The sequence below is a fragment of the Melopsittacus undulatus genome, chromosome 11 (assembly GCF_012275295.1).
Source record: "Melopsittacus undulatus isolate bMelUnd1 chromosome 11, bMelUnd1.mat.Z, whole genome shotgun sequence".
NCBI lineage: Eukaryota > Metazoa > Chordata > Aves > Psittaciformes > Psittaculidae > Melopsittacus > Melopsittacus undulatus.
Window position 1 is genome coordinate 16,193,281 of NC_047537.1, and position 288,358 is coordinate 16,481,638.

General features: G+C 45.1%; 2 protein-coding genes across 2 annotated transcripts; both read right to left on the minus strand.

Annotated features, from left to right (window-relative positions):
- Positions 1–55,988: 55,988 nt before the first annotated feature.
- Positions 55,989–83,243, minus strand: LOC101879912 (heparan sulfate glucosamine 3-O-sulfotransferase 3B1). The gene is made up of 2 exons (XM_034067676.1): positions 82,691–83,243; positions 55,989–60,193 (listed from the first exon to the last, which is right to left on the minus strand). Exons 1-2 carry the CDS (start codon positions 83,119–83,121, stop codon positions 59,575–59,577), a joined length of 1,050 nt encoding a protein of 349 aa, XP_033923567.1. The 5' UTR covers positions 83,122–83,243; the 3' UTR covers positions 55,989–59,574.
- Positions 83,244–95,078: 11,835 nt separating this feature from the next.
- Positions 95,079–197,349, minus strand: COX10 (cytochrome c oxidase assembly factor heme A:farnesyltransferase COX10). The gene is made up of 7 exons (XM_034067675.1): positions 197,242–197,349; positions 196,629–196,753; positions 195,047–195,371; positions 187,120–187,244; positions 129,485–129,555; positions 110,309–110,541; positions 95,079–97,343 (listed from the first exon to the last, which is right to left on the minus strand). The coding sequence occupies exons 1-7, from the start codon at positions 197,282–197,284 to the stop codon at positions 96,901–96,903; spliced, it is 1,365 nt and encodes a 454-aa protein (XP_033923566.1). The 5' UTR covers positions 197,285–197,349; the 3' UTR covers positions 95,079–96,900.
- Between the last annotated feature and the right edge of the window lie 91,009 nt (positions 197,350–288,358).

Consider the following 288,358-nt stretch of genomic DNA (forward strand, 5'->3'; position numbering starts at 1 on the left):
CATGATATAGAAATAAACCAGCACAATTACTATGCTGCAAGGAAAAAAAAAGGGGTGGAATTATTTTAATTTGATCTATCTTGCAAATGTATTTTGACACCGTAGTTCAAAGATTAAGCATTTCACACCCATTAGAGATAAAAAGCAGTAATTAGAAATGAATGGAGTGAAAACTCAATTTTTCTTCCACCTGTTTCCCACTGAAACGACTGCTGCATGGAACATAAGGAGAGAAAGGAAGAGGAAAAATAAGCCCTGTGAAGCTGTGCTTCAGTTCCATTTATTCTCATTATACCAAAATTTGTCTGTAATAGGTTTGCAAACCTCTTTGTCTCCAAATGATATCAAAACAACTTGGAAGATGAGAAATATTTTCTCAAGTATAAATGAACTTAGAAAAAAACCTTCACTTAATGGCTACAAGGGGCTTGTGATACACAGAGCTGGGGTAACAAAAAGAAAGAGGAACAGGACAAGGGGGAATGGCTTTAAACTGAAAGAGGAGAGACTGAGATGAGCTCTTAGGCAGAAGCTCTTCCCTGTGAGGGTGTTGAGGTGCTGGCACAGGGTGCCCAGAGAAGCTGTGGCTGCCCCATCCCTGGCAGTGTTCAAGGCCAGGTTGGACACAGGGGCTTGGAGCAGCTGCTCCAGTGGAAGGGGTCCCTGCCTGTGGCAGGGGTTGGAGCTGGATGAGCTTTAAGGTCCCTTCAACCCAAACCAGTCTGGGATTCCATGAAGATCTTGGATTTGAGGTCCTGGCAGCAGTGTCAAGCACATGCTCAGCCCCAGACATAGACACATCCTCAGCAAGTACAGAAACATCTGCATAGCCCAAGCCTACTCAAAACAGACCTAAAGATTCAGGCGTTATACAGTGATGTATACAACAGCAGAGGGAACAGGCAAAGGATGCTGAGGGTAAGAGCTCAGAAACACACCAGACAGGGTGTGTATGTGTGCTTGAACACCCCTTCCTCCTGCAAAAACTCTGGCTGGCTCCGTGCTTTATCTCAGAGCAGCAGGCATGCCTCATTGCCCCGTGCCACGGCTGCCTGCCACCAGTGCAAATGGTACTGCAAGGCCTTCCACGTGCAGGCTGAGTTCTGTTATTGCTCCTCATGTCTTTTATTGGGGCAGGAATAAAAGTAATGAAAACCTGATGATTTTGGTGATAATGCAGCTGGGATGGGGGAGAGAGGCTGTGAGCTCTCTGCCTGCATGGAGAATTAGAGCTGCAGAGAGAAAAAATGGCTTTTCATTTTGTGGTGGCACAGGGTGAAACAATCACTTTCCTCACTGAGGCACAGGGCAGGAGGAAAGGGGAGAAGTGGGACTGACTTTCCCTCTCCCTTTGCATTGCTGAGCTCCCTTTTTTGCTAAAGAGCCAAACCCCAGAGGTGCCATTGCTCAGCAAACAACTTATTTCAGCTATTTCTTTGGAAAGATCTTGCACCAAAGGTCTATTTTTGCCATTTCTGAGCTCTCAGGATGCATAAGAAACGGATAAGTGAGATTCCCACTGCTGGGAGCCAGCACTATCCTGCCTGGCCATGGTTTTGTGTAGTTTCTGACTGCGTACAAGGCAGAGGCAACATTTCCCACTAATGAGCAATTCCTCAGGAAGGTTAAAGAAAAGTCAAGGTTTTCATTAAGGGTTTGGGCCATTTAATTGGTCTGTTTGACAAATGCAATAATATTTGTAGAAAGGGCAGATAAAGGAAAAAGTAAACAAGGTCAGCAGCATCCGTGTGAAACAGACCCGGGAACCGCTACTGCTCCTGCCAGGAAGGGGATGTTTCACCTCCTCCCACTGGCTGCACATTGCCCTTAAGGGTAAGTCCCTGCTTGCTGTGGTACCCACATTTGTCTTAGGGATGAGCAGATTCATGCTGAATTAACACAAGATGTCCAGACACCCGGGGCATAGCTTGGGCAGGCACTGCTTGCCCTTGTATCATAAATGGTGCCCTGGTGTACCTTGACTGGGTAAAATGAAGCTGTTCCGTTTGGATGGACAGGAGCAGAAATGAACTACAAGGACATGTGTTTCCTTTAAACTTGACTTTGATAAATAAAATCATAAAGCAATGAAAATAAGTCCAGGAAAAGAAAGCAAAGCTCCAGAATGAATTTTCCCTGTAGTTTTGTGCCCTCCTGCCCCATTTCATTTGTTTCTTTAAAAAGGGAGAAATTTCCACTAAAAAGTGTGAAAAGCTGTGGCTGTTAATAGCCGTTTTCAGTAAATTAGGAGGAAGTACAAAACCTGGCAATAGACCAGACGGCATCACCTTGTCTCCATCTGCAGTGATCTTTGCCCTGTTGTCACCAGCATTTTAGGGCTATTTCAGCTCTTTCAGGGAGGCCGCTCCCTAGTAACACCCCGAAACAACCCTGCAGTCCACGGGATGCTCCTCTAACAGAGAGCACCCGGGAAGATGAAACGTGAAATGTTCAAAACAGACCAAAGGAAGCATTTCTAATGCGAGTAATTATCCTGTGGCGCTTCCTGCCATGCGATACAAGGGAAGCAAATAATGCAGAATAATTCCTCAAAGACTCAGTTACCGAGTTGAATAACAGCATCAGCTGCAGTTTCGCTGCCTAGGTCTAGCATTATGAAGGCTCCTGGTCCTCGTGCTTCAAACTAATCCCCTGCTGGGATTAGAAAAGCAAACAGTATCTCAGTATCAGTGACACTCACAACTCCAGGTAATAAGGAGCGCAGCTTCCGCAGGCTGGCTGGTGAAGAAGATAAAGCATTAGTTGTGCTTGCGTCTTTTCCCATGGGCTAGTTTGCCCACACAGTTTTCCCTACAGTGCAAAGGAAGCCTCTCTCTAATTGAAATACCTCTCTTTGCTTAAACCAAACTGCTAAAACAAATACAAAGCACCTTAAAAGTGTACAGAGCTTGCATTTTCCTCAGCAAGCCAACACCTCTGGGTGCAGGGAGAATCTCATTCATGCTTGTGATGTGCCAACATCTCCCAGGCACATTCATGTGGCTTTTTGGGTGCTGAAACCCTCTGTCTCAGCCCTGGGTGACCCAGCCAACCCCATTCACAGGCATGATGCACAATTACACCCTGCCTAAGCACAGAGGAACAGCAGCTTTCACGCTTAGGTTGGCACATCCTCTCCTCCCGGAGCAGGTGCCTGGGCCATTGCTCTGCTCTATCATTAAGAAGCAGCTATTTCATGTCCTTACACAGTAACCTCGATGCTACTACATGAGTAAACTATGAAGTTACACATTAGGTCATAACATTTCAGGACCTATTAGGAACAAAAGTGCCTTTGTGGCCATGCAGGTTACTGAATAACCTCCTCCAGCCCCATAAAAAGCAGCAAGCGAGATCAAGCTTTTCTCTTCCTTTTAAACAAGATCTGGTTTATATGCAAGTCAGGGTCTTAAGGCTCCTTTTTGTGTCTCCACTGCTTGCTTGCCTTGCTCTAGCCTATCAACTATCCTTGGAGCACAATTTCAGTGGGACTGAGTGCTTAAACAGATTTTGGGTGCCGAGGCAAAGGGGCCTAAGATTTTCTTGCTGTGCAGGGCAGAAGCAATAGTACCCCTAAGCCCATCCATCTTTGGGTGCATTACACATGCTCCACACCGCCCTTGGGGGCTCATGAGAAAACAAAGCAGGTTTATTTGCAGAGAAAGCAAATGGGGATGGAGGGAGGAAGAAAACACAAGCCATGTGTATGTGTAGCTATGCTGCAGCTCACCTCCTGCTATGGGATATCCTAGTTAACAACCTCGAGGTCAAAACTCGACCTTCTTCCAGTCCATGGCAGCTGGACAGATTCAATGATACGGGTGATACCAGGGCACTGTGCAGTTGCTGACTGGGCCAGCAGCAAGGAGGGAGGGTGTACATAACCCCTTAGCCCTTTCCTGACCTCCACTAGCCACAAGTACATCATGTGTAGGGGCTTGACGTGACTCTTTATCACAGGAACATTTCTCAATCACCTGCGAACCCACTGGAGAGCAGCCAAAGCTGCTGTAAGTACCAGACTCTGGACCCTGCCCAGCAGGCCCTCATCGAGCACATCTGAATGCTTGAAGGCTGCTTGTTTTCCTGCTGCTTTCCCATCTGCCCTGTCCTCTGAACTACCTCCTACACAGTTTTCTCCATCTCTACAATAGCTGTGGTTCTTTGTGGATGAGCCATAACGGAGGCACTGGTGTGCACCAAGCATTGAATCACCCCGTTATTGACTGCTGCTTCAGATGCATGTTTGCTGTAGCGCTTTCTGATGCAGACCCTGTGCCTTAAAACTGAGTGTGATGGGGAGCCCTGGAAGTGGCAGGAGCTACCTGAACTTGAGTTATGTGTCCCTGAAATAGCTGGTTATGAATACTGCAGTGACACACAGCTCCCTGCTCTCGCACTGAACTGAACTGTTATCACTTCCTACCAACAAGTCCTTCTTTCACACGGAGCCAGCTGGGTCCTCTCGCCCTTCTGCTGAGCTCTCCTCTTTCTGCCTGGAAACCTCCCCTGCACAGAGCCCTGGGAACTCAAAAGTAACAGCTCTGTGCTTTTTGACCCTCGTTTCCTCTTCTGAGCCATAGAGAGCGATTCTCTCATCACCAGACTTCCCAGACCTTGTGCTTGAAGGAACGTTCATGTTCCTGTAACTCTAATTACATTACTCACATTTAAGCTGATTGGCATTTCCCACCATCTGCAACAGGCACTGTGCTGGGTGATGCTGGGCTGCTCAAGCTGCGAGACCCAGAGGTGCTTCTGCCATCAGAGACTCACCCAAAATCACAGCAGAGGCAGGGGCAAAGTCAGCCCAAGAGCTCCCATGTCACAGTTCCCAAACTAACACCCTAACCACTGGATAATGCACTTAAAAGCACATCTATAAATAAACTTGGGCTTTATATAAACCCAATTAGAATACACTAGCAGATTATTCAAGGAAGCTGGCAGACACATACTTTATTTCAGGTGTCAGCCACAGGAGAGTATTGTGGGGTTTGCATTACAGGGAACGCATTGTGACTTTGAGTTATATTGCACTTAGCCTGTAAGTGAAACAATAACAGCTTGGTCTATGGAGATAACACCCCAGATCAGCTCCCTCCAATAAATTAGTGAAACATTCCACTCCCCAGCACTGCAGTCTCACACCTCTAAATATCAACACAAACTCCAAGGGTTTGATGGAAAAAATGGTGTTAAGTCTCATGGTGTTTGAGGAATTTCCCAATATGCACTAAATTAACTTTCTGGCTCCACTAAACAGAGTGGTAGAAAACAGCCCCATCTGAGACAGATGCAAGGCGAGAGATCCAAGCAGCTGTTTTGCACATGAAATCAGATTGAGATTAACACTTACCCTTGGAGTTCTCGCTCCAGGGATAAAATATAGCTTAAGGGACCCCTCTGCTTAAAAATACCTTGAGTTTCATCAGTGCATTGGGATGAATTGGGAATTTGAAATCTCCAGGCTATGAAAAGTCAAAGAATGAAAATCTCTTTCCAAAAGCAAAACCCCTGCCTTAGGTTCATCCCTTTTGTTTCCTCCAGCCTGGCATTTTAGGGATTTGGCCTAAATCATGAAAGTCTTGTTCATCAAATTCAGCTGGAGAAATCCACTTATTGTTGCACCTCACTGTTACAAGAGGACCAAGCAGGCACAAAACATGATTAAGGAAAGAAGTGAAGCTTTGTACAAGGGAGTGATGTATCTTAGTGGGATAAACAGGTGAAAGCAAATAGCAAGGATTTCATGGATACAGCCCAGTGAAGAAATGCACCAGAGAGATCAACCATGGCTTTTCTTCATCATTTGTTGGTATTTCCATGAATTCAAAATCCTGGAGGAGAGAATGAACAGTCCAGGTACTGACAAGCCATCCCCTAGGTGCTGGCCTCTTTTTTACCCCTTCCCTGCTCAAACATGAGCCTGAGCACTCCAACAGACAGCCGGTGCATCCCCCATGGCCCAGCAGCACATCCCAGAGGATTCAGCTCATTTAGGCCACTCAGCAGATAACACGAGTTTGTTTTCGGGAAGGCAAAGCAATCTGTCCATAAGGATTTCTCACGCTTCACGTGTCAGCCCTGGCCAGGGAAATACAACATTAACTACATCAAAAGAAATTGTTGAATGAATAAATTATAGAAGCATCCAGGGTACCTATCTGGGGTATTATTTTCCACACTGGTGCCGGGTAGGTTAAAGGAGCATGTTTTGCTGTTATTGCATTCCCGGGTCTGTCTGCAAGGACTCGGCATCGCTGTGAAAGTGAGACTATGGACACAAGCTCCCTGCTGGCACAGCAGGACCAGGCGCGGGTTTTGCTAATGTCACCTCGCCTCAAGCACTACCCTTCAGATGAAGGCAGCACAAACGCTGATCGTAGGCAGCACACACCCTCCAGACACAGCTAAACATGACCCCATTGAAGCAAGTCCTCAAAATGCAGTTGCATGGACCCATGCTTCCTGCTAAGCCCTGTCCTGCTCCTCTCTGCAGCCACACAGCACAATATTAATGTCTTGTTTAGCCAGCATCCATCGCCCAGGGACACGCAGCTCTTTACACAGACAAAGCTGTTGGAGCACTCGTGCACCATTTCACATTGAAGGATTTCTAAAAGCTTTGCAAATATTATACAATTAAGCCTCACAACCCTTCTGTGGATGGGCTGAGTATTATTCATGACAGTTTCTCACTGGTGGAAGGAGAAGCAGAGGGTCATTAAGTGATTTATCTTAATATCACACTGAAGTCTTACAAGAGAATTAGGATTAGCACCCAGATCTCTGGATTACCAGCCTTTTTATATGCAATTTATTCCTGATCAAAACCAGACAGTCCACTTCAGGGCTTTGCTCATGGGAAGATTGCTACCCATGCTGAGTTTATGCAGTTGCTTTCCTTCTAATGGGGAAGAAGGAAATGAAAGAATAGAATGAGAATTATAGAAGGAGCTAACTACCATTTCAATCAGCAAGCATACACAAAGTCTTGCCTTTGTGCTAAGAGCAGTCACCAAAGGACTTCCAAGTCTTTTCTGAGCTGTACAGGGAGGAGGACCCAAAAGTTTTGGTGCTAATCCCAGAATTACCTCCTTTGCAACACCCAAGCTCCATTCATGGAGCAGCAGGGTGAAAGCCTGACTCCATAAAAGTTATGGGATTGCTGCCATTCCCATTGGTGGGGCCGGGGTCTCACTCGAGGTGGTTAGTGGGTGAATGCTGTTGCCTTTGGCATGACAGACCTCCCTGGGTCACTGTAAATTATTACAAAATAGTATTAATTTTGGCCTTTTACCCAAAGAAATAAAGGAACTGAAGCCTCCCCACGTGTAGATGGGCTACAAGCTACAACCAGGGGAGGGGGGGAAAAAGGCAGCTCGAAGCCAGAGGCAAAAATGGGGATCTGCTGCTGCCTCGCATCAAATTCAGCCTTCTCATCACAAAGGATTTTAATTTGGCCCCTGCTGTACAACCACAGTCCCCGTTAGGCCAATCTCCCCAGGCAAGGCAGTAAATTATGTGTCCCTGCATCTGGCCCCTCTGGTCTCCTGTCCATATGTTAGCTCTCAGTGCTGGTTAACAGGCCTTGGTGAACCCAGGCTCTTGGTCTCAGTGTCCCCCAGTTCCCCCCCAGCCAGCTCTGTGGGTGATTTCAAGGTATATCATCGCAGCTACCTCCCGGAGGTGTTATTTGCCATCTGGAGCTGGGCAAGCATTTTGAATGAGCGCGCTATCCATCAAAACCCACACTTTTCTGCAAACTCAAATTGTTTAAATTTGAAATATATCATGGTTGGGGAAAAAATGCCATAAAATAAAAATATTGGTGTTTTCAAAGCAAAATACATCAGTTTCCCTTTGAAAGAAGCGCTTATTTTTTGAAGTGAGAACAAGCTTCATTTATAGAAAGAATTTGGGAGAATTAAGAACTTAAAGCCAACAGAATACTTTCGGACTGACTCAGGACCAGATGGCCAAATAGAAAAACAAAAACCCAAATCAATTGCGTGGTCTCCATTTCCCTCTTTTCCATGCTCCCAAAATTTCAGCTCAATCTAATCCAGCTTCAGCAAGTCCCACTAAAAATAAAACCCAGTGAGATCAAGAAGCATGGATAGAGGTGCAACACATGCAGACACCCAGTTTCTATCAGAAGCCCACAGGAACAGGCTTCACTGTCTCACCTCGCTGATGGAGCTGTGGATCACACAAGGAAACTCAGCCAAGATCCCCTAAAATCACATCTTCCTTCCTGGTGCTCCATAGCTACTACATGAAAAGGAGAGATACCATTGCTCCTGTTGCCTTCTCTCTGGCACATTTGGCCCCACATTCCTGGGGAACCCAGGATTTTACTCTGAGCTAATTTACTCCTGCCACAGTGAACACAACCACTATATAGAATTTATTCTATATATTATATATATTCTGTATATTATATATAGTCTATATATAGAATATATTCTATAAGACATTCTGGCCCATTAGCCCCACTGTTGGCCACCCTTCCTGCTTTTCCACCTCCAAACCCAAGCTTTGTAAGGACCTCTAGATGTGCTAACAGCTGGGTATCCCTGAAAACCACTGTGGATCCTGCAACAGCCCAGCCTGCTGAGCCAGCACCCTGGGCAAACCATTCCTAGCATTCAGCAGATCCCTGCAGAAAGGGTGCTCAAGGACAGGGAATCACAACTACAGCTTGAGACTTCTTTTTATGTAATATGTCTGCAAAATGAAGTCATTTGGACTCCAGGCTGTTTACAGCTGTCACATCTGAAACGGATTTTGCCACTTTGGTGTCAGGAGGCTGGGTCTGCAAAAAGAGACATAACATAACAATCCCTAATGGCAATGAGGCAAATCATGTGTAAATTGAGCCATAGTGTCTCTGGTTGTGTGACATTCATTTAATTCTCTTACTGCCACTCTTAGGCAGAAACACTCCCTACCTAGCTAGTGATCATGGGGGGGGGGGGGGAAGGTAATAAGCATATAACAAGGATCCCCAGAAACAAGTAATGCTGGGCTTTTGAAAGGACTGTGCTTTGGAGCATTTGCATTTCAATGGGATGGAAAGCTTAGTTTCTCGACTGTGCCTTGCCAAATTCTCAGGAACACCCTTTTCTTTCTATTTGATTAATCATTTCATGCTTCGAGTCTTTGAAAATACTGCTACTTCTAGCAAGCGGATAAATGCGCATCTCTGCAGATAAATGCCTTAAGGCTCTGCTCTGTGTTGCTCTTTTCCTCTTTTAGCTACTCCAACTCCTAAATCAGCAAATGCACAGCACAGATTTTCTGCCTGGGTAAGAAGAGTTAGTGGATTTGAAAGACTAAACCAATGCTGCAGGTTACCCTGCTTCAACCAGGGCTGGGAAAGTACAAAAGCCAATGTAATGAAAAGGTGAGTTTTTCCAAGTGTGCAGCATGATTAAAACTCAGCCAATTAAAGTTCTGATTCAATATAAACCCTGAGTGTTTCCAAATGTATTAAACAGTTGACACCAGCATGACATCTGCCCTTTCCCTGCAGCCCTCCAGATGGAAAAGAGATCTACCTGCCATCTCTGGGCTGCTTTGTAGCAAAGGAGTTTAGAATGAGCTAAATTAGATTTACCAGGAAAGCCTTTAGCCATAGCTCAGGTCCTAAACATGGACCTGTTTCACTTCACACCTCCTTAAGCTGCTTTGTAACATATAAAAATGCTCTATGAGTTCAGACTGTCTTGTCCTGGATCTATCTCTAACAGTGGCAGAAGGAGATGCTACTTAGAACGAGCTTGGCCCCCTTCTGCAGTTCCTTCCCTTGGTAACCACCAAGCATCCATCCCCAGCTGCTGAACTTAAGTCAAACCCATGCCCAAGCAATTTAGTGCCCATTTATCAAGGTGCTGTGCATGACTTTTTAGAACTCCCTTTAAAAGCTGCTGACTCACCAACTTCATCACTTTGCAAACCTCTCCTATACTGCAGCTCAGCTTCCTCATCTCCAAACTGAAGAGTCATGGCCACAGAAAGTAACTTTTCCATCTCTGTTTTAGTACAATACCTTCTCCATGGTCCTCACAGGATTAATTTTAGTTCATTACAGGACTACATATAATAAATGAGATGTGTCAAAGAGCAATTTGGGCAAATCTGCTGCAAAGGGGACCAAGCTCCACAAGAGCTAAGCTGATGGACCCTCAGTGCAGACAGCAAGAAGCCCAAGGAGACCACCTCAGGTCCCAGATGCAATAGTTTCCATGACCCAACACTGTTTTTGCACAAGAAGGATCCCCTTTCCCAACACCATGAATTCCTCCAGACACCCTCCTGCTACCCTGTTCTTCCCAATCCCAGGCACAGTTTTGTCCTGTTCATTGCCTATAGTGCTATGCTGCATTGCTCTGGGTGGACATGCCCACCATGAAGGCTGGAGCATCATTCTGTTCCCCTCAAACTGAGGAGAAGTGCAGCAGCACAAACAACAGGCAGCTTTAAAAGTGACTGATGCTTCTTTTGAACAAGGGAAGCTGAAACTTGGTTCAAATACCATTTTAAGTGATCACTCTTCATTCCTAGGACTCACATCCATCAATGTCATAGGCAGTGGGTACTATATTATGTATGTATTCCACAAGTGACTGCAGAATCAAGAAGTGTGAAATACTTTGTGTTCAGTTCTGTACATACAAAACTACTAATCAGGAAAAATAGGTTGGACAAGAAAAAAAATCCAAAGCTTTATTAAATGTCAAGTGCTAAAGTAGCCTTGAAAACAAAGGAAAGGAAAAAATATCATCTAAAGAGGAGAAAGGGAATAAATACACCAAATGGCAAACCAAAACTAGTGTTTTGGCCTGGGAGAGGGTGAGAGGAACCAGCCTGTGTTTTGAGAGATGAATCCTTCATTCCTGCTCTATCCTGTTCCAATGACCTCCATAGGCTATGACAAAGGCTATTTCCACACTTCTATTTACCAGATTAACTCACAAGTCTGTACAAATGCTCATTGTGAAGCCCACGGGAACTGCTGACATTCCTTAAGAAACCCTCTGGGATTTCAGATGTCACTTTGGGCAGCAGCATGTGAGCAGCACTGTCCCTGCCTGCAGTACCCAGGGAGCTGGGCAGAGCAAGAATTCCTGTAGGAAGAAGAGGTCTTTCAACTGAAACACCATGAAGCAAACTGCTACTCCATCCCATTTCCTTCCCCAGCAGTCTCCCTGCAGATCTTCATCATGCTGGTGAGACAAGAGGAGCACACCTTGGAATATCCCTCTGGCCTTGTTGAGGATCCTTCTACCCTTACATTAAGGGGATTTGAGGTATGTGCTGTCTGTGTACAAGTTCCTGGAGCCCTGGTACCTCCAAGGTGCATTTCTTTGTCATTTCTGAGTACAACTGTAGATAGGAATTGTTTCAAAGTCTCACACTTGGATGAGAATGAGAGAAAACACATGGCAGGTGTTAGTCCTATGGCCTAAAGGCTGCCCAGAGTGTGCCCAGACATAGGTCTGGTTTGGCATCAAGACCTTCCCCAGGAGGATGAGGAGAAAGACATGAATGTATTCCTCCACCCTGGCCTATTTCTGTAGCTCATTCCATGGGAACATATTTATCTCTGTTCTCCTTGGAGAAGGGAACAGGAGAAACTGGTCCAGCTTGAAGCTTTTCTGTCTTGAGCATCCAAAGAGTTGTGTGCTGCCTTTGGTGTACCATCTCTTTTGTTTTTAATGAGACCATTGATTCGTATCCCAAAAGATACGGAAGAATTTCAGTTTATTTTGAAGCCAGAACCATTTCTCCCTTCATTTTTACTGCTTTGATCTTGGCTGAAATGTATGACTGGAATAAGATCTAATGAAGTACACTGAATAAAGCCCAACCCAAAGGAAAAAGCAGTATGTCTTCAGAAGTGTGCATTGACCACCCTGCTTCAAAACATCAGATCACTCGTACAAGGACCAGTGCTGGAAGACACAATTGCACATAAGCTGTCAGCTGCAAGGAAGTCGGATATGTGGATCTGAAACTCTCAGTGAAGCAGTCCTAGCTTTGCAGAGCATGCAAGACTTCTATGGTGAAAGAGCTGTAATAAGCTGTAATCACAACTGCATTGCAACCCAGTATTATTTTCATAGTAAGCCTGTGTTATAGCATTTTATGTCCAGGTAAGCTCTAAAGGGCTATTTCTCACAGAGCAGCTATATCTCACTCTCAGGGAAGCCTGTTTAACATCCACGCTACAGGTTAATAAATGCCATAGTGTCATTTCCTCCACTTGCTGGTTTTAGCAAATGTCAAAGGGCAACAACATCGTAGCAGAAGCCAAGTGTAGAAAAGGGAAACAGCAGGCACCAATAATCTCAGAGAGGTTTATACATCCTTCATCTAAATTCTTCCAGGTTTACTTCATATTCATGTTTATTTGGGAGAAAAGCTCTGATTTATTACCACTGATCAATCCCATATTGCACTAAATACCAACAAGTTGCTGGTGGAAAATACTAGATCTGGATGTCCCTCAATTTTGAACCCACAGACCATCAGATAGCCTTCCCTTTTCTAGACCTGTGCAATAAATGGAGCAGAAAAGTGAGTTTGGTTCAGGTTTTTGGAGATTCAAAGGTCTAACTGGCATTTCATTTTAGAAAGCAAAGCAAACAAAACCCTACCAACAGCAAACCCCCCTTAAACTACTACTTCAGTAGTATTAAAACAAGATGGACTGAAACTCTTTACAAAGCAGAATTCTAAGTTATGATGGGATTTGGGAACACCTGAACCACCCTTCCTCCCCTATCCTGCACTTCAGTTACAAAATTAGGAGTAAAAATACCCTAAACCAATAATTAAATAAATAATAACTTAATTGTTTTTATATTTTATTGTTTATTAAAGAAACAATAATTTAATAAATAACTAAACACCCTAGAAAAGGCTTTAGGGAGCCGTTGTGTCCAAGCCAATGCACTGATACAATTATTATAGCTGGTAAACACAAACAAGCATGTATTGTGATCATACCTCCAGAGTGAAAATGTGAATGGGCAGAGATGCTGCCAAAACTACTTTTGCCTGATGTATTTTGGGATTGATGCATTTGAGTGACAGAGCATTGCCTAAAACCAGGCCAGTCCTCCACACAGCAGTAGACAGTAGGAGTGAGCAGGCAGCGTATCAGCCCACACCTCTCACCATAGCTGAGCCCACACATCCATGCACTCACCACAAAGGCTTCCATCCTTTTGTAAGGGAATTCTGCATCTCTGGAAGTGTTGCTACACAAGAAAGGCTCTTTTATTCACAGTTTGGAAGCAAAAATCCAAACAGGCTATTCAAACCACTAAGCTGCACTCCCTGCTCCCATGGTGAAACCCCATACCAGAGCCACCCCTGCTGAGGATCAAAGCCCATGTACCCACCAGCACCAGCTACAGTTTTTACCTAGGATTTCAGCTGTGAGATGAGCAGTGGTTGAACAGTAGCTAACCTGTCAGCAGAGAAGGAAGAGAAAAGCTCTACAGTGACAAATTAGCCCTGAAGCAGGAAGAAGAGCAAGGACATCCCATGAGACTGGTCTACATATGCACTTCCTTGATCCCAGCTATGGGAAAGCAGCACCAAGCCAAACAAGCACAACGTGATCTTCCACAGGGAATAGCTTTCTGCCAGTTTTCCTGCTTGTATGCACTGTCACAGGCTGTGGATGGGCTGCCGTTCAGAGGAGAGGCCAACGATGGATGCTGCCCTGACCTACCAGCAGCAAGGCCACCAAGCCTTGACCCATGTAGGTTCCAATTAGCCAAAATTAGTCAGCTGTGGCCAGGGTTTGGCTTCCTTTAAACACCTAACAGTGTGAAAGCAGCAGCCCCTTTCTCCAAGTTGCCCACTCAACCCTTTGTGGCCTTATACCCTTCCCCAGGGAGCCTCCTTCAGTTTTGTTTCTCCCCTTCATGAGCCATGCCAATCATTAAAGAGTCTTAGCAGCCCCATTATCATCCTGGGCAATTCTTGACTCATTAGGCTTTAAAGTTGTTGGACTGCAGGAAAAAACAACCCCAAACCAAGCAAACGCTTGAGCACAATAAAAGGATGTTAATGTTTTACCCCACTGACAATGACTGAATCTGTAGGACAATCATTACGGATATTTCCATGGGTTTAGTGTTACTTTTTTCCTGACATGAGGTCCTTTGGGCAGCATCTAATTAAAAATGGAGGAGTTTAATCTGCAGCCAACCTCGGAGGGTGATTTGAATTCTCCCACTGTGAACTTTCAAACATGGAAGCACGCCTGTTCACACCGACAGGATCCAATATCCTGCCTTCACAATGGACTTCCTACATTTTGGCAGGCTGCATGCCTACGGTTGTGCCAGACTGCAGCATTAATAATTCACTACCTGAACTGATCTTTCAGCATGAAACACAAGTAAAGACGACATTAAGTGCTGCTTGGATTCCCCTTCTCTGCCATTCTCCTGTTGTGTCTTCAGATTGTGCTTAATCTAGTGGGAATTTAGTTTTAAATTAACACAAAGTCACATCTTAGGAGGTCAAAAGCACATCTACTGCTGAAGAGAGAAAGCAGGATTTCCTGTCGAGTTTACCTTCCAGTCCAACGTTTTAATGTTCATTTGAACCTCTGCATCAGATAAAGATGAGATGTGTTTAGATTAGGATGCAGGAGAGGATGGCAGGAATTTCAGATTCCTAATGAGCAGCATATTAACACTTTTTCCCTGGTTGTGTGAAAAGGCAGAACACCTATGGAGATAACACTGCTCTTTTTGAGAGGAAGAGCACCATATTCTAGCAATATTTACAACTTTTTTCTCTGCATTGCAACAGAAGGAAAATCTCTTCCAGGAGAGAAAGCAGCACCAAAACATATTTATACAGTTGAAAATTGTCTGAGCCATTTCTCTAGTGTCAGGTAACAGCCTCACACACAGTTGCACTGGTTGAAGCAGGAGTTATGGAGCAGGTACTCCAGGATGCTTTCTGCAGTGGCAAAGCTGTTTTTACCAGTCATCAATACCCCAAAGCAACCTAAAAGCTTTGGCAAGTTACAAACATTTCATGTCCCAGCTCGTCCCTTTATCGGAGGCTGGATTTTAATTTAAAAAGCCCACTTCAAAAAAATCCAACCAAACCGACCAAAACCTGGGAAGTTGAGGAAGATAACCTCAATTCTGATAAAACAGTTCAGCGTTTTGTAGAATGTGTGTTGTTTTTCACATAGTCCTATGTGCTTTCTATTTGATGCCTTCATTACCGCATCCCAAGAGCTATTATAAGGAAGGGAAAACACTTTGCTTTCTGTTCCAAAATAGACTGTGTTGCTATTTTGCACTCATCCACTGTTCTGGTACTGTTATCGCATTAACACTTAGAGATCCCAAATAAAGTCATTGCCTTTGTCTGTCAGCCTTTGTACAGTCAAGAGACAGTCCTTGCCCCAAAGACCTTAAAATATAAATAGATAAGACAGACAAAGGGAGAAAGAAAGGGAACATTTCTATCATGTTCACAGATAGGAAATGGGAAGATAAAGTGGTTTGCTGGAGGTCAGTGACACAGAGCTGGGGAAAGAACACTCTCAAGTCTCTGTCAAGTGTCTTTAACCATGAAGCTGTCCAAAAAAAGGCTTGTATTTGCTCCAGTGTTTCATTCAGGTCCCTGCAGAGAAGCCCAGAAAAGGGAGTTGGGAGGAATCACTGCAGACTTTCCGAGATACTTGGTTTGCAAGAGGAGCTTCTGAAAGGGAGACAGGGCAGAAGTTTGAGCAAATCCAAGAGCAAATCCAAGTCCAAAAGCAGAGACCAGAAATGCCAAGTCTGGACTCAACTAAGGACACACAAATCAAGGAGAGCAGGAAGGGCTGGCCCAGCCCCAGAGCTGCTCCTCAGTGTCCATGTCAGCAGAGAAAAAGAATTTGCTCTCCAAGCAATAAGAGCAAGAAAAAACAGACAGCAATGGAGAGAAGGAAGGGAAAATGTAACAGCCTAAATTGATCCTTTTTCAGTGTGCCAATGGCAGCACAAGGATAGGGAGAATAGGGAGAATGTGCCTAGTTGAGTTTCGTCTGTCCCATAAAGATTGATATATTGAAAAGACAGTGGGGCCTGTCTTGGGCAGAATTAAAGGAACTGAAGGACGAAGTTCACCACTACTCTTTTCACCTTTATAGAAAGTCAACAAAGTCAGGGAGGGGGAAGGAGACCTTATAGCACATGCCATTCTGCAGAAGAATTTGCACTTCAGCCCCATTTAGTGGCTGGTGCGTGCCCTGTCATCTGAGATTCTCCATCCTTTATTCATTTCTCCCCTTGTGTCATGAAGGATGTCAGAGAAAGAGTTCTCCCTGACAAGCTTTATGTCTCAACATATCTGGGGGCAGCTGGCTCAGTGATTAACTGTGCGCTGTGTGGTGGCTCTTATCCCTGGCTATGACATGCCAAGCAGGTAATGTTAGAAGTCTAATGTTGAAACAGAGTTTAAGAGTCTGTTTAGTTAACCCAGGTTAAGTTCTGCAGTTACTCTGCTTTCTTTGCCTTCCCCCAAGCATAACTGGTCACAGGAATTTACATTTCTGGGGCTTTTATTTGAAGCCTTTGTCTTTGCAGTATCTGGTGTTAGACCACAGCAGCTGTACATCTGCTGTAACATAAAGAATCAAGAGCAGTGCAGTAAGTTTCATCTATATCACCAGCATCTTTCAACATGGGATTTGGGCTCAGCGTTATCTGCTCTGACCCAGGTCAAGAGGCTTCATTTTGGAGTTGGAGTGCAAGTGAGTATCCTGCCCCATGCAGCCAGAAGAGGAGATGGTCCCAGCTTGGCTCTGGATAGCTCCTTAGCCTGTAACAAGTGGTGCTGGGATTTGACACAGCCTGGGTGAGTGTAAGAGCAAGGTCATGTTTGCATCAGGCTGTGTGTTAGAGGAGAGCTTTACAACACCAGCCTAGGACAGGATTAGCCCCCTGCTGTCACTGTGTCTTCATAGCCCAGAGAGAAGAACAAAATCTGTTATGCCCATACTGTAAGGCAGGCAGAAGGTCTCCAGCAGAAAACAATTCCCACCAGAAATATGGGGGACAGGTGCTAGCACAGCACAGTGATACCATGACCTACAACTGGGTCTTCAGTTGCTAATGTACCCCAGGAAATCATGAGAGCCTCTATTTTACCCAAACCACTGTTTCTTTCCAGTCCTACAGCCTGTGAGCTACCTTAGCTTTGCCATTCAAGTTTCACTTTGGAAGCCATCACCCCTCTTCCTTCTGTTCCCTTGAACATACACCTTCTTGAGGACTGAGCACAGACTGTTGCTGTGGCTACTGTGCCCATCCAGAGCTTTTGCCAGTGTTGAAGGAAAGCTTGAATTACTGATGGGTGGGAGGCACTGGCTCACAGTTGTCTTTGCTTCTGGTGGCTCCATGGCTGTAACTTTGCCAGTTTATGCAGCCTTTGTGCTTGGCTTTTCAAGGGACACTGCAGAGCTATGGGGATCCTCTGCCTTTGAAAGATTCTTCCCAACATGCGGGACCAGACCCAACCAAGGCTGAGAAATCAGAGAAGAGGAACTAGTACAAAGCCAAGGTCAAAAGCACAGCCTGACTAAACAGGATCGATGACATGTTGCATACCATCAATTTGCCCATTCTTAACCCAACTCTTGGAACAATTTATTGTCTTTTTCCACATCTATTACTCTCTCCTCCACATTTCCTACAGACTGTAATGTTTTCCAATTCCCCCCTCTCATTTTTCTCCCCAAACATACACAGAGCCTGCTGAGCAGGGTGGGGAGCAGAGGCCCCATCTAATTGGAATGGTCATGGAGATAGCTTGTCTCGCAAGAGCAGCGTGCACAGGGCAGCGGGGATGCCGCAGCATCCCATCCTGCCTGCAGACCCACACCTGTCCTTTGTCACAGCTGGGCTGCCCAGACCTGGAATCTAATCCCAGGGAGGTTATTTTAACTTCAGAGAAAGGCAAACAGGATAGGCACTCATCGATCTTGAGAAAGAAACATTAGCCAAGTCAAACACACGCCAGGGTCTGAAGCAACAGGATGTCCGTGATGTAATGCCTGGATTCACCTTGGCATCTCCTTTCACACTAAGGATGGACTTGGAGGGAAAATGAAGGGATGTGAGCATGAGACAAAGAAAATCTGCAGAGACCATTGACCAAACTTGTTCTAAATCAATGCTGGCTCCCCACAACAGCAAGCAAGTTCAGGCTTACTACTGGCAACCATCATACACAACACCATTAGACCCATGAATCTACCATCATCTATGCTATATGTCCACCTGAAGTTGGTCCTAACCTATGATGAGTATTGTCTTCTACTGCCTTGAGCCATCCACCAGAAAGCCTTTGCAGGACCCACTGCAAAAAGGTTTTCCCCATTTATTCTATGGTAGTGCCCCTGGGGAGATAGAGATCTGCCTGGGAGAAGAGCCCAGTCATCTCCAGCTGCAACCAGCCATGACTCTGCATGAACGGAGACAAAGGCACCTTGGCAAGAGATGGGAACAGTGGGACACCAGCTTCTCCTCACATCACACATGATTGTGTACTAGAACGGATGCAGAGATTCCTGCAGAGAAGCTCCTGCTGGCAAAGTTACCTTTATCCAAGGCTATGAGACTGTATTTTTAGTTATTGGCTCAGACCCTCTCACTTCTGGCCAAAGAGCATGTAGGAGGCAAATCAGAAAAGCAGTTGTAACCACCCTCACACTGTTCCCTTCTGGAGCCAGCTGACAGTTGTCCCAGATAGCCAGGTTCAGAGCAGCACTGGGACAGTGAGAATCAAACAGCTCCAGGCTCAGCCAAAAGGCCATCTATCAGGAGCTGAGAAGCTGCTTTACCCTTAAATATAGAAATTAGATAGGTACAGCACAGGATAACCTTTAAGCTATAGACTCTGGAGGCCAAGATCAAATCTCACAACACATGGTGGCTGGCATCCTTGAGCCCATGAAACTGGTGTGACTGCAAGCACCAGCACACAAAGGTCTGGTTTACAAACAGTCATGGACAATCCAGTGATCTCCATCAGGATTACACTGGTCTGAATTTACTTTTGTCACTGATGAAGGTTCACGCTATCTCTACACCTTCATTAAAACAGTCCTCTGGCAAAATAGACACCAAAAGAGCCATCAACCCTCTGAAAAACAGCTGCCAAGAGGCAAACAAAGCACCAATGAGCATAGTCAAAAGCAAGGCTCTGAAGTCAAGGTCATGCCAGCCCTCTGGCAGGAGCTCCAGCATTTTGAAGTCTTCCAGATCTAACTGGCAGAGATGGTACCAGGAGGAGCCATAGTCCTTCCCCTGCAGCCAGTTTCTCTTCCCAGAGAAAAGGGAAGAAACAGAAACATAATTAAAAAGCATTGGGGAGAACTTAATGGAAAGTCTGCAGAATGGGTGGTGGCTCTGTTGGAGCTGAACGTCAAAGTTCTGTTTGATCTACTCATTTACCAGAGCTAGTTCAGGGAGCTGACTACTGGCATGGACCTCAAAAGCTTATTTCCTTGCCAGTATTCCCAGGCTTGTATTACCTTCCTGAACAATAACACTAAAAATTGGACCTTTGTTAATGCTGACTTAATTCACAAAAGAGAGCAAACAGACTTAATCTGACCATCCAGGCATTGATTAAAATGAACACCCCTGAGAACACTGTAATAAAGATTCAACACTTCCAGTGCTTGCCATTAGAGACCTGTCTTTCTGTAATGATTTGCCTCATTAAGCCGGGCACCAAGGACCTGCCATCCCTACTCAGATGCTTCCCAACACTCAGAACAGTTCCAAGTGGGAGGCAACACTCATCCCATACCTCTATACCCATTCCCTTTACCGAGCCTGTTTCTGGTTAAGAACTTCCAGCAATTACTTTTAGTGCAAAAACACAACGTTTTTCAGCTGATAGGAGATTTGCACATTGCCAGGGGGAAATGAGAGGGTTTTTGCTGAAGGAATGCAGTCAGTAAGTGGGGGGTCTTCTCATTGCCCACACTTCCTGAAGAAGCAGTTATATTTCCTTTGGAAGTTTTCATTCTTTCAGTAAAATCTACTTTGGTTTTGTAAAACACGGTTTGTTTTTCAGCTGGAGGTTTTAGTTGTTTTGGCTGAAGTGCTGTGTTGTTACCTCTGGGGCTTTCACAGTTTAATTTTACTCTTTGGAAAAATATGAAGGAAGTTTGCCTAAATGGGAGCCTTTACCAAAAAAAAGGCCATTAAAAACTTTGGAGAAACTTTTTGCAATTAAAAATTGCTCTTAAACGACACCATGAGTCCTGCTCAGATTCAGTTTTTCTCTATTTTATTTACGTTCTGCACCATGGTCCCTAGCAGGAAATTTGACTCGATCCCAACCTCAGACATATTAACAGCCCTTTCTTGAGTGTGCTACCAGAGATTTGTCATTGTCGGCTTGGATTTCACGAACATTGGAGTGAGACACCTTTTAAATGGGAGTTTTCAACCATCTCTCTTCAGCATCGGCACCTTGGGAATTCACATGCGACAACTGATTCTGACACTGTTCAAGTTTGTACTCAAAGTGGAACATGCAACTAAACAGTTAGCAAGAGGCATTATTTAAAAAGAAGGAAAACCAGACTCTTGGGAGTCTTTCTGATTCTAAACAATAAATAAATCAATCAAAATAGGCCCAATTTGGAAGTCTACAGAAGGTAAAACAATTGACACAAAAGATTCCTACCACAGAGACACCTCACAGTGATTTTCCATTTCTGCCCAGCTCTAGAAGTCATTCAAATCTAGCAGTAAAAAGAAAAGCTTGTTTAAGCACACTTTCCCACCTCTGCATCCCAGAGCATCTGAAGACCGTGACTTCCCAGGCTGGGTGAGCAATCACATGAGTCTAGCCCGACTTAGCACAGTAGGAGGGGAAACAAGTCTTTCCTTTGGTACTTTTGTGTTCTCATAGCCTAAAAAGGGAAAAAAAGATGCAGAATGAACCCACTGATCTGACAGCAGCAAACCTGACACTCTATTCACATGCCACAGTGGAGCCAGCCCAAGCGTAGCACCAGGGAGAAAGAGCCAGGAATAATTCCTCATGTTTACTTTCTCTTGGTGTGTGAGGCCTCTACCAGTCTCACAGCAGAGAAGAGACTCCCTGAACACCAAAGCTTGGAACCTTCAAGTTTTCCCTAGTGTGGAAAATCCCAGTTTAGATTCCTAGATGAAAGAAACCCCACCACTGTGCCTAGCAAAATCAGTGCTCCTGGCTTCCATGGCTCTAGAGGGAGACCTGATATCAAATGCAATGGAGATTTCTTTCACAATGGTCTGCTTCAACACAAAACCAGAGCATCATTAGAAGCCCTGGCACATCCTCAAGTCCTGTAGGGACTACAGAGACTGCCATTATCTGAATAACATCCAAACTTTGGAGTTCTGCAAAGGCTTTAGTGAGGCTCAGCATGGTGCCCTCCTCCACCTTGACAGCTCCACAGAAGGCACCTAAGGGGCCTGAGCAATGAAGAAGGTCTGTTGACTACCATCCACCTCCCACTAAAGCAAAATGGTCCTTCTGCACTACTGAACACAGACAGGTCAGACCACACACCCATGAGAACAGCACACATTCACACAGCCTACTTGGTTCTCCCCCAGCTTATCACCTACTGACTGCTCTGTAGAGATGGGGAGCAAATACCATGCAATAGCCATTAAACCTCAGTTTACTGCATCAGCATTTGCTCAAATGCTCAATCCCTCAACCTTCTAAAGAGATTAAACATCCCCATCCTAACCCCCAGCACCATCCCTCTCTCACGCCATGAGACCCTTCTTTTACCAGGCTAGGGCTCCACTTCCCCCCAGGTATTTCTGCAAGGTCTGGTTGCTCTGAGCTCCTTACTTACTTCATTCTCACCTCCAGAGTTGCCACAAGATGCTGGTTCTGCCTCATATAATGGCCCAAAAAGACACTTGTTTAGGAGTAATATGGGATTCTGTGATTCTGAAGTGGTTCAAAAGCTCCCAAAGCCAGCTCCAGGACACTTGCTTCTCAGGGAAGATCCACTGCAAACTCACCCCAGAGCAGGAGGTACAATGATAGAAGGGAAAAGCCCCTATGCTGGCTGAGCACCCCAACAGAGGACCAGCCACTGACCTGTGTAAGGGCTACAAAACTCAAACCCAGCCTCTCTAGCACCTGGGTTTTAGGGAATGCAATTGCTGCTGGAAATGGGAGCACCTGCTGAGGAGAGATGGGGTTGCTCTTGGGAGGGTCCACAAATTCCCAAGCTCTGTGAAAGTCACTGATTACAACACTGCAGCCTTCACCAGTGTCACAGCCATACTGGTGTGCCCCCAGGCACAGCAGAGGCACCAGGCAGCAGCCCCACAGAAGGTGATAGCACCAAGTGCTTTATTTCACCTTTTGTTTTCACTTTCGTTACGGTTATACAGAGCCGAGAAGAGCTCTGAGACATTTGCTCTTAGCAATCACCCTGTTTGCAATGTGGATTGGCTACGGCTGCACACTGGAGCAGGTGAAGGGTGTCTCATCCAGCAATATCAAGCTTATCCACCTCCACCTGTGTTCTCTAACAGTGAAGCGCTAGTTTTACAACCATGATGGAATGCATGTTGAGACTGACATTAAAAACCTCCAGAGCCAAATGAAACCCTGCTGCACCGCAGTGTGGGGATGCTCAGCCAAGGCTGACAGCAGCTCATCCTGCAACAGCAAGGGGGAAGTTTTACTTGTACACATATATTTACCCAACAAACATCCATGCTGCTGTCACAACAAGTTCAGATTTCCCCTTCCCAGCAGCTGCCAATCCCACCTGGAATTAGTGCTTGCAGCTGTGTGGGAACAAGGGAATAAACATGGAAAACATGCTTGCAGTAGGAGAATTGGACTTTGGTAGGGTCTGCTGCAAGATCCAACCAGCTCACTGGCTCTGCAGAGGGAGGCAGTGGGTACAAGGGTCTGGGAGGAGCAAAGGGGAACGGGTGCCATGGATGACGCTTGAGGTTGCAGGCAACTGAGGATCCTCATCCCATCTTCCTGACCAGTTTTTCCATAGATTTGAGCAGGGGAAGAATTCTCCGCATAGCATTACTTCCTAATGAGCATTTTTCACCTGAGCCTCTAGCACAGTGTAGAGCATTTCCCTGTCACAAGAAAATGTCTCTATTTCTCTCCCTGAAAATGGTCCTTGAAAGCCCTCAAACTGCCTCTCTTCTGTGATTTCATTTTGTTCCCTTACTCTTCCCACTGGCTCTCTGTCCTACCCTGCAGTGATCTGTTCTCATCCTCTTGCTCTCCAGTTTGCCTCTGAAAAAGGGAGGTAGGAAGAGAAAAGCAGAAAAAACAATGATAAAATCACGTTTGAGGAAAAGCTGGGAGCAGTTTCCTTTTCCTGGTGTTGTTCTTGCTGAAAACATTAAAATTTGGGTTTTATCATTATGTTTTCCCTTTGCAAATTAATTTTCAGCCAGGTCCACTTAGGCTTCTTATAAATGTAAGGGGGAACTAAGGCTAGGGTTGGTCAAAAATCCTTCCACTTTTTGTTATCTTAAATCTCCATTGATTATCCGTTTTCAACAGACAAGCAGCGCTTTGCAATCTTTTCACCCTATTTTTCTATGATTTTTTTAAAGCACATTTATTTTGTTGTTTGTTTATTTCAGGATTCTCTCTATTTGGCAGGGGCAGAGTCAATCTCACCCCTGCAAACCTCAGCTCACAGCCGTCCTGCTGACCACAGCCTATAGATAAGCAGAACTCTGGTCTTCAAGAGAGAGCTGCAAATACTTCCCTAAGCAGCTAAACTCACCTGCTCCAAGCCAGAGGAAACCTGTCATGTTTAGCTTGGTTTATTCCGGCCAGCAGAAAGCCTGTAAGGAGGTATGGCAACAAGAGGATGCAGGGAAGGAAGAGTGTTTTCATCCAGTGCTTGGATGCTTGGGATGCGGCTCATGAGCTTCAGGGCTGCCTGTGGAGCACCAGCCCTCAAGTGCTGCTGGTGCTCTACCCCTGAGCGCTGGGGTGTTTGACATGTCAATTATTTACGTGTTCATGCTGTGGGTTAATGCTGACTGACACTAAAACACTGCCTAGATTTAGCTTCATAAAAATTTTATCCCCGCTATGAACTGCAAGTCTTTCTCCAATTTCATTTAAAGGAAAAAGAGTATTGAAAAGCCTACTGAGGAATTCATAAGCAACCAACTACAACCTCACTTTTCCTCCTAGCCAAATCCCGGGACTTCATTACCATGGCAACATATCATAATTTTAATTCCCTTCTTGATTGCCACTGCACAGAGCAATACATCTGCTTGCTTTGCTAGGAGCCTGCCATGCACTGTGCAGCGGGTGTAAGGTACATGGCACTTGCTTCTTGGGGCTCATAAGGGACCTGGGAAAAATGCTATGTCTTTTTGTTGGATGAAACACCCAGAAAAGGTCGATAATATTCAGCAAATCCAGGCAGAGCTTCTGGTGCTCTGAGCTTTGGGGATCTCAAACATGCAGGCATAGCCCAGTGCAGTGGGAACCTCTGGAAAGAACAAGTTTTATGTCCTTTGTGAGACTTTATGTATTATAGCAAGAAGGAAAGGCAGCTTCCATCACTGTAATGAGAAGTGGAAAAAAGAGGATCAGTGTTTACAAAGACACAGGGTTTACAGTAATCACTTTGGGTTTTCTCTTATTTGAACAGTTATCACACTCAAAGGCATGTACAGGATTACCATCTCTATTTGCCTTGTAGGAGATTGCAGGCACTGGAGATGCCTTACTCAATTCATCCACTGTACCTGCATGGATACAGCATAGTTGCTGAGAACAAACAAAACTCACTTTGCTGCAGCATACAGTGCCTTCTCATCCCCACCTGCCCTGGACTGAGCTCTGCAGCATTCCCCTATGCATACAGCCCAGCAAGGATGGAGAAATGCTGTAGGTATTCCTGTGGGAAATTATATATACTATATAATTTTTGTGTGTGTATATATATTTATTATATATAATATTTATTATATATATATATGCATTTACAATGTCCAATTTTGTTGCAGACATCTGGAGAACCACAACTTGTTTAAGCACAGAAAAGGCATGGGAGATTCACCTTTCTTTAAGGGCAGGAATGAATGCTCCATTGAAAAGAGCAGAAATCTTAGTAGTCTGTATGTAGCTACAAGCCAGCTTTTCCCTCCACATCTAAAGATCCAGCTCTTCCTCTTGCTGAAGGGTTAAACATTCTGAACAGAAACCACAGTGTTTTCCTTCTTTTTCTGTGCTTTTTTTATTTAGTTATCCTTTCATTATTGTTTTCCTTCATCTAAAATAAAAGTAATCCAAGTAATTATAATCATAAAATGGATGTGAGCAAAACGGGTACTGAGGGGTTTATAAAATACAAATTTCCCTTTTCTGGGAAATACAGTCTCTCCTGCACTTAAATCTTTCAAGCTGTGCCCAGACTCCTAAGGTGGCACTAACCTCACAAGGCTTGTAAGGCCCTGAAAAGGAAATCACTTAAACCTCCAGCCCTCCTCAGCAGATGGAAGAATGGTGAGTGCTTCAGCAATAGTGTGTGCTTCAGCACTGCCTTTAACAGGGATATGTCCTGCATTGGAGTGGGAAAGGATCATTGTCAAGCATAAATTAGTAAATCTCCAATAGATGATTAGACAGGGGAAATTCAGATTGGATATAAGGAAGAAATTCTTTACTGTGAGGGTGGTGAGGCACTGGAATGGGTTGCCCAAGGAAGCTCCGTCCCTGGCGGTGTTCAAGACCAGGTTGGACAGAGCTTTGGGTGCCATGGTTTAGTGTGAGGTGTCCCTGCCTACGCAGGGGGTTGGAACTGAATGATCTTAAGGTCCTTTCCCACCCAAACCATTCTATGATTCTGTTAACACTGGGCACACAGGGAAATGTCTTTGGTAGGGGCCAATTGTAGAGCTCAGCTGACCATGATCACACCTCACTGATTACCACCAGTCTGAATACCTGACCTGTGTTCGGTAACCCTCACCCAAGCAGGAATCAACCTCAGCCAAAAAAGGACCCCACTTAGTTTTGGGGTTTTCTTTCTTTCCTTCCTTTTTTAAACTGTTTTCTGAAAATGACCCAAGAAAAACCTTTCCTTGATGTTCACTAAGCAGCTATCGGCAAAATATCCCTGATGTGAAAACAAAGAATCTTTCTTAAAGGTTGAGTGTATCCAAATTGTTCCATCCTGGTCAAGGCCTCTTTTCTTTTTTGTTATTCCTTTATTTATTTTTTAATTGACAACTGCTCTCAACACCAAAGTCAGGCAGGGAGGGGGAATTCTGCTTTTGGTTTAGGAAAGGAAAACACCAACAATAGCCTGAGATACCATGTAAACACCAATAGAAATTGAAGGCAGGTCCCTTAGCTCCAAAGGAGCTCTTTGCTCCCCTCTGCAGTGGCAGGTCAGCACCTCACAGCCTGGCTTTAGGTTTCTTCTTTCCCGGTCTGTTTGCCACCTTAGCAGGGGGATATGAACTGCATGGGAGATGGCAGTGTTTGCAAATGAGTTACCCTCATTGCACTGTCTGAAATGTACCACGGTACATCACGAATAATTGATTGAGATGTTATTCAGGTGTAGGGCCAAAACTTTCTCTATGGATCCTTCCAGAGCTGTTTTTTTGCCCCAAAATATCTATCAGGACTTTTTTAAGAGGACTTTGCTTCACAGCTCCACCTTAGACATCAGTATCCTCAACAGCTAGAAATGTATTCTCATTACTTTAGATAAACCCAGCTCATTTTGAAAAGCCTCACAGCTTTTGAGCTGAAGAAGCTCTAATCATAAAGACCTCCATCTCTGCTGTCTGGAGTAGCCTCACCATGCAACCACCAGCAGTACCCCATGCAAAACTGAAAGCATCAGGTAGTGCAGTGTGCACACCCAGAGTTCTGCAGCAGCTGTGGCTGAATCTGGTGCCTGATTTTGGAGGCACCCCTGCAGCTAAAACATCTCCAAGGCTTGGGGAAGCTTCTTCTCTCTGTTGCCTTACATTCACCACAGCTTTGATTTACCTGAAGAGAGGCCAGGCAATGAGAAGGGCAAGGGCTTAGTACCAGTTAGGGTACTAACATGGCTCTAGTCTGTAGGGCACCTGGTCTTCAGCAAAGTGGGGATGCTGTGCTGTTCCTTCATAGCCTGGCTGTGTGATTTGGGCACCTTGCTGAAGGTGGGGCTGTTCTTGAGTATCCACACTGATGCTCAGGAGATGAAGATACAAGTCTGAACAGTCATTACAGTCTCCCCGCAGTCAGAGCAGAGAAACAGGCACTGTCAGAAGATGGTTCAGTTCACAGTGAAGTAAATGACCAAGGTTAAAACATGTTCATCCTCCTTTATATATAGAAAGTGGTGACTTAGAATCTACACCTATAGCAGATTTCCATTTGCAGCAGCTCTATCTGAACTATCTACATGGCCACGCTCTATCTGAACTCATCTGCTGGGCAAACCCAGCTCCATCCTGGCTCTCTTTGGTGAATCAGCAGGGTCTGATGAAGCACTAACAGCCCCACTGCAGGTGACAGCAGGACAGGGTATGGAACCCTGTGGCAGTGCTAGGAAGAAGGTATCACATAGAGATATGCCTAAGCTTGACCACAGCATGCCTGACCTCCACAGCAGGTTGATGGGTCTTTGCTGTAAAGGGATCAGCAATCTGATTTTCTTCTCAGGTTTTCTTCCTAAATCCCATTCCCCAGTGCAGGGCTGACTCCTGCACATAGACCTCGGTGGAACTCTGGGAAGGCAGATTGCAACCCCATGCAATAATGTACATTTTTATGCTAAGTACATTTTGGTTTGATGTGCTGATTTTTTGGCAACATGACAGCAGAGTTAATCAGACCTTTCATTTCTCTAACCAGCTTTAAAGGATTTGTAACATTATACTCAAGCTATTGGAGAGCAGAAGGAAATTGTTTGTCTGATTATGAATCTGTTATTTATTGTGTATTAAGAGCACAATCACCTAATGCAGTCAACAGCAGGATATTTTATCCCAGTTTTAGGGAGGTGGGGGTGGAATTCCACTGTCCCATCCTACCACATGACATAAACCGACTCTGATCTCAGAAGCCACCTCCTGAATACTAAAGAGCTGGGATATAATGGCTTTTAAAGAATATAGTTTCCAATTAGGTCATTGGTTTCAGACACAGGGTGTACTAAATTAGTAACATTTGGTGGTAAATTTCTTTGAAGTTCTCATTAATCTTGGTCTTGGATTTGAACTTTCCTTGGCCATGTTCCTCATAGAATTTGGATCCCAGTTATGTCAAAACAACTGATTAGCCCCACAGTCTGAAGGCAGGGGGGATTAGGTAGGGCGGGTGTTAGGTTTCATGAAAGGCCTATTTACCTACTCATTTAGCACGACCAAATGGGAGGGCAGCCAATAGGGGCGATGTGCTGGAAAGATTCCAACGTTCCTGCCTCATTAGAGATCTCCACAGCAAATGGTGGGGTTTGTGATAACAGCCTCTGCTCATGTTCAGCTGTCTACTAGGGCCAGACAAGGGCAGAGGGCTTGCCTTGACCTGTGGTGGCTCTTCTGCATCACCAGACTGCCTACCTCTTCTGTTCTTGTGAAATCAATGGGAAGGAAGAAGAACTTTCAACACATCCTCAGGTGGTGCCTCTTCTTCATGGATAATCTAAAGCAAACTTCCCCCCAAAAACCAACAGAACTTGTCCCATCTATCCCAACACATTCAAAACCAGGCTTCTGAATAGCTCGGAATCACCCAAACCGAGAACTCAATGGGATGCTCTCATGTATACTCTCTCTAAAGAAACAATGAGTTTAATTCATGAACTGATGAACCATAGCCCAGAGGAGATAAATACAGTGAGTCATGGCAGCAGTGAAGCTTGGGGAGTTCTCAATAGGACATGTTACAGTGAATTGAACCTGCAGCACACTCATGTCCATGGTGCACATCTCCTTCCCAAGGATCCAATTAGTCAATGAACAAAGAAATACACAGGAGGTCTCTCCTGGAGATCACAGCCCAGCATCAGAGACCTGACAAGCAGAAGACTTAAAAGGTACATGAAGAAAAGGGCTGTGTCTTACTGAAGCATGGAACAATTGAGAGCAGATGGGGACTGACAGTGGCCTGTCTCAAAGGGACATCTAATCTCCAGCCAGGACACAGTGCCAGCCCCAGGGGATGCAATGACAGTGTCATTTACAGGTAAGGTGGATGCATTCAGGCTTGGCACAGCTTCAAGCCCCATCTCTTGCAGTTACTACTAGCTTCCATGGTACCAGAATGGGCAGGAACAGTGTTCCTGGGTGGTAAAGCTGCGTGAGACATGAGCCAGCCTTCACATGGCTTGAATGCTCTCAGCAACGCCCTGTGAGCAATGCTCTGAGCAAAACAGCCTCAGGAGTAGAAATGACCACATTGCTTTAAAGACTGAACACATTAGGAAACTGCAACTGGTGCAGCAGTGGCAACACTTGGTAAGGAGCTCTGAAAACACCAGTACAATGCTCAGCCACAATAATGTGGCATAAAAATCCATTAAACTCATGTTTTCCTTGAAAGGCAAAGAAAATATTCTTGGAATTGTGCTTTAAGAACATGATTGGTTCAGTTCTTATTTCATATGAAACTCTGGCTTCCATCTTTAGACAATCTATCTAAAACACTGCACTAGTGACCAGAAAGCCCTCTATTAGCCCTAACTGCAGTGAATGTCAGGGTGCAGATCTTGTACTCACCAGCACTAATAAACACATTCAACTTTCAGCACGGATTCAGCCTCATTGGCTTTAGCAGGAACTCTTAACATCAATAACGTTTGTACATATGCAGAGGTGTTTGTAGGATCATGGCCACACAATTAAGATAGAGCTAACTTTAATAAGCCTAATTAGGGTCATTCCCCAAGAGTGTGAAAAGTAGCACTGATGCTTATTGGCTGGGGAGGCAGAAATCACAAGTCTGATTGACCATGTGTTACTTCCCCACAAGTTGGTGACCTCAGGGTAGGGCTTCAGAAATCTCTCCTATAAAACTGGAGCTAGAGAAAATCGTGTTGGCTGTGTTCAGATGGAGCCATGGAAAAAAACCCTCTTGCAGCAGAACAGTTTGGCTCAGAACCATTTCTTCCACAGTTAGGAGCTCAGTAATGTCCCTCACGTAATGATGTCAAAGCATGGAAAAAAATAGCTAAGAGGAGGAGTAAGTTGTGTACAAAAGCCCTTTTGGAAGGGCTATGTCCCTAAGAAAGGGAACTTTTATGGTGTTTAATGCAAGCTACAGAGGCGAAAAGAGAAGTCTGTTGTGGTGTTGCTTGTCTTGCCTTCTTCAGAAAGACAAGAACATGAATGTAAGCTGCAGCAATGTCACAAAACCACTTTGGTTACCTGCTGGCTTTGGGGTCTTGCTTTCCTACCCTTCATTAAGTTCTCAATCGAGCAGAATCATTTCCACCTCTTGTCCTCATGTCTCTGTAGCTCACAGGACCTTTCCCCAGAGCCAACCAACCACAAGATGCTATGGACTCCCCAGCACTGAGTCCTTCCCATGTACCCAAACCTTCAGCATGCCCAAAGACCTTGAGCTGTCCCTGAGCTCTCAAAGGAGAGGCTGACAGTGATTGGAGGTGTCCTTTCCTGAGGTGGACCATGACCCTCCCTGAACCATGGACACTGTGGTGCTTCCAGCAGGAGCATGGCTGGAGAGAGCAGGCAACAAACGTGTGTGCTCTGCAAAAGAGGGAGGTGTGAGTTTTCCAGGATAAAGCATTTCGTCTGGTTCATGTCCAATTAAAAGTCATTTGGTGGCCTACAGCAGCTTCTCATCTGGCATATCGTGAAACCACTATTTCAACACAATTTACAGCCTTTTGGGGAAGGGAGAACTCGGTTATTTAGTAACTTCCCTGCTCGCCCTTAGGAAGGTCAGATCCTTTTGTTCCCTGCCAGAACAGTGAAAGCCGTAAACTACAGGAGGGAAAGCACGTTAGGAGCTTGTACTTACAGCACAGCGCACCTGGATAACCCTGCAAACAGCCATACAATGCAGGGAGGTCACATATGGAGAAGCAGAATATTATGGGATTGATGCATCAGATAATGCAGTGCTGGAGGGCAGCTTATGAGCTGAGTGCTACAACACAAAGTACATGGATTAGGTGCATTTTACTGAGATTTGGATGAGATCTGCTGCTTAAAACCAAGCATTCAGCTGAGACCAGAGGGGCTGATCCCCATTGATTTCCATCACTAGCCTTTTTCCTGTTAGGAGATGGAAAATAGCAAAGAAGCTTCAGATGTTCTTCCCCACAGATGCTGGCACCTCTAAAGCATGGTGTGGTACCCAGATTTGCTCCTGGGCCGTGCTGTTCATGGCTGCCTCAGCATGCAGGTCATTACAAGACTAACTTTGCATTGATCTCCCCCTTCCAAAGAGAATATTTGTTAATAAACATTAAAATAATAAGGCTTTTATGGAAAAAGATAGTTAGCAACATTATTTCTAATTTTTGCTGCCTTGTGTCTAAAGTTTTGTGCATCTTTTGTTATTTTCTGACACCTCAGGCAGGCTCACATCACATACACTGCAGCCTCCATCATGGGGAGAAGCTGGCTCAACACACAACTAATTGTTGCATTGAGTTTCCCCATGAACCTCAATGAATTTCCAACCAGGGGTTTGAGGAATAAAGGTTAGAAAATCCTCCAGGCTTAGAAAATTCACAAGCGAGAGAAGGAAACATCTTCCCTTGCTGCTAACACATTTGTTAACATTTCATTCCACAAGAAATCAATACGGCCCAAACTGTTTCTGCCACAAACACAAAGGAACAATGGTCAGAGGCTGCAGCCTGCCCAGAGATTTCTTTTATCACCCCACTGAGGTATAAAACAAACACTTTTCCTCCACCTCCCTATTTATTCTGACAAATATTTGTCCACGAAGAACTGGAACTTATCTTCAGGAAGTTTGCAGAGGAAAGATAGCGGATGAACAGAGAATGAAGAAAAGCATTTAGAACAGTGCAGGCAAAGATGGCGAAGCAGTAGCTCCCAACGTCATCTCCATCTCAGCCTGCTCAGCCTGACAATCAGCATCTGATTATGCAGTCCTAACACTTCTCTGCAGTTTAAACAAGGCATCGGTAATGGTGTGTGATCTTCAAGGTCACTTTCTGGAGAGCTGTCTTTAGCCCTGTGGTTGCTAGCTATTTAGGAATAAAAGCTAATTCACTACAACAAATTACATCCTGGAAGTATAATACACTTCAAGTGCAATGGAAATGGAGATCCAGTTGGAATACCTTAACTTCTCCGTGTATAATGTAGTTTTCTGGGATCTAGAAACATTCCAGGGAAGAAAGAGTGCCCCCCTGCTCCATGTATCTCCAGGTATATGGGTTTATAATTACAGCCCATCTAAAAAAGCAATCTCTTGCTATTGTATTTGGATACATCTACCTATTTAGAGTGTATTTCCTTGGAGGTTCTTTACCTTGCAAAAAAGCACTAATCTCTGCCACAGACAGGGAAATATTACTTTCTGCACATAAAAAGCTCCTTTAACCTATCATGCAATTTCCTTTCTTCCTCCTCTCATGCACTTATCTGAACAGAATCTTTTTCTTCCTCCATTCAACCATCTCTCTCCCGTCTGTTTCAGCCAGTAAATGCCTGGGGCATCATAGTAATTCCTGTGATGATTAACTGATGTCACCAAGACCAAGCTTTGACATCATAGAATAAGCAGGCTCCTTTTGGGAACAGATGGATTTATTTATTCAGATATAACCAATGTTGGTAAATTCCACAGAGTGTGCATTTGCCAAACCCTCAGGAAGGTTTTCCTCACGTCATAGTGGAATAAAAGACAAACAGAGGTTGAAGAAAAGGGTGAACACCTGGCAATTCATGTTCAAGTCAACTTGAAGTGAATGCTTGGGGAAACAGTAGTCTCACATATGGCTGAAAGAAGCCCTGACGGTTGGGTGGTGATGTAAATCCATGGGTTCACTGGAACATGGCACCAAGGTGGCAACAAGATTGTAGATGGAAGAGGAACATACTTAAATTTACCTGCAGTGGGTTGGTGATTTCCAATGGGCAGCTTTTGATGCACTTCCCCATTTCACAATGGCTCCATGCAGAATGACTTGTAAAAGCATCACATTCACACCTATCAAAGTTCATAGTCTGCCAGTTCTGCTTTGTAGATAAATCTAACACATTCTCAGCTAGGACTGTGCCACTGACTTGAATGGAGAAGTAGGACCAGTCCTGGAACAGGGGGTATGTGCTTGGGTTCTGGTTCTGCAGCCAAACTGAGCCAACCAGGCTGCAAGGCTGACTTACTCTGGCTGCAGAAACCCATTCACAGGTGTCTGAGCAACATTCAGATTCTTGGGGCTCGTATTTATAAACATCTCAATTTGTTGTTTAAGATGAAAGGATGGGGAAAATCTTCCACATAAGCTTGTAAATAGGATTTTTTCCCTAATAGAATGACAGCTTTTGTGTGTGAAGAGTATTCCCTCTAGCTACAGTGCACGTGAAAGGAGTTTTTGAGCAGCATAATGCCACATGCGTGTAGGTTGCTAACTTGGAAGAGAAACCTCCCCAAAACAAAGTCTAACATCAAAGACAGAGCCCTGAACCTGATCTAGTCATTGCCAACAGCCTTCTCCATCCTGCGAAGCTTTGCAATTAGCTCTTAAAGCTTGTCCTCTTAGTGCCTGTCAGAGATGTGCACCCCTGAGGGAACACAATGGCTACCTTCAAAGTGCCAAAAGGATGTCAGCTGTGCTCCTTTGGAGACAGTGGTCAGGACCACAGTGTCTACTGGGCTGGACTGTCCTTCAGGTGTTAGTTTCCAAGGTGAAGGCTGGAAGGACAGAACAGCCCCCCCTGAAGAGCTCCCTGGCTTTCAGCAGTAGAAAACCTATGAGATTTCCCAGTCATTCACAAAAAAATTAGCTGTCATTTTTCCAAGAAAGATATAATCAGATTTGGAAATATCACAGCTGCTCTCTTCAAAAACACACGCTGGAACTTCAACCAGCCTCACCAGAACTTTACCAGTTACACCTAAAGCAAGGTCAGGAATGGCAGAAGGACTTGAAGGTACTGGAATGGGTTGTCCAGGGAGGTTGTGAATGCTCCATCCCTGGCAGTGTTCAAGGCCAGGTTGGATGAAGCCTTGGGTGCCATGGTTTATTGTGAGGTGTTCCTGCCCATAGCAGGGGGTTGGAACTGGATGATCTTAAGGTCCTTTCCAACCCTACCTATTCTATGATTCTAAGATGCTGTCCTGGTCTACCTTATCTCAGCGACAGCCATTGCTTCCTGGCTGCTGGCAGAGCTGTGCCATCCAGAACTCCAGGAGTAGCTGCTCACACCCCACATGCCCCAGTGTCATTTTGGGGCTGAGTCATGCCCTTTCATATCACAACATCACAAGTGACACATGCAGGGCCACATCTCCCTCTGCTGACATCATTATACACACTGGCTCACAAGCCCATTCAGGTCACTTTTTAGATGGAGCATGGTGAGATGCTGGGAACTTGGCTTCAGCCTCCAAGGAGTGAGAGTTGCCTGTGTTTAGACTGCATTGCTCTACCTCATGGTACATCATCTGGCCAGTAAAGCTCTGTACTTCTCATTCAGTCAAGGAGGCAGCTCACAGAGCTACCACACATTCCATACCATGATGCTTTTAAAGGGAAAACCTTGAAACTTTCATGAAACTCCAAGCACTGAAAAATAATTGCCAGGCCCATGTGTTTTCAGCCTGACTTCCCTGCTGTGCTGCTCAAAGTGGCTACAGAATTCAAATGAAGTCTTCAAGTCTGCCAATGCTTTTTGATTAGCGACATTACGTCAGAGCATCCCCATCTGGTAGGAAAAGCCAGAACAATGCCACCTTTAAATTGATTTTGGGATTAAGTCACTTTATGTACCACAGTCAAACCTCTCCTTGACCTGACACCCATAGAGAATGATGGAACCACTGCCTTGACACACTAGCATTGCTGGAGGCTGAACAGATGGAGAAGAGGCATCCTTGTTCGGGCAAACCTCAGGAGGTGCAGAGGAGAAATGTTCTACCTTGTAAACAACAGCAGGAGCGCAGGGCTCTGTCTGCAAAGGGGAGCTTGCTGGTACTGCAGTGCCAAATCCAGCCCTGGTTGCTCCCACACTCATGCCTGACCCTTGCACCATCTACACTGCACCCTTGCTTTGCATCCGCCGCCTTGGCCTCCATTCTGCAGACCTGCAGGGCTTTTTGCTCCCATATCCAGCAAGCAGGAATGCAATGCTTCCATGAAAATACTTCCTCTTCACCTAAGACTACTCCAGAGCAACGAGCAGAGGTGAGAGCATCCATGTCATCTCAGCTGACCAGAGGAGACTGGGCACCTAAGGGACATCTGGGACAAGCACAGGAAGCAGTGGCAATAACCATTATGACTGAGAGACAAAAGAGGCTCATAGGATGTGCTGTGGTCACTATATACAACTGGCCAGGCTAAAAGCCACTGAAATCTAAAGTCAAGTGTTTCCTATTGACTGGACTTAAACCTTGTGAGACAACTGAACAGCAGGAAATACATGGTTCAGTCATGTCACAGTGATTTATCCTATCTTAAAATATCCCTAAATCTTCATGTATTGCCCAATTTTATGGTGACAACTGTCCCAGCACTTCAAAAGACCCAAACATCCCAAGGTTGGGGACAGGACCAATCTGCCAAGATCTCACAGGCACGAGATTAAACCTTAAACCATTAAGACCCTTCTGGGGTTTGGGTTTCCCCCACTTCCTCTCTCACTGGAATTAGGGAAGTACAAAGCAGCAACTGTGAAAATAGAAATCACTTTCTTTTCACAAAGTTCCTTGAACTTCCTGAACCTTGTGTTTCATTCCCGTTTAGGGCAAGGATCCAAGATCGTTATTCCTGTACTTGAAGCAGGCTCAGTCATCCTTAGCAATTAAAGGCACTAGATCAAAAATTGAATTTATTGTACCAGAAACACAACCACAATGGATCTTCATGAAGTTCAACCGCACGGAGAAGTGGGTTGCCTGAGATCTGCCATTCAAGCGGGCTTTATTGCGTTTATATATAGAATCATGAAAGATGAATTAAGAATGGGGATGACCCTTTGTCTACCTAGAGGCCTAGAAAAGATGTTTGCCTCTGATACAGTTGGAAAATTAGCATTTTATAGGGCCTGGAATGCTGCCTAACACACAAAATACTTTAAAATTCTGTAAATAATGTAAGGAAATTAATGAGAGATAGTGACTGCAATGAATAAAACATAAGTTAAGTACCTTCCTAGTCCCTCTGAAGCCTAGAGGAAAAAAGTGGCTAGAGTGGGGGGAAATAATTGCAAGTACTTATAATGTTGTTAAGAAGATATAATTTAGAAACACGGTGAGAAGTCAGACTGAAGCATCTTCAGTGTAACTAGGAGAAAAGCCAGGTCTTTGTGGCAAAGACAAGTCTCTTGGGTTGAGTTTTAGCCTTGTTTGGGGCAATCCAACACCCATTAAGTGCTCAGGAAGATTATCAAGGACGAATACCCCCTCTACGCCCTCTTCACCATCCCATCAGGCTCTTCAGAGGAGGCTGTTCCTGGGGAAGCTAAACACAGCTCAGGGGGCTTCCTCCTTCCAGCATGGGCTGCTGAGCCCCACCACAACATCCTCTGCTCTTCCCAGAGCAAGTCAGAGCTCAGAGAGACAAAGAAGAGGGAAGTTCAGTGCTTCTTGTTCTGCTATAAGGCATGAAGTGCTTTGAGCTATAAAGCACAACCATCACCAACCCCATCCTACTTTCCACACTAGGACAGGGCTCTCCCTGCTTCACTAAGTCCATCCTAAAGGCTGGGCATGCCCAAGGAGTCCTAGCATGGCTCTGTCAGCAAGGTATGTAGCTGTCATATAGACTTATCTAGGGACAGAGGTGAGTTTGGACCTCTCATAGCATTGGTGCATAGATGGAGTTGCCCACTTGCTTGCACAGAAATCTATTTTCAAATAGAGAAACTGCCACGGGGGTTTGATATGACCTCAGATAAGAAAATGAGTTGTCCATCAGTGGAAGAAAAGCACGTGCCCCAAAGACTATGAGGTCAAGTGCATCCCAATTGGTGAGGCATTAGGTGAACACAACTTCTATTCTTACATTTACAGTCTGGATCTGTCCTTGAAGCCCTAACCTGACATCCCTGACTAAGGCAGAGCAGGAATCCTGCAGCAGCATGCCGGCTCGGAGGTGTGAGCCTTATCAGATGGGCTGGAAATACGACAGCAAGAGTCTCTCCCAGGATGTTTTGGCTTGCGATCCGAGTTGAACACCTGGAAGCCAAGAGGAGCCTCGAACAGATTAAATGAGTTGGCCAGACTCTCTCATCTTGTTAACACGCTGCAGGCTTCATTTGTGTTTTGGGCAGGGATTCAGAGCTGTTCTTTATTTGATTCAAACCAGATAGCCCATCGCAGATCCAAAACTCCCTCTCCTATCAGCATCACCCAGATACTGTCCCTGCAGGAAAAAGTCTTTGTGACAAGACCATCTCTGACAGAATCAAACAGCACACACACAGACCAGGGGGTTACTGCAGATGAAAGCTAGCGGAATAGTCCACGTAGTCTCTCCCACCTTTCATCCTCTTTTCTCACTCCTTTACTTCTAGTTTCACTGCTCCAGATCACAGGAAGATTTGAACCACAGCAGCTTCCAAACCCTGCATCAGGAAGTTCAGCTGCAACCTCTATAAGCACAAACACTAACAACATCCCCTTGGAGATCCTGTACCACAGCCACATGTGCCGTGGCTGGGATGTGTCTCACCAACTCAGACAACAGCTCCTATTAATTTTGCCCCTGAACAGCAACTTTCTTATGTCATGTTTGTGGAAAGGACTCGGAGGTCCCGCAGAGATTGTGTTTCTGTAGCCATCTTGTGCCTTCAGGAGATGTGTAGACAGGACAAGTACACCCAGGTGATACCAGTGAGGATACCACACACTACCATAGCACTGTCCTCTGATCCACAACCCCTGTCTCACCCAGCACTCACTCACAAAAGCTTTCTCTCTTTATGTCCCATAAAACATAAATGACTTTAAATGCAGTTGAGTGGTAATATTCAAGCAGGAAAAGCACAATGCAGGTGGGGGGCCAAGACAGCAACAAGACAAGTATGAGACAAGGTCTCTCTCTGTTCTGCTCTTAGACCAAGGGGTTTTGTGACCAGGAAAGTCCAATCATGACTGTATTTGCAAGTAGCAAATAAAGGCCAAATACTTCAAGAGAAAGGCGACTTCTTCTCTTGCCCCTACTCCTGCAAGGATCCAACATCCCATCTATCATTTCCACATGGCTCATGCTGACAGGATGAAAACATGCTCCATGCAGGCATTAAACTGCTAACATCCATTACCAAATCAAGGAGATGGAAGGATTTTATCAGATACCGTTCCTGGAGATCTGCCCATGTGCAAGACCTTCCAGCAAACATATACATTGTTAGTTAAGCAATACGGTTGTATGGCCCTGCTGCTAGGAGAGAGCTTGGCTCACAGGCAAGGGAAATGGTCCTGACCTGCACTTCCAGGCAAGCAATGTTAGCATTTGAAGCAGGAAAACATTGGGTTCTACCCCAAACTCTGTCATTTATTCTTTTTATGATCTTGGGCAAGGCCATTTTTTGCCTCAGTTTCCCTAATTTAAAATTGAAGTGAAACCAACCAACTTCTGAGAGCAGTCCCCATGTTCCCATGAATATTAATTCATGGGGAAAAGAAAAACAACCAATGAAAACACTACCATCAAAACCAAACAAAAGTTTTACATAAGTCATCCGTATGAGCAACCAACAACTATGTTTCCCTTTGCAACAGCAGAAACCTATGATAAGGACATTATATGGGTAAAGACACTCCTAGCAAGTAATGGGAGCAACGCAAAAAACATAGGTTTTCCTGTTTGAGGATTTTGGTCAAATGATTTTGCCATCGGTTAGGAGCTTTTGTCTCAGAGAATATCAGGATTTAAAGTCCTGATATTGTTTTACAAGCAGGCAGAATAGGTTTATTGTTGTTAAAAATATTTTCCATTGAAAACTGCTCAAATAATTTGCTTTCTCTACCCCCTTCCTATTCCCCTGCCCTTACATACCAATGTGATCAATTTAGATCTAGCTTTGTTTAAATACTATTGAAAGACAGCGAGTTCATGGCTGGCTTGTATATTGGTGGGAGAACCCAGGGTTAGCTGCTTCTGTGGCCACTGGTGCTCTAAGGGGAGCAGAGCTGAGCAGGGATGCTCAAAGTGCCCAGTAATTTGCTATTCCTGAAGCACAAACCCGATGTACACCGGGAGCTGCTCCTGGAGACCTCGACTTCAGACACGTCTGTGAAGCGCCCAATGCTGCAGAAGGGGCTGCAGGAGCTGTGCTGCGAGACCCAGTGTACAGGATGGTGCATAGGGTAGAATTAATCAGCCTGCTCTGAAGAAGAAATTCTCCTTGCGAGGGAAGGAAACAGCTTGATGAAAGATTTAAGAACCCCTGGCCTGGGAGTTTCCTCCTGGGGATGGTTAAAGCAGCAGCCTGAAGAGAAGAGGCAGATCTTCCCTTTCGCATATGAACTGCACATCCACTGCGCCATCTCAGTGAGTTTACTGAACAAATTGCCCTCCTTGCTCTCCTCAAATCCAGGGGGATATTCATCCCTTCCTCCCTCCCTCCAGAAATCAAACAGCTAAAAGAGAAAGAAGCCTTCTTGCTTTAGTTAATATTTTGCTGAGAGTGAGTTCAGAGCTGCATCAGCCCAAGCAATGCCAATCCCAGCATCTCCCTCATGCAGCGCAAGCATTTGCTACTCTGATTCTGTAGGGAGAGGCTAAATTTGGGCATTTAATAACTCTGGCATCCTTCCCTGTAAGCCAGCCCGGACCAAGGAGACTGTGTAGTTACACAAAAGAGAAGCAGCTCCTTTTCTTTGGGATTTCACCCTTTCCCAGGTTCAAGGTGATGGGAGCATCAACCTTCTTTTGGCTCAGTCTCCTCAGGGTTAAAACAGGGATGATAGAGACATCACTCAGGCATGGGCACTCATGACTGATAATGGGAACCACACAAGCAGTGCAGACAGAGGCTGTATTCTTCCACCCTGCCCATCCCTTCTCCTCGGGTATCCAGCTGTTTTCTCTCCAACCTCAGGACACAGACAAGGTCAGGGAGGGAATTCTGCATGAGGACCCCTGGGGAGCTCCAGCACTGGCCCTGCTCCATCACCACCCCTGCTGAAACCCAGAGTAAGCTCAACAGGGGCTTCAGCAAACAGCAAACAGGGCAGGCAGCAGCGCCCATAGAACAACCAGGGCTTTATGCAAACATCTGCACCTCAGCTCCCATCGCCCCTTAGGCCAAACAAAAACAAAGGCACAAGCTTTCCATTTTCTTCTTTTATTACCCACCTCCAAAACTAAAACAAAACACTGGTCAGCCACAGGATTCCTATTTTTATGGAGACCATCCTGCCATGCTATTGCTCCACAAGGACATTATTAATGCCATTTACAGCTCAGCTAATAACCCAGCCTCGGTCGCTCTGTAGGCGAGAGCTGTGGAGGAGTCATTCCAAAGGTGATCCCAACAAAACCTAATCCTGCCTGGCCGCATGCTGGCAAGGCCAAAGCAGCAATCATTTTGCGTGCTGGCTGTAAAATCAAATTAAAGAAAAGATCCCATTTCACCAAGGGCCTAATACTAATTTGTGTAACATTTCCATTAAACAATGCTGCCTACAGAAAACATCCACTAAAGCACTTGGACAATTTAACAGGGAACATTCCAATAGGAAACATTATTAGATTTTCCTATTAAGCTGCTCAGAGCTCACGCTCACTTAATAGACATTAATTACATTAGCAAAGGCTGCATGTTCAGTCCGCATGGAATCTAAGTGACTTTTGCAAAATCGACTCAGTCTTGGGATTTCTATAGGGACAAAAGGTAAAAAACCAAACCCCAACACATAGAGAGCAAATTGGAACGGAGCCACCGTGTCACCACTTCTTCAGCAGCAGCTTTTGAACATTTTAATGTACTGGCACATTTTGCTTTCGCATCTTCAGAGTGGAATTTGCGCTGATTTCCCAGCTTGGCAAAGTAATTGGAGACAGCTCATGATATTTGATTAATGGATTTCTCATTTTGCCACTGGAAAGAACGGTTGAAGCAGCAAAAAGGCTGAGTTATTTCAGCTCAGCATTTTTGTCAAGCCACTAAAAATATTTCATACTTCTTCAGCATGTGCTTGTGTCCTATTATGTTCAATGGGGATTTAAATACACACTTTGAGTTAACAAGGCATATAATGATTAGCCTAAATCAAGATCTAATTACAGAAGATTGTTGACAAATTATTTCAGACAACATGTAAATGCAAGCCAAACAGTATTTCGCTCGCACCCAACAGAATTACTCTTTTGGAGGTAATTAGCTTTGGCCTACAAGTATCATAGCTACCATTTGGGGCTGTGCTGCCACAGACAGCTAACCTCAGCCACATTTTGGAAGCATCCCCAGGTCTCTGCTGACTGCTGAGGGAGCCTAAGTATGGATCTGGGGCTCCACAGCTATGTAAAAATCACTTTCAGCTCAGCTTCTGGGGATATAATTCCTCTTTGCTTGTGCTGTCCACTCTTACACTCGAGCTCTTTTTCACTAGTAGAAGGCAAGAGCCTTTAAAAGCGCTGTGACAGCCTAAAGAGTGATTCCCATTCGCAGGGCTGGGAATGGAAAGCCATTTGCCAAGGCCAGTGGCAGAACTGAAACACACTCTGATACCCCCAGCCCTGCCTCTGTGAGTGCACATGTATGCACAGACCCCTTGGGGGTTGCATATGGTCCCAGCCCAAGGTGCTCTACAGGAACCACACTGCTTGAGACCCGTATGAAGCTTGTCTGACATTGTCTCTCTTCCCACATGCAAGCATAGGAAAGGCACTTGTATATACAATGCAACCTCCTAAATCTTCATTAGTCATCCTGCAGCTTAAATTCAGTAATGAGCTGATGACTCAGGGCCCTGGAAAAACCTTTGGGTCCATTTAAACATTTCAGTATTAGAAATACTAAATACAGCAGAAACACTAAATACAGCAGGCACTTCAAATGTGTCCAAAACCTTATCCTAATCCTTCCCCTTACTTTGAGTCTATATGATCTCTAACAAATGCTTTGGATTAATAATTAAGATAAATTTAAAGGAAGATTAGACTTGAAAGAAAGTTGCTGGAGAAGTGGGAGGTTATGGAGTTCAGCACAGTGGCATAGGAAGGTAAAGGATCCATCTGAGCTGTATCTATTACTGCTGTGCTGGAGGAACACCATCTCTATCCCTTGGTGGGAGAGTCTTCACCTCAGTGCAGTGTTATCAGCCTCAACAGAGGGAAATCAAGCCTGAGGCTCTTATTCACTTCCCCTTCTGCAGTACAGAGCTGAATCATGGCTCTTGCAGAGGACTCTCTGCTGCTGGGTCCTGTTGAGTTGCTGTTTCCCATCAAAATGACAGCTTTCCTCCCAAAACAGTGAGCACACTGAAAGATGCTGTTCATGGTCCCTTACAGAGTGGTGAGCCTCCACAGTTCATTACTTTGAATTCAACCTAGCATGGATACACCTCTTGGCCTGACTTACCCCACGTGCAGTGTAGATGGAGCACCTGGAGCCACCCTGCTTCTCCTCCCATCTGTTTGGTAAAACAAAGACCTGTGTTTTCTGAAATCCATCTCTAAAACTCAGCCTCCAGAGCTTTCCATGTCAGCAGCCAGGAGAGACCAAATCCCCCAGGATCCCCCTGGTCCTGCTCCACTCATGCGCTCCATCTAATCCAAGTCTTCCAAGCTATGAAATGGTCTCATTTTGATCTCTTCCAATGAGAAACTGCTGAGATAAGCACATAAGGAGGAATCTGATGCTTAGGTACCATTGTGTACCCTGCCACTTCACTACAGGATGACCCCATGCCTGGCAAGGAGGGACTCCTGGTGCTGACTACCCAAGGTCTGCAGGGAGCTGGAAACCCATGGAGAACAGGAAGGATTTCCTCATGGTAATACTGGGGAGACCCTGGCTTTGAGGGAGCTTTGGGTAATTCTCTGCTAAGTTCCTTGACCTTCACAGACAGCGGGCAAAGAACCTTTATACAGCTCCATTTCCATCCCCTTGGGGCACATATGTGTCTGCACTGCACCTTTTGGTGCCATTTCCCCACAATGCACATACACTGAGGAGGTGGAAACAAGAACCTGCTTGTCTTGACATAAGATTTCTGACAGCTTTTAAGCAGACAGGCAGGAATTGAAAGCCACCCATTAGCAACCTGCCTCCCAGGCAGTCACTCATGTTCTGTCCTTTGGGCTAAAGCGTCATTTAAACTAATTGGCCTTTTTCAGAGGCAAAATGCTACTTATGAACCCTGGGTTAAAACTACATGCAGCCAATGACATCTCCAGAGTGAAGTCTTTCAGGCTCAAAACATCTAATTAAGTAGATGATAACATCAACACAACTCCTGCTCCACTCCAGGAGCTGTCATCACAGAAGAACTACTGTTTTCTGCAGTTTTTATCATGAAATCCATTATATTTGGCATTTCTCAAGTCCCTAGTGCAAGGACACACGTTATTCTATATGCAACTCTCAACTCTCTAATTTAACTCCATTTCTAGCATTCATGCTTGAAAGGATAAGAAAAATGACTCTAGAAATCATGACCTGAGTAGAATAGAGGCCTCAGAAGAAGCTAATTCAAAGCAAAACAGACATCCCCCCAATACACACCCCATCACGCCCTCATTTCCAACAGCAGAGCTCAATTCAGAATCACTTATGGTATTTCTCAGCTCAAGTGATGCATTAGGAACAAGGCCCTGGCTGCAGCTGATCCTCTGAAAGCAGCACTAAACACCTAAAAGCATGGAGGGACCTTGTGCCATGCCTCACATCCTGCTGTATGCTGGGACAGCCCAAGAGGCCGAGTTTGCCTGGACAAGACAACCTCATGTCTTCACAAAGTGGCCTGATAGCCGTGAGCATCCTTCAATGGGTAATTCCACAAGGGCTCTGAGGGCACAGCTAAGTCTACTTTTAGGAATAAAGGGCTAAAAACTGAATAAACTGCTCATTCACCTCAACAAAGGCCTTTGTGTCTATTCATATCTGTGCTCTAGGGAGGAGGATGCAATTCCCCAAAGCAAAAGCTCTCCTTATGTAGATCAGGCAGATTCAGAGCCCACATCTGGCCATCCTGGGGGCTGCTCTCCTCTCACTCTCTGCCAAAGCCCCTCTAGCATCACTCAGCACCATCTGAAACTGCTTTGCCACTGTGAAAACAGACCTCTGCTTTCCTTTCATTAAAACCCTTCCAAAATGTGCTACACCTTCAGCTCGCTCCTGGGAACAGAGACCGATCAACAGTTGTTTGGGTGTTTATGCTGTTCACGTGCCAAGAGGCGACTCTGGCACCTTTCTGCCATTCAGCACCCCATAAAAACATTGGAGCATATCAGGAGTTTCAGGAACAATCTTTAGACAGAAGCTGCTGCTAATCCATGTGCAGCACGTATCTACCCACCGAGTTCTGTCAGTGGGTCGAGGATTGCAAGAAGATGAACCTTGAGAGGTTGGTGACATGCCTGCCATGGCCCTTGCTTTCAGGTACCAGAAAACAGCAAGCCCCCACACTCATACCAGCACACAATTCCCATTACCATTGCCATCCACATGCTGATATTCATCCAAGAGCTGAACTCGTCTGACCTCACTTGGCTGAGGAGATCACAGCCCAGAGAGGTATGGCTGCAGGCCAGTGAGGAAACAGATGTCTGCTATAGACACCACTCATTGATACTTTATTCCCATTCATTATTTATTTAATACACCCTCTAGGTCGATCAGGGCTCTGTTCTTGTGAACTCTGCACTAATGCTTTTATAAACAAGGTCTGGCCAAGAATAACTAGAGACTCCCTTGCCAGGGAACAAGACAACTACAGCAGTTTGTTGCAAGAGGAAGATTGTCTCAGCGATGCTTTGGTTTTTTTTTTTCCCCACTCCTCTTTTGCTCTGTTTAGAAAGGTTCCTGATAAGAAACACTTCAAAACCATTTTGGACCAGCAGTTCCAGCCCAATGGCATCCTCCCTGAGGCAGAGCTTACCAGGAGTTGAGTGTGAGTCCAGTTTTCAGGATCAAAAGAAGCTGACAGTCAGATGCAGTGCCCAAGTCCTAGCTTTCCTGGCACAGTACACTTAGTTCAGAGACAGCTGTGGCATATTCTGGATGCTTTGCAGCAGAAAACTGCTGTTTGTAACCCAGCCTTACCACCTTTGTGCTGAAGACTGCACAAACGATTTTTGTTCGATTATAATTGAGGGAGATGGGAGGAAACAATCAAGGGAAGATAAAAAGAAGAGATGATTGTACCCTTAACACCACAAAAGCATCTAAAAGAACAGTGCAAAGATCTATCGTGTGAATATAAAAGCAATTTTGGGTGCAGGAAGGGAAAATGAGGGAAGTCAACCCACGGAGACAGGAAGCACCTCTGCCATTGTTGGGAGCTCCTTCCATGAGGAAAGACAGAGCTGGATACTAAATTATCCTAGGGATTAAAAAAAGCAAAGAGATGCTGCATTGGCTGTGGTCTTCTGACAAAGAGACAAATGATTACTCATGTATCCTGGCCTCATCAAAAGGAGCGTGACCAGGAAGTCGAAGGAGGTGATCCTGCCCCTCTACTCTGCTCTCGTCAGACCTCACTTGGAGCATTGTGTGCAGTTCTGGTGTCCTCAACATAAAAAGGACATGGAACTGTTGGAACAAGTCCAGAGGAGGCCACGAGGATGATCAGGGGCTGGAGCACCTCCTGTATGGAGACAGGCTGAGAAAGCTGAGGCTGTTCAGCCTGGAGAAGGCTGCGTGGAGACCTCAGAGCAGCTTCCAGTATCTGAAGGGGGCCTATAGGGATGTTGGTGAGGGACTCTTCATTAGGGACTGTAGTGATAGGACAAGAGGTAACGGGTTAACACTTAAACAGCAGAGGTTTAGATTGGATATAAGGAAGAAGTTCTTTCCTATTAGGGTGGTGAGGTACTGGAATGGGTTGCCCAGGGGGGCTGTGAATGCTCCATCCCTGGCAGTGTTCAAGGCCAGGCTAGATGAAGCCTTGTGTGACATGGTTTAGTGTGAGGTGTCCCTGCCCATAGCAGGGGGTTGGAACTGGATGATCTTAAGGTCCTTTCCAACCCAAACCATTCTGTGATTCTATGATTCTATGTATGTGCAACCAGATCAGCTCCCAAGTTACCACTGTCTTGCTGCAGAGAAAACCCCCTTGCCCACTTCATCAGATCCATCCTGGGATTTGAGATCAGTCATATGGTTATTTTAGTCCAGATTCATCTCAACCCTATGAGATGTCCAGTTCAGTGACAGAACTGATCTGGAGCCCTTCTACCCTCACTAGCCAGAGAAAGGCACCTGGACTCATCAATGCCAACTGGGTTTGTTGGTGAGCTGCTAAATATGATGGGCATTTTATTCCACCCGTGCTCCAGCATAGTACAGGAACATACATAACCCCAATATAGCTTGTCTCAGCTTCTCAAGGATCCTCAGTGGAAACCAGAAACCAGTACAGGTGTGCTCCAGATCCCTTTCCTGTTCTGTATTCCAGGGGTGAGGGCTAGGGAGCAGCAGGCAGGGAGGTATAATCTAATGACATTTTCCTTTATCCAGGGCTAACTGATGAGCAGGCCATTAGAACAGAGATTAATGTCACAGGGTCACAGAAGATAGTCTAGAAGGGACCTTGAGGTCATCTAAATCCATCCAATCTCCCAGCAAAAGCCTCATTTCTGACAGATATTTGACCCCTTCGAAATAAGAGGGGGTCTTCTGACCAATATTTTAAACAAGAATTGTCTTTGACTGCAAAACACTTCATTCTATCTCTCATATAGAAGAAGTCTCTCAAGGCACTTCTTCCAGGTATTTTCAAAACACAATCAAACTCTTTTTAACATGCCAATCAAGAGAGGCACTTTGACTTCTAGATTGTTTCTAGCAAAATAATTCATCTCAGGGCAAGAAGAGCTCCAGGGGTTATTCTTTTCTTGCTTTTAAGCTTCATGATCTGCCAAAAACCTCAAGTTGCTTTGATTTAAAGAATTGTTTAGAATTGACAGCAGAAAGAAATTATTCCTATTTGCACAGACGTGAGGACCATCCATCTAGGACCAATGACACGAGTTGGTTAAGGGACGTACCGCGGCATCAGAGAAGCAATAAGGACACTGAAGGGATTGCTCAGAAGAGTTGTGGTGCAATAAACTCCCTTTTGCACACTTTCCCCTCCCCTTGTTTCTGCCTGTGTTGAACCAGGAGGCAGGTAGGGGGGAAAAGAGGGGACTAATGGACGTTCGTGAAGCACTTTGCTGAACCTGACTGAAAGGTGCCACCTGAGCGTGCAGCACTGGGATGATGGATGTGGGAGTGTAATGCAGTGTTTCCCTCCCGTAATTACAATTTCATCATGTAATAATAATAGGTAGTGATTGATTGTGACCCTTCACCGCTGCAGGATGTTGGCGGTTAGGAAGAACTGATTGATCACTGGAGCTGCCATTTGGCCATGCAGAGCCCTTCCACTGCCTTTTGGAAGGGGAATGGGAATCTCTTTAAATAAATAAAGCTTTAAAAGATCCCAGATGACTATCAGGAGGCTCTGAGCCCCTTCCTAACCTCATTGTGTCAGCCAGCAGAGCAGAAGACTGACAGAGATCTGCTTCAGAAGGCATCATTTGGGTGCTGTGAGCATGCAGATATCCCTCCTTGCCATAGTCATCCTCATGTGTAGGGACAATGAGGTAAAGGTCAGCAGGGATCATCCCCTCAAGCACCACAGGGTCTGTTTCAGTCGGTGGCTCTGGGATGGTTTTTGCTCCCTGTATCCTCAGGAGAGCAGAGGTCCTGTCCTTAAACAGGATTTGTATCTACTTCAATGCTGCAAACAGGAGTTGTGGTCTGAGGGCCAGGAATCCATCTTTGATTGCAAGCTCTGCCACAGGCTTCCTACATGTCGTTGGCTAAATCACTTTACTTTTAGTGCAGGGATGAAATTCCTTGTGTCTGCAGGGATGCTGCCCTTCCATCCCAATGTGGCCAAAGACCACTTGGGACCTCCACAAGGACCTCATGCTCCACACTCCCTCTCTTTCCACCCCCTTGAGAAATGCAGCAGCGTCCCAGGTGACTTTAGGCTGGTGACAGTACATCAATGAACAGAGGTGGGCTGTCTAATGGGGATGCAGCGCCTGTGCTCTGCTGGCATCTGCCAGGAGGGTTGTCAAGCAACTGCTTGTAATTGAGCTCTCAGAAGTACTTGCCCTGAGGTGAGCTGCAGAGAAGTTTCACAAATGAAGATAATAGATGTTTATGTCACACACACAACGAGAAGCAACAAGCTACAACCACCCACTTGATAAAACCACCTTCAGCAACAGCAAAGCTGAGTTAAGGTCTCTCTGGTAGCACTGGATGCCTCAGCAAGCAGAGTGAAGCTGCTTATTGCCCTGCATTGAGTCATGCCTGGAGCTGGTCATAGCAATCCATGTAACACCATCTTCATCCCACACATATTCATAGTTCCCTGCAGATTTCCAGACAGGATTCATTGTCTGCAGCATTCATCAGAACATCTGGAGAAACAGGGCCAGCCACACTGCTGACATTAATCAATTCAGCTCCCTTGAAGCCAACATGGCTATGCCAACTGGCTGCTGCCAAGAATTAGTCAATCTTCTCTAACCTATAGGCTCTTCCTGAACTTGCTGTTTATTTACATCATTATCTATACAATGAATACATACAGGTGGTGAACAGCAAGAGATGCACACATGCATCCAGCTGCAGCATCCAAGTGCTGCACCAGCATGAACACCACCATCAGGGTAGGCAAAGGCAGGATCAGGACAGACAGAGAACAGAGGCATGCAAGCAAGAAAACGTATCTTGCCGAAAACACCCCACCACAGGGTTTGGTTTCTGCTCTTTAGATTAGCTCCTAACAGGGTTCTGGACCTCTGGAGAACCAGAGAAGCTGCCCAAGCACCCAGGGATTCGATGTTTGAGGTAACATATTCAGAGATGATGGGTCCTGAAGCTCAGATCCCAATTAGACATCTCCCTGCCAGCAGTGCCAGTGTGAGCAAATTGCTTTATATTTTGAAGCCAGTGCCCATAGGAACCTAATTCTCATCAGCTTTCCATAGGAAAATGAGTGCCAACAGCCCAAGTTGCTTTTGAAGATGGGATTGTACAGAGTTGGAAAAGCACCTCATAAATCTTTTAGAGTGCCTGCAAGAAACACCCAGAAGAACAAAGCATCCCTCCATTATCCTTCCTTGAGAAGGGCAGAATGTGAAGTTGAGACCCTGAAATAGAACTTCTGAATGGGACCTTCTGCAGTGACCTCTTGGTTTGGCCGTTGATGCAGATCCAAACAGAGACTGCCGGCTTCATCTTTAAAGAGCTGCACCTGACCATAAGGGTTAATGCCTTTAATTGGTGGGCTCTACCACAGATGGCAACACACTCAACTTCATATACTGCCCTTTCACAGCAGGTGCAGTCCTTACACCCAAAAGCCCCATCACATTGACCTCCTTACTCCAAGAAGTGCAAGACCCATCTCCCTGCATTCCCCATAGAACTGTACCATTTGAATCACATTCCTCCAATTGCCTGGAGACTGTTATTCACTGTTGATACATAAATATTGTCTATTCTCCAGCACAATACTTAACCCAGTTGCCAAGCACGCTCTCAAACAAAGCAGTATAAAGCAAATACACATAGAGGAAGTGTAACGAGATACCTGTACTGTTACCCCTCCAGGGATGAAGAATACCAGCTCTACACAGGCCACATGGATTTCCCCTGGACTGGCAGCCAACTGGGTTTCTTTCTGCATCACTTCATGCATTTGTGGCTGTGTCAAGGTAAATGGAATAAGTCAGTCTCCACCAGTACCACAGGGCTAGGACAGGATGGAACAGGAGGCTCAGGCATTTGCTGCTGTCTTTTGAAGGCTTGTACTTAGCCTAGAAGCAATGTGGAGGCAGATCCCACCAGATGCCGTGGGCCTTGTGGATCCACTGAAGTCCCTTGGACAACCTCAACCACAATGTGCAAAACGAGGCTGATCTACACTAAATTGAGGATCTGGCATTTGATGCAAAGATCTGAAAAAACTAATACAATATTATTCTATGATGGCCCCGAGTTGTCCATGTCTCAGCTGACCTGAGCAGCCCACAGCCCATCTTGCAGATGGAGACACAACAACTGCACATGACCACGGCCCCAGATTTGGGTAAGTATCTGCTAAATTTAACACTGCACCCCAAAAGAAGGGGTGAGTGAATTCCTTGGTTTACTTTACCTGTTAGACTGTCTTAATCTCGACCCCAACCGTTTTCACTCTTCCAAGTCTCTTCCCCATCCCATTGTGGAGGAATGGGTAAGCAGCTGTGTGGGGCTCAGTTGCCAGTTAAGTCATGATAAAGAGGAAGGCTATGGTAAATCCAAGCCATCCGTAACCATATAACCTTTCACAGCTGCTGTTGAAGCACTCTAGAAACACCGAGCTGTAGCTCACTTCTCTTATCCTAGCCTAACCAACAGTGCAATTCCAGCCCTGATGAGAGCTTCAGGAGCTCTGGGCAGCCAGTTATATCCAGTTGAAATTATGCATTTATTATCCTAACAGGCATGACCCACTGGGTTTCAGAAACACTCTTGCATATGAAGTGCCTCTATGCAAAGGGCACAAACAGACAGTATTTGAGGTATTCCTGACCCATTTTCTGCAGCACCTTTCAGGATGTGTTTGGTGCCTGCAGCTTTCTCCCAGGCTCATCCTTTGAAAGCAGTGCAGCTCTGCCAGCAGAGACACTGCCTGCCTGGCATTCCTGGCTGTTTGCTCCCTCCTTTCCCCAAGGAAGGGTTGGAGCAGTTCTTGCTGTCTGCCTGGGTCATCTGCCAACCAGGTTACCTTGCAGCAACCCTGGCTGGCTGGAAAAGGCAGTTCCTCCCACGGGAGATGCAGCAGGATTGCTCTTGGTGACTGTGGGCAGCAGCTCTGCTTCTGCAGAGGCTGGAAACAAAGGAATTTCTGGGAGGTTTGGGGCAGTTTATGTAAAGCACCCAACACTTGGATGCCTTTCTAAATTACCTGAGTTACTTTGATCTGCAGCTGGGACTGGAAGTTTCATAAGAAGGGGTATTTGCTGATCTCTTTAGATATTGTTCAAGGTCTGCCTTGACCACAAAAGGAATTGTGATACACTGCCAGACAAAACCCAAGCACAGAATGGGCCTCTAAAATACAGATTCACCTATGAGCAGCAGAAAAGAAAGGTTCACTTCCAGTTCCTTACTCCTGGAGCTACCCAATTCAGGAATGGGATACTGGATGCAAACTACGTATATGGAGTCCTGTATGGGAGCATCCTTAGAGCTTGTTCCAGGGACTTGGAAGCAAGCTGAACTTCAGATAAAATCCATTAGTGAAAACCAAGACATGAACCAAAGCAGTGCAGTAGGAAGACTGAGACTTCCAATAACCAGGACACACATGCCCGGTACAGAGTTTCAGATAACAGGTAGAAGAACCATGTTTAGAACCTCTGCAGTAGGCTGTATCTATGAGAAGAGCCAAGGATGTTGTGACAGACAGAAAAGACGGGGATGTTCTCTGGGAAGCACTTGACAGCATTCCACACGAACCACAGGAAAAAGCCTCTTTTTTGTTAGAATGAAAGACCAAAACCCTGCATACACAGCCTGGTACTAGAAGAAAGGACAAAGGAGGCCTCAGGGAGCAAGAAGAAGCTGCAGGAGCAAAGGAAGACTTGCAGTAGAGCCTACGAGGGCTCCTGGGAAGGGAGGCTGCAGTCATGCCATGAAACCAGCACTTGATTCCCTGCCCCCTTTCAAGGGTGATGCAGAATTATCGAGGGATGCTGGGTCTTATTAACAAGAAAAACACTTTCTTTGCTTCGATGCCAGAAAGTTATATAAAAGATAATTCATGGCCAGATTAATGAGAGAGAGAAAGTCATTAGAAATCAAAAATGAGATAATTCTGCTGTAGACATGAGTGATGGCGAGAAATAAATTATATTTGGCTGACATTACTTAATTAGTTGGAAACATGGTGCTTTCTTAAATTTTCTTTGGTGAAGCTTTTAAGCTTTTGACACATAAATTCCCAGCTAAATAACCTAGATGTCAGAGCAGCCAGTTGCATCTTCTCTGCCAAGCCATTTTTCAAGCATATGATTTTAAAACTTCCTTCCTTTGTTCAGGATTTCAGTTGCTACCAGGGCATGGCATGGAATTTCTAGCAAGAGCCCAATATCCGCATCAGACTTTGGGACAGCGGGTACCCACATCCTCCCTACCAGCTCCTGGTGTGATGGGAATAGCCAAGACAAACAGCGATGCCTTCACTGCTGTAAGCAGCTTGAATAAGCGGTAACACTTAGCACTGCTGCAGTGCTTCTCGTCAAGCATCTCAGAGGACTTAATGAGCATGAATTAAGTCTCACAATTACAGCTGAATATATAAATAGTTGCAAATGATATTCCTGGAGGATGCTCTTTGGTTTTTAACTGACTTGCTGCAGCAACAGTGGCTGATCCTTGCAATCCTATTTGTAAGCCCCTTCTCAGAGGGAGGAGGAAACGGGAAGCAGAAGTTGAGATGTAAAAGTCCTCCAGAACTCAGCCTGGTCTGCTGGAAGGGAAAGAAGCCATAAAGAGAGCAAACAGCTTAAAGGGCTTAGTAACAGCAAAATCAAACAGCCTTCTGTAGCTTGGGTACCAGTTGCTGCCTCCCAGTGAATCAGTGCATAGGATCCTGCAATGATCTGGAATAGGTGTTTTAATGGAAATGATTATAATCTGCAAAGGGGGAAATTCTGCATTGACAGGAAAATCCCATTGACCATGAGGTTTTACCCCAGTTGAAGGTACCAACATTTGACCCAGGAATTCCTCTCTCTAATAAAGCAGCCATTAAACAAGGTGCTGAACACTTCACCTTACATAGAAATGTTTGAATGATTTATAACTAATTAGTCAGTATTATTATCTTTAAGTATAGGCATTAGGCAAAGAGTTAACACCATGGTTCTTAACCACAGAAATTGGAGGATAATAAAGTTTAGCTTTAAATAAAGCTGTTAACAGGCAGATCTAGTGGCTAAGCTGGTTTTTTGAAGGGGATGGAAAAAATAACAGAAACTCGGAAAGAGAAGCAAAGCAATTCCTATAGCAGCATCCCAGTGGTCAGGGAGCTGGGGCTGCCAGCAGCTCAACCTCACAGCCATCTGTACACCAGTCCCAAGGAAAAACAGCACTCTTATAATAATGATTTCTCCCTGAAACCAGACCCCAGTAAAACCCTTCTCAACCTTCAGGGTTGTTTCAATGCATCATTTCAGTCCAAAGCCCAGTAAACACAGACTTACACAATCTACCAACGTTATCAATAGCTTTGTTAGCACAGACTCAACTCCAAGCTTTAACAGCACTTTTTTGCCTCCACACATCCTGCCCAACTCTTTCCACCTCTGTCCTCCCTCATTTTAACCTTCTATCACCCTCTTCTCCTTGGTCTCCACACACCACATGGAGCTCACAGCCCTTTCCCCATCAGGTGAATTCCTCTCTGCTTTATGTTTTCCCTTCCCTGCTATCTGCATCTTTACAAGGTGATTCCCTCCTGGGATGTTATCCTAGCACTGAACCCCAAGCACCCTCCCTAGAGATGCCACATTAATATGTGCAACCTGGAGACCTGGTTGACTCCTAGATTAAAGCAATAGCTCATCACCCTTCTTCCACCAACCTAGAGAAAGAATAAATCCACCTTAGCTATCACCATCATTAGGAGCAACCTTTCAAGAGCTGCCTCAGCCTCATCCACTTCATCAACCCATTCTTTGTCAGGTTCTTCCTCCTTCAGCTAGGGTCCCAGAGCTAATAGAAGACCCTTCAGGCCATCTTCAGAGCAAACACTTCTCTACATTCAGGACACAAGCCATAAACCACATAGGCACACTTATTCTTATCTTCTAGGTGCTCTTGCTGAAACAGCACCTGAGAATGGGGCTTAGGCCAAACTGGGAAAGGAATCCCCAGTGTCCACCCACTGGGAATAGCCCACAGGTAGAGTAGGAGGGTAGGGCAGATGCTGAATCCCAGAAGGACTTACCTTCCCTTTCCTCTGCAGCACCAATCCCCTGTGAAGGAAAAGCACCCAAACTCATTCCATCCCAGAACAGAGCAGCTCTTCCATATAAAACACAAGGGTGAGCTCTGTAGGAACTGCTGCAAGACCAAGTTGAGCTCAGAATGAGAATGATTGTGGATTGGCATCTGCTGAGGCCTGAGCAGAAGAGCCCCTGATTTGGAATGCAACCCAGGTGAGGTGAGAAGGAGGTAACAAGGTGCTCAACTTCATCAGGCTGAGGTCAGCTTGCAGCACATCAGCTGTGCTGCTCAAAAGGAATCTTCAGGTAAAATCTACGTGTGTGTATATATATTAAAACTGAGCCACCTGCAGAGTTTAAGCATTGCCAGAGTGAGGGAGCAGCTAATTATAATCCTGACGAGCCAGGGGTTTCTAGGTTGAACTCTTCTTAAATCGCTGTATTAAATCTTGTGCTTAATTCTGATTCCTTTTCTTGAATGCCTCTGAGAAATGGGCAATCTGAAATACTCCCATCAATTACCTGCACCGGATGCAGGACTTGCTAAGAAAAATGAAATGATTTTAATTCAGTTTAGTTAAGTGGCAATTGCTACGTTACATAAATCTGTGATGTTCTTTAGGTGCTGCTTTGGGTAGCACTGACCTGGGACTTCAGAGAATTTAATGATAATGAATTTTTCTATTTTAAAGTGCTGAGTGTGTAGGGAGGAAAAGCACCTTCTGGCCCCAGAGGTTGGCACCAGCATAGGATCATAGAACCCTTGAATGGTTTGGGTTGGAAGGGACCTTAAAGCTCATCCAGTTCCAACCTCTGCCACAGGCAGGGACCCCTTCCACTGGAGCAGCTGCTCCAAGCCCCTGTGTCCAACCTGGCCTTGAACACTGCCAGGGATGGGGCAGCCTCAGCTTCTCTGAGCACCCTGTGCCAGTGCCTCAGCACCCTCACAGGGAACAGCTTCTGCCTAAGAGCTCATCTCAGTCTCCCCTGTTCTGGCAGGTTCAAGCCATTCCCCTTGGCCTGTCCCTACAGGCCCTTGTCCCAAGCCCCTCTCCAGGTTTCCTGCAGCCCCTTTAGGCACTGGAGCTGCTCTCAGGTCTCCCCTTCAGGAGCCTTCTCTTGTCCAGGCTGCCCCAGCCCAGCTCTCTCAGCCTGGCTCCAGAGCAGAGCTGCTCCAGCCCTGATGAAGCATCACTACCATAAGTGCAATGCTCTTGAAAAGAAACTTAGCACTGAAGTAGTAGGAACCTTCTGCACTACATAAAGGACTAAACGTGTCCCCCAGCATCCCTGACGCCAGAGGATGGTCTCATCGACCACCAAGACCATCCAGGTTCCGCAGCAGGGCTGAGGGCAATCCCTCGGGTCTCATTCAATGGTGTTTGATGAAGGTGCATTCAAGGGGACAGGTCAGCTCCCACAGAACCCGAGTAGAACAGGCATGCATTCACCACCCAGTGAAGCCTCCAGCTCTGAGCCCTGTGCTGGAATGAGGCTCACGTATGTGACTGAATCCACCTATGCAGCCTTGAATGAATACAACCGTGCCCATCGCTTCGTAAAATAGAGGTTTTATTTGTTCATACAAATAGTATGAATTATCAGAATTTCATTTCCCTAGAAACATCTTTCTCTGTGTAAAATTAATTTGTGTTGTACATACCACAAAATACTCAATTTACATTTTTCCAGCTTTTTTTCTGATTTTTTTTTTGTTTTTCTTTCCTTTTTGTCCTTTTTCTTACAAATCGGCTACTCTCTAGTTCCATGTTACAGACAACACATCACTAATACCTGTACTGCACGTCTGAATACAGGACTGAATGAAACTCAGCCATAAATTAATGTTACAATGTGGAAAAAACAAACAAAAAGAACTTCTAATCACACCTCCAAGCTTAACTTAAAGTGAAAAGGTATTTTTTACACTAGCACTGATTCCAGTATTAGCAACCAGATGTACACCACGGGGAATTCACCTTCATTGTCTTGTTAGGTAAGGCTTTTACATTACAAGTCTAGTGCAGACTTCATTACGAAGGATATTGAGCAAGGGCTAACAACTTGCTTAAGGTTAGAAGTTATTATGCACTTGCTGTGTTCCTACTCTCCAACAAGATTGCTTCATGAGAGCGTTCTGCAGCAGGGCTTGATTACACAAATGAAGCCCACACGCTGCTGTACAGCTGAGGAAGGCATTGGGATATTAAAGTTGTTTCCAAGAAAGCAAGAAGGAAGACGGAAGGGATGTGAGATGCTCCAGCATCCAGAGGCAGGCACGCACATGCGCTCCATTGGGAGCCCTATGGGAAGGCAGCCATTCCAACACAGGAGATCCTGGAGGCTTTCACCATGCAGCCAGTGAAACCGTTTGGGGAAGTGGTGGAGCTGTGCTGGGAGCTTACCCAAAGGCAAAGGGGAGAGGATGAGCTTCTTTCCACACATTGCAGAAGCCAGCTCGTAGGAAGACTGAGGTTATGAGAAGCAAAAATCACTGTTTTCCACCAGGAAGTGTCTTCTTCTCCCTGTGCAGCCCCTTCCCCTCCATCACCCGACAGCAGCAGGGGTGGTGATAAAGCAGACATGCTCCTGTGCCTGGAAGCAGGGAACAGAGCTGGGGACCTGGATGGAGATAAAACCCAAGCCCCCAAACATGCATAGATAGATCCAGCCACCAGTTGAGGTTTGCAGTTACGTTATGCAGGATGGGGTTGTGTGTGTGGGCTGTCAACCTGCAGCCCAGTGGGTCCCACACTCATACCCACGGCCTCTTGAAAGCAGGTCCAAGGCATCGCTTCTTCACTGGAAATGGCTGAGGGCAAACAGGAGAGTATTTGCCCAACTTTGCTTGTTTGCAGGAGGAAGTGCTTGGAGGCAAACCCCAAGGAGCAATCTGCATCCTGCTCACATGGGGTTTGCTTGGCAGCTCAATCCTGATGTTACGCTTGGCATCTCCCTGCCCTTGAGGACACCCCAGTGCATTGCACCCCATGTATTAATCCACACACCTCACCGGCAACGACAGGGGTCAGACTCCCTAAATCCCTTTGGAGATGTGATACCACTGAGCCAAGCCAAGAGCCCTTAGGTTTAAACAAAGCACTGAAAGGCAGTATTTTGCCTGCAGATCCCCAGAGTGAACCCAGAGGTGGGTCTGCTCTTTGTATCTGCTCAAGCAGGACCAGACAGATCAAGGCCCAGAGAGAGCAGCCCAAGATCCAAAGAGTGTTTTCATCATCCAGCAGCCATAGCAGGGAGCTGTAAGGGAAGGCAAGAGAAAGGAGGCTGTGAAAGTAAAGAAAACATCTGGAAGATGACACTGGATGCACCCCACCACAGCTGGGCATGGCTCAGTGATGCAGTGCTCAAAGGTGGTTGGCTATGGGGGACTGAGGAATGCTGCAGGGCACACACTTTTACAGGCAACGTGCATGAAACCAGGGCATCAGCTCAGCTCACAGATGCTGTGCCTGTTGGTGCATTCGCTGCTTTGAGCTTTACTCACACTGCCTGCTTCATGCAAGCACTCCCACCCGGTGAGCCCCATGCTCGGTGCAGTACATCAATGCAGTGCTACAGGTGAAGTGTGCAGGGTTTTGTTGCCCAAAGTCAACAGAACCCCCTGCTTCTGCTCAGAATTCAGGGAGGAAATCACTTCTGCTGCCACCTTGCTCTGAAAACGCTCCAGTCCAGCTAGCAGAACCTGTGACAGCAAGGATAAGGCAGTGGATGCACATAGTGCTTATTGAAACCTGAGCACACAAAACATGGCTAATGATCTCAGGACAGACCCACCAACCTGTCCTAAAGTCCCAAAGCATTTGGGTCCATCTGAGGGGAAGGATTTCCAGGTTGTTGTACCCGGGTTGATGAACACGTGCTCGGAGCATCCTGTCCTGCCACCTCTGCCCTCACCCAGGGCATCAGGTGCCAGCAACACAAGCACAGCCCAGATCCCCCCTGCTTTTCTAGATCCATCCTTGTTGGCATGCAGCACTTCTTCCTGGCTCTAGGCAAAGTGCTCCTTGGGAGAGACCATGGATAGGGTGCTGAACCGAAGAATAATGTGAATCAAGAGGGACTGATGTTCCCCATTCCCAACCAGCAGAAGCTGCTCCGGAGGCTGCAGGGCTGGAGGCAGTGCTGCCTGCACCGTGTCCTGGGACACCCTCTGTGCTGGGGATGGTGCCAAGAAGAGACCTGGGGGGTTCCCATGGCTCCATGGTGCTGATGGTGTCTTTGGTGGGTGGAAGCCATCTCCCAGCAGCACCCCATGGGCATGGGCATGCCCAGAGGGACACATCTTCAGGTCAGAGAGCAGCACCGAGCGTGTCCCATACACATACATGTATTCTTCCACTTGGCATGCAGTAACGATTTAAAATGCATAGAGGGATCATGGGAAAGAGCCTCCCCGACTAAAGGCAAGGAGGGAAAGTGTACAGAGGAGACAGCTCTGCCCATGCAACAGGCTCTGTGCCTTCTCCAGGGCTCTTTACCCTCCCAGCAGAGCCCTAGCCTGCAGCGCAGGAGCTGTATGGCTTGGGATCCCCTGTGCTGCACAGCCACGGGTAAAACACGCTGCTGGTGCTCAGCAGAGGTATGTGGGTTGCAGGTTGATGCCCAGCCCCAGACAAACCCCCCCTGGGGCTGTGGGACTAACTGGGAAGCTGTGAGCCGAGGGAGCACAACACCGGAGCAGAGACTGGGACACTGGAATAGGGAAAGCAAGAGTTTATAAAGGCCAGGTACCCGTAACAAAAATAACCTTGTGCTTTCCCTCCCTGTCCCTCCCTTGTCCCACCCTCACTTTTGTGGATGTTCTTAAATACAAACTTTCTTTAGGAAAAAATGGAAGCACCGTCTGTTACAAACCGAGAAAGAGGAGAAAACGGAAGAGGGGGTGGGGGGAAGAGAAAATCAGGAGAGACAAATTAGAATTAAACACCGTGGAATGTTAAACAGGTTACGGGCTACCGTTCTAGCCAGTGCGGTTAGGCAGCTTAGTGAATTAATTGCTTAGGAATTAAAAATAAATTATTATAAAATAGATTTCTGTACATTTTACATACATATATATCTCTTTATATACGCAAACCGTGCTGGGCAAGTCATTACAGGGGATTTTTCCCACGCCAGGCTCAGTCCCAGCCGAAGTCCTGCCCCGTCATCTGGTAGAACTTCATGTTGAAGGGCCGGTAGAAGTCCCGCAATCTCTGCACCACCTCCTGGTCTATGTCGGGGTGGGTCCTGCCTTTCGTCTTGCCCAGGCAGTGGGGTTTGCTGCTGCCTTCTGCCTTCTTCAGGCACGGGAAGCCCTTGGTTTTGTTGAAGTAGAAGTGTTTGTCGGTGATGATCCTCTTGAGGCCCAGAAAGTCCTGGACCCTGCCCAGCTCCCCCGCGGGGTCGCTGATGAGCCTCTCCCCGCTCACAAAGAGGATCTGCCCGATGGGGAAGTAGAGGAGCCAGTTCTCCAGGTGCTTGGCGTAGATGCCAATCTGGATGGCGCTCCACGAGGTGTCGATCAGGCCTGTAGTCCTGTTTTTGAAGGTCAGGCTCTCAAAGGTGGGGATGTCGGGCTTCTTGGAGAGCGTCTGCGTGTAGTCCGAGATGGCTCTGGTCACGGGGTCCCGCACCACCACGATGAGCTTCGTGCCCTTGGACATGGAGGAGATGCGTGCCGGGGCCTCCTTGGTGACGAAGTAGCTGGGGGTCTTCTCCATGGTGATCTGCCCTTCCAGGGTCCTGGGCATGAGGTCCCTGCCGGCAAAACACACAGATATGGGTCAGAACAGCACCTAACAGCAACAGAAATGTGCATACATCTATATCTATCTGTTCACACATAGATACACAAGATTTCTTCTTGCTAAAATGCCTTCACAGGCCATTTAGCTCATACAGATAAATCCATTTTTCATTGATTCAGGGATTAAGGGGGGGATTATTATTAAAGGCCACTGCATTAGAAATCCAGCTGAGTAATCTCCCAGTTATCCATGAGTGGATTAGCCAGGCTACACTCTGCACCTGGAGCATGGCTACATGTACCTCACCAGCAGCAGACTGGTCAGGATGAGTCCTAAGCTGCACCAGATGGTTTTCCTGGCTCAGGTCAACACCAGTGAGCCCCCAGCCTCAACCCAGAGCTTTCTTTCCCCATAGGTATGAGAAGAATGGTGCAGTGGAAAAGCAGGAGATCACTGGGCCATGTCCACTTGCTTTCCCTTAACATCCCAAACACAACACTTCCCCCAGTGCAGGCAAGAGGGTGCAATTTGTCCCTGGCTTGTTAACAGCAGGACCTCACCCAGCCACAGGGGTCCTCTTGCACCCAGCTTTACCCGTTGCTTTACTATTCCCTATTGCTATGTGGACTGGTTCCCTCATAAGCACTTAGAAGGAGCATCAAGAGCTGATCGTGGCATCTTCAGCACATCCCAATCCAGCACCCAGTAAGGACAACCTCTCCCCTCCACTGCCTCACTGGCTACATGTCAGTATACAGCATGTCAGAATACAGGATACAACCATGGAGAACACAACCTCAGCTCATGGGCAGGACGTACCCTCACTAAACACCCTTGAAGCCTAAAGCCTTCAGCAATTCCACCCTCTTCCCTGCCTATTTCCAATCAACCACATGGGGAAAACACTAGGGAGCTTGTAGTAACGATGCAAGTGGCACGAAGCAGGCAAAGTAATTTTTTCCTATCATTCACTAGGCAAGCCTAAATATTTTAGACCATTTGCCAATTCTTTCCCTTTATAACCCAATGGGACTCATTTGCTCTGGGTTGTGAGACACTTAAAAAGAAAAAGGCAAGAGGGGAGCCAGCCACAAAATTAAAGCTATAAAACTTGATTAAGTTTTCAAAGCACAGAGAAATAACCAGGCAGTGTGTGACCTGCAAGCCTCAAACAGCCTTTCCTTCAGACCCACAACACTGCACACAGAGGCTGCTTGTTCCCTGATGGCCATCTCCTCCCTGACCGCTCTTATGCTTCTAAAGCAAAGATTACCATAGGCTCTTGCAATTAAAAAAGCCACTGGTAATTTGTGCTAAAGCCAATGGTTGCCTCAATTAAAAGTTCTCAGGCCAAATAATAGGAAAACCAGGAATGAGAGGCCTGAGTGAAATCAAAAATCATCATCACATGCCTATGAAAACTGGTCACTAGCTCTTTATGCAACTACTACTTAGCTCACATCATACCCAGTATTCTACTTCATCAGCTCCTGGCATTAATTTTATGCAACTTGTTTACTAGCAAGGGGCACCCCATGTCTGCACCTCCAAACTGCAGGTGAGGTGTGCTTGGGGGCTGCCCATAAAGCCCCTTCTCCATAGAGCCCACAATGGGAGATGATGTCCATACCAGATCTGCATGGGTCAGTGGGAGAGATGGCGATGGACAAGCTGGATGGTGGAGGAAGGGGCTTGTGGAAACCTCCAGCCAAGCCCGTGGCTGATGGCAACACTGTGATTTCAAGGCCATACAAGTGGAGTTACACATGCAGATATAAGAATCATACTGACCCTACCAGACACAAGAGCTTCTGGAAGTCAGGAACCAGGGTGTGCCAAAACCCAGGAACCAAAATAAAGCTCTAATCCTTTGCCTTTTTGGCCAGCTCTGCAAACCTTAATGCTGCCACAGAACAGAGCCAGTCAATAATGCTCACAGAGCAACTCTTAAATCTACCATGGGCCGATGTGGATTTCAACAGCCTACTCATTAAGTGGTGTCTCTCTTTATGGCCATATTAAACCCTATTTCTACGTCCTGCGCTGACCACTGACTGCTTTCCAGCTTGATTTAAAAGGCTGGTTTCAACCCACAAAGTCCTTAATGACCTGGGACCTGCCTAGAGGAAAGGCTGCTTCCCAAGACCTGCTCAGGATGGCCGTGTTGCACTGAAGCCCTTTGGCTTCAGGTCAGGTCCATCAGATTGCTCGTGTACAGGGCCCTGCACCTTGAGATCAGCTTCTCCTCCAGGACTACTACAGTCAGTATTTATCAGTCTCCTGGGAATGACACAAGGCTCATTTTTCCCTCCTTGCACAAGAGAGGCATTGGGTAGGGCTCGGCCATGAAACAGGAGGAAGCTGCAGGAGGTGGAGGTGCCAGGTCAGTTGATCTGGTTGGGAAATACAGGCTCCTGGTTACACAGTACACTGTGTAAGTGGAAGAAACAAGGAGTAACTCTAAGGCATCCGCTGGCCTGATGTCAGTCCCTTGGCAGACCAGTCAGCTTCTGAGCCCACACTTCATTTGCAGCTGAGGACATCCAATAGAGCTGAAAGCACCCAGTTCTGTGCAGGTCTAGACCCCCCCATTATTGTTATTTTTGGGGAGGACCCAAATCCTTGCTATTTGCAGGACATCTTGCTGGTGACCCATCACAGCAAGAGAAGCAAGACAAGGCTCATTGACCCTATTACTGCCCGCTGGTTGGTCAGCACAGGCTGAGATGAGCAGAGACAGAAATGAAGCCTTCAGCCCCCAGGCAAACACACCAAACCCAGTCTTCAGGCCTTAGCTCCAGCATTCCTTTTGGTGTACCCAGACAAATGGTGGGCAAAGCTCAAAACCAAAATCCTCAGGATCAGCTCAGACAGTCCCTTGTTTGAAGAGCAGCTGTGTAAAAGCTGGACAGAAGCAAGCAAAGTCACATATTGTAGCCCATGGATGTGGTTTGAACCTCTGACACCATCACATCCAGGAAAGCAAAGTTTTATTGCATGGGCCTGTAGGTTGTGAGGAGCTTTCCCATGGTTTCCATCATTTCCCACAGAGGCCCCATCCGTCATACTGGCAGCCAGAGACAACAGAGCCTCAGGGACAGGAGGAGCTGGTAGGTTGCCTGGTCTGAACTCACATCAGTGGAAAAGTCACCAAGAAGTGTTTATTCCCCTTTGAACCGCAACTGGAGAAGGGCAACTTGGCCCATGTATGGCACCACAGCTCCAACCCAATACACCAACCATACACGTTGTGGAAGTAGGACCAGATTCCAGCTCTGAACACATCCGCTCCTGAGGCTCTGAGACAGCAAAAGCTGTTCTAACTCACAGCCATTATAAAGGGAAGGGAAAGAGGAGCTGCAATGGTCAGAAGAGCTGCAGTCACAGGATGCAACCCCCTTAGGCACCAGGAGCAGGGTTCAGCTCCATGGTGTGTGCACAGTTTAGCCTTGGGGCAGCTCCTGATGGTTGTGGAGCTCTCTGTGTCCCATGGAGGCTTCACAGGCACATTAGGCACCTGGGCAGGCTCTGCAGCACTGTTTGGTGCCAGATGAGAACAGCAGAGGTGCAGCTACTGCTGTAGTCCGTATGGGAGAGGGAAGGGAGACAACAAAGGGAGTCAGGCTGTGGGAAACAGGGAGCTCAGGTGAGCCCTGGGACAAAAGCTGCTGCACCCGTCGGGACAGGGCTGGATGGAGACACTACTGAGGGGTGTAGCGGACACTGTAGTGCCAAATACAGATAGTATGAAAAGCTTGGCAAGCAGTCCCTGCTGCCTTGTTATCCTCCTGCCTTCTGGCAACCTGGAGTTCAAAGACCTCAGGAGCCAGCATCTGCATCCAAATCATCCCATTTCATAGTGACTACGAACTGTCTGATCCTTTCAAACCCGTGAATGCTTTTGGCCTTGAGAACGTCCCACAGCAGAGAGTCCCAGCACTGAAGTACTGCCTCTGCCCATCATCTGAACCCTCTCCTTACATCCCTGCTTGGGAAGGGATGTGGCACCTGCTTTGTGAGTGTGGAAGAAGAGAGAATGAGATGCAGGCTCCTGGCAAATGTTTATTCCCCTCCAAGCCTAAGCAGTGGTGGGGCTCAGCACTGCAGCACTGTCAGGGGTCCCAGCAAGAGGAGGGAGTTGCTGTGTGAGCACAGCTATGAATCTTCCACAGGCAGAGAGCAGAGCCCCTAACCCCGAGCTATTAACATGTCAAGAGGGACAGAGCAAAAGCTTTTCCTTTAATGAATATTTCCTCCAAGAAGCCTGCACCCTTCGTAGGCGAAGCGATAGGCTTAGTCTAAAGATGGATTGGCCTACTTTACCTATTAACCACTTAGACTAATGTAATAAAGGCTCTCTCTATTCAAACAGCCCTAATCTCCAGCCCCACGCAGCTCTGAAGCCTGGAATGAGAAGGGATGCTAAACTGAACTCCATCATGCTGCTGCTTGGGGAGGCACTGGGAGGGGGGAATTTACTATTACTTTAAGTGCAAATGTCTCCAGTGTGAAAACTGGACCCAGAGCAAGATGCATTTACAACGTGGGGATGACAGGTGGCCAAACAGTAATCCAATCCTGATTCCTAATGCCCTTTGTGGCAGCTTTTGTCTGCGCAGAGGGGCTCCAGCTAATCTGCTGCCATTGCTCAAGGAAGACCAGGCAAGGGGCCGGGGGGGTCGAGGGGACCTCCACAACCTGTTGCTGTGCTCTACGCTGCAGGTAGGGCAGAGCACAGCAGTCAGAGCTGGCTTTATCCCTGGGGATGTCTGTTGGTTCCTCCACGCACCTCCTGCTATTAGCAAACACCCACTGGGATAAATCCTTCCAGGGTCTGCTGGAGCCTGATGCTCCAGGGCAGGACTAAGGTGATGAGCACCCCGGCCGTCTGCTCATGTGGAGGTCACCGTCAGGCTGCCCGGTGAGACCAGCACGCTCAGGTGCTCCTGCTGCTGAACAGGAGTCCCAGAGCTAAGCAGATGATGAGCTTTCCTTCCTAGGGAAGGTTTTGTGTTGGATGGATTCCTATCCAGCATCACTACTGGAGATGCTCCCTGTGCTCCAGCACTTGAAGAGTTGAAGCCCTACTGGTGTTAGAATCAAGGTGGCCCATGCTGCAGTGCTCCAGCATCAATCCCCTCTGCTCCACACCAGCCCCTTGCTCTGAGCTGCCTCAGTTTCCCTCTGCAATGGTAAAAGCTCTCCTAGAGGAGATGGACAGCTGTGTACAGGGCATTGTAACAGCAAGAGAAGTGTTGTTAGAGTCAGCATAAAATGTCACAGCATCTGGATGCAGCTATGAGCGCTCACAGCAGTCCCCACTGCAGCTCTGCCAGCAGATACAGCAAGAACCTCCTTTGGTGCAGAATTCCTAGGCTTTCTCCCCACAGCTGTTCCCTAGAATCAAGGAAAACAGGGAAAAGGGAAGAAAAAGCAAGTCAAATTGTTTTGGACATCAGCCATATTCATGCCAAATTCAGGCCTCTAATCCAGAACCATTTGCTTTGCAGCCCAGTGGTGCACATGCAGAGCATCCAACCTATTTCTGGCCAGTTTTCACCCAAATTCCTGACTGGTGTTTCAAGAAGACAAAAGTGGATTTCTTGTCATAAAACCAAATTTTGGCAAGCTGACTGTTTCTAGGAAATGTGCCCCCAGAATCTCCCAAAAGGTTGTCTACAACTGCATAGAGCAGATTGGAAGATTATGGTGAGAAGCAAACAAGCCTCCTGTACTTGGGAAAGCTTCAGAGAAAACAAGTGCAGAAGATGAGACAGGGTTGAAGCTCATCCCATTCCATGTTGATGCCCTCCAGCAGTTTGGTCTCATGTCCCCATCCCACCATGGTCCTGCCCTGCTTTGCTGCAGTCAGGATCACCAAAGCCAAAGGGCTTGTTTCTAAGCACAGACCATCCATCTACTGCCTTCAATCAGACACACTTTCGGGGAGGGCTTTACTGCTATTCCTGCCCTGCTCAGCCAATTGTCATCCTAAATCTCCCTGTTCCTCTGTCTCTTCCTCTCCTGCTCCATCCCAATAAACAAATTTAGGCTAAGTGAGCTAAATGTAGTTCTTCAAAGAGAAAGGATGAGGGTGGCATCCCCACTGCTGGCAGCTTTGCTTTCCAGCCCACCCGCTCTGCCGAGGCGATACCCAGTTGTACCCAGTCTCTTCCCAGCATGTCGCTCTCAGGAAGTGATGATCAGTGCAACCAAGGGCTGGATTAAAACCACACACTCATAGCCCCTCACTGACAACCTGACAGGGAGCAAGAACCCTGCAATGCTCTGGGAAGCAAATACCCAGAGCATCACCAGCACCGTCAGCTCAGCTTGAAGGCCACCACACTGGACCCATCCTGACCCCTCCTCATTCCAAGGCTGATCACAGCATCATCAAACCTCAGAAATACCTGACAAGCCCGGAGAAAGACTGTTAAAGTAATGAAGTGTTTTAATTACATCAGGGAGCCTGCCATCAGCATCAAGGTCAACTGGCTTCACAATCACCCACTTGGCTTTGACTGTCAAGGAGAAACAGAGGGAGAAGAGGCAATAGCAAATTCCTCTCTGGGACCCGGAGCCCTCGCTGGGTTATTATCTGATACATCACATAGTCCTTACCAAGCTGGTTTGCACCAAGGACCTGTACAGGAGCAGCAGCCTCTCCTCTTTTTATGAGCAGTGGTAAGGGCAACACGTGTGCCTTTGTCTCGAGCCGGAGCCCGTTGTTTGGGTTGGCAAATTCTACAACAATAAAAGGGAATGGCTGGGAAGCAGGCTCGGCCCTTTTGAAGGGGGTGTAACCCTATCCAGCTCCCTCCGACCCCCGGCACCACGGTTACACAAACCAGATGATGGGAATTAATGAACTTTGGGGGTGAAGAAGGGGTAGGTAAAGGAGGAGGGGAAAAATATGTGGGCCTGAAATCAATGTCCTTGCTCTTTGCCCCTGGATCTACCAGGTGTCCTTCACCTGTTGGGGGACTTTGGGATTAAAGGAGGGAGAGGAAGGCAATGACATGTGAAGGGTCCCCATCTTGAAGCCGCTGTGGGACTTCAATGAGGCCAAAGAGCTGGTGGCCACAGGTGGCATCACCACATACCCCACAGGAACAGGCTCTGGCCCGGCTGTGGAGTCTGATCTAAGTTCCTTTGATGTGGATAAAACACCCCATCAAAGGCAGGGGGGAGTGGGGAGATGTGGGGCACCGGCAGATGGTCCTTTCGTCCCCACCCCACGCAGGCAGAGCCTGTGTGTGCCAAATGGCCCCAGCAAATCAAAGCAGTGCCTTGAGGAGGGGACAACACACTGCAGCAACCAGGGTACCTCCTCCAGGCCAAGCACCCTGCGGCCCTGGCCATAGGGGTACTAGGGCAGAGGATGGACAGGGCAAACAGCATCCCCTATCCCCCACTGCAGTTTGTACACCTAATAGCCCCCAACTGATCTCTATTCCAACCCCTTGTCCAGGTTCCTCCTGAACCCTCCACGTAAACAGGCAGCCCTAGGTCCTTGCTTTGTCCATTGTGCACCAGCTCCCAGCCTCAAGCCATAGCCCCAGTCCTTGCACCATCAAACCACTCCATCCCTCCCTCCATCTCCAGCCCAGCGCCGATGCTGTGGAGTATCCTGCTTTCCCCCAAGGCATCTCTTTGCTAGGCTGAGGTCTCCCAGCCTCTTGGTCATTCTTCAAACAGAAATTGCTCCAGCCCTAAAGGATAAACCCAAGATGTTGCCACTATCACCGTGTGGACTCACGCACCAACTAACCACAGGCTGCAGAGATGTGGGGCTTTCTTTGGATTAGGAAGGGGCAAATTTCCCCTTATTTCCTCCCTTTTTCCCCCAACAACAGCCCAAGATGTTACAGCTGCCCAGCAAGAATTCTCCCTCCTCCTCTGCTGGAGCCAGGCAAGATATTCATCAACTTCACCACTTCATTATATAGGCCCTTGTCTTTACATAAACACCGAAGCCTCTTTCTGTCCCCCCCATCATACTTAAAAGCTCTGAACTTCCACTAAATGATTATCTTCACTGGGGGGAGAGGAGCAGCACTTTACATATCAAAGGTCTGCTTTGGAGGGATTAACAATAATTTAAGATGAAGTGGTAAATATTCTATTCACTCCAGTTCATCTCCAGTAATAATTATAATCCTATTAGCGAGGTCCCAAGAAAGTGATTGCATTATCAGCTAGCCAGCATCTATGCGGGCTTCTTGGAAGGGTGGGATGGGGGAGGCCATAGGCAAGTAAAGAAGTGAAAGCAACAAAAGATGCAATTGCCAGCACCTCCCCTCCCCCAGAAGGATTTGGTCCCCATTGTCCCCACACCTCAATAGTGCTTTGCTCCGAAAATAAGGGCTTTTGAGCGCACTAAGGGGGTTGGGCTGAAATGAGCATCTTGTTCCTCTCCGTCCCCCCCATTCGCTTTCATTGCTGTGGGTCCCCCCTCCTGGTGCTGTCCGGCCGACAAAGAGCACACGTTGCTGCTGTAGGGGGGTACAGGGGGCCAGAGCAGTGCTGTGATTAAAAGCTAATTGCTGTTTATGGGTGAGTTCTTTAGCCCAGCATCACCAGACTGCACTGCCCACTGGTCAAGTCATGTGAGATTACTCTAATCTGCTTCCCCCCTCCAAAAAGGGAGGAAAAAGACTGGTTTTGTTTAAAAGCAGAGCAGGGAGGAGGCAGTTCTGTGAAACTCATGATTTAAGGGGGGAAAAAAACCCTAAACCCAGCAGGAAACACGATGGAGCTAACTGGCAAACTGGGAATAAAGGCTTTTTTTCCAGCAGATTACGGGGCCAACTGTCTCTGCCAAACTGTATTTCACTCCTGTGCTGTGTCGCCTCCTAATACACCCTGCTGGAGTGTTTAACTGTGATTTATCTCTGCAAGGAGCACCAGTGTAATCTCCTTCCCTCTCCTCTGGCACCTGAAGGCCACCAGTGGTAAGGCCTTGGCACCTCCACCACAAGCAGGTAGCTCTGCTCTGTTCGCCCTGGCATGGATGCCAAGTCAGCAGCTACTCCAGAGCTGCACCAGTGCGGGTGTGCAACAAGCCAAGATTACTTCCACGGTGTCCAAGAGTTTATTGCAAAGCAGTAGAAACATTTTTTCTCTATAAATTAAGCAGACAACAGCCTGAAAGGGAGGAAAGAGGAGGAATTCCAGGCATCTGCAGAGATCTCAGTGCTCACAACTCACTCCGGGGGAAAAATAAATCCTCTGGACTGCCTCTTGCTCTATCGCAACCAGAAGGACCAGCTATTTCTCCTCCCTCCAGAATTTATAGCCTGGAGTTAGTGTTCTGTGTGCTAAGCTCCTGCTACGCAAAGGTTTGGTAGATCCACATAGGGATTCATTGCAAGATGAAGTTCTGCTCTCAGAGCCTCCTTGAGAGACTGCAGGTTTAACACATTCATATCAGAGATGTTACTACTTAGACCCAGCTTTACTTGGGTAGCACTGATCCTGCCCTTCCTGGGAAGCAGGAACTAGGATCTGCTGAGCTCGGACTGCAAGCACTAAAGTAATGTCTCCATCCAGACAAAAAAGGCAAAGAGAATCAAGGTCTGGAGTTTCCAGCTTATATGTGGAAAGAAATACAAGGCAAAACCAAAATGTGGCTCAGAGCAGTTCAGAGCAGGTTTAAGCACAGGAAGCCTCACAGGAAGATGCTTGAAAGCAGGTAAAAACCCCCTCATAGCTGTTGTCATAGGTGTTGGGGAAAATGCTTCTTTGCAGCAAACAGAACAATCTCCAGTGGTTAAACCCCATGGATGTGGGGATCTGGGGGAGGCAGAAGCTGGCACTGAGGTGCACAGAGCCAGCAGTGCAGACTGCTTCCAGCTTGTTGGCTTTCAGCACAGCATCCTCCTGGCTCTGCTGAAGGGATGCACTGTGCGGCTGGACCTGCCATGGGGCACTCGTGCTCCTGTCACACCGGAGTACCCTGGGGCTCCTGCCCCCGGTTAGGACACCAGGAGATCCTCCTAATCCAGGCAGCCCATGGCACATACTTACAAGTACACTTCCTGGTTAAGTATGCACAGAGGGACCACTACAGCAGCCTGTCTCTGGATGCAGGCAGCCAGTCTTGGTACACCAAGTCTGAATGTTTAGAAACACCTAGCAAATCTCCACCCAGGACAGGACCACAACGAGATGAACTTCCTCCACTGTTCCTCTCCCCTGGCATTTCACTGGCTCTAATTCCGCTCTAAGGTGGAAAGACCCAAACCAAACAACCAAACTCACAAACCAAAGAGCCAACCCCAAGCTAAACGCTGCGTAATCAACAGCCACTGAACAAAACCCAACCCAGTGAGATACCGGTAGGACCACGTTCCCCTATTGCCATGTCCATAAATCACAGCCCTGCTGAGAGGTCTTTTGTGTTTCCCCCCCACCACAGACGTTAATGCCCTGGTCTGTGTGCCTGCACAGGCAGGTAACAAGTCACACTGATAATACCACCCTTTGTTCAACGCCCTGCGTTTGCACAGGGAGGACTTTGCTTGCCACCTTGACACATTTCTCCTCACCAAGCCCAGCCTTCCTGTGCTGGGGCTGTACCACTGAGATTAGAGGAAAGAGCCTCCTGATAAGCACTGGAGCCCCTTTCTGCCCTAAGCAATGCCCCAGCTCCCACATCTCCTATGGGGGTAGCATCCCCCGTTATTCATCTGCGCTCAGGGTAATACATGCCAAAGGTGGGCTTAAGCCACTGTGCTGGCTAAAGAGCCCCAGAAGGGACTAGTACCAGTGTTAGCCACTTGACAGCTCTGATCCTCCTCCTCTTCTCCATCATGGGCATAGCAAAGCAGTGAAGGGAGCAGGGAAACTGCTTTATTCACCCAGCAGCACTTTCCTCTGGGCACTGACAGCCCCTGGAGCATCTTCCATGTGATGGCTGAGGCAGAGCCTGTCAGCCCCTCTGCAGCATGTGGGAAGGGAGCTCTCAGGGTGGCAGACCCAGGGCAGGCTGGAAACAGACAGATACACATCTACAGGAACCCACCTTCTGCACCTGAAGGGATCCGATGGGCATCCAGCACCACCGGAACACCAGAGACCTCGGAAACCACAGCTCAGAGAGCACCAGCTTTCTGGTTTCACTATGGAAAAAAAGTAAGTCACCGTTTTGTTCCCTGCCTTTTGATAATGCTCCTAACACAAGGGATGCTGGAAAGCTGCTGCCAGACCCCAGCTCATTGACTCCATATAAAGCAACCCCAAAAGCAGCCCCATATCCATGCAGCTCCTCCTCAACTGTCTTAAAGATAAGGGGATGCCCCTTCTGACCAGAGGATGAGGCATCTTCCTGGTGTCAGTAATGCCAGTGGAGAACGAACTCCCCAGAGGAGGATCAGCTACATGGGAAGGTGCCCAACCAAGCAAGCACATCCTGCACTGCTCGTGTTGAGCATCCCATCCAGTGGGTCAAGCATTTCAAACTGGTTTAGACTTTACTCCAGAGTCACCCAACTGATCTCTGAGAGTCTCCTGCAAAGCAAAGGAAGGTTGGCATCAACCCAAACCACCAGTAATCTAGACGCTGTCCCACTCAGTGTGTCTCCCCTTGGGCTGGAACAAAGCGCCTGGCAAATTAAAACACCAGTGATCCTCTTGGTACTGATCCCTAAATGCATTTGAACACAAATGGGATTGTCACCTCAACTCATCTGCTAATGGATTTGTGATTCACACTTGAAGGAGCAGCACTAGAAATTAAGCTCCATTGTAAACAGAACAAAGTAGTAAGATATTTGTCTAGAAAGGATTTTTCTCCCCCCCCCCCCCCATCTCCAATCAGGACATAAGGACCTTCTGAGTCTCTTCCCATCCTTTTTACCTCTTCCAACCCCAACATCAAAGACTGCAAATAAAATTAACTTCCAGGACCTAAAAGGACTGTGCCCATTGAAGCAATGGAGCTATGGGTTCATGGTGCCAACACGTCCCAAGATGGATCCCAGTGATGCTGCAGGACTCGAGGTACAGCAGAAGGAACCAAACCAGCCTTGGGAAGGAGTGAAGCAGGGAGACAGGCACCAATTAGGGAAACATAAAGGGGCAGGTCTGCCTGCAGACTTCCCCTCCTGCCCCAGTCATTATATGGGATCATGACGTGGTCATAAACAGTCAAGGAAATAGAGTCAAGAGCTCTTTAAAGAGCAGGCTCAGCTGCTGGAGATGCTCCACTGCAAGTACAACAGATGCAAAGCACTGCTTCTAATTAAAAAGGTATTCATGTAATTAGAGACTTCACATGGCCATACCAATGATCTGAACTAGTCCAGCACACTCAGGCTGTATTTAGGAGTGTTCTCCATGCTTGCCTTCCACTTCTGACTACTTGGGTTGTCTTTCTTTGAAACCCTTGTCCACCTCTTCACACAGGCTGCAATGGCAGGTCTACAGCTATGGTGGCAACCAGAAAGGACCTTATGGAGCAAACCCACATGTGTCAACACTCAGCACTGACCTGCAGCATCCCATCCTCTTTCCCTTGAGAGCTGATTTCCCTCTAGAGATGGCAAATGGGCTGAATCATCCCAAAGGCCTTCCAGCGCTTGTACATAAAGAACAAAGTGGGCCTGTCTGCTAAGGCCTTGGAGCACAACCCAAGTGAAGTGACTTTTCCCTGAACACTGAGGATGCTGAATGACAGCTATTGTTATTCAGATGGAACCGAGTGTCAGATTAACAAATCAATGGGCATAAGAGATATAAAATGCGTTGCCATTGAAGCCTTTCAAATACGCAAACATATGGATGAACCAAATGTGAATTGTAATTGACTCACCCGCACCTTTGATCTCTACACTCTTGGGTTCCCAAAGGGACAGCCCGGCCCCCTCCGACCCAGACTGAACTGATTCAGGACTCCATTGTGAGCCCTCACAAAGTCTTTTCTCCCTGCCTCCATCTCCTGCACGTACAGCCTGGCATGAGACAAGCCAGCTCTGCCTCAGAGCCAAAGAGATAGAGGATGACAACCCACGTTACCCAAATGCAGCCTCTTGCATGGGCACTCTTCCCACCAGCTCCCATCCCTGGTGGTGGCCCTCGGTCAACTGGATGTGCACAAGCAGATGGCCAGGAAGCAGCAGAAGAGGCTCCAGAGCAATGCTGATGCTCACTCCCCTACTCCCCACTCCTGGAGCAGGATGTGGGCTCTGTTCAGTTTTCCAAGGATTTCCCTGTGCAAAGCCAAGGATCAGACTTTGCTGATGGGCTCATGGCATTCACGTGCCCTGACTGTAAACCCCAGACTGGTCTGGAAGCTGCTCTGCCTCGACAGCACGTGCTTAAGAAACATGATTTTTAGGGGTGTTTCTGAAGCGACATTAAAAGGAACCTGGAGTTTAAACTCAACATTATCCCTAGGTTTTTACTTTTGGGGTTTGGAGTGAGTGCGTTTTTACCAGTTCTAGATAGATATGAAAAGAGCATTGGTTTTGATCCAACACAAATCTCATCTCCATGGGAGTCACAAAGGAAACATTTGCTTGGGTTTAGTTTCAAGCCTCTTTACAAACATCAAGATGCTGTGGCTTCTCCAGGAAACCTAGCCCAGTTTATTCTTCCACTTCCATGCTGCAAATCCCCCACAAATGTGCTTCTCCTGGAGCTTTTGACCCCATTATAAACAGACCAAGGCAGTGAGACATTTGTCTAGAATGGGATTCTTCATTCCCCACCCCCCCCAACATCTCCAATCAGGCCAGTAAGAACCTCCCAAGTCTCTTCCCATCATTCCTACCTCCTCCAACCCCAAACATCAAAGAGGAAATTAAGTTCCAGGACAAAAAGGACTGTGCCCATTGAGGCAATGGAGCTATGGGTTCATGGTGCCACCACGTCCCAAGGTGTGTCTCATGGTGGGGAACAAATTATACAGCTCAGCTCTTGCTACAGTCAGCCTTAAAACAATGGGAGTCTTGAAATGCCTGCTGCTGGAGATAAACCCCAGGAGCTATTCCCAGCATTAGGTACCAATACAGAGTGAAGCATCCCCACTGGGAGGGCAGAGATTTTGCACATGTCCCTTCCTCCAGCACCAGCAAGGACACTCGGGTTGATGGGGGAACTGGGTGAGCCAGGGAAAACACCCAAGCTCTGTCCCTACTGGTTTTGGGCTCAGCCCCAGCTTAACCCAACTGGTAAATCTCACAGGGATGCCTGAGTGTGTGACAACCACAGGGCTCACCCACAGAGGACCTGAGGAAGGAGAAGACCATGGGGAGGAAAGCAGCAAGAGGAAACTCCTGGGCTCTTAATCTGCTTTAGGACCACATGAGCCTTCTGTTTATATATAGCTGAATTAATTGTCACACTGCATTTAGCACTGTGACCTTGGCACCGGCCCTGGGGGGAGCCAGCAGCCCCGGTGCAGCCGGCCAAGGCGCCGGTGTATGCAGAGACACTGGTGCAGGGCTGGCGGCAGCTCCAGCCTGTCATTACCAGGAGCAGACAGCAGCTCCCAGCCCCTCTCGGCTCACAGCAAGCCCAGGTTAGGTTCAAACCCTAACCGGCTCTTCCACTTCTGCTTTGGCAAGGCTGATATCTTCTCCCAAGGCTTCGTTCGCTGCTCAGCATCCCTCTATTAGCTATTCCCTCTGCTTTTCCAAGTGCCATGCAGACAGCCCAAGGCTCATTAGCCTCAAGAGGGAAATTAAGAAGGAGAAAAATGATGAGCTTTGTGTGAAGTTGCAACGAGTTCAGTGCAGGGTGCAGGGGGAGAATGGAGGAGATGGGCTATGCTAAGCCCTTCCTTGAGAACAGGCTGCTCAGGCTGTTTGGCTCATGGGTACCTCACTTTGCTCAGTGCAGAAACAGTGAAGCCAGGGCAGACGGTCCCCTCCAAGCCCACTGTCCCACTGCTTCAGGAGCTTCCCCCATCTCATCCTGCTGATGGGAGATGGGAACAACCCTGACACTCATGGGACTGGCTCCAATCCGGCACAACTGACTAAACACAGCATCAGATGCGTGCGGAGGGGGTTTGGAGCATCGGGCATCACCCCAACACACAGACACGGGGCAGAGCAAAGCCATGGGGTCCCTTCTGTAATTCCCATTCAGAAGCCATGTTCTCAGCCCCATATGTAAACCATCGGAGGACTGTGTACATGCAGTGCTGGGCCACACCTGCTGATGTTTACTCCAGCACCTCCTGCTTTCATTCCAAGGCTCATACACGTTTAAAGAACACAAACGGGAGGCATGCCAGCACTGCAGGCCCTGCCAGTTCTTAAACAAATACGAAATAGCTCACTGAGACAGCAAAGCACGGTGTTAATGCAGCGCCGGGGCTCCGTCCTCCCCCTAGTGACAGGAAGATCTCTGCACCAAACCCCATCACGGCCGGCCCGACATCCCCACTCCACATCAAGAATACAGCTGCAGTTCAACCCCAGTGTGATGCCAGCGCTTTCTGCCTTCCCCATGTTTAATCTTTCACCAAATCGACAGTTTCCTACAGATTTCCTATCCTCCACATGCTGCTCTCCTCTAATTCATAGACTTTCAAGTCTTAAGACAAGCTTACATTCGATACTCAAGACAGGCTGCAAGCTGAGGGCTTGACTATAAAGGCTGCGTAGCTGCTTTATTGAGGTTAATAACTGCAATGGATTTTGGCTTCTGTGGAGGCATTTCCTGCCATCAGTCACTCACACAGAGGCTGAGGGCCTGATCCTGGAGCCCTCCCCCAGGCAGGACTTTGGGGATCTGGTCCAGCTTTGGCCACCAGCACATTGCTGAAGACTTGTGCCCTCATCAGAGCCTGCTTCCCATGTGAGAAGTGTATGGGTTTTAAAGAGAATCAGTGTTTTCACTCCTGCTGCGCTCAGTGCTGCTGGGCTGTGGTTGTGGCAGCACAGGATTTGGCCTTGCATTCACTTTCAGCAAGGGACATATAAAACATATACATCCCCCTATAATATTAAGCATCAGCATATAAAATGAAAGCCCGTGCACAAGTCTCACTTTCTTCTGGAGGAGCTGCTGCTGTGCTGCCAGGGCTGCGCACCGGAGTGCAGAGGCTGTGCCAGCTCAAAGGAGAGGTTACAACTGCTTGTATTTATTACTAACCAGCCACGTCAGCACATGTGTAAGGTCCCCAGCAGCACCAGCTGAGAGCACTGGGAAGAGAACAGCTCTGGTCTTAGGAACTTCAGCAGCACAAGACTTACAAGGAGGTAAGGACAAGGGAGGATCGCTCCCTTTCATCAAAGGTTAGCAGAGTCGAGCTACTCAGGTGATGCTGTACTAAGCCACGTCAAGAGCAGGGTGAGCCATGCACAGCCCTGCCTCCAAGAAGGGCTGCAAATTAAGCTCTGGGTCAGATCCTCTGCTGCCATAAAGGGCAATGACTCCTTGTAAGCCAGGGCTAAGTCACAGCATCTCTCAGTAGAGAGGTTCTTCTTTGTAGGGAGAAAACAGAACTGATTTTGGAGCAGGCTGGTTCCAGAGTGTTTCTGATCAGGTTAATGTAAAGTATTTAGCAGAACATGGCATTATTTTTCTCTAAATGAAGTTCTCTTTCCCTACTGCCCACCCCATGGCAGGACATTGCCACAATCCTGTGTTTTAACAGAAGAAACAAAGAATTTAACTATTCATTTCCTACAAATCAGTGCGAGGTCTTTTGTCACCAGCACTTCTATATCTATGTTCCTCCAACATTCCCACTAGCATCACCTCAACTCCCAACCACCCAAACTTCTGATCCTTCCCACACACCCCTGCTCACCCCTCAATGGCCCTCACCCCCTCCAGGTACATATAAAATCACCACCACCAAGTCTACTTTAATTCTCCATCTTCAGAGCTATTACAAGGAGGAAAACCACCATAGGGAACACTTGAATCCAACGTGCAACAGGTGATCTCCTTCCTGTCACTTTTACAAATGAACTAAGATCTATTGCACATCATGTCTGAGCAGTTCCACCATGCCCAGGCAGAGATGCTCCAGAGAGGCTGCGCTCCTGAACTTGGCTTCCTCTTCCTACCCGACCCTGATGCGATGCCCTTCCTGATGCACAAGTCCAGAAGCAACTCCCTGCCAGCAAAGTTACAGCACCAGTAAACCCCTGCCCTGCGTTAACCCCATCTTCCCACTGAGCCTGCTGACAATCAATGTGTTTCATCACAGGAGCCCTTGTTTCCATTAAGAAAGTGGAGATAAGGCCCATTCATGCAGCTGCCACTGGTGACAGCCTCTGGGCTGAGCTCCTTTATAAAGCACACGGTGTTTCTCACGAGGTAATTAGGAAACACACAGCGAGCTGCTGAAAGACCTGAAATTGCAGCGGCGTGGGCAAGCCCCGGTACAGTCAGCAGCAGCAAGTCAGGACCCAGCGCAGCACTTAGTCATTTCACAGAGCGAGGAGGAAGCTGCTCCTCCAGCCCCTCCTCACATACCACATGGTGACAACAGGTAGCAGGCGATAGCCCCTGACCTCCTAATTACACCACTGAAATAATGTGCCCTGCTATTTGTTGTTCTTTGAGCCCATATGTTAACGCTCCTGCATGGCCCTTGCCCATTCATTATCCCCTGAGCCCATTGATCACCCATGGTCGCACTACCAGAAGATGTGAACACTGAATGGTTGCTAAATCAGACTTCTTCCTCCTTGGGATGGATTAATAGCATTGAATCCAGCAAGCAAAGCAGTTTAGCAAGTGAAGCCTGATGTTAAGACAAGTCCATGATTGTGCGTGGTTGAAAATACAGCTCAAAAGCATGATGATTTGGGTAGTTTTTGTAGCCACCACATAAAGGCTTGCTGGATGCCTTTAGAAACAAAGCCTTCCCTGGCAGTGCCTCGAGGTATCCGAAGCTCGGGGTGTGTTACAGACATCTGCCATAGGCCACTTGAAAAGAAAGAAAACGCTAAATCCCATAGCCAGAGTCAAGCCCATGGGTTTTCATTCCCATCGTTTTCATGCCAAGAAGGCGCACACGACGTTCCCCATGCACGCCGCGCGGCGCTGCGCTAACGCGATTAGCCGGGCAGATCCACCAGCCCCATAAGTCACCCCCAATGCATGGTCAACTTGGAATAGTTCAGCAGCTCAACAGGTGAGGCCATGAAACTCGATCACGGCAGACAATGTCCTTCCCCCCCTTCCCAGCGTCGTGCTGGGAAGGACTTGTCACGTGCGTCATATCGGGCAACATGCTTGAAACGGAGCAGAGCGCGCTGAAACCCCAGCAACACGAATAATCTTTGCCATCTGTTTGAACAACTCAACCCTCCTCAGATCTAAAGGAATGAGCCCATGCAAACACAAGGGCCTTGCTGACTGATTATAGCAGCCCAGCCCTTCTTTTTTGGGGCCATTTGCTTCTGAACTGCGCCGAGTGGCTAAAGGCAACAGCATGGGGAGCTGGCGCGATGGACAAGGGGGTACGGAGCCTACCACATGTGTTGAGGGGACCATTAGAAGTCCCCATCCAAATGCAACACATGCGAGGTCAATAGATATAACAAAGACATTAAAAAATCAATAAGAAAACCAAATCCTAATGGGAAAGCTGCTTGGCAAAGCCATCCCAGAGAACACAATGATCCTTTAGGATATGCTCATTCCAACCCAGCGTAGCTCATGAGAACACATGTGAGGAACTGCTCCTTGTTCAGATACAGTCGTTTGCACCCAAAGTCCAGTTGGGAAAATCAAGATCGTTCCCAAACTTCCCGAGGCCAATGAACCTTACAACACGTTGAGTTTTGCAAGCACTTGGCTGTGTTGGCACAGTTAAGCGGCAGCTATTAAACCCTCGCTACCACTGCGAATTGAAGGCTATAGAGAATGGCCAAACTCCAGGGCACAATCCTGCCTTGCTCCAGATTTCCCTCTGTTCTGCCAGGCTTTCACCCCACAGCTTTAACCATCATTTCCTTATCCTTCCCCTGCGCACAGCGTGACCCACTGTGAGCATGAACACTGTGCTGCTCATGCCCCTACACTCCTTGGGGCAAAAAAAGAGGTTTTTGGGGCTAAATAAAAAAATAAAGCAGTTTCTCATGATTCAGGAATTGCTGTGAAGCAGCAGGCTGCATAGTAAGCTCCCCAGTGACTGGGGAGGCTGAGAAACGCATGTTTGAAGCTGTTTACTGCACACCACCAGACCATAGGGCCTGATCCTGCTGAACCAACCCACCCAGCCTCAGCATGGAGAATGAATTAAGGCAGCCTGGCAGAGCGGGAAGATGAAACCCCAGGGTTTTAAGAATTCAAATAGTAAATTTAAGGCAAAAAGGGGGGAAAAAGGACAGAGAGGTCCCGCATTGTGCTGCGGGAGGTGGAGGAGCTCAGACTAATACCGCTATCGAGTTTTCTGCTGGCGTAGCCATGGCACGGGGTTTGCTAGCAGAGAGCTACAGCCTTGAAATATAAATCAGTGATGTTGAGTGGGTCTGGGAATGCTCAGCCCACGGCAGGAGGGAAGGGGCACTGCAGCTCACTAGGCTTAAAATGGTTCAAAATACAGCAAATTAGTCAAAAAACCCACCCTAAAACACATAACACCAATGACACTGGATTTTTTTCCCTTACCTTAGATTAATTATAGGAAAACAGGTTTTCAAGTCCCTAGAATATTTAAAAATGCATCACTGTTGGCATGAAATAAGGAAAATAATTCAAAAAGATCACCATTTTCCAGACTTGGAAGGAACACCCCCCCCCCCAACTCATATAATAAACCCTCACTTTACTCATAGAGTAAGGAAACAACTTCCCATTTGTCCGGGCAGCCGGACACTCGCGCACAGGCTACGGAGGAGCTGAACTCCTACTGCTGGGAAGGGGAAAACTTCTTCCCTATCCAAAAGTCCCAGGCACTACTCAAAATGAGTTTGCAATAGTGGCTGGATCCCGTTTCTCCCCTGTCATGGTGCATATTTCCACTCGAAGCAGTTAACATGCTGTATTCATTACCGGAGGGGGGGAATGTGCGGACAGAAGTTGTTTCCATTCGATTTCCAGTTATCTCACTATTGAAAAATTAATGTAATGTTTCCCTCTGCTTTTTAGGAACAGTGCTTGGTGCTGTTGATGCTGTTTGGTCTTCTACACCAAGGAATTAAAAGCAAACAGATTTCATTCCACTTGACAGAAAATAGAGCAAGAAAAAAGTCTGTATTCCCTCCTTTAAAAGTTATTTTCTATAGATGAAAGCTTTATGTTAACTACTGCTTCGTGTCTAAATGGGATTAATTGCAAACACCCCAAAACAGAAGCTAAATAAGCAAATTTGTGAGGCTTTCTGCCTCCCAAAAAGAGGAAAAAATACATTACTGTTGAACACTTTTACATGGCAGGAATAACTTCAACAACGAATCAAAAACTCCAAACAGAAATGACCCAATTTAGCCAGAATCTGGTCAAATAAAATATACTTTCAACAAGACGTGGCTCTAAAATTGCATCTTTATATCTCCAATGCCAGGGGATTGGATTTAAACTTCCAGGACTGGGTGCTGAGGACACAAGGAACTGCCCCTGTCCCAAAAGTTCAGTCCATTTGTGTGAAAGCATCTCAAAGGCAGAGGCGAGGCTTGCCCAGCTCGCCCCAGCACGGCTGGCATGGAGGCTCTTTTACAGCATTTTTAATCTGGTTTTATTGGGCCATTAACTAGAAAACACAAACGCATCTCCTTATTGACATGAAGATAATAAATAAAAGCCTCATTAGAGCTTGGAGAAAGAAGCACGCTCTTGAGAGCGCTGAGAAGCCAAGATTCACTGCAGTCAGTGGGAGTTTGGAGCTTTATTGTATCTGATTTGTAGCGCTGAGATTTATAGGCACAAACTTCTGCATCTAATACGAACTGAAGTTAGAAATAACACACAATTACCAACAACTTGTCTGTCGGTTTGAGCAAATACCTCCTCTCCCCCCATATATTCTGCATTAATCAGTGTTCCCAGTCCAGCCGGGTCCCAGTCCCACAGACACACACACAGACTCGGATCCTCGGGGTGGTTTCAAGACATTCAGCATCCCTCACGCTCGCTGCTTTGGAGCGACCCTGTTCAGATTCGTTGTATTTCAGTTCAAAAGCCCCGTTTTGCAAAGATACCATTCTATACAGCAGCAGCTTGTTTCCAGGGATGGGGCCACGTTCCTTCAAAATTAAGGTGAAACTTTCCAAAGTTCCATGAAACTTTGATGCCAACTTCTCCGAACGTAAAAATAACACAGATCCTTTAAACACTGACTTTCGCCCGCTGCATCTGGGATAACAGATTAATGTAATCATAAGCATTATTCTCTCCTTCTCCCCTTCCACCTCTTACTTGTAAAAGATTAATCAACCATTTTATGGTCTAATTTAGGCGCCTAATTAAAAACAGAGTTCAACACGTACAAGACCATTTTGCTAATAAATCCTGACAGGTCTCGGGCTCTGTTATTTGCAAGTTTTCCTTCCAAAATGGGACATTAAGATGTTTTTTTTTAAACCAACTGAGCTCATATAGATTCTGTGTTGGTGGCTATGGGGTGCCCCACTCCACTCAAATGCTATATTTTCATTAAACAAAGTGCTTTCGGAATAACCTCCTCGCCACATCTCATCCTGCATTCGCTGCACTAACTGCCGAGGGATGGCAGCGGTAATAACGACACCAAGCCTAATCAGAGTCGCGGAGTGGGAACTTCAGGACTATAAAGAGGTTGAAATTCACAACTTCACTGATCGCATCTCGCTTCTAAGTTCCCATCTCTGCTCCTACAAGCGCTCGGCACAAAGGCACAGCCAAACTACTCTTGATGAAGGAACTTTAATTATAAAGGGAGGAGAAGCCACGTTAAGGCGGCTCCCACCAGAGCCGAGAACCCTCCGAGCCACGCACAGTCCCTGCTCCTCCAGAGGCACTTCCACACTCACCCACACTTCCACACTCACCCTTCCAAGGGCAGAACCCAGCGCGTTTGGGGTTTCCTACCCCGGAGCCGAGGAGCCGCATCCCGTCCCGCAGCACCCGCTGCGGCACCGCACGCACCCGCTACCTCGGTCCGAGCCGCGCAGCGAGTGACCGGCTCCGCACCGATTACAGCGGCGGGGGAACGCTAACGGGGAAGGAGCGTAGGAAGCGAGCGAGGAAGTTTTCCCCGGCTCCGGCTCCGCACGCACCGCTCCGGCCGCGACCGATGGGGCTCGGCCGGCGGCGCTGCCCGAGCTCCAGCAAAAGCACAACGAAATAAGCGTTAAAACGTGTATATTGCGTTAATATTTAACCTTTATTTAAAGATTAAATACGGTCTGGCCAGCGTCAAGCGGCAACAACCCCCCCCCGCCGGCGCTTGGACTAACGGGGGAGCCACGGTCCGAGCGCGGATTTTTGGTGGTCCGCATTTAGCGGAACATCCGCGTTCGGCCTCGGGCGCTGCGCGACCTGCCCCGGAGCCCGCAGGGGACACCCGCACAGCGCCCGTCCCCGCCGCCCGCCCCAGCCCGTCCCGTACCTGTACCAGGCGAGTCCCCGCTCGTAGTTGCGGTCGAAGAAGTGGGGCTCGGCTCCGACGGCGCGGACGTCGGGGTGCACCCGCAGGAACTCCAGCAGCGCCCGCGTCCCCCCCTTCTTCACGCCGATGATGATGGCCTGCGGCAGCCGCTTGGTGCCGGAGCCGTTGAAGAAGCTGGAGATGGGGCCGGCGGCGTCGGGCGCTGCTCGCTGCTCCTCCAGGCTGCTCTCCTCGCCCGGCTCCCCGGGCAGCGGCGGGGCGGCGCGGGGCGGCGCAAGGGAGCCGCGGGCCGCCAGCCCGGCGCAGGAGCCGGCGCAGGAGTAGAACATGTAGAGCCAGAGGAAGAGCATGATGAAGAGCAGCAGCAGCCTCCGCCTCAGCGGCGGCAGCGCCACGGGGACATCGAGGCAGCGGTTCAAGCGCTGCCCCATGTGCCCGCGGGCGCGCAGGGATGCATGGCTGGAGCGCGCCCGGCTCCGCTCGGCTCTGCCCGGAGCCGCATGGGCACCCCGAGCTCCGCACGGCCCCGGGACCGTGTGTGCAGGGCGCTGCCCGCCCGCCTCAGCGCCGCTCCCCTGCCGCCCGGCAGCGCAGGCAAAGGCGGCGGCAGGGGCGGGCAGCGGGGCGGGTGATGGACACAGCACTCAGCCTATCACAGCCACGATCCGTGGTATAATGAGCCGGGAGGAAGAGCCAATCAGAAGAGGGAGAAGCGAGACGGGGCGGGGCGGAGAAGGGGAGGGGAGGTGCTGATTGGCTGAGCGGACGCCGGGGGGGCTCTCCGGGCTCGGACCGTCGGGGCTGAGGCTCCCTCCGCCTGCCCTGTCCCGGCGCGGACCGTGGGGGCCCGCGGGGGTAGGGGGGGCCCGAGGGTGCGGTGATGGCCATAGGGACCCTCCCGGTGATAGGGAACGGCGATCGGAGGCTGCTGGAGCTCAAAGCACGGCGGGGCTGACGGGGTGAACCAAGGCTCGGGCTCGCAGAGGGAGCGCCCTCGGGCTGAGTCAACCCGCGGGGCTTCCACTCGGGAATGTTGGTCACACGTGGCTTTAAACGAGACCGAATGATGGAACACCAAGTTTAATTGCCAGACGGAAGGGTTCAGAGGGCTGCTGGCTGTGCAGCGCGGAGGGGAGCCGTAGGACAAGATAATGCACCTCGGGATTATCCCTGTTGCTCCACCTATCCCTCAGTGCCCTCACTGCATTAGCCCTACCTGCGGGCAGTGCACAGCTGAACGCCCGGTGCCATGGCCGCATCCCTCCTCTGGAGGCTGCAGGACAGAGAGGGAAGTGCAGAAGTCCACACACTCCTGATCCCACCCCCAGCTCCCCTCAATGGCTGCAGGGAATTGCCAGCTCGGCGTCGGGCAATGGGGAATCACGGTGTTGGGGGCATCTCAGTCATTTCCTCCTCGTCTTTCTCCCCAAAGTACTTGGATTTAACTGTTCTTGTGATGTGCACGACTTTTCCATGAGCATCGTGTTTGCTGAAATCCCAACCTGTACAATTTGTTACAGTCCATCTATTGGGAGCAATGCACAGATACCAAACACAAGTGGCCCGTGAACACTGAATAGAGAGCATCTGGCCAAAGAGACTCTTTCCATGACACCACCAGCTCCGGGATCCTCCTTCCCATTTCCTTGTGTGTCAGAGGTGATAGCATGATGCTGACTGATACCAGCTTTACATCCATCCATGGGAAGCGGATTGCTCTGCTTGCGCTGGCTGTGGTCCGAGTGTCTTGTAAAACAATCCCAAGCTATAAACTAGACTTTACAAACTAATGAAACCAGGCAGACTGGGGAGAGGGGAAATAAGACCCTGAGGGGTGGATGGGTCCTCTAAAAGCTGCTCAGTGGATTAACAGAGAGCTAAGAACAATGCTTGGGCCACCCAAGCCCCCATCAGCATCAGTGCTGCTGGTCCCCATCCTTCCTGGGACCAGGCAAAGCAGATTTGGGGATGAAGAAATGAGATGTTTTGTGCTTCAGCTCCAGTCAAACAGCCAACAATTCCAAAGCAGTTCTCTGCTATTAGATAAAATGAATGGCACTGCTGGGTTCTCTGTGGTGTGAAGGGTGATACCAACCAAGCAGAGATGAAATGCAGGAGGAATTGCTTTATAGTTTCCCTCTGTGTGTGCTGGTAGAGCCCTGCCAGCTGGCCCAGACTGGTAATTGTGAAGGGAATTAAAGAGGACACTTCCAGGCAATGCATCAATCACAGTTGCAGGCAGCAATCACTCCACAGGCTGTCTCTCCCGGACCCAGGTTTACTCACCCCTTTACTCAGTGTTCTGTGCAACTCAAACCTTGCTGCTTCCATGCACAGGTTGCATCATTGCAAGTTTCTACACTTCATGAGGTAAGAGGAAAACCCTTCAGATGGAATAATTCTCCTTGTTCCTTATATCCACCAGCACCAGCCAGGATAACATCAACAAAGTGTCACAGAAAGTTTGGCTTAAGCCCTTAATATATGTCAGCTGTAGGCTGTAAAACTTGGATTGGCTTTAAGAAAAATAGCCCCAAGACAGGTTTTACTGGAACTGTATCTTCAACAGTTGGACTTTTTCCCTAGGAATTTCAAATGGGTAAGTGACCGGTAACAGCATCCAAGCAACAGTGGGTCAGGAGGAAGGATGAGCTCTGAGCTCTCCCTGGAGCAGGGGATGCAGGTTTGGATAAGTGTGTTGAGAACCAACTGTGGCTCCATCCTCCATCCTGACCCATGGGTCTCCTCTGTACCTGCTGCCACCTCAAGAGCAGGGCTCCAGTTTGCTTTTGCCTCTTGCAATTAGTTTAGCAGCAGTCGTGGCAGGAGCATGTGTGTTGTGCCCCTCTGATGAGGGCAACAGAGCAAAGGGGGCCACACAGTGAAGAACCTGGGGTTGGAATGAAATGGGCACAAGCAGGAATGCAAGGCTGGGTTTGCTCCGTGCTGTTGAATCATAATAGTGGCTGTCTTGCCGGCTGGTTAATCAATAAACTAATTGAGCTGCATCAGTACAGCCTCTGGATTCTGTTTCTTGATGATTTATTACACAAATGGCACTGGGAAGCTCCTGATGGTGGCACTCAGTGGAGCACCACTGCGATGGAAGTGCCCAGCTCTGCAGAACAGGGCAGAAAGCAGGGGACCAGAATACCTTCAAGCTGAGATGATCAAAGAACCCAGCAAGGTCAGGTCTGCAGGCTCACCTCACCAGCATCCACCCTGGATGACTCTTCCTAGGCCACATCCCCTGTGTCATGTGCTTTCCAGCATCTTCTTGGACTCTGACACAAGGCAGCATCTCCCAGCGCTGATTCCATCCTGTTGGCACGATGCTGAGTTTCACCTGGTTGCTTTATCTCTTCCCAACTAGTAAATCCATGTTCCCTTCCATTTACCTCCCACTGAACAGGCCAGTTTTGTAATGCTCAGCATCTTCCTTTCTTCCAAAGACTTGTATGTCAGTGATGGGGCACACACAGCTCTTTACAGAGCCAGTCCTGCTGGCATAATAAATAGGAGCAGGTACCCAAAATCAAGTCAGGGTACTCTTGGTCCCAATCCAGACAGGATGCCATTTCCCTGACACAGTCACAGTTCAGTGGGGAGAAATGTAATTCATCATTTCATGATGTTAATCAAGTGCATGTTCATGGGAAAACAAGGCATTCTGGAGCATAACCCTGCAGTGCAGTGACCAGCCAACACCACCTCTTTCTTGGGAACACACAGCACCTTGCACACTAAGATGCTGAGCTTTGGTGTGGGGCTTTTGCACACTGTTGTGTGTCCTCTTCTGTACATATGTATCTATAGTGGGGCTTTTTGTCCTTTTGGTCTTTTGCAGTACTTTGAGATGTTTCTCAATCATGGATCCCATGAAGAGAGATTCTTTATGTCTTTATTCCACTTCTTCCACCCTATGAAGCCCTCAGTGCTGTCCCCTCTCTTCCTCTCTGCCATACATGCCCTTCGCAGTGCACCCTGTGCTGCTGGGAGCAGAGGGGAGCTGAGGATTGCTGATGTAAAGGTATTGTGCACCTTATCCTCTTCTCCCTGTGTACTGCAGCGGCTCCATCACTGCACACATCTGCTGGACTCATATTAATGTCACGATAGCGAGGTAAGAGCCCAGGGAAAGGGCCCAGGGAATCTGGGATTTTGTCTTGAGACATGCAGGACAGCGCTAACAGCCTGCAGCATTCCATGGATTGGGACTGCTGGACCAGCTCAGGCACCATCCAAGTGACAGCCAAATGGGCCACCCTGGGCTGAAAGGCAGGAAGGTGACTGTGTGTAGCATCACTGGGCCTCAAACCAGGTCAGCCCCCACCAAAGGAAGTGCCCAGAGCTTTATGCAACCCAGCAGCCCAAGTACCACATATGGCCCCTGAACCCTCAGATGTGGCTTTGTAACCACACCAGTGCTCAGGGACATCCCAGGGACATCATTGCCTCTCACAGCATCTTGCTGCCGAGTCCCGGTTGTGCTCCCAGCGGGGCAGCACCGCTGTACAGATGTAAGAGGAGATCTTGTTTCTCTCAACCTGAAACCATTTCCTTTCCCCCACTGCCCTCCCTCCCCTCACCCCCTAATTCATCCCTGGGGGTTTAATATCTATTTCTCCAAGTGCCACAGGCCAAATTTACTGCTAGCATAACTCCACCGACTTCAATGGCGAAGAGCGTTTAGGGTGCTCCAAGGAGGCGTAAGTAGGAGTGATGTGATGGAATTGAGTAAAGGAAAATATAGTCTGACTGTCAAGAAGAGTTTCCTACCAGCGAAATCTATAGACTGTGGAAGTTTCCCATGGGAATGAGCAGAGACCAAGTTGCTGAAGTCATTTTAAAGCAGCACAAGAGAATAGGAAATCAGGCCAGTGACTGGCCAAAAGGAAAGGTGAGATGACATAATGCTACTTCTCCTTCTCTAATTTCTGTGGCTGCATTTGCTTTGTCCATGGAATTATTTTCAAGCAACTGGATTTCTCCTTGTTTTTCAAGTGAGGTGATGGCCCTTTGCTGCTTCTGGAGAGGTTTCAATTCCTCCACTAAAGTCTGTCCTGGATTAAAGCAAGACCCATTGCAGCCCACATCAGTCTTCCTGTTATTCCTGCTGCTTGCAAACCTCTTCTGGGGTCTTTTCAAGCTTCTTCCCTGAGCCTTTGGCTCCAGTTCTGTACTTAAGAAGCTGCACAAAATGAGTCAGCCTCATATGGGAGTAGTGGCAGAGCTCATCTAGGTTAATGCAGAGGTGTGCCAGGTTATGGAGGCTATCAGATATGGAACTGTAACTTACTGGCAAGCAGGAGAGAGAACCGGAGATGGAAATCTTCCTGTCTCCAGGCATCCTTCAGGTACATCATCTGCTGGAAAACCATACAGGGAAATCCCTGGTGACTCCTGGTTCTGGTAGCTCTGCCTGCTTTGGGCTCGGTACTTAGAGCCAGGTCTGCACACGCTGGGGACATCCCCAGCTACCACCCGTCAGCCTTCGCAACCTCTTGCCCAGGGAGCTTCCTAATGCCTTTCTGCCTGACTTCACGTGCGCTCACCGTCCCCAGAACAGCAAGCCAAAGCTCGGCTCTTAGAACCTCCTACCTCGCACAGTTCCCAGATAATTACAGATTAGAAGCGGCTAATTTCTATTTTTGTCAAGCTGTCAGGGATCTGTGTTTGTTATTATTGTCTCCTAGGTTGCCAGTTGCATAAATACATATGTAAAACCCCCTTTGATCTCTAAGGATAATGACACAGATTTATCAAATGTTTGCCTTTTTCTGTCTCTTTGAAAAGGCTGATTTATGGAGTGCAGTCCCTACCTCCCTTCCTCTCTTGAAATATGAAGTGTTTGTGAGCAGCCAAGGTAATATTTAATATCCTGCCAAGAATCCTTTGCACTTCCTAACAAATGAACTACAACCTAACCAAATGGTTCACATCTGTTTAGCCTCTTCTCCTTTTTAACTAAACAAATTAGCATGAGAATACCTGGGAGGCACACAAAGTCCCTTTCTAGATGACAGAACACAGACAATTATTAGCAAGGGGAGTAACTGTACTGAAAGGAGCAGGCATGGACCTAGCAGATGTTTTCACATCTCCTGTAGTGTCCATGAATGACCCGCGCCGCAGCGGACATGCTGCCATGGCCTTTTGAAGTGGGTGAGGAGTCCATTCACAGCCCACTTCTGAATGAAATTAAAGGCAGGGGCCTCACTTAGTTAAATGTTTCATTTAAAACACTTCCAGCACAGACGAGTTTTGCAGGGTGGGGTTTTCCCCCCTTATAAGTGACTAAAATAGAGAGCATCGCCCCTCTCCTCCTCACCCACTTGCCAAGCTTGGGGATAGCATCCTCAGAGGAGGCAAAATGCAGCTCTGGGTTTATTCCTGCTTTCACCAGTGGTTTTTTGTCCCCAGAGCATCAAACCACCCAGCCTTATTGCCCTTTCCCTCTGTCACATAAGCTATAAGGGGTTATTTGGGTTTTAGGGGAATCAGAAGGCGCAAAAGAACATCTGCGAAGTGTATTTTGGATTATTATGGGCTTCTACAGCCTGCACAGATGCAATTACAAACTCACACCCCTCCAACCACATGGGGCCTTTCGAGCACCCCTGCTCCCAATGGAGCCTCAAACACCTTTTGATCAGAGGGTCAGAAGCAGGTTTTGGGCCTGAGGATGGGATGGGGTAAGACGGGCCCTGCATTGAGCCCTCATTTAGTTGAGGGAGCCAACAAAGCCCATGTTTTATTAGGGCAAACACTTGGCTTTTGTTGTAAGTGTTTTGGAAAAGAAAACACTCTCACAGAGATACTGCTATTAATGCATCATCCGAATAACAAGTGATTAAAACCAACAACAGCTACTGTGAGAATGCAGCTTTGTAGCCCTGGACCGCATGGGATGCAGCAGGGAAAATCATTCTGAACACACCAGCGGGGTGCAATTATAAATAAAAACAGCTCTGTAGAGGCTACAAAAGCAGCAATAATCAGCCCAGCCTGCGGTTTAGTCAGGCCTAAAGACACGTACGGAAGGTGCTGTTTATTACCAGGGGCAGGGACACCGCTGGATGAAGGGGTGCAACTTCAGGATAAGTCAACAGAGGGAGTTCATTGCCATCGCGGCCACAGCCAGCGCATCCCTGCGAGCGGCCCGACCGCTGCGGGTCCGTCTGTCGGTCCGGCCAGCACGGCCTTCCTGCAGTCCTCACTATAAGCAAAGCATATGAGGGGCCAGAAGCGCTGGAACAGGCTCATTAGCTCCAAGCTGTGGAGTCTGTCTCTGGCACAGGGCATGGCTCCAAACACAGACCCCAGTTAGGCTGAGCCCTGCACTAGTTCACACAATGCTGCTTCCAGTGTGGTGGCTCCTCATCTCACCCATGACCATGCTTGTGGAGCAGGAAGCCCAGTGAGGCTGCTCCCAAGCAATGCAAATGCCATTGGAGATGCCGGATGACTCCCAGCACCAGCCCTGCAGGGCAGCAGTGGCAGCGCAGGGCACAGACCCCTTCCCATTCCCGAATGGAAGTGTTTGGCATCTATTGCCAAGTCCTGAAGACAGCTTTGGGCTGACTGAGGTCGCTGGGGGTCCCCTGGGATAGGGACAGACCTGCACCCCACACTGTGCTGAGGAGCACAGGGCAGAGCTGCTGTGGGAACATGACTATACATGCCTCTGCTGCACTCATCCCACTGCTCATCCTGGCAATGATGAGGGTTAACCAGCCCCATTCCCAACATACTGCCAGTCCTGCCAGTCCCTGTTCCTGCTGAAAGTCAAGTGCACGTACAAGGCAGACAGAGGCCCTAAGCTGCAGGCCAGGGGCATCAGAAAGGGGAGAAGAGATCTAAACAACACTCCTCTCTCTGTTGCTGGTGGTGTTGTGACATCCCTCTTTCCCTTGGTGTGCCTCAGTTTCCCCTCTGCACTGGCTCAGACAGGCAAGGTGCAGGATGGGGGTCACTGGCCCTTTGGCTGCTCTTCAGTGTGTATCCCTGCAGAGTATCCCTACAAACCTGTGGGTGCAGCTGATAAACTCAGGTTGTTCCCATCCCGGCATGGATGCAGTCCAGCAGCTCCCCTGGAAGCATGGCGGAAATGCCTTAATCACCTCGCCTGCATCTCTGTTTCAAGTCTGATGCAGGACCTCCTCTGCCTGGCCAGGAAAACAACCCAGACATCTCCCAGCCTTTCTCAGCAGCACTAATGTTAATCTTCCTCTTTACTCAGCAAACAAGAGTCCCTGTGCTAGCAAGAGAGCTCTGACTGCCATGTGCCTATCTGCATCTGTGTGCGTGTCTTGTCCCATGCATTGGGATAAGAGGGGCAGCGTTGGAGTTCATCCTGCCTGACTGGGAGGAAGCTCTGTTCTCCCACAGGGATGCCTCTGTCTCTATTCCGTCTTCTTGCTTTTTGGAGAAGGAAGATGGTCATGATGCCCATACTGGTCCCAGTTTGGTCAGTGTGGGAGGTCAGAGCCCTCCTCCTTCCAGTCACTCAGGGCAATTCCTGAAGTCTGTGTTTCTGTTTAAGAAAAGACATCCTGTTACAGCAGCAGTTCAGATGGGTACAACCAATGTCCATGTATCTTACAGAACATATTTAATGAAAAAGATGGATCAAAAGGAAGCTGTAGTTACAACAGGAAGTGTTAAAAAGGGGAGCTGGGGACAGAAGGGACCTTGGAATGCATCTTGGACAGGGGGAAAAACTTAACCACCAAACAGCCCCACTCTGGAGAGATGTGAAACCTGGGTATAGAATCATAGAGTGTCTCGTTTAGCGGGCAGGACTGAAGCAGGGCCCCTAGGAAAAGTGATACAGGTATGAATTTAGGGCAGCTTTTCCAGCTCTAGCAGGGACAAACAGGCACCCTCCTTTCCATGCACCTCTATGTAGTTCTTGTGCTCCCCTAAGGCAGCAGCAGCTCCCCACCAGCTCCCCGCTATGGTCAGAGGTGTCAGCAGTGATGCCCAAACAAGCAGTTGGGAGCAGTAACCCTGCAGGGACTCAGGGAAACACACGGTACCTCCCCAGACCGGATGAGTGCACCAAGCTGAAGCTGCTGCCAAATCGTCTGTTCTCGCTCCAAGGCATGGAGGTGCCAGCACTGGTTCGGAGCAGAAGGAAAAGCGTCTCTGCATTGTGGGAAACCGGCTGGCTTTGCCAGCCTCACTCCGTGAAACAGCTGAACTGTGCCTTTCTGGAACACTGGAAACCAAAGCCCAGCCTGAGGCACTGACCCACTGGAAAACCTTCAGTGCAAACAGTTCGGGTCTGGAAGTAGGAAAGCAGAGGTGATGGAAAGCGTATAGGGCAGAGCTGATGAGAGAGGTTAATGCCAGCTCTCTGAAGCACTTGTACTTCTGATGGAGGTCTGAATGGCTTCAGGATGATGTACATGTGCTCAAAAGACCTTTTCTTTGGGTCAGGGAGAACTTGAGTCCCCTGGTCCTGACTGCAGCCTTTAGGAGGGGCTGGCATCCTTGTGATATGGCCATCCAGACCATGCAAGTGCTAGCAGCACAGCAACTGTCTCACATTCAATACTGCAAGCTCAATTGACAGAGGCATTGGGAAGGCAGCTCCAAAGCTTGTTAAATGTTGTGTTGAAGCCCTAAAAGCCTGTCGGACATTTATTTCAGAGGGGACTAAAACCATCAATGGAAGCATCCAGTAAGTCATAGCCTGAGGGACTCTCACAGAGGAAGGTCTGACCCCACAACTCAGTTGTGAACCTTGATCCCTAAACTAACAACACGCTGCTTGGGAGATGATGAACATTAGAACCAGAGGAGCTCCCTTTGGCAGGGCCAAGTATTGGACGTGCATTTACAGGGGACAAGCCCTGCTCTGCAGGACTGACCTTCTTGACTGGAAGAAGAAAGAGCAGCACCAAGAGGCAAACAACCTAACTGAGGCCACGCCACCGGCATGAATAGCATCCTGCATCCCTTGCTATGGCCAGCTCTTAGCCTGGTTAGGAAATGCCATGACTAGAAATGCCACTGGGGACAGCCTGCAACGGAGCGTCTAGTGTTACCACCTCCAGCAGAGCTGCTTGGTAAGAAAACAGTGCTGATAGTTCTGTTTTAAAAGCAAAGTGTTCTGCAGACAGCCTGTATTTCCAAGGAAGGGGGGATGGATATCTAATCACCCCTGGAGAGCAACCAGGACAACATGCTTTCTATCTGTAATGATAATGATTTCTAATAGTATCACTCTGTTTCCATTCCCACTCTCCTGGGACGGTCAGGACAGAAAAGGACGTGTGTGTTTTGTGTAAAGCCTTGAAATGCCGTGGCCTGGCTGAGTGGGAAATGCTGCTGGAGCCAGAGGAGTGTGAATGTGTTACTCTGCTGGGGCAGATTATATCGGAGATTGATACAGGAAGTGAGAAAAAACCAAAGCCCAGTGGGGGAAACAAGAAGGGAAAGAGCTGTGTGCGCAGGGATTGGGTTTCCTCATTCATGCTGAACGAAGCACAGAGCCCCACCAACTGCAATGGTGCTTCCCACAGGACGTGAGGCTCCTGGAAGAGCTTGGGGCAACTCAGCAGCTCATGGCTCGGCTCCCTGCACTGTCCTGCAAAGCAAGTGCTGTGCTGAGATCTAGTGATCTGATGGTCAGAGCAGAGAAGAGATGCAGAAGGAATCATAGAATCATTGTTTTGGGTTGAAGGGACCTTAAAGCTCATTCAGCTCCAACCCCCTGCCACAGGCAGGGACATCTTCCACTAGACCAGGCTGCTAATTCAGTGCCAGCTCTCTGCAATGCTCCTCAAACCATTACCCAGTGCTCTCTTTACAGAGCCATATGGAAGAACGGGTATGGGCTGACAAAAACATGGGCTGACAAAAACATGGGCTGCTCACTTGTCCAACAAGGTGAAACATCATCACCCCTATTTTACGGATGAAGTGCATTTCTTCAGCAGAGATCTGGAAAGAATGAACATCCCCTGAGCCTCAGGGCTGCTGTTTTATCCACAAAACCACACAAAAGGTTGTAAGTCCAAACAGACCAAAACCCGGCTTCATTCTCAAGTCACTGCTCAGATTCCTCTGTGAGCTTCAGTACAGGTTTCTGTTGGTGCAAAGCTGCCTGTTGTCACAGCAGCACATGGATGGGACCCTCTCACCTACCAGCAGACCCAGGGCTAGGAAGTCCATTGTATATTGCTGCTGGGTTTTCTCACTGCCACATAACTAGCAGGTATCCTCACAGTTCATGGGGAGTAACCAGGATAATGGGATGACAAACAACCTATATTCAAGCTCTCCAAATGGACTATGGAAACAAACCACTACAATTCTACACAGGAACTGCTGGTTCAGATTCAAGGAGCCCTGCAAAGCCTGATGCTTGCCCAAGTTTCACTCCCTGTTGTGCGAAGTGACCACATCAAGACACTTCAATGCACCTCACCTGCAGGATATGGGCAGCAACAGTGCTGGAATGGGGATGGCTGACATTAATCCTCCATGTAGGGCCACAGTGACCACAAACACCCCTGGATGAGGACAGGAGGTTCATTTGTTTTGTTTCCACATGCACCAGCAACCAAGATCTCCGTTTGGCAATGCTCTTGTTTTCGAAGTACATGCACCAGCAACAATTCCTAAAGGTGGAATATGACAGCAGATGCTCTCATTCATACCTGACACATTTGGTACCAAAGCAGAGAACACCTTCTAGGTGAGAAAAAAAAGCTTCTTTTTAACAAAATAAGGTAATTCTTACCTTTAAATCCCACATCCACTCATCCTAAAGCCAGGCTTTCTCTCCTGCCAAACAGACTGGGTGTGGAGATGCTGGTGCAACCCGGTGACCTGCACTTGGCAGACACTCAGTGATGATTATAAAGCTCCTGTCTAGCCCTAAACCCCGCTAATGTAACACATTTTAACCTTAAGAAACGAAGATGACTGCTCCTCAACATGAAACCACAGGCATGTCCTTGGGACCTCTCATCAGAGCTGAATTTGTCAGGACTGCACTGACAGGCAGCCCCAAAGCCTGGCTCTGTAATGACTTAGGAGAAAGCCACAACCCTCCTGCCTCAGCACAACTCACTGCCTCTGGGAGCAAAAGCTGTGGGTTTTTGGAGCCATCGGCTCTTTTCAGGTTCCTCTCCCAGCTAAAGGTTGACCAAATTCCTTGGCTTTGCACAAACCCTTTCCCCTCACATGCAACCTGGTTTCAGTGTGCTTTTTGCACAAGAAACCAGGATTGCACAAGCTCTCCTTGCTCTTGCAGTGACCAAGAGGAATATTGTTGCCGTGAGAAACACCACAAAACTACCAAATACCTTTGCAATTAACCAGAGTTTCAGTAAGTGAATTGTTCAGAACAGATTTGCAGCATTCATCTCTCTTGTTTTGTACAGTATGTACTTTATTGCAGAGAAGACTGGATGCAGTTTTAAAACAAATTCAGGAGTTGCACAGTTTCCAGACATTCCTACCAAGTGCTGCCCGCAGTAACTCGAGTACAACAGACACACAGTAAGAGGGAACTCAACCCTGTCATCTGCAATCACTTGAGAGAGGCACAAAACCTTGCGGCTGATTTAAGAGCCATGTCAAAGAGGTGGCTCTGCTCCTGGAGCACCTCCACCAGCCCAGCAGAGGTTAACCGTGTCACTCCTCATGCACACCAGCCTAACCGAGACCAGACGCTGGTGTGGTGCATCATGAAAGCAGGCAGTGAAGGTTTTATGTCTGTGTGATACGCACGTGGTGGCAGATTTGTGATGCTTCCTTATTCGGGATCAGATGAGAGACGGTGTCTCCTGTTGCTGTATCTTTGGGTTGATGCACGGCCGTGCTGCCCAGTCCCTCTCCACATGGGAAAGAAATCTTGGCGTGAAAACACATCAAGTCATAACAGGCATTAATTACCACAATAACACAGTCTTTGTCTACCCTGGGTGCTACTGTGCTTGGAAGCATCCCAGCAGGGCACAGCCAGCCTCAGGTAGGCTGAGGGCAAGCCACAGCCCCGTGCTGGGATCACAAGCACACGAGAGTGTGGCTAGAAATGTTCTTCAGTGTATCAGTTAACAAAGATAATGCGCTTCTTAGTGAGACCATCCACAGTAATTGCTTTGGAGAGACACTGGCTCCATCAGCAATTTGAACATTTTACTATTAGATTCAAAAAACCCAGCTTTTCTCCTGTAAAATGTGTTTCCTTACCAATTACATACCCTCACAGTGAAGCCTTCTCTCTAAGCCACCACAGTGGGATACCGAATACAATTCATACTCTTGATGCAAGTCCAGAGCTCATCCAAGGACACTGAGGTTGAGTGGACTGGCACAGGACACATCAGCATAGAAAAGCCCTCAAACTATCAGACTCTCAGATCTGGTTCTCACCTCTACCTTTTCAGAGCTTCACTGACATAAGCAGTAATGGGCATTTTTACCAGCTAAAGATCTGACACACAGGGCTCAAACTCCAATGACATAAAAGCACATGGGAGGCTGAAATTCCCTGCTATGGATGTACAGCAGAATGGCTCAGTGTGTTAAAGGAATACATTAGAGAAGAGCTGTTTATTTGGAGGCTGGTTAAATGCTGATGTGTGGTGTGCTGAGTGTTTTCCTTACTCAGTAAGCATTGTGCCAGCTCTATGAAAGCTGCAATCTACTGGGGTGAATGGGAACCTTGGGAAAAGTAACCAAAAAGCCTCAGGAACTGAAGGCTTCCATGTAATATCAAAGTGGGGATGGCACAGATCAAGGCAAGAAGAGTTTGCCCAACCCACCACGTGCCTCAAAGCTGAATTTGGAAAGGATGATTGGGAAGCAGGGGTAATCATTCATGTGTCGCTGCCTGATGGCTTTGCCAAGGCTGCCAGTGCTGGCCATTAGTGTGCGCATTGTGACTTGCTAAGTGAAAACCTACTCACGAGATGAGAGACCATGGCTCATGGAGGCTTTGGAAGGCCATCCCAAAGTGATGTGCTTGTGACATCGGCTAAATCATAACCCGTGATGAGTGAAGGGGCCTGAGGCCCGTGAATGCCTTAAGCTCTCCGGTCTATTCCCTTTCAAAAGAAAACAGTTATCGCATGAAGTGGTTGCCAGGCACAAATGAGTCTTCTTCAAGCAGATCCCCTCAGGTTTCCCCCTTGTAATCATTAAAATACACTACCTGATGTGTCACAAGGATGACAAGTAATTGACATTTAAGGCAATCTGATCTCCATCACCCTCCCATGACTTTCACCAAGCAGATCGCCTTTGTCTTCCTTCTCTAGGAGCGATTTCTTGCACGTGAACATGACAAGCAGCAGCATTGGCAAATGCCACAGGCTGCAGAAGAAGAGCTTCCTGGAGCTGCTGCGGTCTGCATCCCTGTAGAACCGGAAGGCGAGGTAGGAGATGTAGAGGTTGATAGGGAGCGAAATGATGGGGAAAGTCCACGTGGTGATGTCGAGAACAGGAGCCACCGTTGAGAGTCCGATTAAGGCCAAGCAGTGGCGCAGAGCCACCCGCCTGCACAGCCCTGGATGGGTGACAGACATCATACAGTATCCTCCTCGGGAGTAATCTTCCCGCAGACCCCAGCTCAGGGCATTGAAGTGAGGAAACTGCCAGGAGTAGAGGATTCCTCCTAACAGCAATGCACCTGCAGTGGGAGACGGAAGGAAAGGTGCGTTAGGGAGACACTGCAAGAGAAAGAGCTCAGCCCATGCAGAAGAGCTGCACTATGAACCTGTGCAGAAGACACGGCTTGCTCTGTCAGGTAAGATGTGCTCTGTTCTTAACAGCATTTACCTATGGTTGCACATGGTGGTTCTGCTGTTTTCAGAGCACTTAATTTGAAAAGCATTTCAACAAGTCACTTCCTCCTGACGAATCATTGCTAATTTGGGTTCTGCACCAATTCAGTCTCTACCTGAGGGAAGACTGATGGAAATGAAGCAAAGTTGGGCAAGGGATTGTTTTCCTGGGAGCCTCTACCTTCTCTTCGCAGGCTCCCAAGGTGGTGCATCCAGAGAAGAACAAAGCCAGTGGGCAGAGCAGTGTCACATTGACCAGAACCAGGCAGCCCTGCTCCATGAGTGCAGAGAAGGAGGATGAGCTGCTTCCTCCTGAGAACTGGGGAAACACCAGCACCGTGTAGCCCAGAGCAAGGCTAAGGCTATGTGTGAGGGAGAAGTGAGGGAACTGCTCAGGGCACTGGAGTGCCCGGGTCACCAGGAGCTGCAAATGAGGTGACAAAGATGATGAACTTTCATTCCTTCAAACCCATTGCAGGAACCTCTAAGTAGTTTGCTCAAGTAACTCTACTCACACCAATTAGCTATTTCTACATTTAATAAAGACCTATGGAAGCACCACATGTTCCCCAGTTATCCTTGAGACAAGGTACAGGGCTTATGGAGGCAGAACCAGCTTATAATGCTGATTTCAAGGAGGCCCTCAGACTAAATTCCCTGTCTGAAGACACAAAAAATCCCCCAAGGCTGTTGCACATTAGGAGCATTCCTGGATTTTCCTTTTGTTTCCTGAGCTCCCAAACACTCCGCTCTGGCATTAACACTTTCTTTGCATCTCCCTGTCTCCACCAGCTCATTTGCTATGGAAACTACTTCTCAATCATTCTCTTAATGACTTGATACAAACAGAAACAGCAACACTTATCTGCCCACAGGTTAATGTATTTCAGTTCTTTCCCAAATGCTCTAACAAAGACCAAGTCCCTGTCTCCTTTGAACTGCTTCATGGTTCACATCTCTCTGGCTGTACATTCCTTGGGGCATGTCTAGTTCTTGTCTTAAACAGCACACCTTACACTGGTGGCATCATGCAAATTATAATACTCTAAGTTTGCAAAAGAGACTCTTTTTTCCCCCCTAATTTATCAACCAGTGAAAGAATGGTCCATTCCTTAATGGTCCAAAAAGAAAGAATGGTCCAAACCTTAATGCAGGTTTTCCAGTTGCTTATGAGATCCAGTAGTGGTACAAAAGACCCACCATTAACAAATATTGCATGAGGTGAGTACCTGCCTCTGAAAGTTCATTACATGAAGCATGGAGATAGACCCTTCTATATTGGGCACGCAGCTTTTAGAACAACACTGCCTGCTATGAATCCCAGGTGATTTCCTGGAATCACTTGCAAATCCTGGCATTTGATCCTACTGAAGTTGACTTTCAGACTGTGGATGTTTTGCCTGTTGTCTAAATTGGAACCTTTACGAAGGTTCACATTGCTGCACCCCAAAATTACCACTGATTTCAGAAAATCACGGCAACAGAAGTCATTTTGGTCCTAATGAAATAGCATTTGATTCTGTTCTGTGGAAACCTGAGGGAGTAGCTCTTCTGAAATAAAACTGAATCAAGGAGAAGCAATGGGGAATATGTTCTTGGAGCATGTCATCCTATAGCTTTTTCCTTGTCTTCTTAAACACAGTACTTGAGGAAAGATCCTGAATGTGATAAACCTAGGATCGTGCTATTTCAAGTTTCTCATCTGAAGCACTTCAGAGACATTAGCTTGTCACTTAGGGCAAGGTAACCTACAATTATCCACCAGCAGAGGAGCCAGGGCCAGGATCCAGAGGCTGTCCCTGCTTCCCACGGCTACGAACGAGCCGGCTTTTCATCTGGCATGTGCTGCATCCCTGTGTTTTGGCTGTAACGCTTTGCTTATTCAATTGTTCAAATGTTGTGTGCAGCCAAGCTCAAAACACAGCCTAAACCTCAAACACACAAACCTCTTTAACAGTTCTCTAACTATAACACCATTAAAATGAAAAAAGAAGTAATCTGGAGACACTTCTAAACACAGACCAACTAAACTACTTAGGGCTGGAGTCCCATTTACAAAGCTCTGGTTTTTACATGCAAGCCTTTGGAATTTAATTACTTTGATTACATTACAACCATCGAGATAATTGATATTTTACAGAGAAACTCAACAGTAAAACAATTTAATAGCCCATTATGAGGATTTTAACTGACCCGTTCTCTCTGTTAGTTCCCATGTGCCTTGGCTATCCTGCAATTTCCCCTGGCCAGGCTGAGACTGTCGGCTTGTCAGAGATCTTTAAGTGTCACGTAAGACTGATGACTTGCAAAGCACAGCACATGGTACAGTACAATTCAGCATCAAACGAGCTCACAGTAGGAATCCTGTCAAACCCAGAGCAGACACTGTAACACTCATTAATTACTAGATGAATGTTAACTGTGTCATAATTAAGTCAGCAGTGTTTTTAAGCAATGTTACAGTGAGACTAACTCTGGAGACAAACCTGGTTCAACACAGCGCAGTCTGCTCTGCTGCTTCTGTGCAGTTCCCAACAGTTTGGGAACTCAGTCTAATCAATGCAAATCTCATTTTCCTCTACAGAGTTTATAATGAAGTGAGCACCAGACGAGGTCATTCGCAGCCATAACAACTGGAGCTGGCACGGAGGCTGCAAAAGCAAAGCTGGCTATCAGAGCAGAGTGAGAGACAGCCAGAACACAGGGATGCTGCAGACCTTGGCCTTCCTCAGCTCCTCTGCTGCACATGGAAACCTGAGCGCAGGCAGACCGATAAGAAATCATAGAATCACAGAATCCCAGACTGATTTGGGTTGGAAGGAACCTTAAAGCTCATCCAGTTCTGACCCTCTGTCATGGACAGGGACACCTTCCACTAGACCAGGTTGCTCCAAGCCCCATCCTGCCTGGCCTTGATGCCCAGACTGAGCTTAGGCTACTTACTAGCTAGATGTCAAGACCTTTATTCCTAAACTAACAAGGAATAAAATGGATCCCACACAGAGTGTAAGGGACTGGATTATTTTGGAGCAAAGGCAGCAGAACATGAAGAATCCACCTGGATTAAGATTGGCACAAGCATCCGCGTATCCTGCTCCTGGTCAGGGTTTGTGTTGATGAACTGCAAGAAAACAAGTACCTGACTTGTGGATATCCCAAACTCTTTGGCCTTTTTAGCCAGATTTTTAATAGCTGCAAGTTTAGGCCATTTATGACCACTTCCAAACTCTTGACTTCTCCAAGTGTGAGAACCTGGGACAGCCACAAGTAGACACTTATAAATCCCAGTAACTTGGCAGCCAAGTCGTGTTTGGTTTGGGAAAGAAATGAAGTCTATTTAGGCAAACAGGACGCAGGTCTCCAGTATTCTTTCAATCTGGTGTGAAAAATAGGCATAAATGTTTTCTTGTTGATCTCCTATTGTTTAATCATTTTGTACTAGTTTAAAACATCTCAGAGGTTACAGGGTTGCAGAGAACCAGGTAGGCCCTACGACATCCACAGAGTTAAAGATAAATAACAGGTTTTACTGTTCATCATGAATGTTAAGGTTAAGCTATTATGTCTTTTCTTAAATTCTTTTAGAAGTATTTAAATAGTAATAGAGATTCTTTTTAATAAACAAGAACAAGCTGAGATTTTTATTTTAATATCTAAGATAAAGCCAAAATGTCAAGAAGGTAGAAAATGGTTCTTCCTTTCTGTAGATGTATTTTTATCCACTGAAATACTAAAGGTTTATAAATTGCACTTTTCCTAAAACAAACAAGGCACTAAATTCCAGAGCCATTTGGAAATTGCTTGGCAAGATGATTTAAGCTTCAATAAACTTGGGTAGGACTTGGAAATAATTATGAGATGAGACTTCCAAAAGCAACTAAGTGATTCTGGGCTTGCAAACCACAGGAGCTGACAGTCTGATTTTTACAATTACAAGAGCAAGAAGCACCCCCCTATGAAGTTATGCTCCTCATGGTGTCAAGGAGACCATGTGGCACCTCTAAAATTTGATTCATTTTCACATTTTATCCCTTTTAAAGCAATTCATGATGCCGTCCTTTGCTGGATGGTCCAAATCTCAGGCGAGGGAGCAGTGCCAGTGCCTGACCCCATTGGGTCTTTGGCCTTCTGCTAAGAAGAGCACCTAAGAGCAAGGATCTGCAAGGTGGTTTTTAGGGTGTAAGGTCTTGCAGGGTGTGAGCTCTGACCACTTGTTAACACATGGGGAGAAGAGCAGAGCAACCAGGTAGCAACAGCTTCTTGTCCTGTCATCCTGGTTTTGCACTGGGATCAGTAACCCAGGGACAAAAAGCTCCAGACCCTAATATGAGTCCCCCAAACTTCCAATGTCCTGGAAAAGGTGCAGAGTCTGTTCAAGTCTATACATCACCTTCTCTAGAAGGAGTTGGCACGTTCAGCTATGAGCTATCAGTGCCAACAGAAAATATGCCCATAGCATCATTCTGAGAAAACCATTTCATTCACGTAAAGCACCCTGAGGACTGCAAACCTATTTTCTCACCCACTAAAGGGCAGAAGCAATGTTTGGATCCTGCTCAACTGTCTTGTTCTGAGGGTGCCACTCTCTTAAGCAGCAATTTGAAATACGCCTCTTTCATGCTAGCAATACCATTCATCATCAAAGAGCCTTACACATTGTGCAGCTGGCACATGGGGCAGTAGCTGAATCATTTCAGCTGTCTGCCTTAAATAAGATGTGATAGTTTGGGATGATCCAATTGAAACTTGCCAGAAACTTTCTGAAGGCAAGTTCTTCCAGGGCAGAAAAACACCTTGGCTACAAGAGGGTGCAGGATGGAGCTCAGGGTGTGTTGGTGGAGCACAAGGCTCCTGAGCAAGGCAAGCTGGAGCCCAACCAGCCCTGGCAGGCAGAAGAACATGTGCCTGTCTGCACAAGTCAAGGCAAACACATCCAAGGTTATCTACAGATACTGCTGTATCAGCGTCGTGTTCCTGAAAACACACTGGAGATGAGCAACTGAATTCTTTCTCCTTATCCTTCTCATTGTTCTTTAGACAACACACGGTGCCTTCCCATTACACAGTGTCCTGCAAACCTCTACTATCACTTTCAAGCTCCAGACAGGACAAACTTAATCAATAAAACACCAGAATAAGGAAGGGGGATCTGATCTATAACAGCATCAATTCAAGAACGGACTCGCTCCTTCTGTCTTTGCTTTGGTGCTGCATATGTACGACTGGGAAGAGGCCAACCAGGCATTAAAATAAACACGGAATGGTTAAAATATCAGCTCCAAAACAGATGTTGAAATCTTTCTGCATTTCCCAAAGCTGGTGTTTACTGCCTTGGCAACCCAAGAATGCTGTTTTGCTTAAAGCACAATTTTAGTAATTCTTCTGCCTTGAATAATGTGAAGGAATTTTAAAATCATTTCCAGACCTTGGTAGCTCCAGACTTAGGAAGAGGAAAGCACCGGCCTTTTGTCTCTAGGAAACTGGTATGAGTTTGGCTGCTGTCAGGAGGGGAAGGCTTTGGTAGCCTAAGCTCAGCCTTTTAATGGCTCGTAGTCAGGAAACAACCACACACCGTTTTACTTGATAGCACACAACTGGCTCTCCTCCCTTGAAAGATGTTGAACAAATTACTCCTCTTTAATCCAGACAAGGTAGATTAGAGCTCAGAGACTTGACTTTGTCCAGCTGTATCCACCTGCTTGTGAGCAACCGTGCTGTCTCAGGCCACATTTTTCACCTTTTCTACAGGAAATCTAACACAGCCAGGCCAAACCTCTTCACTGTGGTCCTGCATGGCTTTTACAGGATGTTATGCTTGCAGGAAATGTACTGGATGCGTCCCCAAAGCTTTTATTGGCTGTCTTTTGTGCTCATTCACAAGCTTAACAAAGAAAATCAAGTTTTCTAACTATGAAGCAATTATGGGGGTAAAGATTCTGAACCCTTGTCAAAACCTTGCTGCCCACTGCAGATTCAATGTGAGATTGAACACCCAAAGGATTATATGCAGGAGCTGGTACAAATACAGTGGTTTGGAGTCACATCCATAACACAGATGTAGTGCCCTGATACATAAGGACTGGTTTATTAAGCTGGCAGTGGCACTTCCTGCTTGTGAAGGGGAGTTGGAAGGGGCAGTAACTGCTGCCTCTCCTTGTTCTGGTGATTTAAACTGACTATTAGAGGAGATCAAGTGGTCTCTGACTGACAAGTGTTCAAGGTGTTGTGGCTGCCCCATCCCTGGCAGTGTTCAAGGCCAGGTTGGAAGGGGCTTGCAGCAACCTGCTCTAGTGGAAGGTGTCCCTGCCCCTGGCAGGAGTTGGAGCTGCATAAGCTTTAAGTTCCCTTCCAACCCAAACTACTCTGGGATTTTATGATACTGCCCTGATACAATCACTCCTGAGGAAAAAAGCCACCTAGGATTTCATTTTTCCCATTGTCTTTGGAGGTAGAAGAGGGATCAGCTCTACAAAATTTACACCTTAATTAATGATTATGAAGCCTTCTCAAACACATTTAGGAATTTTCTAGTCACTAACCTTAACCAAACTGATGCAGTTTGCTTCTATTTTGCCACTTCGGTGTTTGCTGTATTAGCACCACAAGCAAGACAACAACTGGCACTTCTGCTTCCACTGGAAAACAAAAGCAGATGCTACAGCTTGTTTTGGATGCTGTGTGAGCGGCCAAGCAGCCTTGAGAAGGAAAAAAGGGAAAGTATCACTGCTAAAGCTCTGCACAAGGTCTCTGGGCTGCAAACAATGGTCCCGGCTGTCAGTGCGCGCACGCACAGCTCTGATTGTGTGCCTTCAAGGTTACACGGTCATGTAAACCAAGGGCGAGGAGAACACTGGGAAACTCAAAAGCTTCATGGTCATGGGTTTCAATAGCTGTTTCTTTTGAGGGATGGCACAAAAGGGCTGTGGAACAGGGGCTGCGATAGACTCCTCTGCTCAGCACATAAAGGGAAGGGATGTTGGCCGTGTGTACGGCTTGTCTGCAAAACAAAAGGACGAGCCTCAGTGTCCACCAAGGAATGGGAAATGAAGTTGGCAGTGGGGCTCTGCACCTCGAGGGAGTGTTCCTGGCCATTGCCTTCAATAGGAGGAAAGCAGATGTCCCCAGGAACACTTGACGTGCAGAGGAAAGCTGTGTGCATATGGATACACATAGGCAGGCACACTTTTTGTGTGACACACAACAGGTTATTACAGCCAAGAGTCTCTCAGGGAAACACCTTTCATTACACAGATAAGGCGGAGGAAAACAACAACACTGTACATAATTACTCTTAGGTAACCCCAGCAAGAGATGCCATAAGAAAAGTGAGCCTGTTGGGTAAGATGGAAATACAATCTTTGCACAGACCATATCTTTAGGAAGTGTTTGCCGAAGGACCAGAACACTGCAAACCTGCAGAGCCATGGAGACCTCTTCCAGGCTCCTCTGGGGCTCCCATGTAGTCTGAGGGTGGGAGTCTCTGCTGCAGAGACCCCTGTGGCACTCCTCCTGTGGGTGCTGTGTCTCACACCCTGGGGCTGCCATGCAGCCCCATCTCCTGATGTTGCATGGGGGAGAGAACTGAGTATGGACACGCTACCTGTGAATTCATGGGGTCAGTTCCTAGGTGCTCCAGCACTGAAACTGCCATTTTATTGTCTCTTATGAAGATGGAAATGGGAAAAGAAAAACAATTCACTGGCTTCTGTCCTGAATTCAGACCAGCTGCTTACTAGTACTGTCCCCTGCCTCGGTTTTTACCCCCACAAAGCACACTCCTGGGCCCCCAGCTTCCAATTCTCATACGTCAGTGACATGAATATCTCTGCTTCCTCTGCAACAGACCACAAATTCTGCTGTCTTTCATCTGAGAAGTGAAACCCCAAAAGCTGAGTTTACTGGAGGGGGTTTATAGTTGGAGCCTCCTCTGCTCCCACTGCAGGACAGAGGATGGTGGCTCCCAGACCTGCTCCCACATCAAGGGGCTTTAAAACTCAAAGTGCTTAACTGGAAGGGACACAAAGATCTCCAAGCTTACTTTGCATGCAATTAAGCTGTTGCTTTGCTCTCCCTGCTCCTGGCAAACAAGAGCTACACCAGGCATGAGAGGCTCCAGCCATTGACAGGTTGGGTACAACCCCTATTCTCTTTCTTGTTGTTAACGAAACCATCCATCTGCCAAACGTCACTAGCTGATAAGAACTGCCCGGTTTTTAAATCCCCATTTGTAAATAGATGTTGGCTGACATAATTAATGTCTACCATACAACACAATTTGAATTACAAAGTAAAGGCAATTTAAAAATCAGCCTCCACATGATTACAACTGATACCCAAGTCTATAAATTCCATAGCCCCAGGAATTATTTAAATTTCTGAAAATGAATGAAAATCAGTACAAGATGTCTTGCAGGAAAGCGAGACCAGAAGTGGAGCATCTGAGATAAACTAAATAGTCTATTGAGATAAACATTCTTTGGTGCAGTAATACCTAGGGCTCCTAGGCCACCATGGGTCTGTAATGTCTGCTCTAGTGTCAGGGCTGTTATCTGCTATGCCATTGCCACCTACTCAGAATAAATCCCCTTAACTGATAAGCACATTATGTCGAGGAGCCCCGCTTGTCACTTCCATCTAACTGGGTGGTTTGTATGGACACTGTGGCACTGAATTGCTCTGCTCTAAGACACTGATACTGCTTGTTGGCTGGGATCAAGCCTTTGGTGCATCAGCACAGGAAGGTCGGAGGAAGGAGTGCAACATGTCTAAGGCAAAACATGGACTATGGCACTTGGAAACGTTTACCCCACATTTGGTTTTTCTGCTAACTAGCAATAACAAGCTTAAAATGACAGCAAACATCTCCAACAAGCAAGCTGCGGCATTAGGCTGGGGAGAGCCCAGCAACACAAGAGTAATTGAAAGCACACACACGTTGTGCCTCTCACATGCCAAAATAAACAGCCCTGTTTCTTCCTAAAGATGCCTGTGCACAGGCTCCACAGCAGCGTGGCACAGCCTGGAGCTCTCCTGTACATGCATCCTGTGCAGGAGGAGGACCCAGCACAGAACAGGACACGCTGCCAAGCTCTGCCTCTTTCTCCTGCCTGTTTGGATAAGGCTTTGAGTGATTTTCATGAGTTCCCTGCTAGTCCTTCCTTTGTAAAGTCAGGAGAAACAATTTGAAGGTGTATAGATTTACTATAGAAACAAATCCCTTCAGAAATAAACAGCACCACAAAGGAGCAACGAAATCAGCTTTCAAGGAAGCAAACGTGTTGCTGCAAATCACAGCCTGGCAGTTAAGTTCTGCATAAATATATCAGATACGTGGCAGCGATATCCACTTGATAAATTACACTTATCATGCACCTTTGACCATCTCACCTGCACTCGGCTCCCCCAGCGAGGAAATGTTAACATTCCTGATCTTTCATCAGTTTCAAACAGCTGCCATTAAAAAACAACACCCCCCCCCCCAACCCCACAACAAAGAATTCCACATCTTCCCAGAGATAACCTTATCTTTCCCTTTTGAAATGTGAGGTTTTCCCTAAATCACGTTGGCAGAAAATCCAGGGTTGGGGCAGGATGTTTAAGAGCAGAGAATTAAAGTTACCTATTAGGGGAAGAAATAGAAGCAAGCATCACTGGGAATCCCTGTAAGAGCTGCAAAAGATGTGTAGTGTAAGAAATACCAGCAACTATTTGCATCACTAGAAATACAAGGGTCCCAGATTTTTATCTGCAAATATGTGATATTTGGTTCTTGTTTCTTGTACAAGAAACTGATAGTGTTCATCTTTGAAATAAAGTTCTAAACAAAATAGGGACAAATTAGAACAAGGCTGCTCCAATCTGAGACACTTTGTTATTGCCTCTGGAATAGCACACTGAATCCCAGAATCCCAGACTTGTTTGGGTTGGAAGAGACCTTAACGCTCATCCAACTCCAACCCCTGCCACAGGCAGGGACCCCTTCCACTGGAGCAGCTGCTCCAAGCCCCTGTGTCCAACCTGGCCTTGGACACTGCCAGGGATGGGGCAGCCACAGCTTCTCTGGGCACCCTATGCCAGCACCTCAGCACCCTCACAGGGAAGGGCCTCTGCCTAAGAGCTCATCTCAGAGCTCATCTCTGCCAGGTTAAAGCCATTCCCCTTGGCCTGTCCAACTCAAACAGCTACGAGCAGCCCACATCAGTGCCCATGAATGGCACTGGTGAGGTTACGGAGCTCCTGACATGACGGAGGGGTGCAGACACGGCTGTCCCAGGGTACCACACAATACAGTGTAACACTTGGTTACCCCCCCTTAAATGCTAATAAAAGGTCTACACTTCAGTATTGTTTTCCCTACAACAGCAACATGTACAACAATGTGGCTGCTGTGAGAAGATTACAAGGAGAGAAAATCCACAGGAAAATGTAAACTCAAAAAGCCACCAGTTAAGTGGTGAGAACCTCCCTTCTCATTAGTTTCCTGCCTCCCTCCCTTCACATTCCTCTTTGTTATTGAGTGAAATGATTTTCTTTTTCTTTAAACGAGGTGCAAATGCATTTTCACACCTCTACTGAGAACTAGGTTAAGTCTCCAAGCTAATTACACATTATTAATGAGTTCAACAACTGCGGGTTGGCTGGTTAAAGGAGGGATGCAGGTCTGCACGTCGTCACACGGATGCATGCTTGTACTCTGCATGGGTCTGATGCTGCCAGGTTTGAAAACTCTTCTTGCTTGTAACTGTAAAAAGTTTAATACTGAAAATCATAGAATCAGAGAATGGTTTGGGCTGGAAGAGACCAGTTCCAACCCCCTGCCATGGCCAGGGTCACCTTCTAATAGACCAGGTTGCTCCAAACCCCATCCAAACTGGCCCTGAATGTTTCTGGGGATGGGGCAACCACAGCTTCTCTGAGCAAATTACACTTTCCAATTCAATCTTTTTCTTCTATTTCTCTCTTTTATTCTTACAAGAGTTTGTATGGGATTTTTAGTTTTGTTTTTTAATACTGAAATGCACTAAATATGACATGCAGGTCACCATTTTCAGGACTCTTCCCCCGGTACGGGTTATTACAAAGACCAGTAGCAACTCAATTACATTTCTTACCCTGTTAAACAAGCTGCCTGGGCTCACTGACACAGACTGGGAGGTGACTGTAGAGTTTTAGCTACCCAGAGCAAACAATGCAACACCGAGTTACACCTCAGTGCAGATCATTGTGTTCTGACAAAGTGGTTTAAAGTTATCATCTTCCACTACCAGGGATTATCCCCTCCAGAGCTGGCAGAGGGACATGCAACCACAACTCGGTTGCAAATTAGAGAGGAAGGGCTTACTTGGGACACCAGTGTCTGCTGCCTGCCCAGCTGCCATACAGGGACAATTTAAGCTCCTTGCAAAGCAGGTCTCCAAGAGCAAGTTGTAACTTGACAAATTGAAGATAATGAAAATCAGTGCCAGTTTACTTGAACGCGCTGGGCTTTAACTGCAGCAGTTTAACTGCCATTTTAAAACCAGGGCTGAAAACCTGAACTGTGACAGCCTCTACAGCGAGGGCACTGGTGAGGTTAGAGCTTTTCACTCCTGCTCCTCCAGGCTGGACTTTGCAGGTGAAGTTCGAACATCAACTCTGCAATGAGGTGCCAAAACCAAACAGAAAGCCCTAAGCAAAAGATTCAAGGTCTACACATCATTCATTCTCTTCTCTTTAGAAATATAGAGCTTCTAATGATAACTTATGCATTCCTTAACACGAGACACTATACATACATATGCATACCATTTATAGGTCTAAACATAAAAATAACTTTCAGAGAGGAGAATGTTTGTATAGGAGAAGTACACATTAAAAAGAAACCACCACAAAAGCTTTCATCCCAGCCGCGGATTAGATCCATATCAGAACACGAGTACTCCAAGCCAATTCATACTGACTTTCATAGGAAGTACACAGCACAAATGAAGAATGGATTTTGCACAGATTCTGGTAGTTTCTGGCTAAAAGCCTTGCTGTTGAAAGTATTATTCAAGACTTAAATATGCCACGCTGTGGGATGAGTGTGAGCTAAAACAATTCTTAACAGACCTGTTAATTGAACTTCATTAGCTCCTTCAGAATGTTAGTATGTGGAGCAACTTGGATTCTTAAGTTTCTAGCTGGCAAGAAAAACAAGCCCCAATTGTGTCAGAGTTTAGCTGCTGAAGAGATCAGTGTTTTACGAGGGATGTAAAACTGGTTCACAGTTACTAAAATAGAAATCTTCGTTTGCTTTTCAAGGACGGGAGAAGGAACATTTAGAACTTAAGACTTTCAAAATGGGCAATTAAGAAACACACCAATAAATTTATCTTCCTAAGATATTTTCTGGCTTGTGGAAAGACACTAATAAACACAACTGGGAATTTTCCAGCTGAAAGCTCCCAAAACTGGATCTTGCTGAGTATGGTTTTAATCCCCAAATCATGCAACGTTTTCTTCCATATGAACCCTGAAGATGTTATTTTCCTTCTAGATAATTTTTTTAGATGGCCTAAACAAATATTCAGTAGAACACTATCTTTCATCAGCTCCTGTTTGCCCCTGAAATGCTCTGTAAGGAGAATGCTACCATCATGTCTATTCATTTGGTTCTCATGATACCGCACTGTAACAGACTTTGGCATTGCAAACAGCAGAATATATCTGCTTTCAAAGCAGTGTCAGGTCAACAAGCAGAAAGAATGAGGTTTACTGCCTTTTCAGTAGGTCTTTTTAACTATCCCTAAGACAGTGATGTTAACTGCTTGTATGACGGTTTCATACTCACCAGCATCGAGACTACCAGTAGCTGCCGTCCAGCCCATGACGGGGGGAATGGCCCCGACAACAGCTCCTACCCACGTGTTGGCAATGCTCATTCTCTTCATGGGTGTGTAGCAACACGTGTACAGGAAGATGTTGAAGGCTCCCAAGGCTCCAGTGAGAGGGTTTACCCCCAGTGTCAGCAGGGCAATTCCTGGGACTCCACAGGAGGCAGCAAAGCAGACAGCGAGTAGAGGGCTGTGGGGAGAGACCAGAGACACTGGTAAGAGTCTGTCCCAAAGGATGAGCACTGTCCCGCTCCTTTGCCTCCTCTCATAAACTGAGTGGAATTTTGTTATTGTTCTTACCCAGCCCAAATTCTCCCATTTGAATCCCTGTCCTAAGAAAAGCCTTTCTCAAAAGTTAAGATAATCTCAGTACAGATTTGCAATGATTTGTGAGTTTCATTCTTTTGTTCATCAAATAAATTCCACTTCTGTAGGTAAAAAGCCCTTATGAAGAACTGGTGCTTCCAACAGATCTTTCTCTTCTAATTAAATCTTACTATATTTTGACCTCTGGAAAAGCACCCAGGGGCTAGAGTAAATGAGAGTGGTTGTCACTCGTCAGATTTGTAACTGATTGCAATTATCCTTTGATTGAAACACAACAGGGTTAGACACAAAATTAGGAAGCATTTACAAGAAAAACGAGAGTACACTCAATCCCTGTGAAATTACATCAACAGGAATAAAGTATTTTTTGGCTTTACTGTAAAAAAGGCTGAATTTTCTACATTCCTTATGCACTGCGCTAAGCAGGGCTGGCACACCAAAGCAATCCTGGCAACAGGAGTGAAATGAAAACTCTATTCTAAGTATGACTAGAATTAACTGAAGATAGTTTAGGTTTGGCTAAAAGGATCAAACAAGAAAGATGCAAATGTGATTCTTACTGCACATCAGCTAAAAGCTTGGGGAAGATGGGAAATTCCTGTTAAAATCTGTAAGAAAGTGGCTGAAGCCCACAATAAACATCCAAATACAATGAACACGGATGTTTTGTCTGGCTACCAAACCCACACTTCCCAGGCAGCACTGTGATGCAACCCTTAGGAAGCTTTAGTTGTGAACCCTTGCACCAGACCAGCGTATTTGCTGCTGGTGGAGATCTCATCACACACGTTTGAGAGTGTTCAGCATAATGGGAAGAGAGACCTAAATGCCACTAAGAAATAATGTGGTGTGGGAGACCTCTGGAAGGGAGGCAAATGCCATTAACTGAGTTGTATTTAATAACCCATGTGGTTAAATACACACTCCTAGTCATCCACGGGAGCAGAAAATATGTGTGCTTGCAACAAAAGTCTCTGCATGAAGTTTAGTTTTACACATTTTGTCTAACTGAAAACTATGCAGCCTTTGTATTCTATGATCACTCTGCCCTCTGGCCAAACCCCTAACCCTGAAGTACGTGTTGCAAGCACTGCTCTAACCCTCATAAGGAAAACTTGCTGGTGGGGATGAATTTTATGGGAGTTATATCAGTAAAAAAATCCTACCATTTAAATGTGGATTTTTAAGACCTTTGTTGGACCAATATGGAATGAAAATCTCAAATACCTGGAAGAATTAAAATGAGCAAATCTCACATCAAAGATCTGCCTTGCAGTTAAATTAAATCATTTTATCCAGCTTTTCAAAACCATCAACAGATTTTAGATTATGGAGAATGCGCACTGGTTATGCTCCAGCATGACCAGTATTGGTGTTACTGATGTATCAGGAATAGAAGTAGGGCTCGTCATTGCTATCCATTGATAAGACGTGTTAAGTGTGTTTTCAAGAGCCATAGGGTGCTGAGCCCTCTGGTTTTGCAGTTAGTGGTGCTCCACTGCAGAAAGGCAGCAAAACACAATCTCTGCCATTGACTATAGATGCTGTACCTCATAATGTTGCCCCTCCGTAGTGAAAGCCTGACTGGGTTTGGTTAAACAAATCGATGTTGACTGATTCCTGAATAAAACACAGTCAGACAGTAAACACCACATTTACACAATACACACTCTTGAGGTGACAAAAGACCAGCATGACCCTGCGAGGCCCCATTACCCACGTTTGCTCCAGTGGGGCTCACAGTTTGACCTAATGCAACAAGCACTTTTCTCACTAATCAAGAGTGAAGACTCCTGTACACATCCCCAGTTCAAATGAATGCTACACATCATGAGCCAGACACATAGCAGCAAGACATCAGCCCTTCATGCAAAGCCCTCCTCTGTGGTTGAGCCCAGCAGCACGTCATCCCATGTCTCTTCCCTGCAGCAGCAACAGCCCTGTGGTGCCAGCCTTGACACCAGTTGTGTGCTGCCTTCACATCTAACTGACGGACTGGAACAGCACCTTTAAGAAATGAGGCTTTATCAAAAGGGAAGAGAGAAGTTATGTGGCTGAGACCACTACAAGAGCAGTTCTGTTCCTGATGGATGAAACCACATTTTTGTTTCTCAGTTTCTTCCTTTTTGCCTCTTTAAAAGGAAGTTCCTGAAGGCAGTTTGGTTAGTGTCTGTAACGGTCCTAACAATCTCAGGAGAGCTATCAGGTCAGCGTGGGTTGTTCTTCATAAGCAGTTGATCCGTATTACTTTCAGGCATCCTGAAAGTGTCACATTTTCCTCTTCTCTCCAGTGTTTCCTTAACAATCAAGGAACTGTGGAATTCTTCTAGAAGAGTAATTGTTCGACTTGCAAGTGCCTGCCCCTAAAACTCCAACTGCGATCAGAAACTCAAACTGTGACCTAATGATTCAGCTATGTTATTTCTGTCCCCTAAAATACTACTTGGCATTACAAAGGCACCGCAATCAGAAATTGGGACTTTGCTTTCTTGGTGAGACATGAGATAGAGAATTCAGCTCACTCTCACGTAAACATGCAGTGTTTATGAGGTCTAGGAGAAGTATAAGCAACTCCTAGCTGGGAAAGAGAATAGTCGAGGAAAATGTAGAGATTTCAGTCACTGGTGCAGTTCTTTCTGCTTCAGTGCCTCCCAGGATTTTAAGAAGAAAAGACTGACCCTAGCTTTAAATCACAGCAATTTAAAGGCTATTCTGATTTCCACTACTTTACAGTCTTCAAGGGACCAGTAACAGGGACCATTATGCATCTCCATGCTGACATTAAGCCTGTGAAAACTCAGACCTGTGGTATGAGACTCATGGATTTGGTGCATGCTCCTTTGCTGGGCTGCCTGTGCCTCACTGAGGAAGCACAGGAGATCTCATTCCAGAGCAGAAGAAGGCTGCGATGCTGAGTTGTCACTGGGTTTGTCCCATCACCTAATGCTATGCAGATCCTCCCACTACAACCCTGTGCCACCAAGCAGTCCAGTGTGCACCAGAGGAGCATCAGCTTTAGGTAATCCAAGGCCAGGGAATTCTCTCATGGTCCTTAAAAGGGGATGCAGGGTCTCTGCTGGTTTCCTTCATCCTTAAACCCTGCCATGCAGTAAGTGCAGGCTGATGACAGGCACTGGTACATAAGCCTCATTTCACTTGGGCGTTCACTTGTGCTAAGGGAATCGCTCCCATGGGAAAGAAGGGCAATCTTCCATTGGAAAATTGGCCAAGGAGCTAGCTCAGAAAGCAAACATATTGAGCAAGAAACTAGGTTTTATGATGGATTCTTGGGAGGAGTTGGTTTCAGTTATTTGGCTGATTAAAATCAGACTTTGGAAAAATACTACAAGTGCCAAATGAGTTCTCTTCAAATTTCAACTCTAAAATACCCAGTATGTCACCACATTGGACACCTCCTGAAGGAAAACCAAAAACTGGTAGTTCTGCCTTATTCCTCTTCTCTCATATTGCGAGTGCATATGCCAAATTCTGTCTAATTTTATTGCTAAAAGACATTCACATTCAAGTAAAAGCTTTTGAGAGAACTTCATCTTCAACAGTGAATAACCAAACCTTCCCTGATCCAAAGAAAATGTGTTGATGTTTCACTCCCACAGCACTCACCCAACACAGACCCTCCCCAGTCACACTCCACTGAGAGCATCCAAGAGGAGGAGGAGCAGGAAGAGGAAAAGAGAGCCAGGTTTCTCTTCATTCAACTCCAAGGTTTTGCTGACACAGGGGTGTCTGGAGAGATGCTGTCAGTCAGGCTGGGGATGACTGTTCAAGTGCTGGGGGGGGCACAGGGAGCAGGCAGGAGGAATCCCATGTGGATGATACTCAGGCATCCCCTGCACGTACAACCACGAGGCATCCATGTGTATCCTCATTCACTGTACCACTGATGAAGACTCTGGACAACACAGCAACCAGCCTATTTTAATCCATGTGCAAAAGTATCATATCCAAAACTAGCTGCCACTTACAGATGATGTGGTTATACGTATATAATGATCCTACACACATGTGCATGAAATATATTTATTTAACAGGCTCCAGAGACATGGATGATATTACTTATTGACTCACAGCATTACATGGAAAAATTGAGAGGGGAAAACAAAGCATTTGCCCATCGGTAAAATGAATGCATTATTTTACCTATTTCACAACAGAATCAGCAAGCTTAATGTCTATAAAGATCAATAATGTCATGACTACACATGCTTTTCTATGCTGTCTTTGGCAAAACATTTTGTGAAGATGAATGCCAAAGTACAGTTTGAACTGGAATTTAAATGGCAGTATGAAAAAGGGGGAAAAAGCTTAAAAATAATTTAGTTTGGAAAAAAACAATCAAGAAACCAGACAAAATTCCCTCTTAAAAACTATCCATGTTTAGAAATATGGAAAAATCCTGTATCAGCATCTAACACTTCGATCTATCTCTGAATGTACTGATGCTCCTATGCTAATAGAGACACAAAGCCCATATGAATCCTGAATAGATGCACTTGTGCCATCAGCGGTTGCCTGCAATTCACGTTCAGATGTTATGTAAATACATGAGAAACTTCATTTGTGACCTTGTGTTAATGGGGAACTGGCACACACAAAACATATTTACATAAAAGCATAAGCCTGGATGTAAGTGTCCATTTAAGACTGCCTGTGTGCTTTTCAGGTGAAGCAGAAGTGCTTAGAGTTGGAAATGAGATTCAACGCCTAATCCAGAAGGTAATAAAACAAATTCTGTCTTCTCTCTGTCTGTCAAAAACCTTTTATAGAAACATCACCCACTTCTAAAAGGGCAAACTGAAAAAAACCAACCAAAACAACAATGCCCTTTGGCTTTGCTGCAGCATGCATTGAATACCTTAATGAACTGAAACATTGCAAGTCCTGGATGATTATTTTGTGCTAGATCTTATTATTATTGACAACTGTCCCTCGAACCACAGGACCAGCAATCTGTTCTGCTGGTCCCTGCCCATGGCTGGGGGTTGGAACTAGATGATCTTAAAGTCCCTTCCAACCCTAACTATTCTATGATTGCATGGTTCTGTGAACGCAGGGTGATGATCTGAAATGAGCAGGACAAGGATGGTGAAGAATAAACTGTGATGAAGGGCAGAGGCTGGGCAGAGCACCCATCTTTGCCCTCAAGCACCTCCAGCCAGGCTGCGCCTCCCCATCTGATCTTCTGCATACAGGCATGGGCTGGTGGGGAAAGGGAAGGTGGGAAGAGCGGGATATGCATCTTCACTTTCTTCTTCTGCGTGGGATTTTTAGGAACAGCAAATACTCTGCACAGACCATACCCTTTAATTAAACTGCAATTCTACTTAGTTTTTGATGAGACAAAACTGGTTTTAGTTTTTAGTGAGCTTTCTGTTTTGTTCAAGCCCATGTTTCCTCCCCTCACTCTGCTGCTGCTGCTTCCCACAGAGATGGTCCTAAGTTATCCCTGACTTCAGCATCTTCCACAGTGGCAGCTAAAGAGTGCCAAGACAATAAAGGTGAGATGGACAGCTCAAATTAATCTCAATATTGCTATTCCAGGTGCTAATTCTGCCTGTATATAGTTTCAAAACAATCTGTAGTAAAGTAAGAAGAGAAGCATCCTGAACCCTCAACTCACAGGGCTGAAAATAGCAGGAGCTCGGAAGAAGGTATTTGGCAGACAAAGAATACAAGAGTGATTCTCTTCTCTGCAATTTCATTTCAACGGGCTGAGATATGAGTCCAGTGCAGGAACACTGTTCCAAAGCCATAATTAAAATCAGGTTTCAGGAGGAAGCATCGTAAGTTGCTTATTATTTCTGGAATCTCTAGGTACTAAAAATGTCCCCAGATTATTCACCAGTACAAGGCTGCTGGAGGAAGGCCCCTCCTCTCCCTAATTTTTTCCAGGTCAGCAGTAAGCTATGAAGTCTTCGGAAGCCACTTAAACTCACACAAAAGCATCAGCCTGATGTTTTTACATCTTCCAACAGCAGTGAGAGGTTATATAAACTGAAGTGCAGGTCACATCCCTTTGAAGGTCTCTTTGGCTGCAAAAGCCCACGGTCATTTCAAGAGGAGAAGATGGCCATGGAGATCCCCAGCACAAATGCACCTAACCCCATGCAGAAAACCATCATTCTCCCCAGCTGCTGTTTTACAGTTTTGCTCATCTTCTTTTGGCATCTTCTCAATCCCTGTGGCCAGGCAACACTGAGAGTTGCCAAAAACCAGTCCCAGGGTAGGAGCTGAGCATGCAGTCACCATGGCTGTCATATGGTACTGAGCTATGATTCGGTCACCTCCTCAGCCAAAGGAGGATCAGCCAAGGGATTCTTTAAGTCAGTTATAATGATATAAATGAGTTATATCATTAAAGATCGGCACCCAAGAATGGCTGAATCCTCTCCAGTAGCTTCCAGAGATCCACCAAGAAAACCAGGGAACACCATCAACCCCAGGAGTTACACCAGGCAATCCCATCCCACTGGGAAGAGACACAACGAGCAGAGGACATTACGCACTGCGGCACCATTTGACTGTTTGGAAGCCTTTGTGCTCCTAGGACTTAGGTAATGGGGAAGAAGGACCATCATCTCCTTCAAGCACACATCTGGAGTGCATTTGTGTGTTTCCAGCCCTGCTTCCCCAGATGGACAGATGCCTGAAACCAGCAGTGGGGTCGTCTGCTGGCGCAAGTGCCGTCAGCTCAGCTGACTGCAAAAAATGAGCTGTAAAAGGCACATTTTGCCCTGAATAGCAACGGTAGCTTCCCTGGAATTATGTTTGATGGGAGGTTAAAAAAACCCCACTCATTCAGCTTCCGAGCTCGAAGTAAGGCACAGAGCATTCAAAAGCAATCAGTAATCATGGTAGAAAACTGAATGATGGCAATCTACCAACAGTGAAATGAAATGTTAACTTTCCACACAAATCTTTTTAGGCTGCATATTTATATATTTAGTAATAAAAACCATATTCATGACTATTGTCAGCTGTAAAAGTTCTACAGTAATAACAACACCACTAATGGAAACCGAAACTGGAATAACATTGCCTGGATCAGTAGCTTCATCGCTGATGACTTCCCTAAAATGATCCTATTTTTCTATGCAAAAGACATTAAACTCCAGAAGAGTCCTACAGACAGACTGAGGATGTACCTGATAGAAAAAAACATAGCCACACTTCAATCTGAGATTTCAAATCAAAGTGTTTATGTGATGCTGCATTATGACCCATAGTTAGTACAGTTTTGAGGCAGTATGTCTGTTTTTAAGGATTCAAGGCATGACTGACAAGGTGTTTTTATATTCAACCACAACTTTCAATTACAGATTGGCTTAGTCTCCAGGAGAGATCTTTCTTCCCAATTAAAAGGGAAAAATCACTTTAGCATTACCAGAATGGACATGTTGCCAGACCCCTTTATTTCTTTCATGTAGATCTGATGCAGCATCAGTCAGAAGCGTTAGTAAACACAAGCAATCTGTGCTCTCACTTTTGGTACCATCTTCCACAGGTACATTGTGAAAAGCCTCCAAACCTGCTGATTGAGGCTTCATCTTGAAAAGTACCAGAATTACATTAAACAGTGTCTATCAATGAGCTAAAATGCTACTATTTTAAGGGGAAAAAATGTAGAGAAAGATCTTAATAGATATTCATTTATTCTCTCTCAGTCATGCAGGAAAGTTCATGACTCATGACAAGGGATGAAGGATGATGTATTTTAAAGCCAGAATGTGAAACTAAATTACACTTTTAATTGGGAATTCAATTTTTCCCCATCAACTCCAAATATCAGAGTACACGCTTGTCTATCATTTACCACTGAAGACTGACAAGACATCCTTTAGGAGGTGCAAATAAATGGGGAGCTTTGTCAAGTCTCTTAGTTTTCCCTTAATGAATTATTTAACTTTGTCTTCACAAGTTAAGCAGCAGTATCTACATTCTGTCAGCGTCTGGTATGTCATCCCCAAAAACGTGTTGCTGTGGCAGATCAGGCTCTACATGCACTACAAATATCGAATTTGAGATCAAATCCCCTTTAACTGGGTATAAAACTATGGCAAGTTTTGAGATTGCCAGAATGTGCTTGTTGTGATTCTGCTTGCTTCTGGTTTTGTAACTGGCTTTTTGTGCTTTGGTTTCTGATGTTATCTGTGACAAAGACGTTGGCAATCTCAGATGGGACAGTGCTTTTCCCCATATGTACAATACAATAGTATGGAAAATAGTGGAAACATTCCAAAGCCAGCTTGTGACACAAAATCTGAGCTGTGGAGAAACCCTGTGGTAAGAGGACGCATGAAACTTGTAGGTGCTCCCAAAAAACCCTAGTGAACTGGGTTAATGGAAAGCATTTAAGCACACTTAAATCAGGACTTCAACACCACAGCATTAGGTCTGGGATTAAGAGTTTACAGAGCTGAACCTCAAATAAACCTCTTTCAAATGCAAATGTTTGGGAAAGAAATCCTTTGTCTATGGGGCTCAGTCAGGCCAGTCAGCACTAACCTGGATGTGGAATGATAACTGGAGCATCAGCAGGGAAAAGGGGCAGCACTCCCTGTGATGACTAAACCTCCCAAGGAATGTCATACAGTGAGAACTTGGCCTCTGTGGAGCTCAGTGATGGGTAAACATGGATAGCTACCTGGGTTTTCTCATGCAGTTGCCACCTTGAGATTTGGAACTAAATTGCCAACCCAGTTCTGGCTTTGCTATCTCATGTACTTGTTCAGGAATATATGCAGTGTAAATAAATACAGATTAGGATAAAATATCCCATGTCTGTGTCAATTCACTTCTCCCCCACTGAAAACACAACCAGTGTGTGGAACCCAAGCTGCCCTGTCATGCTGTGCATCGCTATTGTAGAAAAGCATAATCAACACTGTATTTTAACCAAACTGGAGGCAATTAGTTCCCCTCGCTCCTCAAAGACCTGAGCTACAGATGTTCTGCCTCCCTTGACAGAGCGAGGGACTTGAAAACTATCATAAACAAGCACAGCTCATTTAAAAGAATCATTTCATCTTGAAAGGGACACATCTCTCTTTTTTATGCTTGTGTAAATCAAAATGGGCTTGATCGATTCTGCTGAAAGTTCCACAAAGAAGCGATGTGTGTGCTAAGATGAGGCAAGAGGAATTTTAACTTGGCTGAAAACAGAGCATTGAGTTCTATCCTCATGGAGCTTTCTTCTAAACGTATTCCTCTCTCATTTCTACCAGTCTAACTCCATGCAGATGATGCTCTTTCATTGTTCATGGGTTCCAGAGTCTGCCCAGAGAACTGAGACCAAAGCAACCACAGGTTTGGGATGTGACAGCGCACAAAGCCCTGGGGACACCTGCAGTTCACAAATATCACATTAAGACAGAAACAGAACTTTTGCTGCCCTTTGTTATTAAGTAGAAGCACCAATTAGACCTCACAGAATCATAGAATGGTTTGGGTGGGAAAAGACCTTAAGATCATCCAGTTCCAACCCCCTGCCATGGGCACGGATGCCTCACACTAGACCATGTCACCCACGGCTCTGTCCAACCTGGCCTTAAACACTGCTGGGGATGGGGCAGCCACAGCTTCTCTGGGCACCCTGTGCCAGTGCCTCATCACCTTCACAGTAAAGAACTTCTTCCTTATATCCAACTTGAACTTCCTCTGTTTGAATCCATCACCCCTTGTCCTATCACTACAGTCCCTAGTGAAGAGTCCCTCTCCAGCATCCTTGTAGCCCCCTTCAGATACTGGAAGCTGCTCCTGAGGTCTCCACGCAGCCTTCTCTTCTCCTGGCCGAACAGCCCCAACTTTCTCACCCTGTCTCATCACTTCACTTGAAGTAAAGAATTAAAAAGACCCATACTTACAACATGTTTATGCTCCTGTTACACTTGCTGTACACACCAGAACACTCATCATGACAGCCCTAAGCAACCCTGCAGAGCCTTAGCACGCTCCTTGCTCTATGGCTCTATTAGGTAGGAGTGAAAGGGATGAGTAATAATATTCACAGCTTCCCTGCCGACAGGAAAATGTAAATATTTCTTTAAAGTGCTTACGAGACAAACGCACAGTACATTTGAAAAATGTCCCCTTCAATATTTAAACTAAATCCTCCTTTTTCACCTGACAAACCTGACCTTACAGCACGGCAGCTAAGTGAGCCATTCGTTCTACTTCAAAATCTCAGTCCTCTGTTTAGGAACCAAAACAGGATGGATAATATGGTCTCTCCAGAAGCATTTTTCTGTGATTTAGCATGATTAAACCTAACATGTGCTTCTGCTGAGCCCTCAGACAGCATTTGGAAAGCAGGGGGTAAAGAAGTCTCAAGCCAATTCTCAGTCTCAATAAGATGGAGAAAACTGAAGTTCTAGAGCATTTACAGAATCATGGAATAGTTTGGTTTGGAAAGGATCTTAAAGCTCCTCCAGCTCCAACCGCTGCCATGGGCAGGGACCCCTTCCACTGGAGCAGCTTGCTCCAAGCCCCTGTGTCCAACCTGGCCTTGAACACTGCCAGGGATGGGGCAGCCACAGCTTCTCTGGGCACCCTGTGCCAGTGCCTCAGCACCCTCACAGGGAAGAATATTTCCCTTATATCTAATCTAAGCCTCCCCTCTTTCAGCCTAAAGTCATTCCTCCTTGTCTTGTCACTACAACAACCTGGTTTTTACCAACCTGCTCTTCCAAGAAAAGGGAAATGATAGTCCAGCCATTGAGATCACTGACTCTAAGGACATCCCCAGGAGCAATGCAAATGAAGGAGTTCGGCTGTTTACTACAGCAGGACAAGAAGCAGTGGTCTGCAGTGGAAGGAGGATCCGGCTCTCCACACCATCACGTGGCAGAGCCATCACACAGATGAACCTGTCAAACTGCAGTTTAAATCAGATCCTTCCTATCTGCAGATTGCTCTGCAACACTGCAAGCATGCATTTGATTTGATTTGTGCAATTTTAACACTCTACAGCATGCTTTTAAGTAGGTGCTATGTTTCATCTGAGAGGTGAAAAGGATGAGAATGGTTGTATTTTGGGATGTATGCATTATTATTCGGTAGTTTATCTACAGTTAGCATCTGGAGTGGTATTTTACACTTAAAACCCAAACAAAAAAACCCTTTTATACCATCAGTGTGCACAAAGACAACATAATCATTGTCACACAAGGGCAGCAGTGTGAGCCACTGTGGCTCACACTCTTTTACAGCATGATTTATAATTTAATATTCCTTGTGATTCTACGTGCCTAGCAAAAAAATATTAACTAAAACATATCAAAGAGGTTCCCCCCATATCTCAACCTCAGGAATGCAGCTTTCCTGGTCATAAAGACTGGAGAGAGAGCATCTGTGTTAGCACAGCTAATTAAAGTGTAAGAAAACCTCTCTTCTATCTGGCTTGTGAAGTTGATAACACGTAAGTTATAACTTGTATAAGACATGATAAACTCTGTCCTTCACCAAAAGAAATGCACTTCTAACATGACTTACTGTAAACAGATCTCAGGGTCTAGCAGCTTCTAATCAGAGGCAGCTCCGTAATGGACTTGTTGAGCGGTGACATTTCCTACAACACTTGGCACACGTTGAATAATGATGCTGTTGTGGTTAAACCAGATAAGGTTCAATACTAACCCAGGGAACAAAGTGTTGGGTTTTTGACTGCATTAAGCCACAATTTACAAACACGAACCTGAAATGTTTGACACATGAGGAAAGAAGAGCCACCAGGAGAACACTGGAAAGGATCTTGGGCTTTAGGCTTTAAGTTTTTAAGGGGGAAAACTCACTTTAACATCACCTTTGAATGAAATGACTCATCACAGTTGAAAAAGAAAAGAGTCAATGGCTACAGCTGATGGCCAAGAAGCCCGTTCAGATGGGACACAAAGATGGAAGGATTAGTGTACAATAGCTTGGTTCCCTCCAGCTCACAGGGCTCTACCCCCCGGCGAGGAGCTGACATGAGAGGATAAGACAACTCCATTAAGGAGCCCATATCACTTCTCCGCAGCGTTCCCCACAAGCAGATGGAGCAGCTATTTAGCCAAATGCACCGTGACTCCTGGTTTATACATGAGCATCTGGGATGTTTCCTGACGTGGGGCGATGTACAATGTACTCCGATTTATCAACTGTCCCACGTGCAATTAAAGATTCAGATAAGTAATTCGGTGGTAAAGGCCCCTTGCTTGAGCTGAAAAGCACCAAGGCGTGAGGGGTCAAGTGTTTCTGCGGGATTTATATTTACCAAACAGAGCTGCCTGCAAAGGAATGTCCCCATTGAGCTGTGGCAGAATTAGGTCCGAGGAGGAGTGAGCTGAAGGCACTAGCTGGATAGCTTAGCTATTTCTTTGTTTCAACTGAAACGAATTTGAATGTAATGTCAGAGGTATTAAAACACCCCTCTTTATTGCCCTAAGAAACAAAATAGAGATGTAGTTAGAGCTGTATAATTTCCTGCTAATACACATTTTGATCTGAGGATAATGTGCAGTATCACCCATTTTTCTGCGCATTCTACAAAAGGCCTCTAATACCTTAGAACCATTTAATCAACATCCTATGCAGGCAGTGAAGAGATAATTGAAATATAAGTACTGTCATCCATATCCCCTTTGGGAAAGTGACACAGTAAGCATTATATCATTCCATTAGACCATCCTTTGATGTGGGTTTTATTCTCATTAAACTATGTTTTAGCCTCAAGGTTTCTTCCCCCCCTACACACACTTCCCCCTGACGTGACCATGCCAGAACCGCCCCCCCCCATCCCGCTGTTCAAAGGGAAGAAGTACATTTTTACAAGCAATTGTACATGTCAGAAATATAAAGCTGCCTTCTTAATTTCTTGTTTACCAAACAGAGTCAATGACAGCTTCTGGAAAACACAGGGTGGAAAAAAAAGCCCAGGGAAGGCAGGAGGGTGGTGGTGGGGAAGGAATGCATTTACTTGTTTTCAAATAATAAAGCCTGAATACAAGCAGGAGCACAAAAAAAAGGCAGCCGTGGTGGTGTCTGCTTTGAATTGTGCCCCGTTTAAACAAGAGGAAAGCCTCCCACTGAAAAAAGAAACATTTTTATCATTCACAAAGATCTCAGGGCAGTCCCTTTAAAATGAGGTATTTTCTAAACAAAATAGTGGAATGTTTCCCTGCAGGGAATGAGCATCTGATCCCTTAAAAATGATTATTCTTGAAGAACTGCAGATTTATGGAGGTTTTGTTTTATTTGTTTTAACTTAAGGCGAATGAAACCTGTCTGAAATGACCACCCAAGGGAGCAGCCCAGCCAGCCTAAGCAAAGGCTGCTCTTTAAATGGGAACCAAAGTTGTACCCAAACCCTTGGGGAGGTTTTAAACTCCTGGCTTAAAGCAGGGCTGGCTAAATGCTTAATGCAGGCTTCAGCCTAAGCCGAGGACATGGATTTCTTTTCACTTACAGCAGCGGAGCTCCACTAACATTAGTAGGAACCTTCCGGATTCACATTAGTGTTAGCAAGCAAAGAATCAAGCTAATTACACTGAGTTATCAACAGTGATTACAGGAGGATGTTTTTCCTTAAGATGCACACAGATTTGTTCAGAATGTTCTGGTTTTGTTACACTTGTAATTGTAAGCTCTACTACAGGTAACTGAGAGGAAAACTCAGTTTTACATAGAACTACTCTAGAGTCACGGTGTGGTTTTGAACAAACAGGGAAAGTTTGACATGTTTAAGACTGTCCAAGTTACACAGTTGCCATTATAACTACAATTAGTTAATATAAGAGAAACATCACTAACTTAGGAGGTCTTTTTGGTCTCATTCTTCAAGAGTTTGGCTTATAGCTTAAACTGATCAAAGTCAACATTCCATTCTGAAATGTCAACAAGGAGAAAAGCACTACTGCCTCCATTAACTGCAATGTCACCAACCCTGGCCATAAGAAGCTCATATATAGAACACAGCTCCTTGCGCATTGCTAAATGAGGAAGTTAATGGGATTCTAGGAAAAAACAGTCTCCAGACAACATGAAGATTTATTTCTTTAAAGGCATCTCAGGCATTGTCTGTGTTGTGCCACCTTCTGCCACGTTAATAGACTTAAACTTCTTCAACGGGCAAGAAAAAGCAAATTTGAGAGTGCAAATATTCTGTGTAAGGCCAATTTAACTATATCCTATAGTGCATTATTCTCATATTGAAGGTTATGGGACCAGGCTGGCTAAATTCTGGAGCAACCAGGTCTAGCCTAAGAGCTGATCCTGCTGTGAGCAGGTCAGTCTGCAGGACCTCTCCTAAGGTTCTCACACAAGACCATCCTGACACTGCCTGTACAGTGCTTCACAGCCCAGGGGCATGAAACCTAGGGGTAAAGCAAGGGAGAAGCCCCATCCCCACTCCCTGGCAGACCCTGCAGCCACTGCTGAGACCAAACCCAAAGGACTTGGCACAGAAAGCGGCTGCAAGACGCAAAATACAGTGGGAACAGAACCAAAAGGTGTCCACACAGCCATGACTTGGTTATTTAGAATGTGCTGGTTGAGACCTTTTTCTTTAAGATGAAAAAGTGTTCCTGTACAACTATTATGTTTTCTATGGGTGCTTAGCACAGCAGCTCCAGCAGTACTAGAGTTCATCAACCCGGTCGCTTTTTAACCAGAGTGCGTGCAGTGTAGAGGGCCAATCAAAACTGTCACTTGGTACAATATAATGGAGCAGGATACTTGTCATCGTCGAGGCTAAGCTCACTCAGCTCCTGAAGCTAACACTACAGATTTATTTACGCTCACCTGCAGGAATATTAAATCCATTACCTTAAAAAGCAATAGGAATAAATCAGACCCAACAAGAAACCAGGCAAAGCTGCTGCTGTTTCAGTCCAAACTTTGTCTGAGCCCATGACATTTTTCCTTGTCAATGACATTAATAGAAGGAAAATAGTATCAGCTGTTGTTGCAATGCAAAATGCAAACGCACTCAATGGGTTTAACACTGCATCCCAAGTATGACGAACATCTCAAGCTGTTTGGATTTCCAAACAAGACTTGAGGGGTCAGAGGAGGGAAAGAGGACATGTGGGCAGGCTGGAATGATGGATGGTGTTTAGTGGCATGCTGTGTTTGGGTCTCCTCTTGTTATTTTTGCAACAGGATGTCTCTGATTACTCTCTGAATAGAGAATAAGGATGGTTACAACTCATTGCTCAAAGGAACCATTTTTTCCAGAGCCTTACAAATTAAATAGGGCATTGTAAAGCAAAGCAGGCAATGAACTATTGGGTGCTGTTTGTCACAAATCTAGCAACAGTGTCAGAAGATACCCCTGGGGCATCAGCGGTAGATTTGGGGCTGGCAAATAAGGTGTGTGTGCTCTTGTGCCTATGCACAGCAGACTCCAGCTCTGCAGAATCCTCTGTCATTGCCTGTAATGGTTTGGTCCAGGCCAAAAGGTATAAAATATACACAGCAGGGGCATACAGAGCCTCTAATTATTTAAGTATTAAAGTTGATGTGGTATGAAGAGGACTTCACAAAGGATGGAGAGCAATTGCTTTTCCAAACCCCGTCCTTACAGAACTGGTTCCTGGCTCACAGGGTGCTGCCTGGAGCAATGGTCAGGCCAAAGCTGCCAAACTTAAACACTTCTTGAGTGTTACCAGTAAGATAAAGACACTCTGTCCCCAGCCAAACCTCTGATTCACACTCCACACTGCAGCCCTGGCCACAGAGCATTGCTTTGGAAGCTACTGAGGTTCCTCACTGATGCCAAAGGAAACTGTAAGTCCTCAGCAACTTGTAGAAAAGGCTGAGATGAAGGGAACTGGGAACCATGTGATTGTGTATGCAGGGAAATGAGCACACACGAGTGTTGCCATAAAAGGCAGGATGTGTTGTTTTTCAAACAAAACCAGGTTTCAAACAAAGTGAAGGCTTCAGGCAGAAAGGAAGGGGAGACATGCTGGAAGCAGGGGCAGTCAGAACTGCCAGTTGATCTTAAACCTAAATAAACTTAGGGCTGAAGCTGCAAATGGAGGCCATGAAGTGAAACACACGGGAATCATTTCTCTACACCACCATAACATAATATTTCCTAATGAGCCAGCTCCATGAATTAGCTTATCTAAACCAAAGGCACCAGCTCATCCAGGGACTAAATGACTCAGGAACACCAAGGACCTCTCACTGGGGGTTACCAGCTTGATTCTGGCCCAAGCTCAAAGTGTCTAAGAATCATCTTCATGATGCCACAACCTCTATAAAGAATGTCACTGGTCTCAGTGCAGTTTCTCAGTGGGCAGAAGTTCATATCAAAGTCATCACAAAAGCCTTTCCAAGGAGCTGCAGTGAGCCAACACGATGGAGAGTTAACAATCTTCTCACTCTCTCAAAGGGACCTCAGGACTGAACCACGCTAAAAGTGCAACCCAAGCTGGCCAGTTCTGTAACAAGGACTACGTGGAATAAATAAAAAGGAAGGAAAGAAATTAACAGGCACAGGAAATCACAATGTATTTACAAACAGAGTAGATGAAGATGGATCAGAAAATGATGCCTCATTTGCGCTGGATATCACAGATGTTGCAACACAGCAGTTAAAAAAGCAGCAAGCATTTTATGACATGAAGCAGCTAAAGAGAAGAAAATGTCAGAACTCAAATGTCAGACAAATTTGGGGCAAGAACTCTCTCCATACCCCAAGCTCTCGGCATTCCTTCCCAGAGCCAAGACACCAGACTCTTACACACAGCTTATCCATCTCGGTCTGGCCTGGTTTTGACTAGTTTTAGCAGAACCATTTAAGGGTTTTATTTAATCAGCCAGGAAGGAAAGAGTTCAAGGAACACCAGGGAATATGTGGCAAAATATAACAAGGTTAGATCACTTGCACTGGATTATTCTCCTCTGGCACACCGCAGAAGAAATAACCCCAGTCAAGGTCTGCATGTTCATGTCTACAGGGAACGAGAGCGGCATTATTCAAGGTAAGTGACACTTTAAAGAACTTTAAATTAGCTGCTGACAGTCAGGTAGATAGATTGATGAGTGATTACACAAAGTCCCCAACATTACCATTTTGTGGTGAAAGCAAATATGAAGGGAGGGGGAAGTAAGAAAATCCATTAAATATGGGTTTGCCAATCTGTGGTGCATTCGGATGACAGTGGAGTTCACTTAAGGACACTGGGAACTTATAAAACAAATTGCTTTCTCCAAATCCAAAGTTGGCAGAAAGTTTCCTAGCTATGTTTTTGACTCCAGAAACACTGCAATGCTAGTACACTATGATAAAAACAAACAGTAGAACATCCCCCCATCATCTTTCTTCCTAATGAGTGTTGCTTCTTCCAAAGCTAAAGGACCACATGCAAGCAGAGCAGTAGTGCAGCTCCCCTGTACAGCACGATTAGGGCTGACTTAGTGCATGTACAACAGCTGCCCTCACTGCAGTGGTCCCTAAAATATGTTTTTAAGTAAAATTAACTCAACTCAGGCATCTGTAATTAGCACCATCCTCAAGAACAAATAGGACCAAGTTTATTGAAGCACTCTAGCTATTTACAATGAGAGTGAATTTACCCCGAGGTTCACTTGACTATTTTGTCTCAATTTTCTTGTAATTTCATCCATCACATTTTTTTCAGCCCTCCAAAGGTGATGGATAAAACACAGAAATAAATAGGACCAACTGTTCGCAGAAGCCTAAGGGAAAACATAATTTTGTTATAAATAATCCTTGGCACAAATCATGGAAACGCAATACTAAAATTGTTTGTTGAATCATTTATGAATTGGGCCTTCAGTTTTAGTTTGCAAATAAGCTGGAGGTTTCTGGTGATGTTCTTTTTCACTTTGCTTTTTTAGCTGGGAAACAGCCTTTGAGAAACTGCACTGATATATAATCCAGAAAACAGAGTAAATCAAGGATTTTTGCTTTATCTAAGGCATTCCCTATGCTAATAAAGGGCTTTTTTTGGGAGGTGGAGAGGGAAGGATTTACCTATGGATGTTAATAAACTAAATGATGTTAAAATTTTACTTTCTTTTCATAAGATGCCACCATTGAAAGCATTCAACACATACATAAAAGGCAAAGAGAAGATGGTGCCTCACAAAACAACTATAAAAAAATGAGTTGCAGCTACCTCTGCTGGGAGATTCCAATGGATGTTCATGTTCTAACAGACATAGGTGACTACTACAACCAGTCTATGAATTTGTGTTTGTTCTTAAAGGGGAAATCTTGAAGATTTCATAGAATCATAGAATAGTTTGGGTTGGAAAGGACCTTAAGATCATCGAGTTCCAAACCCCCTGCTATGGGCAGGGACATCTCACACTAAACCATGGCACCCAAGGCTCTGTCCAGCCTGGCCTTGAACACTGCCAGGGATGGAGCATTCACAACGTCCCTTGGGCAACCCGTTCCAGTGCCTCAGCCTCCTGACAGTAAAGAACTTCTTCCGTATATCTAACCTGAACTACCCTTGTGAGAAATTAATGCAGAAGTTCAGTGGAACATAACTAAGTGCTCCCACACTGTTCATATAGGTGTCACACTTAAAGAAATACACGAGTGGAAATCCTGCTGTCTTGACAAATTCAGTGTTTTAGAGCACAGCTGATGACCCAAACTCCCCCCATGAAGGTGAGAAACATGTAGAAATATGGTAAACCAGCGAGGTGCTAAGTCTTTTGCCTGAGTTTGCTATTTTTTGTCATCTGAAGAGAAGCTTGGAGATAGATAAAAGCAACGTGAAGACTCGTGCCTCATTAGGCAGAGCAGGTGTGCAGAGCCTTACCTGATCTGTCCTCGCACCAGTGGTCTGTTTTTTGTCCTGTTCATATTTGAGTCAAACGGAACCTCAAAGAACTGTAATTAAAAAAAAGAGAGAAGAGGAAGAATCAAAATGAAAGGATGCCGGAAAGGATGCCATGCGTGGAATGCGCTGTCTGCATCTGCAGCTGCTTTCATCTTTAGGTTTGAAGGTTCAGAAATACAACAAAAATGGCAAACGCCTCTAAGGGAGCTTTGATAGTTTTTTGCATGAATGCTTTTGGCAACCCCTTAGAAGGAAAATCACCTGGAGGACACAAACAGTTTGTGCAAGTCCCCAAAAGTGAATCATTTGAAGTAGAGTTTGATTCCATGTTCTGTTCTCAACAGGTCTGACACAGCTTTTATATGTACATCGTTACATATACACACCCATACAGCCCCCAGTTTTATATTAATACAAACAGCCCCTGCAAATATTGTGTTTCTGGTATTTAAAAGACAAACACTAATGTGTTTTTCAAGGCCATCTAACTTCTGAGAACCTATAACCCAGCCCAAAATCAATCAACTCTTGTAAAACGCTACTGAAACTGCACTGAGCGTCTAGTTCTAGCAGCAGGGAATGAACACACCATATGGTGTTATTTAATGTCACAACCCAATTTGACTTTAAACACCGCCTGTGGGAAAATTCAGGCAGCACTAGCTTCATGCTAGGAATTCCTGCAGGCTTTTGTATGATCCCTTTTATAAAGGATGCTCCTGGAAATGCACTTTGCCATACAGCAAAGTGTAAAGCCATTTAGGTTTATGTGTGCAAAACAGTAATAAGAATAATAAGCATATATTTTCTTATAGACAGAGTGGGATGTATTTATAGAAAGACTGTTTTCTACTGACGTTATGTCTGAGGTTTTGGGGCAGGATCCCAGTTATGGTGGATACATAGGAAAAGTAGCAGAAGAAATCATCATTTCAGACAATCAGCCTGACAATCAGCACAGTCACACTGCAGACAGATTTAAGGTGATGTGGTGATAAATGACTACATGATAAAATCTCTGTTATTCCAGCAAGCTGATGTAGCCTTTTACGCAACACAAGACAAACTTAAGAAACATCTTCATTCTGACAGTGCCAAGTTACTGGTCTTGCTACTTACTGGGGCTGCATTCCCAAGGGAATGCCTGCAGGCAGGGATGTTGGGAGCAGCAGGGACCCATCAGAACCCTATGGGTGCACAGCAGGGGAAAGATGCTTCATTTACAGGCACACAGAGATTACAGGGACCACACTTCCCATCTATTACTTGAAGTAATGACTAGATAACCATTTGGGAAACTCTGCTGTTGCTTCTACAAATCACAAGCATGGCAATAATTGGATGCCCATGGATCATCCTGCCTAAACCAGACCACAATATTCTCCACTCCTGGTGATATTTTTAACCTCAGGTTGAATAATCTTTCTGATGGATTTAATCATTCCCAAGAATAAGGTTATAAGAAAGTCCTGCATGCATATGAGTGCCCATGCTCAAGCCCATGTGCTAAAGTTATCCTGCTTAAACAAAACTTGCTAACAGTAAGCTCTAAAGCCAAAAAATTCGGCAGTAGGCATCATCTTCATCTCTTGCCATGCCTGTGGAGCTGTCCAAACCTCGGAAGCAACAAGGGGAGAGTGAAGAAGGTCAAGGAAGCAGCAGCAGAGCCAGCAAGGGGGACTCTGGCTGGGGGACCCCAAACCTGCACTGCCCTGCTGCCATCCAAGAGTAAAACTCCCTGGGAAACTGTCTGCCTTGTCCCTCTCCAGGGGCTGGCCAACACACATTAATGGGTAATTACTGCCTGTGCTGCGTATTGAAGGCTTCAGTTTGCCCATGATGGATCCAAAACCTACCACAATTCTGCAGGGGAGAAATCCTGCATTTGTTGCTTTGCATTAAAGCCTGCAGATAAAATGCTTGACAGTTAAGGGATGTAAAAGCAGGGAATTGGTACCATCAAGGCAGCTTTTATTTAGTAGTTTCACAGCTAATTCAGTACAATTTCTTGCCTCCATCTGTGTGGCAGAGCTGGCTGGAGCTACACAGCCCATAGATGCTCTGCTTCCAGCAAGCCTCCCTCGGGAGCAATTGGATGCAGCATCCAACCCACTTCCAAGTCATACCAACTCTCCAAGCCTTCCAACTTTATTGCCTATATTCCTGAAGCAAATTCAAGCTTTGCAGGAAGAAAAAGGGCCAGTTTATGCATCATTCACTTTGCCAGAGCATCCTGGTACAGTACCAGGCAACCAGCTAACAGGTTATCTCTCATCCTCTGTTATCTGCAGCACCAACATTCTCCCCCAGTTACAACTGAAGTCAGTGGAGAGCCCGGTTTAGAGGAAAAGCGCAGAGTCTGTGGGGCAGCTACAAGCCCAGAGTACAGAGCACGAAGCTCCCACTTTGGAGGCACTGGTCAGATCTTCATGGCTACAACACTGCCCTTGAAACGGTGGATGCTTCACAAAGAACCTCTATAGGAAACCACCATGAGTACCTTCGGAGAAGGGAAAGCTCCCCATCTGGATCTGACACCAGCGATTGCTTCTGACAGCTCAGCGTTTTGCTAATGGTTTGTTTCACTGTTACATTTCAGAGACAATTATGTTAAATGAAGAAAAAGATGTCATTTGACATCAGGCTGATAGAGCAATACAGGGAAAAATTCTACAGAGCTGAAGGCTTTTCTCCTGAAAGTATTTTGGGCTCTGCTCAGTTTGGCTTTTTTTTAAGACACGATTTTTATTCATATTTGCAAAGTCTGACAGCTTTGACCTTCCTTCCAGTTTAAACTTGTGCATATGAGGAGATTCTGGCTCCTTATTTAAGTATTTAAGCTTACGGATAAAGTTATTCCCTGTGCAATGGATAATATCAAAATAGCAAGTTTTAAACTCAACGTATCTCAAACATAACTAAAATGAATGGCTGGATGCTGAAAGATTTTAAACTTCTGCAGTTATCGTTATAACCTGACAATACCATGACCAATGTATGAAATATTGTCATATATTGAATATGATAAGTACTTAACCCCTGAATAGAATATACATTTTGCACGAGAAACACTTCTCTGCTGAGTTAAGTAATGAAATAACGTCTGTCTCTGCTGAATACAGACACGGCTGCTCCCGAAATCGAGATTACTGCATGACTTCAGTCTGAATGTTTCACTCTTTACAATGTGACAATCAGGATAATCTGTTACTGTCAAGCGGACGCACGAAGCTACATATCCAATTGAACTACAGTTAAGAAACCCCCTTTCATTTGCAATGCCCTGGATTCTTTCTCGGAGCTAGTTGCTATTATATGTCAGCAAGATGCCGTTTATCAAACTTTTCCCATTTTGCTCCCAGATGTTCCACAAAATTCTCTCTCCACTTGAAATTATTTTCCCCTGATATTCTAGGAAAAATGGGAAAAATGCGCCTCTCAAATATCATTCCATCGGAGGGAGAGAGTGAACTCCAACATATTATCTCATGCTTGGCCAACACAGTACTGCTTGGTTCAGCAAACAGTAAATTCAATAAGATGAATCCTGGATAAATAAATATTTTAGAAGCACTCAAGAGGCTTTTTCCTCAGGAAGCTTGAACGCATCAGCTCAGCTGGACAATGCACAAGATTATCTGCCCTGGGTATTTGGGAAGGTAGGCATCCAAAGGGCAGACAGAGGGTTAAACCTAGAATTCCCTGAGCGACAAAACTTGGCAACAGCTTTCAAGACCCTAACCTAAATTTTAATCAGTATGCATGAACATTTAAAACACGATGATGGCAAAAAATAAATCAGGCCAGCGAGTACTTTGTGGTTCATTTCTCTGGCAGGCTCCTCAGACTCTTTGTGTAGATCTCATCTAGTTAATATACAGTAATTATATCCTAAACATCTAACAATTCTCAGATTAGCTGCCACATTAACACTTATAGCTGCTTATACTCAACTTCTTTTTTACACATTCAGCTTCTTCATGTTGGTTTGCACTTCGGTTTTAAGTGAAACATCAAGGAATGCTCAATTCCTTCAAACTACCTCCTGAAACAGTAGGGAATGCAGAAGGCAGCTCCTGGGGGACACACAGATTAATGACTTTATTTGGGCTGAGACAAGATTCCCATAGCATCAGCTTGCAGATGGCATTAGGCTACACTGGCACTTCCAAGGACTAACACGGTATGGGAAGACTGAGAAGGCATCCTGTGCCTTTCCAGGACACTCTCTTGCTGTTTCTGTATCATCAGTTAAACACCAACACCACTGATTAAGTTTTCAAAGACAGTGGCCTGACTATTTGCAGCTAATGAAGGCAGTGGAGCGGGTGGAAAGCCCTGAGCACGTGCTGTGTTTGTCACCCGTGGTAATTCCTGAGGGATGGATTTTAACTACTGAATTATGACAGTTCAATACCTTTACTCCTGTTCACACGGAAACATAAATAGAGTGCGTTAAGAGGAACAATATGTCATTCAGTTTATCAAACAGATCACCCACACTGAGGCTAGTAAACGTCTCTCATACATCGCTATGGATTTAGAGCATCTCGAGCACCAGCCTGGCCCCTGGCCAGGGCCAGCTCTGATCTGTGACACATGGAAACAGCAGCGGCTGAAAGAGGCACCCAGTCTTCCTTGTATTGACATAACATTTTGCTCTAATGCTAAACACATATTTACATCAGAACCGATAATCCTATGAGTCTAAAGATGGAGCAGAACCCTGCTATTAAAAGACAATTAAATTCAAAGCAACTCAGCGGTCTTCCCAATGCAAAACCACTCCTGCATCTGAGCAGGCTTCCATGTGATCTCTGGCAGCAGAACTGCTCTTTGGATGTATGTATTTCTCTCTGAAGGGCAGTTCAGATGAATCGATGGTATTAATAAGCAGATGAGAAGATGAGGCTGTTGGCAAGGAGCAGTCATCTCCTATTCTGCAGCACTGCTGGTCTCCACCATCCTCCCTCCATGCCTAGAGAGATGAGCTGCAGGGATTGATGTCTCAGAGCCTCTCCTCAGCTAAAATCTCCTTCTGCAGACCCAAGGAAACATTATTAGCACAATGCAAATAACAACCAGTACAACTGGACTCCCGCCTTGAGCACTTCCCTGAATGTCTACAGCCAAGGGTAAAACTGGGCTGATTTTGCTGAATTAGATGTTCCTGGTGTTCTCTTATTTCCCCTGAGCTACTGTAAGCTCTGATCCTCTTTAGTTCTGCCAAACAACGAGCTATTAACCAAAAACATCATTGAAACACACACTGCAAACCGAAAAGGCACATGAATCAGGGAGGAGCGGGTGGACCAAAACCAAGTGGAGAGTGTGGTGGCAGAGCACAGTCCAGGTACCTGGACAGTAACTTGAGGTTTCTTGGGAAGGTGACATCCAGAAAACCACTCCTTGCAGCTGGAAACACGGCCATTCATCAGGTTTTAGCATTAGCCTTTCACATAAAGGCTCCTGACATTCCCACGCATTCCAAGGAAAGCTGCCATAAGCAGCAGTGGAAGCCCATCAGACCACAAAGAGCTGAGTTCTTTCCTTTGTGAGTGCTCTTCCCCTCCACATTACCAAATTATTCCTACTTCTCATGTTTTCAGTGATTTATCTTACATTGTGATAAAGTAATATATAATTACATAAAAGGAGAAGAAAAACATAACATATAATTTTGGGTAAATAAGATCAAAGTCAGATTATTATTATAGGTTTTCTTCTGCTTTCCTCGCAATCACTTTTATATGAAAGCAACAACGAATAATTAAAGTATATTACAAAAGTCTTTTCATTCAATTGTACACAGATGTGACTGAAGCAAAGGCAAAGGGAAGGATTTTCAAAAGCACTCATGTACTGATCTAACACGATTCTCACTGAAGTCAATGGCAATTTGATTTCAATGAGAGCACAGACAGACCAACAGCGAGTGATTCTGAAAATCCCACCCTAATTGTACAAACAAGGGAAGGCTTTAGAGATTGCTGGCTTGGAGATTGTATATTTGAGAATCATAAAGGGCACACAGCACCTGTTTGTCTTCAAGATATGAAAATAAAGCAAGGCAAATATTTTAAGGATTAGAAATGGCTTTTTTCGTCTTCTTTTTTTTTAAGGCAGTATCTGAAAACCCTCTGGCTCTGCAGTTCCCACTCCAGCTATGGATCTGCTTTAATATTTTCCATTTCAAAGAGGATTCTAATTAAAAACAAGATTGATGCAAGCCTGAACAATGTTACTTACAGATAGAGAAGGGCAGCTAAACCCCACAATGTCATGTCACAGAGAACCCAAAGAAGGTCTGCTCTGGAAAGCATCTACCACAGTCTAATTTATTAGGTTTTTAATAAGCTTCCACAAAAGACACATTCTTCTTATTTGCCAGTGTGCAAAGACCATTGTTGTGTATAGAGAAGAAAACAGGAGGTAGCTGCAAAGAAAATGTGGATAACCTGCCACTTTAGACATACATTTTCAGGATGGAGAATGCAAAGACTCATGGAGTTCAATTAGCACTAATTTGTCCCCTCAGATGTATGGCCTGCTCTGTGGGCTGTGTTTTTTAAGGCAACATGTTCTTTCCTTGGCCACTACAAGAATGTGACTTTCTAGGGATCCACATTAGACATCCACTGCCACCAAAACTGAGAGCCTTTAGGTTTTTCACTGCACTTGTTATTTAAGTGCACTTAACTGGCAGCAGTGCCAGAGCCTGGCCCACTGCTCCAGATTGGTTTTCAGCTCATCTGAATCCTTTTGGTGGGTCTGACCATGAAAAGAAGTGGTCATAGAATCACAGAATGGTTTGGGTTGGAAAGGACCTTAAGATCATCCAGGTCCAACCCCTGCCATGGGCAGGGATGCCTCACACTAAACTATGGCACCCAAGGCTCTGTCCAGCCTGACTTTGAACACTGCCACAGATGGGACATTTACCACTTCTTTGGGAAACCCATTCCAGTGCCTCACCACCCTCACATTAAAGAACTTCTTCCTCATAGCTAACCTGAATTTCCCCTAAGTTTAAACCCATCACTCCTTGTTCTATTGCTACAGTCCCTGATGAAGAGTCCCTCTCCAGCATCCTCGTAGGCCCCCTTCAGATATTGGAAGGCTGCTCTGAGTCATTAAACTCTTGCCTCTTCATCAGCACTTCAGGCTAATGACATCCTTTGGTGATATCAGAAGTACCATTACATGGAGCTTGGGAAGTGTGGGGCCGTGTTAACACTCAGGAATGTCAAAGCAACACGGTCCTAACAGAGTGCTGCTTCATCCACAGGTCCTGTCCTCACTGAGGGCCTGAGATGGAGGTGAGGATGATGCCTGTCACTACTGAAGCCCAGCTGGATAAACCCCCTGTGGCTGCACTTGTGGCATTCACCTTGGGAAAAGCAGTAAGGGTGGAAGGAAAGAGGCTGCCTGTGGCCAAGCATGGAATTAATGAAGCAGGAAAAGGATGAAGGACTACATGTGGTCTGCAGTTGTGTAAGTAGCTTCAAATGAAGTAATGGAGCATTTGTACCAAATTATCTACTTTGTCCTTACATACAGCATTTTTCTTGTCTTCATATTTGAATCAGCTTTACTAACATCGATATGTGGGGGAATAAAAAGCTCTTTAACCTCTCTAATTTCAATGTACCTGATGTCCATGACTTGAAATAGGAGAAGAGATGTCAATCTCCTGTTTTAGTAAACAGAACTCAGGCTGAGTGACCACCAATGAGCTCAGCTCTTCCCACTAAAATCATATTTTGCTAAGAAGATATAGCAATAAAAATGAAATAATAATAAAAATGAACCCAGGCTTTTATAAGTTGTTTCATCTTGAGAACTGCTGACATGGTGAGCCACCTAAATAGCATATTCCCGAGGCCACACAGAGGTCAGCCACAGCTTGAGGGGAAATGCAAGCTGGATACCACAGACAGGCCTTCACCTTACATGATCCACCTTGGAGAAACAGCTTTCACAGGAAGAAATACTGGTTTCTGGTCAGCTGCCAAAGGCTTCTAATAATATTAAATATTTACCATATCATATTTACCATAGAATATTTAAGTGCTTTTTATTTAGCACACAATCAGTGCAACCACAAACAGAGCTCCTGACTCTAGCTCGGCTTCCAGGAAGGGACTTGCCCATCCATGCATCCAGGCTCCTTGAACCAAAGGGAGCAATTTCCATAGTGCAGGATGTTCAGATCCCATTCTTTCCTTTTGGACACAGACTTTGTCACCACTGGGCTCTTCCTTTTCATCTTAAAATGAGAATTGCTATAAAATGTGTTTCGGACCTGAACCCCCAGTTAAGATAAAACATCTCGTGCCCTTCTCTTGTGCTGAGCCAACTATTTGCGCCCACAGAACAACCTGATCTGGCCAAAAATATAACTGATTTCTTTCTGGATCTCACCCAGGCGGGACTTTGGCAAGTTTTTAATGATGACCTACAAGTAGATGTCAGATGCAGAGGTACATACTTCCTGCTCTTCAGGAACTATAATATTTCTATGTATTTTAGGACCAATTATTAGAGTTGAAGACAAAAATACTACCTTTATGCCTACCAAGATACACTCTGAACCACTTTAGAAAGCCGTTTTCCCAGAGATTCCTTTGCATTAAATCATACTTGTCACAAAGCCAGCATGCCGTGAGTGCAACATATAATTTAAAAAGCAAACAAAACTTCAAATAACAATCTCTTCACCAAAGATAGGAATTGCACAAGGTCAGGAGCTGGTTTAAGTTACTATATGTCCTAAAATACATACAGCCAGGTCCTCTGGACACAGTGCAGCTGCTTTGAGCAATACTGCAGATAAAATCTGATACTGAAGATGGCTTAGATAAATTCCTGTGGTGGAATAAAGTTGTTACTCAGGAGCTCTTGGGGAAGTATTTCTGCTGCCCAAAGCAAGTGCTTAAATCAAGCAGGAGATGCGGAGGCAACCAGGAGACACACATCTCCTCCAGATGGCAAGTGAGAGCAGAGACAGGAGCTTCTCTAATTGAGATGCACAGCGTTTATTTCTCTCTAGCAACTACAGAAGGATGCTGAGTTCCTGGCTTTAGCCAGGGCAGTTGTAAAAGGGGCAGGTAACTACACAGCCCTCCAGACAATGAGTATCAGCTGCTTTTCAGTCCCCTGTGCCTACTAAAGAGAGCTATAAAGCAAAGCAGCCCCACTGCTGCTCTGTTCTTGCCCAGGAGATTAGAGCAAGGGAGTGGAAAGGTGAGATTTAAATCGCTTCCACACGTCTCCTGGCTCCATCCCATGTGTCCAAGATCCAGGTCATTTTAATCAGCTTTTTAGAAATTGTCACTCAAATGATAAGAATACTAATCCACCACAATGTGCTTCCTACCAGGCACAAGAATATGAATGCATAACCTGTTCTCTCACATCACATGTAGATGAGTTCCCTTTAACTGCTTTAACTGACATGTCCTGTTAGCAACCCTCGCTTTCTTTCAAGCCAGACAAAAGCAGAAGGCTTGCCTGCTTTTGGCTATGGAAAGGTTATTTACGCACTTGCATACACAGAAAATTACTTATTCAAAACACCTTTTAGTTTTGGAACTAAACTCACTGTTTTACTTGGAAGTTCCTGGTACTTGTGAAAAAACCTTTGATTTGGTCCATCTGTATTGGGCAAAAAAGAAACAAATCTTCAGCTCCTCCTGGAAAAAATGCTAAGGAAAAAAAAAACCCAAACAACACAAAATTAATTGAAACAGGACAAACTGTGATACAGTCAATAAAAAAGCCTAAATGTGAACAAGGGTGTAAAGCGGCATCAGTGTTCACAGACGTGCCTCAGAAACACAGTACAGTAACTGCCTGTCACAGAACCGATCAGCTGGACTTACCCACAGCTCAAACCTCTCACTAAGATCATTCCTCATGAGTTTTTCCTTTAAAGACTTGATCTGAGGAAGAGCTTCAAGGCACATTTTTGTATATGGCACATTTAGGGCATCTGCTAGGTTTATAGAAGACAGTTCACAAGCATCCCCTCTGCATTAAAACTTAAACCCCACATTTTCCTGTTGTTCAGATGTCTGAAAAGATCAAGGAACCTCTGCGGGGGATGTGATGATTTACCTTTGCTGGCAAGAGAACAGCCTCATTGCTTCACCCCACCATGTGCTCTCGTGCCAAGAGGAGTCTAGTTTCCAATATTCTGAGGAGCTCTAAATGTTGATAGTATCAAAGGCACCTTGATGAGTGCAATACTATAACTTCATTTGGATGACAATGGATTTGTTGGTATTATTTTTTAATCTTGGCAATAAAAGCAAATGAAGAGGAATCCCATTCCTCCTGCTCATCAAAACATGTGGAGTAGATGCTCACAAGACTATGAAGTTTCTGATCAAGGATTTTACCTGTAATAAGTTTTGGTAGGGGATTTCTCTTCATGATTTTATACAGAATGTGGAGGTCTGTCAAATAAAGTAACACATACTTTACACGTAACAGCACAGAGGTACAACATAACAACAGATATCCAAGATGTATTTGAGCACTTAGCACCAGCTTGGCAAGAAAAAAACCCAGCAACCCTCTACTTCCTTCGTTTTTAAGACACCAACCGGGACCATTAACTGAGGAAGGCCATCATTATGCTCCTCTGCTAAGGGCTGCATGACAAACCTGTATACTGAGAAGTCACATTACAAAGACATCTCAAACCAATAATTAGGTCTCACCTTTCCTTCCCCTTTGTTAAGACTGAAAGTGAAGCAAGAGTCTCCTGATGACCCATTAGAAAACACAAACACCCAAACCTGTTGCAGGGGCATCACATCATCCATCTTTCTAAAGCTGTCAAGAAATGTTTGTCATTCCAATACTGCTTGCATCTCCCAAATGCTAAGATAACATCCCCATCAATCTCAGCTAGAGTTAAAAGAGGAGTTGAAAAATAAATAGTTCTGAGTCATGTTACTAAGAGGGATTCCACACACTATTAATTTTAGCTTGGAAACCAATTAAGACACCAGATCAGCATTACCTCCCCCCTTTTCAAGGTATAATGACCTATTCACTTGCCTGAATTTATTTATTTTGTGACAGTGATCCTTTCAAATGCATTAGACGTTTAAACAACAATCAGTTTAGTCCTGGCTTCTGGCAACAGGAGAATTTCTACCAAAAGGAGATCAAGGATATGGACAAGATAAGCATAATTCTCTCTCTTTTAGAAGGCCATTCTTACAATAAAAGAACAATAATAAGAATCATGACATATAAACAGAACTTATCCTAAGTACTGCATGAGCATCAATATGCCAGAATAAATCTGTGCTTTCCACTCAAAGCCTGAGGCAGCCCCTATCCCCTTCAACCCGATTGTGGCTTCTTGGTCACAAGTGCCACAAGCTACGGCAGCACTTTTCTACATCAGAGCAGCAACGGAGTGATGTGAGTGTGCAAAAATGCACAATCCTCCTATAAAAAGGGCTGTTAAAGCACAAACTTGCTGCCCAACCAAAGGGCTCAACGCTCCCACCCGGCTCCTGGAGCTCACACAATGGATATTACCTCTACCTAGCAGTGACTTGCAGGAGCTTTTTAATATTGACAGGGAAATGCCACTCTTGTCAGATTTGTCTTCCACGTGCCTCAAATGTCACCCTTATTTGCTAAGTGCTAGTCCTATATGAAGTTTTGAGTATCTGGGGAGTGGGGGGGGGAAATGATCAAGCCTGCACCTCAGTGACCTGATTTCCCCTGGGAGCCAGAACTCATCTGAGAGCTTTTGGGGCGACTACTTCAAATAGTGTCACCAGAGGGATCTGGAAGCTTTGACTACATAGGTCTGGCTAAAGCTGGAGGGTTGAGGCTAGTGCTTTATTCATCCACGAAGTAAAAAATCACCTGAATTCAACAGGGGAGTTGGCTGAAAATCTTTGTGCAAGGAGTTAAATCCAGACTCTGTTCTGGGGGACAGTCTCCATGGAACTAAACCCAGAATCGATGATAACAGAGGTGTGTTATGGTTCTAGTCTTGAACCAAAACTTTTATTTAGAAAAGTAGGAATATATACACAAGAAGACTAAAGATCCAAAATCCTACATCAAGGTACCACTGATCATAGCAGTCTTTCATTAATAGCAAGTACAGGGTAAACCACAGACTTTAAATTGCTTGTGCCAGAGCCTAGATCAGTACATGATGCCACCCATCTCATCTGTGTCTCTATGGACAAGCATACAAAATTAATACATAAAAAGCTATCAGGTCCTCTCAAGGAAGAACTGTAAAATCAAATCAGTCACTCTCACAGAAACACTTGAAATAAAGCCAATTATTACAAAGTGGAACTAAAAATGAACATTATTGTATTTGTATGACCCAAAAAATTCGTATTGAAAAGTCTGCTTTAGGGCCAGCTTTCAAATTCTTCAGTGAGGAAAGTGGGTGTGTAGATACCTACTTCTTACAAAACAAAAACACCCATAAAAGACATCCTGAGAAACAGAAAAACCTGCTTTAAAATTCACATCCTACTAAAATTCAAATGAATTTCCCTAGGTAGGCAAGTCCTTAAATGTATAACTCCATTTAATTACGCTGCAGTTCCTGTATAGACAAGTCCCAAGATGCTCTTAACATGATAATCATTAAATATGAAGTGGTGAAATGAATTGCAACATTTAGTAATGCTCTTTATGAACCAAGATTTATAGAGGAAGCATGAAATAAAACTAGAAGAGCACATGGTTACCATGTCTGCTTGTTGTACTGATAGAGAAAAGACAGATATGAAAATAGCCCTTGAAGATTATGAATAGTTGAGCACCAAAACCTCTGCTGAAGGTAATTCTCAGCCCACCTACTTACTTAATCCACATAATAGGAGTATTAAAATTAGAAAGAAATCTAATTACATTTTACAAGTCATTTAAACACTGAACACATCATGAAAATAACTGACAGAATTGTGCTATTTAGTAAATACAGTTTTGTCCTTAGCACTACACTTTAACACTTGTTTAAACTGAGTAGTGAAAAGGTGAGGTAGAACTCTTTGTTCACTATAAAATATATATATATATATATATGTATATAGATCCAGTCCTGTTCATGGCTGCAGAAAGGATACAAAGGCAAAATACCCACGGTGTGGTGCCAGGAAAAGGGAAAAAAAGGAAAACTAAATAATAATAATAATAATAATAAAAAGGAATAAAATAACTAGAATCAGGCAAGAGGACCTTTGAGCACAAGTGCCTCACTGCAGCAAAACGCACCTCAGCAACTCTCTCTAAACATATTCTCTTACAAATAAAGGTTTGAAATATATTTTCTACCCTAAAAAGTACACAAAGCAGGTTTGGAAATTTGCTCAGGGGGTTTATAAGCACTTCATTTACACACAAGCATATGCCTTTGCTATCTAAATATTTACAGTTTGGCAGTTGGCTCTCCCAATCTGCATGGGTTTTCTCTGTTGGGCTTCACCGGCGCTGTTTCCTCTGAATTTCCCCATTTCCAGATGCTTTGCTCATACAGCCTTGATGGAGAACAGTTGTGCCTATTAGCAGACAAGCTGCTGACAACTAAGCCGAGCTTCTAAAAGCTGGCAGAGAGATAATCTGGCACTGAGATCTGATAAGTTGAAAGAGAAGAGGCATGGTGGCCTGCAAACACTGAGGAGTCAGAGGAAAACCTAGTCAAGCCCTGAGCCTTTCCTTAGGATGCTTCTCATTTAATTCCAGAGTACTTCAGTCAAATCAAGGCAAAATCTCATCTTAGTCAACCATCCTGTTGCCCAGCACCACTCAGTTCTCACTGGGCATAGCCTTTTGTTAGGAAAAAAGGAAAGAAAATGTCATTCCATGAAGTTACAGCCTCCAAACTAAATTACCTTTACAGATATATTTAATAGAGATGTATTTTTAAAGGGTTGTTTCTCCTGCTTAATTGTTCAAAATATGGCAAAGACATTTTGCTGTATCCTCTTGTCTTTCCTTCCCACAAATAAAGAGAGTAGTAAAGTATAATCTTCATTTTACAGAAGATATTCTTTTTGGGGGAGGAAGAAAGGCAAATGGCACCTGGGAGGGCAGGAGATATGGAACTCCCTGTACACCAGTAAGCCTGCTATCACCAAGCCACGGTACAAGTGACATCAAACCAAGTCAATCCCAGTACAAACCAGCAAGGTCAGCAATGTGTCATCACTTCAACCACTGGGTTCCCGATCTCCCTTCTCACAGGGTTCTTCACACCATGCACATCACACATTGAAGGATGCGCAGAAGAAAAGGAACCTCAGCTGGTGCACTCCCAGCTTGTACTTTCTTTTCTTGTATGTAGGGCCACAAAAATGATCAGAGACTGAAGCACCTCTCCTATGAGGAAAGACTGAGAGAGTTGGGGTTGCTCAGCCTGAAGAAGACTCTCGGGAGACTTTATTGCAGTCCTTCAGTACTTAAAGGTGGCCTATAAGAAAGATGGGGAGAGATGTTTTAGCAGGGCCTGCTGGAACAGGATGAGGGGTGATGGTTTTAACTGTAAGAGGGGAGATTCAGGCTGGATGTGAGGAAAAATTCTTTACAATGAGGGTGGTAAAACACTGGCACGGACTGCCCAGAGAGATGGAGACATTCAAGGCCAGGCTGGATGTGGTTCTGAGCAACCTGATCTAGTTGAAGATGTCCCTGATCCTTGCAGGGGGTTGGATTAGATGATCTTCGAAGGTCCCTTCCAACCCAAACTATTCTGTGGTTCTGCTGTCCCAGTCTCCTATTTCAAGGTAACACCAGAGATTAGAGAGAGCTTCAGTTCTATCTCAGTATAAACTTGCTGGGGCAGGTCAGCGCAACCAGCACGGGCACACACAGAGCTTGTCCTAGTCTGGCCTCAGCAAGGACAAGTTCAGGCAACATTGTGCTTAATCTCTCCCAGCAGTAATGTCACTGCGACTTCCCGAAGGATGAGCCGTAGCAGCGCTTCCCGGTGCTGTGCCAGACCAGACAGTGGTTTTATTCAGACAGTGATTTTTCTTTAGACAGCACTGGAATCCTTCCAGGAGAGATAAAATCTGATTTCTTTTTCCATGCAAAGAACTGAAATCCTCATCAAAAATATAAGACATCATTTATATTCTGATCCTCCTCCTCAGGCAGCCAGATTTGGCCACTGTTGAGAGACAGAATTTCTTTGTTTTGACCCCAAATGACTTTCCCAATGCATCTTACAGGTGAAGGGGATTCCTCCCTCTCCTGCTGCTGCCCTCCCACCCACTTCCTTAATTAAATATACTAAGGTTTTACAGAAACCATGTTACAGATTAATGCACTGTGATGCAGGAAAATAAGTATGTGGATAGGCTTGGGAAAAAAGACTGTTGGCAATTACTTTAGTGTTTATTTAGAATCTTTTGTTTCAAAATAGATAGCAAGGAGGGTTAATGCTATTGAACAATAAAGGAGAGGAGAACAGTGTGAGGAAATGCATTCCTCCCTTGTGAAGGAACACAGATTCACAGGCTGCTCCATGGCAGGGAATGCTGCCATCCCATTGCAGAGCTGGCAGAGATCTCTTTCAGAATGCAACTAATTAAAAGTATCTCTTATAAAGTGATACAGCAAATGGAGGTGCTGTTAAAGCAGAACTATCTGTATCAAAGCCTCAGGAGAGCCAGGGCCAGCACCCTTGTTTTGACTGTGAGCTCGCGGGGGTTGCTGCTCTCCCAGACATCAAGGCATTACCAACCAGCCAAGCTGCCTCCACGGTCAGGTTCATCCAAATACCTTTTCCATGAACTAATCAAATAAGCATTTATCAGCTGAAAGAGGAATACACAAATCTAAGGGGGTTTATGTAGGAGTTTCTGCCTTCATAAAGAGTCCTGGAACTTCTAGTCCAGAAGGTCTTAGATTATCACGCTGCAGCCAGACTAGTACAAAGCATCCTTGATGTCTAGACCAAATGAAAAGATTAACAGGTCTGCCCCATGCTGATTACACCAGGCTCATAGTATTTTTCCAGCGGATGCTTTCATAATTAACTATCAAGTAACAGGAGGCACTTGAACATTTATGGCACCTTCACCTATGAAAATAATACAGATTTTTGCATTTAAACATCATTCTGTGGCTGTAAAACTAGGCAGGATTAAATTCATTCTATGGCTGTAGCAGCAACCTGTCAAGCTGTAAAGAGAAATCTAGATTTCAGTGAAGAGGGTCCCCCGGGAATGCCGCCTATCGGCAAAGCAGAACAGCAATCACATTATGCCTGTAACTAATATGGACAAAGTGGAATGAGTAATAAAAGCCAACAAAAAACCAACTTCCACTCTGATTAGCGATCACAGACTAATAGCCTGCAATTGCAAGTTACAATTAGGTGGCACCATCAATCCCTCAGGGTACCTCCAAGCAGCAGGCACTGCTAAGGGGCCCTCAGGGCTACTTCAAGAGAGGGATTTCTACCCTACACTTTGCCAGGGTCCAAGGTTCCTCAATGCGGCAGTTACGTTCATATGTGAGAAGTACAAACCCCATAACACAGCCCTGAGCACAAGTAAGGGTCTTCTAGGGCAGCTCCTCCAATCTCCCAGTTTTTGTACAGGGTTAACTGTCTTGGTCCAGGCAGGTCTATCAGCACTTTGGGATGAAGAAAAGTGACAGATTTTAGCTGTTGTGAATAGCTGCCTGTAGAATGCAAGTACATCACACTTGAAATTCAGACAGGGACACTCAGAGGAAAAAATACCAAACCCTAAGACTTCCAAATGGAGTATTTATTAGTGAAATAAACACACAAATAATGGATCTATTCAACAACATTCCTACTTTCTTGGTAATGTCATTAAAACACAAGACAAGAGGCCAGACTTTCACAGGGACTTCTTGTTTTAAACAGCTGAGTGCAAACCTTGAACAAGCTACTCAACCTTCCTGCAGAAGAAAGTGTCCCCTTGCTAAATAAAGCTGATGGGGCTGTGCTGCCTCTTATACACAAGCAACCATGGCATCTGAAAGGGATTACAGCCTCATAAATTGCTAAAGGTTCAGGATAGCTGGAAACCTTCATCTAATTTCCAGCTTAAATTTACACATAGCTCATTTATGCCCATTAGTTCTTTTGCCAACACTGCTCTACACCCCAGAACAGGTCCTCTTCTTCTTTGGTACTTCTCCCTCGATGTATCTGTAGGGCAATCATAACCCCATGCAAACCAAGCTCTTTCAGCCACCTCTTTAAGCCTGGCCCCTCATTCCCTCTCACATCCCAGCAAGTTCTTTTCAGCCCCTGATCCCATTTGAATTCATTTTTCTTGCATATGGGAGCCCAGAACGTGCATAGATTTCCAGATGATTATCTGCTAATAGCATAAATAGTTCACTACCTCCATGGAAATGCCTTGCTTAAGAGAGTCAAGACTGCATTTGCCTTTTTCCAAGTACTGCACAGTCATGCTCTAAGAAAATAAGATTTTTCTTCTTATTATATTATTATTCAGTATTTTCTGCCTGAGGAGCCTTCAGGCTTGATCCAAGAGTAGATAAGACTCCAAACTAGAAAGCATAAAACCTGGCTCTTAACCTAGGTCAGGTATTAATAGCCCACAGAGTGATTTTGACGGTCACTTTGTTCCTTTATTTTATTCACACGCTTGCCTATTTAAATCCAGACCTCACTGAGAACAAGAATCACCTCCTCATCTAATTAAGTCAGTGCCTCACAAGGATCCTGGATCCAAGGATTCCATCCTGGAAATCTTCATGTTGGAAAGTGTCATGAACAAGTCTAATTCCTGATTATTTAACTGGTTTGTCATCATTTGGAATAACATCCATAGGAGTACACACAGAGTATGTGTAAGATGGAGTGGGATTAGTAAATGTAAGGATACCTGCTAACAGCACACTGAATCACAGCAAAATCCAAAGGCATTGCCGGGAACTTCCAAGTTTTCTATGATTTTGGTAAATATTCCCATTTGGGGAGACTGCAGCAGGTGTGAAATGTACTGAAAGTCAGAAGAAAAGCTGGATTTGGGGAGACATAAATTCATTGGGCAGTTTGCAAGGTCTGCTGTAAAACCAGCATGGATGGGGACAGCGCTGGTTAGAATTGCTCCGGGCTCCCAGCATGCTGCCCGCTTGTAAAAACGGGATTGTGAACAGAAGATGAATCTTCTTGGGTATTTTTCAGTAGTTTTTATGAATTCTGCAAACAGACAGTCAATCCTCCCTAGGAAAGAGCTAAAAACTAGGAAAAACCCTCTTATCTTAAGGCTACACTCAGCAGAGGAAACCAATCCTTTCAGATGTATCACAGGCACGTGAGATTTAAGCATTACTATTAATATGCCATCAAGTTTATGAGAGACAAACTATACACTTTATATATATATTTGGCATATACTATATACCAACCAATATCCAGACATGAATGTAATGTCTCCTGGGAGAGTGTGCTCCTAACACCGCTTGTACAGGTTTCAACTTCTACATATGCACTAAAAGCCCCAGAATTCAGACAACCGGATTCCAAAACAGGTCTCCACGAACTGCAGCCACTAATTCATTTTCTAATTAAAAATATAAGAATATAAAGATGTATAATTAGATTAAATAGAACTTTATAAATTCAGAAGTGACTCTAACATTCTTTTTTCCTAAGTCATTTAAAAAAAAATACACTGGCTGGGAATAGCCAGGAAGGAGCTGTGGCATTACCCAGGTTTTTCTGGCATTTGCATCAGCACCTAAGGCTCTGAGCTGGGAAAACCTTCCCCGTTCCCAGAGCTAGGCAGGATGACTTCCAAATGGCATGTTAAAAACAGAAGGGGTGCTAAAATATCTTTCTTATCCTGTGTGATACTCATGCAGTGCTAACTTGCTTCTGCTATAGTGCCTAGTTCAATCAAATCCCCAGCTCAGATGTACCAGAAGAGAGCCAGAATTGATAGGTGGGACTAACAAAATGCACCCTCAGCTCTGCACAGGCTCTGGCAGTGTAATGCCACGTACTTGCTGTACTCATACACATGCAAGGTGCCTTTCTAGTGGCAAAGCAAAGCTTCCGAGGAGAGCCGGAATGCTGAGGAAGAAGCTTAAGAGGAAATTTCAATGCAGAGAGCTTTATTCGAGCGCAGGAAATGGCCGATCCTGGTCCTTCTCACTTATCACTCCCACAAAAGCCCCATTTCACAGTCATGCTGTTACACTGCCCCAGTATGGTGCCTTTGTGAAAGGCCTATTTTAAAATACACTTTGGCTTCAGGTTCGGTGCCTCAACAACACATTATTGCTAAAAAGAGTTACCCAGCTACCCACCACTTGTCTTTATGGCTCATCTTGTCCGGAGTATTTGTAAGCAAAGCAGCCACACTCATTCACAGCTATTAATTTAAATGCCTGGAGGGAAGAAAAGCCTGGCAAGGAAACAACACTGAGTGTCTGCGGTGGAAATAACTGCAGTAAAGTCAGCAGACATGCTGATAGGTATCGCCGATAGGACAAGCCGAGTACGGCAACCGAAAGCTCAGCCAACCTCATTATGGGGAAAGGTTATGAATTAATAATGCTGGGGATGATAGTTCAGTGGTTTGGACATCAGCTCCGAAATAGCTGGACTTGTTGGGAAGTCAGGGGTTGAATTCCAGCAGGGCCAGTTAAAGCTGTTCATCCCAGTGAGGTGGACAAGCTGGGCTCCAGAAGGGAGCCTGTGGGACATCCAGGCAATGATTTAAAGCCCTAAATCTTAGTCTCAGGGTTATGGGACCATGCAATGATCTCCCCTAAATACTCACTATTCTGGGAAGCACATAAGCCCCATCCCTCGGGGGTGAAGTGCCAGTATTAGTGCCTGAGGACACACAGTGACTTGCACCCCATTAATTCACATGTTCCCCACCATGCTGCTCCCCTTCCCATGGGTAAAATCACGAGTATTCTCAGTGGTCTGGACAATATACACATATATTTTAATGGCAAACACAGTGGGCAACAGCCTATTCTTTATTCCAGTGGAAAACAAAAGGATTTTTCTGAACTGGGTTTTCCTGTCTGCTACATGACTGTCATTCATGTTAACTGCTATGCAGAGTCTAATCCTTATTCTCAAGGCATATAACAACATGACAACCTTTCCACTGTGAACTTTAGCGATGCTTTAAGGAAATTATTTATTGTGGAAAATTACCTGGGTTGTTGTTGTTGCTGTTATTATTCTTATTATTAACAGCAATTAGCATTAGACAGCAATACATAATTTCCAAACCCAGATACAAACATTAGCAAAACATTTGCCAGTAGAAAGCCATGTGTTATTCCCATTGTGTGAGAAACAAATTAAGAGAATTCAAATGATTTGTGTCTTTACAACTGAATTGGGAAGCTTGCACAAGAGTTACCACGCAAAGAGTACATTTGGGATAGTTTCAGTTGACTACAAATTATTCTGAGACTCTGACTCACTCTCAAACAAAGTATTCTTAGTGTGAACTCTCTTACAGGCAGACTTTACTATAAAGCAAGAAAAGCTTAAGAAACCTCTCAGAAGAAAACACTAATAAAATTTTATAAAGAAAAAAATCACTTGTAAAACCATCATCAAGAATTCTATTTTGACTCCGGGCTGAGAACTCAGCTGATGTAAGTCTATCCTAATGCCATTTAATTGAGTTATATAGATGGAAACCACAGAAGAATCCACTCCTGAGCCTACCAGGAAAACAATCTCTGCTCATATTCCCTGCAAATGTTGGTCACTATAAATACATAATATACATGTAAGGATGAGCCACACACGCAGGGTTTTGGATAGAATATTATGTACTCATAAACAACTTTAAAATGTATATATAATGCTTGGAGCAAAGGATGTATTTCTGTATTAGGGGAAACCACAGAGTCACATTTCTAACCTCCCCATGCAGCAAAGATCAGAGGACAGGAGAGGAGAGTACAGGCTTTGGGAATGCTTTGGAGGTGTAAGAAAACAGTGATCCCTCAGTGCTCCATAAGAAGCTATGCTGGGGGTGAAGGCGCACCCCAAAACACCACCAGCATCAGCCAAGCAGACCCATCTGAATTCCTTGTCTTTACCAGGAAGTTTGGGCATACCAGCATCACAAGTGCCAGACCCATGGAGGAGCCACTTGTGGGCTATGGATGTGTCCCACACTCTTGGGCAGACGCAGTGCACCAGCACCCGCTTCATCCAGTGCCTTCTGTGCTTTTCCTCTATGCCAGAAAGCAAGAGGTTACTGGGGAGGTGGGGGAAAGAGTTATTTTAACCTTAGTGTACCAAAGCACTTCAAGTAAGTGACAGCTTAAACAATATTTTCCAGACAGAAGCAAAACATCTGACATTTTGTCTCCTTGAACCACTAGCAGAAAGCTGAATTTTGGAGTATGGAAGAGTTACATACCTAACAATTGAAGAATAATAAGGAAAAAAAGCATGTACGAAGGGATTTCTCAGCAGAAGAATGATATACTAGACAAAAATAAAAGGATATACCATATGTTGAGTAATAAAATTGGCAAACCTAGTAAGGTTCAAATACTGCTATTATACACATCTGGGCAAAAGGGGGGGGGGGGGGGGGTGGGGAACAAAAAAAATCATTAAGCAATCTGAGAACCCCCAAACAAAGAAACTGTAAAATTCTGAACTGTAAAGCAAAGGAAACACACTTAATCCCTCAGGAGTTTAAGTATGTATTTCAACTGGGTTATACCATCCCTCATAAGGACATGGAAGCACACAAAAACCTTGAGACACAATATAGCCACTGTGAGCCTGCCGGCAGGAAGCCAACTGGCTGCAGTACCCACCAGCCCTGGCACCTGTTGGGTTTATCATCGGCAAATGCATTACACCTCCTTGGGGCACGCAGGGAAGGAAAATAGCCTACAAAGTGCCCCTTTTCTAGTAAAAAGTGCACGACTGTGCACTGTGAGTCCTTTAAAGCGGGATTTCCAGCTGCAAAACAAGCCTCCCTCAACGCTGGAGCAGTCGGGACTTTAGCGCACTCCAAAGCAACGTGCAGAAACACATAACCCAAGCAGCAAAGAATATAATCCTGCCCTCATGAAAGTCTGTTTCATCTATAACCACACATGTAACCTCTTCCCCAGCCTCCCCTGGGGCTAACTTATTTATGAATGTTCCTATTAAAAATAGGACGACTTTTCCAGGGTGAACAGAGGAGGCAGGATAAACGCAGTTTAATGAAGAAATGTCTTGTGACAAGACATCTCTTTTTATGGGTATGTGTAGGCTGGGTTCACGCAGCCAGACTGAAAACACCATGCTCATGTGCTGCCCAATAACAGACCCTTGCCCACACGTGCAGCACACCACGTAGGATGGGTATTTTGGGGTGCCTTTTCTTGTTTTTGCTGTTTTCAAATGCAATTAGAAGTCCTGGGGCTACATCATCAGTTTAGAAGGAAACTTCACACTAGTAGCCAGTTACTAGTGAATTACAGCATAAAAATAAATATATATCCCTAAAACTACATGAACACAAATTGCCTTTTTTTTTTCCAATTTTGGAGTTTTGACAGAGTGGTTTATAAGTTAATAAAAGTCATTATAAGTTAATCTCATGAGTCTTGGCAACATGGAAAGGTTTGTTATTGCCATGACTCTACTTGTTATTAAAAGGGAGGAGGACACAGCTTTGCCCTAACAGGGTAGCAAACGGTACATAAACATGACCAGGATGTGGGGGATATTTTATAGCTCACTTGAAATTATGCTTTGAGAAAAGGGAGTCTGGGGGGATGAGGGAGAAGATGAGGAAAAGAGAGAGAGCGTGGCTGTCCAACAGGACTGGGGAAGCTTTCCAGAATGTAAAAGATGGCACGCACTAAATATTAATACAGCAAAATGTGAGAGCACAATGCAAAGGGACACATGAAGAAGGCTTTGAACAATAGCAGGGTGTGAGGGGAGGAGAAGAAACAAGAGATGCCTTTGAATGCCGAAGGCACAGAAGGCAAAATCTCTGCCATGCTTTTCATCCCTACAAACAGTGACTTCTGTTCAGGGCTCCTAGAAAAGCACGTGGTGGATTTGGAAAAGTCTCCAGCCATGGAGAAAGACCATGATGGAAGATCTTCATTTAGGGGATGACCTGGCAAGATCCTGACAGCTTTCAGCAGCTGTACTCGGAGCCCCAACCACCCGCCTGCCGCTCTGCCGACGGCTGCGGTCGCCCTCGCTCCCCTGCCTGTCATTCTCAGCCCATATCAAATGAAAGAGAGATGGGGCAACCTTGGCAGCCTGCGTGATAGACGGGCAGGAGTGGGACCACAGGAGGAGCTGCTGAAAGGTCTGAAATTGCTGATGTGTCCCACAGCATGAAGGACACTTGCCATGCATAACGGATAGGATGCTGGGTATTTTCCCAGTATCCCAGTTGGCCTGTGTACCACTTGCTGCCTGCTTCTCAAGAAATGAGAAAAAAAACAGAAAAGAAAGGAAAAAACTTCCTGTGAAATTCTGCACTATCAGAGCAGCTTCTGTGTTTTGAAAGAGACATTTGTCAGTTGCCACCTTGCAGAATGATGCAAAATAACATGAGAGGGCAGGGAAAGGCTGTTGCGTTCGCAGTGGTACCTTCCCAGTGCCAAGGGATGTGGCCACTCTTGCTGCCACAGGATATGGAAGGTCCTGAGGCCTACAGCTGAGCTGTTCAGTACTTGAAAATAAGGCATATGCATTTCATATTTAATAGCATGTTAAGAATTAAAATACAAAGAGTGCCTACAACAACCAACAGAATTACCAGCAGCAGAAAACAGTTTACTGCTGGAAACCCAATATCCAAACCAACTTTAAAAATACCTGTTCTTACCTGAGCTATGGACTTCACTGCTTGTTCAGGTTCTTAGCCACATCAGTATAGCCATATAAAGCCTTTCTGGTACCCACTGTAGCGTGGAAAAGAGATAACTAAATAAAAAAACCCAACCAAGTAAGATAGAGTTCAGCTTCTCAAGGGCAGAGCTTGCATTTACACTTCACCACCCAACAGCCTCAAGCGAGCTCCGGCAGCCCTTTCCCTGCCATTCCCAAATTAAAGCAAATCAAGATGTGAAAAATTCAGGCACTTCTTTTTACATCCAAGATACCAGATATTTGACTCAAATAATATTTCAAATTCTATTTATCACTGGCAAAGCTTTCAACCATGCAGACCTTGCAGTGTGTATATGCTCTTGTACGATGAAGACAGTAAAAAGCACCAGGGTAAAGGTTCAGTGGGACTGTAGGAAGTCTGGTTGCACACACGGTAGTTTGGACAAGAAGCAGAAACTGCGAAGAATTGATTTTCTTCAGTTTCCTCCACTGTGGAAACCAGGATTTTTTAAACCAAATTAAGCCCCCAAATGTAATTAAATCCATAAAAGCTATGAGGAAATTGAGTCCGTACCACATACTAACGCTTACATTTATAAGCGGTGGAAAAGAAATCCACAGGAAAAAACACATTAAATTCTCCATATTAGCGTAACAAAATAAGGAAGGGAATTCTTTAATAAGTTCTGCTTTTTATGTCATCCAATTACCAAAACCCAATATTTAGGACTCCAGTGTTTCAAATCGAAAGCAATTACAAAAGACTGCAAGAGTGAGGTTTTGGCTGGATCAGTGACACGACGTGGATGGAAGGGAAGTTGCTTATGGAACAGCGGGAGAATAGAGCAGGTTTTGAGAGTGTTAAAACACTAAAAATAAATAAGGATTATCTGCACTTCTACAAGTTTGAAACCTTAACTAAAAATCATATAGTAAAACAGTATCAGATATATGAGACGCTGGATTCTAATAACAATGCTTCTTAATGATGCAGAAGGGAAAAGCCAACTGAAGTCACCATTACTTTGTGTGAAAGCTCATTCCTTTATGAAAACACGTAATATATGAAAAAATGTGCTATGATGTTGGATTTTTTCCTCTTACTAGAGAGAAAACATTTCCTATATTTTGAAGTGAAACACTACACAGTGTCTTACACGCGCTCATGTGCATGAAAGTTATCTCCATTTAAGGATAACATATTTGTATTGAAGCATTTCTACGATAAGACATCTTAAGGGAAGCCTCATCAAGTGTTCAGCCAAAACAAAGATTTCTTTTGCACTTATTTGCCTAAAATGCTTCACCTGAGATGTTCGTGTCTGCGTAATTTTATTGATCCCGGGGGGGTTTTCAGGAGATGACACTTCATTCCCAAAGGAAAACTCAAAGTGGAACATAAAGTTTGTATTACTTTTCTTTATGGGTTTTTTTTCCACTCTCTTTCTCATTTTGAAAGACTTAAGCAAATGCAAAAAGCCAGCACATGATCTTAAGCAACATGAATCTTCAGAGGATTGCTAAAAACATTTGATGATGGTGTCCAGAAGTAATGTGAGGGATTCCACTGCTGCAAATCTTTCTAGCATATTATCCACACAAAGTGTACTGGGAGAGGAGCACTATTATTTGATTCAGACACTGAAGATCACTTAATGTACAGCTCTGTAGCTACACCATTAAAGACAATAAGAAAATACAACTATTATTGTGCTCATCAGATTCAATTTTCAACTGCAGTGAAGAAAGCCCCAAAAAAATCTCATCTGTAAGGATAATTTGCTAGAGATTTCTTTTTATTCCATCGAGTTTTTTAAGGATACCGCAGCCAGCAGTATCCTTTGCAAAGCAGCAAGGCACAGGAAACAAAGATTTTAGGATAAAGAGGGAGCACGATCCCTAAACCGAATCCCCCCGGCATTCCCCCCAAACAAGAAGCATGTGAAAACTGAAAGAGAATCTGGTCAGTGGAGAAACTGTAGTTGCGGAGCAGGCTGCAAGCGCACGTAAGGACAAACAAATGGCTATCTTACAGCTTCAGGAAAAGGAAAGTGTAGGAGGAGGAAATAATATTAGTTACCCTGCAAGTCCCATTTCGCAATCGGAGTAGGAGCGACTGTGAAAGGAAATATTGCAGCTCCAGCAGCCCCCAAAGAATTATAAATCTTTTGGCCCTTGGGAGCAGGTAAAAAAAAAAAAGAGTATTTCAATCATTAAATAATAAAGAACAGTGCTGAAACCTTCCTGGTGATAGCATGTGCAATCAGGTGTTGGCCAGTTGGACCCGAAGTGATTTACAGCCACGGCTTTGGTGGGTAAGGAGATTTCTCTTTGTAAATACAAGAAAAAGATGGATCTAATTTAGTAGTATTAAAAATCAACATGTAGATTTGGATAAATCCTCTAATCTCGCAATGAATTTTATCATGTCGGAGTTCTTGGCCAAGTCTTTGTGGTTTCTTAAATAGTTTTATGAGGCAAGGGAAAAGGATGAATGAAATTTTTCACTTGGAGGGACCATAATAATTTTAAACCTTGGTTTCAAACTAAAAAGCAATTAGGTTAAACCCCATAGAAAAAAAACCTGATCATTGCAATAAATAACATCTGAAAACCACAGCAGCTTCAACATTAAGAGGCTCTTTCTTTTAGTCAACTGGGAAACAGCTACAGACTGCCAGTGAAATGAGGTGGAACAAGAAGATATCAATAATATATGATCTTTTATAAAAGAATTCAAAGCTAACGGGAGACAATTAAAATAGCACTTCAAAAGCAAATTAAAAGATCACTGTGGACTCCTTTTGGATTGGGATTTATGCCCTACAATGTTATCGCAAAACCTAGAAAACAAAACTCTCTCCACTTCTGCTCCACTAAGCACCTTCCCTGAATATTCCCCTGCATCATTACAGTGAAATAAAAATATACAGATATAATACATTATTTATAACACAGCAGAACACGTGAAACTGTCAGTGGCAGATGTTAACAGGAACAGGAGAATTCCCCATATTTTTGAGGAACGCTGCAAGTTGCTGACAGAGAAGATACAGGACAAAACGATCCTGTTGGCTAATTGAATTCCCAGAGCTCTTTCTGAACAGAAAGGGTTTAGTTAGAGAATCGTTAGCTACAGAAACTTGTCATATGTCCATATACATAAATGCACTGATAATGTATTATAATTTAGACCAAATTATTTCCAATTCTAATTAAATGTCACCGCAATATAGGATTTCAAATATTGATTTAACTCATCTAAAGCTACAGAGTGGCGATGAAACCGCTAACCTTGATCTCAGCAGGCTTTGTGCGTTGCAAGGGCTCGAGTCTTGAAATGAAACTTTGCTCCCAGTTTTTATTCACTGTTTTATTCACTGTAATTTCCCCTCCCCAGTAAAATAAGCTTGCTTGTAATATAGGGGTTTTTTTCTGACCTGAATTGCATTGATTTCTTGTGATTTGTTAACACAGATTACAACCGTTTCAAACACCCCTGCTGTAGGCAAACAGGTTTGCATACCCTCACATCCACACCTTCTTCCTGGAATTTCTTAAGCTGTGCCTCCATAAGAAAGGGAGAAGTAGAAAAACAGATGAAGGGAAAAGCATTGCTGTACTTACACCACTAGTTTTTTGTTTTGCTCTAAGATACAGAAACTGTAACTTCAAGGTTTTATGTTAGTGAAAACTAATGGAAATAATGACGAGCTAGACTGCAAAAACTTCAGCCATTATCTAGTTTCTCATACAAGTTTTGGGTATCAAACCTGAGAAAATAACTTTGGGCTTTCTGATGCTCATAAAGCATCAAAATAAACTATGGGTAGGAAAACCTCCCCTGGAAAACATGGTCACTGTGTTAAGGAGTTGTAAACCCACAATGCCTCATTAGCTACAACTGTTCCTCTGCACCCACCAGCCTGTTTATCACTCTGCTCGTCTGCAGCCATCGAATTAAAGCAGACCGTGATGCAAATGATGGACCGTTGTCATCATCCCAACACACTTTCTGTGTGTCACAGCCAGCATCGCTTTTGTTGGAGGCTTTTCTTTTCCCCCACTAAGCATTTACTAAAAGAAACCTCATATGTAAGAGCATGTGTGTGTGAGTGTAACACATATTTAACTTCTAGATAAAAACCACCAAAAATGGATGGAATCTAACAGTGGCTTCAAGACATTAAATTCACAGAGGCTAGATCACTCACATATGAGCTAGCAGAGTTGTTTTGCAGAGGCAGCAGGACTACCCTCTGCTGTGAGCTGGTTGACAAGTACTCAGCATTCGAAAGACAGTCTTAAACCACTATGCATCATACAAAAAATGGGGGGTGTATCTATGAAATTGCTGCATTTGCCTAAAATCTCCTGTTAGATTTACTTCATTTTAAATAAAGCTTACTTGCAAAATGTTAATGCAGCCTCTCTCTGTATCAATTAGCACTATTAGAGAGGGGCTGACCTCCCACCTCTGCAGGCAGTGATTAAGGGCCAGAAACTACATTGATTTTTCTGTTAGCTTGATTTCCTCCAGCCATTCCACTGTCAGGAATTCTGCTACTCGCCTTACTTACCGCCAAAGGAACTTCACCTTGTCTCAGGAATACTGACTGCAAAGCTGTGTCACCACTGACTACTCACAGAAATGAATTTATTCCGTTCAGTTTCATAAATACGAGCACCATTGCTGCATGCAGCACACAGATGTGCAGGTTAAGGTTCTGCTGCTACAATCTCACTGCCGAAGGCAGGACCTTCACTGCCCTCCACAACAGAGTTATTTGGGAAGGATTTTGAAGCTAAGCAGTAAGTGTAAAAGCTTATTAGTAAAACAGATGTAAAAAAGCGGGATTAATTACTACTGCAATGCTCAAAACACAGTAGGCATTTAATGAACAGCAGCTTATGCCCTATCCCCAAATATCTGAGTCCAAACACGGGATAGCACTATTAAGGACTTTTTTCCTAGTATCTCCTATCCCAATTGAGGATCTATTGCTCTATTAGGATGGATTTAAGTGAAAATGTGGTGGTTTCACCTCTGCACAGGAAAACACAGCTACAGCTGAAAGAGAGAAGGAGCTTACACATCTATCATCTAGAATCCTAAAATCTGAAGTTAAATCAGCAAAAAATGGACAAAGAAACTGTAACAGTAACCACTGCACTACTACCAACAAGGTCACCCGAGTGGGAGGAGTAGGAGCAACCAGAGCTGTGGAACTAACTAGATCAAGGCCAACAATTATATCTACTACATGTGTTTTCAACCAATCCTATTTTATCTTTCTCAAAGCAAAGCAAGCACGAGAGAGAAAAATATGAGAAGCTGTGTCAGGCAGATTAAGGAAAGTTTTAAGCCAAATGAAGCAAACTGACAGTAGAGGGAAAGCTTTGCCTTAAACTAATCCATATTTATTTTAAACCATATTTAAAACGTTGTGCATTACAAAATGCACTTAGCGAACCTCCACTCACAGGGATATATTTCTGCTCTTCTGTCAAGCTTCATTTTTTCCTACTGAATCTAGATTCTGACTAAGCCAAATATTTTTCTCCAAGTTATCTCTAGCTTGCCTACATAAATACATTATTATCTGAAAAGACCCCTAATGTTCTTCGGGGGGCAAAGATGCTGAATAAACACCAGCTTGGTTTTTATTTATATTAATGCTTTAAATAGCTTTTAAAACATTCTGGGAGAGATGATTTTTATTTATAGCTGAGATTTTTGTGTGTCACATTTTTAAACAAAGGGGAGAGGAGCTCTGCCGGGCACATGAGATGTCAGCAGACATCACAAAGGTGCATCATGTCAGAAACGGAGAGACTGAATTAGAACTAGAACATCGTATTTGCTTACGTTACTGACTTCTCTCCCTACTATTAAAGCTGAAATCCTGGGTTGCAGCACAGGTTTTTGGGAGCAATGCGCACCACCAGTGAGAAACCCTCCCCAAACCTTCGCGGCATCGCAGCAGCTCTGAGAATAAGGAATTAGACAACGTGACATTTGACAGGCAGCGGATAACAAGGTGTAAAAACTGCAAAGTTCCTGTAGGTAGAAAGAAAGCAAAGCAATGTAGTGGAAGAAAAATTCCCTGACAGCTCTGACACATGGGACCTATTTTTCTCCTCGATGCACATGTAGCTCTCCTATGAGAATAATGAGTTGCGCGCACATGGGGAGGAGGAAAGGTTACTCCATACAGCAAACTGCACAGCTATCCCCCTTTAAAAATACTATGTCAAAGTATAAAGATGGTTTTGGTAAATTTTTGAGGCAACTGACTTGTTTGGCAAAGGGTTTGGGTCACTTCGAAGTGGAAGTGGGAAAAGGCAAATGTTTATAACACCTTGGTGAATGTCTAATGCCTAAAATCAATCACTTGTCTACTCAAAAGATAACTCCACTGATTCCAGTCCCCAAAGTAACAGCTCCATCAATCCAACAGAAAGCAAGGGTAAGAGGATTGATTGCAAAAACTGAGATTTCAGTGATTAGAAAATATTGCTGAATAGCTGAATTACTCAAATGCCTCCGTTTAATGTCGTCAATGTATTACTGTGGGAATGGAGATGATAAAAAAAACCCTTGTTACTCCACACCAACAACAGGAGCTTCCAAGGAGAGTAACTGAAGCACAGCAGCTGTGATTAAAATACTCGTACCTAAACTGCACAGAGTTTTGAGCCTGAATGCACATTACTGTAGCCATGACAAACACACTTTGGATGACAAACGAGGGCCTGGCACTGTAGCTCTGGGATTCAGATTCTTCTCTTTTATCCAGGTAGCAGTTACAGAGTTAACCTTTCAGATTATGAGATGCTAGCTGCTGGTGAACATGCTTCCCTGGAGTTTAAACACATCTTTTCCTCTGAATGATGAAAAAGCCCCTCTTCCCTTTGGCTGATCAGAGCAGGCTCCTCAGCACTACACAGTTTACACCTCAGGTATGTAAAACCTCAGCCACTGAATTGTCACTGAGAATTTCCCCTGCTTAAGTTGCAGGCTATTGTTTTTAGTGCTGCTTTTCAATGCATTAAATTTGCCTCTTGTTTTAAACCCACCCTTAGGTACAACACCAACGTGTTTCACAGCACCAGACCCAACCTCCTCTTAGGTGCAGCTGTATCCCTTTTCTGGAGATGAAAACATCTGTGGTACACACAAGGCAATGTCAGGCTCCCCGCAGAGCCCCACTGTGCTCTGAAACTGCTGAGAGAGGAACTGCCTTTTCATCTCCACTGCTGGAGAGCCATGAAACACTTTTCAACACCGCTCCCTCCTCAGAAAACTCCGGCTCATCCTTCCTGCAGGCACACCATGCCTCCAGGATGGGGCACGACCAAGGAGATGCTCTCCAAGCCACCTGAATGAAGCCCAGCAGGATTTTCACCCCCCATCTTCAATGGGCTACAGACTGAGCATGAAAAACATTCCTGGCTGGTCAAGGTATCCCAAGATGGACACCCAACATCAAGCCAGCAAGCTAAAAACTCAGCTCAGAAACAGTTCTGCTTAGTGGATCTTGACACACATGCCTGATCAAGGGGAAAAATCAAGACTTGTGGTTGTTTACCATGGGAAGCCTCTTCAAAGCAGAAGGGCACCTTATGTTAAAAATCTTAATTCTTCTAAACCTTTAGCATGGGGCTGCAGAGGAGGCTACACCTCCCAGGCAATGGCTACAGAAGAACAAAGTCTGTTCTCCAAATGTATGTTTATACAGAATATAGCTGAGATTGATTAAATGTGATTTCTGTTGACTGTAAAGATGTCAAAACCTGAAGTCTTCATAGAGCGCTCCAAGTTACAGGCTGCATCTTTCCCATTAATTAAGAATGCAACACTGCCACCCTCTTTAAAGAGGTAACAGTCACACATTTTTAAAGTTAATTCAGCCTAAATGAAATTTCATCCTTAATAAATTATCCTTCCTAAACAAGGGGGAAAAATACATTCTTAAAGTAATGATTAAAATGTAAGCTAAATAAGCATTACCTCCACCATCCCTACACACCCTCTGCAGAGGTTTCCTGTAAACAAGCTGAGTTTCTCACTAGAAATTACACCAAAGAGGTTTCACTGTCTGCAGCCCAGAGACATCCAGCCAAGGTGTGACAGCAACTGAAAAGGAAGAAGCGAAAATATAGTAACAGCTATTTAGAACAACAAAGGTTTCTAATGGATTTGTTTCCAAACCATCCTTGACCAGTCTGGATTTCAGCACTGAACCATGTGCATGAAACTTCCAGGTTGTTCTGGAAAGACTGAAATAGCAAGCATCCTATTTAATATTCTCACTTTGTAAAATAGGGGGTAAAGTTTGTGTTGTCACGACAGGATCCAAATCCACCCCAGCAGAATATGGCCAAGCAGCAGGCTATGAACATGTGTTCACCCAGAAGCCCTTGACTGGAAACCCACTCCCATATAGCACACGTATGCACTTCTACCCATGCATACACAAGTATTTACACATACACACTCCACCCCAAACTTAAAATCCCTTTTCAACCATTTTCAGAATTCCTCATCTGTGATTAAATGACTGAATTCCTAAATATTTATACATTAAAACGCATAAAGACTGAATAAATTGAACTGCCATGAGACAAGAGCTTAATATGGATATAAACAAGGCGGTCTTTCTTTAATCCTCCACCATGGCTCTTGTAAAGAACTGTGAATGAGTACCAGATCTCATCTAAAATTCAGTATTGTTCCAGCAAGCATCCAACAGAAGCAAAACCATAGCAGCTCACATGATAAATATTTAGGTGCATCTTTTATGCATTGCAATGCTATCTCTCACATAAGAAAATAGGCTTCATAAATGAGTCAGAACACAGAGGAAGGAACTTTCTCTTGTGAAGCTGATATTGAATGCTGTTACTTGAAGCCATGCGCCCCATTCTGCAAGGAGCTGGCTATTATTTAAGGTTTTAGTGTTAATCTCTCCCTCCCAGCACACTCAGAAACACCCACTAAGATTGTTCACATTAACCACTCAAAAAATAGCTAGTCAGTGCAGAAATCCTGTCTGTATAGCTGGCTCCTATGAAAAGTACAGACTAATACGTAATACATAATATCCTGTATAATATAACAGTCAAAACTGTTACTTTACTGGAAAATGAGAAAACGTTACCAGATGTGAAGATGAGCGCTTCTATAAATTAAAAATAGAAGAATAAAGTCCTGCAAGCAATATATGCCAGTGTGCTCTAAATATAACTGCAAGTGTCATGCAGTCCCCCTGTTAACTTGAATTAAGAGTTGACACCAGCCAACAGCAAAGACATCCATTCCCAGCAGCTCACGTGCCTTGCTCACGTTTCCTCCCTCACCCGCAGCACTCCCTCAGGTACAGGCTTTGGGATTCTAACCCAGCCAACCCATGATTTTCCTCCTTTAGTGCTCACACGGAGATTTAAATCAGGGATTTCAAATAGTAAGGTGATTAGAAAGCGAAACACTGGTTTGCACATTCAGCATTGCTGAGGGTTGCAATCTGTGTCTTCTTCCAGCACCGTGGGGTTCAGAGCAGTGCTGGCATCAGGTACCAGCGTTAGCAGCAACAGTAAAGGAATGAGAAAGTTCATCTGTTAAGCACAGCCCTGCAATAGCTTTCACACCAGCAGTCTTAACAAGTCACTCGATAAGTTCATCACATATAGTCACTTTTTAAACTAACTTATTAATAAAAAAAACATTTAAGATTAAAAAATAATCTTCAGGCAAGTTTTCTGAGGGTGTTTATGTCCTTTGTGCAAAGTTCTTCTGCTCAGGTAACAACTCTTCCTTCTCTTTGCTGGAACAATAAAGGCATGCTACCTGCTCAGCATGCAGAAGGTTTCAGCAGCACAGAATGAAGTTTAAGCAGTGAAAATAGGCTTTCCCTGTAACAGCAACTGCTCATTTGAAAACAGCAATCTGGAAATGTACCTTTAGTTTTAAAAGCATACTGAAAAGACATGAAATACTCAGAAGATTGTTTCTTGCAGTGTCTCTAGGTCCATGGCTCACATGCCATAAGCACTGATTTTTCCCATTTCTCTGGGCTTGAAACAAGCTGGATCCAGCTTTCGCAAGCGCAACATGCACAACCCACCCCAGCTCCACTGGTGCAAAAAGCCATTGCATGGACAAAACCATGAGGCCGGGAGCATCCTAAGCCCTTCAGCACAGGGCTTGTATGAGCTGCCGCAAACATTTGCTAGCCCTGCCTTAGAGGGAATAAAAGTTAAAACCCACCAAAAACCCAAACAAACCAGTGCCTTACAACATTTATTTAACCAAGATTTCCAAACTATTCAGGAAATCATTTCTCACTCCACCACACTCCGCAGCCTAGATTGTGATCCTAAGTTATTTTGACAGCCTCCTTTTAAAGTTCTCCATAGCAGAAAACGGGGGAAGCCAGTCAGCTTTACATCCAGAAACTGCAAAATCTGGGCTCTGGGCTTTTTGTCTTTGCGGTTTGCTGCTATAATTTAAAACCCACACACAGTGCTGCAGTCTCAGACCACTATTAGAAATGCGACTTTGGAATAAATTAAGAACACTCGTGGGAAGGGGAATTGAACTTTCATGTGGCTTCCTGGAGGCTGTTTTGGCACTGGAGAAAAATCAGACACTGCACAGTAGTGGATTGGTAATAAACTGACCTGTAGCAGGACTTACAGCCACTGTCAGGCACTCGGTGACGTGGACAGAAAACATGTGTAGAGTGAAATCATGGTCCTGTGTCACTCCAGAGTGCAATGTGAATTTTTCAGTGTGGGCATAAATACGTGTACAATACACAGACGTTGATGTCCACACTACTGAGAATGAAAACGGTGACAGCTTTAGAGCGGGTCTTTCCTTTGCGACTTTCTTCCTATTCTTATTTACTGCATTAAAGAAAACTGTTTATGTTACAGGACTCTATATTCCCTACAATAAATGAATCATTATGCAGGGTTTATGCATAAAGCAAATCGTAAATCTGTGAGCTAAAGCAGAACTGTTCAGGTTTTCCAAGCGAGAAAGAGGCTGGTGTTTACTAGACATAAAAATACATGCACTGCAAAATACTCTTTTTGTAATTAAAAGGTCTATTTCTAGCAATTGCCACACAGTTTTCTCAAGTCTTCCATCTTCTTGGACAATGATTTAGTTCACGTTTTAATTCATGTTACACAGAGATTATTATTCCATAACAGATAAATAGCATTAAGTCACTTAGAAGTTATTTCAGGCATTACAAAGTTACTGAGACTCCCTGCTAATACGGCTCCTTTCTTTCCAAACATTTCTCTGTCCCTTACAAATGTAAGAAAGACGTACACAATCAAAGGGAAAACGCAGCTACATGCTTCTCAATGGGAAACTGAAACTGGCTACACACCAAGCACATCAGTATGCAGAGATTTTAAGGGGGGGGGGAGAAAAATCAAATTAAGTTGACTGTCTCCTAGCACTTTTGATGACTGCAATTATAAAATCAAAGCCATTCCCATGTTGGCAGCGATGCCAATGGGTGAATTAAATGTGCTTTTACTACGAGAATGCCTCCTTTTGAGGTTCACTGCCCTCCTGTTTTCTGGTAGTATGCAATAATATTCATATTTGAGCTCTGTAAGAGAAATCCTGCTCCTGCTAAAGGCAGCGTTAAATCTGCCATTGATTTCTGTCCAAGCAGACTTTCCCTAAAGAAAACCCAAACACAATGAACTACACACACTATCCTATGCACAAGAATGGAGTACAAGGTATAAATACACATCAAATACCACGAAAGCAATAATTTTCTCAGCTGTTTTACATGATATAATAAAATAGGTGGTACAACCTCTTCATTTTGCTAATCAAAGTAGTTTTTTTACCCCTTCCCTCTCCAAATCACTCTGAAGGGTATGTGGAAGCTCTATTCAAAACAGCTCAAAGCCAATGCTGGAATTTACCTAACACTGTTGCTAGAATATGATCGTATTTGTCGGCAGAAAGCTGTTCAAGGCATGGAGGCAATTACTTCTGAGAGCAGGCTCCAGGAAAGGAGGAAGAATCCCCCGAGATTACTTGGAAAAAATAGGACTGCTAAGGGCATGTTGTTCAATGGGATACACCCCCCACCAACCAAACACAGATGTACGATTAAAAGGCCAATTAAAGGAACATTAACCTTTAACCAAAAATATAACAGTAGTTTAAATTAGTCAAGAAAGTCCGAGCAGAATGTTATTCCAAACTCCTTTTCCTATGCAGACTTCTTTAAAGTGTTATCCATTCATTTCTGTTTTATGAGGGCAACACTACCCATAAAACTAACATTTTTGAGGTTAACACATGGCTGACTTGGAGAAACAATGTTTGCCCAAGAATGTGAAGGAAAAAAATCAAACAGCCAGACTGCACCACAGATCTGTGATAGACATTTTACACAGTATAAAGTTAAGGTGGCAACGCGAGTTTAAACCAGGGTTCACTTGTGATTGGAGTGGGTTTATCAGTAAAGCTTGCACATGTTTCTCTAGCACGGTTTGCTACACGTTTTTAACACTCGATATTGGAGTATTAAATTGTGATTTCAAAAACCAACCATAAATGCTCAAATACAGGGGTTATACAGAGGTTTAATGGTTAAACAGAAGGCGTTCGACAATTTAACTGCATTAGGTGACTGAAAGGCATGTTGGCATACAGCAACCTCTGCAGTAATAAATAGAGATGGAACAGTAAAATGCACTCAAGCTGCTTAAAATAAAAACCAAAGTGGTGAGAGATGCACAAAATACACGGGGAAAAAGCAGCCCAGGGGTGAATACAAGTGCCCATTCTGAACAGCAGCACCCTGCTACAGGCACGTCTCTAACTGACCCTGACTTAGTATTCACTGTCCCAGGGAGAGCCCTCACTTGAATGGAGGCTGCCTGATGGCTGCAGTGCGAGGTGGAACCAACAAGATTTAGGGAGTGGAGGGAGCAGCCGCATCCCTGCTCCCATCTCACGCAGCCGGGGAGCCGAGCTGCTGGCCCTGCCTTCCGCACCCCTAAAACAATGCGCTCATTACGCATTCGCCCCGAGTTTAGACACTGGGGTTAATGTGATTAGTGCTGCTGTCTACCCAACTGAAGTGCTGCCGTGTGTTTGAAACGCTGGATGTCTTCTGCTACCCAGAACATTCGATCTGAAGTCTTCTCAGAATAAAGATGGAATCTTTTCACAAGGGGCATAAAAGAAATTCCAGTACTCCTGCACATACTCCCCACTAGCACAGCTCTGCCTTGTTTGCTGGTGGGTTTTTTTTTGCTGGGTTGGGTATATTTTCTCTTTACTATTATCAGCAACAACAAAAACTATTTTCCCATAAAGATTTTAGCACAAATATGCAACGGTTATGGGCGTCCTAAACTCTGCTTAGCTCTTAAGTGTAGGATATTTTCTCTAGCTTCCCAAGTTAGTTTGCTTGAAAACAGTTTAATAACAGTAGTGAACATTTGGGGTTTTTTATACTGTATTAGCCGAAGAAAGAATAAATCATTAAATGAATGACTTGAAGATATTTAAGTAAAAGGCTAAAAGAATGTACAACATCTGCCTTGAAAATTACTCTGACAGCATTTTGGTATTTAATAGTGTACTTGCTACCGTGGCTATTTTAAATGTCTGTCAAAGGAACTTTATATCTGTGTGCGTTTGCTTGCTATCAATTGCCAAAGAGACTCTAAAGACAAAGCTAAATGTTAATTAAGGTTAGCTTTCAAGAAAACAAGTCCTGCAAATGTCTCAGGAGTAAATTCATTGTCTGGTTTTTGAAGCTGTGATCTGCAGAAATGTAAAGCTGCTAACACAGCCCCTGAACTTGAAATTCAACTTCAAAGGGAAAACCTGATGTTCCAAATGGTTTTAACACAATGAAAGAAAAAGACAGCTTCAAAAGTTAGTTCTTATTAATTGCAGCCAGGCTCCTGAACAGATCCTGAGCTGGCACGTTCTGCTCCGTGCTATCTCACAAGATAAATCTGCAGTGCTGAGCCCCGCACTGACCAGTTATGCTGTGAGCACGTTGATTACAGCTTTGGGAGGACCACCCAGAAAGACAGCCCCACAGAATAACTCTCCTCCAGCAGCACCAGCTAACAGGGAACATTCATATATGCTAAATACAGCATCTGAAAAATTAAATACTTGCCAACAATTGAAAGTAGAAACCTGCATATTGCAAGACGACAAAGCAAAACCACTTACTGCTCCATAGATGGTATCGGTCGTGTTGGATGCTCGTGCTACTCCAGTGCACCAGCAAATCTGCTTCTGTCCTAGTTCACATGGTAAAACTGGTAGTCCAGAACAAGAAAGGAACTTGCCATTTACATGCATAAAAACATGTTCATGCCTTGAGTAGCACTGAAGTTCTTTCTAGTTGCTACACATTTCCAAATGCTCCTGCATCAGGTGTTGCAGGAACGCCCTGTACGGTGAGCGCTTCCATCTCTCCATGATATATATGCTTTGCTTTTACTGCATCTGTTTTAAAATATCACAGAATATTCAGTGTTGAAAGCTATCAACCAGACAAGCACCCTATTCTCTCCACATTCAAGGTTTGGTTATGTTTCTAATACAGGCTGATGCTGAAGTATCTTTAATGGCTCTTCAATCCCATAAACACTCTAGTCTGTGTCTGCGCTCTTCGGCATCACACACAACTCTGCCGTCTCCCAAACTGACCCATATATCAAAGCAGAAAAGTCAAAATGGGCCATTGGACACTGACACTACCTGCAGCTGTTCCTTTGGAGCACGAAGAGTAAAATTTCAGCAACTGGTTCTTTTCTGCATCCCACTGCTGGGTCCTGCAGGACAGTGATCCCCAAAAGCACCGAGCATGCCTGATTGGATAGCACAAGAGAAGTAGCCGTGGACCCATATGGTTTGACTTAACATCAACTGATTAAAGGTATTTTGACTAGTTCTACAGCTAAATTACATGCACCTGTTCCACACATTAGTAGCACCTACATCCTATTGCAAATCCAAGGTCCCTGGCCTGCGGATGTATAACTCAAGAGGATTACGTTTCACATGTTTAGCACTGGAACAGAGTAGATTTATTTATCAATTTCACAGTTTCCTTGAAATAAACCATTTACATTAAAATAATTCCACCTAATATGCCATAAAAATAACATTTAAATACTCTAATTTATACCTTTTTTATATAAATTGCACTATTAATTTTATGATCTGTGCAAAAATAATTCATCAGCATCAAGTTTGTATTGTGTATTTGCAGGTTTTCCAGGGCCAAACTATAAGAATCATGAGAGAAAATGTTCCTGCCTTTTAATAGCTTTAAATTCAGTAATTAACCATACAAATAAAGCCAGTCTATGTAAGATGTATAAACCTTCTCGATGCATTAATTAGTGACATTTGGTCATTAATATATATGCTTTTTTCTCCCTAGAAAATGGCTGGCCCCTTGGTTCACACACTAGCCTGATTTAGCATCAGGTTTGGGCCCGTTTTAGGCAAACAGAGAGCTAAAAGAGTATTGTGAACACAAATAAAGTATCGGGGGGACATGAGCACAGAAGATAGGAAGCTATGATGCAAAATTCTCTTTACTTTTAGGTTACTACTGAACAGCAGACAGGACCAAAAACATTTTATCGGAGCAAGTGATATAGTTGCAGGAGGCGGGGGGGGGGGGTAAGGAACAAGTTTCCGAGCACACCAGTGATCCTCCAGATCTGAAACAGATGCAACTGCTCAGTGGAGTGGGGCAGGGGAGGAGGTACTTTCTGTTTTGAGACTAATAAGAAAAGTCAGCATGCTGGCGAGAAAGACATGGTGAGAGCAGTAGTGCTCTAGAAGGCAGCTGAAGTGTGTATGCGCCTCCTCTACCTCATTAAACATCCTAGAGTGGGCACTAACAGCAAAGAAAAAGTCTGATTTCAGAAGCACAAACCATTCTTGTAACCAGACACATGGAGCAAATTTTTGATGCCTTATATGATGCATTAATCTTAAAATCACCACAGTGAAGTCCTCTGAGCCTCCCTTCATCCGCATTGTAGTTGAATCATAGAATCGTATCACAAGATGGTTTGGGTTGGAAGGGAACTTAAAGCTCATCCAGCTCCAACCCCCTACCATGGGCAGGGACACCTTCCACTAGAGCAGGCTGCTTCAAGCCCCTGTATCCAACCTGGCCTTGAATACTGCCAGGGATGGGGCAGCCACAGCTTCTCTGGGCACCCTGTGCCAGCGCCTCAGCACCCTCACAGGGAAGAGCTTCTGCCTAATGCCTAATATAAAACTTCCCTCTTTCAGCTTAAAGCCATTCCCTCTTGTCTTATTTACCTCTTTTTCTCAGCATGAACAGGAGGCTGTGGTGGTTGCAGTGACCCTCCCTTTATAACAATAGTTCAACACTTGAAAGCTAGGTAATTCCACCTGGGAAAGATGGTTGATATACTTCACAACAATAAGATGTCAAGATCCTATTTCAGATAGGACAGACCACTTAGGTTTCCTATTAAGCTGTTCACCCCTTTAAGGGTGAAAGCTGATAGTAAAGAATTGCAGAAGTACCTCAAAATACCAGGTGAATAGATACCAAATGAGAGGCAGAGGCTGGTCTGTATGGAGACATGTAAAATGTTATGTTATGTGTGGAAAATAATCCAACCAGCTCCAAGCTGTTTTCTGTTAGAAAGGACACCAGTGGGTATGAACACACAGTTCTATGAAAGAGTCAGTCACTATTCAGAAACTATTTTAAGATGACACGAAAGACAAAAGCTAAAGGCACCATAGCAGAGACAGCCGATTGCTGTGACTGACCCAAGAGGTTTCCTTTAATTTTAATTAAATTAATTTAATTTAACTTTAATTCATTCTATATCCCTGTCTCTACCCTCAGGCCATGCAGCTTGGTTCCCCCTTTCTCAACGAGAAACCCAGAAAGAAGAGACAAAGGCAATCACAGGTACAGAACAGCTTCCATGCAGGAGAACCAAGATGCAGTTTTATCTAGCTTGGGAAAGGGCAAGCAAGGGAGAATATGAGGTCTGTAAGATCATAAATGGCATGTAAAACCAACAGGAAAGTGAGTGGTCATGGCCTGTCCCACTGCTAAAAAGGGACACTGGACAAATTCATGGCAGAAAGTTTTCACAGATGCAAAGACACCTCCATCCTTGTTCCAAGGAGGCTCTGATACTAAACTTGCTGGAGAATCTTCTGGAGACTTACCCCTTTATGTCTGTGCTCATCTTCACTTGAAGTACTCACTACCATATCCTTTTTGTTACTGATTTTCATCTACTGAAGCAAAATACCCTTTTCCATCTCCACTGCAAACAAGCATGGCATGGAGAGCTCAAGGAATAATGCAAAGGGGAAGGACAGTCAACAATGCAAAGCTGGGGAAGAATGGGAGGCACTGACTGGTCTTTTCCAGGAGTGCCCACTGTCCCTGTGCTCCACAGAGGATGAGAAGAAGGTCTCAGCTCCTGGAATCTCCCACATCAGGCACTCTCCTCTCAGTGCTGATGATAGCCAACAGGCCAGGAAGAGATTAATGAGGAGGTCCCACGACCCAGTGTGTGTCCAAGACAAGAAGGGCATCAATGAATCTTGATGAAGAAAGAATCCCTGCCCTTTGGCCTGACCTGGGATGGTCCTTCCTATGTGAGAAACTAAGGAAATAAAGCTTGCTTATGATTTACGTAAGTGGGGAAGGCTGCTTTCAGTTGCTTATAGAGGTACTGTTTATGCTCAGCACTGAACAAGCACTGAAAAGTTGCACTTTCCCACATTTTTCCTTATGGAATGTTGAGCAAACCAGCCCCACACCTCCCCATGTCCCACCTTGCGACAATGACAGACTGTAAGCTTCTGGGATGCTCTGTGGACCCTGGAGTTAATGCTAGTGACATCTCAAGCCATAAAAAGAGACTTATGGACATCTGGAGCACTCTGCATCCTACCATTTTGAACAGCTCAGCAGCCTGGGATCTGTGTGCCTGCCCTCAAGTATAAAACCATATTCATAAATAAGTCAGAACCCATCACAATTAAGCTACTTTCAGTATTCAAGATCATAATCAAAATCAAAGAGATGATTTACTCCAAAGATTTCAAGTGACATCTGCTGAAATAAAAATATAGTTTGGAAAAAGATTGTAAAAAGATGACTATGTTATTACCAATAACTTTTACATCTGTCATTAATTTGCACTTGGTTTTATCTGCTCTCCTAGTCTGCATCCAATTTCACATTGACTTGTGTTTTATTACAATCCCAATGCGGATCCCATCAACCAAAAAGACTAATAATTGCCTATGAAATGCCTATGAAACGCAGCAAATAGCAAGGATCTTGTTTCCCTTTGCGCAGCAAAGCATAAGGTCTTTAAGCAACTGGCAAAAAGGAGTATCAGTAGTTTTTAAATTGTCTCTTTCTACAACATAAAGAGGCTACGACTACGTGTGTATAAGCCAGAACTTCCCCCCAAACCTAGAAAGGGTTAAATAAGTTACACTTCTTGAAGGGGTTAGTGAATGACGTTGAAATGGCACAGAAACGTTCTCTGGCACAGCGTACCCTAGACAAACTTCCCCCAGTGACCATAATTTAAGGCTACTTTTAAAAGAGCCTTTTAAAGCTCTGTGCAACAGAGAACTGCTGAGGCCTGTAATAGTATCTCTCTTGCCTTTCTCCCCTGAAAATACACCGAACTCAGACATACGCATTTAACACCCAAGGGTCCTACCTGTCTTTAAGGAATTTTTATAAAGTAGATGGCTACCTCAGGCTATTTAAGTACTTTGTAGTAAGACATCAATGGCATATATAGAGATATTCCTTTGATCATTATACCACTGGTAAAAAACATAAGAAAACAACCCCTAAATCTTCACCGTATAAATTTACACTTGGAACTCAGCGACGTAAGAATCATCATACTACAAAACCACAAATAGAACTCAATTTACTCGCTGTGTTCTCGCTCGTGGGATAGAGCCTTTGATATTCCCGAGGATGAAAAATGAATACATTTTAGTCCAAAGATGATCTGTGAACAAAGCCCTTTTTAATTTTGGTTTCCTACTGAAGCACGAGAAATCAAAAGTGAAAGGGGGAAATCAATAGCTAAAGCCAATTATTAACCCAAGCCGACGATACACAAATGAAATGGAGACTTTTCGCTTTTGTCGTTTCTAGCAATACAGTTCTAAACTTTTTCCACATCTTTTCAGCTCAAAATTCAAATTACCATTAATAAAAGGCAGAATTTGAGCCGTTTTCATTTACATTGCCTGCACTGAAGACAGAGTTCTGCCTGCCTTTAACTGTGTAACAAAAAGCCTCCACACACATAAAAGTTAGTTTTACTTTAAGGGCTGCTCTTGAGGAGCGAGAGGATGTGAACATCTGTGAAAAACAAGTGCAGAAAGACAACTCAGATATGTAGATAAATCATTAGTTATATTAAGATATGAAACAGGCACCCAAAGAATGGCATAAAATGTAAATGAACTTTGGGATCTGGTCTCTTAATTTGACAGCTGTTTGACAACTGCAAAATGGAAAACTGACCTCAGACAACTGTGTATAAATGAGACTATTAAGCAGAAGAATTTCACATGGAATGATACAATATACACTGCAGTAACTCCTCACATGGGAATAGATAAATGCAGACTGGAATTTTTATTGTCTTTGAAGGTGGTGATGTTAAAAAGACTTGAGTTTCACAAAGAGGAGCTGTGCGCATTATCACAGTGAATGCCACTTGCTGAAATGCAACGACTGTCGCCTGCAGAACTCCACTCACACGTTACTCACAGGCTCTTATAAAACATCCCCAACCAAGCAGCTCTGGAGACACAGAGGAAAACATCTTCTGCACTGAGGATGCAAATGTGAAGGTATCAAAAGTAAACAGTGACCATGTCATGGGATAACTTTGGAAGTTATGGGTAGTCACAATTACACATGGAAATATCTATCACCAAGAACAGACCCCGATCCGTGGACAAAGTGGCTTAAGGAAATATTCCACAATTCTGGCCCCTATGGAGAAGCATTCTTGGAAAGAGAGGCAAGGAACCAAAGGGGAAACATCTACCATGACTGCATGAAGCATGGTTTAAATCTGATACTCTCCCCAGCAACAGAGAATTAAATAGAAAACAGGGAAAGCCTACTTTTAGATGTAACCAACCGTTTCTACTGTAGTTCTGCTCCAGATCCCACTGAAAAGGGCAGCTCTTCCAAGAGCATCCCCAAGCACTACTTCTTCACATTCTCCAGCAATGCAAAGAGCCATTTGTGATAAATACGTTTCATTCCAAAGCACTTAAGCACTTGGCTTTTTCTTTTATTTCTCTCTTTGGGACAAATAACTAAAATCAGCATTTCCTACCTTTGCTTTTAACCACAAAAATAAACCACAGAAGTTGCACAACCTGCAACAGAAGAGACAAAAACCACCCATGCACTCGCAGTGAAATCCAGAGGTTCCAGCTCTCCAAGCACAAAAGGTTAGCAGGAACAACAGCAGAAGCAAAGCAGCTTTTGGAGGTCAAGTGAAAGCAAAGGGGGGATTTTTGGATAGAAAAGTAATTTGCTGAGCAGCTCCTTTAATTTTCAGAAGCGATTTGGGGCTTTTTTGGTTGGTTGGGGTTTTAAATCTGGTGTTCAGTTGCGTGTCTCAATGTCATTTCATTTATTAGGAACTAAAATGATACTGAGAAATACACAAAGCACATCCCAAAGACATCAAAGAAGATGGGAGCACCATCACCAAAACCTTTGTCACCCAAATCTCTTGTACCAATTAGCCCCGCTCTAACTGCAGACTCCTTCAGTTCAGTTTTAACTTGCCTTCTGCTAAAAGCTCATTCTTGTTTTCAAGAGACAGTAAATAACTATTTCCTAAACATCTTATCACTGCCAGTTAAGCTTCTACAGACCTTTATCACACTCTGTCTCACTGTCATCTACTAAAAGCTATTTGGAGCCTAATTATGGCATTGTATTAATCCCACTGATTTATTCTTACACATACCTGGCACACAATCAGCTCTTCGAGTCCAAGATGACTAGTCCTTACACATGACCAGAGCTATGCAACATCTGCATGACGACTTGAAGAAAGCTCGTGCTTTATAGGTTATAAGTTTTCTCTGACTCTAGCAGTACTTCTAATAAACTACTTTCACTCTCCCTACAAAACCTGCCCCACTCACACGCCTCTGCATCACCTCGTGGTCCTGCTTCAAAAGAAACTTCAGAAACATCTAGATTGGGAGGGAGTTAAAATCAACCATTATCTTACAGAGGGGGCACGAATGATTTCCACCAGGAGTGGTCCTCACTCTGAAGACTTTAATCAAGGATGAAGAATGTGAACCCAACACACAGACCGTAGTTCAAGGTTACTGCTGAAACTGTGCCAGGTGATAGTTTGTATTTGTCCCTTCCAGACAGTGCTCTGCTACTTATTCACAAAGCAACAGGAACTTTCCTGGGAGTGAGAAGAATTGAACAGAAACAGCCTAGAGGAACCAGGGGCTGCCTCTGCCCCCACACTCCCACTGCTGGGAATGCCAGCAGAAAGGCCTTGGAATGGAGCAGTAACTAACTGAAGCAGCCAGTCAAACACAGCAGAGGCCTCTGCTTCACTGCAACTTTGTTTTGTATTTCCAACTCAGTTCCCTCACTGCCTAAGGCTACTTGAGATAAACATTTTTATAAAGGATGCCCTTCAAAGATAATATTTGGCTTTTACTGCCCTTTAGTAAACACAAGGCACTGGAAGCCTTAATGCATCTTGTAAAAGATTATTTTTAAAAGTATCTCATTTCAGAACATAAAAAATGAGTTTGAAGCTGAGCTCTTCAGCCTGCTTTCAAATGCCATCACCTTTATGATGCTCTCTGAAGTTAAAACAGATTGTCATGTCTCTGTTAGGAGCATCAACATAAATCTCGACCGTAATAAGAAAGAAGTCTTAAAAGGAGGATTATAGGGACTGATTTTCATCTTCTAGAAGTCTGGTTTACTTCAAAATTTACATAATCTATAGAGATCCTGACAGAGTTAGCATTTAGTGACCTGAGAACATCAAACCAGAGATTTGCAAACATGTTTGGTTTCAAGTCAAGGCTTATATTATTATTAAGCTGCTACAACTCTTACATTTCCATCCACGTGTCCCATTTTATTTCTTGCCCTACTTTAGTGATACTTCCAACATGTCCCGTGCTTTTTTAATCTGGATGATGCTCCTCATGATTTTGGGATTGAAAACTAACCTCCTCCTTCAGTTTCCATACAGATCTCATAAAGAACAGAAGAAATGGATTACTGCCCAGAGCTGTGGTTTACTCGTTCATTAAACAGCTTACGCTTAGAATCCTCTTAAAAAGTCACTTAGTGGTAAATGGCTATTCGACACTACAAATAAAAATGTTCAAAAGAATTTACTACAGCTTTCTAGTCATACCAGTGTTAGAATCCCACTGGGGATACTGCTGAGTTTTTGGTGCAATTTGCACGACTGTTTCCCACCAGAATCCAAGGAATTGTGGAGAAATCCATATACATTTCTCCACCTTCCCAAGGAACGCATCAGACGCCCATCTACTGAAAGCATGACAAATCTTAAACCAAAAAAATCCAGCCGTCAGCAACTGTGGGTAGAAGAGATCCTTTTAGGACAACTGACAAATGCCCCAAGAGTTGGCAGCATCGATATTGTACATGCCACATGTGCTCATCCGACCATAAATCAGGCAGATCACAGATTGGAAACCTCTTGCATGGCGTAGGCACGCTTCCAAGAATCAAACAACATACCTTGCTAGTGCCTTAGAGCCAAATCTAACTCAATCCATGAGGAGAAAGAGAGGGGAAAATTAAAAAAGCATTTTAGGAGCGAGAATTTTAATCAGCATAAATCAACTCTCAATGACTTCCTTGTTTCTCCTGGGATGTGATGTGTGTTGACTTCTAACAAATGCTAGGCTGATGCTGGTAAGTAGCCTCATCAACACACACAAGCTTTGACAAACCTTAATACTTCCTCCAGCACTTCCAAGGTTCAGTTAAGTCACGTCCAAAAAGAAGATGGATGGTCCTGGAGTTTTTACATGCTTAATGCAGCTTGTTTCCATTCAGGACTACATCTCTCACGACAATAACTACCTTCTCTGATTTCTACAGACTAATCAACTCGCCTTTCAATCTTCCCTCTATGCTCCCCTGGAAAACTATGGTATGTAACTCAGAGAAGTGGTTTGGTTTTTAAAGGCAAACCCACATACTTTCACACTCTGTAACTTCCCAGACTGCAAACTCGGCAGGACACACATGATTAGCTTCTTATGCTGGAAAATCACCAGACTTTCGAGACACTATTGCAACACAGATATTGAATAATAAAGTTCTGTGCTACCACCACAGATACAAAGGGAAGGAGTCTCTGTAACTTCAATCTGCTGTGATGCACAGACGCCACTTCAGAGACCTGTTATGGTGCCTTCAAAACTCCAATGTTTAAATGCCATACCACTGACATGGGAGCACATGACTGCCAAAACTGGAATCAAACCCACCTATTGGTGCATTAGTTCTGTCAGAGAGCCCTTGGTCACACTCTCAGTGACCAGCAACCCTAACAACACTAGAGGTGCTTCTCCAACAAACTCCTTATGGAGATGGAAGGAAAAATCAACAGAATAATGTCACTGTGATAACGGACAAACTACCAGGACAGTTTAATTCTATGTAAAGACAATTAAAAAGGATCAACATAACCAAGGAAACAAGAGCTGAAATAATTACGCACTTCATGCTACATTGTCATCAAACCTTCTAATGTTAGTAATTGCATGGGACACAGAGATATTCACCCAAACTCACAGCTGCGCTTCATATGCATCAGACCCCTATAGGCACCTGAAACACAGTTAACTCTGAGCTTCCACACATGAAAAGTCCCTAGAAAACAAAGGTTTCAGTGTTAATAAATAGTGTACCTCTTTAACCTCACAGTTTCAGCAGTCCTAGCAAGTACATAAGATCCTTTCCACTTCTAGTGGGGAACATCCATAGCTGCTGCTCCTTCACTCATTACCAGGAAAAGGTGTGCAAAGACCCTCCACATCTCTTTCGTCTAACTAAGGTATTCTCTTCTTCCTTCTTCCTCTTCAGCCACAACACAGAAAAAGGTGTTTTCCCTGGGAGACCTCCCTGCCCCAAACCCACTACTGAGCTCTGGCAGACCAGGTAAGCAGAATCACCTTTGCACTAGGCTTTACTGTAAGATCTTGCAAAAAAAACAGTTAAGTCAAAAGCCACATCAGGTAAATGTCCGTCTTGCAGCCCATACAAACCAGATTGTGAGTGCTTGCTCCAACCCTACTTGCCTTTCCCAATGCTAGTTGCAAAGCATGACCAGCACTCTGTCCTAGCTCCACTCTTCATGGCCACAGCTGTTGATAACCAGAGTGCGTGACAAAGAGTAAAACTTTGTATTAACAGCAACAAGAGTCATATGAGAGTAAAGAAAGAGGACTTCTACTCCATTTCACTGCACATAAATCCCACCCAACATCACGAAAACAAAGCAGAATCTGAACTCATGGCATTTACGTAGCATTTTTAACAATGGAAATTGGAAGAGAAAACCCTCAAATAATTCAAAAGGAAAGGGACTGTTAGAATGCTCTGGGTTTGTGTTTCCATGAGCTATTCCCTAAAGAAATGGTATTGGTAGGCTGGTTCAGGGAACCAGGAAATCGTTTTCTTTAACCCTTGTGAGCCATACTTCACTGCATACTCATTATTCCTCATACAGCACAGCACACAAAGCACTGGATTGCTGGGTTTGAAAGTGTCAGGAGTCTAACTCAAGGCAATAAACAGGATGAATACAAAACACCATTAAAGCTACAAAAAGAAAATGACATTTCACTAATTACCTAATAAGATCAGGATTTAATACTTGCACTGATGGAGAAATTCTCAGTTATTTGGAAAACATCAAAACATGTATTTAAACACTGACAAAAAGAAAGAGTAGTTATTTTTGCTCCTCCTTTTCTAAGCTTAGAAAGGCAATACCCCTATGGATCAAAAGGCCAGATAAATCTTATTAAGTACTAGGTTTTCCCTTTTGTCTAGTGCTCTCTCCACATTCCATCATTTCAGTCCTTTGAAATGCCTTTGTTCTGCTGTGATCAGGGTTTCCAGGGGAAATCTGGCATTGGATCTAAAGGGAACCCCACACCACTGAAGTATTCCTGACAATTAATCATTCAGTTAAATTACTTCTTTCTTTTTCCCCTACCTCACTTGCCCCCAGTATTTCCAGAGAACCCTTTAGTGCAGTGCTAGTGACACAAAACTTCCTGAGCTTCAAAACGCATCACCTTGAGGATTCATGTGTGCACAGAAGTTAAGTTTCTGCAGTTGCCACCTGAAACCTCCTGTCCATCAGAATGATACTTCAGAATAACCACAGGAATGTTCTCTGTATTCACTCTCAGACCATGTCTATCACCAAGGCCCATACAGATGAATGGAGTTTCAGCTGGGGAGAAATCACGTGCAGGACCACAGGGCTCTTCTGCTGTCCTGGCAGTGCAGAGGAGGCTGTAGTTCCCACAGTTACATCTGCTCCATAATATTCCCTTTACCATCCTACCCAATTTCTGATGTTCCTTTAGGACATAAACTGGTCATCAACAAAAACAACCAGGGAAAGAAAGTGTGCATCCAATACTTCAACTGGTTATCCTGTTAGCTAAAGAACAACCAACAGGACACTCTCACTTTGTGAATCTACAGAAAAGATGTCTTTATCAAATCCAAAAGCATGATGAACCCTAAAGAAGAGGCACAACATTAAATAGTGCTTTTTACTGACTAAATTGAATATACCTTTTTATCCACGCTTTGTGTTTCTTGTTAGATTTTAATATATGCCTAATATAACATAAGAGAAAGAATCAAATCAAAACATTTTGATTTGAACTCCTCTAAAACCTGAAGTTCTATGCTCATAATGAAACCACAGAGGGAGGCAAAGTAGTAAAAAAGGATGCTCTTTTCCTTAGTTTTATTGTCTTTGATGAACATCACATTTTGGCGACTGGGGTATAAGTGCCTATCCCTCCAGGCCTATGGGAAGGCATCCAATTTCTTTCCAAGACTCTTCACGTACTCACACAATATGTATATATTGGAAAGAGAATTTCTTCCAACAATGGTATGCATTAATTCATAACATTTTTCCAAGACCCTGTATCAAGTTTCAGTTGTAGCTCATATAATTGATGCTTTGCAAAGCTAATCTCTGCATTTAAAATTTATCGGTCCTTTAGAGGTTGGTTCTCATTAGTGCTCATCATTTTCACTGCTCATGAAATACATCTTCACAAGCTGAGCCAGTCCTACTCGATATCAAGGATTCCTACAGGCTAACTTGATCTAACTGTTGCAATTATGAATCATCTGACGGAGCCATAAGTTATGATCTTCAGTGACCACTAATGAAGGTTGCCTAGCAGTTAAAATATCAAAGCAGCATATATCAGCACACTCTAGAGCACAAGATAGACTTCCAGTGTTGCACTTCTCTTGTATTTATTATATACTGTAAATTACATCCCAGGCTGCCTCCAACACTGACAGTCCTGTACTCCAGACTTAAACACCAGGTTTTAATAACCACTCCTGACAATCTTTTGATCGCTGGGGGGGGGCAGATGAAAGGCAAGGCCGCCTGCTGCAGGCAATCTGCTCAGTCAAAACAAAGGGGACTTCAGAGAGAGACAGAGATGCATCAGGTGTTAATCTCAAATGAACAACCAGGAGTGCCGGCTGATTGACTCACTCTCCATTGCCAGCCCAAAAGGGGAAGCGCCTGCCAGTGGACTCCTTCAGGATGCACGCAGGAAGGGAAAGGTGTTATTAGCTAGGCATGAAGTATTTTGATTTGGAAACCTAAAACCTTGAAAAGCCATTTTAGGATCTTCCTAAATCACTCTAAACTAATCATTCAACTATCTGATTTTTTCAACTATGCTGTACGGAGCAGATCTTGCTGGCATTTAAAACAAGTTCTCCCATTCAAACACAGAAGTGGGATAATCTGCAAGGGGAAGAGGCAATACAAAGAAAATAAGTTTCCAGAGCTTTCAAAAGTGAACAAGACAGAATTTGAGGGGATTACTTGGCAAAAAACTCCTGCATGGAGTGGAGGTGGACTGGATGACCTGACAGGGCTCATTTCTTCCAACTTGGGTCTGAATGAGAGCATTTTAATATTGTTAGCATCCTAATAAAAAGGTTCCCACTACCTAGTTTCAGACATTCAGTAAAACATGAATTTAGTCAGAAAAGTTTAGGTGTGATAATACCAGTAAACACTCTGTGAAAGGAACACAACTCCTAAAGTCACATCACTATGTTCCACAGCCACAGAAAGCAGTTTACTTGGATTCTGATAGTTCAGTGTAAAACAGTTTTACTTCTACGCTCAAAAGCCTGCATTAAACATCTCTCAGACGGGGAAAGTGAGAAAAAAGTGGCACTGCAGGGCCTCTTACCAAGCTAAACCCAGACTGTTCATAAAAGTTGCATAAACAAAAGATACAAATAAAACCCCTCCATGCTCACAAGATCAATGGAACCCAACCACGTATAAACCTCCCAGCTTCCTCCGCGCTCCCAAAAGCTGTCTGATGGGGCAGCGGCCAAGAAGGGTTGAGTTAATACTTAAAAACTATTTCAGATGCTGTATCTCATTCACATCAAATCATCACTGTCACTGCTTGACAAGCCTGCAACAAAATGTGGGGTTGATAAGGAGAAGACTCGGTGCCACCATGGAAGCTGGCGGCACATCTCCCAAGCACCACCCTCCTCCTCCCAGCGATGCAGGTGTTCACAGTAACTAATTCCTCATGGTGGGTTTTTCCCCTGCTTGAAAAATGAATTACAGTTTTTACTGGCTCAGCAAACTAGAACAGTTACAGCCAATATATCTTGAGAGGGGAACAAGGTGTTGGACTGACAATGAGTGCCACACGTTCTTTCCCAACATTTACTTCAGAAGTCAGAAAACCAGCAAACTTACTTTTTCCTACTCCTTGCATCCTATTACATGACCTCAAACATCAGGTAGTACAGAAAGCTACAAATACACAACAACATCAAGTCATTATGGTTGAATGCAGGAATACAAGCACAATAGCATGACTCCAACTGATGACACTTTGCTAGGCAATTATGGTATAAACTGTTTATCTGAATTGGATCAACCTGCCCGTTTTAATCCCTGGAGTCCAAGTATTGCTGATTAACCCATATGTTCAAAAGTACCTGTAAAAATGTTGACTTGACACCATCGGTACAACAAACTACAGCTTCACCTACAGCAATGGAGGTACAAAACGAACTGAAGGAGAAGCTGGTCTAGTTGGACTTTACTTAGCCTGGTGCTAAGTAAATCACCGCAGAAGCCAAATGACCATCACAGTTTGTCTTAATACAAAAGATCACACACAGGGTCCATGGGCTGGCAACTGAACTCAGATCCTGAGTTTCACTCCTTTATTTTAACACCAAATCCATCCTTCCCACCCATGACAGCTACACTTCTAAGGGGTCATCACTGTCAAGAAAGGATGACACAACAAGCAAAACACAGCCATCAGATCAGACCCTGAAGGCACAGGGATGTTAACTGACCTTACATGTGTTCTCTCATTCTGGTTAACATATTTACTATACTTACTTTCAGCTCTCTAATTTCAGCTAAGATCATAGCATCATAGAATCAACTAGGCTGGAAAAGACCTTTATGATCATCAAATCCAAGATATTCAGGCCAGTCTGCTTCCTTTCCAAGGTACCATCAGTCAAATCCAACCACATAATTTTATCTCTCAGTTACTGAGCTAAAACCATTTTAAACATCCTGCTTTCATCTTTATAGCTCTCTCCCACTTTTTAACTGTGCTGCAGCTACACAAGAATGTACTTGACATATAAAACGTGTATATGATTCCTTTAACATTTTAATGCCGTGTATTGTGTTGTAAACATCTCTTCATGTTTTATCTCCTTCTCCATAAATCAAAGACTAGTATCTTAGAAGTCTCCAAAACGATGTGTTTTCTCCATAATATAAATGTAAAGCTCTACTCCTTGAAACTTGAGTCAGCTTTCAAAAATCATCAAAAACCCCATGCTACGAAAAAGATTATCAACTAAGTTAATATCATTTTCTCCAACTCCATTTCTATAACAGCAGAAGTACAGTATCAGAATGGTTACAAAATTGGTATTCACCAGTCAGAAACTCAATGTTCCATTATTCTTTTCTTGTCATTTGTAAGGAATAACACTAAGGTAAAACACCTTCTCGTGTATCCATACCAATACACAACACTGAAAGAGTCAGGAGAGTGAACAGTATGAAATAGAAATGATTCTTGGATTTGTTCAGGATCAACATGCAGTTTACATGATCAAACACCATGTTTACAAGATGAAACACCACAACATATATCTCCACTTCCTTACCACAACTGCAATTAATAAGACTGATCTCTTGTAATGAGATTTTCCAGAGGTTTTGGCTAGCTTAGCAATGTTACAGTAAAGTGTGCCTTAATCTATTCCTTGGTAAATGCATTAAGTGATTTTAATGTTTTATTATTAAAACCCACTGTAAAATACTGGTTAGAAAAGATAGAAGAGCAATAAAGAACACCTGTCCAAAAGAATTTTAAGTTACTTCATTGATGGAAAAAAGAAAGAATGCCATTAAGAAAAAGAGGGAAAAAAAGAGGAAAGCTGTTTTAGCAGGTGGGACTGAGAAGTGGTGACATGTTGTAGTACAATACTGAAGGGCTGGAGGATGTAACGTGGTGTTGGGTGATGTGGAAGAGAACCAGGGACCACTGGCTTAGCATGCCACTAAAATGCTAGATGAGGTGTGAAGTACAACTCTGAAGTACTGTGATACGAAGGAGTGAGGCAGAGGCAGAACTGCTGGGAGAGGACAAGAGAAATAAAACACTATCTTTGCTTTGGCACCTTCCAGCTGCATTTTACTCCCTTAGAGCCCATAGAGCCAACATGCTCTCCAGGAAAACCCAAGGACTCTCCAATATTTATTCAGATCCCCAGAATTCATAACATTTTCCACCAGCCTGAGAGATCCTGTTTCTCTCAAACTACTGTCTAACATAAATTACTCCAAGATACTTTTCTTGACATTTGCTACACAAATGTTTCCGAAATGCCCTTGCTGTAGAACATGCACCATATTTATCCCTAATACAAGCTCATGCCCAAGGACTTTGTATTCTCCAGGATATGTTCAAACAGCTTTTCACTGCCATTTCCTCCTCAAAAATTAAGTCATCATCTTCCTGAAAATAGCTATCTCATTTCACAGAATTGTCATAAACCCAGATTACTTCTACTTGCATTGGAAAGCACAGCTAGAATTTACTTTACAGGTTGTGAAATTTGTTTGTAAATAGACACCTTTGGCTTTGGGACTATAGCAATAGGACAAGGGGTGATGGGTTTAAACTGAAAGAGGGGGAGTTCAGGGTAGACATAAGGAAGAAGTTCTTCACTCTAAGGGTGCTGAGGCGCTGGCACAGAGTGCCCAAAGAAGTGGTAAATGCTCAATCCCTGGCAGTGTTCAAGACCAGCCTTCACAGAGCCTTGGGAAACATGGTCCAGAGTGAGGCATTCCTGCCCATAGCAGGGGGGTAGAAACTAGATGATCCTAAGGTCCTTCCTAACCCAAACCACTCTGTGATTCTATGATTCTATAAATATTCAGATTCTACTTCTAGAAACAATGGAAAAATACAACATTGGCAACTCACATCATTTTTTATCACTGCTTTCACGTTAAGGAGAGTGAAAGTGGGGCAAGAACTTCCACTCTGTAACTTTCTAGCTCTTGCACTTAGGAGAAAGAAAAATGTGTTTCAAGCGTGACACAGCATCTGAAATCAAGAGAGGAAGTGAGCACGGAAAGGTTATTTTAGACCAACTTTGTAAAGAAATAACCCCATGACTTCTGTGTCTCTGTGCATTACTTGGCATAGCCCTGACTCCCTCTTAGTAGCTAATTCAACTGAAATAGTTAAATTTAACTTAAATAGTTAAACTGAACTTAGTTCAATGGGGGTAAACAGACCTCAGCTCCTAACAGATTGCTAAAATAAAGTGGTTGAGAGAAGAATAAAAACCCCAAACCACAGAATTTGAACAGTTAAAAGTTTGTATCAATACTGCTATGAATATCACAAAATCTCTATTACACTTTCACAGGACCAGGCTCCTCACATCCTGTCCTAAATCATAGGGAAAGAATTTTACACAATCGACACTTTACCTTCCCACGACATATTTGAGGACTGTAAATCGTGCACACAGATTTATCAGGGAAATGAGGAGTGGGAAAGACAAGTTGCCCTTAAAGATGTACAGATTTATGGCAATATGGGAAGCGGAAAGACGGTTATCATATAAAAAGGTCCTTAAGGGATCGCAAGGAGCAGCAAGGGAAACATGAGTCATGAGCTGCCAGAGACAGGGATGCGTATGGGGAGCAATGGACAGAGCAAAGTAGCAATAAAGGAAGTTCCAAGTCAAATGTGCTCCTTCCCAAAGGTCGAGACAGATACCCAAGTTTAAGCTATTTATTGAAAATGAAATTCCCAGCCAATTCAGACACAGCACCAACAGCACTTGGAAAGGGACCCTCATGGACTTAAAAGATCCATTGATAAACAAGGTCATAGACCACAGCTCTTTTCTTTTGCTTTCTTACCAGCAATTCTACTTTGCTTTCCTTAGGAAGAGTTGCCTCGAAGGCCCATCTACATCAGCAAGTAGCTCAACATGAGCGAGAGCACAAACTTACAGCCCTCAGTTGAGACTGTGACAGACACAGTCAGACAGACACATTACACTTTGTGAGGCTGAAGCAACATTTTCTATTTAACAGCGTATTAACAGCTGTTGTTAGAGTGAGACAGCAATGAGGAAATGGTGAATTATGAGCCCAAGCACACAGTTACCACACTCCTAACTTTCCTTTCCCATCCCAAAAAGCATCAAAAGTGTCAAGCTCCAAATCATAGCACAGGATTCCTGGTACTCCCAAGCAGCTTGCGATTTTAAATAGCAAGATTTTAAAATGTGGCTTCCAAAAGTTTAAGAAGTGGCTACTTTTGAGACAAAATACAATCCTGAGCAGCAATACATGGAAGCTGAAGACAAAGAAAATTAGTTCCTTCTGCATGAATATCATCTCTAGGAAGATCTATCAAATTCTCAAGAAAGACAAGTTGTACACGAGTCTCTAAACAAGCAGTAAGTAATACTCCTCTTAGAGCAGTAGTATCCACAAACATAAAACCTGCGCTTACTTCAGCCTGAGCAAGGTGTGTGCATATGGGTGCAATCTCAAAAAGCATATCAGGTGCCTACCACAGAGGGGTTACAAGGTGTAAACATCAAAGAGCCCAACTCAAAAAAGTAACTCCAGGATGTAGAGCAAAGGAATGCCCTGTTCCACTAGTGGGGTCCCAGGACTCAGCCTTCCCCATCTTCCAAGTGATAGCTGAAACCATGAAGTATTATCAAAGGCAGCACTGCTACTGTTCTTCTTCTTCCAGGCCACATTAAGCAATAAAAGTGACTGTGGATACTATGCTTTACAGCTCAGTTCAACACCACAAGTGCTGGTACCTGATGACTAGTTAAGATTCTCCTTTGGGACTTAGGAACAGCCTAACAGCAGGTTTGTTTCACAACTGGATTGCAGGATAGATCCTGCAATCAGCTCCACAGGCATGTTCACACATGCAGGGAAGCTCAAGTTAAGTACCTGGAAGTCAAGGACTCACATGGAAAAGACGAGAGGTGATGAGCACAAGTTACTCCCAGGACTCAAGAGGAAAGTTTTCCCAATGAAAACAATCAGCCATAGGAATAATCTGCCCAGGGAAGCGGTGGATTCTCCAGCACTGGACACTTTAAAGATTCAGCTGGTCAGGGTACTGGGACATGTAGTTTAGGTCATGTTCTGCTTAGAAAGGTTGGGCCAGATGATCGTTGAGGTCCCTTCCAACCTGGGATTCTGTGATTCTATGATCTCTACCATGAAACATGGATGGAGACTTCCAATATGTTTTATAACAGGAGATGCCCCAATTCCAACCTGAACAGAAACACACAAACCTCACCAAAGTCCCACTACAGACATTTAGAAAGGGGCACTGAGACATTCTTTGGATAGATCTGACAAGGTCATACAATAACACAACCAAAGAACCAAGCCCATAACGCCACACAGCCCCAATGGCTATTCTTATACTCCAATTACACAGTTCTTCCTATGTCATTTTCAGTGACCCAGGGTTAGTATTATCAAGATAAACATTATTATTGGGAGGCTTAAAACCTCATCAACTCCATTCTGAATAAACACACTGTGCCTAGCAACTATACTTTAGATCTCAGACATATATTCCTTTCATGGTGTCAGTTTTAACAGCTCAAGAGCTCAGGCAGCAGCTGAAGGCACAGCACTCCCAGCCACACATTTACACTCCTTGGCAGCATTTCAGAAACCAGGATGACACCAGTTTGATGTACAGACGAAAAAACGGACTGACCTGATTGATGGAGTTGGCAGCACAGGATGCCAGTCCAGTTCCAAGGGATGCGAGCAGGAAGCAGGTCAGGTCAAATGGGACCGGGGCCATGGCAAAGCCAGCAGATGCTGTGCTTACAACCAGAGCTGCAACACATGCAAGAACACAGTTCAGAGCATCAACAAAAAACTGACTCTTTTGCACATATCACTAGAGTTAGTATTTTTAAACCCCAAAAGAACACTTGAGGAGATTAACTTTTTCTTACTTTTACGGATCAAAGTAGCTCCAGGAACTGCCTACAAGTAATATTAATACCCTACATAAAGAAGTCAAAGATGAGAAGAACTGTCAGGGATGAAATGAGAAACTCAAAAGCATCAGCACATTAGTAGAAGAGGTGAGAATAAACCTTGTGTCTCTGTATTTCCTATTTTATGGATCTGCTACAGGATCAAACTGCCTTATACAACACATACAGGAGACACACTTGCACCAGTAACTCATATGCCACTGCAAAGTCCAACATGGAGGAACAACAGTAAGAAAAACCCTGAATTGAGAGATAAGCATTTATTATGCTTATAATTTACATCAAATTATAGCAGGAACTTAAGGAGTGCAGAGAGTCAAAAAGAGACTCAGGGCATGTAGGCTATCATTGGTGAAGCCACTAAGCTAACTGTACAAGTATCTCCTCACACCGTTCCCATTTGACAAGCCCACATCAGGCAGAAGGCATGAACACACCATCACACGGACCCAGCAACTCTTAAATCCCTTAAAATTTGAGTGGATTAATAAAAATCCACTTTTGTCATCTAAAATTATAACCTTAGTACAGTACTGCAAATCACACCCTTCAAATGGAAGTTATCTGAGTTATCAATCCTAAAATTGTAATTACCCAAATAACAGGTCTTATGAACCTCACTTTTGGCTAGAAGTAGATTGACATGAAAAATTTCTTATACTATAAAGTCAGCAAGCATACTGAATATCTTGCTAGGACCTTGAACCTTGCGATCTGAAATTAATAGTTATGAAACAGAAAGTATTTAGACTATATTCTACGTGTAATTACTGCTCCAGACATCAGCTAGCTCAAATCAAAGCAGCAAAACATTCTGATCTTCCTGATTCCTACAAAGTCTCCTGTTTGTCTGGAGTTAAATGACAAATAACCTTGGCTGACTGAAAATACTTGGATTATCTACTAAGTAGAGTTACTTGAGATGAAAACTTAAATGTCACAGCAAGGATGCACATGTCAAGTGCCACTTTTAAGAACTGCATAAGAACCTTAAGATTTAATCCTAAAAAGACAGTGAAGAAAACTTGCTGCTCATCAAAACTTTTCTCTAAGTATTAAATCCATTGACAGCTGAATATTATTATAATAATATACATCATATTATTACAAACCTCGTTATGGATTCCCAGGATGTTGTGCAGACGGCTGTCGCACAGACTGGCTGTGAGTGTCTCTGCCTGACACCAAGGAAAGTCCCTGGGCTTTGATTCCCTATCAGAGCATCAGTTAGATCTTAGGCGCATCACTTAGATCTTAGGCAGAAGCCCTACCCTGTGAGGATGATGAGGCGCTGGCATAGAAGAAGCTGTGGCTGCCCAGCCACGGCAATGTTCAAAGCCAGGCTGGACACAGGGGCTTGAAGCAAGCTGCTCCAGTGGAAGGTGTCCCTGCCCATGGCAGGTGGTTGGAACTTAATGAACTCTGAGGTCTCTTCCAATCCAAACTAGGCTGTGATTCTATTAAATAACCACAGATTCTGTAACCCCGCCACACAAACTAATAAACCCAAAGGTTTCTGAAAGACTGGATCTCATTTAGAATATAAATACAACAGCATCTTAGTTTCAAAACTAGTAGAGTGCACAAGAAAATATGTAATTGGTTTACAACTGAGCTAAAAAATACACTGCAAAGATGACAGTGAAACAGAGGCGTCTGCATTTCTAAGAGTGATTACATTCATTTCTTCTGCATAATAAATCACACGTTCACTTCTAGACAAGGATTTAATTAAAACTTATCTTAGAGAGCACTTTACACCAATTTATTACGGAAAAACACCAACTCATTTACTGAAGAAGAAAGGTGGAGCAGATTGGCAAACAGTCAGTGTAACATTACCATTACACTGACCTCAAAGAAATTCTAACACTGTACAGCTACAGCACTAATTAAAGTCCTCATTGATTTCTCCAGATTAATTTCAGCCACTCATTTCAGTGTGACTTATCAGGATCTCATTAAAAAAGGGTGTCATACATCCTCTCACTTACCCCATTAACCCAGGTATTTCCAGTTGTTGGGCAGTGAACACCAGGCATTCCCCACTTGCCTCACCATGCAGCAATTTCAATGCAACACGTGACGAGTAAATAAGAAAACGTTCCCTTTGGATTGGGAAGTTTATTTTCTTTTACTGTGGAAGCAATATTATACTCTTCTACTTCCCTCATGGAGGAAAAGTATATTTAATTGAGATCACATCAAGGCAATGAGGTCATTGACTGTTTATTTTTTAATCCCTGTTAGTTTAGCGCTTTAGGGGCCAAGTTAACTTCACCTTATTGCATAATATGTGGCATTGATCCTTTCAAAATTTGTTGATGAGAGTTGGCATTATATATGCTCTTCAAAAAGAAGCCAGGATTTAAACTTATGAGCTCAGCCTAAACCTAATTTTCAGTCTTCTAAACATCATTAGCTTTAATAAAAATTAACAGGGGACATTTGTCTCCCATTTCCATGTAAATGAAAAAGAAAATGCTAATGGATTGGTGACAAAAAGAATGAATTATGATGTTTCTAGCATAAAAACATGTTCATAAAGTCCACAGTGTATTCTTTACATCCTCTTTATCTTCACTGTAATGCAAGCTGCCTTTAGAAATCCCTGTATTTGTATTTATAGCATGCCAATCACTGCTCCAGATTTTGTTTACCTCCTATTTTTTCTTTATCTACCTAGTAGCCAAGCCAAAATAAAAATGTAGAAAGCCAAAGCAAACAAATTCAGCTTTAGGTTTCCTTCCCACTCATATACTGATGATATATTGGTACATATGGATGGACAAAAGGAAATGCATTTCTATTTTAGGACACATTTTCACTGTTTTATGTTTATATGCTACTTGCAGGAAACTATCTTACCAGAAACTGACGGAATTTTCCTTCCAGAGTTCTCACACTTTCCTTTCTGGAGATGTAAATGCAGCATTCGTATTAGTGCTATACAACTGACCAATGCTTCCTTTATGAACTTAGATTTGGTTGGGCGAAGGCATATCATAGAATCCCAGACTGGTTTGGGTTGGAGGGACCTTAAAGCTATTCCAGTTCCAAATTCCTGCCACAGGCAGGGACACCTCCCACTAGACCAGGTTGCTCCAAGCCCCGTCCAACCTGGCCGTGGACACTGCCAGGGATGGGGCAGCCACAGCTTTTCTGGGCACCCTGTGCCAGGGCCTCAGCACCCTCACAGAGAAGAACTTCTGCCTAATATCTAACCTAAATCTCCCCTCTGAGGTTAAAGCCATTCCCCCTTGTCCTGTCCCTACAAGCCCTTGCAGAAAGTCCATCTCTATTGTTCTCACAGGCACCGTTTAGACACTGGAAACTGCTCCAAGTTCTCCCAAGAGTCTTCTCTCCTTTTGTTGCAGATTTTAACCTGCATACTAAAGATGGCCAAACTCCTGAAGCAAACTTCAGTCTGGGACAACGACTTAAAACAATTCTTTGCATCGTATCACATAAAATTCAAGTACAATAATACACACAAAGGAGATAATATCTTTTTCCCATTGAACAATTCTAAAATGCTTTGCAAAAATAAACTGTAATGATAGTTTATTTTTACTTCATTAGGTTTTCCTTGTAGCATGGAAAATAACTTGCCAGAAAGCTACCACTATTAAGCTTGCTTTCTTTGACAGGGTAATAGTTACTGTTGTAATTACCACAAAATGAGAACTACTTTGACTTGCACGTGACATATATTTAGAACTGAGAAGATACATTAAGACATAGCCCCTTCCTCAGCAGGCTGGAAAGTTATATTAAAAATTCTACAGCAGATTGGAAATTTGCAGTTAAAATTATATCTGTCTCATCTTACTACATCCACTTCTCAGACAGGCACCACATAAGGTGCTATCTATTCATCTATTCAGGTTAGACATAAGGAAGAAGTTCTTTACTGTGAGAGTGGTGAGGCACTGGCACAGCGTGCCCAAAGAAGTGGTAAATACCCCATCCCTGGCAGTGTTCAAGGCCAGACTGGACAGAACTCTAGGTAACATGGTTTAGTGTGAGGCATCCCTGCCCATGGCAGGGGGTTGGAACTGGATGATCTTAAAGTCCTTTCCAACCCAAACCATTCTGTGATTCTATCTAGCTGGTTGTCCTCACCAAGAGGCCAGCATACAAGACATCCTTTACTACAGAAGCAACATCAAGAACATAGAATAGTTACGGTTGGAAAGGACCTTACAGTCATCTAGTTTCAACCCCCCGTCATTGGCAGGGATACCACACACCAGACCAAGTCACCCAAGACTGTCCAGCCTGGCCTTGAACACTCCAGGGATGGAGCATTTATCACAAACCATAGAGAAATACCCAGGGAGAATACTCAGCGTTTTTCATATCATGCCTTTATTCCACTTCCCCCAGATTAAAACTTGAAGTTTAATTTTCCTGTGGTTTTGCATTTATTTCATCTTAGTTCTCAGATGTGATCACTGAGGAAAACCTTTCATAAATGTAAACTTGAAGCTGTATTTAAGATGAGACAACCAGAAATTCTTCCTGTGTTTGCATTATAAATTATTACAATTTCCTCCTATTACTGTACCTTTACATGTCTCTGTCCTATTCGCAATTATACATAAACTTTATTTTCAACTTGAAAACAGTATTTATAACTCTGAAAACTTGTAAGACAGAGGCATTAGCTTTCCAAGTGCCTGCATGGTAAGACACAGCTGTGCAGACAGCAGCCTACAGAGAACACTGCAGAGAAGGGAAAGGATGGAAACTGAACCGAAAAAGGTAGGTTATGCGACAAGTAATTAGAAGTTCCCTAATTGTTTTCTATGGCAAAAGAATATAAACAAAAATCTTTTCCTGTTGGTAAAGCAGAGCTTCTAATGGTAGAGGCATAAGAGCTGCAGTTTACATGAAGCAGGAAAGTATGGTAATAGCTAAACTCATTTCCTTTCAAAGATGAATTACAGTTCAGAACACAAACAAACATTCTCTTTACTCCAGCAGTGGGAGAAGAAAAGGGCACAAGGAAGTCCCATTTTAGCATAATGCAGAGTTTGTTTTTTTGTTATTTCATGCTCTAAAAAGTATAAATAAAGAATCTGCCAAAAAAACCCCAAAGCACCACACCGGATATGAGATCTGTCAGAATTTCATGGGTGAAAGGCATTGAGTTGTGTGCCATTTGTAACTTAAAAACTGACCTCAGAGGATTTATTTCCCTTTTTTAAAAAAATAATAAAATCAAAAGAACTACACAACCATATTCTTTACAGAATATATTATTTGTCTAAACAATTACACAAGCACTAATTGTTTCCTTGCTCCCTACACTACACCCAGTAATATTCCTGTGCATCTCCTACATTATCTATGGCCAATAAAGACCAACAACAGAACTCCTCTCCTACAAACCCCTCTTCATCCAATTTATTCTTTTACATTTTCTACTTCCAATAAAGTCTTCCCTTCCCCCAGATCATTACTCATAAAGTTCACAACAAGAAGAGAGGTTGAGATTTCTTTTGTATCTTTATACCTTCTCAACAGGTACAAAGTATACTGCAATTCCTTGGATCAAGAGCAGTACATCCACACAAAACCTGAAGGGAATGAAATCCTGCACCCTTTGCCTTCTACAGGTTTCAAGTAACACCTGAGTTTAAAATCAGAGTGCTTCTCGCTTGCCTGTCAATATTGCCTTTTACTCTTGAACCCAGAAGCTGTTGAGAAGTTTCACAGCAACACTGAGGCTACACAAAAAACATATCACGTAATTACTTTATCCAGAAAAAGACTCTTTTCAACTGTACTGCACTTCTTGAAACTCTCATTTTAAGGAGCGTCAGTAATACCCAGATGTGGTACTAACACAGAGCTAACCCATACGGAAGATCAGTAAACGTAAGAATGTACACTTCAAGTGCTTAAAACAACAGTTCATTTTCTCTCCCTCTCTCTGGTCATTTAATCATGGCATTTTAACTTTGTATTTCTGGATCTATTGAGATATTTTAATTTAGTTCAACTTCAATTACTAGCACAGCTTTCAAGTTCATATAAAAGAGCCACTTAAATTAAATCACCTCATTGAACATGCCAGAAGATCTAATTCTCCATAAAGCCCTTGTAAGTTATCCATGGTGAGCCCAACAGAAACAAAATATTACTAAAACTGAAGAGCACTGGGGAGAAAAAGGCAAGATGTGTATTACGCAGAAAGAAGAAAAAGGCAATATTAAGGTTGTACACAGAAACACAGAGTAGTTAGGGTTGGAAAGGACCTTAAGATCATCTAGTTCCAGCCCCCCTGACATGGGCAGGGACACCTCACACTAAACCATGTCACCCAAAGCTCTGTCCAACCTGGCCTTGAACACTATCAGGGATGGAAGGTTTACCACTTCTTTGGGCAACCCTTTCCAGTGTCTCACCACCCATGCCACAAAGCTGCTGCAAATCTTAAGTACAATAACCCTGATAAAAGCTCAATGTGCTAAGAAGAGTTTTATATACCTAAATTTGAAATTACCACGGCTAACATGGAAAAGTGACATGGTAAAGTACCAAAACACATGCTTTCCATCCCTCAAGCCTACTAATACAGCTCTTTACCAGCATCAAATAAATGCTTTAAGGTTTTTAAAAACAATGAGGAAGAACACTTGGACAAGATCAGTTTTATCAAGGCCAAAACATGAAATGTCTCATCTGCACTGGGAGCTATTGATAAAAAATTAAATGACCACTGCATGCTGTATGTGGTCAGTACAATTTTGCCATGAGAAACAATGAAAATTTACATATTGCAAGACAAAGTTTCAAGAAAGAAACTGAAATCAGGACATTTATTATAACAAATTGCTATGGCAAAGAACAACAGTTTTATTATCAAGAATTTATTCCATCCACTGGAGAAAGCGCCACAGTAGGGACTTAGGAAATTGTATTACTGTTCTTGGCCCTGATACAGACAAGATGTAAGGCTTTGGTCAGATCATTAGTTTCCCTAGACATAAAAGTATATATAGCACTACCTATTGAAAGAAGTAATTTATAGTTGTTAAGTACTCCTATTAGAACAAGGGGAAAGGTAGTGAGGCTACAAGGCTTAACAAACTGCTGGTTTGAGGATACACCTCATCCTTGACTAGAGAAGGAAATGATACCTTCTTTTTTAATTGGTCACACAGAAACATCTTCCTTTATAACACAGGGAATTAACTGGATTATCTTTTCTTGGGACTTTTAATACTAATTTCACAATAAGTAGTACTTAAGTGAAAGTTCAGTAAAAAAAGACAGAAAATTGGTAACCCTAAGCAAGATGCCTTTAGATACTTAATGCAAAGCTTGTAAATTCACTTGTAACCCAGTTTAGTAACACTTGTTTCTGATTCCCAAGAGCTAGCTGGTGGTATGACACAAGTCCCTCCTCACTGTTTTTAAATAAAATTAATGGGAAAACTATAAAATGCTTCCGTAAAACAATTTTTCCCCATGCAACAACCTTCCTTGCAATTGACCCAGGGACTTTGTGCAGTAAAGTGGGAATTCTCACACAAAAACCTACACAATACCAGTAACATACTAAAGAACTCTAATATATTAAGCAGGATGCACAGAAGTGAAAAAAAAAATGACCAGGATTACCTGTAAGTTTAATCTTGGACAAACGTGCCAAAATTCCTGGCAAATCATCCAGACGTAACTTCATCTCTTTCCACTGTCTGTCTCCTTTGGCTTCTGCTTTTACTGCTGCAACAGAGCCTTCAGTTTGTGCAGTTGACTTCACTTCTCTCAACTCCTTGCTGACTGATGCCTCAGACAAAGGTTGATGCACAGGTGAAATTGGTCTAATCTTGTGTATAACCTTTTTTTCTTGATCCAGTTGCTGAAGCTCACGAAAAGGAGATGCAACTGAATCAGACTTAGGCTTGGCTCGTTGGCTGAGGTCTTTGTTGCATTGTGTTACATACTGAACAGAAAGAGAATGAATAGTTAAGAAGATATTTATAGCCATTTGAGGGTACTAATATAATCAATATTATTCCTATATTATGCTTATTGTTTGGAGAATTACTTCCTACAATAACATGGCTGAGTTATCCTGAACTTCACTTCTTTCACATGCAAAAGAGTTTCTGAGGTTGAACAAGGTATTACAAAAGCAGCTTTTAAACTCACAACTGCACCATAAAGTTTACTTAAGGTGGAAGAATTCCTTCTGTATAAAGTTACTTCCTCCTCCGTAGCTTCAACAGTACTTTGTTCTTTCAAAACCTCCAGACAACATCAATCAATTTACAACTGATCAATTCACCATCAAAAAGGTACATGCATGCCTGTAACAACAGCAGTCTTCAAATAAAAGCACTCCACTTTTTGTGTCTTTAAGATAGGTAAAAATCAGAAAAATGCCAGAAAATACAATCTACCTCCTACGATATAAAATCACCTCCCATATTAGGCTATTACTGTTTGTGCCAAACTTCACGCTAATTAACTAGACAACCATTTTACATAGAAGTTCAAGTGAACACATATAGAACAGGAAGTTCTATAGGAAGTTTGACACCTCATTTACAGGCTCTTACAGTAAAACACAGAGTAAGGAAAAGAGCATTTAACTGTTTTTAGATATAATGAACAGGACATAACTTGGAGAGAGCAAAATACATCTTTTATTACCATTGTCTTACATGGGAGACAATTGTTCAAAGATGAAGACAGAATTTCAAGGGTTTGAATGATAATGAGAGCCCTTTTAATACCTCCAGTTAACAGCACACTACAGAATGTAACCCATTAAGCTACTCAGGAGCCCTGATTCAAATTAAACTATCAACTCTTCCTTCAGAACACACTACCTCCACAAGTGAGTTCCATTTACCACTTGTGCCACTGCTAGCCAGGATTGTACTTCCTTAATAGCATTTTTATAAATAATAACTCCAGAAATCATTTCATTTCCTTTTTCTCAACAGGACAAGAATGTTCTGCTTCAACAGCACAGAAAGCCCCTGCGGACCCATCACAGCACAAGGAACTCTCCTTGCTATAGCAGGTTTCTTCCAAGATGCCAAGTGCTAAACCATGATGCAGCATAGAAAAGGAAACACTTAGAACTGTCTGAGATTGGCTGATAAGAAAACTATCAACTTATCTCCGTTCTGACTCATCACATAGGACAAAACAAATCAAAGTATGAGAAACATGGGATAAACAGACTTACCATTCGTTTGAGAAAGTTAAAGTACTGAAATGTAATCAATCTGTCATTGCCTACATGGCAAAGCTGTACGAACTGGCATGGTATCTGCCGTATTCTAGTGTTCTTCAGACGCCAGACAAATAGTCCTATTTAAAGAAGAAGCACATCAGAACCCTCTTCCTTCTCTTCCACCAAGTTTGCTATTGTCAGCTGTGACTCAAAACACCCCAACAAACAGGAACCAGAGCTGTGCAGATGAAGAACTGAAAGGTTCTTCAGGTGAAGAACTGAACGTGCAGCTTGCCCTAATGGAGTTTTCTTCCAAATCTCTGCTCCCCAGAGATGCACTTTTAGTTTACTGCTCCATTATCATCTCCCTATGCTATTGACAAAACCACCTTGGCAAGCAAGCACAAGGAAGTAGGTGACACAGGGCAGCACCAAAGTCACACCTCAAAGAGGACACCTCTATATGTCACCACACCGACACCCCTCTCTGAGGGGAGGCACACAGCCACACACAGGCCCTGTGCACCACCACACAGAGCAGCCCCACAGCCCCGGCCCGACCCCAGCCACAACCACTCCGGCCCTGCGCACCCCACAACCCCTGGCCCCCTTCACCCCGCGGTACCTGCCAGCGCCCGGGCCGGGCTGCAGCGGCGGGCAGCGCTCATGGCCGCGGCGCCGCTCCCGGCCGCCCTCTCCCCTCACCGCCTGGGCGCCGCCATCTTGCCCGGTGTGACCGCTAAACGCCTTCCGGGTCGGCGTTTCCTGGGGTAGGATGAGGGGTTCCGGGAGGGACGGGAGCCGCTGGGATCGGGATGTTCCGTTCCGCAGCCGCATGGATCGGGCACTGAGGGGCTGTGGGGAGGCTCCTGACCGAGCCCCGTGGCTCTGCAGAGGGGGAAGCCTTTCCCGGCCCTGGGCTGTGCACGTAGGGGCGGTCCGGTGCGGGATGCGGTGCAGTGTTGGTCCTACTGGCTCCTGCGGGGAAGCGCTCGGTGGGTGTCTGGTTATGGAATCACTGAGGGAAGCGGGTTGGAAAAGAGCGTTAAACTCATCAAGTCCGACTGCTCCCAGCACTGCCAAGGCTACCACTAACCCGTGGCACTGAGGGCCTCGGCTGCACGGTGTGTGAACACTTCCATGGAGGGTGACTGCAGCCCTGCCCTGTTCCAATGCCTGAGCACTCTCTGGGGCAGGAATTGTTCCTCAGCTCCATCTAAACCTGCCCTGGTTTAGCTTGAGGCCGTTTCCTCTTGGGTTATAATAAGAGATGAAGGACTGAGGTGGGAGCTGAGGCTGAACTGGGCACTTCAGGGACATTAACTATGAAGAAGCAGCCCAGAGACCTGTCTGTCCCAGCACTGGTTGTGATTCCCTCATCACCATCCCTGGGCACATCATCAGCTACGGTGGCCTCCGTGACAGAGAGCAGGAAGGTGGAGTTCATGGGGAGATCGCATGGAACAAGCAGGAGAGGTCTAATAAAAGATAAATGAATCCGTGAGGACAGGGAGTCTCATTTCCAAAAGGAGCTGAACTTTAAAGAGCCAAAGGCTTGGTAAAAAAAAAAAAAAAAAAAAAAAAAAAAAAAAAAAAAAAAAACATATACCTAAGTGTATTTAGTTCCTAAAGTAATTTCATTTCAATACCCATTGGGTGAAGTTACACATTGTGGGAGCTCATATTGAAGAGCCGACCCCACTGTCATCTCATCCTCCCCTCATACAAGTACCAGATCCGCTGCTAAGCAGACTCACTTTGCTAACCTGAAGGGGAAAAAAACCCTGTTATTTCACTGTTTTAACTGTTTAAACTCACCCTGCACAGGGTCTGATAGGTTTAAAGCTGGTGCAAGGCACAGAGGAAGGGGCCTCAGACTGGAGTATGAGCAAAAAGGGAAGGGAACGGTTAGGACTGCTCAAGCTGTAAAGTGTAATTGCACCCCCAGGCATCTTTAAAATGTTTTCTCTTAAGAGTTTAAGTTCAGGAGATGTAGGCTATCAGTCACTTAAATGCTTTCGAAAATCATTCTCAATATTTTAACATGGAAATCTTCCTCAGAACCATCTTCCTCCCAGGCTTTCATTTCTTTATGGTGCTTAAATTCATGCAAAAGTCATCTTAAATCATTATTAGGAAGATAAAATGAAAACACTCACTCTAATTCACCAAGAATATCCTACTTGGAAGCATTCATTTCCACTCTCTTTCTATTTGGGGAGCTGGGGAGAAATTAGGGCTTCAAATTCCTTACGGTTAATATCCTGTTTAACTCTGGGTTCTCACCACTGGGCATATATCACTTCACAGTTCCTGTTTGCATCTCTAGTTTTCTGTAACTTCCACAGATTTGGCCTCACTTTCAATTTACACCTGCAAAAATAGAGCAAACATCACGTAGCAAACACACACAATGGTTACACAGAGGGCTGGAATGGTCGGTTGGGTTTAGGGCAGTTTGGGTCAGAAAGGAAAAGGCTGAGGTAGCCGAGTGTTCCCTGTCAGGGCTGAGATTTAAGGTTTAATGATTTTCATTGCCTTTCACTTGGGCAATAAATTGCACCCCTGGTGAGAGGGGGGAGAAACACGACTTTTCTAATTAAGGAGAATGTTATCCACGGGCCTCAAGACAGAGCAATACTTCTTTGTGGAACAGTAATGATGATTTAGAGCACAGAGGATGTCACATACCCACTTGAGTTTAACCACTAAAGCTAATCCTAGAGAGAAAAAAAACACATTAGGATATTTAGTGGACACAAGTATACAAAAGAGCTGTATTTCAGCCTAAAATGGTTCCACAGGCTATGGATCTTGTAAGCAAAGGTTCAGGTTTCCATGGTATTGCTTCTGCAGAAGCTGTCTCCATGGAAGGCTCCAGAAAGTACCTGGGAAAGGGATTACAGGAGTATGGCCCTTCCAGGGAGCTCTAAGCACCTTCCCCATGTAGCTCCCACCGTCTAGTTCATCCAAGCCCAGGTACCAATGTCACAGCGCTCCATGGAGAGTTGCAGGAGCACCCTCATCTCACCATCTAGTTTACACTGGAGATGTCACAGGGCACCACTGTGGGGCAGAGCAACTCCTGAAGCATCTCTAACTGTTGTGCTAATTGCTAAGATGGGCAATTGCTGGGGATCTATGGATACTTCCCTGCAGTTATAAAGTAAACACTGCACCTAGAGGTCTGTTTTCAGGGTGATGCAAGGGGCGTTTACACCACGCGACTCCCATTAATGTTAATTATAGAGCACATATTAACAGCATTATACGATCCTTTTTCCTATTAGCACTATCATAAATCTGACTGGTGGGGCTTAATTAGAGCTCAGCAGCAAAATGCAAGAGTTTGGTACGTGAAAGGGCAAATTTGTAGAGACACCAAACTATTATTATACTTTAATCTCAAAATCTCGTTTTCCCTTACTTGTAACACCAACAAGATCGATTTGTTGTCAGAAAATGATTTAAAGACCGACTGTAAAAATGTTATATTTTCCTTGCTTTATAGAATGTGGCATTGATGTTAGAGCTCCGCAGAGACTTGATGTACTTTCAGATAGGGAACTCTAAAAGCCAAGTGCAAAATAAATAAGATGGCATCCTGCTGTTATTGTGGTAACCTTTGCAGATCATTTCAGAACTGTGACTGTTGTATAGGTTAGTAATACACCATGGGGGAAGCTGGAGCTTAGTGCAGTGCTATCTCAGTCAGGATTTGCTTTCTGGGGGCCCAGTGTGTAACAGAAGAAATGGTGTCCAAAGCGAAGGGCATGGGGACACATCAGAAACACAGAAATAACAGATAAAAAGAACTAAGAAAGTATTAAAGGCCAAGCCAGACTGTGTTAACAGAAAGCTGATTGACTGCCCTAGGCACCTACACTGAGCAAAAGATCTCTCCTCAGCACTACAGTTAAATCCCTGCTGAGATCTCCTTGAGTCAGGGCTTGTCCCAGCTGGAAAACTCAAGGCGATCCTGATGACCAGTTAAGTAGTTCCAGGAGTCACTTGTAATGGCATGGATTTGGGAGGGGGTTCTGTGATTTCCCACAAATCAGCATTTGTGATGCACAAGCTTTATTTCAATACAAGATTGACGCATAGATACATTCTGTCCTTAAATGAAGAAACCCCACAACCAGGAGTAAACTCTACCAGCTGAGAGCCTGAAACATTCCAATTCCATGCTATTAGACTTGCCCTCAGCAAATAACTCCAAGTGGAAAGTAGCAGGTAAAAAAACCCAAGACATCAAACCCCACAAACCCTTCCCACCAACCTGATTCCAGTGTTTTGGAGTACTTAAAGCTTCTAAGTACAAGTGAAATAGTAGTCCTGGTAGATCAGGGCTCAGTAGCCTTTCTGAAGTGGCCTCCCAGACTGATTTCATTCCCAAAGTAGAGTTCAGATACACCATAGGAAATCAGCAGGAGCTAGAAACTGCTGCCTCTTCCCAGCTGTCAAAGGCGGCCTTGTGCTGACCCTGTGGTATGCCATTTCTTGGCAAGCCCTGTGTTGAATGCTCACCACCTGCAATGGACTGTGAGCTGTAATAGCTTCAGGAGAAAAACTTCCAGCCTTTCCTTAGGTAGAGCTTTGCTGAGTGCCCAGTGTAAATTCAGCTGCGATCAGATTTGGAGTTGACATCGAATCTGATCCAAACATGGAGGTGATGGAGAGTAAATAGCAAGATGACTGCAGATGAACCCTATGAAAGGCAGCATGAGAGGAATCACCCCTAATAAATGGCAAGACCTGCCTGAAGCCACATGGATTCACAAAGGAGCTATGTACCCACTGTAAGCCCCCATCACATCAGCAGTTCCTTTGTAACTCACCCTGACATTGCTGTTTCTGACAAGCAGTGATACTTCTTATCCTTTCAAATTCCCAGCCAGAGTCAACAATAGCTATTTCCAGCAGCCCTTTGCCCTGAAAACGACATTCTGAAGAAAAGGACCTGTGTCCTGTGCTCTGTCAGCTGAGAATTGCTGCCTGCATATCTCCAGAGCCCCTTTCTATTTTTGCTTTCATACCTCCTTTCAGAGGTCTTTCTTTTCCTGGAAAATCTATGTGAAATTCTCAAGCTGCCTAGGACTCAAAAGATCTAATAAAAATAAGATTTATTAAGAGCAGAGGGAGGAAATCAGATTAAAACTGAAGAAACAGCTTGCATAACTGATCTCCTATACTCAGCAACTGCTCAGGAAGTGCTCGGTCCACACACATTAACTGTTTTGTGGAAGTGCTTTTCAGCCTGATAGCCAGAAAAGGCAAGCAGCAGTCTGCAGAGTGTGTCTTCTCTGCAGATATGGCCATTAGTTGCACAAAGCCCACCAGTGCTCAGCACCAGATGCCAAGTTGTGTTTTGCTAACCCCCTGTTAACTCAGTTTTCCTGCTGCTCAGGAGGAGCAGACTCCTCTCCAGCCACAGCAGAGGACCTCAGGCACCAAGACCCTCCTTACCCCAAAAAAGCATGAGTGCAGTGATAGCAGATCCTACTATAGATAACGCAGCCCATGGCAGCTTCTCAACAGTGTGAGACTGAACAGCTCACAGGAGAGGTGGCATTGGTGAAACAGGGTGTGCTGTGGGCAAGGCTTGCTGGGGCTGTATCTCCACCACATCACCCATGCACTTACTGCCCTGACCTGCAGCACTCAGCTACTCCTACCTCCTGGAGCTTCTGTCTTCTCACAGCACACCAGTTAAGCAAAATTCAGTCTTGTTACTTGGATTGATAGCTAAGGAGAACCCAAAGCGCTGCAAGAAGTGGTCTCAGTGACTCAGACACTTTTCCTTCTGAGTCAGCACTGAGCCTGTGCCCAAGCATGGTACAGGGGCAACAGCATGGCAGGAGGCTTTGCCTTTTAGGTGTGAAACATAATTGAGGTTGTAACCAGTCATTATCTTATTCCCCTTATGCTTTCCCATCTTTGCTGGCTAGCTGCTGCTTGGCTGAGCTCTGCATCCCCTGGGAAGCAGCACTTCCTCTCAATAATTGCTTCACACCTACCTCACCAGTGAGCACAGCCCTCCCTGGCTGGGAGATGGGAGAGCTGTCTGCTTTCCCTCCTTCTCCTGGGTGTTAAGCTAGACAAGTCCCTCGTGGGAGAAGAGTGAGAAACTCCAGTGTTCCCCCTCACTACGAAGGGGGGAATAGTCTGTGGTTTATATTTTCCTCATTTGTACATGAATCAGTTTTGTTTCTGAGGAAAAAATGTGTAAGAGAAACACACCAGGACATGCAAAAGGGGGTGCATGAGACACCCCTCAGCTTCGTAGCAGCAATCCCCACCATCTTCCAGCATGGGATGCTAGATGGCCAAAATAAAGGAATGCCTTGCTTGTGTTTCCAGTCATTCTTTGCATCACAAAAATACATCCAAGGCACACAAAGTCTCTTTTTCAGAGAAATACCATAGGTCTCCCATAGATTGCAAGCTCCACAAGATGTCTGTGGCCTGCAGGCTGCAGATCCAAGACCCTAAGCAAGCTGGTACCAGGAGAAGGCCGTCATGGCCAGGACAATTCATCTGCCTCCAGACTGTTCCCACCAGGTCCTCAGGAAGGGAAGAGCCTGTGTTCAGAATGATGCACAGGGGAAGGCTGCAGGGGTGCAGGTTGAGCAGCCCTGCTCCTGGGAGCAGAGTGATGCTGGACATCTTCACCAGTGGTTTGAGCCTCCATGGAAGAATATCATGGAGATGATGGAAAAATGTCTCATGGAGATGTTGGCAGAAGAAACTGCGAATAAACCCCTCAACAGGGGAGGGGGCTTATGTGCCAAACAAGTTGTGTTATTCAAAGGCTGCCTGTTTGGGTTCCTGCCTGCTGCAGTGTGTCCTGGTCCCTCCAACTTGAGCATTGCAGTGCTATTTGGCTTCAATTGGAGCAATGTTTAGCCCATGGTGTACATCAGGTCAGTGCAACCTCCTCAACTTAAATAAAGGAGACTGAGGATGTCTTGATTATAGAAGAGCTGAATACACATTCTCCTTATTTATAGACATTTAGGACAGTTATTATAAATCACGCAGCCAAGCAGTCATTTTTCGCAGCTCTCACATCCCAGACCAACTAACCATGTTCATATTAGCCTCAGCAGTTGACAACCATAGCAAAGAACTTGCAGAAAGAATAACATTTATGAACATATCAAAATGATTCATAATGGGCTATCAAAAATAGCAAGAGATGAAAGAGGCAGCCTACAGATAAGCCATTTTGAGATCCTTGGTAATTCAGAACACTGTTTTTAAAAGTCAAGTTTTAGCTATCACAGATCTGTCCCTGCTGCTCTGCAGATAACAAGGTGGGCTGTTCTGATCAGGGTGAGAGCTCTCTTCCACCCAGGGCTCTTTATTTCACTCTGGCAGCTATCACATAGATATTGAAAAAAGCTCTGTGTAACTCCCACCCACCTTCCATCTCCTTTATGCTGCCAAAGCGACAAGCCTGAGCACACAGCAAATTCAGCCTTAGTTTCTATGGGCTGGTTCTGCTCAGCACTGCCATATTCTAAGGGTTAATTCTGGCACACAAGGGTAGTTGGTCAAGTAGAGTGTGTGCAGCCCCGGGCAGTTTGCATAGTCTGTCAGGCACTTGTTAACACACTAACCCATTCATTTTTTGATGAATCTGTGGCATGTTGGACACGAGCCAGAGGCTGAGCTGGGAACAATATTTATTTCTATCTACACACAATAATTCATGTCTGCCCAAATCACAGCCTTTCCCTAATCCACAGTATTTCCAAACATTTGCAGTTCTCTCAGCTGATTAGCATTGGCTTGGCTTGGCTTGGCCCGACCTAGTGGAAAGAAACGTAAGACAGTGAATGCAGCTGAATGCTTTGATTCACTGATAGAGGCTGACGTTTCTTCCCTGCCTGTTCTATCAGTCCATAATGGAAAGATCCTTCTGAGATGTAAAGAGCTGTGGTTTGTGCTGTAACAGCAATATGGAATATCCAGTCCTCAGTCTATGAGAGGGGTCTTGCCAAATACCCATCTGAACAAGAAGACAATGGTTTTGTGTGCTACTGAAACCAAGTAAGAGCCTGCAAACATTGCTTCTTGAGACTCATTATCTGCAATTTAGGAGCTGATGGAGCTGATATCATCAGCTTGATGGATCACAAAGTTTTCATAGTATAGTTTTCCAGCCACTGTGTTAAGCTACAGGAAATGTAAACCATGGTATTTAGGTTGGGAACTGTACAGCATTTTAGGAGGCTACTGGAGATGGCTTCAAAATGTCCTCCATACTTCCTAAATGTATGAAGAAAAAGAAGAAAGAAAAGAGGAAAAAATAAAGATTCAGAGGTTTGTTGGATAGGCTTGCAAAATATTTGGAGAAAAAATGGAGACTGGATGCAGACAGGGTTAGTGTTCATTAAAGCTGGAATGACGCATACTGAATTTGGGTAGGTCCACCACATGGTACCTGGATGGTGGGGACAGATGGTGATTGTGGAAAGAGAAAAACAACCTCTGAAACAGCACATGCCTTTCAAAGGCCTCCCAAGATCAGTGTCATCAATCCAGTCACATAGAGAGGTAAATTAAGCTCAGAATCACCCAAAATACCATGAAAGAGCCTCTGTGCTCTGTCTGTTAGACCATTTCCTCATATTTATAACTACCCTGGTTTTAAGAATCAATAATCACAGGAGTGCCCTATCTGGACCTCTGAGAAAGAGACAGGGAGGGGATAGCCATGCTTCACAGGGTGCCATCACCCATGTAAGAGCTGCAGTTACAAAGAGAAAGGGGTTTACATAGGAAAAACTTTTCCACTTGTCTGTATCAAATATAGAGGCTGAGTAAAATCAGCCTGGCTAGCATTACTCCTTACCCAGTCATACACTGGTTTGTCAAGGCTCTGTTTTCAAAACAGACCAACATGACTTATTTATATGTGGTTGTAGCCCAGGTCTTTTGGTCACATCCTCACCTTCAGGAGACCTTTGTAATTTTCCATGTAGGCCAAGCAATTTGTCTTTGGTATTTTCAACCAAGTTCTTTCTTATTCCTGTAAAAATGAGTGAAGTTTAAGGCTGATTTTGTCACATGAGGAAAACTTGAAGGAGTTGCATCACTAACAGCAGCTTTATCTGACCTGAATTTGGTTACTGCATAGTTTAAACCCCTTAGGGGACCTTCATTACGACAGCATTAAGGAAGCATTCAGAGTTTTTTAAATCCTTGTAAATGGTCTTTTCAGAACTATAAATTCAGCTTTTTATCATAAACTTTCCCTTCCTAAATAAAAACCTCTCAACTTATTTCACTCTTATTTAATGACAGTGTTTTAAAATACCATTTAATACTCATGAAATGCACTGCATATCCATGTTTGGTGTCTGTGGGCTGGATCTGGGAAGGAATGCTCTGGTTTTGGCTGGGGCTTTTTTTTTTATTCTCACTATTACTACTTGAATTAAACTCATGCCCTACTCTATCCAGGACCCAGATTGCATAGCACTAGGTGCTATATAACAGCACAAGATGCAGCCCGGGCCATAGATACATAAAATCAAGCAGATAAAACCAAGGGAAGTGCTCTTGTCATTGCTTTACATATGGAGTGCAAGGACATGAAGAAAGGAGCTCAAAGCCAGGTTGGATGGGGCTTGGAGCAACCTGCTCTAGTGGAAGGTGTCCCTGACCATGGCAGGGGGTTGGAACTGGATGAGCTTTAAGGTCCCTTCCAACCCAACCCAGCCTGGGATTGTATGAGTATTCACACTCATTAACTTCAGGCACCAAATGCAGAAGCCTGAGCACAGAGGACTTTTCTCCTCCATCATATGGGGGTGTTTCCAGGGGTTGTTTGCATCGGTCAGAGGAGGACTGAGTGGCACAGAGGTGAGGAGCCTCAAGGAGGGGATGTGAGAGGAGAGACCACAGCATAGGTCTGGCAGAGGTGGCAGGAGGAAGCCCACCTCCAGCCACAAAGCAGTGTCTTGGAGGGAAAACCTCTGCAGGGTGCATCTCTGTCCTGCACAAACAAGGGTGCAAAGCACGCTCCAACAGGACAAAATCAGATGGGTATGGAGGAGAAACCTTTCTGACTTGTCCTGTAAGGAGTTTAAACACACCCTTCTCTTAATTTCTTCTCCTCTTTCCTTCACAAACATTTTTAATTGTTTCTCTGCTCCAAATATTAGGAGTAAAATCTAGTCACCCAGGCATGCAGAGTTTTGTATATTAAATACATATAACATTAACTGCTTGTTTAACAGTAGCCTCAAGAAACACCTCTAGTTATACTCTGCATGGATGTGTGTTCGTTTACATCTCTTTGTGGCACATTGTGCCACTGATCTGGATGCCTATCCCAGTGCTCCATCTTCCCATCTCCTGCCTAGCACTGCCATGGACGTGGTGTGACACATGGGTGTCTGTGCATGACATGTCCAACCTCTCCATCTGCACACATATCTGCTAGGAGGGCACAGAGCAGGTAACACTTCTTGATTAACCTGGGTTTAAGTCAAGACTCTGGGTTTGGAGGCTCTCACCCCAGCTGCCGCTTTGCTCTTGTGGTTTGTTCAATGGCTCGGAGGCTTTTTCTCTATTAAAGAGAGGACCTGAACCATCTGCTGAGAGCAGAGCTGGGCTGTGGTGGTCCCCATGGCATGGCCACTCTCTGAGCTGGGGCTGAGCACAGGATCATGGGCTCCTGCAATGGGACTCCTAATTAATTGTCCTTACAGTGCCACTTTTCCTTATTTTTCTTGTTAACAACTGATGCTTCAGAAGGGAGCTCAGCAGCTCGGCCATTTCAGAGTCCCCATTAATTTAATCTTCCTCCTTATTTATTGATGGAGCTACTTTCTCTCCTGCCTTTTGTGTCCCCATGATGTATTTCTAAAAGCCTTTCCGATGCCTCTGGGAGCAGTCACTCATTCGCCTGCCCTTGCCGTCTCCCTGAAAGCCTCCCCTCCTCAGTAAGACTTGTGCTTGTTTCTGCATCCGCTCCTCTTTCCTGCCGGAAAACTTCATGCTCTTTCCAGCTTTCCCACCATCTCCCTTTTCTGCCTCGTTTGCAGCTCCTCGGTCATTGCATTTTCCCCTTCCCATGTAAAAGCATCCTTAAGGATGGGAGCGACTGGCACAAAATGCCTTCCCTTTGCAAGGATTTGGGCTACCTGACAGCAGCCGTGTCCTACTTTCTCCTGGACCATCGCTCACCCTTTCATATGGAAAGGTTGTCCTCCCCAGCACACTGTGTTCACCAGACTCCCCAGACTCCCCTGTCTGAATTCTAATACTCCTACGCCTGTATTACAGCATTGTAACAGTTGCAGCCATTTAGCATTAATTAGCATGAATGTAATTTAGTTCAGTCCTTGTGGACCTAGTGGTGGCCCAGTTCTGATACGGATGGCACAGGCACAGCAAGGAACAGTCCCTGTCCCAAAGCATTTACACTCTACAGATGAGCCAGAAGGGAAATATCTTTTCCCCATTATACCAAAGCAAGAAGAGATTTGTGGGGGAGCTCAGAATCACCTTTAATGGCTGAGCTCCCATGCAGAGCCTAGTTCATGGCCTTGCTTCTGCTAATCCTCCTTAGGAGAGTTGTCCTGGGTCACAGGGGGACAAGCCCTCTGCCTACACATGGGTATGGCGCTGCCTCCACTCCACTTCTGCCAACGCGGCTCCCTTGGCAAAGCCAGCCCTTTGTTTCTGCTTCCTGCATTTCAGAGATGCCAGGGAGGCTTCTCTGTTTGCTTGAGTTTGAGATTTCTCTCTTGGATCCACTCCCCATCCTGCTGACAAAATCCTTTCCTAATCAAACAGCCTTTCAGCGCCATGACCTTCAATTAGGCCAAGGGATCCCGTGGCTTGCTCAGAGATCCCAGAAGCAAACTGATAGTCACTGAATGCCTCTTTGCTGTGTGAAGATAAGCTGTAAGCCAGAGCTGGAGAATATTAATACCTGCTCCAGAAGGAACAGAAGGTTGTTTCTTAGCTGAGTGAAAATGGGTTCAAACATGTGGGTGTGTGACCAGATGGGATGGGTGTGTTAGGAACACACACTTGCTATAGAAACTTCAATATTTTCTTTAAGGAAAAGCAACCATTCCTCTAAAAAAATAATGCCACCAGGTTTTTGCATATAAACAGGAACAAAGAATGGTAAATAACAGTTCGGTACCTCCCAGCTGTGAGGAAGCATCTCGGCAGTGCTCACAGTCTCATACAGCATGTCCCTGGGTGAATGCCTACATCTCAGAGCCAGGTCTGGGAGACCATATGTTGTTGGTGACATTTGATTTCTTCCATGCCTTTGTGAAAGAGATTTCTTTATGGTGTTGTTTCTATGGGGAGGTAGATAACGGGTCCTGTCTGCTAGCTGGAAAACTTCCATGCTGCATGGCAGACAAGGACTTGACCCTGCAGGCCGGGATGAGGATGGCTTCCACTTCTACCCAAGGCATTAGGAAAGCTTCCATTCCATCCCAATATGAAAGAAATACAAATTCAGAGGCCTCAGAAAGCTGGGAAAGACAATCACTGCTCACCAACACCCTCAGCCACTCAGAACCCCTTAATGTGGCAAGGGAAGTATGTGGTTCTCTGGCTTCCTCATATACATGGAGGATTCATTTCCCCTTGGATGACTATGAGCACCTAAGAGGGGTATAAAATGCAGTGAATTTAGGCTGCATCTGATCTCCATAGCTAATTATAAGCCCCTTTTGCTGAGGTCAGTAAAGCTTCAGAGGGGAAAAAGCATGTAAAGCCCATAATGGTCATTTGCACAGAGATGAGAAGATGTATGAAAGACTGTCCTGCAAACATGTCTAGTAGTGCTTTATGGCTGGTGCAGCTATTTATACCTGTGTAAGGAAGATAAAGTAAACCAGCACCATCTCCAAGGGGTAACCTAATACACTGCAAAGAGTCAGTGTCACAAGGAAAATTCAGGAAATCTACATGGAGCCATTTATCATTGGTTTATTGCATCGTCGAGGCTGAGCTGGAGCTATAAAAACAGGGGACTTCAGAGTTCATGGCAATGCACCTTGGGCAGTATGTGAGATTCGGACTAGCTCAGCTCCTTTGGTGTCCTTTCATTGCTCCACTTGCAAATCAGGCTGTGGGTTCGGAAGCCTGACTTTGGATATTCATTTTTAAAAGGACCAGCCTGAATTCCTACCAGAGGCAGAGAAAAAAAGAGATTGTCTGCCCTGGAAAAGAGCCATTCAGAAACAATTTCCCCTAAAATTCTCACCACGGGTGATGAAAATCCACAGCAAAGGGGGGGCAAAAAAAGAAACAAGATGAATTAATGCTCTTTTAGAAAACTTCTTACAACTGATTTCTAATGAGGCATGGCCAATGTTGTTGACACGCAATTGGATCAGCTTCAACTCCTGCGACGACTGGTTGATGAATGGACAAATTCCAGGGCCAGAGACAAACGCTGCCTTCCTCTCCCACAACTCAGCACTTCTCCCACAGACTACTTAAACCTCCACCAGAAATGACTTGACTTTATATTAGTAGTTTAATTAAAAGTTTCCATACTGAGGTTGCCTTTGCTCTCGCCAACCTCTGGTTGGGGAAATGAAATGCACAGCGACAGTGGAAGGCTTTGAGCTGGTTTTATGGGGAGAGCTGCTAACCCACTCCACTGGTGTTTACAACACACTCACTGTGCCATAACTGGCCTGGAAGACTGAGGCCAATGAAGAGGCTTTGCCTACATAAAGCAGCTCTCTATAAGCTCAGCTGCAAATATATGTATTTATTTATATCCTAAGATCTTGCCACAAAATATAGAAACAAGAGTGGCATTACTGGCAGGAACCAGTAAAGTCATCTGTGTTTGCAGATTGGATGTCACTTGTGCTTTCTGGGGAGAAGACTGAATGTTTAACTCATATACATGCAAGGGATGCATCTATATGGCTTAAACCTCTCTTCTTTCTAGCACCAGAGCCTGGTGTTCCATGTGCCTGTATGGCTACAGGCAGGCACAGCTCCAGACCTTAGCACTCAGCTCTTGGCTGGAGGGAACCAAAGCCTGAGTTTGGAGCTTGCTCTTCTGAGCCAATCCACCCAAAAGCGTGGCTGTGCAATGCTCTGCTCAGCTCCCTCTAGGAAAAACCAAACCAAAACTCATTTAGGCACTGGAACAAAAGCAAATGAAATGCAAATCTGGCTTCAAAGGAGTGTGGGAAACAGGGTTGGTTTACCAACCTCTCAAGGGTTCAGGCTGCTCAGAAGGGATGTGGGCAGCCCCAGCTCAGGTGTTCTGTGTGCCAGAGGCATCTGCACAATGTAACTCCCCTCCTGGGGCAGTGCATGACTAGTAAGCTGTAGGGTCAGTCAGATCCTTCTGGCCGTTGTCTCAGTGACCAGATAAACACTTTGCAATAAGTGGAACTGGTCCCATTGATGGGATGGAAGAAGCTTGCCTAAGCATGCATTAATGCTCTTCTTGTGAAGCCCTATTACGGGACAAGACAGCTCAAATCACAATTAGGCAGTCGTGGGAACTGAACCTGATCTCCCACGTTCCTGATCTGCTGCAGGGAAACGGGAGATTCCCCATCCTTCACATAGGCTTTTGGGCACATGATATTCCTGTTCTATGCAGGAATGTTTGAACTCTGGGAACACAGTTGAAGCCACACAGCTTTTGTAGTTTGATTGGGGCTTTTTAACCTGATCTCTACCTGGTCTAGTGCTTCTCATCTGTGTTGGCAGAGGGGGAAAGGAGGGTTGTGATTTGGGGCTGAGGACAGGCAGCCCCAGTGATACACAGCAAACCTGCTCAGCAGTAGGGGACAACTCAACCTGCCTTCCTGTGTGAGGGGACAAGCCATCTCCTGGGCAAGGAGGTCATGGAATCATAGGATGGTCACTCTTACCTCTCCTCTCCAAAACCCCTGCTAGGGAAATGCTTTCCCCTTCCTTGTCATTTCTTGCTCCGAAGCACAGGGCTTTCTGCTTTTGCAGTTGAAACCAGTACCAGGACCCCATCGCAGACAGCAATGAAGAAACCCCTTGAATCACAAGTTGTTGCCACCCTGCAGCAAGCTCCGGGAGCTCAGGCAAGCACCATCCTCACAAGCTCTCCCTCTGCTCTCCTGCCACAGCCCAGAGAAGACAATGGGTGACCTGCAGATGGAGAAGTGGCCGAGCCGGAGCAGGTTGTGCCTGCGGCAGGGAGGGCTCCTCTGCTGCCCTCAGCAGTTTCTCTGCTCCAGGCCTGTCTTTGCAAGTCAGGGCTTTTTAGAGCCATAATTTTCTAAGTGGGCAGCTGAAATGTATGTATTTTGCCCAAGTGCAGCTTGCCAGCGTTCCCCAAGGGGCAGGGATCCAACTTCCCAGGATCTTACAGCAGAAACAGTGGAAATACAGTACCAGCAAACACAGGAAGCAGCAATCCTGACTGCAAGGGAAGCCAGGGTGATGCTGGAAGGAAACTGGAATTCTGCCTTGCCTCACTCCCCCTTTAGAACACTGGGGACAGAGCGTTCAGCATTTTAAATAACAGCAGCTTGTCCTCATCCCAAACCAAGCAAAGCCAATGCAGGTAAGACCGCCTGGCACTATTAGGTACCATTTTGGCCATTGGCTCAGGCTGAGAGTGGCCACCAAGTGCTGCCTGCTGGTGGCCAGTCTCTTTTCAAAGGCATTGTGCCCGCAGTGGCTGCATCCTGGTACAAGATGAGCCCCATCTTTGGCAGAGGTGGAGCTCAGTGTGATCACCAATGCTATGAGCAGAGGAAAATCAGGCTGCTTGTTTGAGCCCATAAGTGGAGATTTAAGATTCTCATAGGCAGCCCAGTTTGAAACTCCTGGCTATAGTCTGTTGTGCTATCAACCATGCACCTTTTATGAGCATTTTACTCATTTCAAAAAGCCATCTGGGAGGGAAGAAATTATATATCTATATAAACATGATCTAAGGAGTGAGCACATTACAAATGGGAGCTGGGTGGAAATAAAACCTACTGCAGTGCTTAAGGACTATTCTACATAGATTCACACAAAGCTTTGCTATTTCATAAAACATTAAAGAATTTAAATGACTTTAAATACATCTGTAGAAATACAGGACATATTTTATTAAAGGTGTCAGGTCTGTCTAATCTCTCCTGCGTAAGATGTTCATTTTGCAGTAGCAAAGGCACAAAGATCATTAAGTCCATCTCCAGCACTAGTGAAGACAGCCTTTGCCAGCTACCAAACTCTCTCCTCATTAATACTTTAACATTTGAGGTAATGCTGAGAAACTGTCCTTTGTCACAGACACCAGAGAGATTAGTAGTAAATCTTTTCAAAGAGAACTGCTGCATCCTTAGCATCCAAGGAGTAGAATTTAAAACTGAACTAGTTCCAGTGTGAATGGCTGAGCAAAAATAGCCATGCAGCAGGACACAGCCACCAAATGTGTTCCCATCACCACTGAGACCTGGGAAACAGGGGTTGCTGGCTTATAAATGTAGATTTGGGGTTTCTTGTGACTCCAGAGGCTTCAGCGCCAGACAGGATGCTGGGCTAGACAGATCCAGTCTGACCCAACATAGTAACGTTTGCACTACAGAAAACAACAAGGTAAAGCCCTCAGGACAGGCAGGGTACAGAGGAGCCCTAAGGGCAGATTGGGAACAGTCGCCTTCTGTTAGGGATAAATCTGACCTGGTGCCCACAAAAAGCAAACTGCAAAACCTTCAGCTTTAAAGGCAGATACAGAAGCAGAAGGGAGTTGGAGTGTGGAGTGAGAGTGTCAAAATGTGGAGGCTAATTCAGAGGCAAAGTGGTAAAACCAGCACAGTAGCCCCTGGAGCTGCAGAGGAACCGGCTCTCCTGGGATTAGGGGATGCAATGGGGCATTAGCAACAGCACAAGGGCCCAGGGTGGGAGAGGGAGGGAAGGCAGGCGAGGTCCTTGTTCCAGGTGGATATTGACCTGTGCAGGTATCATAGAATTGCAGAATGGTTTGGGTTGGAAGGGACCTTAAACCTCATCCAGTTCCAACCCCTGCCACGGGCAGGGACCCCTTCCACTGGAGCAGCTTGCTCCAAGCCCCTGTGTCCAACCTGGCCTTGAACACTGCCAGGGATGGGGCAGCCACAGCTTCTCTGGGCACCCTGTGCCAGTGCCTCAGCACCCTCACAGGGAAGAGCTTCTTCCTTATACCTAACCTGAACTTCCCCTGTTTCAGTTTAAAGCCATCACCCCTTGTCCTATCACTACAGTCCCTGATGAAGAGATCTCAGAATGGAACAGAAAGAGGCAACCCAGCAGCTGGTGGCAAATCCAGTTAACACTGAAACATCACAGAGGGTATCAGAGCTGCTACAGCAACACAGTGCAGAATCCTCTTGAGAGACACCAAACCCACAGGAGGGCAGTTAGTGATAAGACAACAGATGTTCTACCACAAGGACAACAGAGGGGGGAAAGCAATTGCACACAAAGATGGCACTCTAGTGCTTGCATGTATGTCTTTAAATATAAAATCCAGATTTGAAATGTTTTGGTGTGTGATCTCATAATGAATTTCCTCCCTACACGTGTTTTATGATCCAAACTCAAGGCACACTGAAAAGCATTTGAATGAAGCAAAATATGTAAATGGGAAAGGTGAGCAAGGAAGCTTGCAGACTGCAAATGAAAGAGCTGTAGGAGGTACACAGGAAAGAGGTGGGCAAATAGAACCTACCAACAACACTAAATAGTAACAGCATTTGAAAGTGTGGCTGAGAGCCTGCCCTGGCTCAGCTTGAGTGAATGGCCCATGGAAAGAGATGGATGCCGTTCAGAAGGGCATAGGATTGCTGCTGCAAGACTTGGAGGAGAAAGTTATATGGCCTTATTTCCCTATCCTAGTGGGTAAGCCTGTCAGATGAATCATTTTATATTGCCCTGGAGTGAATGGTATTGGCATTTGGCCACCAATTCAGCAGCAGCCTTGAACTCTGCTTTCTCTTGCACTTAAGGTGAAGCAGATTTATTCTCAACTCGCCACAGATCTGCAATTCAGTATTTATTTGTAGGATGCCTGGTTCATGGGCAGCAGTGCTGGGAGCACCAGAGGTTTGTTTTGGATCCTACATTGATTGCAAAGGAAGGCTTGGCTGCGTCAGATTCCTTTTGGTCACATTTGCTATGTGGTATACACAAGAAATGTCTGTTAGGAGTCAATGAAAATACCACTGAGGTTGCATTAACGTAACTAATAGCCATGTTAATAAATGCCATATAATAAGAAGGAACATTTTCAGCCAGGTCTGAAGCTATGTCAAAAATCCTTTTGATTAATGAAATCCATTTCTGACTGAATGAGACTTTCATAATCAATCCGTGTCCTATTCTTGCTGGGGAGGTATTTGCAGCTCAGCTTTTAAAGGTGCACGTCACAACGTCTGCTCTCTAGTTGGCCTTTTCCATAGCTTGCTTGGCAGGAGATGCTGGAGGTCCCTTGCAATCCTTCATTCCCTTTGGAGATGGGAACAACAGGCTGAAGTCACCCAGAAGCTGCTGCAAGGTGTGTGCACAGAGACTCACTCCACCCATGCTAGTAAATCATTCAGCATCAGCAGAAACACACACTGTGCCAGAGTAAGCAGATTAATACCTGCTTTTCATTACAAAGAAATAGTATTTCCAGAACCACCCACATTGTGCATTTGTTGCTGCCATTTACCCAGTCTGACCCTTTTCGCTAGAAACAGGAAACACTGGAGCAAGTTGCATCACCCCAATGAACCATTGCAGTTTCCCTAACAGGGACAAGCAGGTTAACTAGAGACATGCTGATCATCCCCACCACAGGGTTTTATAGTCCTCCCTAACAAAAGAGCCTAAAAGCACATTTAACATCATCCACAAACCTCCTTTTATCTGTTTTCCTATGAGAATGTCAGATGCATAAATGTGTCCCAAAGCTAACTTTCATCCACACAGACTGGCTGCTTCCCTGCCTGTACCTTTTAAATGATGGGGCTAGTTATTATGTTGTAGCATATTTCCCATCTGACAGCTATGATTTCATGTACCAACCTGAAAGAGGGATAATTTCTTTAGCATCAAATTATACTTCCTGGAATTGCCAAGGTTGAATAGGGGTGCAAATAACAGCAAATGGACAGGAGGTCTTGGATTTAGGGAAAAACCCACTTGTTAATCAACTCTAACAGGGTTAACCCCTTGAAAGTAGGTGCATGTGCCTCTTGCTAAGTTCCAGTTTGAATTGTATTGCTACATATTTGGGATTCTGCAGTGATTGAATGGCATGATCTGTCCAGTGATATAAGTATCATCCAAACTGCATTGTCCTGCAGGAAGAGGGTGCATGGGGGAGCTAATTCAGTGCTCCTGTTAAACTTCCATGTGCTGGCCAGATGCTTTTATAGGAGCAGCAGTGAATCGGTGCTGCTGTGATCTGCTAATTGTTTTGACACCATGGGAGTTGAAAAGCGGTGGTGAACACTTGGCTCCACTGAAATGTGTGTTTTAGTTAAATGACCCCAGGGATGATCAGAGTCAATTTTCCTGCTTATGTCTGCTGCCCTGGCGCTTGAGGTGGTTCTGGTCAGTGCTATAGAAAACAAGCGAGTATTTAGTTAGTTCTTCCTGCATAACACACAAAGAATAGGAGTGCCTGTTTAAAGCCAGAGGCTCCAGCTCAAGGAGCCACTTAAACAGCTGCCTTAATCAGGACTGCACTTGAGTGTATACATGCTTATCTGTAAGCACGTGCTTGAGTTTCCCTAGTCTGCATGGAGTTCACACCCAGATTCAAGCGTCAGCACATACTGAAGTGCTTTTCCAAGATGTTTTCCAGAACCACCACCTAAGTGAGAAAAATGACTGTGTCACGTTTGACCACATTTGAATATACCGCTGCTGCTTTTGCAACTGCGAGGCAATCCCGACAAACCTCGTTTCCCTTCAGGTCTGATGAATTATATTCCACTTATCCCCCTGCTCTCTCCTTAGATACCCAGGGAAGGGAAGGACTTTTGCTGTGGAAGACAACCTCTGTTCACTTCTTGTCCAGGTGAGGATTGAAGAACAGAAGAATGTTGGCTCTTGGAAAGAATGTGTTTCAGACTCATCCATTAAAATCAGTGTTTTTCTACTTCCACAGTTGACTTGTAATGACTCCCAGGAGTTTCTCTCCCAGAAGTGAGGTCAAATGTATTGACTTTTCTTTCTTTCCTCGCAGCTTTTCAACACTGGACAAATGATTGTTTTGATAATTAAACTTTCCCAAATCGAAGGCACAGCAATCATAAGCAAGAATTCTGCCTCTATGAGCTTGATGAACTTGCAGCCTGCTGGGGAGTGAGCATCCTTTATGAACGAGAAAGGTGTGCATTAGGGATATTTTCAGACAAAAATGGGGAATTAATAGAATCACCCTTTCTTCTATTTTACCCTGTTTTGACTCTTGATGGGCTACTTGTTGCAGGAGGCAGAATCATGCTGTTTCTTAGATGGGCTAAGCATGGCATGGTGGAATTAGCACATGGAGAAGGCTTCCACAAGATCAAGGGTGAGTGAATTAACATCAGCCAGAGTTACCACATTAAAGACTAGGGAATACAAGGATTCAGAAGGGATATTGCTTCTTACAGTGGCAACATATATGTCAACAGATTACAGCAGTGATTAGGAAGATCTTCCCTTCAGCTGCAGCTGTGAAACACCTGGATGCAGCCAATGCTTGCATGTCCATAGGACCCAAGGCTATTTTGCACTAAAGAAGTTCAAGAAGTTCTCTTTCTGCTCTTACCTTTGTTACTCTACCTTTGCAGAACAAGGCTGGTGTCAGCCCAGCATCCATCCATTCAAAGGTGTGTCAGAGTCCCACAGGCCAGAAAATCCCTGATTCCCTCTCCAGGAGAGCTGCCTCCTCCTGCAGAGACTTAACCTTTTACAACCTTATCCCTCATCTTAATTAGGCCTCTCAAGTGAGGGTTACCTGACCAATATGATTCATTTCAACCTCTCTATCCTGGTAGCAGTGGACAGGCTGCTCAACCACAGTTAACCTAAGGCATTCTTGGATGCTTTCCTCGGATGCTCTAAAAGCTGAAGCTAGAAAAATGTAGACTAAAACCAAGATGCTTTTTTTATTAGTCGTATTTCTAGCAGTGACCATAATTAATCATTGGAAGAATTTGCCAAAGTTATGGAAGATTTTTCCATCAGTGAAAGTTTTGAGGTCAGGATGGGATGCTTTTCCATGCCGTGGTTCAAACGGGAATCATTCCAGAGAAGTCTTACACCCCAGCAATATGAGATGATCATAACTGCTTAAAGTTTACGAGACCTGGAGGAGGATGCACTAAAGTCATCCAGGTTTCAATCCAGAAGATGGGCTCTGAAGTTAAGAAGTGCAGCTGCAAGAGGCTCCACAGGCAGGGACTCCAGGGTGGAGGTAGAAGGACAGGTCCTCTTCAGCACTTGGACCCTTATAATTCAATGGAAAGGGTACCTCCAGACCCAAAACCAGGTAGAAAGAGCTTAGTATTCTTCAGTCTATCTGTTGTTAACATTTACTGATTTACTTCAGCTCTTTCAGTTTCAGAAGTTTAAAGAGGCAAAGCATTTTCTTCCCAGCCCCAAGCAGAGCTCCTATCTCCATTTTACTCTCCCTCAGACATACACAGAGTCTTTGGGTTTCTAGTCCCTAATTTCACTAACTAAGAACTAGCCTGATGTTATTGCCTGAGACTAGGAAGAATCCAAACATGCACGTGGGAGGTGATGGCTCGGTAGCTGGTTTACCAGTGGTTTCAGTAAACATGTGTTTATAGACACCCCTTTCAACCCTGCTGGCTGCTGTGGGTTTTCTTGGCATGGTGGAGGGTAACACTATATGAAAGAGTCTCAGTTGCACAGGAAGATATCCAAGATCTCCTCTGAAGCAGGGACAGATTAGAAGAGAATACCCACATTGTCTGAGCAGGATATCCTTTCCAGGGCGAGCAAACTGCTATAAATGGATGAGGACACCTTGTTCTGAATGAATCACACCTCTGTTTTCACTTTGCTGCCTCTCTGATCCAGCCCCTTGGAAACATTTTTCCTTCAAGACCTCTTGACATTGTCACTAACTGCAGATTGCTCGTGTTTCGTACGCAGGAAAAGTCACTTTTGGAGGAGCAGTTGGGTGAAAGAAGATAGACTTTCCTACACTGAGGAATAACTTCCCATAAATCTGACCGAGCACACTCATTTGTCTTGCAAACTTGCCTCAAGCCCCCAGTATTTCTGCTCATCAAGGTCACATCTGTTTAAATGCACACAGGAAAGCTGAGCTGGCCACTGGGGAAACATTGATTTGTGAACCTGTATTGCAACAGCCTGAGCAATTAATATGATCAAAACATCCCATTCTGTGTCACTATTATAGACCTCATAATATTTATTTTCATTACTTAGGACTTGAAAGATGAAAGGGGCAGTGGTGGCTCTGGGGTATAGCTGCAGGTGGGAGAACCCTCTCTTATCTTCCTACAAGCCCCAAAATGACAAACAGTTCTGAGAAGGGCTGATGGATATTTCAGTGAAGTCTTGAGGTCTCTGTTGTTAGTTTCCAGCTGAAATGTAGATGATGCAGGTCAGGGCTTCAGAACAGCTGCTCTTGTACAGACCAAGGAGACAGAAGCACCTCACAGGACACCTGGGTACGGTGTGATCCTGATCACCTTCTCTCTGACTGTATTTTCCCAATATTTTCAAAGTGGAGGAAGTGTTACCCAGAAAAAAGTTCTGTCTTTGAGATGACAAACAGTGTTCTCAGCCCCTTCACTCTCCTGCAGGGCTGCCGACAAAACCATCCTAATGGGTTCAAACTTAGACAGGGGAAGTTCAGGTTAGATATAAGGAAGAAGTTCTTGACTGTGAGGGTGGTGAGGCACTGGAATGGGTTGCCCAAAGAAGTGATAAATGCTTCATCCTTAGCAGTGTTCAAGGCCAGGTAGGACAGCCTTGGTTGACATGACCTTGTGTGAGGTGTCCCTCCTCATGGCAGGGGTTGGACCTGGATGATCTTAAGGTCCTTTCCAACCCTAACTATTCTATGATATCTGCACAGATCAATATCTGTCCTTCTCAGTTGTGCATAGTGAAAAAGGCTCTTGGCAAAGTAACTCTAATACACTTAACCCTTTGGTATTCCTGTTCCAAACATCATCCAGATCCTGCAAATGGTCCAGCACCTCCTTTCATCCTCACGGCTTGTCTGGCCAGCTCCTTCTCTGCACTAAGCAGCACAAGTGAAATATGGGAGCAGACGGAGAGGAAGCGTAGTTAGCATTCACTCATTGCTTATGTACAGGCTGTCAGAACTAATGAAATTCTATGACAGACGGGCAGCCATCATCTCCTTGGTGTTATTTATCTTTCTCACTCCTGGCTTTACATCCCAGGTAATTCTTCATCCATCTTTACAAATGCCAAGATGACTGACTGCAGCACCCACCTACCCAGAAAACTAGCAAATAGTGTCAATGCACAGAGATTATTAATAATCACCTGGCTCCAGTGATGAGTGAATGTCAGGCAAAGCATTCCCCTTCTCTGTCACTGCTTTCCCTCCACCCCACTTCCTCTCTCCCGCTGAGCTTCCAAAACCTTCAAGAACATCCATTACCGGGGATTTTGTCCTCCCCCTTCTGCCATCTCTCCTCACGCTACAACAGATGTTTGCAGAGACATTCCTCAGGCTGAAGGCGCTCATGGATGGTGCTGTGGGCAGAGGCTGCCTTGCACGGGCCCCGATTCACATCATTTATCCTGAAAGGTGCCAGCTCAGTTTGACAGACTCATCTGTAAGAGCTTTATAGTAGGTGATGCAAACTGATGCAAAACATATGAGTGATGTTAGCTTCATTTGCCACCTGTTAATGGCAGGAGATGTTGAGGAAGGAGAAAATGTAACTCTTTACCTTCACAGAAACTGCCTGATGTGGTGAAATAGTGCTGGGTGCCCATACTTGGGGTGCTCAATAGGAAATTAGCAGAAGGAGAAGAGGAAACACCCCAAAATGAACACTTTGGCCTCCAAATGGAAGGATGTGCTTTTGTGTTACAGCGATACTCTGTGCACACAGGGGAATTAACATGTAAAGGTGTGATCTTCCAGTGCATTCAGCATTCCATCACATTTCCCTACATCAGTCAACTTTCAGTTGACACCATATCAAACTAATGCTGATTGCCTGTAAAATCCTTCCTTAAAATGTCATTGTTAAGAGTTGAAATGAATGAGGCATTCAGCTTCCCCATGAGCTGTGGGTCCAGACTGCCTGCAGGCTTGGGTGGGCAGTTCTGCCCCCATTATATCTGATTCACATCCAGCCAGAAACACCAGAGCTAGAGAGACAGCTTCTATATTTTCCTCCACATGGGGATTTCAATCACTGATGTTTGGACCACACATTCAAAATCAGTCTTATTCAGTCACCAGCACTGAAGACAGAGAAAGTTATGAGAAAGCAGAAATGTACTTCTGGTTGTAGCTTCTATATGTGTTTGCGATGGCTCTGGTTTCGCTGTAAAGGGGGTTATGATGCTGTGGACATTCGCACGGGTGAAAGAGAATGACCCAAGCAGCAGCCTGCACTTAACAACCAGGCTTCAGATTTTGGAAAGGAGAGGAATCTGGGACTTCAGAAACCAGGCCAGCCTGCTTTAAGGTAGCTATGAAAGAGAAAGAAAACAAAGCAACACGCCTCACTAAGGAAATGTGCTAACTCAGCCTCTATAGATCATGTAACAATAGGGAAAGCTATAAGGAAATATGCTCAGTATAAGGAGACACTGAAAAGGCCTTTGCTGTTCATGGGGTGATTCCTGAAAAGCAGTTTCTATGCTCCTGATGGAGCAGTTAAATAAGAGAGCAGAATAAGATGAAGTGAGGGGTTAAATCTGGATCTTCACATCTTGTCTCCTCTGAATTGAAGCTGTCTGTGAATCAACCAAATCAGTTGTACAAGGTGTAGGACCACACTATAGGTTCCTGCTCCACAGGGTTTTCCTCTCCTTTTTCAAACCCCTCCCCCCCCCCCCCCCCCAATTCTATCCTGGCTGTTTCCAGGTTTCCTGGTTTCAGATCAGGGCAATAAGCTGCTGACAGGATGCAAATCAAGAATCTCACTTGCATGAGCCTTATCTTTAAGGGGTATTTTCAATTAACTTAGAAACAAGGAACAGACTTAATTGCAGAACTCAGCTCCATTTGAGCTCTACACTGATGACGGACAGTTGATGGAGATGCTCTGTGCTCTCCATGAATAATCAAGTGATTTAATCCCCAAAGTCAAACAGTAACCAGGCTTTGGAGTTACAACAGTGCCTCTGTGATAGTTTAAATGAGATTTCTTCTATGGCCTCTACCTCTTTAAAGTCCACTGCACTTTTTCCTCCTCTTTCTCACTATTTGCACTGCCAAAGAGATACTCCAGGCACCCTGAGATGCCTCCCCATGGTGCAGTGACCAGGGCACCCCATTACCACTTCTTCTACCCCATTGTGCCCAGCTCAGCGTTGGCTGTGACACAAAGTCACTGGCCCTGGAGTCAGGGTGCCCGAGCATCCCTTTTGCTTGACATTCTGTTTCTTGGGAATCGCACTGGGAGAGTTGGATGAGTGACAGGCTGACCCATGGGGAAGGAGGGCTGGAGAAGTGAAAAACCCTAGGAAAGGACACTTTGATCCCTTCCTCCCTTCAGATCTGTGGATGATGGATCTCACGGCTGCAGTCCCATGATTACTAAACTCTCTTAGGAACAAGCTGCTTTTTCAAAGCAGGTCCTGTGGCAGTGACCTCAAGGAATTCACTTGCTCCAGTTCTGTGTGATTTGGGGGAGCCTTGGTCAGCCAGGCAGTCTGTGATGCAGCTGCACTGGGGAGCCAAACTCCATCATTTGTTTGCTTGTTGTTGGTGTGCCTGTGGGGCTTGTGCCTTTTCTTCTCTAACTCAGCCCAGACACAGCTTCACTCTTCTGCCACCCAAGGGAAAGGCTGCAGTCTGCTTCCCCCTCACTGCAGGGGGTATCTCCGATACCTCCTGAGCTAAAGCAGCACCTCAGATGGGGAGTTTCAAACACCCTGTTAACAGGTTAAAGAAAGCAGGAGTTCCCTTTGGAGTCATCCTGCCTTGAGGCCTCACTGCTTTTCCCCTCTGCTCAGTAAAAGAAAATGGGAAATCTGGGAAACCTTTTGAGAATGGCAGATTTCTGCCTTTTCCTTCAGCCAATGGAATGATACAACCAGAGCTCAGATTCCTTCCCTCCCCTGGGACTGAGTTACCAACTCCTATCCCAGTTTACAGGGGAAGATGCAGTAGCGCTACAGCAATTCTTAAATCCCAAGGACACTGCAGGGATTAAAACCACATTAAGAGCAGCCAAAATCAGGCTTTTCAAGCTGCCCTGACTGGGCTGATGAAATCTGAGGAAACTGGTACTGGCTCTGGTACTGGTAACTGGTACTACCTGAGGATCTAATGAGCAGCCTCCAATTGACTGTAATGGATCTGGGTTCCATCACGAGTAAGAAATCAGTGTCTGGACCCAATGCAAGTGTCTTCAGTGCATTTCATTTTGAACTCTGTTTCAGGGCGAGAGAAGTGGGTGCACAAAGCCAGTTTGCTCTGTGTTTAAGAGCAGTTCAACTGACTCTTTCCACTGTGAACATTCAACCAAACCCTCTCATCTCTGTGCAGTCCCAGCCCCATTACATCCCCCTCCTTCTGCATTCATCCATGGAGCTGTGCTCATCCCTAAAATTAGACCCCAATAAGGAAACCAGAAACAGATCAGATGCTTAATATACTGCCAGCATCCTCAGCCTTTCCCCAGCTCACCAGCACCCACCACCTCCCCTTTCACACCACTGCCACAGATAGAGTTAATCCTAAGAGGGCACTAGAATGGCCAAGATACCTGAGGGATGGGTTTGGAGAGGAAGGACTTGTGTAACTCATCCTAATTGGCCACATACACTAAACAGCAAGTCCTGGCTGCCTGCACTCACAAGGTTTAATTTCCCAATTGGAATTTCATGGAAGAGCTGCACCTTTCCGATTAGACTCCCCAGCATGAGCCCTTGCTCAGTACACAGACATCTGCCCTCCGGCCTAACCTTTCTGGGAGCTGCATCAACAAAGTAATGCTAATAAAAATATCCATCTGTGCTTAAAGATAAACAAAGCATTAATACCCCAAACTGCGGCTTAGATTATATTAGAGGCAGCTTTAATGCTATTACACATCTGCTGGGATGCATTTCCCACCCGAGCCATCTCTCTCTTGCTTTGTGAAATATCTTGGTATGAAAAAACATGAGAGTGTTTCCCTGGGAGCCCTCTGCATGCGTCACACTAGAAACAAGCCCTGCTTCAAGAGCCCCTTTCCCTGGGACACCCTGCTGGGACAGGGCTTGGGGATTAGGAGCCGTAACCTAAACATTATTGTACTTGAAAGTAAATGTTCCCCAGCTCGCTCGACTTAGGTTTCAGAGCCCTCTTCAAAGGGCTGTTTTCTTCCCTTCCTTGGCAGCAGGGGAAGTATTTCAGCCCCCAAACAGCCGACATTGAGTGCCTGCAGAAGTGTGTGCCCAGGGAAGATGTGGTATCTTAATCTCCCTGCACTGCCAGGGCACTGCTGCAAGGCTTTTCAGGCTGGAGATGCTGGACTCTGGGGTTTTGCTCCTGGGATATCCCCATGCATTGTAATTGGGAGATAGGGAAGAGGGACACGCTTCAGATTTGCCCTCATTTTCTGTAATAGCACCCCCCCCCAAAAAAAAAAGGAGGAAAACAGATTTAACCTGTTGGTAATCTTAAGGGAACCGATAAATCTGTTTCTCCCAGCAGTTCTTCTAAAAGGGTGGTCTTATCCTGTTATCCATGCACAGCAAAGCTGTCTGGAAGTTGGAGCCTGGAATTCACAGGATTGGGATGTAATTCTGCCTTTCCCCTTTCCTGTGCCTCCTGTCCATGCATGTGTAAAATGGGAATAGCAGCCATTGCCTGTGTCCTGGTTCCTCCAGCCCAGAGGGAAGCTTAGCTGACAAACAATGAATGTTTTCATCCTGCCAAGCTTTTAGAGCTGGGGCTTGAAAATGCAAACCAGAAGTATCCCTATGCTCATTGCTGTCCCCTGGAGAGACAGCTGCTTATTCAACACCAGAAACCTGAGTGCTAATTACAGACAAATATCAGATAGAGCCAAATACGGGGTGAGGACACCCTGAGGTGTAACAGGTCCCAGCAGAGGACAAGTGCCACCATTCCCTGCAGGGAGGATGCTCCCTACTGCCTCACACACAGGCATTGCCCCAATGGGGTATCCCAGCATCTGCTCCATCACCTGAAGAAGTTTCCTCTTTCAAACATCAGGATGGTTTGATTTTTCACAGGCTCCATGTGCAGCAGCAGAGAGCAGGAGCACATCCATGGACCAGCAAACCACTCGCTCTGGATGGCAGAAGACACAAGGCTTGGGGCAACTGAGGAGCAGCCTCATGCATGAGCTGCATGCATGGGCTCAGCAGCCCATCCTCAGCACCTCTGTCCTTCTTCCACATCACTACAGCAGCAGGGCTTTGGGACTTAGGATGGATGAGCCACTACTGCTTCTCCTTCCTCTCACCTCACCCTTATTCACCAGCCACACAACAGATGCATCTTAAAACAACCAGCAGTGCTCCTCTGGGTAGCTTATTTTCCCCCTTCCATCAAAGAAATGCTAAATTGCAAAAAGCTGACTCCTAGGAGTAAAATATTAGTGAAAAGCAGCATTCTCAGGGCTCTTGCTTCCATAGGATGCATTTGTTTGTGTCACAGAAGCACCTTGAAATGCCTGCCACCCTCGTGTCCCACCGTACTACAGCTTGTACCAACACACAGAAGCAGCAAACACTTCCATGAAGTGTCAGACACTTGAACAGTCTGCCTGAGAGCTAACACATATTTAGGTGCCTTTATTTTCACCAACACCCACTTTTGATACAAAACAGCACAACAGAGTCAGTGCTCACCTCGGAGTTTAAAACCCATCTAAACAAATAGGGAAAAGCAGCACAGAAAAGGGAAATAACCCAAACCAACCAGAAATCACAGCAAATCCAATGCATTTTGGAGATACCCCAGTATCTCACACGTGTTCGCCTGGTTTACCTGCCAGCAAAGCAGTGGTTTAATGAGCTTAATTTGGGGTGCTGAGATTTTAGCATTACCTGTTATTGCTCTGCATTAGTCAAAGTGCAGATGTTGAGATACCTGAGGAGTTCAATAGGTGCATGGAAAGATGCTTTAAGTATCTATATGCACTCCAGGAGGCAAGCGAGAGCTGGTAGCAAAGTCTCTTGTTTCTGCACTGTTCCTGTTAACACAATACATCCTGTTACTTTCCCATCTGGAGAGACACCACTCACGTATTTCATTTTTAGTGTGAAATGGGGTGTCATGCCACCACAGCTCAAAGGCTGCCTTTCAGAGGAGTGCTCCGGAGGGGAGAAGGCATCTCACAGGAAGCAGCAGATTAGAAAACCATAGCATCCCAGCTAAAAACACCACCTGAAATCCAGATCACTGGTTTCCATGACAGAAAATTATATTCCTCTTGCAGAGCATTGCTAATAGAGGAAATGGAGATCCTTTTGCAACATGTGGCTTACTGTAGTTTTCCAATGAGGATTAACAGTCACCAACAGTGATTTGTGTCCCACTGCAGTGGCAGCAGAGCCACACGTGGGACCACAATGGCATGATGCTGGAGGAAGCCACCAAAATCTATCATGCCATATTGGCAAGTCTCCTATGGGCCCTATAGCAGGGAAAGAGTTAAAATGGAGCTGGAAGGGACAACATAGCCTAAAAGTAGCTCCTGCATTGTGGGTTTGAGAGGCTCAGCCAGCTAAACCCAACATAGAAGAGCATCTGAACCTTGACCTGTGTCACCCATCAGTCCTCCTGCAGCACAGGAGCAGCTCCCAGCGCATCCTTGTCTCCCGACAGACTGGTTAACAGGGGAGCTTTTTAAAAGCTAGGTTTCTTCAAAGGATTAATTTGTCTTTTGATGCAGCGAGCACTGACGAATGCTGCTTTCCCTATCGCATTCAAACACACACCGGTTTAGAAGTTAATAAACCCATTTGCTGCCAAATAACCGTGGGTTTTTTTTTTTTTCTTTCCAATTTCACTCCGTCAGGATGATAAGAGGTTTAATGTCTCCGTGGCTTCTCCTTTCAGTAGCCAAATCAGGTGTAAATATCACTGCAGAGAGCAGCACTTTTTCCCTATTACACAACCATTATTCCTGTTTCCTCAACACTGTCTTTTCCCCAGCTCATGCTGACAACAACAAACCCCTTGCTGTTACTGTGCATTATCTGAAGGGCGATATCTCCTCCTGCCATGGCCTCTGGTGAGCTGAGAGGGCAGTCCAAGACATGGAACTTAATTACCCACAGCATATGCTGCAGTGTCCTCATGGGGACATGAAACGTGGTAGAGCTCTGGAGGAACACTTCTGCATGAGGAACTTCTGTCCTCTCCTAGCACCATAAAGAGCAGCAAGCCAGGGTTTATACCCTTGTGGGACATTTCATCTTGTCACATACAGCAGGAAAGTCTCTGTTGCCACACTGTACACTCCTGCACCGCTGGCAATGGTAGAGGAGGAAATAGTAGAAGCACCAATAAAGTAGAGCATCAAGGGCTCCCATTTCCATGCTGGATTTCAGCCTCCGGGAAAGAAAACCACTGGTAGAAAACATGGAAATACAATGGGTGCTACATGTGCTTGTATTGCACCCCACTGATATAAACCCAGTTGTCTGCAAAGCACAATATAAACTATCTGGTTTGGAGTAAGAGGATTTCTTCCCTCTTTTCAGGCTTCAAAGGAAGGAGACAAATCTCAGAACTGATTTAAAATTCAGACATCAGTTTAAGGAAGCATTTTCGTTCACATTTGTGCTAGCAAAGTGATCTTCTAACTGCAAGTCTAAAAGCTTAGTGAGCCCTAAACCACAGATCAGCCACATCCACAAGAAATTTTCCATTGATTTCATTGTGCTTTGCATCAGGCTCTAAGAGTACAAAGAAATGTGATTAATAAGATGAGTCCAAGGGAAAAAAGATATGGTTGGAGGCAGGAAAAGGACTATGACCAAGGGCTGTAAAACTTGAGAGCCTTCTCACCACAAAAGCTCAGTAACCTTAAACCACAACCTGGCATCTGGATACAGCATCTTCCCCTGCTAGGAGAATCTCAGCTTCCCAAGTCTACGATTCCCAGTTTCCCCCTGCCAATTCTGTTCCAGCATGCGCAGCCGTCTCGTTTTTCATGGGGTGCATGGGATGACTCCAGAAGCAGAAAGCTCTTTTTGCATGGTCTGTTTCTTTCCAAATGCAGAGCTCTGAAACCATTTCAGTTGTCTGCAGAAAGATCAGAGCCAGGCGCTCGGAGCAGCAAGGCGGAGCTGCATCGCAATCAAGATCTGTTCTCTTCATTTGAATGCATCAGTGCTTACACCAGGAGATTTTTGACTGTAAAATACACACTCTTTTTTATCCTTGAACTAATTTTAATCTCTCTTTTTCACTTGTCACTTTGTTGTTCACAAAGCACGCCTCTTTTTTTGCTGAGGGTTTCAGCAGAATGCATTCAAGTGAAAGGAGATAACAAGACCTAATAACCCTCTTTATCGTAAAATAAATAAGTAAAATAACAACCCTTCCATTTAGGTGTTGCAGATATAATTGAATGTTCCTTTGAAACCTCTTTGATCAATGTAACTTGTTCAACTTTTGCTTTTGTCTCAAATGTAGCTTCTGGTCTTTTCATGTTGGATGAAAAGCTCAGTTAACTCAGCTTTATCTTGAAATGATTAGTGGGGCTTTTTTGGTTTCCTGATGCCTTGCAGGGCTTCGTAACATCAGGTAAACCCTTACCCACCTGAAAGAGGAAAGCTGGCACAGAAAAACAGATGAGAAGTGGTATTCTAGCTGATTTGCTGGTGCTAGCATTTCCACTTTCACTGCAGGAGTAGAATATAACCCATGTTTGTTATACAAACACACTTCAGTGCATAATGCACACACACAAGAACAGAAAGCACACATGCCTCCAGGCCTTGGCAGCTTGACCAGGAAAGGAATATTTATCCTGGCAAAATCAAAGCCTGACAATAAAAAGAATTGCTATAATATAAAATGAATACGTGCTTTGTTATCTGGAGGTACAGGCGTTACCAGGCAAGAACAAATTGTGGGTTCATAGAATCATAGAATAGTTTGGGTTGGAAGGGACCTTAAGATCATTCAGTTCCAACCCCCCTGCCATGGGCAGGGACACCTCACACTAAACCATGGCACCCAAGGCTTCATCCAACCTGGCCTTGAACACTGCCAGGGATGGAGCATTCATCTAGTCCCACGCTCTCCTTTGACCATAGAAATATACTCCAGAAGAACGGGTAAGAAACACAGTAGATAGCTTGATGATCTGTTTAAGCAGGTTGGTAAATAAGAAGTTCTTCAAGCCAGCTTAAGATATTAAGATTGATTTTTAATTACTAAATTAATCAAGAGCTCTCTCAGATAACCTCACTGTCCTAGATAAGCTCAAAACCAGAGGAACAACCAATAATGACTGAAGAGAACAAATCCTCTCATACTCAGGGTTTCAAGCCCAGCTCTATCAGACACTGAAGAACACTGGCCTCTTCCAGCCTCTTCCAGACAGTGTCACAGAGTCCTGGATGCTACTAGGAGCATCTTGGATGTAACCCTCTGATGGCTGAAGTGATAGCTGAAGTGCATTCCATGCTGCTTTCTGAAGACATGTTTCTTTTTATTGCAATCAGTGAATACTAATGAACAGCTTAATTTTGCTTCTCTCTTCTCCCCCCTCCCTCCCATTTCTTTACCACTTTTATGTTCCCCAACATTCTAAATTAACAATACATGTCTACTTATTTTAAACCTCTCAAAAATCTAAAACATAGACATTTTGGAGCCTGGAGTACATAGGTCTTGCATATAAATCATGAACTTTAGCACCCATCAAGGGTCCCATGTACATCCTGCATGCATACTATCATGGAGAAGTAAATCAGCTTAAGTTCACATGCAAGGTCTAGTTTGGGTGACAACCCAGCACTCTTACACCTTTCACACTGAAATCTTAACCCAAGATCACAACAGCTAAACCAAGATCATAGCAACACCTATGATCTCTTCTTGATTTGTATTTCAAGAAAGGCATTAAATGTTAAGGAAGGATCCTGGGGTAAAGGTTGGACCTGATGATCCCAAAGCTCTTTTCCAACCTTGTTGATTCTACGATCCCTTTTATCCTAGGAGACGGGGATGCAATGCTTTCATGGCTCTTGCCCATATTCATCTCTCTTTTGGTGAGTAGCTCTGCCCAGAGGATGACAACTTCTTGAAGAATAGAAATCAGCTTCTGTTCCTTCCTGGAGTAAACCCAAACCCTTCTGATATGCCTCCAACTGCACGCAGGTGGTGAAATAGCTGTGTTCAAGTCAAACTTGAGGCTTTGGATCTGCAGAGGATATGAGAGCAGCACTCACACTGTATCTCAGGTGGTGGTGAAGGCTCCAGTCCCACGTCCTACATTATAGCCCATCATTTCTGGCCAGGATGGGCTGAGTTGGACAGAGACTTACACAGATCTGAGCTGCTCATGGCTGTCTTTCCAACTTCTAAGCAAGGATTTTGTCAAAACATATGTTTCACTTGCATAAGACATCTGTAACAAATGGATGTGTCTAAGAAACTCGTTTAATGTTCTGATTTGTTACTTGAGTGGACTATTCTCTCAGATCACTTCAAAAGAGTTCCCTTAGATGTCCTGCTATCTCAGGACTTGGTATTCTGGCTTGAAGCCTTTTTGCTGTTCTCTTCACACCTCTGAACGTTTGCATGCAAGGAAAGAGGCCTCATGAGTTATGAGGTTTCTAAAAGCTGCATAATAAAAGCTGAGCTTCAGTTCAGTTATGGGGTTTCTCTTGTTTGATGTGTTCTCAAGAGGGACAAATTGACAGGAATAATTAACAACAGTGATTGAGTGACTAGTGCAATACAACTTGTCAGACTGACAATATACCGTCATTGTTTGGAATCAGTTTCTCTGGAGCCAGGTTTTGCTTCGTTTGTGTCAAGCCAAATTTGGGGGTCCTTACTCCACTTTTCCTCCTAGTTTATGCAGGCAGAGAGGGCTTGAGTAGAAACTTGGCAAGGCCTGGGGAACCTGGCTGAGTCCCGCAGTGTTTCTGTGCTTGCTCAAAGCATCACAGAGCTATTTTCAACACGAAGAGGTTCAAAAGCTGGCTGCCAATATTCAGATTTACAAATAGGACTTTTGTTCAGCAGTGCAGGGTTTACATGGGATGGATCATGTTTTCTAACACGGCCCTCGTCACATGTGGTACATCTGAAAACACAACCAGTGATTTGACAGTTTCCTTTCTGCATTTGTAATGATGCCAACACTGGCACTAAGTCTTCAATAGCTTTTCTTTCCAGAAATAATCACACACGTTCGCATAGGGAATGGTATTCCTAAGGCTAGTACAAAAATGAGGATAGGGAATTCCTATATCTGGAACTGGCTGATGGGAGCTTTGGTTCCATTTTATGTCTTCGGTTTAGGATAGGGATAATGGTCTTTACCTCTGGAATTTCTAGCACCCAGTCAGTTAATGCCCACAGAGTGAGATCCAAGCACATCACAGAAGTGCAAGCTATGACAGAATGGATGTTTCTGACCATCCCCTTCCCAGATGCCCACACTTCCACCTCCCTTGTGCACATCACTGCTGAGGAGCAATCACACAGCTGATCTCCAGCACTCACCTATTCAGATGAATGCTTTGGTCAATGTCCCATCTGCCTGCTCTGGGGATGTCATCCAACAACAGCTTTTGCACCATATCTACCAGTTGTAGAAATAAGTTTGCTTCACCATCATACCAGCTTAGCATTGACAGTGATTTATCCTCCACGGATTTTGTGCTTTAAGGCAGCAGAGGGAACAGAGACAGCAAAGCAAGCCTATGGGAGCAGTTGCTATTGCTAAGGCAGGAAAGACAACTTGGGGTGATGGAGCGGAGCACCCAAGATGATTAAATTGCTTTTTTGCTAGCTTGCTTCCTGATTTCATGGCTGCAAATGTCTTTGCAGTGACATTCCCTCACAGGTCCATAAGGACCATGTTGCAGAAGCCAAGAGCTTGTCATAGTTTCTACAACGTGGGTGACACAAACACAGGGCCAGACTCTGGAAAGCAGGAATGGGGCTGGTTTGCACCCCTCTCAGTTGTTCTTAAAAGGACAGCACAGTCAATGCCATCAAGCATGGCCTGCCAGTAAAGCAGGTACAAGTCCTCAGATATGAATTCGCATTACAGGACAGTCTCCAAAATCTCCTTCAACTCCAGTTCATGCTCCTTGATAACAAACAATGGCTGCATGAATGAAGTCCTCTTCCTAGAGAGGATGCTCAGCCTTTAGGACTTCACCTTGGCCTGCTCAGCTTTTAAAGGAATCACAAAATGCTTCTATTGCCTGAGCACACAGAGTACCTGAAGGGCTGTTAGGGAGTGGAGAGGGGAGCATGGTTCTGTATGGTGCTCACGCAGATACATATTTTTTTTTGCTGAATAGAATGAATCACCAGGTTTCTGACTGCAAATTTCAGTCCCTGGGCATCCTCTTCCTGGGTCAGCCTTGCAGAGCAAGGAAGAGCAGCCCAATATGCACAGTGGAGCACTTTAGGGAGAAAACCTGGGGTGTTTCAGCCTTCAGAGAAGCATTTGCAGAGCAACTCTTCTGCAGCAAGACAGAGCATCTCAAGAAACTCCACTCAGTTATTCCCTCGTAGCTGCCCAAACATCACATGAATCCAGAGAAAGGGGTTTAAGAACAACGTAAATCACTGCAAAACCCCGTTTCAGCAGTTGCTCTTTGAATAAACAACTGCCACATACATTAGCTGTCCTAGCGGCTCTGAAATCTCAGCTTTACACACCTGCCACAGCCTTGATTTAGTATGTAACAGAACTCCAGATGTGACTTCCCAAACTGCCATGTCATTCCATAGAGTGATGGGGGATTTCTGCTCAGGTGGCTACAGAAAATGCAGAGCTCAACAGGAGCAGCTCCTCTGCCACTGCTGCATGGTGGGATCAGATGTGGATATCCAGCACTACCCACGCCAGGAAAGATACAGATATATAATCCTCTGCTCTGATACTTGTGCAAAGCACAAGTTAGTGATCAGTTAAGCTCCTTGGGTTCATTCAGTAGTGATTGTCTCCAATACTTCTCGATCCCATAGGAAACTGATTCCCAAAGACAGGTCCAGCTGAGAGCAGGTGTCTAGGAGAACATCATGGCTTTGTTATCCTGTGGTCCTGGCTAATGAAGGGGCAAGCAACCTTGCCCTCATTTTGCTGGTAGAGAAAGAATTTAACCTGACAAAGGCCAGTGGACAGACCAGGGACCCTGGGGTCCATGGGACCCAGCTTTTTTGATGAGTGCAAGAGAAAAGATCTAGCTACAGCCCCTGTGAAGTCTTTAATCCACCCCACATCCACTCATCAATCCAAGCTGTGAAGTGTCCTGCTGTGCATCACCACAGCTCCAGCAAGGGATGAACCTGCTCCTGAGAGCTATCAAACACAAGAGCTGTCCCAGTGCAATACTAAGCAAGGAGTATAGATTGCTTTAAATATCATGGCTGTTTGTTCTTCCTAATGGCAGCCTCATTACCTGTGCTAAAAGATGTTGTTAGACACCAGTAAGCATGCAAGACAACAAATCACTGCACCCAGAGATGCAGGAAACAACAGAGGGAAAACTGCATAGGAGCAATAAAATGCAACACTTTGGAATTAATTGATGACTAGGAAACACTACCAAAAAGCTCAGGTCAATCCTGCACACAAGCAGTATGTTGACCAAGACAATGCTAAAATAAGCCAGACTGGAGTTCAACAGCGAGTTGTTCAGCACAGCAGCAGCACCCTGGGTGAAAGACTGGGCCATTGTATTCACAGTGTCAGAACACATTATTAAAATGGTCTTAGCCTGCCATACACTTCTCTTTCCCTTCTGTGAGTGCAGTGCTCATGAATAATGCTGACTTGAAGCCATTCCTGAGTGATGCTTGGCCTCTGAAATGCTGCAAACTTGATACCAGCTGGGCTCACTGCTGCATCCCACCAAAATGCCTCTGCTTGGCCTTAAGGAGATGACTTGAGATCTCAGACTGTCCCCAGAGGTTTGAGTTCAGGTCTTTGTGCCAAGATCATTGTGTTTTTAACTAGGACAAAGAGAATTTTGAGGCTGGTAACTTCTTCACATGCAGGAAAAATTACTGAGGAATGGACAGGCTGGCCAGAGGCAGCAAGGACTTCCTGACTCTAATGCTGATGTGAATTACAGATGTTTACCTGGAAGATGGGTTATTACAGCCCATCTTGTGGCACAAAAGAGAGCTGTGAGAGCACAAGATCAGTTTCAGCTTATTAGACAAATCCTTTACTGGATAATTGTATTTGAGCTGCTCTGAAATTAAATACAAGAAAGAAAACCCAATGTGGGTAATTTTGCCCAACCTGAAATGTTTGGTTTTAGAAGGACCATAAACAGGAGTGCAATTAATTATTAAATATATTTGTCAAATTGAGATAGGGAATATCTCACAAATGGGACACTCAGACTTCTCTAAAATCCTTGGGTTTGGCCAGAAATATTTGTCACCAAAATCTTGCACAAATTCTCAGATTAACGTTTTTGGCTTAAATCTGCCTCAACCAGCAAACATCAGGTTTAGAATACAGTCAAAGAGCAAGCAAGGTCACACTTGTCACATGTGAGCAGCTCTGCACCCTATGAGAACTGGTGCTGCTCTGGGGCCAGGCCCCTCAGGTACCCTCATCGCTTTCCACATGAAATCTGCACCACAGGAATGCTTTTTGTCCAGGCAAGAACCAGTTCAACTGCATCTGTCAAAACTCTCCAAATCAAGCTTTGATCTCCAAGGCTTCCCAGCTTTCAGCAGTTTGGTTTTAGAGGCTTCTGGGTTCAAGCACGTGCATTTCTTGAGCCACCCAGTTCCATCAGAACTTGACATCAAGAAATAGCAGGAAAGCCATTCAAATACTCTCCCAGTTAACGCTAAGAGCAGACTAATGGTGCAGGAAAAAGGGAGAGGTTTTTGCAACAGATGCAGGTCAAGGTTCCATATGAGCTATGGAACCACTGAGGTCTCAGCTTTCGAGCATCCACGTTGCTGAGAAGGCAATTCATCCCAAAACAACCAGAGCATCCAGAACTCAAAAGCTAACACAGGATATGCTTTGAATGAGACAAACAACCCTCACATCATCCCCTCGCTGGTGGAGGTGCCAAGGCAGCGTTCCTCACAAACCCTCCAATACAATGAAAAGCATTTAAGAAACCCAGAAAGTTCCAAGGGAAAAAACCATTTCTAACTACTGAAGTAATGATTTGACACTAACCAAATACAAGCACACAAATAGATTAGTATCAGCTAATGATCTGTTCCAAAGGCTGTCAAAATCAAAGTCAGCCTTCCCTTTGATCTCAGCATTTTCACCAGGTCAGGTTCCAAGTTTACAAACCATATACTGTAACAAAAGATGTTTCACAACACACATCCACCCATGTGAAAGAAACTTTCTATAGTCCTTATTGTGCTGGTCTGAATTAGGGGAATTCACCTGTGGAGGCTGATCATTGCTGGTCCTCCAAGCTGCTCCCCTCAAGCAGCTGAGCAGCCATACATGTTATGGCAGGACAGCAGTACGTGATCCTGCCCCTCTCTCTGCTCTCGTGAGACCTCACCTGGAGCACTGTGTGCAGTTCTGGTGTCCTCAACATAAAAAGGACATGGAACTGTTGGAACAAGTCCAGAGGAGGCCACGAGGATGATCAGGGGCTGGAGCACCTCCTGTATGGAGACAGGCTGAGAAAGTTGGGGCTGTTCAGCCTGGAGAAGAGAAGGCTGCTGGAGACCTCATAGCAGCTTCCAGTATCTGAAGGGGGCCTACAGGGATGCTGGGGAGGGACTATTCATTAGGGAGAGTAGTGATAGGACAAGGGGGAATGGGTTAAAACTTAAACAGGGGAAGTTTATGGATATATCCTTATTGGATATAAGGAAGAAATTCTTTACTGTGAGGGTGGTGAGGCACTGGAATGGGTTGCCCAGGAAGGTTGTGAATGCTCCATCCCTGGTGGTGTTCAAGGACAGGTAGGACAGAGCCTTGTGTGACATGGTTCAGTGTGAGGTGTCCCTGCCCATGGCAGGGGGTTGGAACTGGATGACCTTAAGGTCCTTTCCAACCCAAACCATTCTATGATTCTATGATTATGTTCACTCCTTTTATAGCTCTTACCAAGGAGTCACAGATAACCTGGTTCTGCAAAGCAAACCCTCTTGGGCCATGTTTTCAATTACAAACACTTGCCAAGTTGTATTTAAGGTGTTAGATTAGAGCCACCTACATTTGCCATCTATTGCCAAGGTATCTGTTTTTCTGTTGTTGATCCACTTTGTTCTTAACAGCAGAATTTACAAGTGGAGCAGTGACAAGAGGAACATAGCTCAAGCAAGCTGAATAGTTTGTTAACATGGGAGGTGTTCACATACAAAACCATTTGTCCAGCCTTGCATCTCTTGACTGCAGAGCTCTAATCTCTGTATTTAATTGAATGGGTTATTTCAGTCTTTGAGAGTAAATGCTCAGTAACAGTGCCTGCTGCAGACATACCTGACTGCCAGTGTAAAGCATCCAGGTTTATATGCTACAGAAGGTTTGAAAGACCTTGAACTGAGAGCTCATACAACCCCATGGCTCCTACACCTGCCCATTTTTCCACAGTCATCACGGCAGAACAACTCTTCTTGGTGAAGCCTTTGATTTCCCCTTGCCAGATACTGTAAGAAAGGGATCCTGTGCTGACACCCATTTGTAGCCCTGACTGCTGTCCACCAACCAAGGAAACCATCAGAGCAGAACATTTGCTAGCTGAGACATGATTTAGAACCCAACTGATTCCTGGTGAAATAAACCAGATTGAACTAACACTAAAGACAGTTTGCAGGGCATAGACAGCAATTTTAACCACTTAGTTCCCTGATGTCCAGGAAGAGATTAAGCCATTTTTTCAAACAGGGATTTAGGATCCTAAGGCAATTAATTTTCATTGCAATTATTACCCAAAATCTTGATGTACGTTAGTAATTGAGAAGAGGCTCTTGCTGACCCCTCTTCCTCCTCCAGACAGGAGGTTCTGGAGCAGCAGTTAATCCACTCCTGAAAACATGGCCTTTACTTTGAGGCCAGCATGTTCTGCAGCAGTTTGCACAGCTTTCCAACCAGTTCATTCATGTTATGCCACTGCAAGCCTGCATTGACACTGACTTCAGAAGATGAGATGGAGCTGTGGAGAAAGGGCCAGATCCAATGTCCCTGCCCATGGCAGAGGGGTTGGAACTAGATGATCTTTAAGCTCCCTTCCAAACTAAACCATTCTATAATCCACAACATTACATAGGTTAGTGAAGCCCCAAAAGCTTTGTTAACACTGCTGCCTTGCCCTGGAGATACCACACCTCCTTAACTGAGTTTTCAAGCCTGCCCTTTTCTGAACATCTTGTGTGCAGCTTTGTGAATGCAAGGAATGTTTTACTCTTGGTACTTAATGATAGCTCAGGACCAAGTCCTTGAACTGGGATGGGGCTCTACATCTTACACTTGTGAAGGACCACAGCACTGTACAGCTAAGACCTAATAAGCAGCTAAGAGCTAATAGGTTTCATTCTGCTCCTCTTAGCCCTTTCAGCAAACACCCCTGCCAGGCATCACTGCAGAAGCCAAGTTCTGAGGAGTGCAAAGTGTCATGTAAATATTTTGCAACTTAATAAATGGTTCAGCAGCTGAACATCAGGGTGATGGAGGGTGGTACCACGGCCTCTCCATCTGCCATGGCAGCAGGATGTGGGAAGTAGAGAACAAACTGCCTCAAATCCCCTCTTTTCTCACCAAAGTTTGAAGCCTTCTGGGCACCTTGTTCCTGGTTAGGAGGAGAACTCCCCCAGCTCTGCTTAATACAAACTCAGCAGAGACCACAGGAAAACAGTCTCCCAATGCAGTATGTCTGTTGACAGAATAAGGCAGATGGACAGCAGCCCAAACTTGCCTTTAAGCTGATGGCTGTGATATACATCTTAAAATCTCTAATTATACTCCCAGCCTAACTGATTATCACATTCCTGGTTGGCTTCAAAGTCTCCAGTTTGAGTTTAGCTGTAGGTAAAAGGGTTAAGAGGGTGATGTATATCATCGATGGCACCACTGAGGAGCTAAAACAGCCAGAATCTCAGCTCAGAGAGGAGGAAGGGGAAACACAACCTACAGGCTGCAACAGCAGAAAAGGTCCAAGCTTTGAATGCACGTCTCCTCCTGCCTATTTTAAGGCAGATGCTGTGAAATCTTGAAGACTGTTGGAAAGCAGGAATTGTCTTATGAAAACACAAGTGTTTTTTATTCTGATTTTTTCCCTGAACTCACTGAACTTTTCTTTGAAGGCAAATGGATAGAAAAGAAAAACTGTGATTTAAACTGAGATGGATACAATTCTGATAGGATCTCTTGATGGTTTGGACTAAAAAGGTGAAAAGAAGAATGCCTTTTCGTGAAATGGGAAGGTGCCAATTGTTAAGGGTTTCTTATGTTTAACAACCATTTAAGGCTGAAATGATTCGAGTGCTGGACATCCATCAGTACAATACATCCAGTAAGAATCTGAAAATATTATATGAAAAACACTCACTAATGAAAGAACTTGTTTTGCTGTTTCCCATTCTCTCAAATAGCTTCACAAACCCCATACTTATGTCATGTAAAGGTCTGTTTCTCAGGCACTGTTTGTCACAAGCATAGAATCATTTGTATCCACACAGATTCATTGCTTGTGAAACCCTGCCTTTCTGGTTGGTATTGCAATTCACCGCTTACTCACAGGAATCCTCCATCACAGGTAACAGGTATTTAAGCAGTTTCCAGCACGAATGCAGATTCAAACATGAGAAACATTCCCAATCTGTCAACATTCACACGATCCACTGCTTTTCTTAACACCATGGACAAAAATAGCTGATCAGAAACCTCCATTTCCATTCTGGAAAACCAGTTGAGGTTTTGCAAACTGCTTTCACTTAGATGCAAAAAGGAGAAACCAAAGGGTTCAGAGAGTTTTGGCTAACATGTGGCTGAGCCTCTTTCACAGCTCTCTTCTGGAGTACAAACCCTGGTCCCCCCTTTGCCTGCTTTGCTATGCACGCAGCGTCCTGACCCATGGGTTCAGTCTCTATTACACTACAACAGTTTCATTTTCCTCCAGAAGCAAAGCAATTTCAAAGCCTTGAAATGTTTCTAATTACGTCTGTTGTTTATGAGTGTTATATGATCAGTCGAGTATACATAAAGAATACTTGCCATTTCCAGGAGTTTTTGAACTTGAGCCAGCACTATATCCATACACTTACACAACCTCTTTCCTTATCCAGCCACACAGTTTTCCTAAGCGTCACCTGGACCCCAGTTCCATCCTTTTGAAGCTCAAAGAATTTTTGCATAATACCTTGGTTGTGACTGGGAGGAAAAATCTGGTCAAACTATTTCAGCCAGATCTAATTTATTATCCACTGTAAATGCCCGTGGAGTGAACTCATCCTTCTTATTTGCCAAACTACTGACCCAATCACTTCTTGTACTGCTGGATCAATTTTGGTTTAAATTGCTTTTGTCTGCATAAATTACATCCCTTTGTGATCATGAGGGCTTCTGCCTCTATCTACATGGAGCTTGCAGCACTTGAGAAGTTGATCCTTTAGTTTCAGAAATCTATGGGGAAATAAGGAATTTTAGAGGTGCAGTTTAAGGTCCCAGTCCCTTAAACTTTATCTTCTCTACAGCAACTGGGTGTGTTATTAGCCTGTATGGAAGAAATGTATTAGCATGAAATTGGTAGAAATATTCACATGAGCAAAGTTGTGGACATGTGATTAATGTTTGCAGGATCAGGACACAAATGCATCATGGCTTTCCTTTGGGTGCAATAATAATTAGATGCTGTATTCATGGTCAGCAAAACACCAAACATAGCTGCAAATGGAAAACAGGGAGGTTCATACAAGGGATCAAGGTCTGTCCCTATCGGCAGGTTATCAAGGAGGAAGAGGCAGCTCTGAGCTTTGCATCAGTCCAAGTTTCAAAGTGAAAATCAGCTGCAATTAACTGTTTCCAAACTGTAATTTGCTGCTTTCCAAAGTTCAAAATACCATTAAAATGCATCTGTGCCCAGTTTAAATCTCAGGGGATGAACAACAAATAGCAAGGTTGACATACGAGGTAGACATAGCATCACCTGTCATAAGCTCATTAACAAATTAATCAAAGCCCAGATAGATCACTCTGCACTTGCAGCTCATCACCTCCCAGCCCTGCATGATGAAGGGCTGAATTTCACTCACACCCCCAAATTTACACTACAACCCCCCCCAAATCTGCTCTGATCTTGGATATCCCTGTAACGCGTTTGACATCAGAAATAATGAGTTACTCTTGAAAGAGCCCATCCTCTTCATATTCTGAATGTTAATTTGATCCCCATCACTTATTAGAAAGGACAGTGCCACATCTTCCATCCTCACAAGCTTGAGAGTCATTATACAGATCCTTAGATCAAAACCCTGAAGAACATAAGGCATGGGATGAGCTTGCAGAGCCAAGAGATAGGCATGGCCTGAAAAACCCAGTCCCAGGCACCCCTGAACACTGGAGGATTCTAAAGCTGACTCCACATCTGTAATTTGCAGCTGCTGTTTAGACACTTTGCAGAAATGAGCTGGCAATCTCATAAGCAACAGCCTTATTGCAGCATAGCTGGCTATATATTTTCCTGCTCCAGTGGGAAACACTGCAGAGAGAGAATCTCATCATCACTCCTGCTCCTGATTTAGACTAGAACTACAATGTGCAGAGAAGCAGGGAAACACCAAAGCTGTTCGATCTTCCCCCTATCAAACCCCAAGGTTTGCCTGTGTCAAGCTGCAGTTCGGGTGGAAGAGCTGACCTAATAAATGCACTTTCACACTAATTAGATTTTCATTATCAGGGTGTCAAGAACACAGAGTGCATTGAACAGTTTATCCCCTGTCTGTGGGACAGCCTTCCCTGGATAAACGACTGCAAGCCAGCTGGGAAGGAGGCCACCCTGCCTTCTGCTGGAGAAGTTACTGCTCCTCCTTGGATGGTTGGTTTGAAAGAGCTGTTTTCATCTCTGAGGGTTTTCAGGATACAGCCTGTATGATTGAAATACGCAGGGACAACCCTCCCCTGCAAGTCATAACTGAAAATTAAGGTTGATATTAAACTTGATGCTTTAGGGCTGGCCGGTGGAGGAGGATTCTCCTTTTAACAGGGGAGAATTTGTGGGTTTGCTCAGAAACTGAGGCAACAACAAGGCAAAGGCTCAGGAATTTTCCTGAACAACATGTTTACTGCTTCATCTTCTTGTTTGCATCCCTAAAACTTAGGTAATCCCAAGGTTCACCAGCTTAGCCCTTTCTAAATAATGCTCCACAGGCCAAATTCACTCCAAATGGAGAAAATGTCTCTGGAGGTAAGGCTGGTTTATCCTGCTGGATTTGCCCTTGCTCAGTGGCAAGCATATAAAAGCATGCTCTAAGGGCTATTCCCAATGATAAATAGTGTATCCTCTCCTGGAGGAGATGTTCTCCCAAGGGTGCTTAGCAGCTGCTCGATGTATGCATGTGATGCTAGAGTTGTGCTGGAAGGCAAACTGGTCTGCTCAAAGGTGTGATCAGCTTTGGGGTACAGCCAGAACCCCAGAGGGTCTTACTGGGACTGGATCAAGGCCTCTTCCATCCACCATGGCCTTACCACTGCATAGTCCAACTTTTGCAGCCTCAAGACTCAGAGGGGATGTGGGGAACAGGTTTTAGGTGGGCTTATATGTAGAGATAGTGCTGCACCTGAAAATGGTTTTGACCTGCATCACTTCCAGTTACATCCAGTGAAAGAGCTGCTGGTTTTAAGTGTCTGCCTTTCCAAAACTGCAAGGGAAGAGCTGAAGTTCATTACCATTACAGTCAGCACACCAGCCCCTATCAGTGCTACTTCAAGCATGGGCTTCCCAGGCTGTAGGAATTACTTCTAATGAAGTCTGTTCAGCTCAGAGCTGCGTCTAAATGCAATTAAGCCACAAACCCAGAAGCACTAGGACCAGCCTTTGCTTCGTGGCTACATTAAACTCTAAATTGAGTATGGAAAGGAAGAAAAGGCATTTGTGTACTGGACACAGCCTCAGCAAGGCGGTACTTGGCTAACAGACTATTGCCTGTGATGGAGCAGATGGCTATTGCTGGTGTCACTGAGCTCTCTTTCCTAACAGCCCTGCTTTCTCTGCACACAAACTCTGCCTTAGCTAGGGAGGAAGCACTGCCAATTGGGAGCACTCAGGGGAGGGATTTTGGAATTCTAGGTCAGGCTCAAGCCAAAGTATTTGTTAGTGTTAAGGAAGGCCCCAAGTTCTTCAAACACGACTCTTGCCGCTGCTGACACTGCCTATCCCCAAAGGGTTACGCTACCCTTAGCTTATTTTTAACTTAGAGGAGGAAAATGTTCCTTGGCAGCAGTTTGCCCGGATTCATCCTTTGCACTACATGCCCAGAGCTATCACTGCTCCCAATTTAGGTGTCCACAGGTCCTGGGGAAGCCAACCCGCTCCTCCAAGCAGGGTACGTAACTTCAGAGCACACTGGAAGCCCAAGCAGGAGATGCTCAGATCATCCCCTGGCAGCACATGAAAGGTGACCTGTCTTGCAATTAGTGGAAGACAGCTTGTAATGAGCTCTAATTGAGGGCAGTGCTGCCCGCATGGATGCTGCCTCAACAGAGCCTGTGCTCAACAGGACAGAGCACTGCAGTGCTATTTTTATGGGATCATAAAAGAGTTGCATTGGGTACGTTACGGTATTTTGTAACTACATTTTTATGAACCTAAAATAGCAGCTCGCAGTTACTACTTGGGATAAATTGCTACCATATTTGCCAATCACTTTAATGCCCACCGTCAAAACAGCTGCTGCTAAATGCAAGTAAATTATATTTTAACTCTCCTTTAAGGTTAGTTAGGAGGCCTAAATCCATCATTTCATCTAGTCTTTGCAAAGCATGCCCACTGAGTTGGAAAATGGGAACTGATTTGATGCAAGGAGAGGGAGGGAAGCGATGTTCTGCAATTGATTTCAGCCTTAAAACTGATTTTATTAAAGCAACATAGTTATGCTAATCCCCAGTGCTTCAGAATCAAAGCTACCTCAACATATGAAGTCTGCCTTAAAAGTCATGACATTTTTACCTAAAACAAATCTGAGATTTCTAACTCAGATCTCCCCCTCATCCAACGTTCTTTCCTAGCCGTGATTTCGCATGTTGATAAGAACTATTGCTGCAGTGCTAACAACATGGCTTTGAAAGCTTCACGTGTTCCTCTGACTCCAAGAGGTGGGTTTTGACTAAATAGCTGAAAAAACATACTAAATATATATATAAACCTTGATGGTTTTTTATTTCTTTTCTAGTGAAGCATTACTCTTCAGGAAACAGTAATTATGACTTACTGGAATGACACTAAGTCTCTTTAACTGGACATTTCCAAGTCCTTTGGCATTTCCATGGCATCTCCCAGCTCAGTGGCACAGCAAGGGCTTTGCCATAGAATACCCAGGGCTGGAAAGGACCTTAAGCTCATCCAGTTCATGCTGCTCCGCTCTCCTTGGCCTGGGCTCTCGTGTTTTCCTCCACAGTTGCTGTTATTTCCATGCTCTGCACTAGTGCTGGCACCGGCTTTTCTTTGCCCCCGACACCGACGCTGTGGGTGCCCCAGGGGGACCTCACTGTTTATTCTGGGAGCAGCGCACGCTGTCCTGGCTGCCTCCAGAAGGAATTTCTGCCAGGAAAAGGGTGTTATTACCCAGTGGCAGCAAATGCCAAAGCGGTGGCTCCCAGCCCTCCTTGAGCCTCCCGCTTCGTTTGTGCCAAGCCAAATAGGGGCTGAGAGGGGACCTACACCACTGACCGCTTGTCTGGCCTTGTTCTTTCAAGTTTATGCATGAGTGGCTTTATTTCAAGCCTGCTGACTGCAGTCATAGGAGTCTGCAAGTGTCTCACAGCTCTACCATTCCCCAATTCCTCATCTGTCTCCTGCTGCCTATGCTGATAAGCACCTCAGCCCTGTCTGCACAGTCAGGGACACCCTACTCCCCTGAAAGCATTGCCCTGCAGCCATGGGATCTGCTCAGAGCTCCCCTCCACAACCAGCAGCATGTTCAAAAGGTAGAGTAGGAAACCTGACCTTTTCCCACCATGAACCCCTTCAATGAGCAAGGCAAAACCCACATCAACTCTCTAAGATAGAGTTGTCCTGTTGCAAGGCAAAGATCAAGGGATGCTTTGTTAGAGTTCAGGTGATCTGTTACTGCTTATTTGGAGTTTGTTTTCTTGGGCTGGTTATCAGCACAGGGAGCCAAGGCTGTGTGGTGGAGTTTTTAAATGAACACAAGTCATTTGTCATCAAACAAACCCCAAACATTTAAACAAAAACCCAACCACTAACTCCTACAACAGCCCAAGTGCTGCCCTTAAGCTTAGATGATTAATTTAAGCAATAACCAGTTTAACTGAATTATGGCTTCCTCTTTTCCAGCTACACATCCCTGTGTCCCAGGAGGTGATGTGCTCCCATCCCTCCCTGCACAAGTGAGATGGATCTGCCTTGCCTGGAGATGATCCTTGGAAAGGAGAGTTAATTCTCAGTCAGAGCAGTTCATCTGACTGATGGGTTGAAGGGCTCCCCACAGGTCCATTTAGAGCCCAGATAATCCCAACCTTCTTCACTGCTGTCCTGGATTGCCATGACCAAGGTCAGAGCCATGCATCCCTCACTGGCAGGGACTGGAGAAGGCAGCACACAATGCCTCCAAGTTCTACAGCATCATATATATTAACACTGCTTCCTGAGGAGTTGTGGAGCTAACCCAGGAGGGCTCTGCTCCCCCAGCTTCGTCATCCCTGATGAGGAAACCAGGGTTACCAGGACCATGAAATGGCCAATTCCCCCCCAGGTCATGATTTGCTCGCCACCTGACCCCTTAGGTGATGGGTTTTGGTTGAGAAGGACAGTATTTGATTATTATTATTATTAAATGTTGGCAGAAGCCTGACCTCATTCCAGGCACTTTGTAAAAGGCAAAGAAACCCCATTACTGCTGAAATGAAGAACTTAAAAAACCCAGCCCATGTTAAAAGAATGTTGAAGTCCTCAAATCTCTCAAATTACAGACCACTCCTGATCTCAGTTACACTGCTATAAATCCAATTCAGTCCCCCTGATGCAAATTGACTTACGGCTTATTTACTCCAAATAACTGAGATGTCTATTTGACCTATATGTGAAATGTTTAAAATAAGAAATGACATCTCAATGCAAAACATTCTAGTAAGCCACAACTACCTTTCCTTAGTCACTTGTGCTTGCAGAGCAGTATTTGGCCTAGAGAGGGGAACATGGGAGTCACAGATGGGATGGGTCACAGGAGATCCAGGTTCTGCTCCCGTCTCAGTCACACCTTTGCTGTCTGAGCTGCAGCACACTGTGCTGCAACATCTCTCAATTCACTTTCTCCACTTCATCATCCTATTCACACCAAAAACTCATTGGGATCCTGGTATATGTTGGTCTTTGTACCCCTTTTGGTGTGATGCTGTCAACACCAGCAGAGCTGGAGACCCAGAAACAGAGCACAGTTGTAGATCTGCCCACTGTGTGCAACCATAGTGCTCTGAAATTGTTACCACAGACCACCCAAAATGGTTTTGGCTTGGGCCAGAAACCCCTCAGATGTAGAGCACAACAGGACCTGTCACCTGGGTCAGGACCTCGAGACATTACCCCTGCACAAACTGCATCAATACCCACAGGATGTGTCAGCAACACAGCACCTTCAGCTAGAGATAACACTGATGTCACCTACAAAACATTTAGCTTCTATGCAGCCCCATGCTGTGCACCCCTTCTGCACTGCCATGTGTTTCATACATTGTCTACAGGGCACATAGTGGAGCTTCTCTGTCCGGGTTTGCTCTTTGGACAAGAGGTGTCACTGTACAGTGCCACTGCTGCCTCAAACCCGTGCTGTCCTCTCCCACTGCAATCCCACCCCCCCCCATCCCAGCATTTCACCCCCTGGAATATAACTCTGACCTGAAGCAAAGCTCTTGTCACAGTACCATTTCTGGGGAGCAACAGAGGAGCTCACCTGGAACAATCCAGCCATGGGAACACCACATCTCTCCTTCCCCATCATTGCTGAAGGGTAAAGCTGCCTCCAGTGAGGACGCAGGGGCAGGGAACAGACTGCTTTTTTAAGGACTTGAAAAGACATTTTCCCTTCCAGCAAAGCCAATAGCTTGAGTTCTCCACTGGGTTATCACTGATTTCAGCAGAGACCTGCTTTACCTTCTCAGAGGAAATGATGCATCAAGGACCAACCCGATGATCCCACAGCTGGTTACTGCAGATACCTTCCCCAAGGAGCCATATCCATGCTTGCACTGAGCAAAGCTCAAAAGGTGACCTATAAAACACTGAGAAACAGCCAGGGAGAAGGCTGCCTGGGGACTCCTGCCTTCCCATCCTCCACAGCAAGGGGTGTTCAGAACCATCCCTTGGGATAAGCACCTGGGAGATGGGAATCTTTGAAGGCGAGTGACAAGCAAGTCCCCATGCAGGACATGGCCATGATTGGCATTTCCAAAGGTGGAGGAACGTGCTGTGACTGCTCCCAGCGGCATCTGGCACAGCTGATGACAAGCTGCTTGTCATGTCACCCGGAGATGAGAGGCTGCCACGTCAAAAGGGACCCTCTGAACACCAACACCATGACACAAAAGCAGCAGTTCAAAGCCCCCAGCTTGCCTCCTAGGGAGACAGCCTGCCTGGCTGTGACACTAATTTATTGTCAGATATATTTCTCTAGTTTAGGAATTACAAAGGGGGTTTGTGTTCGAATCCCTTTGGCTGGATTGATAATGGTGTTACATCTTACCTGGGCGGTAATAAAGGATTCCCTCCCTCCTCCCCAAACCAGCAGCTTCTAACATGAAGTTGGGCTTTACAACTTATTTACTCTCCTGGCAACAGGCCAGATTAATTCAGGGTGTAATTTCATGGACTTCTGAATTTCATCAAGTGGAGAGGTTGACTGTATGAAACAGTTGACAGGTAGCAGTGGAAGGGTGATCCTAGGTCAGCCCTAACCTTCAATAGAGACACCCCCTGAGGCTCTTCACAGTGCATTCCTCTGCCCCAGCCCTGTCTGGGGGGGGGGGGGGCGCCTGTTGTTGTTGTCTTTAATGTTTTGCTCAGAAATCACAGTGCTGCAGGAGCTTCCCTTTGCTCTGCACACATTTACCTACAGGAACTGCACGAGCTGGAAGATCAGTAAAGAATTACAGTGGTGGCCTTTGGATGTTGCCCTGAAACGCAGTGATTTGGAGGCTTCTCTAGAGGGGTTGGTGGTCTCAGTCCAATTCTATCTACATCCCACTTCTGGCAACACACCTAGAGATCACAGAGGCAAGTCAAGTAGCACCTAAGCTACTGATCCCAGATGCACTTCCAAGGATTAGACACACAATAGTCATGCAAAAGGTGCATTGCTGGAGTGAAGCGCTACTGCTTTAGAAAAGCAGCTGGCCCACACCAAGCTTTGGCAGCTCCTTCATTACCAGCCAAAAGGAGATGAATGGTTGTTTGGCTGGACTGTGTCTGCCTGTAACTTCTGAAGAGTTAATGGAGCTTCTTGGCTGAAATCTCAGTGTGATGTTACTGTTTATCCACGTTATGGGCTTGTGTTTAAACATGGTAATGATTCTGGTAATATGTTTCCAGCTGCTCACCACCCTGGATAGCCAGTTATTAAAAATCAGCTTGCATAAACATGACATTTCTTTTGCACAGCTCATTCGTTTTGCCCACATGCTCATGCTAAGAGGTCACCGAGCTCAGTTTGTCCCATCCTTGTCTGTTCCTATGGGAATGACTTCCCTATCATCAGATGATGATGTCCTGGGGCTGTGGCCAGGGGTGAAGAAGGGGGAGACAGTGCAGATGGTAGTAGGCTCAAAAACTCTGTGTAAGTACCATTCTTCTGCATTGATTAGAGACTTTTTCTCTCCTATTCTGAGCATTGATCACCAGTTCGATGATGGGTTTCAACAGTTGGGCTGCTGCCTTCTGCACTTCACTAGAAGTTCATTGGGTGAGTGGAGAATGGAGGAAGATTAATTAAACTGATCTGAATGGTTAGTCTTTCTATTGGAAATGATTGTCTTTGGGGTGGTATAGCAATTTATCATTACTCTGGAAAGGTCAGTTATGAAGAAATATTGATTTCAGAAGTTTGGTTTGATTACAACCCTGTAAAGTGTGACATTAAAACCCCAGCTGTTGGTGCTTCTGGTCTGAGATCAATGGAAAAAGCAGGCTTGGATTTGCTGCTTGGTTTTTGTTTCTTATAAAAAAAGACAAAGACAAAGAAGAAAACCTTTCTAATGGCATTAACTACCCAGGGTAAATTGTTACCTGACTGCCCTTGACAGTTGGTTCCTCTTAAAAAGACACTGTCAGAATGCTTAGGCCCAGCATTTATAATAGATCTGAAGGAATTTCCTGATGGCTATCAAGTGTTTTGCACCAAGATCCTTCCCTGATGTCCAGCAGCATGACTACATCACCTCTAGGACTGGACAGTGTAGGAAGGTGGATAGGATTTGCAGTGCATTACTTATCTATATTTCAAGGCAACATTTACAGACATTTCTCTCTTTTATACAGGCAGGATTGCAGTGTTCTGATAGCTTCAAAGCTAAGCCCATTTCTAAACAAAGCTTCAGCAAAAGAGCATTATTCATTAACTGCTCAACAACAATCTTCTGTTGGAGAGGGATTGGGCTCATCATAATCCTCTCCTCTCTTGCGAACCAGCACAAAGCACAGGGGAACATGGATTTTCAGACACAGAACTCCACCTGCAGAAGAGCTCCTCTTCGTGACACTGCACCATGAGAATGAGTACCCCCCTGTATGGGTACCTGAAGTACCTGAAGTACAGAGAGCAGGAGGAAAGTCCAGACCCCGTGTCTGAGACCCCCATCCACAAAGCAAAACCTGCCTTTTGGTCACCAACTCGGAGGATCCCAGTGCTTTCCCAAGCCTTGGTTTTGGCTGGAGTGAGTTTAGGCTGCTCTGTTTTCTCTCTGTGTATCACCCACGTTTTCCATGGTTTCACAACACTCAGGGCACAAGGGATGCACAGAGCAAGGAATCCTTCTGTGCATGTTTGTTATTGGTTTAGCTACTGCTGATGCTTGATTTTCACCTGCAAAACCCACAGCAAGAGATGAACTGGGGAGGCAAAAGACGGTGAAACCACCTCATGCACCTCTAGCTTGATTCAGTAAAACAAGGAAGACTTTGACATGCCTCAGCAGAGCAACATCCCACAGAGAAAGCCCGGTTCTGGAAAGCATTTATAAAGCGAGCCAAGGAGATGAGCAAGGCAGAACAAGGGGTACATGACCAGGGAAAGCTGGAGATGGAAACCTGAGCGAGCAAAACCCATCCTGCTATGGTCCTGCTGAAAACCCCAGAGCTGATATCATCACGCTACCACTGAGTGTTAAATCGCGGTTGTTTCACAGAGCGAATGTATTTCCTCACTGTTTATTATTCTGCTTTTGCCATGTAACCTGCTCCTCTAAAAGCTTTAAATGAAACAACTGCCATTAAAACCCCATCAAACAGGATTTTATAGCTCTCCCCTTTGCTGCGAGGACCTAACAACTTATAAAAAGTTATTTTGCGCTGTGCTCGGTTCCATTAAAAGGCTACTGGGGTTTATTTTTAGGTTTTATCTCAGCACTGAGTTACCTAGCTTGTAACAGGCAAGGTTTTGTCACCTCAAGGCCTAATCATAGTGGGATTTGCTGACATTAAGAGTCAGCAAATATATCTACAGGCATCAGCTATGTAGAAACGCTTTCAACTGACAGGGGATGTATAAAGGGAAAGAGGATTGCACGCTCTCTTCTGGTGCAAAGGCTGGGAAAGGAGTAATTATCTCACAACAACATCCTAATTTCCAGCACTTTGATCAAAACCCTTTGAATTGTAAATATTGCCAAAAAGTGTCATCTATCAGTACTAATGAAAGGGGTCTTTGCCCACCGAGCACCACGTTCTAAACCGGAGAGGTCTGAAGTCATCTCCCGACTGGCCCCAAAAGGCTTTGAATGCTCCTTCAAAGCCGAGGCTGTTGTCAACAGGAGCCCAGATCACAGGGGTGAGGCACTGGGGTTTGCTGCTGCTGGGAAGTGCTAACAGCAAAACAAACACTCAACATCCAGCCCCAGTGAAGCCATTGAGGCTCAGAGCATCCGTGGCTGAGCATTATGGAGCAGGTCTGATGGCAGCCAGGGAAAGCTGTGCTAGCAGCAAGATGTTGCATGACCCCACAATAAAGGTAAGGTGTCCCCAGACTAGGTGGAGAGGTAACAATAAAAGCAGAGATGCTACTGCAGGTCACCAAAGGCCTCATACACAACATGATCAAGAGGTAAAATGAAAGATGTAAACTCAAACCCCCAGTGCTTTTTAGCATGTGTTTGTATGGCACCCAGCACAGGGCATCTAGGGCCAGGGCTGCCCACCCTACCACAGTGCTGCTGCCAGCACCCCTCAGTGCACATTGCTGTGAAAACCTGAGCAGTGGGGACTGAAAGCAGAGATAGAAAAGGACAGAGTTTTGACACTGGCTGGGGCTGTATGAGACTGGGACTCATGCATGAGCAGTTCAAGGATTCATTCACTGACTTCAGGGTGTGACAGCAGGCAGAGATGGACCAGATTCATGCAGTACCAGAGAAAAGGCAGGGAACAGACTTAAGGACAGGCTCAGGTTTGGGCAGGTAAGCTTTGTGATAGTGTTTCTGAAGCAGCACCATACGCATACAGTCCCTTCCCTTCCTAAGCATCCATCCCCAATCACTGCACAAGACAGGCCACTCCAGCCCAGGAGTCATCTCTCCTGGGGTCACAGCCACAGCCAGCAGTGGTGCTCTTGAACACAAAACCTCACCAGCACGAAGAGCAGAACCACATCTTGGGTTATGTTCCTCAAAACATGGTACTTTACAAGTTTTCCTACATTTTGCTGAGTGCACACTTGGCCAGGATGATATACATCCCCGACACCATGGCAACCTCACTCAGATGTTTGACATATGAATTATGCACACAGCTAAGGTTTTAGATCATCTTCTCCTATATATTTGTCACTGCAGCACCCCCCAGTACTTCACAGCCACAGTCTAATCCAGGATGCTGCAGTGGATTTCAGTGGGTACCAGTGATGCTCCTGCTGTGAACAAGGAGCATCCACACTGCAGGAATGGGAGCCCGCACCACTTCCCCAGGTAGAAATTGAGCCCTGCCTGGGGTCCCCCCCATAAAGTTGTGTTAATTAAGAAGATTAAAGCCACATGTTAAAGCACCAGCTGACAGGTATAGCTCCCATCCCCCTGCTCCCTTGACATGATCTCAAAGTGTTAACAGCAGACATCAGTCCTAGAAGACTATAAAAATTATCATCTCAGAGCTATTAATACAGCACAGTGGGTGGGGGGAGCTCTTTAAAGAGCATATAGCATTAAACCTCTAGCTAGGTATTAAAGGAATTTCATAACCTGTGAAATTATAGTTATGTGCAAAAGAGGGGAGGGAAGGAGGGGGGCTTGATTAAAAATCCATACTTAGCTGGCACAACACTGTACTTAAGGGCTCAAGAAGAAGCCATTTAAACAGGTAAAATACTGCCCCAAATGTAGGGATGTCTCCTGAATAAAGAGGCCCTTTGTATCTTTGATGTCCTGTAAGTGCCATTGTCTTTAATTTTCTCTTTCCTAACAGCCATAAAGGATATTTTAAATGCATGAGGGACAATCAAGCCACAGAGGCTATGGCACCGGTGTCCAGCACAGGGAAATGTTCCTGGAATGGACTCCTACAAGGGCACTGGCTATTCTAAAGTCAAAGGAGCCTGTAGAGAGCTTAGAGGGGATGAATTCCTAAGTAGCTGCAGCATGACACCACTTGTGAGAGCAGAGAATCCTCATTTCCTGAAGGAATGGTCTGTACAGGAAAGCCATCCCTGTCCCACACAGCTTGCAGAGTGATGGTAAGGATGCTATAGGGGACCCCTGCCCATACATCTATGGCTCTCCAGGGGGAATGCACAGTCTGCTGGCAGAGGAGTAGCACTACAACCCACAGCATCAGATGGGGGAGGGAAACGATCAGTTTGGGTTGGTTTAGAAGTTACCTTTCTCAAGAGCATCCCCAGTTTACAGCACATTCCCTTCTCCCCTACCAGCCTCAGCAAAAAGGCAGCAAACCCTCCAGATTTAAGCGTGGAATTAAGGGTCTGAGCAAATGCAGCTTCCTTGTTACTGCAGCAGGCAAGGCATGCCCTAATCCTGAGTTAAGCAGGTCATGTCCCTTTCTCCTGCAGCAGGAGCCCTGCCAGCACAGTGCTGTTAGGCAGGAAGTGTTTTCCTGTGTTCTTTGCTGGCATAACAGTATCAATGATGTAGGCCAGTCTCATATATAAGGTAGAGTGGTAGGTGAATATACTTACACACAGGAAAACAAGGCAAGACCAATACCTTAGTGACTTGCATAGTCCCTATACATGATAGCAGAAGCTGTTGAACCAACTATAACTTCTCAGCCAGACTATGATACAGCAGTTTATACAGGAGAAGGTCTCATGCCTCCTACTCTGCTAAAGGTGCAAGTGTATTTATGACCCGACTTACAAAGGAATTCCACTCATTCATCCATTCTTTGGAAGTGGGTATAACCGTCCCATAAGTTATGCATATCTTCTAAAGGAGTTTGGTTTGAACTGAGGGAACACATTCACATGGAAGCTGATGACTTGCCCAACTTCAAAAGATGGAGCTGATTACAAGGAACAATAAACAATGTGGTTCACATGAGACTGCTCAGGCCAGGGCAGGATGGGAATCCCCAAACCCAGAAGTGATCCCGGAGACAGAGGCTGCCTTCATCTGACTCAGACACCTGGGCAAAGCTGGTAAACATCAGAGCTGAGATTTCTTCCAGCCCAAAGAAAATAAGGTTAAGGACTCATTTACATGGGGCTGCTTCACATAGATGGAGTTCTTCATTAACATTACATGTCTGCACAGCTCTGGGCCTTAAGAAGGTGAATACCAGCTGTCATCTAGTCCAACCCACACAAGCACAGTATCAAGAGGTCTTTAGTAGCTCACAGAAGATATGGGTACAGCTGGCAGTGAGAACAGCCCTTACATCGGTGCTCAAATGCACCTTTGCTTTAGTGCAAGACAGGAGAGTTGGGGTGGGCTCTCCATCACCCCATGCCACATGTAGTCATTTACATGGTGCAGCTGGGCCCCATCTGAAGACACCCATGTTGCCTTGCATGATGGTATGAGTGGTGTTTTGCAACATTTCTGCTGATAACTTTGGTCACAGTGCCCGCAAACAGAGAAAATGAGTTCTCTGTGGGAAGCACCTGGTTTTAGAAAGCAAAAAGCAAGAGAAGGAATTGGGCTTCTAGGGCTCAAGGGGAATCATGAAACCTATGTCCTATTCCTGCCCTCTTTATTACCTTTCAGAAAGATCATAAGCAGATGCTTTAACCTCTGTATCCCATAAACTGGGGTAATAACAGTGCTGTCGTATCCTGGAGGTGCCCAGAGACCGAAGGCATGGGAGCTGGGGAGAGCTTTTCTCATTACCTCCAGCCTCAACAACATATCATAAAGCAGTCTTGTGCACTCATTCTTCAGAGACGGCCTCTGGCATCATTTTCCTTGCAAGTCATTGCCTTTACCCTTTCCTTAGTGCCCAGCAAGGACTGCTAGCAGACACCTTTGCCAGGTGCTCATACACCTTCCTGAAGCTGTCAGCTTTGCAAGGCTTAGCCTGGCCATGTAAATAATGAGAAACAGTGGGGAAACACCACCAGACAAGTGTCAGGTATTAGAAATCCTCGAGAAGAAAGTCCTCATGGTTTAATGGAGAAGGTCAGGCAGATGCTTTCCAGCATGATTGGATTATAAATATAGTCAGCAGAGGTTTAGGACACAGGGAGCTCTACAGTGGGATTGGATGTGTCACTTCCCACACTGGCAAGTGATGCTTTCATAAACCTGACTTCAATGTCACAAGATGCACCACAAGTGCGGTGGGAGCAGACAGAGGATAAAAGACAGGAGTCTGCAGGGGAGCCAAGGGGCAGGCAAAGCAATTCCCACGTTATATATGTGTGCCTCTATCCTATGTTTTACTCCAACAGCTAAACAAAATTAGATGGCGTCATTAAGCTGCACCCATGGCAGAAACGGGGGAAGAGCTGCCAGCTCAAGCAATTTCATGAGGTCATGATGCAGCCTATACATCTCTCATGTGCACAGGATACATCTGCTCCCTGCAGCTCACAAACCTGTTTTTTCTGCTTAACAACTCTGGAAAAGGTTTTCAGAAGTATTTAGAGGATTTATGGCCACCTGGCTCCTTCAAAATGAGCTCTCTGCCTGCATACACTAGGCAGGTTGTTGTGTTCTGCTGGAGGTATTGGCACCTTGAGGAGTTTGTGCTCATCACTCAACAAGATTTATGCTCCTAAAGCTCTAAGGCACATATAAATCTTCTGTGGGGTAAGGCCTGATCTTCTGGTCAGATCCATGTTGAGAAGTCCTGCAGAGCCTCAGAAGTCAGTAGGACTTTACATCACAGGAATGGTCTTCCATTAGCTCAAAACTGGTACTGAGAAGCTGTTTGCATTTCTCATCATGCCTGTAATATCAGGGGACAGTGTCAAGTGACTTCTAAGGAATATTTGACCTATAAATGGCAAAAGTACTACTGGCTGTCAGCAATCAGTTTTCTGCTTTCAGTTCACCACCCATCACTTATTCTTCTCCTAGAAGAGCCCTGCAGTTCTAACAGAAGGATGATTTATTCAAAGAGGTGGATAGATCCGATGGAGACATAGGCAATGGATGTAGAGATATCAAACTGATTATTGATTTAACTTGTCCTTTCTGGAAGACAGAGGTGGCTGGATACTCTCCCCCTGTATCACATATCCTCCAGCTACAGGGATGCCCTGAGATCTATAGATGAGACCTGAGCAGCTGGTTGCTGCACTCACTGTACTGGAGTGGTCCCCAAGCACACAGATGTGTGACAGTGCAGCTGGACACTTGTGTTTTGGGCAGCACATGGCACTGTCCCCTATCAACCTTATCACAGAGCAGTGAGGGCTGGAGCATGTTGCCCTTTCCTAGAGGAGATGCATTACGGAAGTAACCTTGCCATAGAGAAACATTAATTTCCTGCTGTTTCTCACAAATGGCAGCCTTCCCTGGGTGCTTACTAATAATTAGGGACCAGAAGTTTGAGGAGAAGTCAGGAAAGAGGAAACCGACAGTATCCTCAGCATGGGAAGAAGTTTCTTAGACTCACATAAGACCTAAAGTTCAATTACGTGCTCATTATTGAACAAGGAGATGCATCTTTAATCCACACCATCACTCCCAGTAAGAAATTAAATTCATTCCTAGCCTGGTGTAATAAGATTATTCTATTAAAGGTGGAGATAAACTATTTTAAACAGTAACATAGAAGCCTTCAGAATAGCCCAACATTGGATTCACACCAACAACTAGATCTCACATCACTAAACAGCAATTCAGTGACCATTAGGTCATAGCACGTGCCCATAGCACATAGATAACAGTAGAATCAGTGAAGCCACCATGCAGCCAGAGAGCACATCCAGGCACTGAATGCCCTGTTGTTTGACTTTCACTAATATTGTTTAATTATATTGCTACAAGGCAAGGATTCCCATTTGTCGGCAACTGGGAAAGTGCTTAAGGTGATGATATTGTTCTGCTTGGGTGGCCTGTGCCTGAAGGTAATCTTTCAAAAGCAGCTGCTTTAAGTGTTAGTTAAATGGTACCATGGGATTCGTCGGACACAGGTGTCATGTTTAATCTTATTCATGCATCAATAAAACTGGTACCATATGTGCAGGTTGGTTGGCAGCACTGAACCTCTGAGACAATCAATATTGCCATTAACAGACTCATCCTCCCTGGGCAAACCCACTGCAGGCTCCCAGCTCCAGGCATCTCCAACCTGCCTGCCTCTAGCCTCTGCTTTCCAATCCACTCCTCAAATCCATTTCTCCTCTGGAGAGCATAGAGATCAGTATCATAGTTTGGCTTCCATTCGTGCATGCATTTGCCCCAGGTATACTTTTGACAAGTAGCAGAGAGCTGGTGGTGGTCAAGGTTTAAGTATATGCTGTTTTTATAGCATGTTTATCCAGTGCTTTTCAGCAGAGGCTCCTCAGGGCACTTTGCAACCTGCTCTGTCATTGCAGCACAGAAAGGTTAATGGTGACAGAGAAGGGAAAGTCATTGCCCCACTTGGCCAAAGACAGCCTGGAAATCCTGATGCTCAGCATATGGCAACACAAGTTAATGCATGTTGAAAAGCCAGTGAGTTTGCAGCTCTCTGGCTGCTCCAATGCACACTGTGCTCAAAAAGACAGGGCAGCTTTTGTTCAGTTGTGTTTTATCTCTAACAGTAGCACCAAATCTGTATTCTATCATATTAATGCAACAGTTCCAGGTATGTCTAAAACATGTCAAAAAGTGGCCCCTCTCCAGTTTGCCACACACCAGCCTCCTCCCTTCATGCCTAGGAATGGGTCTGTGAGGAGCAGCAACAAGGACAGCCCAGCACAGGGAACACAAATACATCTCTCATTTGGCTACCATGGGGACAATAGCAAGGGTCACTTCTTTACTGACATCCTAATTGAAATTTAAGCTTAGCAGCTCTGAAAGAATCCATTCCAGTGCGTTACTGCCTGATTCACCTACCAGCACCAGTCTCATCGAGCAGAACAGCATGGCCTGGATAAGCCAGGACAAAAATAGCAGGAATGCTAATGGCAGTGCATTGGCAGAGCTCTATGTGAGAAGTTAACACAAAATCCCTTTTTCTTTTTAGCCAAGGCTGCTTCTCACTTAGGCAAGCACAGAAATGTTCAGCTTAAAAATGCATTTTATGAGGTTCTTCTCCTTGGGCCCCTGCCTGTGTTTCACTTGGAGCACAGGGCATCCCTCCCATGGCAGGGAGAGAACTGGGCAGAGGAAGAAGTGCTGGTGATGTGTGCTTGGATGGGATTCATCTCTGGACAAGTCACCTGACAAACCCAATCCCTAACTTAGCATGAGAGACAGATTTAACACTCCCAAATGAAATGTTAATGCAGGAACAATCCCCTGTAACATCCGCACCGTAAATAATTTACTTTCCTTCCAAGCATTGAGGAAGATTAATGGACTTCTTTTGGGAAGGGGGGGTGGAAATCAAGTTAAAACATTTGCAGGCCCCGGTGTCATTGCAATAACAGGCAGCACGTGTAAACACTGCAAGGACTGCATCCATTTAGGAGCGCCTGGGAGACCACACAGTGCACAAGAGGCACCGATGAGCAGAGCTGCCCTTTCTATTAAGGGGCCGCTTTGAGCTTCCATTTGGAGCTGGGAGAGGAGGGGGATTCACTGCCCGGGCTCGAGGCACCGGTTATTTGTTATGATGAACTCTCTGAAACAAAGAGATTAAAATAAGCCCAAAGTGTTTCTCTGACAAATGTTAAACGTCACCCACAAGATTTATAGCACTTCTGTTCCCCCTCCGAAAGCTTTTAGTTCGGTGGCAGAGGTTACCAAGGGCTTGTCCACTGGCTGCTGGCTTTATAGTTTTAGCACTGGCCAGAGAGTAATCCCAAGTTTCAATAATGAGTAATAGCACTTTCAGCTCACCATCATCATTTGTCCTACATCCATTATTGTCCTAAGAGACCGATCTTGCTGATGTAAATGGTGCTGGCAGCTGGTGTGTCAGCATTTCACACCTCTGCAGCTGCAGGGCTGCGCTGGCAGCAGCTCCTCTCCCTGCATAAACCTCCCCACGCTGCCCAGGTACTGCCCTGGGTGCAGGGATGGAGTCCAGGGGATGTCCCTAATGGGGGAAGCTTGGAAGGGGTGGCCTTGCTTTGGTGATCTGCAAAGCTTTAGTTTGGGAGGGTTTCTGCTCTACCTTTAAGACCTCTGTGATGTGGTGCAAAGGGGGTGGTTGCTCTCTCCTTGTGTTGTTGCAACGCTCAAGAAAGCATTGCCTCTTCTTTCTCTCATTTCTGCCCCATCTCACTTGTCCCTCTCCCTGCCCTTCTCCTCTTCTTCCAGGGGACAAGAAGGATGATGACAAGATCATCAAGAGGTCATTCACAAGGACTGTGCACAGAGCATCCATGCTCAGATCTGTTGCCAGGGCTGGAAATTGCTGGTGGAAGCATGGGGTGATGGCTGCTGGTACGTAAAGCTGACATCCATCACATGGCATACATGTGATATCCCATGGGATACAGCCACAAAGAACCAAAGGGGGCCTGCAGCCATGGAAGGGGCTCATCCCTCCTTGTTCCCCCTAAGTGCATATATGGTGTAACCCCAGCATTGATCGCACACAGCCTCCAAGCTCTGCTTCCCAATGGATAATCGACTGTATAAAAGAATAATAGGAATTTTCTTTCTTTATTCACTCTGAGGAGGTTGTAGCTGTTCAAAATGACATCAAACAACCCATGCTGCAAGACCATGTCAGGCACCCAGCAATGCTCCAGCTGCCAAAGGGACAGCAAGTACAAAAAGCCAGGGTTATGTGGGGCACAGCAGATATCTCAAAGTGCAAAAGGAGATGTCAGTCTTCCCAAGGCATGGCTGATCCTTGCAGTTACCCAGCTAGCTGCAATTTCATTCATCCCTCAGTTAACACATCCTTATGTTTGCATCATGAGCTGCATGAGTCCCCCTCATGTTTGCATCCATAATGCTGCTTTGAGTATTCTTACATCCCCCTTATTTCTTTCTCCACACTGATACAGCCCAAACACATATGTTCAGCAATCAAACAGGAATAACAAGTCACCACACACTGCAAACTGATCAAGGCTGATCTACAGGTGCAAACAGCTCCAGGTGACAGACCAGCTTCCCAAAAATCATTAGGAAAGTGAATCCCCACAGCATCAATCACCAGCCTCCCAGCCATCACAGGTCTGGCTGGATGCTAACAGGTCAGTTCTGTTTCCCAGATGGAGAACTTAATCACCTCACTGCTGGTCTGTGTAATTACAACAGTTATGAATCTTATCCCTTACCAAGCCCTTTCAAATCCAGACCTTGGATTTGACTTGCTAACCTCATCAGCGCACAGCCCTGCAGGCACTGTGGTAGGTAGATTTTTAACTAAGTAATAAATCAGGTGGCTGCCTCAAGTGCAATTCAAAAGCTTAACTCTAAGTGGGGGTGAAGCCCCTCTGCCCAACGCTGCTGAGCCCAGAGTCAGCCAAGACAATGCTGGTCCTTCTAACTCAGCACCGGTTTGGGAGCAGGTTGTTGCAAACAGTGCGCCTGAGCATCCCTTCCAGCTTTCCTGTCCTAGGGAAAGCCAAGGTGCTCACATGCTCACAGGAACCAGGGCTTTGAACAAAGCAAGTTGGGAATTTCAGCCAGTTAAAAAGCCATATTATCAAGTCTGCATTGGACAGGACTGACCGGGACAGAAAACCCTTTTAGCTACTAAACACAAGATACATCATATTCCACTTGACTTTGAGACCCTGAGTCAATCTGGATAGAAGTCTGGATTTTGGAGTGATCTGGAATCAGCTGTTTGAAGGCCAGTGAACAGGACTCCCTGGTCTGAAAGGGTTACACATCTCCATGTAACCATCAGTGTCTTCAGTGAGAAATTACTCCTCAGAATTAACCATTCTGGGTAATGTTGTGTCTGTCTTAACGTGCATTGAAACAACAACAATTATTAGGAGGGACAAGAGCAGCTCCACACCTCCTGCCTCTCCAGGACCTCTCACACCATGTGTTGAAGGCACACAAGTACTTCTCAGTACAGGGTTTACTTAAGACAAATGAGCACAATAGTGATAGTCCTCTGAGGCTGGAGACAACCCAGTCAGTTACACCGGGGGAACCACCATTCAACAAGGGCTCACAGGCTCATGGCTGTGCACTTGCACATGTCTATCCATCCATCATCATAACTCAACCTAAATCTCTCGAGGGCTCTTACCTGGTGAGCAAGCTTACCAGGATTTTCCCAGTTTTCCAGAAGAGCTGTCTGTTTGTCACTAGCATTGGAAAACACCTACAAAACCTTGGAAGCTCTCACAGAGCAGGGAAGGCTTCCCCCACTCTGGGACAATATATCCCATTAGTCTAGGATCGCTGATCTCAACATCCTTGGATCACTCTTCTGCTCATTACAGCCTCATCCTGCCACTTCATCCCAGCAAAGCAGTGCTCTTCCAGGCAGAGGAGACAGAAAAAAGCCAGATATCATGGAAGGGCAAGCATGAGCATCTCATTCACGTGAATGGGAGACACATACAGCAAGCTCAGGTCATAGGCAGCTAATCCTGTGCTGCTTTTCTTTCCTCTAACATTGTTGTGGGATTCTGTTAATGGGGTTGGGCTTGATCAAATTTCTCTCTGCATCATTCACCCCTATTCCCAAGGACAGGCATTGAGGCACACCTGGACAACTGCAACTTGCTAGGCTGATCCATCCCCAAAATGCTCATCTTCTGGTCCCATGTGCCACCAAATAGCCTCTAATGTTCCAGCCACATAAAGTCATGCTGGTCTCAGGGGTGCAAACCCCATGGTGCTGCTTGCCATGGAGCTAGCAAAGAGTACAGAAGCTGGATTTTATGTAACCATCCCCAGAACTGCATCTTCAGGTGAGAATCTGCTCAGCTAAACAAGAACACATTGGAGAACAACTGAAAGGACAGGGATAACTTTTCAGAGCCATTTGCTCAGACCATTGCTACAAGGTGCTTTTAAGTGAGGCAAAAGATATAGCAAAGAATTTATTGTACACTAGAGTTAAATATGGGCCCAGGCTGAAGCCACAGGGCTTGGAAAGGGGAATACGGAAACCACATAAAGGGCAAGTGATGCAAAGCAGCAAGGCTTATATTCAAAAGGAGGTGTGCTGATTCATGCCAGGGAATGGCTTAGCCTATCTGAAGTATCTGACCACAGCTTAACTGTTAAACCAGCCAGTCTTAAACATATTGCTTCCTATGGTCTGACTGGGGCAAGAAAAGCCTCTGGAAGCTGGGAGATCTCCAAACAATCTGCAAAACAACCCCAGCATCCTAGAAGTTTTACTGGTGAGGAGAGTCCTTCCCTGCTCCAGCAGATTGCAGATCTAGCAGACAGATACCTTGGAGAGCCAGTTCCCTGCTTTGCTACTGGGTATCTTGTGTGAGCCTGCTCCATCATCCTCATGGGTAGCCAAGAGAGAAAATGTGCCACAGAACCCCATTAAGTCACTTGGCCTCAAGCAGAGCTGATCAGCTAAGCCACAACAGCAACACAGCCATGGCTTGATAGTGGGCTGTATCCCTGGATAAAGCAAATCAAAGCAGCAACTGCTGCAATACTTCCCCATTACCCATTTCAATAAAGTCCTCCCCTGTGCTTATCATAAACAGGTAGGTATGATGCCACTGTATTAAATTCCAAATTGATGTTCCAAATGCAACAAAAAAATCCCCATTGAAGTAAATTAAGTTAAACCACAGATGAGCTGCAGAATGTGCTGGGATTGCAGACTGCAAACCACACTGTAGAGCTGACGAGGCTGTTCCCAATGGATCCCTTGTAAATCCATCATCTATCAGTTCCTCCTGCTTGAAGAAGTCTAATTCCAGGTCTGGAATCAGCAAATCCTTCCCTCCCTTCCTCCATAGGCCACCTTTTTTCACTAAGTGAGATAAATTTTTCCCATCTGTAATATTGCCAAAGACAGTAGGGTTACAGTGGGAAAAAACTTCATCCCAGAAAGCATTGCAGGTTAGTACATCAGTAAATCAAAGAATGAAAAGATAGACCTTCCCCTTCTATATGATGCATGTTTCCCCATATCTCTTGATGAGGCTGGGAGAAAAGGTTAACAGGGAGCAGAGAGAGCTAATGATTTAGTGAGGAGGCTCATTAGCTAACTAGCAATAGAGCTGAGACAGCTCACAGCTACAGCAGCACACACTTGAGGTATTCAACCAGACTCACCTGGTATCCTTCAGCCTGGAGCATCCCCATGGTCCTCACCTGCAGATGTACCAGGGCTTGGCCAAGGAGAAGCCTCTGCGTGGAGCCAATGAGCATTTTACAAGATTTCAGTGCAGAGGCAACGCATGGTTACACATACAAGGCTGTATGGCAGTCATTGGCATAGCACCAGTCCCACAAGCGTAAGTACCAAAGCATAGGTTTTGGTGATTCACAAGACAGTGATTTTAGCACCATCCCTGCATGGGAATCAACTGCTGCAGCTTCCCCCAGCACCACCTTAATACAGGTTGATATAAACTAGAAAATAGCTTGTGATGATTGCCTTATCCAGGAACACTTTATCTTGCAGAAAAGCATCTTTTTCACCTAATACGTTGCTTTAAGGCAAAAACTTCATTTTATGACTTTAGACTGTAGTAAGCAGTAAAGTCCAGTTTCCCTGCTTGCTCTAGCTCCTTCAGCAGCACATCTATTAAGCTTCTCCTTTAGCTTTAGCTTTTCTCTCTCCATGCACCAATTCCCATCTCAATTCCTGCTGTCCAACAGCACACACAGCTTCCTAGGCTGTTCATCCCAGAACCAGCTTTTAAATCCTCCTTCATCCTTGCAGCATCAGCTCTGTTTGAAAACAGGACCTAGAGACTGATTCAGGGCTGTGATTGATCACCTTGCAATATCTTCAACGTCCATTGTGTCTGCTGCAAAACTTGAGTTGAGAAGACTAGCTTGAAAAAGATCTTCCTGTGTGCAAGCTCTACACACCCAACAGATATATTTGCATGTATAAAGTGCTTCTTTTTATAGTGCTAAGATACAGCACCTTATGGGCAGAAGCAGTATCCTTCTGAAGCTTCTAAAGAAGAGGCCCACCTCTGCCAGGGGACTTTTCTAGAGGGCTTGCTAATGGCTGATGGGTTCCATCTGAGGGCAGGGAGGCTTCCCTCACCTATTAAAGCTGAGTAAGAGGCGCTATACTCTCTTTGGGGCTGTTAGCCTTAAGGACTGCTGTGGGCTTTTCAGTCTTCTATCTTAGTTTCTAGGTATTACATGTCTTAAGTACATTTATTGAATACATGCAAGCTTGGGGAAGTAAATGCTATTCCTAAAGTAGTATTTCTAGACTGATATCCTGATAGCTGTACCTTTGCTGCTGTTGTTGATTGTAGATGTGCACAGTGTTATAGAAACCTGCCTCTCCTCTGGATTTCTGGAGATGTGGCAGGTAGTTCCTGCTATTCTCTTGTGCTGAGAAATCTTCAGAAGCTGCTACAAGTGTATTTTTGCTGTTGCAATAAAGGCTGTCTTACAAGGTAAGCTTTCATGCCCTGTATCTGCTGGGTCTAAGTGGCTTAGAGGGGTGTCTGGCTATGCAGGCTGGAGGAGCTGTCTCCTGCTATAAATCCCCTGTTGCCTACCAAACCCACCTTAGTTCCTAGAGTTTATGCTTGCCTGTGCCAAGGGAAGAGGAAGATGAGTCCAAGGGACAGTAGAGGCATGGCTGATGTCAATCTGAACATACCAGCTGCTTTAATAGCCCTCAACATGTATTAAATACAAACTGATCAGTAGCACTACTGAATCAGTGACTAAGCTGAAAATAAACTAAAATGAGAAGATGATAAAACAGAAGTGATGGGATGGGGTGAGATGACTGGGAAAGCACAAGGGAAGGAAATAGATTTGATGTGACCTGCTCTGTGCAATCTGCTGGGGATGTGTGCAAGCCACAGCGAAGTGTTCAGCTGTGCACCTTTTCCATTGCATGTTCTCCACCTTATGTTTCCTGAGTGTCAATAATAAACCCTTATGACTTTCCAGCATAGTTTATCCAAGATTTGATGCTCTGCAGCACTAGGCACCATGGTCTGGGTGAATATCCAAGGCTCTTTAACTGCTGTAGCTCCTCCAGACCTCTGTGTAAACCCCTTGCTGTGAGGAAGGGATGATCATGATGGTGAACTGCAGTGTGCTGGGGCAACTGGGGGATGTCTCCTAACAAGCAGTACTTTGTGCTTCTCCTGCCCAGATATGGGGTGAGATGGTGAATTCAGAAGACCCAAAACCTGAACCAACAGCCAAGCTGAACCCCTTAACCAGGACCTCTCCAAGAGGAAACTCTGTAGCAAGATAGCACCTCATGGGTCCTCTGCTTCTGCCCTTCATCCATTGCCACCATTTGACACAGCTCTGCCTGAGCCAGGTAATGCCACATTTATTTCTTGTGCTACTGGATGTCAGGAGGCACTTGATCCAGGATAGACTGGAGAGAACTAACAATAGTGTTAACCTTTCCTCACAGTAAAATCACCTTTTTAAATGTGCATTATTTAAATGGCTGATATTAAAAGCCTGGCATCCCTGTGCAAGTAAATCTTCCCATGATAATGCTCCCCACTGGACTCCGTTCCAAGGAAATGCTGCATTTTCAGGAAAAGCTTGTCCAAAGGTTATTCTTTCTTTATGTGCCTGCCTAACTTATGGCTTTTGTTCATGTCCCTTCTCCATAAAGCTCACGGTGACTTGTTTTAATGGGGAGAGATCTGAATGCTCGTTTTTGGAGTCCTTGCTAGGTTTCCCTCAGTTAGTTGTGATGTTCAAAGGCAATGTTGGGGTGCAGGATGCTGGTTTGGGGACACCTGCACCTGTGATGTTTTACTGCTGGGTGTGCAGAGAGCTAACAGATAAGGTGCCAGTAGATGGGGCTGAAGAATGTATTCCTTAGATCCCAGGTTTTATAGGTGCAGTAGGAGCACAGTGGGCAGGCTTTGGCAGTTCTTTATTTGTGGTGCTTAATGCTATAACATAAAAATGCATTTAGTTCCTTGACTTTCTGTTGTGGTTGATAAGAGGTATTGAGGTGTATGGGGTGCAGGCTGGGCTCCCTGTGCAGTGATGGGGTTTGGATGCAGTGGATGATGCTGCAGGTTCCCTGGGGTGATGGCAGTTCCCACTGCTGACCATGGCTGTGTCCTGCTGGGGAAGCAGGGTTGGGCCTGGGAGAAGCTGTGGCCTGTTGCTCCATGTATAAACCCACATTGAGGAAACAGCCCAGCTCCATGGGCAAGCTGCATGCTGCTGCCTTAACCTTGAACTCTGGATATGCAGGGAACTGCAGGGTTTTGGTTTTCAGCATTAAAAATGGGTGCTGAGGGACTGTTTACAGGTAATTCCTAGTGCATCCTTCCTGTGACAAGAGCAGACTCCAGCATGGGGTCCCCCTGTCCTGCTGCTACCTGGAGCATGTAACTGCCCATTTAGAGGTTTTGGATTAAATGTAATCCTGTCTGCATGCTCTGGCTAAAACCTGGGTAACCATTGCCATGTGCTGGAGAACTACCTCAGTTGCTCTTCCTCTTGCATGTGTCTCCTCCAGTATGGGATGGGTCCTTCCTTCTGCAGCAAGCTTTGGCTTGTCTCCTCTCTGGTGGAGATGGTAGGTTGGATAGTGTTGTTTCATGGGATTAATGCCATTTGACTGCTCTGGACCATGTTCCACTCTTGACCAGAGGCTATGCTTCATGTAAGATAAGGGGATTTAAGGTTCCGTGGGTTTAAGTATCACCTTAATCAGAAAACACTGCAGGAGCCTGTGCTGGCTGCACTGTACCTCCGGGCACAGCCCACTTGCTGCCCTTGAAGAATCCTCACAGCATCCCCACCTGCTCTGCATTCCAGGGGAAATAAACTGCATTTCAAATGGATCTCATCTGAGATCCTGAGCCATGGGCATCTGCAGCCTGTTAGGAGTAAAGGCCTGCTCCTCCTCAAACCTCTCATCAGATTCATGTTTCACAAGCAGATTTATGATCTCGCTGGAAAAGCTGACGAGACAAACTCCAGCCTCATTCAGTAATGTCTGACTAGATTGGAGAGGCCATAAACCACTGTAAAAAATGAAAGTTGGGACTAAAGGGCTGAGCACAAGTGACTAAAAGCTCAGAAGAGCTTCAAGAGGGAGATGGAGCAGCAGGCTTGGGAAGGGATGGAGTTTGGTGCCTCAGTGATATAAGACTGAGAAAAGGCACCGGAGATTAATTTATTCCAAGGATAAAAGCAGGGACTGTGAAATAGGGAGGACTGAGTAAAAAGAAATGAGACTGAAACTGAGGCAGGCAATAGATCTACCTGCTGTAGGAGCTAGGGAAATGATGCAGGCAAGTATATAGTGCATGGCTGCTTTGTGCATGAGGAGCAGCTCCATCATCCGCATCTTCAGCACTGAGTAACTGGAAATGGCAAAACCCAAAGTGAATTCCCCTAAGGAAGAGGGTGAGCACTGTCTGTGCTCCAGCCTGGGAACATGAAAAGGCAGGAGGCAAGAGAGCCCTGAGTCAGCCTGAAAACTCCTGAGATCAGCTTTAACGTTAAAATATGTATTTTTAGACACAATAAGTTTGTGTTTTTTCATCTGCTGCCTGGTTTCGGAGTGGTGAGGATGTGCTCGTTTCCTGTGGGTGCTCTCCTTTCCAACCACAGGAGACAGGAACATGTAATTCCATTTTAAATAAGATAATGCTCCTGTGTGATTCAGCAAGCGAAGCATCTGGAGTTTTACAAGCCGTAAAAACCAGAATGTGCTGTAATTAATACCCACAACCAGTTGTACCCTTTTGATTTCCTGATGTGCTGTTCAGGAAACAAAAGGCTGAGCAGTTACATGGGGAAGTTCAAGGAGATGCTGTTGACTTGCAAAACCAAACCGGGGTCAATCTTCTCCAAATAGCCAAATAGCCAAAAATGACTGTTCAGTATGGTTGTGACATAAGTGAAGTGTCACCTGTCAGCCTTGACCCTCCTGTGAAGGGGTATCACCAAAAGGCAGCCCCGTGTATTTGCTCTTGGCTATTGTGGATCAAGTGATCCACATAGGAATGCATTCAGCCATCAAAATGCACTGTGCTTTTAACAAATACACACTTCCAAGCAGTGCAGACCTTAAACCATCAGATTCTAAGCTTTCATATGGCACTTTATGCTGCAGGGGATGCTGTGCTGAGGGGCAGTTTTCAGAGGGCTGCTTTAGGCTTATCGCAGTGTGAGTGCTTCCACATTGGAGCTGGCAGAATTAAACTCGAAGGGGCCTTTTCTTGCTCAGAGGAAATGGTGTGAGCTTGCAGCAAACTGCAACAGGAAAAGACAAGTCTGGTGGAGGAGCTTTTAAGAGAAATCAGGCCACTAAAAGTAATGGAATTCATAATAATCCATTTTTTGTGCTGTGGATTCCCCTGAGCTGAGGGTCGTGGGAAGCGCATGCTTACACATCACTAAATGCTTCCAATTCACAAATTTAGATGTAATAAGAATAAAGCTGGAGCATTCTTCTCCACTTTTCCAATTTCCTCCTTCCCTGCTCGATCCCTGTTTGCTCATGGATGCTTTCGGAATGTCACCTTCTGGGGATCAGGGAAAAACAGAGGGTTCTTAAAATTGCCACGCAGTTTGTTCAGGAGACAGGGTCTGAAGGCTTCACAGAGCTGTACATTCATCTAGGGGCAAAAAGGAGGTTTGGAACCTGGCTGCTAGCTGCACACTGCCTGGTGCAGTAAATATTCCACCAAGTCCCAGCAACTGGGGACACTCAGAGCAATTTTCTGGCTTCGGAAGAGCTCAGACCCTTGCTCCAGAGGCAAACACTGCTCTGGCTGTGCTGTAGCAGCAGGTAAGATGGGGCCGCCAGACAGCACTGCCAGGTAGGGATGTGGTATATGCCCATAAATCTGTGGGCATTGGAATGCAGAGCAGCAGCTGATTCCTTGCAGTAATGTTCAGTTTCTCCCTAACAGCTTTAACACTGATTCTACCATTGCAACAATGGCATAAATGATAAATGTTTGATGTCACTGTTGTGGAAACAATGGAGGCACCATCAGCTGGATTCTTCCATTTAGGTCAAATTCATCCAATCATTTCCCAGCCCATTCCCCTTCACACGGGGAGGGGAGAAACCCAAAATGTAAGGAAATCAGGAAGCTTCATTTCGACTTTGTTCAGAACATTCTGCTTCAAACTATTTGTTTGAAACGTCATCTACAAAGAGCTTTAAGGGATGGGAATGAAATGTTGCAGTTTGGGTGAAACCAAGTTTTGGTGTCTACAATATGAATGGGGCTTTTCCCCCCCCTTCTCATTCAACCAGTGAACTGAAAAATTAATGAGTCAGTAATTAACATAGCTCTGGTGTTGACAAGAAGCTAGATTATGGGGCACAGTGATGGGAAGGAGGAATGGGACCATCTGTCTCGGCGAGCATCAGTGGGAGCAGAAAGGGGAGTAGGATCATAGAATAGTTTGGGTTGGAAGGGACCTTCAGAGGTCATCTGGTCCAGCCTCCCCTGCAATGAGGGAATGGAGGCACCGTGTGTAGATGCTTCGGGCCCTGTCCTCTGCCTTTGCAGTATTGAAGGAGGTAGGGTACCTAAAATGGTAAGGGCACGAATAGGGATTTGGGCTCTTAAAATGAGCATTTGTGGGATCTTCTTGCAAGCTGACGAGCATAATGTGAGTAGAATGGTGGAGAATTTCCTGTGTGGTTGTAGAGATGATCTTGGCTCAGTGTCTGGGACACTTCTCACCCTGGAGGGGGCATCCCACAGCCCATCCTGGCGAATGGCTGTTCAGGACAAGGCCCCCCACATCGAGGGGGAAGGAGGTTTGTGCTGGGGAGGTCAGTGCTGGGCTCAGCCTTGATGCACATCCTTGCAGGGCAGTTGGTGCGATGCCAGCAGTGCTCACCACAACACCCCAGCAGGTCCCAGGCTCTTGGGCTGACCCTGCCCAGTCTTTCCTCACCACTCTTGGTTGCTCATTGCAGCAATAAAACCACACTGAATTCCTCTGCCATATCCCCAGGAGCAGATTTGCCCCATCTCCTTGAAGCACTGCGTGTGTGTCTGGGCATGCCTCTGGGCTGCAATTAGGCTCTGTAATCACAGGGGCAGAGATGTCTGCACAGGACCTACCACAGGCTGCCTGGTCCTGATGTGGGGGACGGTCCTGGGAGTGATGAATCACTCTGTTGCTCTGATTTTAGTTTCTCCCTGATGTGCCAGCATTCCTTGGGGAATATGGGAATTATCTCCCAAAGCCCTTGTTCATGCTGTGCATGGTGTGATTTTTGTGCAAGGGGTAAAGAAACTCAGCCCAGGCCATGAGGAAAGTTGGTGACATGAGCCCCAGGCTCCCAAATACATGTGATGAGCATCCCTTCTGGGGTGAGGGGAAACAAAGCATCGTTGCTGCTTCTATTTCCTCTTTGCACAAGAGGGCACTGTCAAACCCACACCCCATCCCTCCCAATGAGGGTGCCCTGGTCCTGCTGGCTGTCCCCCCGTGAGCCAGGTCTGCTGGGGCTCAATGGGGTTTGTCCCTTGCAAGCAGAGATGCGAACAAGGAGCTTTGCAGCTCTTGAATGCGAGTGTCAAAGAGTATTTTGTCAACATTTATTCGCTGTTTGGCTTGGAAGTGTTAGTGACAGTGCAGAGCTGCTGCTGATTAAAGCAGCAGACAGACGTGCTTAAAGCCATCAAGATGCACCATGGCTGTGGGATGAGGGGAGTCTCCCCAGTGAAGGGTAATTAGCATGTTCCTTGCAAATGAGAGCAGTGCTGTCTCATTCAGAAGTGCCACCGGGGGACTGCATTATTTATCGGATCAATCTTCCTTCCTACACACATAACTCACCCCTTAAGAGCATGACATCTTATATTAATTGTGGGAATAGCTCGCTGGTGGGATCATGTGTTTAACTCAGAAGGCGAGGGCTTGGATGGGCTTTGGAGCAGGGCTCTGCACTGGACCATGGTGGGGATACATGGTGCTTTGTGGGCACATGCAAAACCCATCAGTGGTAGTGAGGTGTTTGTCCTGGTGTTTAATCATGCCAACATCCCTCTTGCATGGCTGCACACTCTCAGCTGTGTATTTATGATTTATACGTGTGCATGCAGAAAAGGAAGAAGAAAAAGGTTTGTCCTTTGGTTTTGCACCAGCTGAGCCCCCCAGTGCTGCCTTTGCTTCTGAGAGGGGAAAAATGCTGTGGTTTGCCCCATGTATATATGGCCAGAGCTGGCGGGATGGAGCCAGGTCCCATCCCCATTGGCTCCATGCAGTGGATTCAGAGAATCCACTGGTGATTCAGAGAAACAACCCAGGTGACAGATGCTTTGCTGGTGGTTGTGCTGGGTGCTCAGTCATGGGCTGCCCTGCAGGGAGGGTGTGCAGAGCAGTGGTGTGGGCTTGGGGTCCCAAAGGAGCCCACTGTCTGTGGGGTTCCAATTATGTGTGTTGAGGCTTTAGCCTATATCATACGTGATGTTGGGGCTTTTGCAGTGTTTTCTTCATGAAGTAAGACACTGCAAGGCTCTGACTGCAAAAATCTATTCTCTTGTCTGCAAATCTTGCAAACTTGCCATTTACGAAATACGCCAAATTGGTGTGAGTGTGGCTGCGTTCCCTGAGAGGACATCCTTGCCTATGGGACAGTTCAGGTGGAAGGAAGAAGTTCTTTACTGTGAGGGTGCTGAGGCTCTGGAATGGGTTGCCCAAGGAAGCTGTGGCTGCCCCATCCCTGGTCGTGTTCAAGGCCAGATTGGACAGAGCCTTGGGCAGCATGGTTTAGTGTGAGGTGTCCCTGCCCATGGCAGGGGGTTGGAACTGGATGATCTTAAGGTCTTTTTCAAACCAAACCAGTCTGGAATTCTATGTTTCCCTCTTTTATGGCTGTAATTCTCCAGTGCATTCTCTGCTGTTCAGGAGTTGAATACTGCTGGTACCTGGCACCATCCAGGTACAGCAGAGCAGGGATGTGACAGCTTCTCTATCATTTCCAGTCCTTGAACCTGAATATTTTCCTTTTCATAAGAAACATTCAAACTCATGTGAATGAATCCCCTAATTCATACCAGCTGCACTGGACTGTGACATTTGTTGGTCTCTTTTTTGGGTTTCATGACGACACTGTTAATTCATGTCCTGATAGTTAATGATCTGGATCAATAAGAGGAAAAAAAGAAGTAGGCAAAAGTATAAATCATGTAATGCTGATGCTGTCAGGTCAGGCAACTGTAGTTGAGTTTAGCTTGAAGTGCCATCAGTCTGTCTCTATGGACAGCATAGGTAAGGGGCAGTGTGTTGGGGGCATGTTTTGTATAGAAAAAGCATGTAATGCGTGTAGTGGAAGCTTTTGTCTTTAAAACCTGAACCCCCAGTGTGGTTTATTTCAAAAGGCAAAATATAAAACTTCTGCTTCATCATAAACCCAAATAAATCTGAAAAATGAATGTGCCATTGGATATTTATCCTTCAGGATAAATAACCCCAGGGCTTAAGTGGGCACAAGGACAAGCAATATTTAACCTGTCAGTCTTCTTAGGGAGGACTGTACCTTGGTCATCGCTGTATCACGTTTGGTATCCTTGAAGGGCAGTGTTAAGGTGGTCTGAAGGTTTTTAATTACATATTTTCACACCTTATTCTCTCTGGACTCTGTAAAGTGCTGCTTTATGTCTGAAGTTGTGGCTTTATTTAATACCTGGGTTTGGAATAGCTGCAGTATCCTTTTGGTACGTTTGATCTGTAAACTTCTGGGCAATATTTAATTGATGGCCACAAGGTGGATATGTAGGTGGTTTGGGCTTAAATGAAGCATTTGAAGGCTTTGAGTTGTATTTCCTTTGTTCTCCTTGTCTCACAACAATGCAGTGTATGTGTGCTGTAGTGTTTTAGAGGAGGAGCCCTCAACACCTGCCTTGCACAACCAGTACCCTGTGCTGGATGGAGCTGTGCTGGGAAATGGTTTCCCATTAAACGCAGTAGGAGCTTCCCTCAAAGCAGACATAAGCATCACCATAATGGTCTGGCACACCTGAACTCTGCATGCACCCTTATGAATGAGTTCCTGGCTGTTTATTGTGTTAGGGTTTGGTATCAGAAATCCTGTTTTGAGGTAGAAGAACTGACGTGTCTTAAAAGCAGCTGTGCTTTCAAAACCCCAGAGAAGGCTCTCCATTGAGACACTGCAGGACTGGTCCTGCAGGGCACAGTGCTTCACCCTTTTTGGCATTGCCGATTACTCAGGAGTGGGATGTGGGTGCTGCAGGGGATGCTCACTGCTGCCTGCTGCATTGCCCAGGTTGTTTCTGGAGGGGGATCCAAGCTGCTGGGCACTCGTGCTGGGTCCCTCAGCAGCTTCTGCTTCTCTGGGGGAGCTGGGCAGTGCCAGACACTGCCTGGTAGCTGATGGGAGGACTGGGGCCATGTGAGCTGGAGCACGGATGGAAAACATCCCCCTGATCAAGCAGAGGGGCAGCAGTACCTGTCTATTCTGATACCCAGTGATGAAAATGTCTTTCAAGGGCTGTTCTGAAGAGATAAGAAATAGCAATGGGAGAAACAGCAAGGGGCAGTGCAGTCTGATCTGACATATGGATGCTTTAGGTAATGCTTCATGAACCTGTGCTGGGACCAGAACCAGTGTGGTCTCAGCAGGGCTAACCCATTTCCATGCTGTGAGCTGGCCTGGGATGCAGGATTTGGGCTTGATTTCCTGGTCAGGCTGCAGAAACATCTCTTCTTGCATCACTGAACCATATCAAGGTACTAATTTGGACAGCGGCAGAAGTAGCTGCTACTTCACACTGCATGGCTGATTTCCAGTTGGTCATATTGAAGGGACCTACCTGGTGCCTGGGGCAGCAGCCTGGCTCTTGGTTGCCTGGAGGCACTGCTGCATCCCTGGTTATAGTCAGAGCAAGCTCCTGTAGTGTCGTTTCTCCTGCCCAGTCCTTCCCTGTGCTCTCAGACCACTGAGGGGCTAGGGTTTGGGGCAAAACTCAAGATTGCAGGAATCACCTTGATGGGAAGAATTGCGTAGGGAACCAGCTCATTAATTAACTGGTTCCCTAATTAGCTTCCAGGGGAGCTTGGGACTGCTGTTTTTTGAAAGGCATGTACAAAACTAAATGGTTGCTTGGAACAAATGCCCATAGCACAGACAGAGCCCGAGCCAGATGTGTGCTCATGCCGCATGTGCGCAGTTAGCTCCATAGCAGCTGGTAAGTGTAGTGTCAGATAAAGCCTGGGCAGGGGGCAACCTTTGCAGCAATGACCTCCCATACAGTGCCTCTTCCCTGCTGCTTTTACTCCTGGGAGTAGCACTCCTGTGCTTATGAGCCCAAAAGATCCCAAATGTAGGTGAAAAGGTAGGGCAGACATGAGCCCTTCTGAACAAGGCTTCTTCCCGCATTCCAAGACTTGTTTTCAATCGGCCTCTGCGGCTCTTTTTGGGCTCTTCTTACATGGCTCAAGGCATTTTTGGGGCTGGTGGAGTTAATCTGGTGGTTGCACTCAGCATGTCATTAGCAGGTGCTAAATTGCAGCAGAGCATCTTAGCTCAGGCATTGGAGAGGATTCAGGCTTCAGCAGGAAGGGAAAGGCAGTGCACAGTGCTTCCCCTCTGCAAATATTTATGCTTTAAGCTTTCTCGTTTAAAGGCCTAATTGGAGTCTAGGTGAGCTGGCACACTAGAAGAGAGCCTAATAGAGACATTGCAGTGCTATTAGCACAGATGGTTGTCATATGTATGCAAATGAGGAGCAAATTGAATTTGGTGTCCCCTCTCACCAGCTGTCCTATCAGCACTGGCTCCTGCAGCACCAAAAGACACTGCCACTGCTCTGCTAATCTGTCATCGCAGATTAATTACAACTAACACATTAATCATCATTTGTTTCCCGGTACAAAGGAAGTATCTTGTTCTTTCAAGTGCATTCTGGTGGGATGGGGTCCTCCAACCTGGGAACAGAGAAAGGGAACGAGGGCAGCTTCATTAGTGCCAATGCCCGGGGCTGCAGGAGCCTCATTGGGACTTGCCTGCTCCTTCTGGCAAGCCAGACCTCACCAGGGGGACCAGGAGCCCCAGCCGCCTGCCAGGAGCTCTGAGGATGTCCTCTTTGCTCCATGATCCTACGTGGGACACGTTTCTTTGCTTGTCTTCATCCTAAAGTGATGGTGTTGTTCCTTTCCCAACCTGGCAGCTTCCAAGGGGATTGTTAGTGTTAGCACAGACCTTAGCTGCTCCGTGATGAAGCAGCTGTAAGGGGTGTGCTGTGCCAAGGAGCCCTTCAGAATGTTGCCACCCTTCAGGCAGTGGCACTTTTACTGCTGCCTGGAGAGAGGAGAGGAGGAATCGTTTTGGTCTTGCCACTAATTTTGACATCTTGATGAAAAGCAAAATAATTCCTTCTGTTTTTCTCTTTTCTTAAGTGAAAATGGCGCAACTGAAGCATTTTATGGACCCTCTGGAGTTAGGGCCCGTTTTGGTTTTGGATAGAAGTCTGTTCTCTAATATTTTTCCCAGTTTTGTGGTATTTATGGGAGTAACACATAGTTCTCCTTAGTTCTCCATCAGCTTAGTGTTTGGACTGTTGCCTCTGCTCCAGTGTGGTCCCTAAAGCTGTGATCTGAAGTGTACTGATGACAAATGCTAATGATGTCTGTTTAATTGGTCTGTGGAAGCTCAAGTCTCTTGTATCCCAAGGGCTGGAGTGATGATGGAGCCAGACAGCTTCTAGCAGCAAAAGACAGCTAGGAGCTGTGTGGCAGGGAGCAGTAACTGGGACAAACAAGCAATTCCAGCCACCTTTGGAGATGTTTTCATGAGTCCTTCTGCTGCCTAAAACTATTCCTCTTGCTGGGCTGCTCTGTTGTGTCATGATCCAGGATTTACCATCCATTTTCAGTGCATTTCCCATCAATGCACACAGGGTTTAGGATGCTTAATGGAAGCTAAGTGATGGTATCACCTCATCTCTTAACCTGGTCCTGGAATAGCACAGAGACCTGATTTTACTGCTCAGACCTACATGTCCTCTGCTCCAAGACCCACCCAAGCATCCTCATCCTGGAGAGGACTTCTGCTTATTTTTGGGCCATGGAGTTGCTGTTGTTAAGGCAGGAGGAAAGACTTAGCACCTTCACACCTCATAGCAACATCCACTTTATCCTCTGCCTTCCTGACAGCATTTATGTTAAGTTTGGCAGAAGTACCCCTAGCACTGGGACAGTTCTGCAGTGGAGATCATCTGTCCATGTTATAAATCCAACCGTAGAGCAACCTTCAGACAAGAAAACCCAGGGAGGGGGAGCTGCAGTTGGAGGAGTGAGTCAGGAACCTGCGAGTAATAACCATTACCAAAGTGTAATTACTCTTAACCAGGTGTAACCAGCAGCAGCAGTTCAAAGACACAGTACACAGTCACCCTTTCCATTCAGCTAGAGAAGCAAAACCCACTCTGTGATTACCTGTGAGAAGGGTTAGAAAGGAAGGAAGTATCTACAGAGCTTGGCAACAGAAATAAATGGAACATAGACTTTGATTTTGTTCTCAATTTTAACCCTTGGTTCAGTTTCTCTCCCATGAATGGCTCCATCCTGAAGTCATCAGATACTGTATTTTCTGCTGTGCTCATTAGCATGCCTTGATCCCAGGCAGCCTGAGCTGGTTTGGATGGCAAGGGAAGGGAGAAGGGGCTTTGTGGGACGGAATTCTGGTAGCTGGAGAAAGCGAGCCCAAGGATTCAATAACTCTGCTTTTTAATGACTCTTTTACAGGAAAGCTGAGGAAAAATGTAGGTTTCCAAGAGAAAATTCCAGGGTCTAAACCTTTTTTTGTTGAAGTTTTCCATAATACCTAAAATACAAAGTCTGTGAACACTGAAATGTGTTTTAGTTCACCCAAAGTCCAGCAGTGTCTCTCATGCCAGACCAGTTCCTTATACTTTGCTCCATGGATGATCACTTCCATGTCCCGGTGCTGCAGTGGCCTGTGATGAGCCCCCAGAGCCCTGTGCAATGCTGCTGGGCTCAGCAGGGTAAAGGGGCCAATGGCATGGGGGAGCCCAGCCAAGGTTTGGGGACAGAGACATTTCCTTATCACCAATGCAGATTAATGTGTGGAATCACTATCCCTGGAAGGGTTCAAAACCATGAAGATGGGGCTCTTAGTGACATGGTTTAGTGGTGGCTTTAGCAGTGCTGGGGTAATGGTTAGACTTGATGGTCAATGGAGTTGATCCTGTGATTCTGTTCTTAGTTCGGTACATCACAGTTTAGCACATTCCAGAGTGCTCTGTGCACATCGTTGAAGCAGTTTCTCCGTATCTTGGAGCTGAGGTTTGTGGTGTTCTGCTGTTAAACTTGGCTGACACTGACATCTCTTTAGAGGAAGCATTTAACTCCAAATCCTTGTTAAGTCTCAGAGAAGGCATCCCCTTCGGGGGATGTTTAGGACCTCTACAAGGCATGTCTTGTACCTGACTAGGTTAGATCTGTGTGCCAAGGCAACTCCAGACCTGTCTTCAGCTTTAATACTCCCAGTGTGCCTGCTTGCCACCTGACTGCTCCTGTGTTACGTGGGCCCGTGTTCAAATGGTGATCCAGTGTCTTGCCGATGACTGATCATGGGATTAATGCCTCCAGCCAGAGCAGGACAATTGGAACCACATCAGTCGCTTCGTCCTTAGTGAAGGAAACGCTTGTCACTGCTTGACATGTTTACTTCTGTAAGGCTGAGCTGTTTATCTGTGCAGGGTCCTCCAGCTGATAAAGTACTGCCACATCCTATGGAACGCAGGGAAGCATAAATCAAAAGGACAAGGCGTGCAGCAGTGGGGATGCCTTTGAACAGCTGAAGTGGTTGTTTCCAATAGGCTTCTCACACAACAAATTACCCTTCGGGCTGATGGGGTTGCTGCAAGTCAATTGTCACTTTGTGCCTGCTCCCTGGGAAGTGCTTTCCTCTGACACGCACGGTGTTTTCCTTGGTCTTGGCATGGAAACGCCATCCTTGACAGTGTTCAAGGCCAGGTTGGATGGGGTTTGGAGCAACCTGGTGTAGTGGAAGGTGTCCCTGCCCATGGCAGGGATTGGAACTGGATGATCTTAAGGTCTTTTCCCATGCAAACTGTTCTGTGATTCTATATTTCTTCTGTCTGACCAGGTTTGAAGCTGCCTTGAAGTGTACGCTTACTTCACTCTTTGTAACCAGCCCATAGTTCATGCTGGGCTGGCAGGATGCATGGAGGGAGTGCTTGGGATGAAGGCAGGATTTGGGGGTGTCCCTGCAGTTGGTAAGCTTAGCACTGAATTTTGCTGTAGGCAGAATGACTTTAGGCTGTGATGTTTAAAAGAGTCTTTGAATAATTGTGCTCAATGCTCTGTAAACTGTGGGTTGTATTTAAAGTGCCCCTTTTTTGGTCAAATCTGTGTCTAGACAGCAAACTCTTGGTCGTGGCTGAAATGTTTCCCTCCTGGCCTCATGAAAACATATCCTCACTTTAAAACATCATGCTTCTGCAGGGAAATGTGTTCTGCCCTGCAGTTACAAGAAACACCTGAGCATCACTGCAAGTGGAAAAACTAGGAGGGAAGAAACTTGTCTGGTTTTCCAGGGAAGTTTTGGGGCATCAGCAGCAGTTCCTAGAAGCAGTCTGCCAGCACTTCCAGCTTGTTCTTTACAATCAACTGGATTTCATGTAAGAGGATTCCCTTCATTCCATAGGAGAGGGCAGGTACCCAAGTACCCAACTGCTTTCCATCACTGTGCCCTTGCAGGGATCCAGGGCTCCAGTGGAGCCTCTGGCAGACATCCTTCACCCTGCTACCTGCTGCGGAGCAGGGAGGGAGCTGTTTAACCTCCATCCCTTCCTGCTTTTGTTTGCATAGGCAAAGAAATGCAAAACGCATCCCAGCAAGGCAATGATGCAGCTGGGGACACCCCTGGCACACAGCTTGCCAGGTGACAAGGTTATTGCAGCAGGCATCAGCAGCACCCTGTCATTGTCCCAGAGGTGCCTTTGGAGCTTTGTTTGCATTCCAACCACTTCTATTGCTTGAAATAGATTTGGATGCAAACCCACATCCAGTTGCCACCACTGGTGCCCGAGCCCTGCTGTCTGGATAAACAAAACTCTTCTGGATCAAAGGCCCTGCTGTGTCTGTGCCTGTCTGTAAGCGACTGGCGCATTGAGGAGCACAGGCTGTAAATTCAAGGCAGAGCCTTTTCAGTGATCCCCCAGCAGTGTCTGGATGCTGCCCAAATCTCTGCTAATTGGGCCCAAGAGACCCCCATTCACTGCACCCTCATCAGTTCGCTGAGCCTAAGGGGGGATGAAATGCTATGCATGGGGGGAGCACATCGTATATGCATAGGTTCGGATATCAGTTTGCACATCCCATAACTAAAGAGTCCACCCAGTGCTGACACCATCAGCTTGCCCTGGCATAGACAAAGGGATGGGATTTGTACCTCAGAATGGGTTTTGTTCTTGTTTTCTGGGCAGAGCTGGAAATGGGGAGCAGGTGGGAGGAATGGGAACTGGCCCAGGGTATTTTTGACAGTGGGTAATAAAGGATTACAGTTTGAAAGAGTGAGATTTGGGGCTTCCATGCTGTTAGCATAATAATGAACTGCCAGCCCCAAGGTAGGCGAGGTGACCTGGAAGCCTGGTCTTCCAGGAAGCGATATCAATCACTCCTGAGCTCCTCGACCCCATCCCTAATTTGCCACAAAGGCAGCAGCTCTGCCAATAGTGCTGAGGGAGGTGGCAGGGGAAGGTTTCCCCCTGGATTTAGCTCCCACTCCAGCCTCTGGAGCAGCAGCCAGACAAAGGCAGTTTTGATCGGATGAATGCTGGCACCGAAGCTTGTCTTGTGCCTGCTGCTTCCTCCCATGAACAACTGGGTTCGGGCCCGACACCATCTCTCCTTTATCTGGTGCTTGATGAGGTTCTGGTTGGCTCCTCATCTGGGTTTGGCACTGAGTCCATCTCTACCTTGTTTATTTGCTTGCTACCAATTTGTACCTGACCAAAACCTCATTAGCAGAAGCAACCCCATTTATACCAAACACTGTAGATGGGCTGTGCAAAACCTGACTTCTCATGTAATGGGATAACCCTTTTCCCAAGATAAGATTCATTCTGAGCTTATCTTAGTTTGAAAGAAAACTGTAAATACATTAAGTCTTTTGAGGGGCTCAGGAGAACATTTCCTTTGTCTCAGAATTCAGTGCTTGCTTGGTTTTGTTTCCCCCTCTTTAATTATTAACTGCTGTTATCTTTTGATACAGAGCTTTGTTTCCAAATGAAATGTCAGGAAGTTTTTGCTTGGAAATATCAAAGGAAAAGTGTTTTGATGTTTCATTTCCTCCCCCAATTTTGCCACCAAACAACTCAATTTGTGTATGTTCTTAGTTTCAGGCAATTGTAACACCATTTCTCCTTTAAAATAAATGCTTTCCGTTGAAAACACCAAATCAGTTGTTGGATGGTGAAGGGATCTCAGTAACACCAACCTATTGCAGGTGCTGTATAGATAGAGGAGGAAAATTGCCTTGCTGCTAAAAGCCCATAGGCGATGGGTAAATCAAAGATTGCTTTTCCTGTGGTACAGCAGGGAGCAGAGGGTGAAAAAGAATGAAGGACATTTGCAGCAGGCAGGATTCTGAGTGCCTTCCTCTGGAGCGCAGGGTGCTTTATGGAAGATGGAAACTGGAGCTGTAAATATGAAAACTCTCATTTCTAACCTGGCAACAACAGTTTCTCTCGGGCAAATCAATCACAGAGATCTTACCAAGACCCCAGGAAGGATGTGGAAATGTTCCCACAACATAAATACACTTGACATGTGCCATTGAACAGCCTGTTGTGTGAAAAGGACCAAGATACAATGGATTTTATATCTGCTTGTTGCTTTGTGATGGTTCAAGTTCACTTGCTATATTCCTATTTCTAATGGAATTTTTCCTCTTTGCTCCAGTTGGTGCTACAGTGACCATGTGTCTAAGGAATGGTGCTGTTGCCCAAAGGCGGGGATAGGGAGTTTTGTCAGGGCTGCTGTACCGTGCCTCTCTGTGTGATCTCTGCTGCCTCCCACAATGACAATGAAGCTTCTCCATAGCCACATGCCTGTGCCTTGACCAGAGAGCTGGGGATGTGGCTCCTTCCAATGCAGACATAAAAGGACATCATAGAATCATAGAATAGTTTGGGTTGGAAAGGACCTTAAGATCATCCAGTTCCAACTCCCCTGCCATGAGCAGGGACACCTCACACTAAACCATGGCACCCAAGGCTCTGTCCAACCTGGCCTTGAACGCTGCCAGGGATGGAGCATTCACAACCTCCCTGGGCAACCAATTCCAGTACCTCACCACCCTCACAGTAAAGAACTTCTTCCTTATATCCAGTCTAAACTTCCCATTTGTTTTAACCTGTTACCCCTTGTCCTATCACTACAGTCCCTAATGAACAGTCCATCCCCAGCATCCCTATGGCCTCCCCTACATCCCCAGAGCCTTCTCTCAGGCTTTAAACTGGAGGTTTAACAGCTTTTCAATTGTCTGTTTTCTGGTTTGTGCTCTTTGTGCCCAGCCCCTGATATATGGAAAATATGCTTTGAAGGACAAATCAGTTATCCTGATCATAATAAACAATATGAGCCATGGGACTCACTCCCAAAGGCCCTGGGGGAGCAGAGTGGCAGTGTTTTGCTTTAGCCAGACCCTTGATTCATGGTAGATCCTCTCCAGGCTTTGGTGCTTTGCAAGTCCCCCTTTTCCATGGGGCTGATGGGATAGAGGAAGAACCTCAGTCTGGGCAGCCCCTTTGCCTATGGGCTTCAATCTTGCTCCCAGGGAAGAGCCACCAGGTCCCCAGCAGCTTCAGTGTGGGTGATGGAGACAGGACCCAAGAGCTATGGAGGAGCTTGGGTGGAATGAGCATGAGATGGTCCCACCAGGGCTTGGCCACTGGTTTCTGTAGGAGCAGGCTGGAGATCCGTGAAGTTCATCCAGTTAGTGACAGACCCAAAGATCACTTCCACCCCACTTCTATCTGCCTATAAGTGACATGTGGAACCAGCCAGCTTGGGATTTTCTACTTTCAGTGAGTGCAGAAAGTGGATAAATGGGTTAAAGTGTTGTCAGTTCAGGTGACTTGAGAACTGCTAGCCAGGGGAAATGTAATCTTAAGAATCATGCTATTTTGGGCAAACTGATAATGTGAGATTTCCATTTGCCTCTTGTCTTCTGAGGCTGCTCAGCTTGGCTTTTTTTTTGCTCAGTCTGGCTAGAAACTCATTATTTTGTTTAAATGAAAGATGATCCTGATACGTGGATGAAGAAAACAGTTGGAAAGCAACCTTGTGCAAGAGGGTTGCAACACTGGGGAAGAGCAGCTTCGAAGTTAAAGATTCCCTCTCATCTTATAACCCAGAGTTGTTATTAAGCACTTGCAGGTATAAGAGGGAAAGCAGTACATGATTCTCACTTCAAAAGTGGCTCTTGGATAAGAATGCTCTTACCATGAAAGTTTGCATATTCAGTAATGTCGTCTTTGTGCACAGAAACCTCATTAAACCCTGGTCAACTGCCTGTCAGACCTGTTGTTTGCTACCGGCTCCTGCCTTGCTGGGATGATTTCAGGAAGCATTTGCCAGGTGACTGGTTTACTACATCAAGGTCTATGCTTCAGGCAAGGTTGCTCTGTACAGTGTGTGGGTGTGAGCAAGAGAAGGATGCAACTTGTCTTGTGGAAGCGGAATGAAGTCTGGATAAAAGACAGCAGAGGATAAATGAAAACACTTGACTTTCCTGCTCCAGGTTTCCTTAGGAGCATTTCCTTTTAATTGAGTGGACCATTGTTTGCTGAGCATAACCTCTTGCTTCCCCTTGTAAGTGTGCTACCCACTTTAATTAAGAGGGATGAAAATGGAACAGTTCATCTTGCAGAGGGGGCAGGAAGGGATGCAGCTGAGGCTGCTCTCCCATGCTCAGCACTGCACAGCTTGACACAATCAACTATCATCATTCATACTCACTTTGCAGTGTAATATGGGATGGGCAGCATTTGCATTAGCTTAAAATAGCCCGAAGATGACAATTGCTATGAGGCAGGATGTGCCCTGCATCTCAGATACAGGATGATCCAACACCATTCTGGTGCATGCTGCCTGGGGCATAGACTTCTTGGGAAAGCCAACATGAGGATGAGCATCTTGGGGCTGTGGGACTACAAGTAGGGATGTTTGCAGTCTGTTTATGGCAATTGGGTGATGAGTTGAAAAGCAGAAGAGAGAAGAGATGCAAATTTCAATACTTAAGTAAGGAGGATGCTGCCCATCCTGCACTGAGATGAGGGCACGAGCAGTGCACCTGCAACAGGGAGTGCCAAAGGATGTGGGACAAATACAGAGATCAAGGCATGTGTGAGCCCTTCAGACAGACATTTGCAGTGGTGTGCACGAAATGGTTAACTGCCTGTGTCACCGAGTGTTTCCCTTCTGGGAGGATTGATGTGTTTGGTACATGCACACCTCCCTCCAGATAGTGCACAAAAACAGTGAGCTGCTTTGTGTGCCTGTACGTGTGTGCCGTGGATTAAAGTCACCTTTGTGCTGAGGGTGAACATATGGTTTATGTATTTTAGAGAAGGGAACATGAGATTGCAGTGTGATGTGTGCTGCACAGGGGTGAAAATGCTTTCATGGAGCTCAGTGTCTGGGTTGTTGGTTCTCCAGAGCTTGAAAGAAATGAGATGTGTTGAACTGGGTAGTTTCAGACACTGCCTATGCTGTCTGCCTTTGTTACTTTGCTGCATGACATTGGCAGGAAGGATCTCAGACAGAATCTGGCAGGGAAAGGATCAAAACCCTTGTTTGGAGCTGACAGGACTTCTCCTTTGAGTCATGCTCATGTTAAACCCTCAAAGTTGAATGCATGCACAGAGAGATGAATGATGGCTTCTTCCCATAACTGCACTCAGTGATCCCCTTCCCTCTCACAGAGGTTGGGACAACAGAGTCATACAGGGAAAGGCAGGGAATGAGAAGATAGTTGGTGTTCAGTTCCTATTGTTTTAAGAACCAGGTCCTGAAACTAAAGTCAAGATTCCTATCATTGTGAATAGAATTCACACCCTTGACTTAACTTCAAATTAACTTTCAGGGCAGGAACTAATGTGGACTTTATACAACACACAGGATGTTTTTGCTAATATTGATGGGTAACATGCCCAATTCATTGATATGAGGCTTTAGGAAATACACCTAGGTACATACAAATACCTAGAACTGGAAAGGAGCCTTTTCTCCTTCTTATTGCTCCATGCTACAGGAATCATGGAGGAGATGCAGGTGGGGAAGCCTGGCACTCCACATGAGCAGTATATTTTTGCTGTCCCAGGCTGAGGATTGCAGTAGATCTTCAGGATACAGCTTTTATCCTTGTATTTCTCATTAGTTCTCTGATGGCCTTTCAAAGGGAAGAAGCACTGAAAATGAGCTGTACAAATCCTCTATTTTCCATCTGGAGAGAGAAAGTGATGGTTTTTAATGCCTGTGATTAGTCTGCAGTAATTTGTTTGTTTGTCTGTTTGCTTTTTTTCTCCTCCCTGAAGTGAAAACCCAGAAAATGGTGTTTTGCTGCAACCTGAATTGCAACCTTTTGTTTCCATGCCTTAGTAATTGATGGTTTAAGTTACCGCTGCTACAGCCCTTTTCCCAGTATTAAATCAGTAATTATTGCTCACTTGCCCAAGTGTTAGGGGATTTGAGCTCTGGTCTATAGGAGAATTTCTTGTTCATCATATGAGAGAGACACTGACCCCTCGGTCCCTCCTACTGCGGCGTTTCTCTTGCATGGGCTGTTTCAGTATTCACTCAGCTAGAAAGTGAGCATACGGCAGATTCTCCAGCCTGGTGGTTAGGGCATGCATTTGGGAAGAGAATCGCTCAGTTCCAGTCCTTGCTTCAATGAACCTGACATTGAAAAGCTGACAATGAAAGCAGCTTTATTAATAGTGCCAGCTCGGAGTGCTCAAAAATCATGTGTCAATCTCCTAAATGTTGAGATGGTAGAAAATACATCTGTATCTTTGGCTTCTTTTTATTTCCCTTTCGGGTTGTAGCTTTTGAGGGACAACTTGATCTTATGACCAGAGCTGGGAAAAACTGCATAAACCCTTCTCCTCTCTTTACAATAATCCCCTTGGAGGGTGTTTTTCCCTCCTCATTTTATTTCAGCAGCACCTCTGTGCTCCTCAGCAGAAGAAACAACCTTTTAGTGAAGGTGCTTCCAACTACAGGGTGAAAGAACCATCTCCTCCCCCAAATCCTTGCCTCCAAAGTGGATATTCATACCTTCCTTTCACTCCAGTGCTGAATTCAATTCGCTGATCTAAATAGGCATAACCTTGGAATGTCTCTTATGTATTTAGCACTATTTCAGACTGAAATGATTTGCTCATGTTTAGTTTGCAGCACAGCCTGACCAGATTTGCTCCCAGCGACCTCGTTTGAGATCATTGTCAAGTTGTTTTTCTTCTGTATATCAATATTGAACCAGCAACTTGCAGTTAAATGAACAGGTCCCTGCTGACCTGGAATTTAAATTTCAACCTTAACCCATTGCTTGAAAAGATTCTCAGTAAAATAAACTTCTGTGATGATGATGAAAAGGTATCAGAGCCTATAGAGATACACCAGGGTAGCCCAAAACAAAAGGCAGAGCCATAATGGGGCAGTTTGAGCACTCTGAATGAGGTGGTCAAATAACAAAGGCTGGGATCAGTTTTAGTTTTCAGCTCTACCTGCTGCTCCCGGGTAACCCTACCCCACATTAACAACAGCAACTGGTAGGTGCTCATTTATAATGCATCTTTACTAACCTGCATTGAAAGGCACCGGAGTGTAATACATGTGAGCAAGGTAAGAGAGGGAGCAGAGGAAGCAGTTATCCTCTGCTGATGTTACCTGACCTGACTCACTCTCAAGTCTCCAAGGGATGTTCTGGTCATTTACTGGAGATTGTAGACACAGGAGTGGGGTTTCTTCAGGTGATTCCCTCCCATATTCCAGGTCTGAGCCCGAGAGCATCACTTGAGCTTTGTGCGGTGTGTGTGGGTATGTTGCTGCTTGGGGCACAGATGAGATGATTTGGGGAAGGTGCTGTTCTGTTCATTCCCCAGTTCTGCCATTAACATTATAGCAGCAGTGTCTCAGAGGCAGTTAAGCTAGCATGTTTTTTAATTCACAAACAAAATAATCATCCTTTCCACAAGCAGCAGGGCATCTCCATTTATTTAAAAGGAATATGTAAAATGCAAGCAGCTTTCCTCTTGCGTCTCATGGTGCCAAAATAATGAGCTGAGGCGGGTTAGAAGAGTGAAGTACTTAAAAGTAATGCTGCTTTTAAATTCCTCACTTTTGAAGGAGTCCTTAAACAATTTCTACAGACGCCTCAGTGACTGATTTTAAACTAGCTGCAGTTCAAAACATAACATGCTCTGACGTGATCCCAAGAGAGACCAGCATCATTTATTCTTATTTGGAGTTATTATGCATAACAAGGTCATGTTCCACAGATAAGACCCTTCTAAGATGCATGACTTCAATTTGGAAAATGATTCCCTTTCCTATGCTGAATATTTCATTCTTTGCAGGCTCAAAACCAGCCTTTAAGTTGCAGTCATACCCCTCACCTATGGCTTCCTTCACCCCAGTTTTAGCCTTCACAACATTTAACTGTTATTCCTCACTTGGATAATTTAAGCATTGGTCATACCCATTAATATTGTTGTTCCAGCCCATGTCTTGCTGAATGGTGTGATATGATACAAACCATGATTCATAAAAGTTCCTTGGAAGTGACTCAAGAGAGATTTGGAGTTTTCAAATGGTTTTTTGAAATGTTAATGGTAGTTTAAGAGCAACAAGAAGCGATTTCAGCTGGGGATGATTCAGTTGAAAATGTTCTTAAAGTGAGTTGGTAGGAGTGAGACTCAGGGTAAATAGGAAAACTGGTGTTTTGCTAAAGCAGCTCAGAATGGGAATTGCAGCCCCTGTAGATGGAAAAGTATTCCAATACATTAAAAAAACCCTTTCAAAACCAGAGACTTCCTTGAGAGCAGAAACTTTCCAAAGTAACTTGCTTGCCCACAAGCAGGATGGGAGCAGTGGCTGGAGGTGCTCCAGCATTATTCCTGTGATAGAGGGAAGCATTCAGTGATGGTTGTACTGTCTTTGGGAGTTCCATCATGGGCTCTGATGGAAAATGGGTTATATCTGTGCTTTGTTACCCTGGTTGGTCCAGCTGCTTGTGATGATACTGGGTTGTAGTGGAGTGGAGATTGCTGTACAGGAAGCAGCTGGAAATGCTGAGTTCATGATGATGGGGGAGGGCTTGGTTTCTCATTCAAGACCTTCGGCAAGTTTCTTCATCTGTGAAATGCAGATAATCATGTTTCTTTTCTTGACAGAGAATTGCAGTTAGGCACATGAAGAATCACAAAACTGAATGAAGGGACTTATAATAATAGACCTATATGGAATATCTACCTCTATAGAATAATAGATCTATATGAGTAATATTCATGGCCTGGTTAGCTTTGTATATTCTCAAGTGCTTTGCCTTAACCAATGATATAGCTCAAGCTAGTTCACATCTTCATGTCCTTATCTAGAAGCAGCTTTCTGAAGGGGAAAAGCAGACTCCTTGATTTCAGTCTGAAAAAGATCATCTGTTGGAACAAGTCCAGAGGAGGCCACGAGGATGATCAGGGGCTGGAGCACCTCCCATATGAAGACAGGCTGAGAAAGTTGGGGCTGTTCAGCCTGGAGAAGAGAAGGCTGAGTAGAGACCTCAGAGCAGCTTCCAGTGTCTAATGGGGGCCTATAGGGATGCTGGGGAGGGACTCTTCATTAAGGACTGTAGTGATAGGACAAGGGGTAATGGGTTAAAACTTAAACAGGGGAAGTTTAGATTGGATATAAGGAGGAAGTTCTTTACTGTGAGGGTGGTGAGGCACTGGAATGGGTTGCCCAGGGAAGTTGTGAATGCTCCATCCCTGGCAGTGTTCAAGGACAGGTAGGACAGAGCCTTGTGTGCCATGGTTTAGTGTGAGGTGTCCCTGCTGATGGCAGGGGGGTTGGAACTGGATGATCTTAAGGTCCTTTCCAACCCTAACTATTCTGTAATTCTATGATCTGCTTTAGGAAAAGCAACAGGAGTTGACTGTGTACATGTAAATGATCTTTCAAATGGTGATGTGGTGTTGAGTTTCCCCTCTTTCCCACCAATAATCCTTAGCTGGAAAGGCATTTGGACCATTTGTTGTGATAAACTTGGCCTCTTAACTCTAGTCTTCAGAGCAGGCTGGAGACTAAGGGGTGAATCCTGAGTAGTAGTTATAATGCAAGGAGTGAGACTAGAGAAAGTGGGTAATGTGGAGGAGGGACACTCATGAAAGTAGCTGGCATCGGGCTCACAAGCTTGTTGCAGGCAGTGGGTGCTCAGTGCCCAACCTTCTGTGTCCCTTCTGTGAAGGTCGCTTTGCTGCAGCCATGCATGCCTAGCACGTGGTTTATTGCCAACAGAACAAGCCTTCCCGGCAGGAAATACTGCAGCAATAACCTGAGGAGTGGCCAAGACCAAGCTGTAAAGTTTTCCAAGGCCATGGCTGCATAAATAACACATTGCAAAGGCTCCATTTAAAGCCTGGAGAGTTGTAGATGTTCCACAAGGCCAGAAAGCAGAGAGAGGCGAGGTTGGGGCACAGTTTATTTCACAAACATAGGAACCGGGAAGTCTGGGCTGTATTTACCCAGCTGGAAGCAGGCTTCACATCTATTTATTCCTAGGTTTTGCCTCAGGTGTATACTCTCCCATTAGGGCTAAGTAGCCGGAAAAGACCAAATACATCTGAGGTCACTTCTGGCTAATTAACATGGCAACAAGTGCTGATTAATTAGTTTGGGCCTGAAATGAGCTGGGATAATTTGTGCAATGGCATAGGCCAGAGATTTATGAGCACTTCTCCTCCAAGACAAACAATACTCTGAAAACATTGTTTGTGCAGAAACCTTCATTCACCCTGTAAATTACTACCTGGATTTCTCTGAATTTCAAGAGTAACTGTTTGATTTCATTTAAATGCATGGTTTTATTTCTTCTTACCTGATGGAAAAGCTTACATGGCATCCATCTTGCTTCATCATGACCCCCTCTGTGTGATGTGTTCCTGTGTATTAGAGCAAGTTAAAAAACCTTTGGAGATTGAGGTCCAGATTATCAGAACTGCTGAACATCGCAGCAGGCAAAAGGTGTTGAGGCCCCAGTGAAAAACCTGGTGTCCTCTGGTCATCAACATGCTTAATACACAGACTTGCTGACTT

Bases quoted from the DNA above. Each gene is read 5' to 3' on its own strand.
- LOC101879912 (XM_034067676.1), bottom strand. From the start codon at position 83,121: ATGGGGCAGCGCTTGAACCGCTGCCTCGATGTCCCCGTGGCGCTGCCG. The intron at 60,194-82,690 runs GTACGGGACGGG...TTTTGCCGGCAG, and splicing joins CGGGGACTCGCCTGGTACAG to GGACCTCATGCCCAGGACCC.
- COX10 (XM_034067675.1), bottom strand. From the start codon at position 197,284: ATGAGCGCTGCCCGCCGCTGCAGCCCGGCCCGGGCGCTGGCAG. The intron at 110,542-129,484 runs GTAAGGCTCTGC...CTCTCCCCACAG, and splicing joins CTGGTGCGAGGACAGATCAG to CCCTCTACTCGCTGTCTGCT. The intron at 97,344-110,308 runs GTGAGTATGAAA...CTCCCACTGCAG, and splicing joins TACTGGTAGTCTCGATGCTG to GTGCATTGCTGTTAGGAGGA.